Consider the following 288,358-nt stretch of genomic DNA (forward strand, 5'->3'; position numbering starts at 1 on the left):
GATTTGTGAGGATGGAAGCATTCCCTGGGAATTCCCAGGAATATGTGGGGAGGAGTTATGATAAAATGCTACATTTTCTGTGCATTTGGAAAGGATTATATTATTCTGAGTAAGGGATCCTTAATGGCGGGAGAACTTGAGGACATAGTTTACATTGAAAAGAAAGGGGAATACTAAAGAATGTGAGTCTATCAGGACTAAAAATTGTGTATCTGCCCTCTGTGAAACTGATGCTCGGAAGAGGCACCATAGTGATTCATCATCTAAGCCCACAGAGATAAAGATTCACCTTCCAGAAACTGAAGAATCTACACTACTTTCCCTACTTTCAGCTCCATAACATTATAATTATCTTATTTCTGTTTCAGTGCTCAATGAAATATCACAGTGTCTTATGAATAATTGAAGCTAACTGAACCATGCATTTTTATAAGGGCTAATTTTGATATTTCAAACCAAAGTATGGCATCAGAAAGCTAAATATAGTTGGAGAAAAAAGAATCATTAAGTCACACTTAATCAGAAAAATTGCCAAGTGGAAAAGTATTTTGAAGATGTTTCACTCAGTGATGCAGAAATCAGAGAAAAAAATCAATTGTAGTCACAAGAGAAAACATCTCAAATGCCATTAAGCATATGATTATTGTTTATTATATGAATGTTATTGTTGTATTAAAATAAGACACTGCATGACTATTGGACTTGTAAGAGTTGTTGTTCACACCTGAAGTGTGGAAAGTCATTCCTAAAGTCAATTGCCTAGGAAAGAGTCAAGTCTCAAAACATGGAATCCAGAACAAATTTGGTGGCTTTTCTGAAACATGAGGGTGGTAGAGATTTTTTTCCCCCATTTTTAACAATTAAAGAACTCACTGATTTTACCTGGGCTTGTGAGATCCTGGAATGAAGATTACATTGAACTAGGCACAATGATCAAGTTCTGGCCATTGGGATGGAAATGAAAATGGTGTGCCTAAGTCTGAGAAGTGCCCTAAAAGGGAGAAGGCATGATTGTTTTCCTTTCTTTGTCCTTTCAGTTGTTTGATGTGAGCATAACCACTGGGGCTTCACAGAAATCCCGTATTATACCCAAGGCCCCTATGGGTTAGCACAGAAGACAGCTGGAGGGAGTCAGAGTTCCAGACAATTTCATATCAACTCTGGGTGCTGACCTGCAGAGTTTTTACATGAGGTAACGAAATGTTCTGGGTTAAGCTACCATGTCTGAGTTTTCTGCCATTAAGACACTGAACACAGTTCTCACAAATAAGAAGGGAAAAATAAACTGTCGTCTCCCTTTCCTGGTCTGGGTTTTGGAGGTAGATTGCTAAGCGTTTATTGAGTGACACATTTAAAAACTGAAAATCAATTCATGGAGTTGAACCAGGTACTAGAAAGTTAAAGACTCGGGTCAGTCATTTCTCTATCTCTGGGGCACACACGGGATGAGACACATCCCGCAAGACCCTGCAGCAATTGTAGTAAGATCCTTCCGACTCTTCATATTTATTTCCCTGCTTTTCTCCTTTACCAAGTGTCAGTTTTGTTTTGTTTTGTTTCTTTTTACCGAGTCTGTGTCAGGCTTGAGGAGACTTAAGGGAAGTATCTTTTCCCATGCTTGGGATGAAATTGAAAGAGAGAAGGACCTCCTAGCCCTTCCACCGTGTGGAGGCAACAGTCAAAATAAATAAGAAATCCCTAAATGAGCGGCTCACAACCCCACCAAACCAGCAACGTCTTCCCATAAGAAATATTTGGGAACCCTCCTTTTGCTACCCTAAAATGAAATACAAAAATAAAATAATTGACCTGCATGGACAAATAAAGAAATCAACAGAATTCACAAACTGTCATATAAAAGAAAAATAAAATGAGAAAGTAATGTTTTTTTCCCATTTAAATGCTCAAGCATGGTCACACTAGACGATAAATGTGCCCCCACATTTTCAAAATAGTCCCCAGGGAGCCACTGCCTTGGAAGGTGATGAACTCTGGGGTCAGAACAAGGTCTCATCCTTCCCTACAGACACTTCTCCTGCCAAGGACAAACCTAGGAAGCCTCGATGGTTTTTATTTTACCAACCAGGAAAGCACTGTCTCATAGCAGTACTACTTCAGATGTGTTCTGTTGCAAACAACTTCCCTGTCAATAGGTGTTATGTGTAAAAAAAAGTTATAGTTGAACAAACATTAGTTCAAACACATTTGAATTTTTTTCCCCTGCTCTAGGACATTACAGAGTCCCAAAGATGTCACTGTGTGCTGTGAACCTAATTCCCAAATGTATTTCATAACAGAATTTTTTTCACTGAAACATCTCTTAGGTCCAGTTTTTCATGGAAGAAAGTTAGAAAATACTGCCTTTCACTGTCTGTGAAAAAGCACATCACCCCAGGGAAGAAAGGAGGCTTTCTGGAGAATCCAGAGTTTATGTGTGGAAAGAACAGCCTTTACTGGACCAATTCATTTTGCAGGGAAATGGCTATATTAGGCTTCCCTGGAAGTCACAAAGTTGCCATGTTTCACTTTCATGAAAGTGAGGCAAAGGAGTAAAACTAATCTGACATCAGAGATGTTTTCCAGAAAGCACAGTATTGATGCTCCTGGTGGTACAGACACATATTTGAGCTCATATTTCATACCACATGCACTACAGCAATTTCAACAAGATGTCACAGCTATTATCTGTATAATGTTCACAATGAGGCATTAGAAAACGGTGTGTACTGTTTGCTCTCTTCAAAGATTTTGGTTCTCTGGTAGTATATATAGTATTTATCATTTGTGAAATTCTTGTTTTGTATTAGGGCATTTTTACAATCATGGCTTCATTTCATCCCCACAACATATCTGTGAGCTACCGTTAGTCCTACCTGACACATAAAGAACCTGAAGCTTAGGCTTGTTAAGTGCCAGCATCACAGAATTTTTCAGTTGCAGAAGTTGGACACAGCCCAGGTCTATCCTGCTCTAAAGTCCATGTTTTTTCCATTGCCTCCCTTAATTAAGGGAAAAATTGTAGAATGTTTTCCATTAAATAAAAAACATAATTTACAGCAATGACAAGTTAGCCATCAGCTATCAGGAAAATAGCCACTCTGAGTACCCAGGATCACTCCTTCCTTGAGTGGGCCTAGCCCATGTTTTAGCGCACATATCTTAACTTATGAACCTACACTGAACTGCTGAAAAGTTTTCATGGTCTAAAAGATTGTTGTGTTTTTCTTTCTCCCTGATTTAAACTTCAAGGTGTATTCTTTGAAAACCACTTGTTTCCAGTGACTCATTTTGAAATCACTGATTTCATCTCTCTGGTTCTTTGCAAAGCCAGGAAGGGAAATAAACACCACATTTTTTTCACCTTCAAACACACTCAACCTGTAACCAGAAGAATCCAGAACTGTTGCTGAATCATATGTTGTTTCATTTCTTCACAGGAACAGAAATCCGTTCTGGAAACAGGGTGCCCTGCTTGCTGTCTCCTTCATCCACCAACAATTTTCAACCAACATGTTTGTCACAAATGCACCTATTCAGTCAGAATGTACTTAATGAACACCTAATGTTTGTACCAGACATTGTCCGACATGCTCGGAACAGTAGTTAGACAGGCTAGATCTTTTCTCCTTTTGGAGTTTTCACTCTAATCATAACCACATAGATTGAATAAAAAAATGACCCCTCCAGATAGTGAAAATGTCTGTGAAGGAAAGTAACAGAGGGTGGTGTACACAGGGTAAGGTAGAAGATTTCTTTAGATTTACACAGCCTTTCTAAGGAAGTAGCCTTAAGCTGAGGTCGGGATGAAAGAAGGAGATGGCAATGGTGCAATTTGGAGGAAGAAAAGTGTAGGTGGAATGAAGAGCCTTAAGATAAGAACAGAACTTGGGAGGCAGGGGCAGCTGGAAAGTGATAAAAGAAGAAAAAAACAGTAGATGAGATCAGAAAGGTTAAAAGGGTCCAGAGCCCATGGTAGAGAACTTGAATTTTATCCCAAGAGCAGTGAAAAAGACAGCAAAGGATTTGAGGCTGCTGTTTGGAGAGGTGATTCTAGGCTGGAAAAAAAACTGGAGCAGAAAGATCAGTTAGGCCAATTGCAATAATTCAGGTGAGAAATAATAATCTTTGTACTGAGTAGTACAGCGAAGGTGGAAGCAAAAGACTCTCAAAATTGAGCTGCCAGAATTTGCTGATAGATTACGTGAGAGAAATGGGAAGGACTTCTAGAATTTTGCCTAAGAACTGGACTGATACTGGTGACAATTTCTGAACTGGGGAAGAGTAGAAGCAGCATGATTTGGGGGAGAGACAAGAAATCCACAGTGCAGTACTGGACCTGTTAAATTTGAGGGTCCTTTTACCCATCCAAATAGAGGCATCTACAGCGGAACATACGAGAGGTCAGAGGAGAGGGTCACAGCTGGAGACACAAAGTGTCTCGCAAGGCCCCTGGGGGCCAGACCCTTTGCAAAGTGCTGCCCCAGCTTTTCAGACACACTCATGCCCAGGTCTCCATGTAGAACGGATCTGCCCGGAGGAATAATTCCGCACCGGAGCCCTGGTTTCAGTCTGATTCCCTCAACGGGGCCCTCCCAGCTCTCTTTCTTTGTTATCAGCATCTTCCTGAAACGCAAACAACCGGAACCGAAATAAATAAAGTTGTAAGTCTTCTGTAAAGTCATGGTTTGCATTCTCAGACCATCTGTGTGACTGTTGTAGGACTTTTAAGGATGGCTTCCAACCATTCATCTGCTCTCTGGGCCCTTTCACCGAACTGGACCTCTTCCTCATCCCCTCCTGGCGCTCTAGTTTCCAGGTACCTTCCTGCCTTCTCATTCCTTATAGGTCCTAGATTTCAACCAATCGCCAATCAATCCTTGGATGCTTCCAGGCTTGCTCATCTACAGATACATTTGCTTTTTACCCACAACTCTGAGAGAACCAAAGACCTGGAGGAGCAGATCAATGGCTCTCAGATGGTGGGCTGCCAAGCAGCGTCTCTCCAATCTTGACACATGAGCTGACTCCTTTCCTGGGACCTGCTCTGTCCATTGTTTTCTCATATTTTCCATCTTAAAGATTCCTTTCCCCGTGAAATTCTGACACATGCTGTAACATGGATGAACCTTGAGGACATCATGCTCAATGCAGTAAGCCAGGCACAGGGAGACCAGAACTGTGCATATCCGCTTACATGAGCTATCTACTCCTGAAAACAGAAAGTAGAAATGGTGGTTTCCAGGTGCAGAGAGAGAGGTAAATGGAAAGTAGCTGTTTTAATAAGGTACAAAGTTTCAGTTTTGCAAGATGAAAAACTTCCGAAGATTGGTGGCCCCACTACAAGAATATACTTAACACTACTGAATTGTGTACTTAAAAATGGTTAAGATGGTAAGTTTCATGTTTTGTATATTTTAACACAATTTAAATTTTTAAGTTAAGCTAGCAGCCAAAAAACAATCAAGAGACATTTGAAGCATGAAAAGGATTCAACTCACTGTGGCTTTGAAGGGGACCTGTGATAAGGGATTCCGGTGTCCTCTGGAGGACAGGCCCAGCCAGGAAATAGGAACCTACGTCCTATGACCATAAAGAACTGAATTCTGCCAACAACTGTAGGAATTTGGAAGTGGACTCTTCCTCAGATTCTCCTTGTAAAAGTTAGCTTAACTGGCACCTGCATTTCGGCCTTTGGAACCCCAAGCAGAGAATCCATCTGAATTATCCCAGACATCATACATACACATCTGTGAGATAATACCTTAATACATGTATACATGCGTGAATGGTCCCTTGCTCACTGCTCATGAAGAGCTGGCCATATTTAAAGCCTGATACCAGCACAAAGGTTTTTGTGTTTGCCAGCCTGGTAGCAATAATAATTGCTAATATTTACTATGTGCTGGACACTATGCCAGTTTACTGTTGTGGTTTCATTTGTACTTAGAACATCCTTAAGAGATGTAAATACATGAGATACAATCATCCCATGTTTAGATGAGGAAACTGAGGCATAAGGAAGTCAAATAATTTGCCCAAAATCCAAAGACATGAAATCAGGATTCAAAAGCAGACCTTTCTGAGTCCACCACACTTAACAGACAGACTTATGTAATGAGCTGTATAGACTGTCTAGATTTTGCAATATTCTTTCCTATTGTCAGACAATGTACCAGACCAACATTTTAGTTCAGGGACTTTAGTGTATCTGTATATGGTGAATATAGAAAATCATATCATAGTAAAAATGAAATCAATGTTTTATCTTTCTTTTTTCCCCAACAAAAATTGATCAACATATCTAGTCAAATAAGTCAATACCTATCCTCATAGCTCTGTGTGTATGCGTGTGTGTGTGTGTGTGTGTGTTCAAACAATTCATCATAAAGCATGTTCCAGACTTACTGTATTTTTTTTTGTTATCATTAATCTACAATTACATGAAGAACATTATGTTTACTAGGGTCCCCCCTTCACCAAGTCCCCCCGACAAACCCCATTACAGTCACTGTCCATCAGTGTAGTAAGATGTTGTAAAATCACTACTTGTCTTCTCTGTGTTGCAGAGCCCTCCCCATGCCCCCCCACACTATACATGCTAATCGTAATACCCCCTTTCTTTTTCCCCATCCTTATCCCTCCCTTCCATCCCATTCTCCCCAGTTCCTTTCCCTTTGGTAACTGTTAGTCCATTCTTGGGTTCTGTGATTCTGCTGCTGTTTTGTTCCTACAGTTTCTCTTTGTTCTTATATGCCACATATGAGTGAAATCATTTGGTATTTGTCTTTCTCCACCTGGCTTATTTCACAGAGCATAGTACCCTCTAGCTCCATCCATGTTGCTGCAACTGGTAGGATTTGTTTTCTTCTTATGGCTGAATAATATTCCATTGTGTGTATGTACCGCATCTTCTCTATCCATTCATCTACTGATGGACACTTAGGTTGCTTCCATTTCTTGGTTATTGTAAATAGTGCTGTGATAAACATGGGGGTGCATCTGTCTTTTTCAAACTGGACTGCTGCATTCTTAGGGTAAATTCCTAGAAGTGGAATTCCTGGGTCAAATGGTGTGTCTATTTTGAGCATTTTGAGGAACCTCCATACTGCTTTCCACAATGGTTGAACTAATTTACATTCCCCCCAGCAGTGTTAGGAGGGTTCCCCTTTCTCCACAACCTTGCCAACATTTGTTGTTGTTTGTCTTTTGGATGGTAGCCATCCTTACTGGTGTGAGGTGATATCTCATTGTGGTTTTAGTTTGCATTTCTCTGATACCTAGTGATGTGGAAAATCTTTTCATGTGTCTGTTGGCCATCTGAATTTCTTCTTTGGAGAACTGTCTGTTCAGCTCCTCTGCCCATTTTTTAATTGGATTATTTGCTTTTTGTTTGTTGAGGTGTGTGAGCTCTTTATATATTTTGGGTGTCAAGCCTTCATTGGATCTGTCATTTATGAATATATTCTCCCATACGGTAGGGTACCTTTTTGTTCTATTGATGGTGTCCTTTGCTGTACAGAAGCTTTTCAGCTTGATGTGGTCCCACTTGTTCATTTTTGCCTTTGTTTCCCTTGCCCGGGGATATATGTTCATGAAGAAGTCGCTCATGTTATGTTCAAGAGACTTTTGCCTATGTTTTTTTCTAAGAGTTTTATGGTTTCATGACTTACATTCATGTCTTTGATCCATTTCAAATTTCCTTTTGTGTATGGGGTTAGACAGTGATACAGTTTCATTCTCTTATATGTAGCTGTCCAGTTTTGCCAGCACCATCTGCTGAAGAGACTGTCATTTGCCCATTGTATGTCCATGGCTCCTTTATTGTATATTAATTGACCATAGATGTTTGGGGTTATGTCTGGAGTCTCTATTCTGTTCCACCAGTCTGTGGCTCTGTTCTTGTGCCAGTACCAAATTGTCTTGATTACTATGTCTTTGTAGTAGAGCTTGAAGTTGGGGAGTGAAATCCCCCCATTTTATTCTTCCTTCTCAGGATTGCTTTGGCTATTCTCTGGTGGTTCTATATGAATTTTTGAACTATTTGTTCCAGTTCATTGAAGAATGCTGTTGGTAATTTGATAGGGATTGCATCAAATCTGTATATTGCTTTGGGCAGGATGGCCATTTTGATTATATTAATTCTTCCTAGCCAAGAGCATGGGATGAGTTTCCATTTGTTAGTGTCCTCTTTAATTTCTCTTAAGAGTGTCTTATAGTTTTCAGGGTATAGGTCTTTCACTTCTTTGGTTAGGTTTATTCCTAGGTATTTTATTCTTTTTGATGCAATTGTGAATGGAATTGTTTTCCTGATTTCTCTTTCTATTGGTTCATTGTTAGTGTATAGGAAAACCACAGATTTCTGTGTGTTACTTTTGTATCCTACAACTTTGCTGTATTCCGATATCAGTTCTACTAGTTTTGGAGTGGAGTCTTTAGGGTTTTTTATGTACAATATCATGTCATCTGCAAATAGTGACAGTTTAACTTCTTCTTTACCAATCTGGATTCCTTGTATTTCTTTGTTTTGTTTAATTGCCGTGGCTAGGACCTCCAGTACTATGTTAAATAACAGTGGGGAGAGTGGGCATCCTTGTCTTGTTCCTGATCTCAGAGGAAAAGCTCTCAGCTTTTTGCTGTTCAGTGTGATGTTAGCTGTGGGTTTATCATATATGGTCTTTATTATGTTGAGGTACTTGCCCTCTATACCCATTTTGCTGAGAGTTTTTATCATGAATGGATGTTGAATTTTGTCGAATGCTTTTTCAGCATCTATGGAGATGATCATGTGGTTTTTGTCCTTTTTGTTTATGTGGTGAATGATGTTGATGAATTTTCAAATGTTGTACCATCCTTGCATCCCTGGGATGGATCCCACTTGGTCGTGGTCTATGATCTTTTTGATATATTTTTGAATTCAATTTGTTTATATTTTTTTGAGTATTTTTGCATCTGAGTTCATCAGGGATATTGGTCTGTAATTTTCTTTTTTGGTGGGGTCTTTGCCTGGTTTTGGTATTAGGGTGATGTTGGCTTCATAGAATGAGTTTGGGAGTATTCCCTCCTCTTCTATTTTTTGGAAAACTTTAAGGAGAGTGGGTATTATGTCTTCTCTGTATGTCTGATAAAATTCCAAGGTAAATCCTTCTGGCCTGGGGGCTTGTTCTTGGGTAGTTTTTTGATTACCGATTCAATTTCTTTGCTCGTAATTGGTTTGTTTAAACTTTGTGTTTCTTTCTTGGTCAGTCTTGGAAGGTTGTATTTTTCTAGGAAGTTGTCCATTTCTTCTAGGTTTTCCTGCTTGTTAGCATATAGGTTTTCATAGAAGTCTCTAATAATTCTTTGTATTTCTGTGGGGTCTGTTGTGATTTTTCCTTTCTCTTTTCTGATTCTGTTGATGTGTGTTGATTCTCTTTTCTTCTCAATAAGTTTGGCTAGTGCCTTATCTATTTTGTTTATTTTCTCAAAGAACCAGCTCTTGGTTTCATCGATTTTTTTCTATTGTTTTATTCTTCTCAATTTTATTTATTTCTTCTCTGATTTTTATTATGTCCCTCCTTCTGCTGACTTTAGGCCTCATTTGTTCTTCTTTTTCCAATTTCGATAATTGTGACATTAGACTATTCATTTGGGATTGTTCTTCCTTCTTTAAGTGTGCCTGGATTGCAATATACTTTCCTCTTAAGACTGCTTTGGCTGCGTCCCACAGAAGTTGGGGCTTTGTGTTGTTGTTGTCATTTGTTTCCATATATTCCTTGATCTCTATTTGAATTTGTTCGTTGATCCATTGATTATTTAGGAGCATGTTGTTAAGCTACCATGTGTTTGTGACCCTTTTGTTTTCTTTGTACAATATATTTCTAGTTTTATACCTTTGTGGTCTGAGAAGTTGGTTGGTAGAATTTCAGTCTTTTGGAATTTACTGAGGCTCTTTTTTGTGGCCTAGTATCGGGTCTATTCTGGAGAATATTCCATGTGCACTTGAGAAGAATGTGTACACTCTTGCTTTTGGATGTAGAGTTCTGTAGATGTCTATTAGGTCCATCTGTTCTAGTGTGTTGTTCAGTGCCTCTGTGTCCTTACTTATTTTCTGTCTGGTGGATTTATCCTTTGGGGTGAGTGGTGTGTTGAAGTCTCCTAAAATGAATGCATTGCATTCTGTTCCCTACTTTAATTCTGTTAGTATTTGTTTCATATATGCTGGTGCTCCTGTGTTGGGTGCATACATATTTATAATGGTTATATCCTCTTGTTGGACTGAGCCCTTTATCATTATGTAATGTCCTTCTTTATCTCTTGTGACTTTCTTTGTTTTGAAGTCTATTTTATCTGATACTAGTACTGCAACATCTGCTTTTTTCTCCCTGTTGTTTGCATGAAATATCTTTTTCCATCCCTTGACTTTTAGTCTGTGCATGTCTTTGGGTTTGAGGTGAGGCTCTTGTAAGCAGCATATACATAGGTCTTTCTTTTTTATCCTTTCTATTATTCTGTGTCTTTTATTTGGTGCATTCAGTCCATTTACATTTAGGGTGATTATTGAAAGATAGGTGCTTATTGCCATTGCAGGCTTTAGATTCATGGTTACCAAAGGTTCAAGGTTAGCTTCTTTAGTATCTTACTGTCTAACTTAACTCACTTATTGAGCTTTTATAAACACTGTCTGGTGGCTCTTTATTTCTCTCCCTTCTTATTCCTCCTCCTCCATTCTTTATATGTTGGTTGTTTTATTCTGTGCTCTTTTGTGTTTCCTTTAACTGCTTTTGTGGGTAGTTGATTTTATTTTTTGCCTTTAGGTAGTATTTGGTTGGTCTACTTTCTTTGCTGTGATTTTATTTTCTCTGGTGAAATCTATTTAGTGTTAGGTGTGCTCCCATTTAGAGCAGTCCCTCTAAAATATCCTGTAGAGGTGGTTTGTGGGAGGCAGATTCCCTCAACTTTTGCTTGTCTGGGAATTGTTTAATCCCTCCTTCATATTTAAATGATAATCATGCTGGATACAGTATTCTTGGTTCTAGGACCTTCTGTTTCATTGCATTAAATATATCATGCCATTCTCTTCTGGCCTGTAAGGTTTCTGTTCAGAAGTCTGATGATAGCCTGGTGGGTTTTCCTTTGTAGGTGACCTTCTTCTTTTGCTGCCTTTAAAACTCTGTCCTTGTCCTTGATATTTGCCATTTTAGTTATTATGTGTCTTGGTGTTGTCCTCCTTGGGTCCCTTCTGTTGGGAGTTCTGTGTACTTCCGTGGTCTGATCAATTATTTCCTCCCACAGTTTGGGTAAGTTTTCAGCCATTATTTCTTCAAATACATTTTCTATCCCTTTTTCTCTCTCTTCTTCTTCTGGAACCCCTATAATGCGGATATTGTTCCATTTAGATTGGTCACACAGTTTTCTTAATATTGTTTCATTCCTGAAGATCTTTTTATCTCTCTCTGCGTCAGCTTCTCTGCATTCCTGTTCTCTGATTTCTATTCCATTAACGGCCTCTTGCACCTCCTCCAGTCTGCCCTTAAGTCCTTCCAGAGACTGTTTTATTTATGTAATCTCCCTCCAGACTTCATACCTTAGCTCTTGTATATTGCTCTGAAGATCCATCAGCATGGTTAAGACCTTTATTTTGAATTCTTTTTCAGGGAGATTGGTTAGATCTCTCTCCCCAGATTCCCTGTCAGGGGAGGATGTCTGGGTTAGTCTGGTCTGTATCAAATTCTTCTGCCTTTTCATGGTGATAGAGGTAGTTGTGAGGAGCTGGTGCGTGTGTCGGCTGAGAGAACGTCCCTTCTTGCTGGTTTGTGGCCTTCCTCTTCTGGGAGAACAGTGACCCCTAGAGGCTTGTGCTGGGCAGCTGCGCACAGATGGGGTGTCTGGTTCTTGCCCAGCTGCTGTGGAAGATCTTCCCAGTTGCTGTGGGCGTGGCCTCTGCCTCTATGGCGGAGTCACGCCAGAGGGGGAATGTTCGGGAGGCTGTTTATCACTGTGAGGGGCCTCCAAACTGTGCTGCCACCCAGGGGTTTGGGGTGCCCAGAGTTCCCTGGGATTCCCAGTTACTGAGCTGATTGCACCTGGGCACTTCTGTCCAGCTGTGAGGCCCCTGTCCCTTTAAGATTTTCCAAGGGCACTCGCTTTTCTTTCTCCCAGGGGCACTGGCTGCGGGGACCCACTCCCAGGTCTTACTGTCCTGTTTCCCTAGTATCCAGCACACCACGCACTGTGTGTCTGCGCTCCAGTGTGGATGGCTAGGGCTGGGTGTTCAGCAGTCCTGGGCTCCCACTCCCTCCCCACTCTGACTCCTCTCCTCCCACTAGGAGCTGGGTTGAGGGGTGTTTGGGTCCTTCCAGGCCGTGGCTTGTATCTTACTCCCTTCGCCAGGCACTAGGTTCTCACAGGTGTGGATGCAGTCTGGCTGTTGTCCTGTGTCTTCTGGTCTCTCTTTTAGGAATAGTTGTATTTGTTGTATTTTCAAAAATATATATGGTTTTGGGAGGAGATCTCCACTGCTCTACTCACGCCACCATCTTGTCTCTGCCTTCAGACTGACTGTATTTTTAAAAGTAGCCCTTTCTTTTAATTAAATGTTATCTTTATAAATTTTGTAGCAGAGTAACAGTGTTCCTGAGTCACAGAAGAGGTATGATGAATTCACCAAATGTTCTCTAGAGCACTGTCTACTCCTCAGCAATGCTGGTGCTGGTGAAAAGCAGGGTGTGGGGGAGATGGCTGAGTGATGAACATTGAAGGCTGAGGCCTCATCACACCATCAAGCTTTGTGGTTTCTGTTTGGTCTGTCTTACTTATTGGATGATCTTGTAATATTTAATCTGGGAAAAAAAAGGTTTAAATAAAATTTGAAAATCATTTAGACTATGGAAGCAAATTTTCTATGACCAGGTAATAGTGGATTTTCCCAGGATATTTTCCTTTTGGAGAATTCCCTTTTGGACTTCCCTTGCACATCTGCTACTGGAGATAAGTCTTTCTCCTCTTAGTCAACAGATTCTTCCCTAGATTTGTTGAAGACTACAAGTCTGAAATACAGGATAGATTTATCAGGTTTAATTATAACCCAACAGTTTGAACTTAGGCACAAATGTTATGTTTAAATTGTATAAGTAAGATTATTAGCTATAATTCTCAAGCAAACTCCCCAGGTTCACATCGTAGCTCTGCTACTTTCTAGCTGTGTGACATTAAACAAATCACTTAACCTCTCTGCACCTCCACTTCCTTACCTATAAAATGTAATTCATAATAGGAGCTACTCTCTAAGATTTAAGTGCGTTAACATATGTAAAGCTCTTCAAAGATCCTGGCATATAGTACGAGCCCAATAATTCATTATTGTTATACTATTCTTTTTTTTCCCTTTTTTTCCTTTAATTTATTTTGATACTTCAAGTAATTTTAAAGACAGTTCTGAGATTTTTATGTGGCAGGAATAAAAGTGTAAAAATACCATAGCTTCCCTATAGTTCAATAGCTTGCCTTTTCATATCAGGTGCAAAACTTGGAACTTTGAAATATAGCATTTTACTATCAGCTCTAGATAGAGAAAAATTTAAAGATGGCTACTTAAGAGAACCTGCCAACCTCCTAGGCAGCAAGAAGGAAGTGCAAAGAACTTCTGACTTGAGGAACAGTGGTCAGATAGGGGGAGCTAAAGAAGAAAAGATGACAGAGGAGCCAATCATAGCCCCTGGTTTCCCCAGGGCAGTGGCCAGGTATGCGTGGAGGCAGGGAGATTTTGTGGCCATAGAGATTGCCACGAAAACCCAAGCAACCTGAAGCAGAAATAAAGAGCATCCACACTAGTGCCTGTTTGCCCAGGCGCCAAGCCGGCCTGGGAGCAATAAAGCAACAGATAGTGGTGGAGGGTCTGTAGAGATGGGCCAGCAGGGTGCACCTGACTCTCCCTTCCTGCTTATATATGTGGAAGGAATCAAGCTCTTTGACGTCTCATAGAATGTGGACTATGAGTGCTGACTGTGCGCTTGCTAGTGGCAAGGAAAGGCCAAGTAGGGGGTGGAATGGAGTCAGTGTGGATCCACAGCACCAGCAAGAGCCTGTGTGGGGTCTGACTGACAGGATGTGATTGATGGCCGAATGTTTGGGGAGCATGCACCACCCATCCTAGAAGAACAGACCCTGAGTGACAACAGCCAGATGCTCCATAACAGCTTTAATATGAATAGAGTCTGATTCCCAGAGACCAGGTAAGATGGGCTTAACCAGAGGGCTGAAGAAGCAAAGGCAGGTGACATGGAAATCATTTTTCATATCTCCCTGGATACCATTAGTTGATGCAAACATCCCCTGCTCAGATGCCATCAAAACTCTCTTGAGAGGGGTGTTTGAACACTGCAGTGCCTAGTTATCCAAAGAAGACAGAGCTACCTTGAAATGGGCAAGTTTAAGGTTTCCCAACATTGCCAGGAATGAGAACTTCAGAGCAAGGTGAAATCACTTCACAAAAAATTAAAACATGCATACTTTGGCCCATCTAAGTTGTGGGTTATCAGACTTGCCCCTCTGTAATATGACTGAGTCTGCATAATGCTCTGGGAACTAAAAAGGTCATTTTTTTTCAGACTATAGAATTAAGAAAAAGCTTCACAGAGAAATAACATTTAAAGTAAATCTAGAAAGGCAAGCAAAAATTACCCAACTATAAGGAAGCAGAAGTACATTTCAGAAAACATAAAAACATGAGTCAAGGCACACTGGTAAAATTAATCACAGGATTTTCAAAAAAGCAAAGTTGTCTGAAAGGAAATCCGAGCTTAGAAGTAAGGAGAAACCAGGTCGCACAGGTAGGCAGCAGGGCTCGGCCGGTGGCTGTGGAGGATGTTCCCTGCCAGGGCCTCTGATAGCTGGGGACTGAGAAGCAGCCTGTGCCCTGCTCTCCAAGGGCACTGTGCGCCCTCCAGCAGAGGGGACACACCCCGGGGATGCAACTGCCCTGGATAGCTACACAAAGCCTTGCTTCCCTCTCTAAGCCTACGTCACTATGTTCTCTGTGCCCACAGGGAGGCACCTTCTCAATTTTGCACAAAGGCATGGGGTAAATTTGCAGGGATCCTTTAAATCTGATCAGATTAGGAAAGTCATGAAAGTTTCTTTAAAGAATTTGAACTTGAAGGAAGAAGAGTGAGCAAGCTTGAAGGTTTTTGGACAGTGGTATGACGTAACAGAAGAAATCATTCCACAGCAGCTGTATGCAGCGCAGATCTGAGCCAAGAGACTCAGAAAGTGGCTGCAGTTGTCCAGGCATGAAACCAAAAGGGAGATTCGATGGTTTCCATGGTAACAGAAAGGAAAAGATATGGGGATTATTTTGAAGGCAGAAACAACAGGACTTGATTACTGATTGGATATGAGTGTATGGAACGGGCGTCAATAATAAATGACTCAGGGGTTTTGAGCTTAGGAAGCTGTGAGAATAAATCTGAAATAGGAATGCTAATCAGGAGGGCTGCATTGAGAGAGAAATAAGGAGTTTGGTTTAAGGCATGCATGTTCAATTTCGCATAACGATGGAATGTACAAATGGAAATATTCTCCATACACTTAAGATGGCAAAACTGGGGCATTCTTCCTTTTCTTTTCAACTATTTCTCTCTCCATAATTCTGAATGCAACTAAGACTCAGTTTCCAAGTGCTTTTGGGAATAAAGTTGCCACTTCCCTTACTTTTAGTAAACTGTGAAGAAGGTTGTCACTGTTATCATCACCAACCTTGTCTTCAAGTTAACACAAAATGCTATCCAACACCCATTTGTTTTTGTTGCTTCTGTAGACATGATTCACAATAACAGATTCCATGCCCTAAGAGATTTCCACCCTGTGACAGCCAATATTTATAGGATCAGTATGCAGAGAACACACAGAATAGAATGATAACCATTGAGCAATATCTGCAGAAGATTACAAGTAGTGTTGCTGCTCTACAGGAGGAAATGGGGAAGAAGAGGGGAAATGAGGAAAGAGGAAGGGTGTTCTGCTGGGTAAGACCAGCAGTGGGACGCTGTGGTTAAAGGTAAAAACAAAATTGCCTGGGATTTTTTTTCTGGACAGGGCGAATGTAAGTCATCATGTCCTTGGGAAGGGAAGATGCATGTGGGATGCTGCTTGGATAACAATAATTCTTATTTTCTTTTATATAGAATTTAATACTTTATACCCATTATCTCATTGTCTCCATGGATTCCAGAACCTTTACAAGACCGTGTTTTCTGCACATTCTACTCTATTCTATAGGATAGCTGGGCCTCCAACTCAACATATTTCCTGCACAGCTGGGTGAATCATTTGAATGATGGTAGGAAAGACTATAGTATTTCATAATGAACTTCAGCACTTTTTAAAAAATATCAGAATGCAAAATTCCAAATATTATTGCTAAGGAAAGTTTCTTGATTGGCTGTGAGTGTATGGAAGAGGCATTTTACAAATCAGATCTGTAAGGAAGATCTCCGGGGGGGCCGTCTGCCTCCATCCCTTTGAGCAGCACATTCCCTTCACTCACACATCTCTTCTGCCATTCCCAGTGTGGAGAGGTTCTGTGGGTCAGTGGGGAGACAGCTACCTCGGTATTGCCTACCACCATCTTAGAGAAGGGGGTCAAGCCTGAGCAAAGAGAGGGAGAGGAGGAAATCACATGTTTTCTCCCTTGCTTTCTGACCTTATTACATTTTAACATTACGTTATACTTCCCATTGCAGTTTAACATTGCTGGTCAAAATCTGGCCTCGGAGTGAGATGACTTGGTTCATGTTTTCGTGCATTGATGGTTTTTGTGCCAGTGTTGCCTCTGGTGCTAAAGAGATTTAGTAAAGCTTTGAGTGGCTGTTGAGAAGATTAAGAAGTTCAGTCACGATGGTGCCTTCTTCACAGTCTGCTGGCGCCAGTGGAGTTCCCACACCCCACTCCTATAGAAACTCTGCATTAGCTTAAGTTTCTCTGTACATTGTAGCTATCAAACATTCACCTTTTACTTACATGATGATTTTTCTCCAAGTTCCTCTTCAATTATTCACTATACTAAATAGACTTAAAAAATATCTTTGTCTTTTGAAGCTAGTTTGATATATGAAAGGTTGATTTCTTTGCTACCCACACAGTTTCCTCTGGGGCCTTAGCCTTACCAGTATTATTCTATGACTCACTGCTTTGCTTTTCATAAATAGATGCTAAATGCTATCCCCAATTCTACTGGAAATGGCAGATAAAAATACTCAAGGAAAAAAATCTCAACTAATGCAGTTAGATTTCCTCTCTTCTCCTGTTTTTCTCTCCTCTTTCTCTCTTGTTTTTTACTCATCAAGCTGCTTGCCATAAACAGAAGCTGTCAGCCTCTGGCAGATAATTCTGGTCTCTTTATTTCTCCTTCCCCATAATAGGCAGCCCTTTTCTTGGGAAGGGGGTCTTTGGTGCCCTCTCTCTTTCTCTTGTCTTTCATTTGCCCATTACCCCCACACTGTATTTTTCTCTTCCATTTATTCTCTCCTCCCCATGCCCAGGTCCATCAGCTATCACTAGCCATCCTAGGAAAAATTACTTCCTCCTGCCAGAGACCTAGTTGATTTGCCATTTCTCCTGATTGCTAAGATCACTGAGAATCGTTAAATGTTCAGACTCAAGGACAACAAAGATACTCAGGGTAATGCCAAGCCCTGTTTAAGAGCAGACACTGGACAGGGTGAGAGCCATTACATTCCAGTTAAGACGGTGGCCTAGAGACAGCAGCAGAAAAGAGGCAGAGACACACATCGGGCAGAAATACCACATTCTTCAAACACGGTTTCTCCATGACACTCTTATATTTCTGCACAACTCACAAGCAGAGGCACTCACTTCCTTTATTTTGGACTATCTTTTCAAGGAAGTTTGTACAGAAAGCAGCCTCGGAAGATAAAGCATTCCCTCCAGAGCAAAGGACAAGCATGCTTACTGTCCATTGTAAAGGATTTGGGTCTCCCAAGCTCAGGGTTACTCTTCTGTCATGCAAACCATGGCAGGTGCAGGTATCTCCTGGACCTATTTGCAGCAAGACCTTGTGGGAACTGAGGCTCAGGGAACTGCCACAAGAGAATTCTGATACTCTGTCTACTGCTATTTCTCTGATTAATCAAGTCCTTTTTCTCTGACCCATGAGTCTTATGTCTTCTGCCAGTATCTGTGAAACTGTAGCAGGCTAATGTGTTAGATTACAAGTAGGGTAATATCGCAGCCTTTTATTGTCCTTGACAATTTTCAGATGTTATGATATTTTAGGCTGTCAGTAAGAATATTAAGCAGATAAAAATTTAAAGGCTAAAATTTTTTTCTCTATCAATATCTTGAAAGAGTCAAATATACCTTCCCTTCCCCTTCAGCTCTCACCTCCATCTAGTCTAATGTACCTTCTTAACCTTGATAATGATGGGCTCTAATGGGCCATTTACTCAGTAGAGTGGATTTCTAAAACCCATCTCCAGATTACAGTTTGTGGGCCAGGATCACATTTGTTTTTATTAGTAGGGAAAGGAGTTGAGCAGCAGATTAGGGCTGACTTTTCAATCACTTAATCAGCAGCTGCATCCTGAGCACCTTCATACCACTGTGTTAAGTGCTGCCCCAAACAGCCTTGGTTCTCAAAGCATTTTAACTTCCTTCAGTCAATTAAGAAAAACTTCCCTATAAAAAGAGCCCAAATGTTCTATCCACTCATTCAGGCAGTAACCCGGAGAAATGTTTTTATAAAAGGGCTTTTAAAATGATTATCCCTCATCTGTCCTGCTCCCAAACAGAAAAGCAACTCAAAACCCAGACTCTGCCCTTCTGATTTTTATAAACCCCTGACTTTCAGGGAACTCAAAGACTAAAAAGCCCAGAACTACCAAGCCAAATTCTTTCTGGTGCTATTGATTTACAGTAATAGTAAAATAAAGCCTTTCTCTCTGTCATTTCCAGTTAATTCTATACCATAATAATGATTATTTGTTGGGGGAACGAAAGTAGTGATTTATGATAAGACTTTAAGAGCTGGGAAAGGAGCCATGTGAATACACACACACACACACAGACACGTGCACACACATATACACACACACTTTCCAATCAACTTGAATCCTGGCATTTCCTAAACAATGATGCTCAAATGATAAATGCATTTTACAGCGCGAGAAGAACTTACTAGTCTGTCACCTGTCCTTTGTCCTTCTGAGTCTCCGTGATCCCCAATTCCATCCAGAAATCAACCTCCAACCCAACACAATACTGACGTGTAGGAAAATTGGTGCAGTTTGATTAGTGGGTGGGGAGGGGATTAGTCTAGAAACTTACCTAGTACTCCTAGCAGGGTGCCCAGCAACCAGCCATGAAGGCAGTGAATAGTTTATAAGGGATGGGATATTCTCAGTACTTGCATTCTTCCTGCGGGATTGGGGTCCCCGAAATCTGTTCTCTTCCTACCTCTACCATCCACAGCTTGTTGCAATTAGTGACATGCCCGCTTTCTTTGTGCTGGTTTCCCTTTGGAAGAAAAGGCCAGCTGAGCAGAGTGTGCCACAGGCTGCACTGCCGGCCGTCTTGGCCTCAAGACAAGGGGGAGGATGAGCATCTGAGGATGAAGAAAGACCCTTTCTAGGTCTGCATAACTGGATGGGCAAAAAATGGTTGAAGACCTCCACGCACACCAAAAAGATGGAGGAAATAGTCTACAGTGAATGACACTTTCACAATGGCCAAGACGTTTCGGTAGTTCTTGACTTAGAAGTTGTTCTCCCCTCATTTAAAGGCCAGAGTTATTTATATAACTACTCACACTGCCTCCACAAAAATGAGAGGTCAGAAAAAAAGTGGAGTGAGGCATAGCAGAGAGCTAAGTCATTCCCAGGCGGCCAGTGCGGTGAGCTGATTGAAAAACAAGGAAGCTTTCCAGAAGTTCTGGCACCACACAGATCCATGGAGTAGTACTCGGGAAGAGGAATACCTTGAGCTGCAGAAACACAGCTCATAGAAACTCATCTTAAAATGTGAACTCTGAGCAGCTGCAGACAGAGAACCTAAGAATTCTCATGTTTTTTAAGAGCTCTAATTCAAAAAATAGCCATTCCAACACAGACCTATTAATAGCATGCCACGCAGAAGATAATAAGGTCACATCCTAGTATTAGATGAGAAGATGAAGGGGGGTGGAGACCTACAGATGGGTCAGGCATAGACATTCCCCTTAGGAGTTGCTGGCTAAAACTGTTACCAGTTCTCTCATTTAATCCTTTTTATCCAATGTGAAGCCCCCCCCAGCAGATATCATGATGAACAATTACCTGCAATCATAACCAAGAAGCTGGTTATTAGAGTAAAAAAATATTAGCCACAGTCCTTCCAGAATGTTGTTTCATCACCATTATTCATATCTGGCTATGCCATACTACATGCTGGCAAGATGCAGTGCTACACAGGAAGGGTCCCAAGAGATTTTGTTGTGATGCATAACTCTGCAAAGAGTGTGTGATTTGACGGAACCAAATGACTCATCTACCCTCAAATGATCTCTTTCATCAGCCTGACAGGTGCCTGAAATCAAAGGTTAAAACAAGCATAACGATAAAATGCAATTGGGAGAAAGGAACGATGAACACTTTTAACCCTTAGCTTCTACTGAAACACTGATAAGGCCATTTCTTTAGCTTAACTAGCAAGGAGTCTTGAATAAAGTGAACATACTTTAAAAATCTAAAATTGGGTCAAGTGATTGCACAACTACAAATGCAATTATGAACTTTAAAAAACTTTGAAATCACAATAGTACTAGAAGGACTGAGATATGGTGTTATCATATGCATGAACAGGGTCGTTTTAAGGGACAAGGAGGATGACAAGGCTGTAGATCCAGGCAGAATGGACGAGTGTGAGTCCAGCATTGAGAGCAACAAAGGGTTCCTAAGGGAACAGGAACACAGGAAAGGAAAGGGAATCGCTGGTTCTGAAAAACAATGTGCCCCAAGCCTACCCTGGGGGACCCTAATGTTTCCACTTAGCTCTCAGTATTTTTGCTGCAGTCTTCAGGGGGAAAAGTGTAAAGGAAAAGTGAAAAAATAAAATATCCTACTTTCTTGAATATAAAATATGGAGAGAGTGGGTGTTCAATTCACTATTTCCTAGTCCCTTCTCAGTGACAAGCCTTGAGCACAGGACTCTCCTGCCACGGACCAGGCTGTAGTGCACGTTACCAGAGTGAAAACACCTCCCGCCCAACTGCTATGGAGCCTTCTGACCCAAATATTCCCAAGGTTTAGCTCAAACAGAAATAGACTTTTCTTCACACTTCTGAGAAAGGACTGTAATTATTGATATTTATTTATTGCCATAAAGTTTAGCAATGTCATGGAAACACTAAGCCCCAGGAAAGAAATAAAGTAGACCTCCAGTGGGCATGCAAGTGGTTTTTATTTAAAAGACTACTATTCCCCTGACATCTGGGCAGAATATCAAGGGCTGTCAATGCAACTCTCAATTCCATGTGCCCAAATGATCTTTAATAATGTCTTTAAGAAATAGATTTCCCAGCCCCTACCCCTCAAAATATCAAAAGAGCTAAATAATTAAAATTAAAGTAAGAGATAGACCTACCCAGACTCCTCACGTCCAAGCTAAGGGAAGGTAAAGCTGCAATCTGACCTCACCTGGCCAAGTATTGCTGGCAATTCCTGCCTTGGTTGGAGAGCACCACCTACTGTATCTGTCCCACAACTCTTCTCACAAGCCTTTCTCAGCTCCAAGCATCCCAAACGTCCAAGGCTTTGAACATACAGGGCCAACTCTAGCATTTATAAGCATCAATTGGACAAGTGTGTCTCATACTGTGGGATAAAAGAAAAAGAAGGCAGGCCAACATCGAAGCTTGGAAAGAGGAGTGGATTGGAGATTTGGAAGGAGGATTTTAGATTTCTTCTTCCTACCCAGACAGCTGGCCTGCCACCCCCTGCTCCAGCCCACTTTCTCAGCCTTACCTGCCATCAGTCTCTGTCTGAAGTCTGCACCAAACTGGAATCCTCACCATCTCTACGTTGTTTTCCGTGGTTCTGCTCATTCCATTCCCATTCTTGGCCTCACCGCTTAGCCAAGACCTGTATTATCTTTCAAGGACAGTTAGGAATATTTTCCTCTCTTCACATAGGCTCTCTTCCCAGTCTCCACAACTCTTCACAAAGCAAATAAAAATAATTTGGTGAGATTCAATAACATTGCCTGTATTTTCTCTATCTCCTCAGTTTTACTTAACTGATTTTGACTTTTTTTTTTAATTGACGGAGAGACAGAAGAGGATGTGGTTGTTTTTATAGCAATCTTCACCCAACATTAAAGAAAATTACAGCAGATCACTTAAACAGGCAACAGAGACTTTATTCAAGACTTGCAAGAGAAGGGAAGGATTGAGCTCAACTCCTCTGAAACAAAAGGCAGGAGCCCTTGGGTGCTCTGCCAGCTGTGGGAAAGTGCTAGAGGATGGCAGGGAGAGGTTGGGGAGATGGGACCAGGCTATCTGTGTTTGTTCTTTGGTGCTTGTCCACGTTAGGCACGTAACCTCCCAGAGAGAACAGGAGACAGGGGAGCCATCTTTCCTGATGATTCCCTTTTAAAGGGATGGCTTCCAGGTCCTTGAGAAATACATTCCTGGCTTGCAGAAGATACACAACTCAAAGGGTCAAGGAAAGAATTTACAATAGCAGATTTTCTAAAGTAAATGTTCTAATGAAGGGAGATCAGCGGCCTATAGTCCGAAAGAGAAGCGTTTCAAGTTCAATAAGGCTGAGGGGAACGTTAAGGCCCTTTTGGGCACCAGGCAATGACTTATTACTCCTAACCACTCCTTTACTTTTATTCTTTTTCCTTTATTTATATCCTCAAGATTATATATCTTGTCTCAGTGCAATGCACACTATGACATTTTATTTAGTAGTCTCATAGATCTGTGCTTTATTCATACCCAAAGATACCAGAGTCATGTAAACTGAACCTATACTGACTGAGGAGACCTGTGGATAATAATGAGGATGAATCAAGGGGCATAATAGAAGGATGCAAGGGATTTGATAACACTTGGTCTGAAGTCCTGAAAGGGAACCTTAGTTTTATTCAAATATATGATTTTTCCTCAGGGTTTCTTTATAAATGTATAGGATACAATTGGCACTCTCAGTACAATACATGCTTAATAATAATTTGTTGAATCAAACTCTTATTGTTGATTATCATGGAATTATATTTCTGACTTCTTCTTTTCATTCCTTATTATTTGTATTCCTTACAACATGGCAGAATTCCTTATTTATTTATAGGGAAAAACAAACTAAACAACTAGTTACTATTATCCATTGATCTTATATGACTATATATTTTATAAATGGTTGTATGTTTCCAAAATTATTTATATATGTTGAATTTCTATACTCTTCAACACGAATACTTTTGAATATAAAACAATAAGAAATTAAGTACATAATATCTTTTCAAATTTCTTGAGCAGTATTTCCAAATGAGATTTGCTCTGTTTTCTCTAAAATGTTTACTATTGTTTTTTTAATAACATCATTTTAAAAGAATGATACAATTTCAAACTACTTCTCCATTCATTCAAAATTCACAAGTAAAATAGATGAGGTCTTCTTTAATTTCACATGCAAATAACAGAGGAGGGACTCAAACACAGCACATTGCTCTCTTCTCCTTTGTGTACCCCAAAATTTAAGAAGAGTTGGCAATGTGGGTCTGCAGCTTGAGGAGAAAGAGAGTTGACTGGAAAAAATGGCTGAGTCTTCCCTTTAAAATGTTGGCAAGAGAAAATGCCATCAGAGTTGCAAAAAATATATTCTTAATTTATATAGAACAAAGGTTTATTACCCGGATGGAGGCTGTTAGGTTTGCAATATTCTGTAGTGGTAAAAGCATATTAATTTCATCATTACTTGGATGTATTCATTTTGTTATATTTTGAGTTAAAGTAAAGTGAAAAGTTGGTAAATTTCATTTGTAATGAACAAGATTTATTAAAATCACAAACATATATACTTTTATTTTCACTTGACTCACTCACTTATTAAGATGCTATTGTGCAATTTCACTCCCCAAGTTTCTTAGCACACATATTTGTCTGGTGTTTCATTTAAATACCATTATTATATTATTCAGCTTGCATCCACACATGCAAGTGAAGTGTTGAGCAGTTTTCTAGCTAATTCAATTAATTTATGTATCCACTCTGGAAAATTTGAACCAATAAAACCACTTTCATTTGGAACAAGTTTATTTATCTTCATTACCTGAATCATTGTCCCACATTCCATTCAAATTTGCCTACAGAGAAACCACATTCTGAATTAAAAGCCAAGATGTTGAGATGTTGAATCACCCTCAAAAGGATTTAGAAGGAAACAGCCTAAAATTACAAACATCTTTTATTTTGAAGTCATTTCTAATAAATGTTTCATTTTTTACATATGACTTAAAAATGCTCTTCCCATCTATACTGAAAGCCTGTCAGCCAAGTTTCAGTCTAGGGGAAATTTTAATAGAAAAACATAATTTTTAAAACAGAAATTTCATAGATATGTATCTATAATCATATTTACCTATCTATACCTAGATTGATTGATTGATGTAATTATAATTTAATACACAAAAAATCTCACATTGATATTTTCTAATCCTATGAGCAAACTTTTACTCCACCTTTGAAAATTTCTCTTGTTATAATTATAGAATAATTTAAGGCACAGAAACACCTCACCTTTGCTGAGGAACCACAATCAATACTGGTATTAATGTAGTGACATATATGCAGACCAGAAAAATAGTTTGCTTTAAATTTATACTTTGTGACTCCTCACATTACTATACTGTAACCCATTTCACTTCTTCCTTCAATGGTCAATACAAACATATACACACAATATATAACACATTTCATATTTTTCAGTTACAGTAGGGTGACCTTCCTGGGGGTCACCTTGAAATATGAGAGTGAGCTCAAATAACCATTTTTTATATGTCCAGCATCATGATATCATACAGACACTTAATATACAACACCAAGATCCCCTTTCCTCTTGACACTAGAGACCTGTATTTAAATCTCCTTCTAGTTTCTCTGTGTTCATAAGCTTTCTGTGGCATACTATTGAAATAAGCAAACAAATCATGTGAGCGATATATACCTCGTTCATTGTTTAAATGCCTTATGAAAGAACAAAAAGTTGCCCTTAAACATTGCAGATCCATTGTGTCCAGATGTAGAACAAAACTGTATATTCATAACATTACTATGAGAACATAGTCTTGGCATACAAACAACAACTTCCACTGAATTTCAGGTAATTGAAATGAGGTTGGCATTAATTTGTGAAGGCCAATAGTGACATGTTTTTAGAGATACCTGAGTTCTTAACCAAATACATACTTATTCATTCTATATCTATTACTGAGGCATCATTTTATTTAATTTATTTTTTCCCTTACATACCAGATGGGCTCATTGGCTCATCAGTATTCATTATAAAAAATTCTATGTGGGCAGAATGTTAGTGTCTTGGCAGGGTTAGGCAAGACATATAGTTAAAAATGGATTTTATACAGGACAAACTCTGTCCCTTGTTTGCAAGTCAAATAATTTTAATGCAAACTTTACATTTTATGCAATGTGAATTGAGACAGATATTCTTTGAATATAGTATTGAAATGCTAAAGTTTCTCAGATTAAGTGAGATTTTGGAAAACATAAATTTTCTAGTGAGTTATGACTTACTTTGGTTACTTAAATGGCTAGAGATAACTCAAATTAGAGATTAACTCTTCATGTAGTATCACAATGATTTCGACTCTTTTTTAAACTTTATCTTGGATAACATGACCTACTGAAAAAAAGGATAAAAACATGCTTAGAAATAAATGCCAGTGACTCTATTGGCAAAATTTACTGTCCATTGACATTATTTGGTGCTTATTTACATACAGATCTTCCTCTTCCACTTTTTAAAATATTTATTAACATAACACTGATATACAATCTTATGCTCAGATTTCACATGAGCAACATTGTGGTACTACATTCCCCCTATTATCAAGTCCCCACCACATACCCCATATAGTCACTGTCCATCAGCATAGTAAGATGCTATAGAGTCACTACTTTTCTGTGCTATACTTCCATCCCTGTGGCCCACTGTATTATGTGTGCTAATCATAGTGCTCATTAATCCTCTTATCCCTCCTGTCGCACCACCCTCCCTTTCCCTTTGGTAACTGTTAGTCCATTCTTGGGTTCTGTGAGTCTGCTGCTATTTTGTTCCTTCAGTTTTGCTTCGTCGTTATACTCCAAAAATGAGGGAAATCGTTTGGTATTTGTCTTCCTCTGCCTGACTTATTTCACTGAGCACAATACCCTCTAGCTCCATCCATGTTGTTGCAAATGGTAGGATTTGTTTCTTTCTTATGGCTGAATAGTATTCCATTGTGTCTATGTACCACATCTTCTTTATCCATTCATCCACTGATGGACAATTAGGTTGCTTCCATTTCTTGGCTATTGTAAATAGTACTGCGATAAACACAGGATGCTTATCTAGCTCGTTAGCTGAGAGATTTCCTGTCTGCATCACATACCCTAATTTCTGGAATCCAGGCTCATCATCGCATTGCATTTCTTCTCCATGGGTGTCATGGTGTAGCATCCCTCAAAACATTTCTTTTGATTCTCATTTTCATATGGCATAGTGATGTCCGTCTATCCTTATCAAAATGATATGAAAGACTATTTGTGTTTTGAGTTGTGAAAAGAGAGGATTATTAGGAATTTCCTCAAGGAAGATGGGGGGGAGGGACTGAAGGGCCCCCACCCATAAGATGGCGAACCTCCTGCTTCTCTTCCGGGTCCTTGGGTCCCGCCGGCACCACCTGAAGCCCAATCACCTCTCTCCCCCCTCCCACTCCCAGCACCTAGCCAGTAGCCACCAGCCCCGTAGAAGTAACACCACAATCACCCCATGCCCCTTCCTATATAACCCAGCACCTTTCCCCAATAAAGCGGAATTCTCCAGTGAACTGCTGCTGTATGTCGCTCCTTTCCTTTCATTGGTGCTGAAACCCGGGAGATGGGACACCCCAACTGGGCCCCGTCTTCCCCCCGACACCAGCAGCAGCTTGCCCTCGTCCTCTTTTTCCAGCGCTGGCTCCTCACACTCACCACTCCTCTCTGGCCTTTGGATAATTTTTCCCCCGGAGCGGGCTGCTCTTCCCCGAGCTATTGCAGCACCATTGACCGTGATCGTCCAGCAAGGCCCTGATGCTTGGGGACGAGGAGGGAATTCTCCCCGCCTCAGGCCTTCACAGCTGCAGCAGACGCTCAGGCCCCCCTTCAACAGCCATAAACGAGGTGACTCCTTTGCGGATGAAAACGCTCCCTTCTCCCCCACCCTCCTTCTGTTCCTTCCACCGAAAATTCCTAGTACTAGGTACCTCGGACTCCGGCACTCTGCCTTCTTAGAGAAGTCTGGGTGACGACCCACACTTCCTAAGAAATTCCGACTCGTATACGAGTTTCCGCAGACCCCCAAGGATCATCAGGGATGCCCTTTGTCTCCTTGCGCTCTGCTCCCAGTCCGAGGGTCTCAGTTCGTCTTCCTCTGTTTGTCTCCTTCTCTGCCCTTTAGCAATGGGAGCCTCCTCATCCCTCCCTGAAAGTTCACCTCTTGAATGCCTGCTCAAGCATCTAACTACCCTCTCCCTGACACCTGATATAAAACCAAAACTTCTCTGTAAATACTGCTCCCAAGATTGGCTGACATACTCCCTAGATAATAACAACCAATGGCTGGCAGGGGGATCTCTTGATCCTAACATCACTCATGATCTCTTTAACTTCTACCAGCGCCTGAAAAAATGGAAGGAGATTCCCTATATCGAAGCTTTTCGCCTCCTAGCTCAAAATCCCAGCCTCTGCAACACCTGCTCCCTGCCCCAAGTTCTCCTAGCCTGCAAGCCGTCTCCCTCCCCTCCACACACTCCCAGACCCTCTTCAATCACCTTTGACCCAGCCGACGAACCTCCGCCATACAGGCTTCCCCCTTCAGCCCCCCCTCCTACAACCCCTCTGCCCTCTTCCGCCGTCGCTGCCACCTCCACCTCCTCCCCCACAGAAGCCTCTTGCCCACTCCCTTCCCTCTCGTCTCCTACAACAGCATCTCCCCCTTCCTCCACCACCGCCACCCCCGCAGAAGCCTCCCATTACTCCCTTGCCCCTCCTCTCCTACAACAATGCCTTCCCATTCCCCCACCACCATCTCCTCCCCCACCTCACCCCCCCTGCAGTTCAAGCCTGAGCCTTTCAGCCCCCCTCTAACTAAGCCCCAGGAGCCTCCTCCGTCTTTGCCCCCATCACCTGTTTCTCCCCCACAGACTGAGCTTGAACCCTTCAGTCCCCCTCAGACTTGGTCCCGAGTGCCTCCCAAAATTATCGCGCCTTTGCCCCCATCACCCGTTTCTCCCCCACAGACTGAGCCAGAACCCTTCAGTCCCCCACAGACTCAGTCCCAAGGGCTTCCCAAAATTATCGCCCCCCTCCGGGAGGTAGCAGGATCCGAAGACATCGTGTGCATTCACATCCCTTTCTCCTTAGGAGATTTAGCCCAACTTGAGAAACACCTAGGTTCCTTTTCCACTGATCCCACGACATATATCAGGGAGTTTCAATGAACCCTCCAGTCATACAGCCTCACACATCATGACATTTTCATGCTCCTGGCAAACCCTCCTTCCTGAAGAGCATAGACGAGTTTGGGACTTCGCCCAAATGCACTCTACCGAAACCCACAGGACTGACCCCACCTATCCCCCTGGCCCCACCGCTGTCCCGAACAAGACCCACACTGGGATTATAACACCGCCGTGAGTCTCCGCTCTCGAGATATTTTCATCTCCTGCTTAATAGCAGGTCTGAAAAAGGCAGCTCGTAAAGTAGTCAATTTTCAAAAGCTCCAAGACATAATTCAAAGGACGGAGGAGACTCCCTCCGAGTTCTTAGACAGACTCACTCAAGCCCTATCACAGTTACCAGCCTGGACCCAGAAACGCCTGACGGGAGACACGTCCTTATGACATACTTCCTAGCTCAAAGCTACCCCGACATTAAAGCTAAACTTAAAAAGTTAGAACAGGGCCCCGCTACCCCACAGACTGAGATCCTAACAGTGGCCTTTAAAGTCTTCCATAACCGGGAGGAGGAGAAAGAACGCCGTAAACAAAAGGCTGATCAGGCCAATTTCCAAATGTTGGCCCAGCTGATAAAACCACAACCTGGGCGCCCCTCTACAAACAAGCCCCCCACAGGAGCTTGTTTCAAGTGCAGACAAGAAGGACATTGGTCAAGGGCGTGCCCCTCCCCCAGATATCCTACCACCTCATGCCCCAGATGACACAAAAAGGGCCACTGGGGGTCTGATTGCCCAGCCACCCGAAGGGGAGGCTGGACGAACAACCCCCATCCTAAGCCCGCCGTAGTGGGGCTGGCAGAAGAAGATTGACGGGGCCCGGGGGCTTCTCGCCCAACCATTTCCATCACCAAACAGGAGCCCAGGGTTACTTTAATAGTACACGGTCGCCCCATCTCCTTCCTCCTATATACAGGAGCCACCTTCTCAGTCTTGCGAGAATACCGGGGCCCTACCACGCCTGCCATTACTCCTATAGTCGGGGTAGGAGGTAAACAGATTTTCCCATTAAACCCCCCCCCTTTTATGCACAATCCAGGACAATCCCATACCTTTCTCCCACTCCTTCCTGGTTATGCCCCAGTGTCCCATCCCCTTACTAGGACGGGACATCCTTTCTCTCCTCCATGTTTCCATACCTATATCCACTCCCACAGCCCCCCGTACTCCCTTTCTGATGGCCCTCATAGCCGACGACACCCCTCTACCCAATGAAAGCTCCAGTTCCGCCCTCATACACCCTGTAAATCCCAGAGTTTGGGACATTACAAGCCCCTCCGTGGCTCTATGTCCTCCTGCCTCTATCAAATTACGTGACCCCTCTCAGTATATCTGTCAGGCCCAATACCCCCTAACCACTTCAGCCCTCATAGGCCTCCAACCCATCATTCAAGATCTTTTAAACAAAAATTACCTCAGACCCACTCACTCCCTGTTTAATACCCCCATATTAGCTGTTAAAAAAACCAACGGATCTTTCCACCTTGTCCAAGACCTTTGCCTCATCAACATGGCCATCGTCCCTATCCATCCCTTAGTCCTAAATCCATACACCCTTTTATCACAGATCCCTGCCTCGGCGTCCCACTACTCAGTCCTGGATCTCAAGGATGCATTTTTTTCTATCCCTCTGGACCCCTCCTCCCAAGATTGTTTCGCCTTCACCTGGATGAACCCATACACAAGACATTCTGAACAACTCACTTGGACAGTTTTGCCACAAGGCTTCCAAGATAGTCCCCATATTTTTGGACAGGTCCTAGCTCAAGACCCCAAACAGTTTCATCATGATCACTCCGAGTCCACCTTATTACAATACGTGGACGATCTTCTACTCTGCAGTCCCTCGTGGGAACAGTCTCAACTTGACACTGCCTCCCTACTTAACCTTCTAGCTTCCAGAGGTTACTGGGTATCCCCCAACAAAGCTCAAATCTCTTCCCCTTCTGTCACTTACCTCGGATTTCTTCTATCTCAACAAAGAAAGTCCATTACCTTAGACAGAAAACAGCTCCTCTCTGACCTGCCCATTCCCAAAACCAAGACAGAAATCCTTTCCTTTCTAGGCAGGGCTGGGTATTTTAGAGTGTGGATCCCTAACTTCTCCCTGTTAGCAAGACCCCTATATGACCTCAGCAAGAGCCCCCCTGAAGAACCATTATCCTCCTCACCCCGACACTCCTTCATTAAGCTCCGTCGAGCCCTTGTGGAAGCCCCAGCTCTCCATCTTCCTGATTTGTCGAAGCCCTTCTCATTATACATTCATGAGAGGTCCAGTCAAGCTCTAGGAGTCCTAGGCCAATATTATGGCCCATCCTTTGCCCCAGTAGCTTATCTTTCCAAGCAATTAGGCCCCACAGTTCGGGGATGGGCCCTCTGCCTATGGGCATTAGAAGCTGGACAGTTCTTGCAGAAGGAAGCTCATAAACAGACATTCGGGGCGCCCCTTACCATTCTGTCCCCACATCACCTAAAAGACCTCTTAACCTACAAAAGTTTACAGACTCTCCCTCCCTCCAGACTCCTGACCTTACTGTCCTTTTTCCTCCAAAATCCAGACATTTCTTTCCTCCCCTGCCGCCCCTGAATCTGGCCACTCTCCTTCCTCTACCCTACTCTCCTCATACTCCCTCGCATGATTGCCTGGAAGCCCTTCACAACTTCCTTCCGTGCCACTCCACGATCTCCGAAGGAGCCCTCTCACACTCCGACCTCATCTGGTTTACTGATGGGTCCTCCTTTAAACATGAGGGCACCCATTACGCAGGATACGCAGTAGTCTCCCTCGAAGGTGTCATCGAGGCACGAGCCCTACCCCCCGGTACAACCAATCAACAGGCCGAACTCATTGCAGCCACCAGAGCTTGCACTCTGGCCCGGGACACGTCTCTCACACTGTACACTGACTCCAAATACGTATTCCACATTCTCTTGTCTCATGCGGCAGTATGGAAAGAACGAGGCCTCCTCACCACAAAAGGAAATTCCATCACTAATTCAGCCTTAATTACTAAACTTCTAGAGGCTTCACAACTCCCACACCGACTGGGCATAGTCCACTGCAAATCACATCAAAAGGACGACTCCCCCATTACAAGAGGTAACAATAAAGCTGACAGAGTAGCCCGGTCGATTGCCCTATCAGAAGAAGCACCAGACAGCGATCCGTCTGCCCCTGCAGTTTTAGCCTTATCAGAAGACACCCTCTGTTCCCAGGACAGAGAGTCTCTCTTGTACCTCTTACATGATCTGTTCCATCCTAGCCCCCAATCCTTAATCCATTTTTTACAATCCTTTTTTTCTCTCTCTCCTGAAGACAAAACCCTACTTGACCAAATCACCCACTGGTGCACCATTTGCCAATACACTAACCCCAATACCCCCCTCAAGGCCCGACCCTTCCAGGCTCATCAAGCACGGGGTAATGTCCCCGCCGCAGATTGGCAAATAGACTTCACTAACATGCCCCCCATATGGCGTACCAGATACCTACTCGTGTTAGTAGATACATTTTCAGGATGGGTTGAGGCTTTCCCCACCACTAACAAACGAGTGTCCGCGGTTGCCTCTATCCTCCTCACCCAGATCTTTCCTAGGTTCGGGATGCCCACTTCCCTCCAATCAGATAACGGCCCTGAGTTCACTGCCCAAATCATTCAGAACCTCTCCAAGTCGCTCTCACTCCCCTGGCATCTACACTGTCTTTATCGACCACTGGCTTCGGGAAAAGTAGAAAGAGCCAATAGGACTCTAAAAGACATCCTGACCAAACTATCTCTAGAACTACACCTTGACTGGGTTCGCTTACTTCCCTTAGCTCTACTCCGCATTCGGGCCCTCCCAAAGAACCCTTCCTTTTTGTCTACCCCCAGGGCTCCCTTCCCACAAAGGACCGATTCCTCCCAATATGGCCCTTCCACTACTCTCTCTCCTCCGCACCGAATTGTGGAAATATCAGGATTGGCTCCTTCCTGATCCATCTGCCTCCCAAAATCCTCCTGTCTTACAGCCTGGCCAACTAGTGTTTTATAAGCCACCAGAGGGTCGGCCCTCTCTCACCCCAAAATGGGAAGATCCACAGCCAGTTATTCTCTGCACCCCCTCAGCCGCCAAGCTCTTACTGCCTGATAACTCTGTCACCCCTTGGATTCATATGTCCAGGTTGAAACCAAACACCCAGGACCCACCTTCTCTGGACACTCAAGACCCATCAGTCACAATCCAGAGTCCTTTGGATACAGCCCAAGATGCTGTCTACTCTACCACACCTCATCCCTCTGATCCCTTGAAACTCCGCATCTCCCGTTCACCCCCTTTGCCATCCATACCTGAATCATGACTTTTTCCTCCTTACTGCTCTCTTGCTTTTTTTCCTCATTCCTATTGTCTTCCCCACCACCCCAGCCTCCTTTGTATGGCAATTCAAAGTCAGACAGACTTACACACAGCATCAAGCAAAGGTTACTACCCTCATTGCCACATCAGACTGCCCTCTGAAAGGCTGCTCCGAACCTTTATACCTCCACTTTCCTCCCTCCACCGAAGTGTTCACTAGCAGCTACCTTTATTCTCCCTACCTCTGCTTCCTCTATGACCAAAAACAAGCCTACTGCAGGTGATGGCCAGAAACCTATGGGTGATGTCCCTACAGGTCTTGCATCATTCACTACATGGGTAACTCCCGGTACCCACAATATTACTCCTCCAACCGTTTCATGAAATATCCCAACAGCTCATTCTCCTTATTAATCCCAGATCCCTGGAACTCTCGATGGGCCACCGGAGTCACAGCCTCAGTTTACTATGGGGGGGTCCTCGACCCCCCATGGTACCCTTCATATCTCTCGAGAGTATGTTCCCTCTCATTCCCAGATCTCTCAAGTTGCATCAGATATCGGACATTCTGAAAGTTATTGTCCAAACTCTTGACGGCGCTTCTTCATCTTCTTACCCCCGCTCCTACACTTGGTTACAGCTCATTCAAGACACCACCATCTTTGTCAACCACACCCTCAACACCGCCAATTGTTTCTTGTGCGCATCACTACAGCGCCCACTGCTGGCAGCCGTGCCCCTTAATATTTCCAACTACTCCTTCCATGCAGAAGGACAACCCTTCCGTCCCCTGGCAGACATACCCCTATGGGAACCAGAATACGCAGATAATCTCACCATCCACCACTGTGTAGGCCCAACCCCTCCCCCCTCCAGTGCACTTCACTGTCTCTCTATCTACACCCCTACCTCCGGCTCTAAGACTTTTATGCAACCAGGTCACCTCTTTTGGTGCAATGGCAGTCTTTTCAACTCACTGCCTCCCAACTCCAATATACCCTGCATTCTCGTCACCCTAATCCCACAGCTTACACTTTACAGCATGGCAGAATTTCTTGAGCTCCAACCTCCCTTGCCCTCGCACACAAAAAGGGCTGCTTTCCTTCCCATCATGGTTGGTATCTCTTTGACCACCTCAGCCATTGGGGCAGGGTTTTCGGGAGGAGCCTTGGGTCACTCTCTATGGGCAATTAAAGATCTCAACGCCAAACTTGAGGGAGCCCTGACATCCACTGCCGATTCCCTGGCCTCTCTCCAAAGACAGGTCACTTTGCTAGCTAAGGTCACCCTTCAGAACCGGCGGGCCTTAGATCTGCTTACAGCCGAAAAGGGTGGCACCTGCGTCTTCCTTCAAGAAGAGTGCTGCTATTACATCAACGAATCCGGCATTGTAGAAACTGACATTACCAAACTCACCGACCTTGCCTCCAGCCTCCACTCTGCTTCCAATTCCAACCCACTCTCTTCAATACTAACAAACCCCTTCCTCACCTGGCTGTGGGCCATTGCAGGCCCTATAATAACCATTCTTCTCGCCTGTCTCCTCTTGCCTTGTATAGTAAAGTTTATCAAATCCCAAGTTGGTAAAAATCTCTAATTAAACTTTCAACCAGCTTTTACTCAGGAACTACCAGCTTTTAGCCACAGAAGATCCCTCACCCTCACGTAACCTCCTCACCATACACTGAGATGGACCCCTCTCTCCGCTGGAAACTTCCTGGAAACAATGGCCGCAGATGCCTGGCTTCTGGCACCCGTATCCTCTTGGCACCATTGGAATCAACAAGTCCTCGACCTATGGTTACAGGGAACCTTCATTGATTTCCAACCTGAAGAAGTCCACATCTACTCGTCCTTACTGTGGGGAGTCCTATCAACCCTTTCCTCCCAGTCCTCAAGCCCTCACTCCCTTCTCCGCCCCCGTTCAGCAGGAAGCAGTCAGAGAGAAGGCAACGTCCACAACTCCATAGAGGAGAAAGGGGGGAATGAAGGGCCCCCACCCATAAGATGGCGAACCTCCTGCTTCTCTTCCGAGTCCTCAGTTCCTGCTGGCGCCACCTGAAGCCCAATCACCTCTCTCCCCCCTCCCAATCCCAGCACCTAGCCAATAGCCACCAGCCCCGTAGAAGTAACACCACAATCACCTCATGCCCCTTCCTATACAACCCAGCACCTTTCCCTAATAAAGCGGAATTCTCCGGTGAATTGCTGCTGTGTGTCGCTCCTTTCCTTTCATGGGGGACCTTCAGAGGGTTGAGATTAAATCTCTTGGGATACATGCATCACTGCTGCTGTGCCAGCACCAGAGTTCCTACTGACGGTAGGGTGTCGGGGAAGGAAGAGCGGTTTAAAAGGACTCCAGCTCTGTTACAGACTCCTGCTGGCGCCTGACATGCTTCCTGCCCCTTTTAAGATAAAACTGACTCAAAAACAGAGACGATGAGGTGACAGCCTTGCAACAAGTCACAGTGAACTTTATTAAACAGAACTCCTGTTGGGGATTGAAAAGGTAAACAACTTGCAGATGTCTCCCAGGACTTGGGTTTTGTGCACCCCAGTCAGACCACCATGCTCAGAGGAGGGTGCGCGCGCCACCCTCCACAGGGAGACGTGCTCACGGAGAAACCTGCATGCGCTCAGCAGGCCCGTGGAAGAACCCCGGCGGGCCGCGGGAAAACCCCGCGTGTTTCCCCGGTGGGTCTAGTGCTCTGAGCCAGGAGTGTTCCCGTAGGGAACCTTCAGACCCTCCGTTGAGAGGGCCGCAGCTGAACGCGGGGGCGCGGCGCGAACCTAGGGAGACAGCCCGCTCGCAGCTCCGATGGCCTGTGGGACAGACCGGCTGCGAGGCAGCCACCCCGCGGGGCGTGCGCGGCCGAACGCTGGGTGCGGGCTGGGGGTGCCCAGTCCACCGGCGGCGGAAAGCAGGCGCAGCTCCGCGGCCCCGGGACCCTGAAGCCCAGTCCTTCCGGCCGCGGATTCCCGCTTCGCCTCCTGCACCGCGTGCACGCGCGCCGCTCGCCCAGGGAGCGGGCTTCGGGCGCGCCGACCGGCTGCTTCAGCGGCTCCCAGAGTGCGCTGCGGCGGACCGCTGGGGCTGCGCACAAGCGCGCGGGGCGGGGCCAACGGCCGTGCGGTTAGAGCGGGACTTGCTTGCGGCTGCTCTGCCTGAAGGGTAAGGGGACGTGGCCGCTGGGTCCTAGCTGCCGGAGGGGGAGAGGCGGCTGCTTGGCAGCGGGGACGCGCGGGCGCTCGCCCGGCGGCAACATTCACGGGTACTTGGCGCGGAGCTACGGCGGCCCGGGGTTGCCTCCCGCAGTCCCCTCAGCTCGCCAGCCCGCGCCTGCCCGGTGACCGCAGCGCCTGGTCCTCCGAGGGCGCGTCGACTGCTCCCGGCCTGACGGTATCGGTCCCGTGGGAACGGCGAGGAAGGATGTCACACAGGGTGTCGTGATGAGGGGAGTCCCGCCGGTGTCTGTGAGGGCGGTTCTCAGGAGGTGTGAGGAGGAATCGTGGGGTGCAGCTTGTGGCTGGGCAGTGGCACGTGTGTGTGTGTGGGGGTGTGTGTGTGGCGCAGAGCCGGCTGTGCACTGGTGGTGCAGAGAGCCTGCGCGTGCAGGAGTCCGGGGGTATCGGGTGTGGTGGGCGGCGTACCTGGCGCTCTGCGGCTTCAGGCAACTGTAGGTGTGGATGTGAACGTTCAGGGTTTGTCCCTAAAGATTTGTGGAAAGAACTGGTTGTCTAGGAATTGAGGGTAGGAAGGCACGTCTGTGCCCTTTCGTGCATGCATGTGGGCTAGGAGTTGGGGGTCCTAGCCAGGGTGTAGGTGGATTGTGTCACATACTGGTATGGAGGGGGCGGGGCACCCTGGAAGCGGCTCCTACTGGCATGGGATAGTGGGTGCTGCACAGCAATTCTAGGCTCCACCCAGCGCTGTCCGGTGGGGCGCCGAAGTCACCCATTCTGGGAATATTTGTACCAGGTACACACCACACGCGACGTCTTAACGGACTGCTCCTGAGAGCTGTTTCTTAAGCCTCTGCTAGCAGAGCACTGGTGTGTGTGAAGCATGTGCGTGTGTGGAAGACTCTAGGTGAATTGTGAGTGAGACATCAGGGCTGGGGGCCCTTGTGTGTGCCCAGACCCTGGTCATCCTGTCATCGCGTGGCTCGTCCTCAGGCTGGTCCGTTTTAGGGCCAAGGAATCCTCATAGATGTTGGAAGTTCTGGGTTGGGGGAGGTCTGTACCTTAGGCAGGTGAGTGCCCCTTCTGCACTTGTATGGTCCTGGCACCTGGGTACCAGGTTGGGAGGTCCTGGTGGGCAGATGACGTGCAGTGCAGTAGTAGTATATTAATCGTGTATTTATTTTTCCTGTTTTGACGTGTTAAGCTTGTTGGCTTCGGAGAGATTGTCCTTTCTAGGACTAGCCACTTGTTCAAAAGCTAGGAAAGGGCTCACTGGAATCTCACGTTTCATATGCAGTCCAGCAAATCCAGATTCTACAGCCCCAGCTACCCCCTTTATTTAATCGCACAGTTAGCCCAGGTTCCCCCGACCTAAATCATCCTAGGGCAGGTAGCAAGCAACTAGAGACCAACCCTGTAGCCTAAAACACACTTGAATTATTCAAAGTAGATAATCCTTAACTGCCTTGCCTTTCCTGCCCAAAAGAATCTGGCATCTACTTTCTGCCTGTTGGTCCATCTGGCCACTTACCAAACCTGGCCCTTCCCCTGTGGCCCCTCATGCTGTGGTATGCCCTTTTCTTTTTAGATATGTAAGTAATTTCTGCTTTCACTGGCATTGGCACATGTGCCATCATTTTGTTACCTCCGTAATTAAATCCTGGCCATAGTTTAAAAACAAATGGCCCAGCCAGCAACTCAGTGTTCAATGGAGTTCTTTAAGCTTGCTAAATGCTGTTTCAGAAGTGGGCTGCTGGCTTTTTTCCATTTCTATTGAAATATAATCGACATACAACATTGTGTAAGTTTAAGATATACAATGTGTATATGTGCAAGTATTGTGAAACCACAATAGGGTTAATTAGCACCTCTGTCACTTTACATAATTCTTTTTGTGTGTGGTTAGACCATTTAAGAGCTATTCTCTTAGACACTTTCAAGTATATAAAAGAATATAGTTAATGATAGTCACAGTGCTATATGGTTATCCCCAGGGATTATTCATCCTGTAAATGGAAGTTTGTATCCCTTGACAACATCACCCCATTTCTCCAACCCTCCAACCCCTGGCAACCACCATTCTACTCTGTTTCTATGAGTTGAGCTTTTTTTACATTCCCCATGTAAGTGTGATCATAGAGTGTTTCATCCCACTTCACTTAGCATAATGCCTTCAATTTCTACCCGTGTCATTGCAAATGAAATGATTTCCTTCATTCCCAAGACTGAATAATATTCCTATATGTGTATTTCTATTATCCATTCATCTGTTGATGGACATTCAGGTTATTTCTGTATCTTGGCTACTGTGAATAAAGCTTCAGTTAATTTTTGAGTGCAGGTACCTCTTTGATTTCATTTCCTTTGGTTTTATACAGTTTTTTGAGGAACCTCCATATTGCTTTCCACAATGGTTGAACTAGTTTACATTCCCACTAGCGTTGTAGGAGGGTTCCCTTTTCTCCATATTCTCAACATCATTTGTTGTTTCTAGTCTTTTCGATGCTGGCCATCATAACTGGTGTGAGGTGATATCTCATTGTGGTTTTAATTTGCATTTCCCTAATGATTAGCAATGTGGAGCATCTTTTCATGTGTCTGTTGGCCATCTGAATTTCTTCTTTGGAGAACTGTCTGTTCAGGTCCTCTGCCCATTTTTTAATTGGGTTATTTGCTTTTTGGTTCTATCTTTCAACAAGTCATCTTCTGCATGCTCCCTATAACCCCTAGTTTAGTATATTATTGAACCTCCTTGCTCTTAAACCCTACATTATTCCTTATATTATGGTGACAGCACTTACACAATTACTGGTGAGTTATCCATCCCCCCAAAGTTTTCTGTGGTGTTTTATAAACCCTTCTCTGGTGCTTCTTACAGCCCTAATCCCAACACCCTGCCTCTAGGTGTTCACTAACCTGGTTTCACTATACATTAGAATTTTTTTTTATATCTTCCACATCTCCGCCTAACATGCTTAGTCTTTCCTCTAGCTTCTAAAGTGTCTGAGATGTGATTACAGTGACTGCTTTAATGTCCTCGTCTACTAAGTGTATCATCTTTGTCAAACTTGGGTAAGTTTCAATGGATTGATTTTTCTCTCATATTGAGTCGTATACTTCTGCCTCTTTGTAAATCAGTACATTTTTACTTGATGCCAGACATTATATATTTAACATATCAGATGCAGAGCATTTTGAATTTCTATAAATATTCTTGAGTTTTGTTCTGGGAATCTTTATTGTACTTACAGAAAGTTTTGTGTTTTCAGGTATTGTTTTTAAACCTTGTTAGGTGGTACCAGAGATTTAATTCAAGAATAATTTACCTCACTCTGAGGCAAAACCCACTTATAATTTATGAGATTCTCCACCCTAATTTGCAGGATCAGGAACTGTGTCTCTAAGTCCTTCAGGTAGCTCTTTCCTCAGCCTTGGGTAATTTCCCTTTGCACACCACGTATGTTATGTTAACGATGAGTATTTTTGAAAAATCTCCAACTCCTTAAAAACAGACTCTCTGTCTCTTTCACTTCAGTCTTCTTTCCCGAAGACTCTGTATGGTTGCACTGGCCTTCTTATATTCCCAGTTCCATTTCTTCACCTGAGAGAGAGATTATCAGTCCCCTTCTGGGTCTCTCCCCTTGTACCACAGACTCGAAACTCTTTCCAACTAATAAACTAGGAAATTATAAGACTCCTCTTGTATTTGTCATGTCTCTCAGGAACAACTAATTTTTTATCTGATGTCCAGTGTCCTGAAATCCATTCTTTTCATGTATACTCTCTATTTTCTTTAGTTATTTCCATGTTGGCCAGAAGCCAAAGCCCTCACTGACATCTTATATACTCTCTTTTTTAACCTTGTGGGCTAACATGATTTTGTTCAGGTTTTTACTCTCTCAAATCGGCTTTTCATTTTTACACTACCTATCATTTCTCAACCTAGGACCAAAGCATTCCTTGTGAAACAAAAATTGGGCAATGTTTTATTTTTAAAACCTTTCAGTGCTGCGCTCTTTATAAGCATGAACCCTACACTCAGTCTTTAGGCATGCAAGCCCCTCCATGTTCTCCTCCCTTTCTACTTTTCCAGCTTCCTTTCCTGCCTTTTCTTTCATTTATGCTGTACTCCAGGTGTACTAAACCACACATTTTCCTCATTGAAGAGATTACTTCTGAGGATTTGGTCATGTTGTTTCTTATGCCTGAAACAATTAGCCACCCCAATTCATTTTTCCTTTTGAACTCTTATTTATGCTTCAAGACACAGATCATTATTTCCCTCTTTCTTTAAGTCTTTCCAAACTCATCAAAAAAGAGTTTATCATGCTTTCCTTTGTGTAGCCACCAAACTATTACTGCATGCATCTCAGTAGGGTGTACTTTCTGTTTGTCACTGTAGAGACACAGGCCATGCCTTTTTTCGTTTTGGTTCTCCAGCGACCCTTTGGTATGTACAGGACAGTACAAACCGTCATTACTTCTGCTCACCAGATATTCCAGCTCTCCACCCTTCAGCCATGTAAGTTTATATTTCTTAGCCCTCTTTTGTGTGGGTGGAATGGTGTTTCTACTTATGGCCAGCAAGTTGTGAACAAAACGACCTATATCATATTTTGGATGGATCATCTCTGAAAAGAGACTCTTCAGAACACCATTATCATTTCCACAGCTCACAATGCTCTAAATGGTGGCTGGCCCTTCACCTTGGGTTGAGAGTGAGAAAAACATGAATCAGAGATGGCACCTCACTTGAGACAGATATGTAGCATAGTATGAGCAAAAAATCACTTTGATGTTTTAAGCTACTAAAAGGTTACAGTTACTTTTTATGAAGCATCATCCAGCTTATCCTGACTTATACTAACTTAAATTCTTAATAAGTATTCATTGAATATACAGGACAACTAAATGAACAGATATATCTTATAGTTTCATGAATGTTATATTAAATATTTGAAAAATATGATTCTGTAAAATCGCAATACTTTATGGTCAAACTGTTTTCTAGTTCACATGGCTATAGTTCATATATGAATTGATGTGCTCTAGGACACAGGGTTTTAAGTGGTGGATCCGAACAAGAACCATAAGAAAATTATGAAATTTAAGTTTATTTGATTATACAGAAAAGATCTAATTGATCTTATGATTAAAGAAATTCCATTCAAATTAACAATATTAGAGGTACCTATTGATAAAGTACTCTGGTTTGCTAATCTATTAAGTATTTTCTACAAGCTGAACACTGACTGAAGGTCATGGCATAAGTTAGGGCACATAGATCTCTTGTGCCCTGATGGGAAAAATCATACAGTTCTTTTTATCATTGTCTTTTACATATGTTGTGCTTTGCAGTTTACAAAGACATTTCACGATCATCATATAGCTTATTTTATTTTTGCATTCAGTAGAGGAAATACATATATTTTTTTCTTGTGTCTATTTTACAATGAGTAAATAGAAGCAAGGAGAAATTAATTACTTTGTCTAAGATCATGCCATACATAAGATCCAGGGACCAAAATAGGTCTGAAGTCCAAATACTTGTTACTTTGTAGAAGTAGTTTCCAAAATATTTTATTTTAAGGTGCAGCTTATGGAAATTAATCTTCACACTAACCATAATGATAAAAAGTCCAATGAATTTGTCTATTTTTACCTTAAGCAATTCTATTTATGAAAATAAACCATTAAGAGAGGAAAAAAAAAAGAAATCCAAAGGGTAGAAAAACATATTTGCAATATGTAAATCCAACAAAAGATAAAGAGCCTCCACAAATCTATTTGAAAAGGACATTGAAACTAGCAAAAGATGGGCAGAGAACCTGAACAGACACATCACAAAAAAAGGGCACCCAGATGGCCAGTAACATATAAAAGGCACTTTAGTAACTTAATCATCAGAGAAATACAAATTAGAACAATATATACCTATTCCACTACATTGCAGGATGGCTGAAGTTTATGTAGTTATACTAATAATATCAATAGTAATAATAATATAATAGCAAGTATTGAGAAGCATGTGGAGAAACCAGACTCTCATACACTGCTTGCAGATGAGCAAATTGGTAATGCCTCTTTGAAAAGTGTTTAACTCTATGTACCAAAGTTAAATCTATGCATATCCCATGATCCAGAAATTCCACTCTGTGGTATACACTTAACAGAAATACATAGAAGTTCAAAATAGAGCTATTTATAATAGCCCAAACTGATAATTCCTCAAATGTCTATCAATATAATGGGAAAATAAATTATACTATATGCAAATAATGGAATACTGCACAGCCATGACAATAATCTACTACTACATGTAATACAGATGTCTCAACACAATTTGAGTGGGAAAGAAATAGACACAAAAAAGTACATATTTTATGATTTCATTTATGTTAAGTTTAAAACAAACAAAACAAATGTATTGTGTTTAAAAGTCAGGATAGTGGTTAACCTTGGGGGTGGTGGATTGGTGAGTAGAATGAGTTGGGTCTTATGGTGTGATGGTAAAGTTCTTCATGATTTTGATGGCTTTTATACAATTATGTAAAGGCTATGAAAACAAATTGAGAATATTAACACATTTTAGAAGTGTATGTTTATGTGTATTACACTTTAAAAAAAGCTTAAAAACTGAACTTAATGATCAAAAGATATCTTGTTTTCTGGTATTCCATGTTCAATGGACTTTATATTTCCATTTTTAAGAAGATTGCTAACAAAAAGTGTAAGATAAATTTTAGCTGAAATAAGCAGGTGACGAGAGGCAACAAAAGGCCAGGCAGTTTATTTGAGCGCAATTCTCGGGCAATGTTCCTTAGTCTACAGAAATGGAGGCTGGGGAAGTCACACTCAGCAGGGCAGGCAGTGAGTTTTTAAAGAAGGTAGGGGGAGGCAGAGCTTAGATTTACAGCGGCGCGAGGATTGGCTAGCCTAAGGCACATTTTTCAGGTTGGGAGGGGGCAGCAGCCAGGGACTTTGGCATGCCATCAGTGTCCCACGTGCTCACTCCTTCCTCTGGTGCCTCCAACCTTACAAAAAGAAAAGCAAATAACTTAGAATCTGACATTTCAAGGAGCCTCATTCAAGAATAAAGAAAATCCAATGCAGTGGTACATGACATCAAAATGTGGCAAAAACATAGGCCTGAAATGTGAAAACACTGAGGCTTTGTTCATAATTCTAATGTAAAGTATGTTTGGACAATACATTTATTTAATAGTCAATTGATATTGTAATGGTCTGCTAGGTAAAAGCATGACACCAATTATAAAAATTAAATTATTATTATTACAGTCCATTTGTTCTCTCAGCATATTATAAAGAGGTCTCAGAATACAGAAACCTAGGGCTGACAAGTGCAACTTTACTGGGGAAATTAAAAACTATATTCTGACAAATTACTTAAGAATATTATTTGTTTGTAAAAGTTTGATTATTCTTGTGCTCCTAGTAATAAGCTAATGAAAAAATGTTTTGTATGGCTCCTTGGAACGCAATTATTCTTTAATGCCTACTATGTACCAGCCCTAAGTATGTATTTGTCTAGCACACAACAGTGAGTCTGATACATTTTGTGTTCTGAGACACGCTGACAAGTAACAAGATAACCACAGTCTCAGCCCATCCCAGGCTAGCAGGGAAGTGATATATGCATTTGACTTAGCATTGGGCATATTTACTATTGCATGGAAAGGCAGAATACATGAAGTTTAATTTTACTTCAACAAATGTTTGTTGAATGCTAGATGAGCCTCTCACAGTGTTTCACTGTTGTTTTTGTGGGTTTAGTTCTTCCGTTTGTTTCTTCACAATCCTAAATAAGAAATACGTGACCTGTGTTCCTACAGAGCTTCAGTCTGGTGAAGAAGACAGCTAAACATGGCCACTACGATCAGAACCCAGAAAAGGGGCACTTAATCAGACCTGAGAGAAGAGGGTGGTGGAGGCTTCTTTCAAGGATGGCACTGTGGAGGGGACCCTGAACAATGAGCATGAGCAAGGTCAGGTAAGGCAGGAGTGAGGTGGGGAGAATAAGTGCATCATACACAAAGAGGACACTGTCTCACAAGCTGAAGAGAGCATGGCTAGCTGGAGAAAAGAAAATATTTGGTATGTCAAGGAGTTAAGAATCCGAGGTGGTGACCAGTGAGGTATGAAGCTTCAGAGATAAGAACAAGGTGAAGGTACCTTGAGCTCCTCCCAAGGAGCAAGAAGTCATTGAAGTTTTTTTGAGCAATAGAATGTCACCATCAGATAAATAGAATGGTGAAGATCATATTGGCTATTTCATTGTAAAGAACAGACTGAAGGTTAAGAGACAAAGGAGAGGGAAATGAGCATTTAGAAGCTGTGGGTACTGCAGGTCACAAAGGTCTGCAACCTGGATCATAGCCCAGGGCTGTGGGGGCCACAATTTGAATGAACTAGAAAGGTTATGAAATCTATAGAACAGTGTAATTAAATAATCAGGTTCTAAGGGGAGAGACAAGTAAAATAAGGGCTTTTTCTCTAGAACTAGGCAGATATTAATGATTTTTACCAGGATTCAGAACATAAGACAATGTGTACTTTGGCACTGGCATCAGAGGGGAATGATAGTGAGTTTTGTGATGGGTCAGTTCAGTGATACCCTGAAAAATTCTAGCACTCCATAGGGTCACACTGCCAAACTAAATTGCTTTCATAGACGCAATTTAGTGTGTGAAACCATGAGTAATTAGAAGGGGCTCTCTATCTCTATTGATATCTCTTGAATAATTTTAGGAAAGATTATTTAATTACCAGAAATGACATTTCTCAAGATCACTTTTCCATGCCTAATTTCATTTACTTGACGGCAGTTCCGAAGATTATTACTAAGCATTCCCTACATGCAACCTGAAAAGTTATTCTCACTTTTACTCTCACAGCACCTAACCCTTAATTCTTTATCCTCTAGATAAACTCCTCGGTTTCCTTTTGCAGTTTTCTCATCTCCATTTATTTCACAGGGATGCTGCACGGAGAGGGGAGTGTGGGATAAATGCCCGCGCTCTCCGTTGTTGGGGGGAGGGGCAGCGCCGTAAGGGGCGTGGTCCGCTCGCAACCGACGTCGCGCATGCTCGTCCGCCGGCCAGGGCCGCCCGCTTCCTGTGCCTACCATGCTTCTCTCCAACAGTGTGCATCCACCTGCAGCAGAGGAAGCATTCCGCTTGTGCCGCCCGCCGGTGTCTCCGCTCCGCTTCCGCCAAGGCCTCCCGCTGAAGCCGCCGTCGCTTGCCAAAGCCCTGCGCTGCCTGCCGGCGCCCTCCAACAACGACCGCCCGCGGCCTCCTCCCGCCGGCTCCAGGGGCCCCCCTCGCGAGGGACCCGGCACCCTCTTCCTCACGCAGGCCTGTGCTCCTCGCAGGGGCAGCTCATGGTAAGCGGCCACCCCCAGGGGGCGGGCGGCGTGGGTCGGGGAGGGATCAGGTGGGGAAGGTATCCGCTGCGGGAGGCTGCAGGCTGGGCCGCGTCGCTGCGGGGTCTGCAGCTGGGGGCGGAGTCCAGCCTGCCGTCTGCAGGTGCCCCTGAGAGGCGGCGGCGGGCGGTGGGGAGTGGGGTCTGCGGTGGGCTGCAGCGTGGACGGGCTGCCTCCGTGGGGGGCCGTGGCGTCCGCAGCGGCAGGAGGCGCAGGTGTCTGTGCCCGGGGTGGACCTCCGAGGTTGCAGTGGGCAGGTGCGCAGCCAGAGGCGAGGGCGAGGCAGCGGCGGCGGCGGCCTTGGCAGTGGGCGGGCAGCATCCATGGCTGGTGATGGCGTCGGTTGGGGGCGGGAAGTGGTGGTCTTGAGCGACAGTTGGCGGTGTCCGCCGGCAACGGACACCCAGCCCCTGCCAGCCAGAGCCAACGGCCTCTGACGCCGCTTCCCTCCACCAAAGCGCAGCCACCGACCCCGGAGCCCGTCTCCCGCCTGTCCCCGCCAGCCGGTGCCTCCGGCTGACACCTGCCCTGGACGCCTGCTGCCACCACCGCCCTCCAGTTCCTTCTTCCCGCTGACGCTGACCTTCACTGACGCCCAGTGCTCCCCGCTGCCAGACGCCCTCAGACTCCTGCCGCCGCCAACAGAGGCCCTCTTGCCAGGGACCCGGCAGGCCTCGCCAACTTGCAGCAGCTTCAGCTCATAGTAAGTAGCCGCCGCCACGTTGGCTTTTTGATCAGGGAGTTTGGGGGTGTTGCTTGGGCCTTGGGAGGAAAGTGGAAAGCTGTGTGTGGGCTTTGGAAAGCCATGGGCAGCGCAGGCACCTACCCAGCCAGGAAGGTGACCAGGTCTCATCTGGGAGCTTTCCAGGCCCGCCAGCTTCTCTGACTGCAGGTAATGGTTCGGACGTCTGGTCGGTGGGCACGCGGGCATGGGCGCTGTGAGGGTGCATGCGCCGAGGCCAGGGGCCTTCTGTGCTCCCAAACGGGACAGCGCGTAGGAGTTCAGGGGGTGTGTCAAGGTCCCTGCAGCTGCGTGGCTGCGGCCTGTCCCCCTGGTGAGTGCATCGCCGTGGTGTCGGCTCCCCTCCATGTGTATGTGGTAGCTCTTGCACATGTGGTGGTGTGTGTGTGTTAGAGCACTGTGCATCCTGGGACAGTGTGTATCTCTGGGTGCCTGTGCACTAGGAGAGCTTGAGGAAGGCAGCTGGCTCCCCACAACCGCCTAGCGGAGAAATCAGGTGGGGAGACTTTGGGGCTGGCTGCTGGGGAGATTGAACTCCCCTCCTCAGCAGGGAGGCCCCTGGAGCATGAATAGTCACAGGTGAGAGCATCCTTCCCACCCCCTTCCACGACGCAGGTTGCTTGCAAATCAGGGCTTCCCCTGTGACCCACCCTCCCTGCCTCCGAAAGAAGCTGTCTGCTAGTGGACTGTCCCTTCTTAGTGGAGAAGCCCAGTGGGTCAGGTTCACCTCTTAATTTTTGTTTTCCCTACAAGGTCTCTACGGGGAACAACTTCATCTCTCTGAACTCAACTCATGAAAGTTCTACTTGATCCATTCTTGCAAACACCTGCTGCTCTCTACCTCCAGGGTCACATGAGGCAGGTAGGTAACTCCTTTTAGCATCCTTAGCAAGCCACCATTCAGTGTCCTTCCCAGTGTTCATCCCATAGCATTACAGAGAGCACAGCTGTTCTCTGAGAAACCTCCATCCTGCTTTCCATGGTGGCTGCACCAACTTGCAGTTTCCTCCCAGAGCTGCAGGTAGTTTTAACAATATTACTAATTTTTTATTTAACGTTAATATCAACCATTTTAATTCTTGCATTCCATGAGCATGAGATGCTTTGCATTAACTTATGTCACCTTCAGTTTCTTGCCTCAGTATCTTAGCATCTTCAGAGTACAGCTCTTTCACCTCCTTGGTTAAACATCCTCCAGATCTCTTACTGCTTTTGCTACAATTGCAAGTGGGATTGTTTTCTTACATTCTCTTTCTGCAAATTTGTTTTTTTATAGATTTCTGTATATTCATTTTGTATCCTGCAGTTTTACTGAATTCATTGCTTAGTTTTAATCATTTTTGTTGGATTTGTTCGTGTTTTCTAGATAGAGTGTCATGCCATCTGCAAATAATGGCAATTTTACTTTCTCCTTACTAGTTTGGGGTACTTTTTTTCTTTTTCTTGTCTGACTTCTTTTTCTTTCTGATTGCTGTAGCTGGGACTTGAGGTACTGTATTGAAGAAGTGTTGAGAGTGGACATCCTTGTCTTGTTCCTGATCCTATAGGAAACATTTTCTGCTTTTCACCATTATGATTTTGGCTGTGGGTGAGTTATATATTTCCTTAAAATATTGAGTCATGTTCCCTCTCAACCCACTTTGTTTTTAGAGGTATTTATCATGAATTGATGTTGAATTTTGCCAAATGGTTTTTTCGAGATGATTGTAGAGTTCTCACCCTTCCTTTTGTAATGTGGTGTATCTCATTGAATAATTTGTTGATAACTGATCCATCATTGCTTCCTTGGAAAACATCCCACTTGGTCGTGGTCAGTGATCCTTTTCAACGCATTTTTGAATTCCATCTGCTCATGTTCTGTTGCATATTGTTGCATCTATGTTCATCAGGGCTATTGGGCTGTAATTTTCTATTTTTCTAGTGTTTCTTTTTTTCTTGGTTTTGATGTCAGTGTAATGCTGGCCTTGTAGAATGAATTTGGAAGTGCTTTATTCCTCACATTTTTGAGTATATATATCAGCCCTTGTCTATACATGTTTCATAGAATTGAGCTGTGAAGTCATTTGGTGGTGGGCTTTTTTCTTTGGAATTTTTTTGTTATTATCAATTCATTTTTGTTATGAATAATCAATCTCTTCAGATTTTCTATTTCATCCTACTTCAGACTTGGGAAAGTGTTGGTTTCTAGGAACCTATCCATTTCTTCTAGGTTGCCCAATTTATTGGCATGTAATTTTTTCTAGTAATGTCTTTTAATCCTTTGTACTTACGTAGTTTATATTTTAATGTCATCTCTTTCAGCACTGATTGTGTTTGAGTGTTCTATCTTTTTCTGATGAGTTTCACTAGAAGTTTATCATTTTTGTCTCTCTGGAGAAGCAACTTTTTTATATTTTTGTAATACTATACATCATTTAATTCTCCTGCTTTTATCATTTTCTTCCTTCTCACTTGGTGCTTTCTTTGTTCTTTTTCTAATGCCTTTAGAGGTAATTTTAGACTGCCTATTTGAAATTTTTGTTTCAGGAGGTAGTCCTGTATTGCTAGAAATTTCTCAGAAGGGCTTTTGCTGTGTCCTGAAGATTTTAATTTTTCTTTTTCTATCTTTATTCAGTTTTCAGGTATTTTTGGTTTTCCTCTTAGTAGTACCTGTTGCCCCATTGGTTGTTTAGTATCATGCTGTTTTGTCTTTATGTATTTGTGTGTTTTTCCAGTTTTTTCCTGCCTTTAATTGATTACTAGCTTACCTTCCACTGTGGTTGGAAAAGATGCTTCATAGGATTTGACTCTTAAGTTTATTGAGATTTGGTTTCTACCTAATGTGTGATATCTTTTGGAAAGTACACATTAAAAAATATGTATTGTTTGTTTTGGGATGCATTCTTGTGTATATGTTGGTTAAGTCCATCTGGTCTAATAACTTGTTCAAAGCTCCTGTTTCCTTTTCAATTTTCTGTATAGATCGCCAATTCTTTGATGTCCATCTGTAGGGTGTTATAAATTCCCTGCTATTATTGCATTACTCTGTTTTTATCCCTTTATGTTTGTTCATATTTGTTTTATATGTTTAGACACTCCTCTCTTGGGTGCATAGATATTTATAGTTTCTATGTCTTCTTGCTACATTGATGGCTTTATTGTTATGTAATGCCTTCTCTGTTTGTTATGTGTCCTTTGTCTTAAAGTCTTCCCATGTCTGATAGTAGTATTGCTTCCCATCTTCTTCTTTTTTTTTTTTTCAGTTTCACTTGCATAGGATATCTTTTCCCATCCCTTCACTTTTAGTCCGTTTGTGTCCTTAAATGAAGTTCATCTCTTGCTGGGAGCATACAGATGGTCTTGTTTTTTCCTCCAGTCAGTCACCCTGTGTCTTTTGATTGGAGCATTTAGATTCTTATATTTACAGTGATTATTGATAGCTCCATCCTTATTTTCACTTTGTGAATTGTTTTATTTTCTTTGTAGTATTTCTCTGTTCGTTACTCTCTTGGTTATGACTATAGTTTTTTTTTGTATCGCGCTTGGATTCTTTCTTTTCTCTGCATCTCAGCTCTAGGTTTTTAGCTTGTGGATACCATGAGGTTCACCTATAATATCCTAAGTGTACAGCAGCCTATATGAAATTAATTTCAGATGAATTCTGATGGTATTAAGTTTTTACTCTCCCATCTCCATGCTTCATGCATATGATAGCATGTATTCATGATGATTCCCTTAACAAATTTTTTAACTAAGTTGAATCTTACTAGTTTTGTCTTTTTACCTTCATCCTAGTTTTCAAGTTACTGTTTTACTACCTTTGCACTATGATTGGTCTGGAGATTGAAATTAGTATCCTGTGATAGTGTTCTACTACAACACCGCTTCTCCTTTTGTGCTTAAACAAGTCCATTTAACTTTATTTAAAGTTTCATTTCAGTGGTGGTGAACTTGTTTTGTTTTTCTGGGAGACTCTTGATCTCTTCTTCAGGTGGCCTTCCTGGCTAGAGGGTCCTTGATTGGAGCTCCCATTGGAGAGCATGATGGGGTTCCCCTTGCGCGTCACCAGCATCTTTTCTCTTGCTGCCTTTATGACTGTATCTTGAAACTTTCACACATTTTCATTATCAGGGTCTTGCTGTGGCCTGCTTGGGTTCCTCTTGTCTGGGGTTGTCTGTGATTCCTGGGCCTACATGTCTGTTTCCTTTCCCAGATCAGGAGGTTTTCAGCTATTCTTTCTTCAAATGAGTTTCTGTCTCTTTTCCGTCCAGGACTCCTCTGTCATGTGAGTGTTGGTGGACTTGATGTTCTGGTTGAGATCACTGAGGCTGTCCTCATGCCATGCGATTGCCTTTCCTGCCCTGTGGCCAGCATGCATGCTCCCCTCCACCCTGTCCTCCGGCTGCTGCACCACTCTGCCCCCTCTAATCTGCCATTGACTCCCTCTAATGTAGTTTCCTTCTCAGTTACTTTGCTCTTCAGCTTTGATTGGTTCTTTTTCCTATTTCCTGTCTCTTTGTTGAAGTTCTCACCAAGCTCGTCCACTCTCCCTTCAGGTTTCTTGAGTATCTTTGTCACCGTCACCTTGGACCCTGCATCAGATAGGTGGCTGAAGTCCATTTCTTCTAGGCTTTTTCTCCTGTTTTGTCTTGTTCTGTCATTAGCATATTCCTCTTGTCTCCTCCCCTTCTTGATTTCCTCTGTTTCTGTGAATTAGCTGTCTCTCCGGGTCTTGAAGGAGTGGCCTTGGGAGGGAATGTCTCCTGGGTAGACTGCATGTGCCTGGTAGGTTTGGATGGCAGGCTGGGGCCCTGCAGGTGCTCTGCCCTGGGGCTGCTCTCCTGGGGTGGCTGCCTGTGGTACAGGGGGTTCCGAGGCCCCACACAGGGAGCTCCCTGGCTGATCTGCCGGAGCTGATGCAGGTGCAGGCCCAGTTTGTGCCTGTGCACTCATGTTGCCTTGGTGGCCCTGCTGGGTCTCCAGAGAGCATGTGTAGTCATAGGCAAGGGAGTCACCTTTCAGGGACATCTGTTGCTGGAGTGAGCCAGTGGTCTCTGGGCTTGCTGAGATGGCAGCCAGCTAGGTTGCTGGGAAACTGCTCCCCTCTCTGCTGTAAAGGTGGAGGGGAAGTTCCAGTGCATTTCGACATTTGGATGTGAGTGGGTCAATTTGAAATAGCATAGTAGCTTTTAGAGCTGTTTCTTTCTATTCATATGAAAAAGGTACAGAACAAAAAAGAGTTGGGTGATGGTGGCAGGAGTTCTAGGAATAGTGACATCTTTTGCATTTCTGTTTAATGGAGTGATTCTGAAGTACTTTTTTATTTTTTACTCATGTATAAAGGTGGTAAGGTCAAATTAATCATGTTGAGATGAAATGATGTAGTAAATAAAGCCCCTATGTCTTAGCCTGATCTGTAGGAGACACACCATTTGCGATTATTTTCTTCCCTGTCTGGGTTTGTTACCTTAATTAACTTCACAGTTCAGAGTAGTCCAAACCACATTTCAGGCAAAACCCATCTGAAATTGCATAGAAACACTTGGCAGGGTATTCTCAGAGGCTAGTTGAAAATTACTCTTTGTAGACACTGTTTGTTTGCCAGTTGTTCATTCTCTCCATCGTATGTTCCTTTTTTATTTTTGCATTTCCTGTGACTGTAGGCTGACAAGTGCAGCAGAGTGGTCACTGCTGGAAGAGCCTGCGGACTCTTTAGAGGCTGTGCCCTGTGCCAAGCCTCTGGCTGATGCTCTGTTCAGTTCCGTGAACACCTGATGTGCTTTATAAAGGGCTCTTTTGCTCCCTCAAGCTCAAGGAGTCCTTGTCATTGCCACTCAGAGCCATCACCTGGATGAACACATTCAAGGTCATATGTATAATTACTGACCTGCCCCTTCCAGGTTCCTTCCTGAGAGAAGGGGGCCAAACCAGGGTTCTGGGGAGCAAGCAGGGGCCTGGCCTGGAAGCAGGACCTGGCTGCTTTGCTTAGAAGCTGAGGTATGAGCAGAAGGGCCTGGGGTGGCCTGGGCCACGGCCAGGGCATGACTGGGCTGTGTCATGGGAAGGGACCTGAGTGAGGTGTTTTCAAGACATGGATCAGGGGATGCTCTGAGAGAGGTCCTGCAGGAGGGGGACTGGGCAGGTTCTTCCCTGCTCCACAGGTCCCGCCAGGTGCCCTGATGGCCTCACTCCTGGCGTGGCCACCTCCCCTCCTCAGGTCTCAGTGGCAGTGTGGCTGTGGGCCCTGTTTCCCAGACAAGGCTGAGACTTAGGGGAGACCCTAGATATTGGAAACTGAGCCAACACCTTAAAAAATTTGTGTAAGTTGTGTTTCTAGTGTTTTCCTCATAGCAACCAGAGTGAAAAGTACAGAGGTGGATGAACACAGATGTACCTGCCCTGTAATTATGAGTGAAACATTAGAAATGGCTCAAGAGTTGACAGCCAGGACTGCTGGGTAAATAGTGAGATGTGTCCCCTGGGAAGGAGCGAGTGGAACAGGACTGACTGACTGCATGTGTCGCCTGTGGGGCCTCAGGGTCGAAGAGCACATTCCCTCCCCCCCATCACACACACACACTCATCAGGCATGAGTGCACTTAAAGGCAAACCCCTGGAATGATCGACGACATTTGTTATTTGCTGGTAGGACTTTGGTAGAAAGAATGTATCTTTTCTTCTTATTTAAATCATTATTTCACTAAATTAACATTAACTGTATAAAGAGATAAAAAACAGTATGCCTTACTAAGCATAACATATTAGAAATCAGTGGAAACATTTCTAATTTTAATTTTAATATGTACATGAGGAAAATTTAAACATTGTATATGCAGGAAAGAAAATAAAAGCCTTTAAAGGTGTTTCACCAACCCAGACATTTCCCTTTTGGTTTCTGACTCCCATTTCATACTTATCCCAAGTTAATGAAAACTTAATTTAATATTGGGGCTTCATTTTCTATCCATCCTCTTTGATCCATCAGGGGTCTTTCTTAGTGAACTCTGTTATTTGTATTAAAAATGAAAGAATTTTTAACTTACTCTCCCCATAGCTTTTATAGCCAGACACCAAAGGCCACATGTTGTACGATTCCACTTTTACGAGAAGAGTGAAATCAATAGAGACAGGAGGATGATCAGTGGTTGCCAGGGACAATGTTGGGGGGAGTGAGGAGTTCCTGACTCATAAGGACAGGATTTACCCCTGATGAAGATGCTCTGAAACTGGCTAGTGCTGTTGGTGGGGCAACACTGTGCCTGTACTTCCTGCCACTGAAAGGGACAGTGTACCAGAATCTGAGAGTTAAATGTCATCTGAGGTGCACATTGTAAGACAAAATGGAGTAAGCCTGTGCTGTCAAATGAGAACACAGGAGGAGACTGCATGCCCAGGGAGGGAAGGGGCTGTCCTGGTGCTGCGCCTGCACCGCCTGCCTTCCCAGGGGCTGGGCTGCTGCTGAGCTGCTGTGGGCCGTGATTCTGGCCCTGGAGACTGCGTTGGGAGCTGTGTACTGAGCCTGCTCTGGGTCTGAGTCCAGGGGCCTGTTTTTGCGTAGGTGCCTGTTCTGAGCCTCGTGTGTCACAGGAGAGGTGACTTGGAGGGTCCCTGGCCCTGAAGGCAGGGCTGATGGGTTACTTGTTTTGGCACGTGAGCTGTGGTGGTGAGAGCTGTGGCGTGAGCCTGCTCTGGCTCTGGCCTGCAGCTGGCGTGTACTTGTGTTCTAGCTTTGGGCCTTGAAATACATGTGACCGTGCGCTGCTTGAAAGATCTGGTCATACAATGTCAGTGCTGTCCTACCTGCTCACTGTGACCCGTGCTCTCTGTCCTTCCCTCTCATGGGACCAAGCCTCCATGTCAGGACCCGTGATGTAGAGGCCCACGTGGCCGAGCAGTGAGGGAGCCAAACAGACGCAGGGACACAGGTGTCACCCCTGCTTACACCCCCGCATGAGCTCAGGTGCCGAGGGAACCAGGTCCTGTCTGGGTTTGGCCTGCAGCCCCAGCTCCTGAGAGTCTGGCAGAAGCTCCCAGCTGAGATCTGCCAGATTCCTGGTCCACTGAAACTGGGAGGGTAAATGTTGGTTCAGCCCCTGAGTCTGGGGAAAAGTCCCACGGCAGCAGCGGTTGGTCGCTCCTGCTGTCGTCCCACCCCAGGCCCCGGCCCGCCCCTTCTGCCCCTGCTCTCCTGCCCGCCCCCTCCTTGTAACCTCCACTCTGGCAAAACTGCCTCTGTCTCCACGTGTCTGCAGGTTGTGCCTCCTGCCAGGCTAACTCATCGGGATTTGTGCAGGGCTGCCTCCACTTGTCCCACTGCCGAAATCGGAATGGCAACCCAGCTCAGCCTGCTCAGCTCCACCTAGTGGAGCTGCGGACTCATTGTGGTGCTCTGCTGTTTCCCTAACAGAGCACTTGCTCTTCTCATCCACATGGTGGTGTTTTTGTGGCTTTTGTCCATCTTCCCCCGTGACCTCCCTCCGGGACCTTGTTGGTTCTTCCTGCCCTGGTGCACCTGAGTACTCAGGGCACAGGTGCTGACTGAATATGGGAGTATGCACTCTAACCTCCCACGTTACTCACTTTGTTGTTTTCATTAGCAGCAGTGGTAGTAGTAATATTTGATCAGCACTGTCATCATTTTTAGGCATCAGTATTTTCATTACATACACTGTTTTGGATTCTAAAAAACTTCCTGCCTGGATGTTGATGAAGGTTCATAGACCTCACACTTTGTGTGTTGACTGCAAGTTTTGCTAGTTGCAGAAAGGGTGTTTTAGAAGAGGTGGTTCTGTTTCATCCTCCTATAATCCTGCGCTGACCTTGACTGCCGGCAGGGTGCGCCAGAGTGATGTCTGGAGTCCCGCGGTTTCCCCTATGGGCAGGAGGGGTAGCGAAAACCAAGTCTTTGTGAGGTAGGTAGAGCGCATGCGCCTTCCTTCAGGGCTTTCTCTTCATTCCAGAAGGACCCAGTGCCGAGGCACCTGCCAGGCTTTGGCTCCAGGACAGCACAGTGGCAGGGTCCCCATGAGGAGCACACCCCCTTTGTGTCCTGAATGCAGAGGAGGAGGCTGGGCCGCTGCTTCTCCAGGCCTTTGACCTTCAGCTGCAGACCAGAGCCTTCCCTTCTGTGCCATCCCCTGTGACTGACTCTATGTCTTCAGGTAAGGAGACTTTCACTGCAGGTGAAAGTTTTTCTGTTTTCTGGCAGGTTCCGTAGGGAAGGGGCTCAGTGGGTCAGACTCCCAGGGTGCTGTCGGGTTCATTAGTGACTGAGGATGGTTTTGTGGGAGAAATCCCTGCAAAGGTTCAGAGGGAGGGAAACACAGGGACAGTCGTGTAGTGGACACACAAGATACTGGGACCTTACAGCTGTTTAGGGTCGGGGCATGGGGTGTCCCTGGCATGGACATACAGAACCCTCAGTGAAAAGGCAAATTTGAGTAGTCTGTACACGGCTTGCTTAATTTTTAATAGGTATTATTTGCTATAATGTGAAAGTGTTTGAAAAACTATGGACAGAGAGGGGTTGTAGTAAAATACACTATTTTAAGCTTCAATATTCTGAGTTTCTGAAATGCACAATTTATTATAATTTCACATTCTTGGCTTTCAAAGAAGATAAGTGATCTGTAATGTCTTTAAAATATGCTTCTTATCTTTCTAATAATGCGGTGACAATATGAAATACTGAGAAGTACTGGCTCATTGAACATTTCTTCCTGGATTCCAGTGTGATTAGTATTGTTAAAAACTGATGAACCCAGGCTTCTACCCAATTTTTTTGAGTGTAAGAAAGATAATACCCTCAGTTAGTTTGAGATGATCAAAACCCAATGGTTATTCTTAAAATACCAACCATTGCATACTGCTGAAAATCATGAAGGATGGAATACCTGAAAACGTAAACATGCAGAATAGTGAAGAACCAAGATCATGACTGCTTTTGACAATGAGATACATTCGTTGCACATGCATTTTTTTGCCTATTAAAAATGCAAATCTGATGGCATTTAGTTGAATTTTGTATGTTTCCATTCAAGTGATAACATGATGGTATCTGTAGTCTTGCTGTTGATTATGATCCACTTTCTATTAAGTATTGGTATGTTTAGTGGGAGGTTTTTCATTTTTCACTTCTGTACTTCATGTTTATTTCTAAATTCAAGTATAATCCTGTGTCCTGTTAAAAGCTTTCCATTCCTCCAGTATAAAAATTACCTCCTCACTTGAGTTGTAAGCAAGGTGGGAGGCCTTCTAAAGGTAGGCGTCCTTACATAAAGTCCGGATGTTTTGTTGGAGGGCCTCATTAACACCCTCCACTTGGTTCGCAGTATCATCCCATCATGATAACTGCGCAAAAAGGTGCTGTCCCTGTGCCCTGTGATGCTTCTGATATTGGTATAGTGTATTTTCCAGTTTGGTTTTCGATTCCATATTATTTTCAACTCACAGTATTTGAATTAAAAAGTGTGTGCTCTTGATTCACATGTGCTTACCTACCTGTACACTTTTAGTATCTGTTCAATGTATATTTTGCATTGGGTGGTGGCTGATGCATTTGATCTTGATGATAATTGGGTATTTGTAAGTACACTTAAAGTACTTTCTAGGACAAAGCTGAAAATATTCCATCTGGTGACTCAATTCACAAAACCTGTTTATCCGTTGTATAATATTTTTAAGCTTATCATAGTTTGTGTCTTCAGATGAAAAAGGTACAAATTGGGCATGATGATATATACAGAGGAATAATGGCTTCTGACTTTTAGTGCAAACTCCATAGTTGCTTGTGTGTAATAACTGTGACCCTGAGTGTTTTTCTGTCAGCATTATCCCTTTACTATTTACTAATAATTACTGCAGGTACACCCTGTCCATGTTTTCTTTCCTTTCAGTGTAGTCAGTACAGCATCTGTGGTGATGGCAGTGTTCTTACATAAACATACGTTGTCCTCTGACATATTCATGCTGGGCTACTTCTCTTGTGCAATCAGAAGTGTATGAAAAGTATTAGCTTTTTATATTCTCAGTTGTATTTTGGATCTAACCTGATTTCTTAGGTGCATTTTGTATTCCTTTTGAATTGTAAGCACAGAGGAACAGATCAATTTTTACCTTTACCTACATCATTAGCTATAAGGAATTCTATCAACATGTAAGTTGCCCTAAATTGGGGAGCATACCAGCATTTTAGCTTTGAATAATTCTGTGTGATCTCTTAAGTATCATGTCTGGCACACAACATAGCAACATCTACCATCACTTGCAGTATAGTCGGCCACTTTTAATTCTTTGATTTTGTCACTGTTTGCTCACTATCACCTGGGACATTATGTTTGAATACTTTTTGGACATTTTCTGATCAGAAAATATCAAGACAAAATATTGAATCTCTTCATGGTCATACCTTCTGTTCTTATAATTGTAATCTGAATATTTGAGTTAGAGATTTTTATTGTTCTATTACTGCTGAAATGTACAAGTATTCTTGGAATACCTGTGAGCCAGTCACACTGAGGCATTTTATTTTTTGTCTCTACAGCAGTCTTTTGAATGTTCAACCGTGAGGTGAAATAGACACCATAGTATCTGAATCTCTACATCCATTTATGATGACATGACTTTTTGAGAGTGACCCACACACAGCCATACCAGTGAAACAACTTAAAAAACCCTCCCAAGTAACATAATATATAATAAGTGAATGTGCACATGCATTATCCACTGAAAATGAAAACTGTAACATAGTTTGGAAAGTATGTATCTTCCTGGGTTATTTACTTCTCTGTTATAAATACTATCTTTAAGAAACAAAACAGTAGAACTAGGTGACAATCAAAATTAATAGTAATTTCTAGTAGTTTAGAAATGCTATGTGTTAAAATATGAAAAGTGATTTAATACATTTTTCTTCTAAGACAGTTTCAGGTTTACAGAAAATTTGCAAAGGTAGTGCAGGATTTCACAGTTTGCTCCGACCACTTCCCTTCTTACTACCATCCCACATCATTATAGTTCCTTGTTACAACTAGTGAAACAATGTTGCTGCATTGTAACCATCCACCATCCATTCTTTTCCTCAGATTTCCCTAGTTGTGCCCTTTCTCCCCTAAGATCCCACTCAGGATACCTCAATACATTTAGTGATCCCATCTCCCTAGGACACTCTTTGTTAGAGTTTCTGAGACATTCTTTGTTTTGGATGATCTTTTCCATTTTCATGATTCTTCACCATCAATTTTGTAGAATTTTTCTCCAGTTAGATTTAACCTGATGTTTCTCTTGTGATTACTTGGAGTTGTGTTTTATGGGGGAAGAAGGCCACAGACGGCAAGTACCGTTCACAGCACCTCCTGTCAACGGCACGTGCTCCAAAGGCGGCTGGATGGCAGGATTTATTTTCTTTCTTATGGCTGAGTAATATGCCGCGGTCTGTGTGTGTGTGTGTGTGTGTGTGTGTGTGTCTGTGTGTGTCTGTGTGTGTCTGTGTGTGTGTTACACATCTTTATCCATTCATGTATCTATGGACATTTAGGCTGTTTCTGTATCTTGGCTATTGTAAATAATACTGCAGTGAACATAGAGATACATATGTCTTTTCAGATTAGTATTTTCATTTTTCTTGGTTAAATTCCTAAAGCAGAATTGCTGGATTATATGGTATTATTTTATTTTTAATTTTTGGAGGAACCCATGTACTGTATTCAATTGTGGATACGCCAGTTCACATTCCCAACAATAGTATATGAGGGTTTCCTTCTCTCCACATCCTTGCCAACAGTTGTTATTTTTTGTCTTTAATTTGAACTTGCCATTCTGACATTTGAATGGAGATCTCATTGTGGTTTTGATTTGCATTTTCCTAATGCTTAGTGATACTGAGAATCTTTGCATGTGTCTGTTGGCCATCTGTATGTCTTTTTTGGAAAAATGCCTATTCAGGTCCTCTGTCCATTTTTTTAACTGGATTGTCTTTTTGATACTTGTATGAGTACTTTACATGTTGTGGGTATTAACCCCATATTGAAAATGTTGTGTTCGAACATCTACCATTCAGTAGGTTGTTATTCTGTATGGTTGATGGTTTCCTTTGCTCCACAGAGCTTTTTAGTTTGATGTAGGTCCCATGTGTTTGTTTTAGCCTTTGTTGCCCTTGACTGAGGAGAGAGATAAAAAAAATATTGCCAAGGCCAGAGTCAAAGAGCTTGCTGCCTATGTTTTCTTCTGGAAATTTTATGTTTCAGGTCCTACATTTAGGTCTTTAATTCACTTTGAGTTTGTTTGTGTATGCTTTAGGGAAGCGGTCCATGTTTTGCATGGTCCAGTATAACCGACATGATTTACTGAAGAGACTTTTTCTCACTATGTATTTTTACCTCCTTTTTTAACTGACCATGTAAGTGTGGGTTTAATTCTGGGCTCTCTGTTTTGTTCCATTGATGTGAGGATCTGTTTTTGTTCCAATACCATACCGTTTTGATTACTATAGTTTGTAGTATACCTAGAAATCTGGGAGCCTAATACTTCTATAATACTTGTTTCTTAGTATTGCTCTGGCTGTTTGGGGTCTTTTGTAGTTCCACACAAATTTGGGAATGATTTGTTTTAGTTCTGTGGAAAATCTGATTGGTAGTTTTTTTCAGGATTCTAACCTTTATTCTTTTTTTAAATTCTTTTTTTATTGGTAAAGGGGATAACATGATACAAATATCAAATTATAAAGTGATTTAGTCCAAGGGATGAAATTATTGCATAGGTAATGTAGCTTATAACATTGTAGTAGCTTTGTATGCTGTTAGTACTTTGATAGAGATTTCATTGAATATCTAGATTGCTTTTTGTAGTATTGACATTATAACTATTAATTGTACCAGTCCATAAGGATAGTTTATCTTTCCATTTACTTGTGTAGTTTTCAATTTCTTTCATCTATATTTATGGTTTTGAGCATTCAGTCCTTTTACCTCTGTGGTTCAGTTGATTCCTAGGCATTTTGTTCTTTTTGATGCAAGTGTAAGTAGGAATGATTTCATGATTTCTTTCTTGTAATTCATTATTAGCATATAAAAACTCAACAAACTTGAATATTGCTTTTGTATCCTTCACCTCAACTGAATTCACTTACTAGTTCTATTAGTTTTGTAGTGAAGGCTTTAGAGTTTTCTGTATATAGTATCAAGTCATCTGCAGATAGTGACACTTTTACTACTTCCTTTCCAATTTGGATATCTTTTATTTTTCTTTCCTAATTGCTGTCACTGGGACTTTGAGTATAATGCTGAACAAAAGTGGCAAGAATGGGCATCCTCATCTTCCTATTCTTAGAGGAAAAGCTTTCAGCTTTACCCTGTGAAGTCTGAAAGGTGTGGGTGTGTCATATAGGCTGTTTTTATGTTTATGTGTGTTCTCTCTCTACACACTTGGTTTAGAATTTTTAATGAATGGATGTTGAATTTTGTCCAATACTTTTTCTGCATCTGTTGAGATTATCATGATCTTTATCTTTCATTTTGTTAATGTGACATGTCAAATGGATTAATTTGTGGATATTGAACTAACCTTGCATCCCCAGAGTAAATCCTACTTGGACATACATGACACATGACCCTTTTATTGTATTGTTGAAGTCCCCCGTCTGGTCTCAGCCTGTGTGTGACTCCTGGAAATGGCTTCCTTCATCCTGGTCCTGCCTCCCCTCATGAATTGCTATCTCAGTGCCTTATTTAGTGACTTACTGTAACTGGTTACAACGAGAGCCTGTCTTGTTTACTTATCTGTTTGCTTACTTATCATTGGTTGTTTTCCCATGCTGAAGACTGGTCTTGCATGATTCTATCCCCAGGGCCTAGCACTGCAGTGAGCATAGTGCAAGTAATGAACATTGTTTTGAGTATTGTGATACAATGAGTTATATGAAATATGTACTTGGTCATTCAGTGACCCAAATATATATTTCCCAGATATATTTGGTCCTCGTCCACACTTCCTGAAATCACTGCAGAGCCTTAAAGGTTGAATGGGTGTCTTGTCATATTAATGAGAGACTTTTGGACCTGACCCAGTCATAGGGGCTAGAGTTGAATCAGCCAATGGCTAATGATACAGACAATGAAGCCCTCAGCAAAACCAATGAGAAGGGCACATTTCTCTCTCTTGGATCCTGCTTCTCTGTCAGAGCTTCCACACTTGTGGAACCAAAAAATTCCATGCCCCACAGAGCCAGTCCCCAAGCTCCGAGCTCCACAAGGCTAGAAGCCCCTTTATTTGGTTGCTTGCCCTATGTACCTCTTTATTTGTCTGTTAACTTGTATCCTTTATCGTACCCGTTATTAAACTGGCAAATGTGTTATAAGTTCTGTGAGCTGCTCTAGCAAATAAGTTGAACCCAAGTGAGAGGTCATTGGACCCTCAAATCTGTAGCTGGTTCCTCAGCAGCACAGGGAACTGCCTGGGGCCTGGGATAGGCTTCTGGAGTTGAGGATGGTGGGGAGTCTTGTGGGATCGAGCCCTTAACCTGGGGAGTCTAGTGCTGTCTCTGGGCAGATAGCGTCAAAATTGTTGAGTTCTCAGACACACTGCTGGTGTTTAAGAATTGCTTGGTGTGTGTGAGGCGACCTGCTCGCGCTCTCGCTTTCTCTCTCTCTCTCTCTCTCACACACACACACACACACACCTTGTTGAAATCATGTCTGCAAACTCAAACAGAGTTTGTCAGGGTAGGTACTGGGATTTGTGAGAATGGCCCAGGCTCTCAGAAATATGTGGGTTTTGAAGAGAAAGAATGAAAGCAGGGGATGAGGAGCCTTTGATGCCTGGATGGCTGTGCACTTGCGCTTCATATGAAGGTGCAGCTGCACTGCTATCGGTCACTAAAGGTACAAGTTACCAGTGGAATTTAGAAATGGCAGTGGCCCCAGCTCTTATGGAGTTGGCTCCTTGGGTAGGTAAGGAAATGCAGACTGGTAAGAAGCAGGCTAAATATTCCATTCCCTGGTTGTTTTTATCTGGAACAGCCAAAAAGAAAATAAAAGAAAATGATGGGTCAGGGCTTGATGCTGAACCAGGCTGAGATTTGGTTCAATCTCAGCTTCAGCCATTAACCTCAAAGCTGCCTAGAAAAGGAAAATTATGTCAGAGCAACAGAAAGTACCTCTAAGACCTCTAGTCACCAAGAAGATAGCTAACATAGGGGAAGGAGAAAACCAGGAAATGTGTGGAATGAGGGGATACAGTGTAAAGGAACTGGTCATTGTGTAGATCAGCATCACCAGCTTCCTGAAGGACCTTTAGTAAAGTGCGTTGTGAGAGCCACCAGTTTGGGACTGTGACCTGTTTTGAATGCTTCGGAGTGGAGGAGTGTGTCTGGGCTGCTGCAGGACCCTCCACTCACTCTTGGCCAATCCCAGAGGGCTGTGCATGATCCAGACACACAGGAGGTTCTTCCCGAGGGAACAGCCAACCTGGTGGACTGGATAAGAGCCCCTGTGAGTCTGTTTATCCTGAGAAGGGGGCTGCCCAACTGCCCCTGTAAATGCCAGATGGAGCACCGCAGAAGAAAGAACAGGTAGGCTTCATATGCAGGCCACGTGGGATTGGCTTTAGGATGACAAAGATTCTCCCCCACTGAATATTCCTGTTACACAGGTTATGTTGAATGCTTGATGAAGGGGCTGGGCACTCCATGTAACTTTACTGCTATGAAGTCAAACAACAGTTTAAGGAGCCTTATGAGATTTTTTTTCTCAGCTTCCCCTCAGGTCTTATGATACCAGGAACATTAGCATAGTTCAGAAAACAGGGAGGGACAAAAGAGAGAGTCAGGGTGATCAACCCAGTTAATTGAGTGGAAGTCTTCAGATGGTTATGGAAAAATTGGGTGAATTCAGTGGACACCGATGGGGTGGCAAAGTTGTTATATAGCACTTCCAGAAACTGGGTGGGCCAGTGGGAACCCCTGTTCCACCAACATTACAGCAGCCCCAAAACTCTGCTCTGTGTACCCAGTTTGGAGGAACTTGAAAGGCCTGAAGGCCAAGATTACAGTGAGAAACCTGATCAGGGATTGCTGGTGTGGTGGTCAGGCAGGTTAAAAAGTTAAGATTGACAAATGGGCCAGGGTCTTCTGGCTGCACCCCCAGGACATGAGGGTAAAATAGCCAGGGGGAGGAGGGGAAACTTCCCTGGGACTTCTTGATGCAGGGGCCCTATGCACCGATTCCAAAACCTACTGGTGAACTCTTATGGGGTCTAAGCTTAGATTGGGAGGATATGGAAATGCAATGGTTGATGGGATTGAGGTGAAAAGTTTGGATGAATATTGGGTATTTGAGATGTTGTGTGAGGTGGTTTTATCCCCTGTACCTGAATGTATTATTTGGGATGGATATTGTGTCTGACTGGGAATTGCTACCCCTGCCTAGCACAGTAAAATAGAGGGCATGTGAGCCCACCCTCTGGCTAGTTTTAATTGGGCATGCTAAATGGGAACCACTAGAACTGCCTGAGCCACACAGGTGGTTAACTTGAAGCAGTATAGACTACCTGGTGGACAAAAAGATCACCACTTTGAGTGACATGCTGGAAGCTGGGTGCTGGTGCCTGAATTCACTGTACAGTGCTCCTGGGTGGCCTGTGAAAAAGGTGGATGGCTCATGGAGACTACAGTAGATTGTGGAGGTTTAAATAAAGTTGTACTGCCCATAGCCTCTGCAGTTCCAGACATGGTCTCAGCCATACAGAAAGTACAGTAGGCTGAAGGAGGCTGGTACTCAGTGATGGACCTTGCAAATGCTTTCTTCTCCATCTCTGTCTCTTGAAGAGTCGGCCACAGTTTGCCGTCATGTGGAAAGGATCTGTTTCCTTCTGCCATGCTGCTACAGGGTTATCTGAACTCACCAGGTATTGTCACCACTTGGTTAGGAAGTATTTGGACTTGGTGCAGGGCTTGAGTGTAATAATACGCTATGTGATGACATCATGATAATAACGGAAACAGAGGAGCAGGCTAGGACTGAATTGAATGCAATAGCAACATACATGTCCAAATGGGGCTGGTTAATAAATCCAGCAAAGATCCAAGGTCTTGCTCAAACAGTGAAATTCTGAGGAATAACATGGGCATGAGCCACCCGGAACATTCCACACGTGTGACTAAGAATAAACTGTGATCCCCACCCTAGGTCCAAACAAGAAGCCCAGCATGTGGTTAGTTTTTTGGGTTTCGGAGGACTCATATTCCACTTCTGGGACTATTGCTAGCTCCCGTCTATGGGACTGCATGGAAGAAGGCTGTATGTGAGTGGGTCCTGAACAAAAGCAGGCCATGTCAGAATTAGAAATGGCAGTCACACTCTTGACACCTTTGGGCCCTTATGACCGTAGCCTTGGGAAGTGTCTGCCCCTCACACACGTGCACACTGGAGCTTGTGGCTAAAGCCCATGAGTGCCTCCCAGGTGTGACTGTTGGGATTTTGGATCAGAAAATCCCCAGTTTCTGCTGCCTGATACACACCATTTGACATACAATTATTAGCATACTCGTGGGCCTTAATTGAGGCTGTCTCCATGACTGAGGACATGAAATAATTTTGAAGCCTGAGATAACCCATAATGTCATAGGTGACGTCAGAGAAACATGCTAATAGGGAAGGCAGCACCCAGAAGAGTACTGTAACCAAACAGAAATGGTTTGTGCAGGAGCAGGCTGCCCGGGGAATGCTAGGAGACCCACACAATACCTGTGAGCAGGCCGCATTTCCTCTCAGATGGACATTAGAGCCCCCTGATGAGCTGCTGGAACCCACCGCTTCATGGACAGTGCTGTAGGATGAATGATAAAGAGCTGCTTGGTTTGCAGATGGCAGTTCCAGGCAGAATGGACAATACCATTTAGAAAGCTGCTGCATTAAGACTGCAGATGGCAACACTCTGGTTGGAAGGAAGGAGGAGTAAATTAGCTCAGTGGGCTGAACTGCAGACTGTTTTCCTTGTAGCCATGGAAGAATTGAACAGTGGGAAAAGTCCATAATGTTGGGATTTTTATGGATTCATGGGCTGTAGCCAATGGCCTGGCTGTATGGTCAGGTAGATGAGCAATGGAAAACAACTATGTAAGGAATGCCCTTGTGAGCTGCAGCCGTATGGAAATCGCTCTGGGAATTTAAGGAGCTCACTAAAGTGGGAGAAGTAGATTCCCATTAGGAGGTGCCCCTTCCAGGAGCGGAAGTTGACCTGTCGGATGCTGTCCTTTGAGGTGGCTACCTCGGTCCTTGAAATGAGTGGACATGGGGGAGCTGCAGCAGTGCACAGGATGAATCTGCACATACTCTTCTTGCACCCTGTCAGGCACAGAATGCCAACAAGAACTATTCTGACAACTAAGGAGACAGTTGTCTATGGTGAAAATTCCCCAGGGGGCATGCCCTGCTCGTAGCTGGCCAGTGGGTTACATTGGAGCAATGCTAGTAGCTCCTGGAGGCTATACGTGGGTCCTGAGCAGAAGAGACACTTATCCTGGACTAGGCTCTGCATATGCAGTCGTAGATGCAAATGCTCAAGATACCATTAAAGGATTGGAACAGAAGATTTTGCATGAAATTGAACCACCAAGTTACATCTCAGACCAAGGGACACACTTTACAGCCTATGGTGTCCCATGGTGGGTGAAGAGACATCTCATCAGATGGATGTACCACTTAGCATGCCATCTGCAGAGCAGTGGTTTAATAGGAAATTGGAATGGGCAGTTTAAACATTGGCTGTCTAAAACTGGGAGAGATAAAGGCATGAGAGGGTTGGCTTACACACCTTCAGAAGTGTGTGCTCACACTGAACATGAGGGGTGCTAGGACAAGGTAGATTCCTCTGCTTTCCTGGGGGATCTGGGGAAGCTGTGGTGGGGGAAGATGTTAGTGCCACCATACAGTTCTTCCCCATGTCACTGCCAGTTTGTTTTGTCCTACCTGATGCAGTGGTTCCAGGACCAGGGCTTCTCCAGGTGCCAGAAGCAGGGAAAATTTATAAAAGCAAGAAAGTATAACCACACCCTAAATGTTTATGCCACAATTCTTAAGGGCCTGATGGGATGGACTGTACTCTCACCCCATGTGTCCAGGTTGGGGCTGACAGTGAGCAGAGCCATGCTGCCTAGTGGCCAGGACAGCCAGCTGGATCTGCACCTGGCTAACCCTACCTTCTGTGAGTGTGAGTGGACTGAGGGGAGGCACTTGTGAAACTGGTATTGTGCCAGCCATCTGGACCAGCACAGTATGCGTACTTTATGTCCCCTTCACAGGTGAAAAAGTCTGGATAAAGATACATGGCAAATGGAGAGAGGGATAAATTATAGCTTAGGGTAAAGGAATGGATAAGTGGCTTATGCACATAGAGAAACCCACATTTTATTATTACCTTGAGAGAGGCTCAGACCAAGAGAATAGCATATCTCTTAGCCAAAGCATACCAGATGCCCAAGAGAGTGAAACTATGTTTGACAAGACCATCTCTGCTTTTGCAACCTGGCAAGGTTGCATCGCAGCCTGTAAACTGGAGTTTTATCACTGGGAGAAACTTGGGTGATAAGAAATGTTGACAAACTGAACCAATATAAAACTGTTTGTAATGACTTTATAGGTCGAATGAGTTATCACTGTAAATCTGCGCCCAGCACACACTGGCTTCTCCAAATGCCAAGCCTATTTGCATTGGTACTATTGTTCTGTTGAATAAATGCTAAATGAGATGTAAGGGTGTGACAGCATGATTGTTTTGCTGTTAAGGAATCCATATTTGAAGACTAGGGAGTAGACTGCAATAAAATGCCCTACTATTACTTTTCTTTCTTTCCTCCTTTACTGCCTTCTTCCCTGAATTCTTGCTTTCCTGGACTGGTCTCACCAATACAGCACAGAAGCTGTTTAGCTCCATCCTGCACCTGAGCTAAGATGCAGGAGGGGAGGCAGAAGGAGCTGGTGTTGCTATGGGCCTGAGTAGCTTGAGCCTGGTGCAGGGTGGGGTGGCCCCTCATCTGAGGCACAAAGGTGGGTCACATTGAAGAGGAACAACAGGGGCAAGGCCAGAGCCCAGAGGAGTCCAGTGTGACTCCTGCAAAGGGTGCTCGGGCAGTGACCAGCTTTGCCTGTGCCCACGGGTGCCAGGTTACCTCTGGGCTTCATCACGTGACCTCTCTGACAAGAGGTTTGTAGAGGCTTTAAAAGAAAAAAAGAAAATGCTCTTGTAGTTTTCTTGGTATTTTACAAAATACCTCTGGGTAAACCCTAGAGCTTATTAACAAAACAAATTCACTTCTCCCTCTCCCGGAATTGGGTGGTGACTTGGTCTGCCCCCACTGCTGTGTAGTGACTGCTCGCCGTAGGGCTCTCCCCCATGCTCGGTGGGAGAGATGAACTCTATCTAGGCTGCTCACCCTCTCCTCAGCTGCTGGAAGGCCTCTTGTGACTGCCCTTGCAGTCACAGCTGGGCTGGGCTGGAGCTGCTGGTTACAGGGACAGGGATGCCTGTCCCCCACCCTGGCCAGGACCCAGGCACAGTTCTCTTAACTTCACCTGTCAGGACTGCACAGCCCTGAGGTTACCTCAGCTTCCAGCTCCACTGACCAGCTTGAGGTTTCCAGATCCTGTTTTTCTTTTTCTGTCCTCTAACTTTCTGCCAGAAACAGCTCCATTTAAAACTGGGGCATGTGAAAATATAGGGTTTTATACTTCCAGATATGGCAAAGGTTCTTTGTTATGTAATGATCATGTATGTTTGTGTTCTGAGAGAGAGAGAGACAGAGAGCATGGGAGCTCTTTAATGGTCTGCCTCTCCAAGCCCTCATAAAAAGGGTATCAAGAATTCATTGCAAAGACTAATGTCAAAAAGGTTTCCTCCTATTATTTTCGTCTTGGAGTTTCATAGTTTCATGTCTTAACATTTAGTCTTTAATCCACTTGAGTATATATATATATATATATATTTTTTTTTTGTAGATAATTATTTTCTATTGAAGGGTAGTTGACACACAGTATTACATTACATTAGTTTCAGGTGTACAACACAGTGATTCAACATTTATATACATGATAATTATAGGTACCAGCTATCAACATACCAAGTTGTTACAATATTTTGACTGTATTCCTTATGCTATACATTACATCCCGGTTACTTATTTATTTTACCATTGGAAGTGTGTACTTTTTTTTTTTTTGTTGTTGTTGTGAGGGCTTCTGTCATATTTATTGATCAAATGGTTGTTAACAACAATAAAATTCTCTATAGGGGAGTCAATGCTCAGTGCACAATCATTAATCCACTCCAAACCTAATTTTCGTCAGTCTCCAATCTTCTGAAGCATAACAAACAAGTTCTTACATGGAGAACAAATTCTTACATAGTGAAAAAGTTACATAGTGAACAGTTACAAGGGCAGTCATCACAGAAACTTTCGGTTTTGCTCATGCATTATGAACTATAAACAGCCAGTTCAAATATGATACTCATTTGATTCTTATACTTGATTTATATGTGGATACCACATTTCTCTCTTTATTATTATTCTTTTTAATAAAATGCTGAAGTGGTAGGTAGATACAAGATAAAGGTAGAAAACATAGGTTAGTGTTGTAAGAGAGCAAATGTAGATGATCAGGTGTGTGCCTGTAGACTATGTGTTAATCCAAGCTAGACAAGGGCAATAAAACATCCACGTATGCAGAAGATTTCTCTCAGAACAGGGGGGATGAGGTTCTAAGCCTCACCTCTGTTGATCCCCAATTTCTCACCTGATGACCCCCCTGGGACTGTGCCTGTCTTAGGTTGTTCCTCCCTTGAGGAATCTTACCTGTCTCTGGCTAACCAGTCATATTCCGGGGCCATACAGGGAAATGTAAGTTGGTAAGTGAGAGAGAAGCCTTATTGTTTGAAATGGTTAGCTTTTTACTTCTTTGCATATTTATACCCTGTGGCTTCTATGCCCAGCATTTGTCTTGAGGTATCTTTACCACTTGGAAGAATTATGATAGTCGGTAAATTTGATATGAGGCACGAATTCTATTTAAGCGTTGTAATTAGAAAGAAAGAAGAAAAGCTGTAGAAGTAGCAGGCGGAAGAAAACATGGGAAGATTGATTATTTCTTTGACATATATTCTTGTAGAGTAACTTCAGCATGTATAGGTTTTAAACTACTACTTAAATTGCGCACACACATTAACATAATAGGAGTATAGTTACATAACCAAAGCATACCTGTAATTACCAGCCCTCTCCAGTGGAACCAAGAAAACCAGTTAGGAACCTTAGGCATTTGTGAAAACTTATCTATGATATGGTGGATATTGTCCAACTGAACTTAAACAGTCTGAGAGAAATCAGACAAATTAAAACAACCCATTCCTGGGGACTGTTCACATCCCATATGTTCTTTTAACAGTAAATAGTCTGTAGTTGTAAGATTTTGGAGCGCTACAATTTGCACTTCTCCTAATTCTTGGTTGAGTTCCAACAGTATAGATCCAGTCAAATTTGTTGTTTTACTGTATGCACAGGCCAGCTTAGATATCTCCTTCATTCCCATGGCAAGTCCAGGAACTGGTGGGATGAGTGCATCAACAGCTGTAGCAGTGCGTGGATCTTCGTTGGGGTTTTTTGATGATCATCTTCTGGCATGAGTCTTCCAGAGAGTGCTGATGTTGGAAGTTCTTTTTCATATCGTATCTCAGTTCATTTTCAGGGTAGCCCAATTAGGCTTTGCTCCTCTGTATAAACACAAACAGACCCTTTGCCTACACTTTTATATGCCCTTTATACTCTTGTGTAGAACTCTTTGGAGGTTACCACACAGGAACTGCCCTTTTTTTTTTTTTTTGGTATCACTAATCTACACTTACATGACGAATATTATGTTTACTAGGCTCTCCCCTATACCAAGTCCCCCTATAAACCCCTTTACAGTCACTGTCCATCAGCATAGCAAAATGTTGTAGAATCACTACTTGCCTTCTCTGTGTTGTACAGCCCTCCCTTTTCTCCTACCTCCCCATGCATGTTAATCTTAATACCCCCCTACTTCCCGCCCCTTATCCCTCCTTACCCACCCATCCTCCCCAGTCCCTTTCCCTTTGGTACCTGTTAGTCCATTCTTGAGTTCTGTGATTCTGCTGCTGTTTTGTTCCTTCACTTTTTCCTTTGTTCTTATATTCCACAGATAAGTGAAATCATTTGGTATTTCTCTTTCTCCGCTTGGCTTGTTTCACTGAGCATAATACCCTCCAGCTCCATCCATGTTGCTGCAAATGATTGGATTTGCCCTTTTCTTCTGGCTGAGTAGTATTCCATTGTGTATATGTACCACATCTTCTTTATCCATTCATCTATCAATGGACATTTAGGTTGCTTCCAATTCTTGGCTATTGTAAATAGTGCTGCGATAAACATAAGGGTGCACTGATCTTTCTCATACTTGATTGCCAAATTCTTAGGGTAAATTCCTAGGAGTGCAATTTCTGGGTCAAATGGTAAGTCTGTTTTGAGCATTTTCATGTACCTCCATACTGCTTTCCACAATGGTTGAACTAACTTACATTCCCACCAGCAGTGTAGGAGGGTTCCCCTTTCTCCACAGCCTCTCCAACATTTGTTGTTGTTTGTCTTTTGGATGGCAGCCATCCTTACTGGTGTGAGGTGATACCTCATTGTAGTTTTAATTTGCATTTCTCTGATAATTAGCGATGTGGAGCATCTTTTCATGTGTCTGTTGGCCATCTGTATTTCTTTTTTGGAGAACTGTCTGTTCAGATCCTCTGCCCATTTTTTAATTGGGTTATTTGTTTTTTGTTTGTTGAGGCGTGTGAACTCTTTATATATTCTGGACGTCAAGCCTTTATCGGATGTGTCATTTTCAAATATATTCTCCCATACTGTAGGGTTCCTTTTTGTTCTATTGATGGTGTCTTTTGCTGTACAGAAGCTTTTCAGTTTAATAATAGTCCCACTTACTCATTTTTGCTGTTGTTTTCCTTGCCCGGGGAGATATGTTCAAGAAGAGGTCACTCATGTTTATGTCTAAGAGGTTTTTGCCTATGTGTTCTTCCAAGAGTTTAATGGTTTCGTGACTTACATTCAGGTCTTTGATCCATTTTGAGTTTACTTTTGTATATGGGGTTAGACAATGGTCCAGTTTCATTTTCCTACATGTAGCTGTCCAGTTTTGCCAGCACCATCTGTTGAAGAGACTGTCATTTTGCCATTGTATGTCCATGGCTCCTTTATCAAATATTAATTGACCATATATGTCTGGGTTAATATCTGGATTCTCTAGTCTATTCCATCGGTCTGTGGCTCTGCTTTTGTGCCAGTACTAAATTGTCTTGATTACTATGGCTTTATAGTAGAGCTTGAAGTTGGGGAGTGAGATCCCCCCTACTTTATTCTTCTTTCTCAGGATTGCTTTGGCTATTCGGGCTCTTTGGTTTTTCCATATGAATTTTTGAATTATTTGTTCCAGTTCATTGAAGAATGTTGCTGGTAGTTTCATAGGGACTGCATCAAATCTGTATATTGCCTTGGGCAGGATGGCCATTTTGACGATATTAATTCTTCCTAGCCACGAGCATGGGATGAGTTTCCATCTGTTAGTGTCCCCTTTAATTTCTCTTAAGAGTGACTTGTAGTTTTCAGAGTATAAGTCTTTCACTTCTTTGGTTTGGTTTATTCCTAGATATTTAATTTTTTTTGATGCAATTGTGAGTGGAGTTGTTTTCCTGATTTCTCTTTCTGTTGGTTCATTGTTAGTGTATAGGAAAGCCACAGATTTCTGTGTGTTGATTTTGTATCCTGCAACTTTGCTGTATTCCGATACCAGTTCTAGTAGTTTTGGGGTGGAGTCTTTAGGGTTTTTTATGTACAGTATCATGTCATCTGCAAATAGTGACAGTTTAACTTCTTCTTTACCAATCTGGACTCCTTGTATTTCTTTGTTTTGTCTGATTGCCTTGGCTAGGACCTCCAGTACTATGTTAAATAACAGTGGAGAGAATGGGCATCCCTGTCTAGTTCCCGAACTCAGAGGAAATGCTTTCAGCTTCTCGCTGTTCAATATAATGTTGGCTGTGGGTTTATCATAGATGGCCTTTATTATGTTGAGGTACTTGCCCTCTATTCCCATTTTGCTGATAGTTTTTATCATGAATGGATGTTGAACTTTGTCAAATGCTTTTTCAGCATCTATGGAGATGATCATGTGGTTTTTGTCTTTCGTTTTGTTGATGTGGTGGATGATGTTGATGGTCTTTCGAATGTTGTACAATCCTTGCATCCCTGGGATGAATCCCACTTGGTCATGGTGTATGATCCTTTTGATGTATTTTTGAGTTTGGTTTGCTAATATTTTGTTGAGTATTTTTGCATCTACGTTCATCAGGGATATTGGTCTGTAGTTTTCGTTTTTGGTGGGGTCTTTGCCTGGTTTTGGTATTAGGGTGATGTTAGCTTCATAGAATGAGTTTGGGAGTATCCGCTCCTCCTCTATTTTTTGGAAAACTTTAAGGAGAATGGGTATTATGTCTTCCCTGTATGTCTGATAAAATTCCGAGGTAAATCCATCTGGCCCGAGGGTTTTGTTGTTTGGTAGTTTTTTGATTACTGCTTCAATTTCGTTCTGGTAATTGGTCTGTTTAGATTTTCTGTTTCTTTCTGGGTCAATCTTGGAAGGTTGTATTTATCTAGGAAGTTGTCCATTTCTCCTAGGTTTCCCAGCTTGTTTGCATATAGGTTTTCATAGTATTCTCTAATAATTCTTTGTATTTCTGTGGGGTCTGTCGTGATATTTCCTTTCTCGTTTCTGATACTGTTGATTTGTGTTGACTCTCTTTTCTTCTTAATAAGTCTGGCTAGAGGCTTATCTATTTTGTTTATTTTCTCAAAGAACCAGCTCTTGGTTTCATTGATTTTTGCTATTGTTTTATTCTTCTCAATTTTATTTATTTCTTCTCTGATCTTTATTATGTCCCTCCTTCTGCTGACCTTAGGCCTCATCTGTTCTTCTTTTTCCAATTTCGATAATTGTGACATTAGACCATTCATTTGGGATTGTTCTTCCTTTTTTAAATATGCTTGGATTGCTATATAATTTCCTCTTTAGACTGCTTTTGCTGTGTCCCACAGACGTTGGGGCATAGTGTTGTTGTTGTCATTTGTTTCCATATATTGCTGGATCTCCATTTTGATTTGGTCATTGATCCATTGATTATTTAGGAGCGTGTTGTTAAGCCTCCATGTGTTTGTGAGCCTCTTTGCTTTCTTTGTACAGTTTATTTCTAGTTTTATGCCTTTGTGGTCTGAAAAGTTGGTTGGTAGGATTTCAGTCTTTTGGAATTTACTGAGGCTCTTTTTGTGGCCTAGTATGTGGTCTATTCTGGAGAATGTTCCATGTGCACTTGAGAAGAATGTATATCCTGTTGCTTTTGGATGTAGAGTTCTATAGATGTCTATTAGGTCCATCTGCTCTACTGTGTTGTTCAGTGCTTCCGTGTCCTTACTTATTTTCTGCCCGGTGGATCTATCCTTTGGGGTGATTGGTGTGTTGAAGTCTCCTAGAATGAATGCATTGCAGTCTATTTCCCCCTTTAGTTCTGTTAGTATTTGTTTCACATATGCTGGTGCTCCTGTGTTGGGTGCATATATATTTAGAATGGTTATATCCTCTTGTTGGACTGAGCCCTTTATCATTATGTAGTGTCCTTCTTTATCTCTTGTTACTTTCTTTGTTTTGAAGTCTATTTTGTCTGATATTAGTACTGCAAACCCCTGCTTTCTTCTCGCTGTTGTTTGCCTGAAATATGTTTTTCCATCCCTTGACTTTTAATCTGTGCATGTCTTTGGGTTTGAGGTGAGTTTCTTGTAAGCAGCATATAGATGGGTCTTGCTTTTTTATCCATTCTATTACTCTGTGTCTTTTAATTGGTGCATTCAGCCCATTAACATTTAGGGTGACTATTGAAAGATATGTACTTAATGCCATTGCAGGCTTTAAATTCGTGGTTACCAAAGGTTCAAGGTTAGCCTCTTTAGTATCTTACTGCCTAACTTAGCTCGCTTATTGAGCTGTTATATATACTGTCTGGAGATTCTTTTCTTCTCTCCCTTCTTGTTCCTCCTCCTCGATTCTTCATATGTTGGGTGTTTTGTGCTGTGCTCTTTCTAGGAGTGCTCCCATCTAGAGCAGTCCCTGTAAGATGTTCTGTAGAGGTGGTTTGTGGAAAGCAAATTCTCTCAGCTTTTGTTTGTCTGGGAATTGTTTAATCCCACTGTCATATTTGAATGATAGTCGTGCTGGATACAGTATCCTTGGTTCAAGGCCCTTCTGTTTCATTGTATTAAATATATCATGCCATTCTCTTCTGGCCTGTAGGGTTTCTGTCGAGAAGTGTGATGTTAGCCTGATGGGTTTTCCTTTATAGGTGACCTTTTTCTCTCTAGCTACCTTTAAAGCTCTTTCCTTGTCCTTGGTCTTTGCCATTTCAATTATTATGTGTCTTGGTGTTGTCCTCCTTTTATCCTTTCTGTTGGGGGTTCTGTGTATTTCTGTGGTTTGTTCGATTATTTCCTTCCCCAGTTTGGGGAAGTTTTCAGCAATTATTTCTTCTAAGATACTTTCCATCTCTTTTCCTCTCTCTTCTTCTTCTGGAACCCCTATAATACGGATGTTGTTCCTTTTGGATTGGTCACACAGTTCTCTTAATATTGTTTCATTCCTGTAGATCCTTTTGTCTCTCTCTATGTCAGCTTCTATGCATTCCTGTTTTCTGGTTTCCATTCCATCAATGGCCCCTTGGATCCTATCCATTCTGCTTATAAACCCTTCCAGAGTTTGTTTCATTTCTGTGATCTCCTTTCTGGCATCTGTAGTCTCCCTCCAGACTTCATCCCATTTCTCTTGCGTATTTCTCTGCATCTCTGTCAGCATGTTTATGATTCTTATTTTGAATTCTTTTTCAGGAAGACTGGCTAGGTCTGTCTCCTTCTCTGGTGTTGTCTCTGTGATCTTTGTCTACATGTAGCTTTGCCTTTTCATGGTGATAGGAATAGTTTGCAGAGCTGGGACAAGTAACGGCTGGAAGAACTTCCCTTCGTGTTGATTTGTGGCCCTCCTCTCCTGGGAGAAGAGCGACCTCTAGTGGCTTCTGCTGGGCAGCTGCGCCCAGACAGGGTTTCTGCTTCCTGCCCGGCTGCTATGAAGTTTATCTCCGCTGTTGCTGTGGGCGTGGCCTGGCTCGGGCAGCTACTCCAAAGTGGTGGAGTCGCGTTGGAGCAGGAGCTGCTGGGAGGCTATTTATCTCCGTAAGGGGCCTCCCTGCTCCCTGCAGCCCAGGGGTTAGGGTGCCCAGAGATCCCCAGATTCCCTACCTCTGGATTAAGTGTCCCGCCCTGCCCCTTTTAAGACTTTCAAAAAGCACCCGCCAAAACACAACAACGACCACCAAAAAAAAAAATTTTTTTAATTAAAAAAAAAGTTTTTTTTTAATTAAAAAAAAAAAAAAAGGTGGCCGCTCGTTTTTCTTTATTCTCTGGCGCAAGCCTCAGGCATCTGCTCACCGATCTTGCTACCCTGTTTCCCTAGTATTGGGGTTCCTGTCCCTTTAAGACTTCCAAAAAGCGCTTGCCAAAAACAAAAGAGCAAAAAAAAAAAAAAAAATTGGTCGCTCGCTTTTCTTAACGTCCTCTGGCGCCAGGCCTCTGGTGCCCGTTCACCATTCTTACTGCCCTGTTTTCCTAGTATCCAGGGCCCCCTGCGCACGTACTGTGTCTGTGCTCTGGCCCGGATGGCTGGGGCTGGGTGTTCGGCAGCCCTGGGCTCCGTCTCCCTCCCGCTCTGCCTGCTCTTCTCCCGCCGGGAGCTGGGGGGAGGGGCGCTCGGCTCCCGCGGGGCCGGGGCTTGTATCTTACCTCCTTCGCGAGGCGCTGGGTTCTCTCAGGTGCGGATGTGGTCTGGATATTGTCCTGTGTCCTCTGGTCTTTATTCTAGGAAGGGTTGTCTTTTTATATTTTCATAGATATATGTGGTTTTGGGAGGAGATTTCCGCTGCTCTACTCAACGCCGCCATCTTCCACCCCCTCCTCTATCTTGAGTATATTTTTGTATATGCTGTGAGATGGGGCTCCAATGTCATTCTTTTGCATGTGGTTATCCAGTTTTCACATACCGCTTGTTGAACAAAGTATCCTTTTCCTTTTGTTATCCTTGGCTCCTTAATCAGATGATCATATTTGCTTATTTCTGTGCTCACTCTTCTATTGTGGTGTATGTCTGTCATGCCAGTATCATGCTGATTTAATTACTGTAGCTTTGTAGTCTGGTTATAAATCAGGAAGTGTGATGCCTCCTGCCTTGTTCTCTCTTAATTGTTTAGCTATTCTGGGTATTTTGTGGTTCCATATGAACATTAGGATGTTTTTCTACTTTTGTAAAAAAACACCACTGAGATATTTATGGGGGGTAGCACTGAATCTGCAGATCACTTTGGGTCAGATGCCAAAAGAATAAGTAACAAAAAGGAAAAATAAACAAGTGGGGCTGCATAAAACTAAAAAAAGCTTCTGTACCACAAAGGAAATAATCAAATGAAAAGGCAACCTACAGAATGGGATAAATATTTGAGAATCATGTATCTGATGAGGGGTTTATATCCAAAATAAGTAACTTCTACAACTTGGTAGAAAGAATTGAAAAAGGATCCAAAAACTTGAATAGGTGCTACTTTAAAGCCATAAAAATGGGCAACACACACATGAAAACATGTTTAACATGACAAATAATCAGAGAAATACAAATCAAAGCCAAAAGATATAATCACACATCAGTTAGCATGGCTATTATAAAGGAATAATAATAAGTGTTGTTAGGGATGTGGAGAGACTGGAATCCTTCTACATGATGGGAATGGAAATGGTGCCAACACTAGAGAAAAGTTTCTTTTTTCTTTCTTTTTTGTTTTATTTTTGTATCATTAATCTAAAAGAACATGAGGAACATTATGTTTACTAGACTCCCCCAATCACCAAGTACCCCCACAAAGCCCTTCACAGTCACTGTCCATCAGTGTAGTAAGATGCTGTAAAATCACTACTTGTCTTCTCTGTGTTGCACAGCCCTCCCCGTGCCCCCCTCACACTATACATGCTAATCCTAATGCCCCCTTTCTTTTTCCCCACCCTTATCCCTCCCTTCCCACCCATCCTCCCCAGTCCCTTTCCCTTTGGTAACGGTTAGTCCATTCGTGGGTTCTGTGATTCTGCTGCTGTTTTGTTCCTTCAGTTTTTCTTTGCTCTTATACTACCCATATGAGTGAAATCATTTGGTACTTGTCTTTCTCCACCTGGCTTATTTCACTGAGCATAATACCCTCTAGCTCCATCCATGTTGTTGCAAATGGTAGTATTTGTTTTCTTCTTATGGCTGAATAATATTCCATTGTGTATATGTACCACCTCTTCTTCATTCATCTACTGATGGACACTTAGGTTGCTTCCATTTCTTGGTTATTGTAAATAGTGCTGCGATAAACATAGGGGTGCATCTGTCTTTTTCAAACTGCCTGCTGCATTCTTAGGGTAAATTCCTAGGAGTGGAATTCCTGGGTCAAATGGTATTTCTGTTTTGACCTTTTTGAGGAACCTCCATACTGCTTTCCACAATGATTGAACTAGTTTACATTCCCACCAGCAGTGTAGGAGGACTACCCTTTCTCCATAACCTCGTCAACATTTGTTGTTTGTCTTTTGGATGGTGGCAATCCTTACTGATGTGAGGTGATATCTCATTGTGGTTTTAATATGCATTTCTCTGATGACTAGTAAAGTGGAGCATCTTTTCAGGTGTCTGTTGGCCATCTGAGTTTCTTCTTTGGAGAACTGCCTGCTCAGCTCCTCTGCCCATTTTTTAATTGGATTATTTGCTTTTTGTCTGTTGAGGTGTGTGAGCTCTTTATATATTTTGGATGTCAACCCTTTATCGGATCCATCATTTTTTAATATATTCTCCCATACTGTAGGGTACCTTTTGGTTCTCTTGGTGGTGTCCTTTGCTGTACAGAAGCTTTTCAGCTTGATGTAGTCCCTCTTGTTCATTTTTGCTTTTGTTTTCCTTGCCCCGGGGAGATATGTTCATGAAGAGGTTGCTCATGTTTATGTCCAAGAGATTTTTGCCTAAGTTTTTTTCTAAGAGTTTTATGGTTTCATGGCTTCCATTCAGGCCTTTGATCCATTTCAAGTTTACTTTTGTGTATGGGGTTAGACAGTGATCCAGTTTCATTCTCTTACATGTAGCTGTCCAGTTTTGCCAGCACTATCTGTTGAAGAGACTGTCATTTCCCCATTATATGTCCATGGCTCCTTTATTGTATATTAACTGACCATATGTGTTTCGGTTAATGTCTGGACTCTCTATTCTGTTTCACTGGTCTGTGGCTCTGTTCTTGTGCCAGTACCAAATTGTCTTGATTACTGTGCTTTTGTAGTAGACCTTGAAGTTGGGGAGCGAGATCCCCCCCCCTTTATTCTTCCTTCTCAGGATTGCTTTGGCTATTCGGGGTCTTTGGTGGTTCCATATGAATTTTAGAACTATTTGTTCCAGTTCATTGAAGAATGCTGTTGGTAATTTGATAGGGATTGCATCCAATCTGTATATTGCTGTGGGCAGGATGGCCATTTTGACGATATTAATTCTTCCTAGCCAAGAGCATGGAATGAGTTTCCATTTGTTATTGTCCTCTTTAATTTCTCTTAAGAGTGTCTTGTAGTTTTCAGGGTATAGGTCTTTCACTTCCTTGGTTAGGTTTATTCCTAGGTATTTTATTCTTTTTGATGCAAGTGTGAATGGAATTGTTTTCCTGATTTCTCTTTCTTTTAATTCATTGATAGTGTATAGGAAAGCAACAGATTTCTGTGTATTTTGTATCCTGCAACTTTGCTGAATTCAGATATTAGTTCTAGTAGTTTTGGACTGCAGTCTTTAGGGTTTTTTATGTACAGTATCATGTCATCTGCAAGTAGTGACACTTTGAATTCTTTACCAATCTGGATGCCTTGTATTTCTTTGTTTTGCCTGATTGCATGGCTAGTACCTACAGTACTGTGTTGAATAATAGTGGGGAGAGTGGGCATCCCTGTCTTGTTCCCAATCTTAAGAGGAAAAGCTTTCAGCTTCTCGCTGTTATGATGTTGGCTATGGGTTTGTTGTATATGGCCTTTATTATGTTGAGGTACTTGCCCTGTATACCCATTTTGTTGAGAGTTTTTATCATGAATGGATGTTGAATTTTGTCAAATGCTTTTTCAGCATCTGTGGAAATGATCATGTGGGTTCTGTCCTTTTTGTTGATGTGGTGGATGATGTTGATGGATTTTAGAATGTTGTACCATCCTTGCATCCCTGAGATGAATCCCACTTGGTCATGGTGTATGATCCTCTTGATGTATTTTTGAATTCAGTTTGCTAATATTTTGTTGAGTATTTTTGCATATATGTTCATCAGGGATATTGGTCTGTAATTTTCTTTTTTGGTGGGGTCTTTGCCTGGTTTTTGTATTAGAGTGATGCTGGTTTCATTGAATGAGTTTGGAAGTATTCCATCCTCTTCTATTTTTTGGAAAACTTTAAGGAGAATGGGTATTATGTCTTTTCTTTGTGTCTGATAAAATTCAACGGTGGATCCATCTGGACCAGGGGTTTTGTTCCTGGGTCATTTTTTTAATTACCGATTCAATTTCTTTGCTCTTAGTTGGTCTGTTTAGATTTTCTGTTTCTTGCCTGGTCAGTCTTGAAAGGTTGTATTTTTCTAGGAAGTTGTCTATTCTAGGTTTTGCAGCTGGTTAGCATATAGATTTTCATAGTACTCTCTAATAATTTTTTGTATTTCTGTGAGGTCTGTCACGATTTTTCCTTTCTCATTTCTGATTCTGTTGATATGTGTAGATTCTCTTTTTCTCTTAATAAGTCTCACTAGCAGCTTATCTGTTTTGTTTATTTTTTCAAAGAACCAGCTCTTGGTTTCATTGATTTTTTTCTTTTGTTTTATTATTCTCAGTTTTGTTTATTACTTCTCTGATCTTTATTTTGTCCCTCCTTCTGCTGACTTTAGGCCTCATGTGTTCTTCTTTTTCCAGTTTCAATAATTGTGACTTTAGACTATTCATTTGTGATTGTTCTTCCTTCCTTAGATAGGCCTGGATTGCTATATATTTTCCTCTTAGAACTGCCTTTGCTGTGTCCCACAGAAGTTGGGGCTTTATGCCGTCGGTGTCAAGATATTGCTTGATCTATGTTCTAATTTGGTCATCAATCCATTGATTATTTAGGAGCATGTTGTTAAGCCTCCATGTGTTTGTGAGCCTTTTTGTTTTTGTACAGTTTATTTCCAGTTTTATGCCTTTGTGGTCCTAGAAGTTGGTTGGTAGAATTTCAATCTTTTTGAATTTACTGAGGCTCTTTTTGTGGCCTAGTATGTGGTCTATTCTGGAAAATGTTCCATGTGCACTTGAGAAGAATGTGTATCCTGCTGCTTTTGGGTATAGAGTTCTGTAGATGTCTATTAAGTCCATTTGTTTAGTGTGTTTTTGATAAGAAACTTAGTGTCTCTTTAAAGATAAACATTTAGAGACCATCTGATTGATCTGCATCCCTTGCTCTTTGTCTCTCAATTGCCTATAAATCCCCTAGAGAACATACCACTAGAGACCCTCATCCCCTCCTGGTGTGAGGCAGTAGCTGTATTTATATTCTCACTGTATCTCTAAATAAAAGCCTCTCCCTGGCACTCCTACCTTGACTGTTAAGTTCATTCTTCAACTCTGCAAACAAGAACCCCGACGTCAATGTGAACAGAAGTTCTTTACCATCAGTAATAACAGAAATGCAAATTAAGATGACAATTCAATGTCAAATCAGTAGGTAAATATCCAAATATGACAAAACCAAGTGTCATGAAAGATTAGAAGCAGGAGAAGCTAATATGCTAATCAGAGATGAATACTAATTCCATCAAATAAAATATAACCTCTATTTAATATGCCCCATTACTTTAAATACATCACACACACACACACACACAAAATGCCACCAACACAATATGTTTATGGCTTGTAATTTTTATGTTATGTATATTGAAAGACCTGTTTTAGAATTACTAGAGGAAAATTTTGAACATACATCACTTCTTATTTTGTTCATACAAATGTAAAAACCAAATATATTCCTGGAGGCATTTCTAAATACTTTTACATGGATGGCAGTCTGAATTCTGGAAACACGTTGCCCATGTTTTTCCTTGAAGGAGACGGAAACCATTCCCCCAACCTTAACCCTCTCTTAATTTCTGTTCCACAGAACCTGTGAGCATATAACACGGTTCTGTTTTATGTTGCTAGCTTTGAGATGGTTCAATACTCAGCAGTAGATAACTGGAATGTCCCTCATTCAGAGAAAGCACTGCAGGCTTGCACAACCTTTTTTTCTAGATCCTTCTATCCCTTGGGTGATTTCAGTGTTCACATGAATGACCTTTACAGCACTCCAGTATCCCATTTCCTGTCTCTCTTCGCACACAGTGATGTCCTTATTTAAGCCACCTGAGCTGCCCTCTTTCAGTTTGCCAAAAAATGTCGGAGTTCCTCTGAAATTTCAGTGGCTGCCTATAAGGGTTTGAGATAAGGGACACATGGAGGCCTTGTCTTACTGCCCCTAAAAGACCTTATTACCCCACCCTGGGGTTACCAGTGGGCAGGACTCTTAGCTGAGCCACAGGTCACAAAGTCACCATGTCAACCTCCCATACATCATAAGGGACAACACAAGTAATAGTGTCTGCAGGTTGGGGTAAGGGCCACTCAGGGAGTTCTCCCTCCTAGTGTTCTCCCTTCGCCAAACGCTTACCTCTTCTGCCACAGCAGGTACAGGTGGATGTTTACAAGGCCAGGGAGCCTCGGTGAAAGGGTGGGAGGGGCTGAGGCCCCTGGGCACTGACAGAGGCAGGGGCAGGGGCTGGGGCGGAGAGGAACAGGTGCTGACTGCTCTGATCCCTCCCCACCTCAGGAAAGAGGAGAGTGACAGAGGAGACGATGGAAGTGAGGAGCAGGCGCCCCTGGATGCCTCACCTGTTCCTGGTGCTCCTGCTGCCACATGTGCTGCTGAGCACAGGACAATCCTCGTACAGCCCCTCAGGCTGGAGGAATGTCTATGAGGACACAGGCAGCCCAAGGAGGAGAAGAGGCTGCAACCCTGTGAGGCTGCCATCGACATGTATATCATCCTCGACGTGTAAGTGGCCCTCCAACCCTGGCCCCAGGTGCCCCTCAGGGTGTGCTTGTCCCAGGGTCACAGCTGTATGAAGTGGCCCAAGGGGACCCCTGCCTCAGAGAGGGGGAAGCAGGGACAGTTATCACTGGGTTGTTCTGGAAATAGCAATCATTCATGGAATGCACCTGGTTTATACATACTCTAAGAATGATGATCCTGACATCTTTAGAATTCTCAACCCCTAGTTTTCTCACCTGTTGACATTTTTAGATGCAGCCTGGAAAAGCAGAAGGAATGGTAAAGAAGAAGGATGCCCTTGTGTCTGTGGGAATCTCACATGTATGTATACATGACATTCAGAATGTTTATGGGCATCAGAGAAGGACCTCCTTGCAGGCTTTTCTAAATCGTATGGTATACAAAGGACATCAACCATCACAGCTCCAGGGAAAGAGCCCAAGGACACCATCCTTTGTTACTCCCTTTCCCATCCATGGAATCTTAACCAGAATACTCAGGGAGCTTGCCCTCCATAACCTGGAAAGAGCAGACCTACACAGAGGAGCATTTGCTAAGACTTTTGAACCCTGGGCAAGTAGGGCTCATGGACATGCTTCCCACCTAGACAGAAGAGGCCATGAGGCCCCCACCCCCTTCAGCATTCTCACTCTCCATCCAGGGTCAGGTGGGAGCTGATGGGAGGGAAAATCTGACAGTAGGGACAGGAAAGGCCTGTGGCTTCCCTGCCAGTCGCCACATGGTGATAGGAGAGCAGTGGCGCCCGCCTGCTCCTGCCTGTCCCTGGCAGTGCTGCTGGAAAAACCTTCCATGTCCAGAGGGGCTCTGCTTTGCAGACTGATAAGAAATAAGGGAAATAGCCTGAGTAGCACATCCTCCCTGGCCTGAGGAGCAGCACCTTTTGAGAATGTCTCTTCCTGCCTCTGCGGGTACTGGGAAAATGGTGGAGGGAGCAGAATTTGAATGTGTCAGGAGGAAGTAGTGCCATGTCAGACATAGGCTTTCAAATGGACTCCCAAGCTAAGGGGGCATGCTGACATAGTGTGATGCCCAAGAACTGAGATCCAGCAGGGGATTACTGGACAGGACTGGGTTAGCCTCTGAGCTTGAGGCTTCTGAGTTTCTAAAAGGCTCATAATGGAGGATGGTGCCAAATGTCCTGCCCCCTCATACGCCTGTAAAGGGCCAGACTGGAGCAGACGGCTGGGGATGGACAGTCCAAGGGGAAGCGCAGTCTAGGAGAGCCAAGAGAATCAGAATCAGAACGTTTTTCCAACTGACACATCCTCTCTCAATCCTTGCCTAATAGCCTCACCTACCCATGACCAAGCATCCTGATTTCCCATGAAAAGTCCATCATCCCTGAGGACAGGTGTCTGGTTTGTCACCCTGCCTCTGCACACACCAATTACAGTCACCACCAGGAGACCCACAGATGTTGCTGAGTGTGCGTGACCAGCTTCACCTCTGGACAGGGAGGAGCTTGGTAAAGAGTCTGCTGGCAGACTGGGAGGCAGAACCTCTGCCCTCTGATGGATGTGCCCCACTCCTCTGACTCATGACTCCTTTGTTTTAAGGTCATATAATGTAGAAGGAAATTGGAAATCTATACACATACCAATTTACAGATGAATTGGTGCAGAAGTTCCAAAAGTACAGCCTCTTAATGCTGCAGGGTGTCTTACTGTACCAAGCAGAAACACAGCTGCTTGGGCTTGATGGACATGGGAGGCCCTCGGGTCAGAAGCACAGAGTCCTTAAGTGGGAAAGAAGGAAGATCCCACTGGGTCCATTGGATCATGCTGGTCCAAGCTTTTTTACTCTTGGGAGTTAGGCCACTGTGGAGGGGACACAGTCTGCCCTTGAGGTCCTTACAGGGTAGAAAAGGAACTTAAGTCAGGCTGACCAGTAACCCAACACTTGGTTAAATGGTGGTGAGGGCAAAAATGAAGGGAGAGTGCCTTGCCATGGTAACAAAGGACAGAGCAAGAATAACTAGGGAAAGAAATCAAGGATGGCCTCCCACAGCATGTGGAAACTTGAACTAGTTCTTGAAGGATAGGAAAGACAGAGTAACAGGCATCGTCAAGGAGACTTGTGTAGTGAGTGGTCCAGATCACAGGGTTGACTCTGGAGGGCTGGGAGGTGATGCTCCACAGGTGAGCCTGGGGCCAAGGCAATAGAGGCTCATAATGCCCGGCTGAGGGATTTGGGTATCTTCTGTGAGCATCAGAGAGCTATAGATTTTTTTTTTTTTTTTTGTAGATAATTATTTTTTATTGAAGGGTAGTTGACACACAGTATTACATTACATTAGTTTCAGGTGTACAACACAGTGATTCAACATTTATATACATGATAATTCTAGCTACCAGCTATCACCATACCAAGTTGTTACAATATTTTGACTATATTCCTTATGCTATACATTACATCCTGGTTACTTATTTATTTTACCATTGGAAGTGTGTACTTTTTTTTTTGTTGTTGTTGTTGTGAGGGCTTCTGTCATATTTATTGATCAAATGGTTGTTAACAACAATAAAATTCTGTATAGGGGAGTCAATGCTCAGTGCACAATCATTAATCCACTCCAAGCCTAATTTTCGTCAGTCTCCAATCTTCTGAAGCATAACAAACAAGTTCTTACATGGAGAACAAATTCTTACATAGTGAAAAAGTTACATAGTGAACAGTTACAAGGGCAGTCATCACAGAAACTTTCGGTTTTGCTCATGCATTATGAACTATAAACAGCCAGTTCAAATATGATACTCATTTGATTCTTATACTTGATTTATATGTGGATACCACATTTCTCTCTTTATTATTATTCTTTTTAATAAAATGCTGAAGTGGTAGGTAGATACAAGATAAAGGTAGAAAACATAGGTTAGTGTTGTAAGAGAGCAAATGTAGATGATCAGGTGTGTGCCTGTAGACTATGTGTTAATCCAAGCTAGACAAGGGCAATAAAACATCCACATATGCAGAAGATTTCTCTTAGAACAGGGGGGATGAGGTTCTAAGCCTCACCTCTGTTGATCCCCAATTTCTCACCTGATGACGCCCCTGCGACTGTGCCTGTCTTAGGTTGTTCCTCCCTTGAGGAATCTTACCTGTCTCTGGCTAACCAGTCATATTCCGGGGCCATACAGGGAAATGTAAAGTTCGTAGGTGAGAGAGAAGCCTTATTGTTTGAAATGGTTAGCTTTTTATTTCTTTGCATATTTATGCCCTGTAGCTTCTATGCCCAGCATTTGTCTTGAGGTATCTTTACCACTTGGAAGTATTATGATACTCGGTAAATTTGATATGAGGCACGAATTCTATTTAAGGGTTGTAATTAGGAAGGAAGAAGAAAAGCTATAGAAGTAGCAGGTGGAAGAAAACATGGGAAGATTGATTATTTCTTTGACATATCTTCTTGTAGAATAACTTCAGCATGTATAGGTTTTAAGCTACTACTTAAATTGTGCACACACATTAACATAATCGGAGTATAGTTACATAACCAAAGCATATCTGTATTACCAGCCATCTCCAGTGAAACCAAGAAAACCAGTTAGGCACCTTAGGCATTTGTGAAAACTTATCTATGATATGGTGGATATTGTCCAACTGAACTTGAACAGTCTGAGAGAAATCAGACAAATTAAAACAACCCATTCCTGGGGAATGTTCACATCCCTTATGTTCTTTTAACAGTGAATAGTCTGTAGTTGTAAGATTTTGGAGTGCTACAATTTGCATTTCTCCTAATTCTTGGTTGAGTTCCAACAGTATAGATCCAGTCAAATTTGTTGTTTTACTGTATGCAATCTTTACCAATCTGGATTCCTTGTATTTTTTTGTTTTGTCTGATTGCCTTGGCTAGGACCTCCAGTACTATGTTAAATAACAGTGGGGAGAGTGGGCATCCCTGTCTAGTTCCCGATCTCAGAGGAAATGCTTTCAGCTTCTCGCTGTTCAATATAATTTTGGCTGTGGGTTTATCATAGATGGCCTTTATTATGTTGAGGTACTTGCCCTCTATTCCCATTTTGCTGATAGTTTTTATCATGAATGGATGTTGAACTTTGTCAAATGCTTTTTCAGCATCTATGGAGATGATCATGTGGTTTTTGTCCTTCTTTTTGTTGATGTGGTGGATGATGTTGATGGACTTTCGAATGTTGTACCATCCTTGCATCCCTGGGATGAATCCCAGTTGATCATGGTGTATGGTCCTTTTGATGTATTTTTGAGTTTGGTTTGCTAATATTTTGTTGAGTATTTTTGCATCTACGTTCATCAGGGATATTGGTCTGTAGTTTTCTTTTTTGGTGGGGTCTTTGCCTGGTTTTGGTATTAGGGTGATGTTAGCTTCATAGAATGAGTTTGGGAGTATCCCCTCCTCCTCTATATTTTGGACAACTTTAAGGAGAATGGGTATTATGTCTTCCCTGTATGTCTGATAAAATTCCGAGGTAAATCCATCTGGCCCGAGGGTTTTGTTGTTTGGTAGTTTTTTGATTACTGCTTCAATTTCGTTCTGGTAATTGGTCTGTTTAGATTTTCTGTTTCTTTCTGGGTCAATCTTGGAAGGTTGTATTTATCTAGGAAGTTGTCCATTTCTCCTAGGTTTCCCAGCTTGTTTGCATATAGGTTTTCATAGTATTCTCTAATAATTCTTTGTATTTCTGTGGGGTCTGTCGTGATATTTCCTTTCTCGTTTCTGATACTGTTGATTTGTGTTGACTCTCTTTTCTTCTTAATAAGTCTGGCTAGAGGCTTATCTATTTTGTTTATTTTCTCAAAGAACCAGCTCTTGGTTTCATTGATTTTTGCTATTGTTTTATTCTTCTCAATTTTATTTATTTCTTCTCTGATCTTTATTATGTCCCTCCTTCTGCTGACCTTAGGCCTCATCTGTTCTTCTTTTTCCAATTTCGATAATTGTGACATTAGACCATTCATTTGGGATTGTTCTTCCTTTTTTAAATATGCTTGGATTGCTATATAATTTCCTCTTTAGACTGCTTTTGCTGTGTCCCACAGACGTTGGGGCATAGTGTTGTTGTTGTCATTTGTTTCCATATATTGCTGGATCTCCATTTTGATTTGGTCATTGATCCATTGATTATTTAGGAGCGTGCTGTTAGGCCTCCATGTGTTTGTGAGCCTTTTTGCTTTCTTTGTACAGTTTATTTCTAGTTTTATGCCTTTGTGGTCTGAAAAGTTGGTTGGTAGGATTTCAATCTTTTGGAATTTACTGAGGCTCTTTTTGTGGCCTAGTGTGTGGTCTATTCTGGAGAATGTTCCATGTGCTCTTCAGAAGAATGTATATTCTTTTGCTTTTGGATGTAGAGTTCTATAGATGTCTATTAGGTCCATCTGCTCTACTGTGTTGTTCAGTGCTTCCGTGTCCTTACTTATTTTCTGCCCGGTGGATCTATTCTTTGGGGTGATTGGTGTGTTGAAGTCTCCTAGAATGAATGCATTGCAGTCTATTTCCCCCTTTAGTTCTGTTAGTATTTGTTTCACATATGCTGGTTCACCTGTGTTGGGTGCATATATATTTAGAATGGTTATATCCTCTTGTTGGACTGAGCCCTTTATCATTATGTAGTGTCCTTCTTTATCTCTTGTTACTTTCTTTGTTTTGAAGTCTATTTTGTCTGATATTAGTACTGCAACCCCTGCTTTCTTCTCACTGTTGTTTGCCTGAAATATGTTTTTCCATCCCTTGACTTTTAGTCTGTACATGTCTTTGGGTTTGAGGTGAGTTTCTTGTAAGCAGCATATAGATGGGTCTTGCTTTTTTATCCATTCTGTTACTCTGTGTCTTTTGATTGGTGCATTCAGCCCATTAACATTTAGGGTGACTATTGAAAGATATGTACTTATTGCCATTGCAGGCTTTAAATTCGTGGTTACCAAAGGTTCAAGGTTAGCCTCTTTAGTATCTTACTGCCTAACTTAGCTCGCTTATTGAGCTGTTATATACACTACCTGGAGATTCTTTTCTTCTCTCCCTTCTTATTCCTCCTCCTCAATTCTTCATATGTTGGGTGTTTTGTGCTGTGCTCTTTCTAGGAGTGCTCCCATCTAGAACAGTCCCTGTAAGATGTCCTGTCGAGGTGGTTTGTGGGAATCAAGTTCCCTCAGCTTTTGTTTGTCTGGGAATTGTTTAATCCCACCATCATATTTGAATGATAGTCTTGCTGGATACAGTACCCTTGGTTCAAGGCCCTTCTGTTTCATTGTATTAAATATATCATGCCATTCTCTTCTGGCCTGTAGGGTTTCTGTCGAGAAGTGTGATGTTAGCCTGATGGGTTTTCCTTTATAGGTGACCTTTTTCTCTCTAGCTGCCTTTAAAGCTCTTTCCTTCCTTGTCCTTGATCTTTGCCATTTCAATTATTATGTTTCTTGGTGTTGTCCTCTTTGGATCCTTTCTATTGGGGGTTCTGTGTATTTCCGTGGTTTGTTCGATTATTTCCTCCCCCAGTTTGGGGAAGTTTTCAGCAATTATTTCTTCTAAGATACTTTCCATCTCTTTTCCTCTCTCTTCTTCTTCTGGAACCCCTATAATACGGATATTTTTCCTTTTGGATTGGTCACACAGTTCTCTTAACATTGTTTCATTCCTGGAGATCCTTTTATCTCTCTCTATGTCAGCTTCTATGCGTTCCTGTTCTCTGGTTTTAAGTCCATCAATGGCCTCTTGCATCCTATCCATTCTGCTTATAAACCCTTCCAGAGTTTGTTTCATTTCTGCAATCTCCTTTCTGGCATCTGTGATCTCCCTCCGGACTTCATCCCACATCTCTTGCGTATTTCTCTGCATCTCTGTCAGCCTGTTTATGATTCTTATTTTGAATTCTTCGTCAGGAAGACTAGTTAGGTCTGTCTCCTTCTCTGGTGTTGTCTCTGTGATCTTTGTCTGCGTGTAGTTTTGCCTTTTCATGGTATTGGGAATAGTTTGCAGAACTGGGACGAGTGACGGCTGGAAGAACTTCCCTTCTTGTTTTGTGGCCCTCCTCTCCTGGGAGAACAGTGACCTCTAGTGGCTTGTGCTGGGTAGCTGCGCGCAGACAGGGTTTCTGCTTCCTGCCCGGCTGCTCTGGAGTTTATCTCCGCTGTTGCTGTGGGCGTGGCCTGGCTCGGGCAGCTGCTCCAAAATGGTGGAGTCGCGTTGGAGCGGGAGCGGCTGGGAGGCTATTTATCTCCGTAAGGGCCCTCCCTGCTCCCTGCAGCCCAGGGGTTAGGGTGCCCAGAGATCCCCGGATTCTCTACCTCTGGATTAAGTGTCCCACCCTGCCCCTTTAAGACTTCCAAAAAGCACCCGCCAAAACAAAACAACGACCACAAAAAGAAAAAAAAAGAAAAAAAAAAGAAATTTTTAAAATTAAATAAATAAATAAATGAATAAAAAATGGCCGCTCGTTTTTCTTTATTCTCCTGCTCCAGCCTCAGGCATCTGCTCACTGGTCTTGCTGCCCTGTTTCCCTAGTATTGGGGTCCCTATCCCTTTAAGACTTCCAAAAAGCGCTCGCCAAAACAAAACAGCAAAAAAAAAAATGGCTGGTCGCTTTTCTTATGTCCTCCGGCGCCAGGCCTCCCGTACCCGCTCACCGTTCTTGCTGCCCTGTTTCCCTAGTATCCAGGGCCCCGCATGCACTGTGTCTGCGCTCTGGCCCGGATGGCGGGGGCTGGGTGTTCGGCAGCCCTGGGCTCCGTCTCCCTCCCGCTCTGCCTGCTCTTCTCCCGCCGGGAGCTGGGGGGAGGGGCGCTCGGGTCCCGCCGGGCCGGGGCTTGTATCTTACCCACTTAAGGAGGCACTGGGTTCTCTCAGGTGCGGATGTGGTCTGGATATTGTCCTGTGTCCTCTGGTCTTTATTCTAGGAAGGGTTGTCTTTGTTATATTTTCTCATATATATGTTGTTTTGGGAGGGGATTTCCGCTGCTCTGCTCAACGCCGCCATCTTGGGTCCCTGAGCTATATATTTTTGAACAGAGGTCTGACATGGTCAAACCTGTGCTTCAAGAAAAAACTCCATAGTTGATTGTAAAGTGACCAGGGACAAAAGCCAGGACCTCTAGGAAGCTCAGCTAGGGATCTATGGTAGCAATTTAAGTAAGGGATAATGAGGGTGTGGGTACCAGAGGAGAATGGCCATGGAGAGCAAATGGAGGGATGTGATATGAGTGGCCACCAAGAGGGAGAATGATTTCTTGGAGATGAGAGGGAGGTGAAAAAGTAGGTGGGAAGGAAGGAAGGGTGGTGAGTTTGTAAAGACCTTTTCAGTAGAAAAGAGGTCCGTGGGAAACCTCATGCAGGGGTGTGTAGGCATCCATTTCCTTGTGAATGCATGGTGTGCCTGTGTGTGTGTGTGTGTGTGTCACTTTAGGGCAGTATAGGGATGGAGCAGGATGCGATCCTGTTACTCCCTGCTAGGGAGGCACATGTCTTACAGGACTCAGAACCTGTCACTAAAGTTATGGGAAGTTCCAGTGTTTGGATAATGGGCTCCCAAAATGGAAGAGTTCATGGGCAGCAGGGAAATGGGCATGCAGACGTCTCCAGCTATTCTTTAGCATCTTTTAGCCTATCACTATGGCCTCATACTAGCCCATGCCTCCCCCCAACCCAAAACTGCAGACACCTTTCAACACATTTGAAAACATGCCAAAACCCTCATGAAGCTCACGTTGAACAGGTCAGTTATGCTTCAATTCTCTAAGGCAGCACCAGTGGGCAAGGCCACAGGACAGTCAGAGGACTGAGGGGCTCCCTGGGGCCACAGTGGGGAGTCCACCTGGGCTGCCTGGGCTGCACTCAGCCCCCACCATGACAGCCCTAGTTCCCTGGCTCCCAGGGACCCTTCCAGGCCTGACACTGGCTGAATCCTGCCCTGCTAGACACTCTCTTCCTCTCTCAGCCCAGCCCTCCACCTGCCTTCAGTCCTTCCCTCCATGCTCAACCCTTTGACTAGAACAGTCTCTGAGGATTCCCGGGATCAGATGGAACAAGAGGGTCCTTTATGGACGCTGCTGAGCACCAGCTGTTGTGTGGTATTCCCTGCCCTGGGCCACTGGGTAAAGAGGGAGACAGAATCAAAACCAGGGAGTGGGCGACGTTCAAGTCTTGATGTTTTATTGGAGGAGAACATGCTCCCAGGGGTCAGGTGATCCCAGGACTGGGTCCTGAATGCCAGGCTGGGACAGGGTGCTGGAGAAAGGCAAGATGGGCCCACATCCCAGGTGGGTCACAGGTGGGATGTGGGAGGTTGTGGAGCTTCTGAATAGCTGGGAGGTTAAAAGTCTTATGGAGACAAATGACCGGAACCCACCTGAGAATGGGTGCAGCACCAAAGGGAGTCCCAGGACCTGTGGCACAGGGCTTCTGTTCAGGACATGGAGAGAAGCCAGGAGCAGCAGAATAGGCAGGGGTAGCCAGCCCTCGGGGGAGGGAGCCTGGTGGTGCCAGGGCATGGAGACAGCACTCCCAGGTCTGACCCTGAAGAGAAATCAGAAACACATGGCAACTCTGTGGGACTTGGTGGGGCGGGGGGGCAACCTTGGTTGCACATGGTTTGCATGTAGGGGAGAGACCTGTGTGGGTTTGAGGTGGTAGAAATCCATTCCATGAGAGGGACTCTCACAGAGAGCGGGGAGAGAGAGAAGCAAGGATGCTGGACCTGGGCCTTTGGAGGAGCAACTGCCAGACAGGAGGAGAAGGAGGAGGACACTGCCACCTCCAAGATGGGGACCCAGGGCCCAGGCCTCATAAAACTAGAGAAGCTATGGGTAGGCGCATGGAGGACCTCCGTGACCCTCTCTGGGAAGTGAGATTGAAGCTCACTTCTTGGATAGAGTGTTCAGGACAGGAGTGGGCTCAGGAATTGGAAAGATGTGAAATCCCGTCTGGGAGAGTGATATTTTAAGGAAGTGGTCCTAATAGGGCATCAGGATCCTGGAGTCCCTTTTATGAGCAGAACTGGAAGCAGGGCTGGAGGGGCAGCTCTCCCAGGGGAGAGAGAACTCAGACAAGAGAGATGCCAGGGGAGGTGGGTCTTGGGCAGGGGCTGCGGTGGGCTCAGAGGGGCGGCACATTGGGGAGTGCTTGCGGTCAGTGGGAAATCTTTGAAACTGGGGAGAGGAGAAGAGGGTGTTTGCATTGGGCTGGGCAGGGCCTGCTTTGGCCTGAGCTGGCCGTGCGTCCCAGGCCTCAACCTGGGGCTGGACAGGGCAGTGCTGGATCTGGGGCCCTCAGATCTCACCTCTGGGCAGCAACTCTTCTGCCCATGGTGAGACCCCAGTCTTCAGGGCCCATGCTGTCCTTAGCTATGCTGCCCAAGTGCCTGTGACTTTGTGCCCTGAACCTGGGTTTGCACATGGCTCCAGGAGTGCCCCAGGTGAGGTCTGGAGCTGGGCCAGGCCTGCACAGACCTGTGAGAATTTTGCATGGTGGGTGTGCCTGCTCTCCTGCCTTTGCTCATCTGTCAAGTGATGCTTGTCCAGTGAAATTGCTGGAGTTGCCTTTCAGGGCAAAGATTGTACCATCGGGTAGAAGTGACAGTTCTGTAGGAAGAACCCTGAGCTGGGCTCAGTCTCCTCATGTGCAAAGTGGGTCCTGGGCTAGGGCCCCTTCTTGTCCCAGGAATAAGCTACGCAGCCTTCCAGGGGTGTGGATGGCAGATGTTCGGGTCTGGGCGTCGGCTTCTCAGGGGGGTGAGTGTGGGGAGCAGTGCTGGGACCCTGGCAGCAGAGCTGGGACCTGTGGCAGCTCTACCAGCGTGCCCGGGCCGCTCTTGCCTCTCCTGCAAATTACAACATTGTCAGCCTGATGATCACTTTGTCTGCTGGGAAGCTGCCGCCAAAGACCTTTTAGGAGACTAAACATGAAGTGAGTCCAGTCTGCCCCACCAGCACGGTGCTCCTTGTTTGGTGTTTGGGTATTTTATACTCCGTGTCTTCTCTTAGGCTAAGAATGTTTAGAATTTGGGGGCCAAGGTTTACCTGGTGGGTGTAAAAGACTATTCTAAAGACCAGGTAATTCTGAAGAAGTAACCAGGTGCCATCTGTGAGTCTAGTTGACCAAAGGTTTCAAAGGTGGCTTTCACAGGATTGCCCAGAAGATGGGCCAGTAACCCACCCCAAGTGTCTGCACAGCAGATGGTCCTGCAGAAAAAAATAATGAACGAGTGTCACGTAAAACCGACACAACAGGTGAGGGTGGAAGAGCTTTCCCTTCTCTGAGGGTGGGCTGCTGGCAGATGCCAGGGTCTGGCCCTTGGTGCCTAACATGGCATGAGGCAAGAGACTGTCCCCTGGAATGGCCACCTCTGAGCCACCAATCCCTGGTCACTAATCTTCTCTTCCTTGCAGCTGAATAGCATTGCAGAAAGAGAATCAAGTGTATGGGGCCAACAAAGGATTTAAATCCCTGGAGGACGTGGTTTTCCCAGTGAGGGTGCAGCTAAATTGAGCAGGGGGAAGGGGTGGCTTTAATCCATGCCCCTGCCAGCCACTGTCCCTGAACCTGCCATCCCTCTGTATTCTATCTTGTGATAAACTCGAGACTGTCTCCTGGAATGGGCACCTCTGAGCCACCAATCCCTGGTCACCAATCTTCTCTTCTTGCAGCTGAATAGCACTGCAGAAAGAGAACCAAGTGTATGGGGCAGACAAAGGATTTAAATCCCTGGAGGACGTGGTTTTCCCAGTGAGGGTGCAGCTAAATTGAGCAGGGGGAAGGGGTGGCTTTATCCATGCCCCTGCCAGTCACTCCCTGAACCTGCCATCCCTCTGTATTCTAACTTCTGATAAACTCCTGCAATAACATTACAGGTGAGGAAGCATGCACTTACTGTGTAGGAGGTAAGAGCAGAAGCCACTGTTGTACACAGTAGGCCTGAGGCAGAGCTGGCTCAGTCTGGGTGTCTGGCTCCTCTCTCATTTATAAGGCTGGGCCTGTCCCCTTTAGGTCTTTCAGGTCAGAAACGCATGGTGGGCTTTGCCACATGTACAGGATGAGGCTGGGTTCCTTTAGTGGGCTCCACGGGTCATGGGCAGTGAGGAGAGACCCCTCGAGGGCTCAAGGCCCAGCCCAGGCTCCTGAGAGGAGACCCTCAGTGGCACCAGGAGGACAGCTGGCCCTGAGGGTTATACAGACGTTAGTTCAAATACAACTCCTTCCTCATAGGAGTCTCCTGGGAATTCTGTTTTTGGGTTGTCTGCCATAATTGAGAACTGAGGGAAGACAGCACTGAGCCCTTCCTCACACAGCCCTTTGCATGTCCCCTTTGTAGAACCTTTTGTAAATTTCTTGATCTGGTTCAGGTGTTAAGAAAAACGACAGTGTTTGCCGACAAAGGGACACTGGTGTCTTGGTGTATCCAGTGACAACAGCCCCACAGCAGGCTTACTTGCCCTCAGGAAGCTAAATCTTCAAAGCCCTTACTGAACATTCACTGTGGCCCCTGTAGGGTAGAGGCCACATGGACAAGTAGAGGGAGGAAAGGTTGGGAGCCTGGATACCAGCCATGCATACCAGGAAGTAATCCATCCCCAGAGGCTGATGTCTGCCAGAGAGGCAGCTCAGCTTGGAAAGGGCAGACAGGAGGGGAGACACGGCTGTGGAGACATGCCCATTCACAAGATTCTCTGGTTTTCACCTAAAAAAAGAACCCATTGAAGTTAGTTCTGAACAGTTTACCCTGCTCACATATTTCAAAAGGAAGGAGAGTAAGTGCCCTGGGTGGGCGGCCAGATGGTTAGATTTATGTACCATGATCTGTCCAGCCTGGGGGATGCCACCTCTGCTGGAGCTGCACAATCCTGTTCTGGGAGGGCTCAGCACATCATCTGCACCCACCTGTGTCTGTGGCCCCTGAAGGGCTCAGTGATGTCCTGTTTTCCAGGCCCTACCAAGTAGGGCAGGATGCAGGAGATGATAGGCCCCAGGGATGGTACCTATGGTCCAGGCAGTCTTTCAGAGCTAAGCCAACATAGTCATATGGAAGAGTTTGAATGGTGACACCAAGCAGCCAGCCTGGTCACATAGCCCATAGCCACCAGGGCGTCTGCCCCACACAGGGCTTCTCATGGCCTGGTCAGCCTTCATTGCAGAGGTTGACCTCATCTCACCTAGGGAGAGCTCTCCTGTCCCATGCTGTCTACTCTCAGCAGACCATAGGCTGATGTTCAGTCATTACATCGAGGACAGTTAAGGATTCCTCTGAACCCAAAATCTGTCATAATGGGTATGACCTTTGGGAGGGCTGCCACTAGAAATGGTAGGGAGATGCCCAGAAGCCGCCCCCCCGTGGGTGGCAGGGAGGCCCTAGTGGATGCAGTGGCAGAGGGTGCAGCTTCGCCTGTTATCCCCTCAGCTGTGGGGCTTTCAATTTGGAAGCCCCTAGTGGAAAATTGGTCTAGGGTAAAGTACCTCCTGGAGGGGTGTGGCCTTCCCCAGAACTGGGGAAGGGTGGTAACACTGGAAGGTGCATTTGGAAGACTGCCTGTGGAGACCCTCAGGGGCCGTATAGCAGCTGGCATTTTAGGGTCTCTTTTCAATGAGATAATGGAAAATGTTATATAGGAGAAAGAGGATTATTAAGAGGGTTAGTGAGGAGAGAGGGACTTGGGTAGGAGAGAGAACACACTTAATCGCTTGGAGGAGCTGAGTGATAACCTATGGGATGCTTTTAGAGAAGAGACAGCTGCTGAAAAGGCAGGTCATGCTCCTAGAAGATTCCTTAGCGGTGGCGAGGGGGGAGGAGGTAGGAGAAGCCATGTTGCAGGCGGTCATAGGGGAGGGGGAGGACACAGTGGTGCCTTCAGCCCCGGAGATGGTGGAGATGCTGGAGATGCTGGAGAGAGAAGAGGAGGCAGGGCCATGGGTGGATCTGCTACCCAGGCCACTGCTGGAGGTACTATCCTTTCCTGTTTTAAAGGCCCATCCAGCTGTAATTAAGAAAAATGAAACAACTCCGGGCTCCTCCGGGGGAGCAGCTGCCCCTTCCCCAGGTTGTGTAGCACTCTGCTTGGTCCCTATAGCAAGGATGAGCTGGTGGACATGAGCGTCAGGTATAGGCAGAGGCCATCAGAATCTCTGCCTATGTGGTTTTTATGTTTCTGGGGTATGGGGATGGAAAATGTTGTGTCAGGTACTGAGATGAGTAGAATGGGTTCCCTGAAGACTCATCCTTCCCTCCAGCAGTGGTTGCAAAATGCCCATCATTCCTCAGGGAATCAAGACACTCCTGGAATGGCTGACAGCTGTTGTCAGGGTAGTTTGGTCTAATCAGGGTGATTTACCATGTTTTCCCAGTAGTTGGAAAACATGCAAAGCTCCAACAGGTTCTCTGGGAATTGGGTATGAAATGTCTCTATCCTATGGACCTCCAGGGTGCTGATGAGGTGTTCACTGTAGGAACGAGAAACCTGGTGCTGCATACAGCTCCCCCATCTCTCTTTGGGTCCCTAGTGACTACTCTTGCCCCCCATCTAGGGCAACCCATAAGTGAGGCTACTCATACTTTAGCAGGTCTGGGGGAGGTTGAAACAATAAGGGCATGGAGGGAAGTACAGGCCACGACTGAAAGGAGAGGTGCAAAGGGCCCTGTGAAGGTTTCAAGGACCCAGATGTGGGTTGATTTGATAGAGGCCAGGTTAGTGAAAGAAAAACTCAATGGGCAGCCCAATAGAATATTGTTAGAACTGTGGCACCAATTAAAGCCAGAGCAGCAGTTCCAGCCACTGAGGTCCAGGACATGGAAACCAGAGTCAAGGCCTAATGCCTGGCCTGTGTCCCTGCAAAACTTCATGGGAGACAGTACTCAGGGTTCGCCTGAGCCCTCATCCCCACGGGAGGACGATTGAGCATCACAGTTTGACTGAGGAGGGGCGTCAAAGTCCCCACCTTGGGGGATAGGTGGGGACTGAAGGTCACATGTAGAATTCGCAATTCATTGGTTCCCTGTGAGTATTCAACTTGTACTGGTGCTCTTGGACACAGGCTGAGTGTTCCCTGGTTCATGTCAACCCTGAGCACTTTCCCAGGACACCTGCTGTGATAGATGGCTATGCAGGTAAGGAAATTAGAGTGAAGAAAGCCCAAATCTCCTTGGGGATAGGGCGTTTACCCCCAAAGGAGTATACCATGTACATTTTTCCCATCCCTGAATATATTTTGGGGGTAGATATCCTGCAAAGCCTCTGCTTACAGACCCCTGCAGGTGAGTTCAGACTGAGGGTATGTGTGGTAAAGCAGTTCTGAGGGGACATGCTCAGCACCCACCTGTACCTCTGCTTATACCTCAGTGGGTGACAAATACTAAGCAGTATAAATTGCCTGGTGGGGGACACGAGGAAATTGGAGAAACTCTACAGGAGTTGGAGAAGGTGGGGATCATAAAGCCCACTCATAGTCCTTTTAATTCCCCAGTTTGGCCAGTGAGAAAGCCAGACGGCTCCAGGCGTATGACTGTGGACTACAGGGAACTGAATGAATTCACACCCCCTTTACATGCTGCTGTCCACTCTGTATTAAGACATTCTGGACACCCTCAGCCATGAGTTGGGAACATCATTATGTAGTAGACGTTGCTAATGTTTTGTTTTAACATAGCACAGGAAAGCCAGGAACAGTTTGACTTCATATGGGAAGGCTGGCAGTGGACATACACTGTTCCACAGGGATACCTCCACAGTCCCCCCATCTGTCTTGGACTTGAAGCCCAGGACCTGAGCACATGGAGGAAACTTCAAGTGGTGCAGTTGTATCTCTACATTGATGATATTATGCTCACATCTGATTCTCTTTCAAATTTAGACAGGACAGTTCCTAGACTTGCAACATCTACAGGAAAAAGGATGGGCTGTGAACAGCTCCAAGGTTCAGAGACCTGGTTTGTCTGTGAAATTCGTGGGGGTTGTCTGGTCTGATAAAATGAAAATTGTTCCTGAAGCAGTCATGGACAAGGTCCAGGCTTTCCACACCCCTATCACTGTGGCAGTATTGCAAGAGTTTTGGGGTCTTTTGGGCTACTGGAGAGTGTTTATCCTGCACCTGGCACAAATTCTGAAGCCCTTATACTGGTTGGTATGAAAGGGCGTCAGGTGGGACTGGGATGAGACATGTGCAGGTGCTTTTACTGCTGCCATGTGGGCATTCAAGGCTGTACTGGTCTTGAATGTAATGGACTCAAGGCCCTGTGAACTAGATGTTCATGTAACCAAAGATGGTTATGAACGGGGTCTTTGCAGCAGCTTATACAGACACAGCAACCTTGGATTCTGGTCACAACTATGGAAAGGAACAGGTCCAGTACACCTTGATAGACAGCTGGCTGGTGTGTACCATGCCTTGCTGGCTGTGGAGCCCATTGCTGGAACAGTTCCCACCAAGGTAATAACCACCTATCCCATTGCAGGGAGGGTGTGAGACTGGACCCAAAGGCCACGGAGTGGCGTGGCACAGACACCTACACTGGCCAAATAGGGTGCATATTTACTAGCCCCTTAAGTGGAGAACTCCAACACTCTTTGGGGCCAGTGACCTATAACCAGTGGAAAACAGGAAGAACTTGCTTTTGAGCTATTGGTAGTTGAGACTCCTTTATCAGGACGGAAAAGCTCCTATACCTGAAGATGCATGGTACACAGATGGCTCTGGTCTTAAGACTGAGACAATATGGATGGAGAGGGGAAGAGCAGTCAATGGGGTGACTTGTGGACAGTATGGCCCATGATCACCTAAGAGCCATCCCCCATAGTTGTCTGCACTGACAGCTGGGCTATCGGCTTGATCCTGTGGCTGCTGACATGGTTGATCACCAGCCCATTTGGGTGCAAGACTTATGGGTGTCTGGTCAGGCTAAGATTGTTACTGTATATCATGCGACTTGCTATATGCCTTTGGCATCCCCAGGGAATGATGAAGCAGACACACTGGCCCAGGTGCATTGGCTAGAAGGAAAGCCTGCCTCTGATGTGGCCCAATGGCTACACCAGCATTGTTGCATGCGGGGCAAAAGACAATGTGGGCTTGTAGCCCGTCAGTGGGGCTTGCCTTTGACCTTTGAAGAAGTCAGCAGAGCCCAGTAGGAGTGCCTTGTGTGCTCTAAGAGGGACTTATACCGATTCCCACGGCAACATGGGACAGTAGTAAGGGGGCCTATATCCCTTGTCAGGTGGCAAATAGACTACATTGGGCCTCTGCCCATATCAGAAGGATATCGGTATGCCATGACTTGTGTGGACACAGCTATGAACATTTGGTTGCTTATCCTGCATGTGCCGATCAGCAAACCACCAAGAGGGGCCTAGAGCATCTCTTTGCAGCCTATGGCTGGCCTCAGGTGATTGAGAGTGATCAGGGCACCCACTTCACTGGACATGTGTTACAACAATGGGTGCAGCAATTAGGAATAAAGTGGAAATTTCATATACCATGTAATCCTACTGGGGCAGGCATGATATGGATGTTGAAATCTGGCCTGAATTCGGACACCAATAGTCTACAGGGCTGGTCAGCTCGCCTATGGACAGTGCAGCGTTTGAATAAGAAGCCATGTAAAGGAGCTTTGAGCCCTGTGGATTTGCTCACACACCTTGCTGCGTCTCCTACACAACTGTACATCCAAGCCAAAGAAGAGTTATTGAAGCCAGGATATGGCCAGCAGAGCCACACCCTGCTGCCAGCCCCTACTGCGTTAAGCCCTGCAGACACGGCTGAATGGACGTGGCCCTAGACATCTCAACACATGGACCAGCGATGGCTGGCTCTTCTGGCACCTTAGGGGAAACGCCTGGCAACTGTCCTTGTGTCTATTCCTGGAGTAACAGCAGTGGCCCCCAAAGATCATAGTAGTGTACCCAAAACATCCAGGAGGTAAGAGCATCTTGCGGGGAAGTTTTGTTTTATCTTTATGGCCGGTGCATGTACCTCCCGTAGCCCTTTATATTGACCCATCTGTAACTCCCACAGGGAAGGGGGTGAAAGTCTGGTATACTAGACCAGGACGAGAGCCCATTCCTGCCACTTTCCTATCAGAGGAACACTCTTGCTTGTATCCTACCTGATGGACAAGATTTTCCTATGCTGGTATCATTAAAACATGTATCTTATCGCCCTTAAGGTTATTTTCTCCTACAGACCTTGTGGCCTGCATGCACCTCCCGGCTGCAGCTGCCGCATGATGATTGCTGTGAACCCTCAGCTACTGCCTGCCTATGGAATGGACGAGCTATGGACTTAAACTGCATAAGACTTTGAACCTAGGTGAATCTTCCAGCTTGAAGATTGTCATGATTTTATTGCTGTTGCTATTGTATGTCAGTCTGGTCACAATGCTCCCGTTTTTTTGGCCAGGGACCATTGCGGAAGAGGGGGAACGAGTAGATTGTAAGGCAAGATTTCTGGAGTGGTGGCCTATAGGTAAAATTATAGTATTTACAGAATATCTCCCCTGGCTTTAGTTCATTTGCATATCCTCAGGGGTGGAGAGAAGTTTATCTCCATATCAGTGGGTAATTACCTTGGCAACCAAGGGTTTATCTGAACCTGAGAGGTTAAGGTGAGGTTTTTGCTTGCTTGCTTCTGCCAGAGCAGGCAAGAGAGACTGCCCCAGACTGCAGTTTGTAAACAATAAACAGATTTTAAACTTTATTTCTCCCTTTGACTGATTTCATTTTTAGAGGTATTTTGCCCTGGGATTTCCTCTCCCAGGACTTAAAGCCAGACTTGGGTGTCCAGAAAAGGGACAGGGGAGATGAGGCCAGCCTTCCTGTACAACCCTCTGATGACAGGTGGGGAGGCTGGGGCCTCTGGAAGACACTGGCAGCCTCCTGATGTGCTTCCTGCCTTGAAGGGGCAACATCCCTCCCCTTGGGCAGGGCCTGAGGGACAGCCAGTGTAGCTCAGACACTGCCCCGTGCAGCCCTGAGCTCCACCTGCCCTGGGACAAAGACTGAGGCCTAGATGGTTCCTCCCGTTTACTCCTCCCTAAGAAGCCCAGCTCCAGGGGCAGAGGGGAGGCTCTCTGGAGGGGAGGTGGCCAGGTGCAGAGAGCTCCAGGCTCTGGGGATTCTCACCTCCAAGCTTCAGGATCCTGGCCCCCTGTGCTCCTGGGGCACGGTTGCCTCCAAATAGTCATCCAGGTTGTCCAGAAGCAGCAGGTCAGAAACAAACATACCCAGGAAGGGGACCATGCACCGTGCCATCAGGGTGGGGTGGTGATGAGCCCCACCACTCTCATGGGCCCCTCAGACCCTCCCCTGCACCCCTCACTCTCAGCCTCCAGCTTCCCAAGCCTTCCACATGAAGCAGGCCAGGATCCTGAGCTGTCTCTCTGCACCTTGCTCCCACCCTCCTGGCTCCTCCCAGGGCTGGCTTTTTGCAAATCCCAGGGCCTGTGGTCCCTGTCCCCCACTGCAAAAAAAAATTCTTGTTTTCAGCCCTCCTCCGGTCACTCCAGTGCAGGCAGCTCAGGGACGGTGGCACCAGGAGCAGGTGGGGGGGGTTCCTCCACCACCCTGGCACCAGCCCCTCTCCTCTCACCTGCTGATGCCTGTCCTGGGCTCCCGGAGTCCCCTCTCCCCTTTGTCTAAAATGAAGGTCACCTCCAGGGTCAAGGACAGGTCAGAAAGGTCATGCTCCCTTTCCCAGTGTTCCCCCAGGATCCAGAACTTGGTTCCTGGACATCTGGCCTGAGTCATCTGGTCTCTATGCTGCCCCACCTGCAGCAGGCTCTCATTCTAGAACATTCACAGCCCCAGCATGCACTCACGGGTGCCCTTGGGCTGCCGCTGGGCATCCTGACACTCTTCTATATCTGAGAGTGTGAGGGAACTCCCTCTGCCTCCCAGGGTCCTGTGAGGACTCTGTGTCACCTGGCTGCCACCAAGGCTCCCCTCTACCTCCAAGTGGAGTGAGTTCAAAGCTTCTTGGAACCTGCTTGCCTGGGAGGCTTCCCCAAAGGTTGTCCACCCTCCGTGTCCAGATGAGGAGCCGAGAGTGGCAGTGACTGGATCAAGAGCCTCAGAGGAGAGGCTGAAAAACCCCCCCACCCAGATGTTGCAGCTTCCCTCCCACATCGGCCCTACCCTGACCAGGGGCCCCTCTTGTTTCTCGGTGGGTGTCAGGCCACCAGCCAGGTGGAGTCATGGATGGAGAGAAACGGGACATCTCATGAGCGTGGTGGAGCTTCCCTGCCCACCACAGCCCCCAAAAGGCCCTGCCCCCAGGCTGAGCCAGAGCACGTCAGAGACCTCACACCCAGAATCCCCTCCCTGCACACCCTACCCCTGTCCCCCATCCTTCCAGACCTCTAGCCTCCACTTTCATGGGTGAGCCCTTTCCTGCTAATCCCTCTGTCTTTGGCATTTAGATTCTTACACTTTCCTGAGCTCTTCTTGAGGAGAGGGTAAAGAAGAAAGAGAAAATGTGGAACTAAGCTGGAAGGTTTGGGGACAGATCCCTTTTGTTTGAGAACCCAGAAGACCCATCACCCTGGATTTCTACCATGTCCATGAGCCCTGGGGTCTCTGTGGCCTGGGCAGGGGTGCTGCATGTTGAATGGCCTCCATTCCCAATTCTCCTGGGCAGCTCTCCAGGCTGTTTATGTTACTTTTGGCAGAGACCTACTGCTGCAGAAAAAAATGCTGAAAATCTCCAACTGGTTCAACCCAGACCTGACATTTAAGGAAAGTGATTCCTTCAGGGGAACCCCTGGCCTAAGGTCCCAGGGAGGCTCAGACAGCTGCCATCCAGGTCAGTCTCTGTCTCCAGAGTCTGGTGCCTCCCAGGAAGTCCCAGTATAATATGGGGACCTTGACAACCCTAGAGGCAGTCCCTGGTCCACTCAGGTATTCTAATGGTGAAAGGGCTACCCAACTGGAAACCTCTCCATGTATTTTTATTTATTTATTTATTTATTAAGGTATTACTGATATGCACTTTTAGAAGGTTTCACATGAAAAACAATGTTACTACGTTGACCCATATTATTGAGTCTTCCTCACATACCCATTGCAGTCACTGTCCATCACTGTAGTAAGATACCACAGAGTCACTATTTGCCTTCTGTGTTCCTCACTGTCTTCCCCATGATCGCCCACACACCATGTGTGCTAATCAATACACCTCAATCCCCTTCTCCCTCCCATCCCACCAGACGTCCCCCACCCCTCCCCTTTGGTAACCACTAGTCCCTTGGAGTTTGTGAGTCTGCTGCTGTTTTGTACCTTCAGTTTTGCTTCATTATACTCCACAAATGAGGGAAATATTTTGGTTCTTTTCTATCTCTGCCTGGCTTACTTTACTGAGCATAATATCCTCCAGCTCCATCCATGTTGTTGCAAATGGTAGGATTTGTTTCTTTTTTATGGCTGAGTAGTATTCCATTGTGTATATGTACCACATCTTTATCCATTCATGTACTGATGGGCACTTAGGTTGCTTCCATATCATGGCTATTGTAAATAGTGCTGCAATAAACTAGGGTTGCATATGTCTTTGAATCTGAGAAATTGTATTCTTTCCGTAAATTCCTAGGAGTGGAATTCCTGGGTCAAATGGTATTTCTATTTTGAGTTTTTTTAAGGAACCTCCATACTGCTTTCCACAATGGTTGAACTAATTTACATTCCCACCAGCAGTGTAGGAGGGTTCCCCCTTCTCCCCATCCTCACCAACATTTGTTGTTTGTCTTTTGGATGGTGGCCATCCTTACTGGTGTGAGGTGATATCTTGTGGTTTTAATTTGCATTTCTCTGATTAGCGATGTGGAGCATCTTTTCATGTGCCTGTTGGCCATCTGAATTTCTTCTTTGGAGAATTGTCTGTTCAGACCCTCTGCCCACTTTTTAATCAGGTTATTTGCTTTGTGGTTGTTGAGGTGGGTGAGTTCTTTATACATTTTGGATGTTAACCCCTCGTCAGGTATGTCATTTACAAACATATTCTCCCATACTGTAGAATGCCTTTTTGTTCTGTTGATGGTCCTTTGCTGTACAGAAACTTTTTAGTTTGATGTTGTCCCATTTGTTCATTTTTGCTTTTGTTTCCCTTGCCTGAGGAGAAGCGTTCAGGAAAAAGTTGCTCATGTTTATATTCAAGAGATTTTTTGCCTGTTTGCCTTCTAAGAGTTTTATGGTTTCATGACTTACATTCAGGTCTTCAAGTTTACTTTTGTGGATTGGATGGGGTTAGTCAATAATCCAGTTTCATTCTTTTGCGTGTAGCTGTCCTATTTTACCAACACCAGTTGTTGAAGAGGCTGTCATTTCCCCATTGTATGTCCATGGCTCCGTTATTGTATATTAATTGACCATATATACTTGGGTTTATATCAGGGCTCTCTTAGTCCATTCCATTGGTCTATGGTTCTGTTTTTGTGCCAGTACCAAATTGTGATTACTGTGGCTTTGTAGTAGAGCTTGAAGTTGGGGAGCATAATCCCCCCAGCTTGATTCTTCCTTCTCAGGATTGCTTTGGCTATTCAGGGTCTTTTGTGGTTCCATGTGAATTTTAGGACTATATGCTCTAGTTTGTTGAAGAATGCTTTTGGTATTTTGATAGGGATTGCATTAAATCTATGGATTACCTTGGGCAGGATGGCCATTTTGACAATATTAATTCTTCCTATCCATGAGCACGGGATGTGTTTCCATTTATTGGTATCTTCTTTAATTTCTCTCATGAGTGTCTTGTAGTTTTCAGAGTATAGGTCTTTCACTTCTTTGGTTAGGTTTATTCCTAGGTATTATATTCTTTTTGATGCAATTGTGAATGGAATTGTTTTCCTGATTTCTCTTTCTGTTAGCTCATCATTAGAGTAAAGGAATGCAACAGATTTCTGTATATTAGTTTTGTATCCTGCAACGTTGCTGAATTCAGATATTAGATCTAGTAGTTTTAGAGTGGATTCTTTAGGGTTTTCTATGTACAATATCATGTCATGTGCAAACAGGGACAGTTTAACTTCTTTCTTACCGATCTGGATGTCTTTTATTTCTTTGTGTTGTCTGATTGCCATGGCTAAGACCTCCAGAACTATGTTGAATAAAAGTGGGGAGAGTGGGCATCCTTGTCTTTTTCCTCATCTTAGGGGAAAAGCTTTCATCTTCTCACTCTTATATAAGATGTTGGCTGTGGGTTTGTCATATATGGCCTTTACTATGTTGAGTTACTTGCCATCTATACCCATTTTGTTTAGAGTTTTTATTATGAATGGATGTTGAATTTTGTCAATTTTTCAGCATCTCTGGAGATGATCATGTCCTTTTTGTTCTTTTTGTTGATGTGGTGGAAGATATTGACGGATTTTCCAATGCTATTTCATCCTTGCATCCCTGGAATAAATCCTACTTGATCATTATTGATCTTTTTGATGTATTTTTGAGTTACGTTTGCTAATATTTTGTTGAGTATTTTTGCATTCTATGTTCATCAGGGATATTGGTCTGTAATTTTCTTGTTTTGTGGTGTCTCTACCTGGTTTTGGTATTAGAGTGATGCTTGCCTCACAGAATGAGTTTGGGAGTATTCCCTTCTCTTCTACTTTTTGGAAAACTTTAAGGAGGATGGGTATTATGTCTTTACTAAATGTTTGATAAAATTCAGCAGTTAAACCATCTGGACAAGGTGTTTTGTTCTTAAGGGTTTTTTGATTACCAATTCAATTTTCTTGCTGGGAATTGGTCTATTCAGATTTTGTTTCTTCCTAGGTCATTGTTGGAAGTTTGTATTTTTCTCGAAAGTTGTCCATTTTTTCTAGGTTATCCAGTTTGTTATATAATTTTTCATAGTATTCTCTCATATTTCTTTGTATTTTTGTGGTGTCTGTCATGATTTTGCCTTTCTCATTTCTGATTCTGTTTATATGTGTAGACTGTCTTTTTTTCTTGGTAAGCCTGGCTAGGGGTTTATATATTTTGTTTATTTTCTTGAAGAACCAGCTTCTGCTTTCATTGATTCTTTTTATTGTTGTATCCTTCTAAATTTTATGTATTTCTGCTCCAATCTTTATTACGTCCCTCCTTCTACTGACTTTGGGCCTCATGAGTTTAGAGTGTTCATATGGGATTGTTCTTTCCCGAGGTAGTCCTGTATTGCAATACACTTCCCTCTTAGCATGGCCTTTGGTGCATCCCACAGATTTTGCAGTGTTGAATTATTGTTTTCATTTGTCTCCATATATTTCTTGATCTCTGTTTTTATTTGGTCATTGATCCATTGATTATTTAGGAGCATGTTGTTAAGCCTCCATGTGTTTGTGTGCTTTTTCATTTTCTTTGCATAATTTATTTCTACTTTCATACTTTTGTCATCTGAGAAGCTGGTTGGTACAATTTCAATCTTTTTCAATTTACTGAGGCTCTTTTTGTGGCCTAGTATATGATCTGTTCTTAAAAATGTTCCATGTGCACTGAGAAGAATGTGTATCCTGTTGCTTTTGGATGGAGTGTTCTGTAGATGTCCATTAGGACCATCTGTTGTAATACGTTGTTCAGTGCCTCTGTCTTATTTTCTGTCTGGTTGATCTGTCCTTTGGAGTGCGCAGTGTGTTGAAGTCTCCTAAAATTAAAGCATTGCATTCTATTTCCCCTTTAAATTCTGTTAGTATTTGTTTCACATATGTAGGTGATCCTGTGTTGGGTGCATAGATATTTATAATGGTTATATCCTCTTGTTGGTCTGACCACTTTATCATGATGTAATGTCCTTCTTTGTCTCTTGTTACTTTCTTTGTTTTGAAGTCTATTTTATCTGATACAAGTACTGCAACTCCTGCTTTTTTCTCCCTATTAGTTGCATGAAATATCTTTTTCCATCCCTTTACTTTCAGTCTGTGTATGTCTTTGGGTTTTAAGTGAGTCTTTGTAGGCAGCATTTAGACGGCTCCTGTTTTTATCCATTCAGTGATTTTATGGCTTTTGATTGGCGCACTGAGACCATTTACATTTAGGTGATAATCAATAGGTATGTACTTATTTCCTATTGCAGGCTTTAGATTCGTGGTTACCAGAGGTTCAAGGGTAATTCCCTTACTATCTAACAGTCTAATTAAACTCATTTAGTATGCTATTGCAAACATAACCTAAAGGTTCTTTTTTTTTTCATCCTTTTTCTTCCTCCATTCTTTTTATATTAGGTATCATATTATGTACTCTTTGTCTATCCCTTGATTGACTTTGGGGGTACTTGATTTGATTTTGTATCTGCTTAGTAATTGATCTACTTTCTTTACTGTGGTTTTATTTCCCCTGGTGACAGCTATTTAGCCTTAGGAACACTTCCATCTATAGCAGTCCCTCATAAATACACTGTTGAGAGGTAAATACACTGTGAGGTAAATTCTCTCAGCTTTTTCTTATCTGAAAATTGTTTAATCCATCCTTCAAATTTAAATTATAATCTTGCTGGATAGAGTGTTCTTGGTTTGAGTCCCTTATTTTTCATTGCATTAAATATATCATATTACTCCCCTTCTGGTCTGTAAGGTTTCTGTTGAGAAGTCTGATGGTAGCCTGATGGGTTTTCCTTTGTATATGATCTTTTTTCTCACTAGCTGTTTTTAAAAGTCTGTCTTTATCCTTGATCTTTGCCATTTTAATTACTATATGTCTTGGTGTTGTCTCCCTTGGGTCTGTTGTGTTGGGCGATCTGTGCACCTCCATGGCCTGAGAGACTATCTCCTTCCCCAGAGTGGGGAAGTTTCCAGCAATTACCTTCTCAAAGACAGTTTATATCCATTTTTTCTCTCTTCTTCTGGTTCCCTATAATGCAAATATTATTTCGTTTGGTTTGGTCACACAGTTCTCTCAGTATTCTTTCCTTCCTAGAGATCTTTTTTCCTCTCTGTGCCTCAGCTTCTTTGTATTCCTCTTCTCTAATTTCTATTCCATTTATCGCCTTTTCTACTACATCTAATCTCCTTTTAAATCCCTCCATTGTTATGTTTCATTTCAGATATTGAATTTCTTAATGATTGAATCTCCTTTCCAAATTCATCCCTGAGTTCTTGAATATTTGTCTGTACCTCCATGAGCATGTTTATGATGTTTATTTTGAACTCTCTTTCAGGAAAATTGGTGAGTTCAGTTTCACTTGGGCCTTTTTCTGTTGTTTGTGGGATTTTTGTTTGAACCAGGTTCCTTTGACGTTTCATATTTGTATGTGGCACCCTGTAGTGCTCAGAATCTCTAGCCTCTGTAGCTGCTCAGCCCCTGGAGTGATGTCAGGGGCCACAGGGAAGCGGTGCTGGTGCCTGGAGGGAGGAAAGCGCTGTTGCCTGCTTCCCTTCTGCAGTGCCTGTCTCCACTCTCAGAACCAGTGGGCCAAGCACACAGGTATAAGCCTCTGTGCTTTGCATTTGTAGCTGCTGTAGGCTGGGCCTCCCAATTGGCTTACCTGAAGCCAGGGCAGGGACTGTTGGTTTGCGAGCCTTTGCAGGTAAGCCAGGAGGAAGGTGCAGCAGGCTGCGTATCACAGTGGGGGGCCGCAGAGCTAGGTAGCCAGCTAGGGGGTTGGAGCACCTGAAGTTCCTGAAAGTTCCTATCCTGCTGGGCCGAGCATGTCTAGACAACCTTGTCCACCTATCCCTTCTCCCAAGCAGCAAGCTCTGTGCAATCCCCACCCATTCAGCAGCCGTCTCACTGCTAGGAAGCCTCTCAGACCACCTTCCTTTCCTTTGTCCCATTTGTGGATGCCTGTCCTCCATAAATGGCTAGAATCTCATTCTCTCCAAATATTCCTCCTGTCCTTGCTTTCCAACCCCATTAATCTCCAGAGCACCATGTAATGTAGATTTGTGCTCCCGAAGCAGATCTTCAGGGCTGGGTGTTCAGTAGTCCTAGGCTTCCACCCCCGCCCCACTCCACTTCTCTTCCTCCCGCTGGTGAGCTGAGTTGGGGCTAGGGCTTGGGTCCCACTGGATCAAGGCTTTGGTATATTGCCCTGTTTCATGAGGTCTTCTCTGTTCTCCAGGTGTATGCAGTCTCATACAGCCTTCTTTCCTGTTGCTCTTTTAGGATTAGCTGTATTAACTATATTTTCATGTTCTATGTGTTTTTGGAGGAGTTCTCTGTCTCACCTCTCATGCCTCTATCTGTATTTCTTTCCCTATCTGTGTATTTTTAAGCCAGGTAGTGGAAGAGCTCTGAAAAGCAAAATTCTTTTGCTTTTATTGGGATCTCTATTCAAGTGAGGCCATTGCCTGAGCTCTGAGGGCAGTTTGGGTGCCACTGGCTGAGAGCAGTTGGATGTCACTACTTTCTTGACTCCATGCCAAACCACGCCTGTAGAATTGGCCACAAGGTTACCCTGATTCACTGGTCAGGCTTCCTAGTGCTGTACTCAGTAGTGTGTGGGGCCGTGAACCCATTTCCCTGCCTATGTAGGGCAGCAGAACTGACTCCAAGGCCAGCATGATTGACTGGCTAAGGACCCAAATCAGGCAGAACTGCCCACCAAGTTTCCTGGCCTGACTGGGCACCTGGGTCAGCTCTGCAGAAGGGAAGAATCCCCAGCTGTGATGATTCTGCTTGGATGCCATTGAAAGTGGGGCAGTGGGTCAGGCTATGCAGCTTCTCTGGGACTCTGACTAGGCTTCCCCATCAAGGAGAACTTGGTGTTATATTCACCAGTGGATGGAGATAGGAATTTGCTTCCATGCTGGATGAGGGGTACAATTGGTCCAAGGCCTGTACAGCCTGTTGGCTGAAGACCTAAATCATACAGAACTGCACAAAATCTCCCTGACCAGCCAGGACCACTGGCTGTGCTGTATCCATGGGCAGAACTGAGACCATGGACCACTGAGAAGAGAAATATATTCCGTCAGTATCTGAGCCCTGGTTCCTGTAAGACACACCTTCCTGTCTTCTCAATCCCAATCCAATTCCACTACCAAGCTCTATAGGTTCCTCCTTCAAATATTGGGTAAGGTCAGATGTCCACACTGGGTTGTCCTCCTCCTGCTGGTGAAGGCCCAGGGAGGCCCTCTCAGTGCAATGCTATAATGGCTTCTGGGAGGGGCCATGTGCTTGGAGTGTAACTATTCCTCATACCCTTCTAATGCAGTCCTTATTCTTCTCGAGTTCTCGGGGAACTTCAGCCTCACTCCCATGCTCTGGGATTTCAAAATGGAATCTCATCTATGGATAGTCATCAAGCATGTTAGCGTGGAAGGAAAATTTGATTATGTTGACAGAAACTTAATGAGGAAGGATCTGAATGATTTGGAGGCAGAGGTACAGATTTTCAAGTTCAGGAAAATGGGCACCAAAGATTTCCTTTGTATTTTTTGAAATGTTAAGGGTATGGAAGGTAACTAACATCTCTAAAGGACGCTTTCAGTGGTGTGTCTGGGAACTTCTGTGGGTGGTGGGCCTAGGAAGAGAACCCACACGTGGTTGGCAGCCTCTTCACAGAGAATGCTCACATATGCCCATCCCACACCCTGGTGTCCAGGCTGGCGGTCCCAGATACAGTCTCCTCTCCACTCCCATGCCCTCACTGGACATGTTTTGATGGCTCTGAACCCATCTTCCTCCCCCTCGTGGGGCAGAGAGGCAAAACATTAACTATTGGGCACCTGAGTCTTTACCAGGCACCTAAGTCTTTAGCCCTGTGCTGAGCTCATTACCAACCTTACTGTCACCCTCAGAGCCACCCTGTAGAAGAGACACCATTATCCCCATCTTTTCAATGAGGAAACAAGCATAGGAAGATGAAGTAACAGCCAATGAATAATGGGCATAGGTTTGTGTCCCTATTACAAAGATGTTTGGGGCTTTTTCCAAAGAGCAGATTTTGGCCAACACCCATGTGACCAGCCCTTGGTGACAGATGAGGACCAGGATATGGGGGTGGGACTCATTCACATCTGCATCCATATGATGTCTGGCTGTTTTGTCCTGGAAGGAGCAGTGCAGGTACATCATCTCATACAGTGGAGCAGTGTTCATTGGGTAACAAACTCTTGCTGATCAACAAGGAAATCCAGTTCCTTTATGGTGGAAACCAAGACTCAGTACTCATATCCAAGTCAGTAAATAAAAGGTTCTTAATGATTTGGGGTTTGTGGTGCTTTAGAGGCTAGGCTATGGGGGTGTGAGTGCCAGTGGGGTTCCACACAGTGCTGAGGAGAGGAAGGGATCGGCGGCAGCATCCGGGTGGGAGGCAGAGAGGGTCCAGGACATTGGCACCTTGAGCAGCAGCTGTTTAGGAGCTAGCGCTCTTGTCTGCATTGAAGGCAGATATTTGGGCTGCAAGGGAACTGCCCAGAGAGTTGATCCACCGGAGTGAAGGTGATGTACCTCTCCTGGAGGGAAAAGAAGACAGAAGGTCACTGAGATGCCACTGGAATTGGGAGCAGAAGGCTTTGGTTTCCTTGGCTCAAAGGAGTCAAGTTCAGGACCCAGCAGGACCAGCAGGGTGGGCCTTTGTGGATGCCCTCCTGTCCCTGGATGCTGGCCTCCAGCCTGGGCTCCTCCTTTGAGACTCTGTCCAGGCATCAAAATCTGCCCCACCTTCCCTAGGCAACCCCTTGTCCTGGCTCTGGACTCCCTTTCCTCTGGTATTGAACTTGTCTTCCCTGCCCTCAAATGGCAGCAAGGGAAGTCATAACAAGGTCTGACTGCGACTGCAGCCCAAGCCTTGTGCAGGGCCTGTCCGTGACTGTGCTGCAGGGATGAGCTGCAGGCCGCTAGTGCGAGGGAAGTGGGGCACCTCCAGATGGGTGACAGGCTGTGGAGGCAGCCACTTCCAAGGACCTCTTGGTATAGAAAGAGAATAATGCTCACAGCCTCTAAATGCCCACCTGTCAGCGCTGAGAGTTGGGGTTCCCTGAATGTGGCCATGTAGCCCTCAGATAGATGTTGGGGACAGCAATGTCCTCGGGGTCCCCTGGCCTGGTCAGTGAAAGGAGTCTACCTGGGAGTCTCAGCCATGCCTCCCAGGTGAGCCAGGACCACTGCTGTCCTTGGCCCCAGGGTCTGAGTAGGGCAGCCCTGTGGTGGTTTGGGGGTAAAGCCATCATGAAATGGTGAGTGCTGCCCCAAAAGGGGGGCAGGGCAGTGAGAAGAGAGGAGCCAGTCCTCGAGGTTCCAGTCCAGCTCTGCCACCTCCAGGCCTGTGGCCCAGGGCAAGGTGTTTGGCCTGGATGTGTGTCAGGGCTGTCTTGGTAAACTGGGGACAGTATTAGTACCTACATGTGCAGTTAGGTGGAGGATCAAAACTGTGAAATATGTACATTTCTAAGGCTAGCATCTGTCCAATGAAGGAGAACTCAGTAAAAATTACCTGTCACTATTACAAAGTTCCCAGGGGACAATTGTAAAATAGGGCTTCCCCCCACTGTCAGAGGCAATGATATGAGGGAATATTTACTATATGGAAAAACCAGTCATTGTCATCCAGGCAGTACTGAGGAGGCTTCGTCATGCTCCTGCCCACTCCTGACTACTGAGTCTCAGCAGGTGGGGTGGGGGGATCCAGTACAGCCCCAGGGTGGGGGCTCAGAGGAGAGGGATGATACCTGGGAGGCCAAGGCCTGGCTGGCCTGCCTCCCTGTAGCCGTTTTAAGCTCAGTTTTGAAAAACTGAGTAATGCTGTAGATAAGATAGTTTCCTGACACCCATGAGTCCACAGTGCAAGGGACTGCATGGTTGTCGTGTATAGGGCCAGCCTGTGGGCTCATGAGCGCCATTTCTCCATGTCTTGGGCATCTTCCTTGGGAGATGCAGACAGGGCTCTCTGACCAACAGTCCCTGAGCACAATGGGCAGGGGAGAAAAACAAAGGCCCCTAGTGCAGGGGGAGCATCCCTATGCCCAGCTTGCCATGTTCCTGGGCTGATGGCACATCAGTGGGCCCTGCATGCAGCTCTGGGCAGAGTCACCCAAGGTGTCCTGTTTGCCCTGAAAAGCAGATGTGGCTGTGAGGAAGCCTACGGCTAGGTTGCTGCCTCCAGAGAGGGAGAGTCCCCTCCCGCTCTGTCCCTGGAAACTCACTGGGAAGGCACGGTAGCCTCCACCTCGGGAAGCAGGCTTGGGTTTTCATGGGAGTGGGACACTGTAGGCCACAGACAGTTGCAGAATCAGGAATAAACCAGTCTTTTTTGTATAGGAGAGCAGGGGCTATTTTTAGAAGGAAAGTCAAAGGTTGCAGGCGGTATGGGATGGCCATGGAGAGGTCTGAGGGGGAAACATGAAGTGGGCATGGGACACCTGGCAGGGGTTGGAAGAATGTGAGTAGGAGCCTGCACCTGGGGGACACACAGGTGAAGGAAGGGAGAAGCCTTGCCTTGTTCAGAGTCACAGATTTGTGGTACTGGAGTTTGGGTAGGGGAATAGCAGAAGGCAGAGAACAGACCAGAAAGTGTCCCTGGACCCAGGGCAGGTGGCATCATGGCTGCCGGACCTGTAGTTCAGACCCCTCAGCCCTGCTGGCAGGGAGGGTGCTGTGGGGGCTATAGTTGGAACAAGTCCACAGCAATGTCTGTATCTAGCTGTGGCCTACAGTGTCCCACCCCCATGAAAACCCAAGCCTGCTTCCCGAGGTGGAGGCTGCCGTGCCATCCCAGTGAGTTTCCAGGGACAGAGCTGGAGGGGACTCTCCCCCTCTGTGTTTTGGCATCTCTGGATGCCCACACTGACTTCAGGGAGAGAGAGGCAGGCTGGCTCTCAGCTGCCACCTGAAGATCTGAGGAGCAAGCCATGGCTCTGACCACAACAGGGGGAGAATCAGCACAGCACTCTCTCTACTAGCCCCTTAAGTGGACAGCTCCAACACTTGCTGGGGCCAGTGTCCTATGCCAGTGGGAAGCAGGAAGAATTTGCTTTTTAGCCCTTGGTAGCCGAGACTCCTTATCAGGAGGGAAAAGCCCCTATACCTGAAGATGCTTGGTATACAGACGACTCCAGTCGTGGGCAGCCCTCGAAGAGGAGGGTTGTGGCTTTCCATCCTAGTACAGACAGTATGGATGGAGGATGAAGAGGGGAATAGCAGTCAATGGGCTCAGTTGTGGGCAGTATGGCTCGTGATCACCCAGGAGCCTAATCCCGTAGTTGTCTGTACTGACAGCTGGACCATCTATCAGGACTTGACCCTGTGGCTACCTACATGGTACCATACCAACTGGATGGTTGGTCTCTAGCCCCTTTGGGGGCAAGAGTTATGACAATACCTATGGGCCTCTGGTCAAAGACAGTTACTATATACGATGTGACTGGCCATTTGCCTTTGGCATCCCCAGGGAATGATGAAGCAGACACATAGGCCCAGTTGCACTGGCTAGAAGGAGAGCCTGTTTCTGATGTGGCCCAATGGCTACACCTGTTGGAGTTTTCCCAAAGGAGAGCGCTACCCTAAATCACTCACAGAAGGCGTCTCTTGATGCAATAAGCAAGAGGAATTTATTCAGGAACCAGCTAGCTGGGGTCCAAGTGTCAGCCCGACGCAGCGGGTCTCAACAAGGACCCCGAGCACTCAAAACCAAGGGTTTATATGGCATTTTCAAAACACTTAACTCTTAGTAATTTTCCACAGCTGCACATTATCTTTGCAAGACATACATCCTGGGGTTAAGCGAGAGCAAGATAAGACCACTCCTCAATTGTTAGGGAGGTTCTGCACGACAAGCTTGGTATGTAGGATTTACTGACCAAGGTTAGCTGACTGAAGGCCACAGCTGCCCCCATCCCGGTGTTCATGATTAACTTGTTTTCCAAGGCCTTACTCAGTTCCAGTTTTTTTTTCTTTAAGTCACAACTTCAGAAAACTGCTTCTAGGCCTTTAAGATGGCTACTCTTATGCTAACTTATTCTCATTCTTACACACCAGCATTTGTTGCATGTGAGGCAAAAGACAATGTGGGCTGTAGCCCATAGGTGGGGCTTGCCATTGACCTTTGAAGAAGTCAGCAGAGCCCGGAAGGTGTGCTTGTGTGCTCTAAGAGGGACTTACACCGATTCCCATGGCAACATGGGACAATAGTAAGGGGGCTAATACCTCTTGTCAGGTGGCAAATAGACTACATTGCACCTCTGCCCATATCAGAAGGATATCGGTATACCATGACTTGTGTGGACATGGCTACTGGACTATTAGTTGCTTTTCCTGCATGTCATGCATATCAGCAAACCACCAAGAGGGGCCTAGAGCATCTCTTTGCAGCCTATGTCTGGCCTCAGGTGATTGAGAGTGATCAGGGCACCCACTTCACTGGACATGTGTTACAACAATGGGTGCAGCAATTAGGAATAAAGTGGAAATTTCACATACCATATAATCTTACTGGGGCAGACATGATAGAGAGGTACAACAGTTTGTTGAATTCTGGCCTTACGTTGGATACCAGCAGTCTATGGGATTGGTCAGTTCACCTATGGAGAGTGCTTTGGCATTTGAATGAGAAGCCATGTAAAGGAGCTTTGAGCCCTGTGGATTTGCTCACACACCTTGCTGCGTCTCCTACGCAACTGTACATCCAAGCCAAAGAAGAGTTATTGAAGCCAGGATATGGCCAGCAGAGCCACACCCTGCTGCCAGCCCCTACTGCGTTAAGCCCTGCAGACACTGCTGAATGGACCTGGCCCTGGACATTTTGACACATGGTCCAGCGATGGCTGGCCCTTCTGGCACTTTGCGGGAAAGGCCTGGAAACTGTCCTCATGTGTATTCCTGGAGTAACAGCTGAATGGCCCCCCTAGATGATGGGAGTGTACCCAAAACAACCAGGAGGTAAGAGCATCTTGCAGGGAAGTTTTGTTTTATCTTTATGGCCGGTGCATGTACCTCCCGTAGCCCTTTATATTGACCCATCTGTAACTCCCACAGGGAAGGGGGTGAAAGTCTGGTATACTAGACCAGGACGAGAGCCCATTCCTGCCACTGTTCTATCACAGGACCACTCTCTTGCATGTATCCTACCTGATGGACAAGATTTTCCTATGCTGGTGTCATTAAAACATGTATCTTATTGCCCTTAAGGTTATTTTCTCCTGCAGTCCTTGTGGCCTGAATGCACCTCCCGGCTGCAGCTGCCGCATGATGATTGCTGTGAACCCTCAGCTACTGCCTGCCTATGGAATGGACGAGCTATGGGTTTAATCTACATGGGACTTTAAACCTAGGTGAATCCTCCAGTTTGGGATTGTCATAATTTTATTGCTGTTGCTATGGTTATGTTTTAGGCTGGTCACAATGCTCCAGTTTTCTCACCTAAGAACCATTGTGGAAGAAGGGCAACAAGTTAAGGTGAGATTTCTGGAGGGGTGGCCTGTGGGTAAAATTGTAACATTTCCAGAATATCTTCCCTGGCTTTAGTTCATTTGCATATCCTCAGGGGTGGAGAGAAGTTTATCTCCATATTGATGGGTAATTACCTGGGCAACGGAGGGCATGTCTGAACCTGAGAGGTTAAGGGGAGGGGGCTGGCTTGCTTGCTTGCTGGCTTCTTCTAGAGCAGAGGAGGAAGACGGCCTGGGACTTCAGTTTTTGAACAGTAAACGGGTTTTAAACTTTATTTCTCCCTTTGATTTTGGTTTTCAGAGGTATTTTGCCCTGGGATTTCCTCTCTTAGGACTTATACTCCATTTTTTCACATGTAGTCGATTTCAAAGTGTGTTGCACTGATTTTTGCCAAGAACACTGTCACTGTGACTTCATCCTCTGGTTGTTTTAATAGCAAGTTTTATCTGCCTACAGGAGAATATTTTAAAAAGTGAGCCTCCATATCCTCAAGAAATGAGTGCTTTATCTAAAGACTTAATTCAGCATCTTTTGATGAAAGGTCCCAAGAAAAGATTAGGATCTGATTCATGAAATGTGGATGAAATCAAAGAACATCTCTTTTTTCAGGTGAAACTTATTGAACAGATGGTTTTATATGCCCTTCTCTCTTCTTGGTGCTCAGCATTTTGGTGAAATGAGTGAACGTGGTCCCTTTTGGGGTCATTTTCTCCCTACATTCATAAAGTCTGCACCTGAATGACAAGGATCCTTTGGGAATATTCAGAATTCTCTAATAGAGACCTAAATGTTTTTTTCCTGCCTAAATGAGGTGAGAGTGGGGAGAAAATAGCATTCAATTTTCTACATACTAATTGGCTAGAGTTTCTGAGTATTAGTTTCCATTTATGAACTTGAAATTTAGGTGTATGGACAGAGGAGGCATTTTTATTTGCTTCTCCCTCAGTTCCTGAGCTGTTACTGCCAATGTGTTTCACCTTTTAGACAGTGATTTCCTCTCATCCTCTTTTCCCAGGAGAAATCTTAGAAAATTCTAAATCTACCTATTTCTCAGTTGCATATCTATAATATGGAGAGGATTATTCATTTATTTTCTTTGCTTTTCTTATTCTGAAAAAGCCTAAGGAGACCATTCAACAGACCAAGACATCTGCTCAACTTAGTTTGCTCAATTTAGTAAAAAAATTCCCCCACATGTTAAACAGTCAGGAAAAGAAGTTAAGTTGACTGAGTTGGCTAATGGTAAACCTGGGATACCAATGTAAGATAAATTCTAGCTGAAATAAGCAGGCGACAAGAGGCAACAAAGGGCCAGACAGTTTATTTGAGCGCAATTCCTGGGCGAGGTTCACCAGTCTGAAACACAGGCTGGGGAAGTCGTGCCCAGGAGGGGAGGCAGGGAGTTTTTATGAGAACAGGGATGGGAGAGGGAAGTGCACTGTGCTAGGGGTATGTGGGGAATTTTTTATTGGCTCAGGGTCGGGTGATGGACAGCCAGAGGTCTCCTCCTTCTGGATGGAGGGGGTCTGAATCTGGGGTTTGTTGGCTCGTCTGGGACTGGAATCCCAGAAGAGTTGTCCGTTCCTTCCTTATATGGCACAGAGCTATTTGGTGCTGTCTTTGTTCCATTTGCACTGTCCTCGCTTTCCGCCCTCCAGTGCCTCCAGCCTTACAACCATGACCTTCATTTTTAAAAGCCTGAGCTTATTACTTTAAAATTTCATCATTCCAACGAGCACAACCTAAATATTTATGGTCTAAAGGGACTGTCCAAGTTTTATTTTTATTCTGAAAACTGAGCTTGATATCATGAAAACAGGAAAATAGCATAAAAAAACTTGTGGAGTTGGCTTTCATGTTGTTGTTTTTGAATGCAGAAAAACAAATAATGATTGACAATAAGAATTACCTCTGTATTTCTATGCTTGAAAAGGGCATATTTACTTCAGTCTCTCAGTTGTAACCATTTAAAAAGTATTTCTCTAAGTCTTTCAGAAATTTGGTTGCACAGTAAGAAATGCATTTAGAATAAGATTAATTTGTCAGTATGTGCATTTCATAGATTGGTATGACTTAAGATTAATATTTGAACACACTATTTCAGATACTTTGTTCAGAAGTTAGGCTCAAAAGTTAACAATCAGGTAAAATTCAAGAAAGTATTCAAATGAAATATCCCCAGTCATGTTTTCCTAGGATCTTTTTCTCCATGGTTCCTTGTATTTGTGAATATTACAGTATGTCTTTCACATAGAGAATTTTCTCTTTTCTATAGCTTGGGAATAGTAATTCTAGATTATTTAATTGCCTTGACTTTTTAAATAGCAGACACTTTAGCAAAGACCATGATTTTGCTTATAAAGACCTAAATGGAGTGGAGGTGGAAAGGAGCATAATAGCATTCAATTTTCCACATATTGACTGTTCTCCTGCTAACAATATATTTCTTTAAATAAGTCCTTCACTCTAGAAGTTTATCTTAATATATATACAAGAGCCACGCACAAATCATATGCTTATAATGGAACACATTACAGCCAAATAGAGGAAAGAACACTAACTAGAAAGTCAAGAGATCCACCCTTCCACTAGCTAATGTTTAAGTGAAAAGGGTAGTTATTTCTGGCCTTCACTCCATCTGGATCAAATAAACAGATGAACTAAATGGTCTCTCAAACCCATTTTAGGTGAGAGATTTGAATATAGGTATCCAATGATTTTTATCTCCACTGCCTCCACAAGAGGGCATAGTAAAACATTGTATGTTAGCTGATCAAACTTATTAAATGTCATTAAACAAAAAATGCCAGTTTCACATTTTGCCATCTCTGAAATCAGTGTGCATCTTACAGTGGACATCTTATTATATTAACTGGTAATGTTGGGGAAGAGGCACGTGTGTTTTCCTCAGTTCTTGTCCCCATCGCAACAAAGAATTGAAGGGCAGAGACACAGTAGTGAAGCCAAGTAAACGTTTTATTTAAAGTTACTTAGAGAGAAGGTGCAGGTGACCTCAGAGAGAGAGAAGCACCCTGAAAGGTTGGAGAGGAAGAGTTTAAGATTAAACCGTTACACACTTAGAAGGTGTGGGTGACCTCAGAGAAGAGCACCCTGAAAAGTTGGGGTTCCCCTTTTAAGGATTTTTCAGGAATGTGACAAAGGGCTGGGGTGTGGAATTGTTAAGTGGTCTCAAGTATCTTTGATGAGTCATTATGTTTCTTATAGGTCCTCTAGGTAATTCTGCAAAATTAGCTTAACACAAGAAATTAACTGCTCTGGTCTCCTCCCAGGATAGGAGCTTCCTGGTTTGGGAGCATATCAATCAAGACTGCCTGCCCTTCCTCCAAGGTGGGCAGAGTTATTTGTTTGCAAAAGAGTATGTTAAAAATCTTCTTAAACTTTCAAAATGCAATTTTTGCTTGAAGGTGGGATCTCCCTGTCTTTATTCTGCTGATTATCGGTGGGCCTTTTAGCAGGCTAGAGTAAATCTTACAATAATCTAATTGACACAGTGAGATTTGGGTTGTGCTCACTTTTCCTTATCTGGGGAATATTCAAACATTCAAGGCCCAGTTACTCTTGACCTTTTGCGTGTTAACTGATGAACTCATTAACTCTGACTCTCTTCTGGATTTCTAGTTTTAACTGCTTAACTGAGTCCTTTTTAGGGGTCTTTACTGACCTTGTTCTCTTTCCATCCTGCTCATATCTATTTTCCTGCCTAACAGTAATGTTTTTCATTTCTTAACAGTAGATAAAATAATGGTATATCTTACTATCAGTGATGACATCTTAGATTTGAAAGGATATATTAATAAAATATCTATAGTATTCAGTTCAGTAAGCATTATCAAATGTTTTAAATAACAGAACAAGCACAAAAAAACTGAACAGAATTGAATTTGAATAATATAAAACATAGTGGTTTATCAGTGTGGGTAAAATTGTAATATTTCCAGAATATCTCCCCTGGCTTTAGTACATCTGCATATCAACAGGTGCTCCAGAGTGGAAAGAAGTATGGCTTTACTGCATTTGCCATACTCTCCTTGGGGGTGGAGAGAAGTTCATCTCCATATCAGTGGGTACTTACCTGGGCAACAGAGGGCTTATTGAGAGGGACTTAGTTTCTCTTCAGGATTTAGTTTTCCTTTTAGACCCTCCCTTAGCACAAGTGCTGCCATTTTAAAATGTCTTCAGCCATCTTAAGCTGCTGTAAACCACAAAATATACCTGCCGAACTCTTACCCAACCTCACTTCCCTCACCCGACCTCACCCCACCCAAGATATAACCAATCAGCCTTAGTTTGTAGTCGACCCAGATAAAAGTGACCAATCACATTCAAACTGACCCTAGCAACTGAGCAGTAACCAATCAGGTGAAGACAAATCTGGACTTTCCCCTTTGCCCAGGCTTGCTCTGTATAACTACCCCCTCCCCCAGAGTTTGGGGCTCCCGCTCCAACACTGCTGCGTTAGTGACGATCGGGAGTCCAGACTTGAGTCTGAATAAAGACCCTCGTGTGTTTGCATCAGTGTTGGCCCCTCGGTGGTCTTCTGAGATTTGCAACTTTGGGCACAACATTATTTGTACCTGAGAGGTGAGGAGGAGGACCGGTTTTGCTTCTGCAGTAGGAGAGAGCTGGCCCCAGACTGCAGTTTGTAAGCAATAAACTAGTTTTAAACTTTATTTCTCCCTTTGATTTTGGTTTTTAGAAGTATTTTTGTTTTTTTATTTTTATTTCATTTTTTGGTATCATTAATATACAATTAGATGAGCAAAATTGTGGTTACTAGATTTCCCCCCATTATCAAGTCCCCACCACATAGCCCATTACAGTCACTGTCCATCAGCATAGTAACATGCTATAGAATCACTACTTGTCTTCTCAGTGCTATACTGCCTTTCCTGAATCCTGCCCCCAGCATTATGTGTGCTAATCATAATGCCCCTTTTTCCAATTCTCCCTCTCTTCCCATCCATCCTCCCCCATCCCCTTGGTAATTGTTAGTCCATTCTTGGGTTCTGTGAGTCTACTGCTGTTTTGTTCCTTCAGTTTTCTCTTTGTTCTTATTCTCCACAGATGAGTGAAATCATTTGATACTTGTCTTTCTCTGCCTGACTTATTTCACTGAGCATGATACCCTCTAGCTCCATCCATGTTGTTGCAAATGGTAGGATTTGTTTTCTTATGGTGAATAATACTCAGTTCTGTATATGTACCACCTCTTCTTCATCCACTCATCTACTGATGGATAATTAGATCACTTCCATTTCTTGGCTATTGTAAATAGTGAGGCAATAAACATAGGGGTGCATATGTCTTTTTCAAACTGGGCTCCTAAATTCTTAGGGTAAATTCCTAGGAGTGGAATTCCTGGGTCAAATGGTATTTCTATTTTGAGTTTTGAGGAACCTCCATACTACTTTCCACAATGGTTGAACTAATTTACATTCCCACCATCAGTGTAGGAGGGTTCCCCTTTCTCCACATCCTCACCAACATTTGTTGTTGTTTGTCTTTTGGATGGTGGCCAACCTTACTGGTGTGAGGTGATATCTCACTGTGGTTTTTATTTGCATTTCTCTGATGATTAGCAATGTGGAGCATCTTTTCATGTGTCTGTTGGCCATCTGAATTCCTTCTTTGGAGAAGTGGCTGTTCAGATCCTCTGCCCATTTTTTAATTGGATTATTTGCTTTTTGTTTGTTGAGGTGCATGAACTCTTTATATATTTTGGATGTCAACTCCTTATTGGTTTTGTCAATTATGAAATATTCTCCCATACTGTAGGATGCCTTTTTGTTCTACTGATGGTGTCCTTTGCTGTACAGAAGCTTTTTAGTTTGATATAGTCCCACTTGTACATTTTTGCTTTTGTTTCCCTTGCCCCGGGAGATATGTTCATGAAGAAGTTACTCATGTTTATGTCCAAGAGTTTTTTGCCTATGTTTTTTCCTAAGAGTTTTATGGTTTCACGACTTATATTCAGGTCTTTGATTCATTTTTAGTTTACTTTTGTGTATGGGGTTAGACAATAATCCAGTTTCATTCTCTTACATGTAGCAGTACAGTTTTGCCAACACCAGCTGTTGAAGAGGCTGCCATTTCCCCATTGTATATCCATATTGTTGTATATTATCCTTTATCATATACTAATTGACCATGTATGTTTGGGTTAATATCTGGACTCTATTCTGTTCCACTGGTCTATGGGTTTGTTCTTGTGCCAGTACCAAATTGTCTTGATTACTGTGGCTTTGTAGAAGAGCTTGAAGTTGGGAAGCGAGATGCCCCCTGCTTTATTCTTCCTTCTCAGGATTGATTTGGCTATTTGGGGTCTTTTGTGGTTCCATATGAATTTTAGAACTATTTGTTCCAGTTCATTGAAGAATGCTGTTAGTATTTTGATAGGGATTGCATCGAATCTGTAGATTGCTTTAGGCAGGATGGCCATTTTAACAATATTAATTCTCCCTACACAAGAGCATGGGCTGGATTTCCATTTATTAGTGTCCTCTTTCATTTCTCTTAAGAGTGTCTTGTAGTTTTCAGGGTATAGGTCTTTCACTTCCTTGGTTAGGTTTATTCCTAAGTCTTTTGTTCTTTTTGATGCAATTGTAAATGGAATTGTTTTCCTGATTTCTCTTTCTGCTAGTTCATCATTAGTGTATAGGAAAGCAACAGATTTCCGTGTATTAATTTTGTATCCTGCAACTTTGCTGAATTCAGATATTAGTCCTAGTATTTTTAGAATGGAGTCTTTAGGGTTTTTTATGTACAATATCATGTCATCTGCAAATAGTGACAGTTTGACTTCTTCCTTACCAGTCTGGATGCCTTGTATTTCTTTGTTTTGTCTGATGGCTATGGCTAGGACCTCCAGTACTATATTGAATAATAGCGAGGAGAGTGGGCATGCCTGTCTTGTTCCCAATCTTAGAGGAAAAGCTTTCAGTTTCTCACTGTTAAGTATAATGATAGCCATGGGTTTGTTGTGTATGGCCTTTATTATGTTGAAGTACTTGCCTTGTATACCCATTTTGTTGAGAGTTTTTATCATGAATGGAGGGTGAATTTTGTTGAATGCTTTTTCAGCATCTATGGAGATGATCATGTGGTTTTTGTCCTTCTTTTTGTTGATGTGGTGGATGATCTTGATGGACTTTCGAATGTTGTACCATCCTTGTATCACTGGGATGAATCCACTTGATCATGGTGTATGATCCCCTAGATGTATTTTGATTTCAGTTTGCTAATATTTTGTTGAGTATTTTTGTGTCTATGTTCATCAGGGATATTGGTCTGTAGTTTTCTTTTTTGTGGTGTCTTTGCCTGGTTTTGGTATTAGAGTGATGCTGGCTTCATAGAATGACTTTGGAAGTATTTCCTCCTCTTCTATTTTTTCAAAAACTTTAGGGAGAATGGGTATTATGTCTTCTCTGTATGTCTGATAAAATTCATCAGTGAATCCATCTGGTCTGGGATTTTGTTCTTTGGTAGTTTTTTGATTACTGATTCAATTTCATTGCTGGTAAGTGGTCTGTTTAGATTTTCTTTTTTGTCCTGGATCACTCTTGGAAGGTTACATTTTTCTAGAAAGTTGTCCATTTATTTTAGATTTTTAGCATATAGATTTTCATCATAGTATTCTCTCATAATTCTTTGTATTTCTGTGGTGTCCGTCATGACTTTTCCTTCCTCATTTCTGATTCTGTTTATGTGTGTGGATTCTCTTTTTCTCTTAATAAGTCTGGCTAGGGGCTTATCTATTTTGTTTATTTTCTCGAAGAACCAGCTCTTGGTTTCATTGATTTTTGCTATTGTTTTATTCTTCTCAATTTTATTTATTTCTTCTCTGATCTTTATTGTGTCCCTCCTTCTGCTGACTTTGGGCCTCATTTGTTCTTATTTTTCTAGTTTCAATAATTGTGACCTTAGACTATTCATTTGGGATTGTTCTTCCTTCTTTAAATAGGCCTGGATTGCTACATACATTCCTCTTAGAACTGCCTTTGCTGCATCCCACAGAAGTTGGGGCACTGTTCTGTTGTTTTCATTTTACTCCATGTATTGCTTGATGTCTATTTTAATTTGGTCATTGAATCATTGATTATTTTGGAGTGTGTTGTTAAGCCTCTATTTGTTTGTGAGCCTTTTTGTTTTCTTTGTACAATTTATTTCTAGTTTTATACCTTTGTGATCTGAGAAGTTGGTTGGTAGAATTTCAATCTTTTTGAATTTACTGAGGCTCATTTTGCGGCCTAGTGTGTGGTCTATTCTGGAAAATGTTCTACATGCAGTTGAGAAGAATGTGTATCCTGCTGCTTTTGAGTGTATACTTCTGTAGGTGTCTGTTAGGTCCATCTGTTCTAATGTGTTGCTCAGTGCCTCTGTCTCTACTAATTTTCTGTCTAGTGGATCTGTCCTTTGGAGTGAGTGGTGTGTTGAAGTCTCCTAAAATGAATGCATTTCATTCTATTTCCTCCTTTAATTCTGTTGGGTGCATAGATATTTATCAAGGTTATATCCTCTTGTTGGATGGACCCGTTTATCATTATGTAATGTCCTTCTTTGTCTCTTGTGACTTTCTTTGTTTTGAAGTCTATTTTGTCTCATACAAGTACTGCAACACCTGCTTTTTTCTCCCTATTGTTTTCATGAAATATCTTCTTCCATCCCTTCATTTTCAGTCTATGTTTGTCTTTGGGTTTGAAGTCTCTTATAGGCAGCATAGAGATGTGTCTTGCTTTTTTATCCATTCTATTACTCTGTGTCTTTTGATTGGTGCATTCATTCCATTTACATTTAGGGTGATTATCGATAGATATGTAGTTACTGCCATTGCAGGCTTTGGATTCCTGGTTATGAAAGGTTTACGGGCAGCTTATTTACCATCTGACCATCTAACTTAACTCACTTATTACACTATTATAACCGCAGTCTGATGATTCTTTATTTCTCTCCCTTCTTTTTCTTCCTCCCCCACTCTTTATATGTTAGGTGTTTTATTCTGTACTCTTTGAGTTTCCCTTGAGTGATTTTGTGGATAGCTAATTTTATTTTACATTTAGTTAGTATTTGGTTGGTCTGCTTTCTTTGCTGTGGTTTTATTTTCTCTGGTGACAGCTCTTCAGCCTTAGGCATACTTCCATTTAGAGTAGTCCATTTAAAATACACTGTAGAGATTGTTTTGGGAAGTAAATTCACTCAATGTTTTCTTATCTGGGAATTGGTTAATTCCTCCTTGAAATTTAAATCATAGTCTTGTTGAATACAGTATTCTTGGTTCGAGGCCTTCCTGTTTCATTGCACTGTATATATCATGCCATTCCCTTCTGGCCTGTATGGTTTCTGCTGAGAAGTCTGATGATAGCCTGGTGGGTTTTCCTTTGTAGGTGATCTTTTTCCTGTCTCTGGCTGCTTTTAATACTCTGTCCTTGTCTTTGATCTTTACCATTTTAAGTATTGTGTGTCTTGGTGTTATCCTCCTTGGGTCCCTTGTTTTGGGAGATCCATAGACTTCCATGGTCTGAGAGACTATTTCCTTCCCCACATTGGGGAAGTTTCCAGCAGTTATTTCTTCAAAGATACTTTCTATCCCTTTTTCTCTATCTTCTGGTACCCCTATAATGGGAATATTGTTCCATTTGGATTGGTCACACAGTTCTCTTAACATTCTTTCATTCCTAGAGATCCTTTTATCTCTCTCTGCGTCAGCTTCTCCATTTTCCTGTTCTCTGATTTCTACTCCATTAACAGTCTTCCACCTCATCCAGTCTGCTCTTAAATCCTTCCATTGTTTTTTTAATTTCTGTTTTCTCCCTCCTGAATTTATCCCTTAGCTCTTGAACATTTCTCTGTAGCTCCATCAGCATGCTTATGACTTTTATTTTGAATTCTTTTTCAGGAATATTGGTGATTTTATTCTCTCCAAGCCCTCTCTCTGGTGTTTGAAGGATTTTGGAGTGAACAAGGTTCTTCTGCATTTTCATGGCGATGGGAGTGGTCGCCAGTGAGTGGCAAGTGTGTCAGCTGTGAAAACAAAGTACCTTCCTGCTTGCTGGTCACCTTACCTGTCTCCGCTGTCTGTACCAGTTAACTGCACACAGGGAGCAGCCTCTGGGTTAGTCCCCTAAGCTGCCATGGGTGGGGCGTACTTCGAGATGGCCTAGGGCACTGGCGGGCATCACAGGCCAGCAGTGTGTGTTCTGCCACAAGAGCAAAGCCCCTTTGTGCCTTCCAGTCTCCACACCCATCTTTACTTTCTGTGCCAGTCAACCATGTGCAGAGAGCAGCCTCTGAGTTAATTCCCCTGAGCTGCTGTGGGTGGGGCAGCCCTCATGATGGCCTAGGGCACTTCTGGTGGTTGCAGGCCAGCGGCGCATGTTCTGCCATGAGAACGGAGCCCCTTCGTGCCTTCCGGTCTCTGCACCCAACTTCACCATCTGTGCCAGTTAACCACGCACAGGGAGCAGCCTCTGGGTTAATCCCCTAAGCTGCTCTTGGCAGGATGGCCCTCAGGATGTCCTAGGGCACTGACAGGGGTTGTAGGTGAGTGGCATGTGTTCTGCAGTGAGAACAAAGCCCCTTTGTGCCTCCTGGACTCTGCACTGGTCTCCGCTGTCTGTGCCGGTCAGCTGCGCTCAGGGAGAAGCCTCTGTGTTAAGCTGTGTGGTTTCTGTAGGTGGGGCTGCTCCCCAGCTGTTCCGCAGCAATGGTGAGTCAGCTGGTTTGCTTACAGTGCCAGCGGGGGGATGGAATGGCAGGCTGCTTTTTGCTGCAAGGGAGTTCGCTATTGTGCTGCCACCCAGGAGGTTAGGGCACCTGAAGTTCTTTAAAGATCCCAGCCTGCTGGGATGAGTGTGCCAGGACGATTTTGTCCACCTGTTAAATCATTGTAGCTTTAAGACTTTTAAAGCACCTGCTTTTCTTTTGTCCCAGGGCAGCCAGCTGTGGGAACCTGTTTGCAGTCTTAATCTTGGATTTTGCTTTTCCGCTCCACTAATATCCACTGCACCACGCAATGTGTGTCTATGCTCCCAGGGTAGATTACTAGGGTTGGTTTTTTAGCGGTCCGATGCTTCCACTCCCTCCCCACACTGATTCTTTCCCTCCCACCGCTGAGCTGTGGTTGGGGGAGTGCTCGGGTGCTGCCGGGTCACAGCTTTGTGTCTTACCCCCTTTGTGGGATGCTGAGTTCTCGCATATGTACCCTGGCTGGTGTACTGTATCTTCTGGTCACTCTTTTATAAATAGTTGTATTTGCCATATTTTCAAAATTTATATGGTTTTGGGAGGAAATTTCCGCCTCCCTATTCATGCCACCATCTTAAAGATTCTCCTCCCTCTATTTACTCTTTTCACCTCCAATTATTATAGTACAAAATATTTCATACTCTAATTATGAGTATTTAAATCTATGCATTCAACTTATTCCTTTGCTTCTTGAAGATTTTTCTATAAAATAAAATGAGAAAGTTTAACTGTATAGATGCCATCAGTTTGTCTCAAGATTTAGAAATCTTTTTTTTTGTTTCCACCTTCCATGCTAGGTCTAACTCTTAAATTGGAATCTTTCCAGGTAATAGTTGATGCTAAATATAACATAATCAGAAGATCAGAGATAGTGCTGGCTCCATATATTAATCCTGTTTCTCACTTCATTCCCACCCCCTACCTCCTTCTTGCCAACTCCCTTCCACCACTTGCTCTGCCAGTACCGCCATGACCTTTCCCCTTCATGACCACCATCACAACAGCCCAAGATTCTACCCCTCCCCTCCACAGCTCTCATCACATAGGCACTGCCTCCTACCTCCTCTCCACCAACCATTGTCATCAGACAACTCACTTCCCAACACCTCCCCTTCATTAATGCCATAACCCAAACATGACTCCTTTCTGTCACCATCTCGCCAACTCTGATTCCCACTTCCACCCATCTTACCACTTCCATCCATAACAACATGCCTCCCTCAACAGCCCTCACAACGCCAACATACCAAGTTAAATTACTACCTCCTTTTCTCTAAACCTTTGTCACATCAACACTGAAGGCTACCTTCTCCCAATGACTTTCCTCACATAAATTCTGTCTTACCTTTCATCACTCCATACTCCACACCAGCCCAGACCCCCATCCATCCACTCCACTGCTTCTCTCACATCAACACCCCCCATTTCTTCTCCTGGTCTACCTCCATCATACCCACTCTGATTCTCACCTCCTAAGTGAGGCTTAGAGTGATAGCAATGATGGAGTTGGGGAGGAAAGCGGTGGAGTTTGTGTGGTGGAGGGCAGGAAGGGAGGCATGAGGAGCAGAGTCAGCATAATGGAGCTGGTGGAGGGACGGAAGTGTTGGTGGACGGTGTGGCTAAGGGGAGGAGAGGGGAATCTGGAATGGTATGGTGGCAGCACCAGGGGAGAGGGTGGGACCTGTGCTGGTGTGACAGTGGTGACAGGGCCCATGCATGCAGGGTTGTGATGAACAAAGGTGAGGTGGGCCGCCCGTTGGAGGTGGAATGGAGGAGATGGGGGAGGTGGTGAATGGGAAGAAGGTGGGCGTCCTGGTCTTATAGATGGAGGTGTTGGGGGCAGGAGAGAGTTTGGGGTGGGGTCCTGTTGAAGCAGGGAGGTGACGGGCAGGTCTGTGGGGATGTGGTGGAGGGTAGTGCTGGAGCCAAGGTGTGGTGTGGTGGTACTTATGGAAGGTGGTGCCTGGGAGGTGGAAGTGCTGATGGGCATTTGGGTAGGGAAGGGGTATTTGTCAGGGAAATGGTGTGGAAGTGGTTGATAGATGGGAAGGGATGGGGTGCTTAGAGGTGGGAGAGAGGGTGTGGGAGTCAGGGAAGGGGTGACAACTAACAGAGGAGGAAGTGTGAATTTCCAGATGACAAAGTCTCTTCTCCATTTTTCTTAAAACTCCACTTTGAGGCAAAACTACAGCTACATGCAAGAGAATGAAACTAGATTATTGTCTAACCCCATACACAAAAGTAAAGTAAGAATGGATCAAAGACCTGAATGTAAGTCATGAAACCATAAAACTCTTAGAAGAAAACATAAACAAAAATCTCTTTGAATATAAACATGAGAAATTTTTTCCTGAACACATCTCCTCAGGCAAGGGAAACAAAATAAAAAATGAACAAATGGGACTACATCATGCTAAAAAGCTTCTGTACTGCAAAGGACACCATCAGCAGAACAAAAAGGCATCCTATAGTATGGGAGAATATATTTGTAAATGACATATCCGACAAGGAGTTAACATCCAAAATATATCAAGAACTCACATGCCTCAACACCCAAAAAGCAAGTAACCCTATTAAAAAATGGGTGGAGGATATGATCAGACACATCTCCAAAGAAGAAATTCAGATGGCCAACAAGCACATGAAAAGATGCTCCACATCACTAATTATCAGGGAAATGCAAATTAAAACCACAATGAGATATCACCTCACAGCAGTTAGGATGGCCAACATAGAAAAGAATAGGAACAACAAATGCTGGCAAGGATATGGAGAAAGGGGAACCCTCCTACACTGCTGGTGGGAATGTAAACTAGTTCAACCATTGTGGAAAGCAGTATGGAGATTCCTCAAAAAACTCAAAATAGAAATACCATTTGATCCAGGGATTCCACACCTAGGAATTTACCCTAAGAATGCAGCAGCCCAGTTTGAAAAAGACATATGCACCCCTATGTTTATTGCAGCACTATTTACAATAGCCAAGAAATGGAAGCAACCTAAGTGTCCATCAGTAGATGAATGGATAAAGAAGATGTGGTACATATACACAATGGAATATTATTCAGCCATAAGAAGAAAACAAATCCTACCATTTGCAACAACATGGATGGAGCTAGAGGGTATTATGCTCAGTGAAATAAGCCAGGCGGAGAAAGACAAGTACCAAATGATTTTGCTAATCTGTGGAGCTTAAGAACAAAGAAAACTGAAGGAACAAAATAGCAGCAGACTCACAGAACTCAAGAATGGACTAACAGTTGCCAAAGGGAAAGGGACTTGGGGGTGGGGATTGTGTAGGAAGGGAGGGAGATGGGGAATAAGGGTCATTATGATTAGCACACATAAAGTAGGGGGAGCACGGGGAATGCCATATAGCACAGAGAAGACAAGTAATGACTCTATAGCATCTTACTACGCTGATGGACAGTGACGGTAATGGGGTATGTGGTGGGGACTTGATAATGGGAGGAATCTATTAACCACAGTGTTGGTCATGATACTGTATATTAATGATACCAAAATAAAAAAAATAAAAAAAATTCCACATGGAGTTTATTGGATTGTTTTTGAAGCTGTGTGTTATTCTTTAAAAGAAGTGTATGTTCTCTCATGGATGACTGTTTTATCTATGCCTGCTGTCTCTTACCATATAATTTCTTTCTCTAGGAAAACCTCACTACATACGTAGGGAGGTAATGATGTAGGTCCTAGTGCTGGTTTGGTCAGATGTCCAAGCCTTTGCCCTGTTTACGTTTAGGTCATGCTGTATAACTGCAAGAACTATACTTCTTGTCCTAGCACACTGAGTATCATATGATATCCTCAAAATGATTTAGAACTGAATCATACATGAATGGTATGAACTGCCATATCCCACATTTCCCAGTGCATTATAATTTAGAATTTAAATTAAATAAATTAAAAAGTATTTTAATTTAATAATTAATTTCTTAAAATTTAATTTAAAAACATTTAAAAATAAAATTTTAAATTTAAAAGTCACTCTCACACACAGTATCATATTGGAATCATATAACAACCACTGCCAGGTGGTCATCTCATGAAGTTTCATGACATGAAACCAAATTTTCACATATTTTGTTTGCAAGGTTGTAGCTATATCTACATTTCATCGTCTTTTAAAACAGGAAGAAGAGTAGATAGGAGGAAAAATGTCAACTGTTTTAGTAAGAAAAACAAAATACTTCCCAGAAGCCTTCATGAAAGCCCATTTACATTTCAGAACTGCATCATGTGTTCATACCTTTGGACAAGTGAGTAGAATTCCAGGAGACATAAGGAAAGGTTCGAGTTGGTAGTTTTATATCCATCTTTTTAAACATAGCAATATGTGTCGCTCACCTGACTTCTGTACACACTCAAATTTTGTGTTCTCTCATCCTCCAGCCGAGGTTCCCATGACGATAACTGATGCCCTCCTCTTCCCCCTGCTCCCACCGAGGGAGGCATGGAGAGGAAGCAGGCTGTCAGTCAGAGGCAAACTCCCCGAGACAAGAGACCTGGCTCCCTCCTGGCAGGTGCCTGAGCCTGGGCTCATGTCACTGAGCAGCTCCGGTGACTGGTGCGGACCCAGGGGGCACTCCCCTGGCAGTGGGGAGGAGAGGTCCACTCTGGCACCACCGCCCAGCCTCCCCTTCCACACCACAAGGTCTCGGGTGCTTCCCTAGGAAAATGGTCTTTGTTTCCTTTGCAGAAGAAGATGTCTCATCGAGGAGAGTGGAGAGACTTCTAATGGTTGTGAACGGGGAAATCTTCAGGCTGGAGCTGGCTGAGAGGGCTGAGGATGTCCAGGAGAGAAGAGAGCAGTTCCTCACCTCCCCAGGTTTCCTGCTGGTCTCAGTGAAGTAACAGTTGGGGCTGGTGAGTCTGGAGCTCTAGGGACCTGCAGTCCACAGCCTTTGGTGGTGGGCTGTCCTTCTGGGTAGGTTGGCGCCCAGGAACTCACCTCCATCTGGTTTTGTGGAGGGACCACTTCAGGCCCAAAAGCTTCTGTGCAACTTCTCTAGGGTGCAGTCAGGCTTCACCCCCTGTCCTTCCCACTTCTAGGGAGAAGGAAAGTGGGCAAAAGAGACAGAGAAGGAGGGAAGCCCTGGACAGTGCTTTGTGCCACAACACTGAAAATAATTTATTTGCAGGGAAGATTACTCAACTCTGGTTATTGGTGGCATGGCTTCAAGCTGACATCCTATTTTCCAAAATTCTATCCCCACTGACTGACATCAGCTCACCCTGAACATGGCTCTGTACCCTCAAGAGCCCTCCAACAGCCCAGTCTGGTGGTTCCCCATACAAGGACAAGATTGGCTTGTCCTGAGCTCTCAAGGGCACACAATTACTCTGCTAGGGTCCTAGGTTCTCAGCAGATAATTGATGAGAGGGTATTTCCAGGGATTTGGTTGGGGCTGGGAGAGGAGTGGGGTGGCAACAGAAGTTGCTAAAGCCATTTTACCCCTGCTCAGATCCTTTTTGTTCCTTAGCAGCTACGTCTGGAGCAGGAAGGTTGCCCCTTTGCTCCCTACCCCAGCAGAGGCCCAGGTGGCAGGTCTGATGTGTAATGCAACAGCAGGCTGACGACACTGCAGGCGGACTGGGATGATCACCTCCCTGGAAACTGCCTTCTCCCCATTCTCTTCCTCACTCATCTCACCCCTGCAGCCTTTGCCTGTGGTCTTCAGGTTTCTGGAACTGCTTGGTCTACAGCTGAAATGATGGGCATGAACGATGAGACTGCCTGTTCTTAGAGTGGCACCTTCATGGAATGAATGTCCAAATAAATAGCAAGGAATGGGAGCTCCCTGGGTGCAGGGGGTCTATTTGTGAGGAGTAATGTGTTTCATTCCCAGAAACTGTGCCTCATACAAGGGTGCTGGTGGCGGCTGGAGAATGCAGCTGGGATGGTGCCAACCTAAGGATGCCACCTGCTGTCCTCGGGATGGAGGAGGCACAGGGACCCACGCATGTGCTTACTTGTGGACCAACTGAGGGTCTCACGTGTTAGAACGTTGTGACAGAGCAAGAGCCTCTTTCAGATAAAAACACGCACTTGAGCATTGAGGTCAGATAAAATCCTTTCAGAGAAGAAAATAATGAGCTTTGGTCCTGTGGAGACCTGGGCTGGAGGGCTCAGAACTTGCTTTTCTCTCCAGCCCTGAACTTCTCTGTGTGTGTGTAGACTGTTGGCTCTTAAAGCCATTTCTGAGTGTCCGTAGCTGGTGAGTGCTGCAATCTCGAATATTACCGACATTGGTTTTTTTCCGCTTCCAGACCATTTTTTGAAGTGAATACATTGCCTGCGCTTCTGCAGACATGCACATGCCCTCTCTTCCCTGTCCTCTCCCTCCTCTCTCTTCTCTCCTCACTCTGTCACCACCTTTTCTCCCCCACCCTTTTCCTCCCCTTCCCCGGCTTCCCCTTCCCCCTCCCCTCCCCTTCCCTCTCCCCTCCTCTGTGTTCCCGCCCGCCGACTACCCCACTTCCTGCTCAATGCCCCCTCCTCTAAACATAGACACTAGCACTGCACTGCTTGTGTTTCTTTCCCAGCCTGCACCTCTGTTTTTGAGATAAGTGAGGCAAGCTAAAAGCAAGCATCTGAAACACTTTAAGGGCAAAAGAAGGTTGGGGAGAAATGCCAAACAGTTTCTTCTGTCAGGGCCGTCCAGGGATTCTCTGCGCTGGCAGATTTATTTCTCTGTGGAATGATAACTGACGTATCTGAAGGGGCAGAAGACAGAGCGCTTTAGACCAGGTCCGTCACTGTCAGCAAACAATGGCTCAGGAACAAGCCATGGGTTGTACTGCTGGCTTTTTCAGGTGTGCCATTTCATCCATGTCACTTTTATGCTCATCTGGGGACCAGAAAGGAATAAAAGGGCCAACATAAAATTATTTTTCTCTAGCCTGTAATAACACCTACCGCTGCAGCAGCTACTTTGACCTCTGCACTCTCTGGTCCCGCCAAATTTGTGGGAATATCATTTACCACTGGCACCTGGCTCTCTAATGCACCCATGTCAGAATATGTTCATCAGGAGGTAGGAAGCACCCCCAAACTGAGCACTGAGAAGACTCCCTCTAGTCAGGGTTCCAGCCCAAGCTGCCGGCCCACTCCATTCACTTACTCACTAGTCTCAAGGCCCAAAGGTCACAGGCAGCAGTTCAGCATCCACGTCTCTCCCCTCTATTCACTCCAGACCGTATTTCACATCAACATAAAGTCAAGTTCAGGTGGTCCTTGGTTCACTGAGGGGACATGTAGGCACGAGAGGTCCCATGGTGACAAATTTAAGTTGTGGAAGCCCCCAGGCTGATGAGGATGAGGATGCTCGGGTGTTGTCACGTCCAGTAAACAAACTGGTTTGAGCACAGATTATTGTACCTTTACACACCGTAAGACTTCTGGCAAGTATATGGAAACTCTCCAAGTTTTCAGCCAAAGAAGGGGGACCAAGCCAGCACACCTGGAACTCAGCTCAGGGGTCTCCCGTGGTGTAATGTATCAACCCCCAAATCTCAGGAAGTGGATCTTTTCATATTTATGGAATTTGGGGTTTATAACGATGCCCTAGTCAAGTCCTTTCATGTACCAGTAAGGTAGTTGGGCCGCGAGGGTAGTGAGTGAGTGCCCAAAGTCGCACAGTGAATTACAGACCCAATTAGGATGAGACCAAGTCTCCCAAACGGGCCCTCAGCTCCCTCTGCCGTGATGTGCCAGTGGGCTTCTCTATAGCAGAGATGATATGTATTCTTTCCCACAACTCTTCATTGGGCACCTTTTGTATGCCAGGAACTTTGGCATTACAGTGATGAGCAAACTGGCCCCTTGCCTCATGGGATGCAAAGGTTACTGGGGGATACAGGTTGTAGATGAGTGACAGAAAACTGGCTGTGAACTGCAGGACAAGGGGCAGGAGCAGGGACACCAGCAGGCCTGCTCATAAATGGTCTGTGATGAGAAGGAGGCAGCCAAGTGCAGACTGTTGGAGCGCTTTCCCGGCAGGGGAGAGTCTGTGAAGACCATGAGTGAGAATGGGGGGGGGGGGTGAGCCATTCAGGCAACCTAAGGGGGGTCACTGCGGCTGGACCAGGCAGGAGAGAGAGGAGGCTGGACTGACAGCAGGGACCAGGGCCCTCGGGACCTTCCAGAACAGAAGAGAATGTTTGGATTAAATACATAATTCCACAGGGTATTACTGATGGGTGTCAAGCAGAAATAGCATTAAGTATGTTCCTAAGACCGCCTTGTGTATGGGATGTAGGGGGTGGGTGTCAAGCATGGATGGCAGGAGGTGGAGGTGCAAGGGCTGCGGGAGAGGAGCCTGGGGGCTCCTGGCACTGGTTGCTCTGCCATCCAGGTGAGAGGGGGAGTCTTAAGTTCAGATGGTGGCAGTAAAGAGAAAATGATAAGGAGAGATTAAAGATAGGTTAGAAAAGTGAAATGGAGACGTATTTAAGGTTAGTGATAAGACAAAGAGAGGTGTGAACAATAAACCCTCCATTTCCAGCATGAACTGGCTGGAAGATGGTGCCATTTACTGAGATAACAAGGCCACATCAGAAGAGGCTGATGAGGGAAGGAGGGCATTCAGGATCTCCGCATTCTGGAACGCCGGGGAGCTACTCAGTGCAGCTGTCAGGAGGGCTGGGCTGGAGGTGGGAGCCTGGTGGTTGCTGGCTCATGGATGACCTAGATGCCATGGTGGGGGTATCATCTGGGGAATAGTCTGCAGGGAACAAGCTGCTCCTTCAAGAACCTGGTGTCCCCTCTGACCCTCAGACACAATTATGCACTGTTTTACCATCATTTCCACATCAGCTCTTTAGGGCTTATGTGGGTAAGGGCAGTTGCTCTATTTCAAACTCCTGAATTATGGGAGGTAAAGTGGAAGATTTATGCAAGGAAATCTTTTGTTTTCACACCTGGCTGCAACATCATTTATTTTTTAAAAAAATCATGTCCTAGGGCAGCTTAAAGCTTGGAAGTCATCACGTCTGCGTAAAGTGCTCCATTTCAGGTCACATCAACTTGGTAGCTCAGAGCAAGCTATTATGTGAAAAATCACTGATTGAATAATTGCAAATTTAAGCGTCTTTTTTATAAAAATACTCTTTATGTTATTCTATGTAGCAGTGGGGATAATACACTTATTATTAATAATGGATACAGTTAAAGTTGGTGTTTATATTGAGCCTTCCATCTTCAAAGTCTGTAGCTTGAAGTTAATGCACAGTCTCTTGAAGTTGGTCTTTCACATTCACCGTGAGCCAGGGCAAACACAGGTGTGTCTCACCTGTTTCATCCCTGATGCTCCTGGTGGTAGCCAGCTCCATGACCCCTTCCTCTCCTACTGCTCCTCCTTGCTGTACTGTGTTGTACAGTCCAAATCTCATTTCTTTGGGTTTGTTCAGAAATAACTAGCTAGACTCCACCCCAACTGATCCCCCAGCTAACACAGTTTCCCATTTTCATATGCAGTTTTATACATCATAAAAGAAAACTCCTAATTCTATAACCAAACCATACACGGAGCCTTTGCATCCTATGATTGTGGATCAAATGAGAGTTCCTGTGGCCAGGATTCTCACCTGGCCCTAGTAGACTAGCTCACTGCACACCTGTGGGCAATACATGGCTGTTGACTCTATATAAAGAGCTCTGCCCAGTGCTCTGGGCGTGACATGGTGGCAGGGCTGTAAGGCTGCAGGAGAGCAGGGCAGAGGCTGGAGTGGTGGTGGCGCTGAGGACAGGTCCAGAGGACGGCTGTGCAGGACAACTGTGCAGAGAGGCCCAGAGGACGGCTGTGTAGGATGGCTGTGCAGAGAGGCCCAGAGGATGGCTGTGCGGGCAGAGAGGCCAAGAGGCAGAGACTGCATGCTGCATGCAGACTCGCTCTGAGTGAACAGGATTCTAGTGACTGACCTGCCACATGGAAATAAAGTTGGGTATAACCCGTTTATCCCAAGAACATTTTGCTGTCAATTTCTTTGGTCACATTGAATCCATAGCAAAACCCATTGGCAAGACAGTGATGTTATTCACTGTGATGTAATTATTATTTTTGTTGCTCTTGTCGTAGACTAATGTGGCTGCATCAGCTACACAAATGGAAATATCTCATCTCCAGCCCCACTCATTACCCCCTTAGAGTCAACAAAAGTGGTTGGAAGCACAGATCTATTTATATATTAATTCAGCTCAATAAGCATAACCAGTGAGCAACCAACTTGCCATAAAACCCACCAGATGTGACTGACCAGCCCTGTAGCTGGAGCAATACCATCCCTTCCACAGTCCTCTCAGGAATCATCCTAGTCTATGATTTCTTCCTTGAAGCTCAGGAGACTTGGAGAGAGGCAATTCAAAAAGTATGTAAAGGAGGAAAATTTAAACCACTCTGGCCATCTCATACAGACTAGGCCTGCTTGATGGGGTAAGTTGTCTCATCTCCCTGGGTCTTGGCTTCCTCATCAGTAATGGCCTGTGCAGTTAGCACAGGGGCCTGCCCTGCCACTGGAAGCCCTGTTTAGTGGATCCAGAGTGGCTTGAGCAGTTGTGTATTGAGAAGCTCCACAATGATTGCAAGGCCCCCCAGAGTAGGTAAGTACTGGTTTAGCTCAGTGTTTCTTGAAGCTAATGTGCAGATTCCAAACCAGTATTTCTACTATAGAGCCTGAGATTCACTCTTTCCAACCAACTGCTGATACTGCCGGTGCCTGGGCCACAATATCAGCATCAAGATTCTGGATGTTTCTAAACTTTGGTTGCACATCAGTCATCTAAGATCCTCCCCTAATCGATAAGCTGTGTGGAACTATCAGTCAAGAATCTCTGTCCTAGCCAAGCTGCAGGAGCGTGACCCTAGCTGGCTCATTATTCAGATATCCTTTCTAGGCAATATGATTCTGGAGCTCAGAGGCCCAAAGACTGTGGACAGTCATAGTTTATTAATCCCGATTATAGTGACTCTGGTGAGACTTATAACTGGTTCCAGAGACCCAGGTCCCCACAGCCACTATGATTCTTTCCCTTAATGAGCTTCATTTTGAATTTTCCCTATATGATATGCTCCATATGATTCCAATAAATTCCTTTCTTATTTGTTGATCAAATTATCTTTCACCTACAACTAAAGAAGCTTACTGATATTTTCTGAATGTAATGTGTAATTTCCTGTAATCATGCTCAACATACATGTCAGTATTGGTTTCTTTATAATGATACAGCGTTAACAGCCTCCTGCCTTATCCCACATCTCTGCCCCAACCCAGAACTCCAAGTATGGATCATCTACTCTTGTCTTGTGTCTTGGTTTGACTTTGCAGAAGGAGACTCTCTAGGGCAGGATGTTGATTAAATGACTATGCAGAAGAGAAAAACCCCTGCCATGCTGACTCTCCTTGGAAGGCCCGGCCAAGGTTGACTGTGAAGCAAGCAGATTGTAATCAGTACTTTCCTTCCTCTTCTTCCCCAAGTTCTTTCACTTTTTTCATCTCCAGCCTCTTCAGCATTTGCCCGGTGGGAATGTACAGATCAGGTGTATCTCAAAGCCTTTCATCAAAGAACAACTAACCTGTTTTAATGCTCAGCCTTCCTGTCTGCTTCTAATATAACAATTAGACAATCAAAGTTAAAATCCAAGATTGATGTCAATAGCCAATAGAGGCTTGATAACAAGTGCCTTGGAGGCCAGCCCTGAGATGGACACTAGTTGTGGGTTTCAAGCACATGTCCCAGCACCAGTCGGCATCCTAGAGAATCCCACGACTTGCTTCCATCCTCCTTTCTCCTATACAACAGCCCCCACACCTGCACATAGATGTAGTACCTCACCAAAGATGAGTCAGTGTGGCAAATGGCATTTTCTAACAGCAGCTGCTACAACATCTCTCATCCCACTTTTCTTCTAAAGCAGTCTTGGCGTCCAGCCATGGAGCAGTGGTGTCCATACCCTTCCTCTCACGTCTGTTTGGGTCTTTACAACTACGGTGACCAATGCAGTGCAGTGAAAGTGACATGATCTGACTTCTGAGGCCACCACTAAGGTGACACAGCTTCAGCCTGGTCCCCCTAGACCCAGCTACCATGATGAGATGGAGCCCAAGGAGCTACATGAAGAGGCCCCCGATTGATGTCCTGGCTGACAGTCCCAGCCAACAACCACCATCACTGCCTATGAGCAAGGGAGCCTTCAGATGACTGCAGACCCCAGATGTCCAGTTGCCACTGGTCTTCCAAGCTCAGGATGCTGACACTGTCACTGGGATGCACAGAGAAGCCACCCTTCAGTGCTCTTCCCAGACCCTCACTTGCAGAAGCTAAGAACACAAGAAAATAGGTACTATTTTACATTGGTGAGTTTGGGTCACTTTGTTAGGCAATAATACTAATTGGGCAGTCAGAATTAAGGATAGGAAATTCCAAGTTCTAGGCCAATGCTTAGCTATCCTGCCAGGGTTAGTGTTCAGTGGAGGCACATGAGGGCATGGCCCCCTTCTCTCTTATCCCTGTGGCTATAGTGGTAGGCACCCAGGAGCCAGACACTTTTTCTCTTTAAACATTATTTCCTTTTGCTAAAAAAACAAAAACAAACAAAATTTAACTGAGTGAATTTTAAAGATCTTGTTGGCTTTATTCAGGGATTCACTAGTCAGGCAGCATCCCAGCTAGCAGATGGAAAGGAGGTCCAAGGAGCTGCACAAGAAGAAAGACTTTTACACGCTGAAGGGAGCAGAGCAAGGAAGTTATACTAGATGGAAAACTGGGTTGATTACGGCAAGGTCATTTTCTCTTAGGGGTGGCAGTGTCTGTCAGGCTGATTACCTAACTAGTGCTGGTTAGGCGATCCCTGATGGGTTGGTTTAAAGTTCCATTTCTGGAACTGCTGAGACTGTAATTAAGTCTCAGATTGATGACGTGGGCTTAGCATAAGCAACACCATTTTGGGCCTGTTGCCCTGTTTTTAACTCTCTTATATAGTAACCGAGCTTGGCCTGTTTTGCACTGGGCATTGCAGATAAACAAGGACTCATCCTTGACTCCATTTCCTCTGGCTGTGATGGAAATTCTCTGGACCGGCTGGTGGTGGTGAGCCCTGAGGACTAGTTGCAGGTGCATGGGAAGGTGTGTGCTGCCCAGCATTTGGTTCTAAACTATAAGCTGTACCTGTGCTCTTTACTCATAAGGAATTCCCACTGGGCACAGCCTAGCTTATTGGAGTTTTGTTTTGAGGCTTGGAAACAATAATATAATATTACTTTGCTTTCTTTTTCTAGTTTAACCTATACATATATTTTCTTTAGAGACCTCATGCAGAGGAGAGAGAGAGGTAGGCAACATAAGCAGTGATTTGACTGCATCTTCTGGCCAAAATACCATTAGAGCAGCCTCTCATGAGAGCTCCTTAAGAGCATCAGTGAAGAAGGTGTTTTTGAGAGAGATTCATGATATGTCTTGAATCAGACGCTGGAGATCCACATGGGGATTTCTTACAAATGACCCCAGACCTGTGTTACAAAGACCTGAGCATTTTCCCTGTGAAGACAGCAGGCCCATTCAGAGTTATCCAGCTGGAAGCCATGAGGTGACTTGATGAATAAGTCAGCCGGAGCACTGAGGTGCTTCTGCAGTGCATGGCCGAGGTTCCTAAGATCATTTAAGCAAGATTCAGACATCTTCCTGCATCCCCATCAGATGCCTATCACACTGAAAGGTGAGACTTCTCCTCTACTAAAACTGCGCTCAGACTTTGGCAAAGGCATCAATGTCGTGAAGACCAGAGACGATCTCAGAGGAGCAGCAATCAGGAGAGAAAAGCAGCGAGAAGCCAGGCAGCCATAGTGCCGCAGGCCCCTCAGGATGGTGCTTTCTCTGCCTCCGCGGGGACAGACAGGCGGTGGTCAGCCTGATGGGGACAGCATGTGGGGCAGCTGCCAGCAGCCACAGGGCGTGCACCAGAATTCCTCAAAGGGTGCCTCACAGAATAGTTACAAGTTGCAACGAAAAGAAGTTTCTATATTCAGGTGAGTTTTGGAATGAGGAAAATCAGGTTTCTTTGCTGTTGGGGAACTTCAGCAAGTTTAATAGATAGATTTTCAAACTTATTTGACCACATGTCTTTTATTCCCAGGGGAACCATAAGAAACACTAATAAACTCAAAGTGTTAAAGATTTTTTCTGAACGGTGGGATTACAGTTTATGTGTATTTTGTTTGCTTCTCTGTATATCAGATATGTCACGTAACTGTAAACTTCATTTGTAGAGAAGGGACCTATTTTAATGCAATGAAAACTTTCTTTTGCCTCATGTCTGGCTAATTCCAGGGGACAAGGGCCTGAGTCCGTCCAAGGGTGAGCAGCTCCTCCCTGCAGGGGAGTAGGGATGCTGAAGCCAGAAGCAGACGGGTCCTGTCCTGATGCTCACGTGAAAGGTCAGGGGCCAGAGGGGGAGCAGGGCAGAGTGTGAGGACTGTCTGGCTCCCATTCCTCCGGCCCGCCCCGCACATTCCTTTCTTTCAGGACAAGGACCTCTTTCTGAGCAGAGGTGACCGAGGAAGAGCTCAGGACCTGTGTCTGCCACCAAGAGGCTTTTCCTGAACTCGGGAGCCAGGCCTCTTAGACTGTCCCCTGCAGCTGGTGTTGCCCTGGGGGTTCTTAATCCATTGCTAAGGACAACTAATCCCTGACTGAATTTACATAAACAAACAGGAATAGGCACTTCTTTTTTTTGCAGGCTTACTGACATTCATTTTCCCATTCCAATTTTGAAAAGCATAATTAGTAACTAAACACTTGGGATCATGCAGCAAAGATACTTTACAGGAACATTTATTATGCAAATAACCAAATTAATTACATACTTTTGCATCTTATTAAGTATTAAGAAGTAAAGCAGCTTTAATAAAATTGAATCTATTTCTACCAAAATAATTTTAGTCCCAGAGAAAGGGTCAGGACAAGATTAACTTAGATTGAGGTTTTAAATCCTGCTTTTGGATTCTAAGGTTTTGCAGAATAAAAGTTTTTCTTCATTTGACAATGATTTGTTTAACGTGTGAAAATGAAAAAAATATTGCTACAAATCTCCCAATCTCCACCTCCAACTCCATTATCTAATGTATTTGTACTGTTACTTCCAACACCTTCCAAACATTGAGTATGAAGTTACATAGATTGTCCTTTAATACATTATTCTTATAAACACTGCAAAAAAATAGTATTGGTTGCTCAACATATGCAGACTGTTTAAGATTTCAAGATTTTCTAAAGTCTGAAAGACAACTGTGCTCCAAAGTTACCTGAGTGGCTGGCTGTAACGCTGGTGCCCACAAGCTGGTGCCCCCAGAGGGCCTGCCCCAGGCAAATTCTACTCAGGAAAGGAGCTGGACTCAGTTCAGGTGTGCTGGGGTTCCTCTGAGCTGCAGGGCATCATCTAGGGCCAGCCCAGAGCACAGGTGACATCCTCTCTTGTGGACACTCAAAGAGGCCGCCCACCAGTCCTCCACTGCCCACATCTTCTCCCAGATCACGTTCCCCTGCTGGCAGTGGGGCAGGTGCACACCCTCTCTGCTTCCTGTCCCTCCCACTGCTTTTTGTGCACATCGGTGACAATGATCAGTGCTCACCCCTTTCCTTAAAAGTGCCTGGTGGCCCTTTGTAAAGAAACTCTTTGATATTTTAAATTAGAAATATGACTGTAAGTTATTTGCAACAGAAAGAAAAATACTTTTAATCTATCCTTTTAAATACTTTTCTTTTTCTTTAAAACAGCACAGTTCAGGTTTTCTGGGTTTGAGAGGGGAAAAAAACCCATATTTGAATTGTGATTCTACTCCTCACTACTTAGTGGCAGTGCCCACGTCACCTCAGCTCTCTGAGCCCTGGCATCTAAGTAAGTGGGGGAAATGAAGAACAACTTTAAGTCAGGAGCAGCCCAGCCTGGCTCCACAAATCAAACCAACCCAAGCAAATTTCTAAATTAAACCCAATTTCTAAATTAAAATCATTTGTCTTAATCAAAACAAGGCAATGTTAAAAATAGCAAATTCAGACAAGCACAAAGAGGGAGTAGGAAGTGAAAGTATGGAAGGAGCACAGCAATGGCAGATGTCTATAAATATTAGATATTCCCATTTTATGTTTTTAAATTGCATTCTTTTGAAAGGCAAAGTAGAGGGGATACAACCAAAAGCAGTAGATAATAGTGTCTTGCATTGTCAGAGACCCAAGGGTGTCGGCCTAAAACCAGGGCTAAGCAAAGGTTTAGGAGCTGCTGCTTTGGACATGGCCAAGGCCCTGCTAGGCCGTGGGGTCAGTAGTCAGCTAAGGGCAGGCACGCACGTGTGTGTTTGTTCAGAGTGAGTGGGAGGGCAACCTGGTGCTCCGTCTAGCCATGGACTCCAGCCACGGCTGCGCAGCAGGAGAGCAGCATGGTGGGGACATGTCTGCGTGCACTCAGCCCACACACCTCAGGGTGCAGCCTGCAGAGGCAGATGTAATCTGCTGAGTTCTGTGGACAGGAGTCCCAGAGCCTGCCGGTAGTGCGCTCAAGGATGTGACATGAGGCCATGTCGGCGCTGATCCTCACTCATCTGGGAGGGCAGGGTAAGGTGGGTGGAGGGGTGGATGCTGCCTGGAGCCAGGCTGAAGGCATCTGCAGGGACCCAGAGCAGGCTGCCGCAAGATGTGCCATTGTGGCATGGAGATTATTTCAGAGCTGAAAACCATCAAGGCCCAGAAGACTTAGGAATAAACTCTGACCCCTCCCCAACTTACTCCCTAAAAAAATTTGGATAGAGACTTGCTCCAGGAAGAGAGCCATCACCACAGATAACTGTATTATAATGTGAACTAGGCATGGTAGACAGGGAGGGATGTGTGTAAAAGTCTGTTAAGTTTGCTCTCTGTGCCTCATTCATTCTGTGTTGCCCCAGAAAACATCTGTTTACCAAACATTTACTCTTTCATATTCCTGTGAGTTGCTTCCTTTTTCCTTTGAAGTCTCAGACTTCTCCCCTCTTCTCCTTAGTTCAGGATGTCATATATACATCGTTCTCCCTGACTGCCTTTGGAATATATGTCTGGATTCCCTAGAGTATGTAATAAAATGCTGGGTTTTTCTCCTGTTTATCTGTCTCATGTTCATTTGATTCCTAAACCAGATAGAAGAATCTTGAGAGGTAGAGGAAATTTCTTCCTTCCCAACACACTGTTCAGAATGGACCAGTTCCTATCTCACACATTCTCTCTTTGGTTTCTGTAATTTTTGTCAAGTTATGATAAACCCTGAAAGTCACCTGGAAGGTCTTGCTCTTTACCAACCTTGACAATCACCTGGGCTTCATCTACGTCTCTTTTTCTCTGCGTCTTGTTTTACCACTTTCTCCTCCTCCTCCTGCTCCCCCTCCTCCTCTCCTGCTTTTTTCTTTCCAGCTTTTTCTCAATCATGTCCCCTTCTTTTATTTCCTTCTTGCTTTTATTTCCCCACCTGCTCTGCTGTGGGGATGCCTACTGTCTGCGCACTCAGCCTTTACCCCCAAGCCCTTTCCCCTTGAAGGAGCCAGTTGTCTGGGTGCTCAGCCCCACACAGGGTGGTGGCTGACACCCCCATCACCTTCCAGGGACGACCCAGCTGTTGGCTCAGCCCTGACTTTTCGGGAGCTTGAGTCGATAGATGTCCATTACCTGCTGAAGCTAGTGCCCTGTGGTCTCTGTCACCCTCCCCAAAGAGGCTCTAGTCATACCCAGCTCTACCCTCATCTCATCCTCCTGGAGTCCAGACCCCGCTGCACCAGCATGCTCTCAGGTTGCCTTCCTTTCAGGCTGCCCTCCCTGAGGGCACATGTGTCCTAGATATTCCTTAACATCTTCTGACATCCATCTCAGCACCTGTCCCCTTGCAAGGCCTGTGCATTTGGTGTCTTCCCCTTCCAGCCCCTGCACCCACACCACTAGCTCTGTGAGGTGAGGGCCACCCTGCCCTAACTCCTGGGATAGGAGTATTTCCTTTCCTCCCCGTTTCTTGCGTGCTGCCTTGTCTCCGCCTGGCTTTAGTTCCCTCCTCTGACAAAGTCCTTTCCAACCCTCTCCCTGCCTTCCCTCCAGCCAGTGCCTCTCCCAGCTTCTCTCAGGGACATGCGAGGAAGGGCCGAGCTGCCCTAGGCCAGGCTGGGGCAGGCCTGCACAGGGAGGTGGGGAGAAAGGCAAGAAGAGCTCAGCTCCCCTGATGCTGAGCACGCCTGGAAGGCCAAGGGCCAGGGAGGCGCCCGTGCCTCTGGATGCTCCCTCTGCTCCAGGCCTCAGGACGTGCTGGGAAACAGGTGCTTTCAGAATAGGACCAGTATCAACACTCAGAGACCCTTAGGATCTTGTCATGATCTCAAGGAGCTTCAAGTCCAGGTAGAAAAAAATGACACAACATGAAAAATAGCATATGTAATTAAGTAGTGAGCTCTGTGGTGCTGACCAAAGACACCAGGGAGCTCAGAGACAGGAGACAGCCGGGGCACAGGCCCGCCCTGGAGGGAGGAGGGTGGAGGGCTCTGCGGACAGGGGTCCTGGACACGGTACTTACTTGCTGGGCAATATTGGGCCCATTGCTTAATCTATTTGAGCCTTGCTGTCCTCAAATGTAACATAGAAATACTGAATATCCTAGCACCGCTGTTAGGAATGTTAGGTAGAAAGATAGACATGAGCAGCTGGGCAAGGGGAAAATAAGGTTCAAAGGAAACCCACCAGAAAAGGCTATGTTAGGCAGGAAAATAGATATGAGCAGGGTGGAGAGAGAATAGAGCCAGTAAAGCCCACTAGAAAGGACTCAAAGAGTTAACCAGTTAAAAATAAAAAATCAGAAGGCCAGGAGCAACTTGACCTAGAATGTTGAATACTCCCCAGATAAAGAAAAGCATCTCAGCATAGCCTATGTTTTCGCTGTGTCACTTAGAACATACCATTGTAAGACTGACTTTAGCACCTGCTAAAAAGCCCAGCTTATTCAGGAAGAATTCTATCTTAAAGCTAAGACTGCATTTTAATCAAACAGATGGGGGTTCAGCCCACCTTGGAGGCAGGGCAGACAGTCTTGATTGATATGCTTCCAGACAGGAGCTGATGTCCTGGAAAGGAATCAAAGCAGTATAGTTCTTGTGTTAAGTTGAAAATTAAAAAAGAAACTTAATGTCTTAACAAAGATGAACATTCTGGGACAATTTGGCTGGTCCGCACCTGGCCCTTTGTCGCATTCCTGAAAATCCTCAATGGCCTATAAAACCCCAGACCCTAAAACCATAGGGGGCACACCTCTCTCTGAGATCACCACACTTTCTAAGTGCATAACTTTAATAAAACTCTTTCCCAACCTTTCAGTGAGCTTCTCTCTCTGAGGTCACCCGTACTTTCTAAGTGCGTAGCCTTTTCCCCATCCTTCAGTGCCTCTTCTCTGCGGTAGCCCACACTCCCCTTTCTCCAAGTGGGCACCTTTTTGCTTTAAATAAACTTCTCACTGATCAACTTATAAAGTTTTGTCTCTGTGCTTTTCCAGTGGTCAGTGTCTTTGTTACTTTTCTTTGTCATTCTATTTCTGCGAATTTAAGCTCACACCTTCACTCCATCTGTCCTATTTCAGATAAGTAAGGAGGGGCAGCTGAGAGCTCAGATCTGAGCTTGCAAATTACTGTCACCTGGTTGCCCCAGAGGGAACTGCAGCTTATGATCATGCTCTTTAGTAGCCTGCCCGAAAGTCTCCTTTCTTTGCCTCTAGGAAGTTCGCAGAACGTAAATCTCTCCATCCAGTGCTCTGCGGCTCCCCCAAATCCTGGGGTGGTAGGGACTCAGTTTCCATGCCATGCAAACCCAAGCAGACACTGGACACCAGGTGACACTGGCTTAAAGAGTTAGCAGGAGATGTGCCTCATGCTGAGTACCAGTTCAGTGATCTTCCTTTACTATTCCAATCTGTCATTCCCTAACACTCTCACTTTAATAAATTCCTTCCTCACCTTGTACTGTGACTTCCCTGTGTCTCTGAACTGACCTCTCCCTGCAACAGTTGCAAGAAAAAAACCACCCCAACTCTTCCCAGGGATGGGGTCCCATGTGAAGACAACAGGTTTGCAGGGAGATAACTTACTTGCCTATCAGGACCAGGCCAAACTGGCCCCACCAGATCCTAATGTGGGCACAATCAGACAGAACTAAGAACTGCCCAAACCACACCTCGTCATGGGAAAGAACATGCTCACTGAGAGGGAGGACTGCATAGACGGACCTGTAGATCAAATGACCCCACCTTGTCAGTCAAAGAGGTGCCCCCTAGCCAGAATGTAACACAAAGGCCTCCAGCCTAATGGAGCAGGGCCTTTGTCAACCTTGACTCTGGCCCATTCCCTTCTTGGAGTGTATTCAAATAAACTTTCTCTCCGCTATGCTATTGGGTCTCTGCCTTTCAATTCTTTGTTATGGGGGAACAAGAACCAAGGAGAGTAAACTCAGCCTGGTAACAAGATGATTATGCCTCACACACCCCTGGAGAATGGTCTTCTCCCTACCTTCCCACTCCCTCCTCCCCAATCCCTCCTCCATTTAACCTCCCCACCCCCACCACCTATCTTTGCAGGGAACAGCCGGCTGGGAAGTCTGAGGCATCTTCCCCCGGACACCACCTGTCCTGAGGCTTGTTCACAGCAATCCTAGCCATTGTCCTCGGAAAGGCAGATGCAATGGTCAGCACAAGCTTCTGTCACCTTGGCCCTGGGACCTCCTGGGTCCTGGCAGCATGAAAGCTGTTCAAACTGAGGTGTGCCTGGGTCAAGCCTGCGATTCCCACACCCCTGCTGCCTCCCCTCCACATGCTTGGGGTCAGTGTCCAGCAAGCACCCTCTGTCCAGCTGAGTCAGCCCCTTCTTCCAGCCCTGTCCTCCACCACCAACTAACTACCTATCTACCTAACTGACCATTTGCTTATGGAGCTGAATTCACAGGGATTGTTGATGGTCATCCATTACCCTGATTTCACATATTCATCCATCTTTGGATGGGTCTTTTTAAGATTCTTTTGAGGATTGTTCTCATAGCTCCTGGAAGGTTGCTATGTAAATGAGGCCTCAAAGTGCTGGGTGCTCTTGGCTGAAGTGTGTTATACAAGATAAGATGGCTCTTTCTCAGAAAGAATAATAAATTATGTAGGTAGAGAGGTTATTCTTTGCACAAGGGAACAAGAGCTTCCTAGTGACTAGGTGTAGAGTCTGTACTCAATGACTCCAGAGGAGAGAGCATTCTTTAACTTTCAAGAGAAGGTTTTCTTCTCTGGGGAGTCTTTGTGACTATGGATGGCGAAGCCAGCCTGCGAACTGAGAAAGAAACACTCACACTTGGCGACACTGACCTCAGAGTCTTCACCGTCCACAGAAGCAACGCCAATGAAGTCATCCACTTGAGCATCTATTGATGTGAGCAATCTGCATTTTGTGCAGACAAAACACTTCCAAAACATGTGTTTGGTCTTCATCACACAGATCTTTATAAAAGCATTTATGATTGTGCCTGAAAGACTAGAACAATTTATAAAGATACTGTAAATATATTTTCTTTTAAATAACTCCATTAGGTAAAACCATTTGTTTTCCTATCCTAGCATCTGAAATTCTTGTTCTTATTTAAAGCAAATATTTTATTTTTGAGGTGCAGCTAAAACCATAAATTTGCTGAAACAGTTACAAAGCAGTTGGCAATAAACAGAAGATCTCTACTGGCACACTGGGATTGTGAGTAACCGCCCAGGAAATGAGCCAGAAACATCCACATAACCAAATCACGCAAGGGTTTGCTGCGCTAATCGCTTCATAATCACCTCAATCCCCACTTCCCTCTGTTACTGTGTACAAACTGCAGTGATGAGACCTCAGATTTTTGTCTCCAGTTTTCTGCCTGCAAAGTGAGGACATCCTGAGCCCAGGAAGACACGAGCCCTGCCTTTCACAGCGGACAGGTCTGTGGAGAGAAAGGGGCAGACAGTGGAACGTTTGTGGGTAAAAGATGGTAGTGAGAGCTCCTCCACAAAGCCCAGCACACAGCTGGCCAGCGTGGGCTCCTGACATGACCTGGTTCGGTTTTCACTGGGAAATTGAAGCACATGCTGTGACGAAGGCACTCGGGCTGTCACTAAGGCCCTTGGCCTTTCCCCAAGACCTTCTGGGCCAGTGTTTCTCTCCCAGTGCCCGTGGGACCCCACCTCACTGTGCTTGGCTCGATGGATAGTTCCTCCAGCTCCCCTTCTCCAGCCTCCCTTCCCTGTCCCCTCTCTCTAGCCAGTTTTCTTACTGGACAATAGTTTCCAATTTTTTATTTTGCTAATCCCTCCAAAAATATAAGCCCAGCTGTAAATCCGGGCAGAGGAAAACCCGGGACAAAATACTTCTAAAAACTGAAATCGGTCAAAGGCAGAAATAAAGTTTGAAACCCGTTTATCGCTTACAAACAGCAGTCCAGCACTGTCTCTCTCTCCCCTGCACAGGAAGAAGCAAGCCAACTGCTCCCTTTAAACTCTCAGCTTCAGACACGCCCTTGGTTGCCCAGGTAATTACCCACTGAAATGGAGATGAACTTCTCTCCACCCCTAGGATATACATATGCACCAAAGCTGGACGAGATAATCTGGAAATGTTACGATTTTACCCACACCAGCCTTTTAAAATATAATCTGAAAACTTGTCTCCTTGCTCCCTTCGATCACAAACCCTGGCTGGAAGCACCTGGGTTTCTTCATGACTGTGCACTGACCCTGCTGGCGGTCAGTCTCCTGACTCTGTTGCCGGGATCTGCAGTATAACTGAGCCTCTCCATTTGCAAAGCAGGGGAGGCCAGAGGAGAAAGGGGTCAGCATCAAGGAGACAAGGCAAAGAGCAACTAGTATGCATGGGTGTGTTTAAATTATAAAAAGTTCTCTTGGAGCTTTGTTAACAAGGGCATCAGGATGGTAAGAATAGTTGAGATGGTGGGTTCAAGGGGCCCAAACCAGGTGGGTGCACACCGTGTGTGCCCAGGAAACATCATCATCACGAGCCAGAAATCTTGACTCAGCCCTGACCAAAGCCCACTTTGAAAAAGATTCACATGGTTTCCATGGTCCAAAGAGCTCCTCGTGTGGGGCAGGCTTTCTCTCACCTTTATCAGACTGAACCAGGATTCCATAATGACCCTAGGTATTTTCCTAATTCTACAATCTGCATGGAGAAGAAACAGGTTCAGGAAAGCTCATCTTTGTTATAGGCTCAGGACAGAATTCCAGGCTAGAGAGATCACCCGAGGAGTTACTTGCAACTAAATCAGAATGGTCAGAATTCTCCAGAATTGCTTTTCTGATGTAGCTTCAGTTTTTGAAAAGTGAACAGCCAAGATCTTTGTGAGACTCTGAAATGAGGCTGCATTTAGGCCTTCTCACATCTGAAACCTCTAAGACCACACACAGTGTAAAACCCTTTTTATTCAGGGCAGTTCTCCCAAATAACATACTGCATGGGAGCAGGGGCCTCACAGCCCAGGTGCCTTCATTCACCTGTCCAGGTTTCAGGGTGGAAATGAGGTAGAATAATGTTCTCCAGCATTTAGTTCTGGACAGATTTGACGTAGGAAAGGTGAGTGCGGCCAGAGCAGCAGTGGGAAGGATCGGAGGAGGAGAACTCACCAGCAGCATTAGACAGCCCTGCTGAGAGGGTCCACTGTCTCAGGAATAACAAGCCCCACGTTTTCGGCTTTAGTCAACATGACTGCTTGGCAGAAGTAGGAGGCAGTGGGGTCCATGGAGGGATATTTTAAGGGCTTTACAGGACAGATGGAATGCATTTCCCTGTGCCAGATGTCTAAGATCATTGTCCCCACCCTCCAGGAAGCCACAGAGAACCCCACACCTTTGCTTCCCATAGCTGGTAAGGCATCTGGTAAGAGGTATGAAACTGCATATTTTCCTTTTTGCTTTAACACTTTCCTCTGTTCTAATACCTCAGGGAGCACCCTTGTTTTCCCAATGAAGGACTGTTTAAACATCTAGGATCCCCTCCCCACCCACCCATGCCTGCAAAAACCCCCTGCTGAAATGAGACTCCAGGCTCATGACAACCTGCCTGCTGAGTTCCCTGCATACGGCCCCTCACTCTCTCTGGAGGCATCTCCTCATCTGCATTTCCATCCTTCCGTCATGTCAGTCAAAGTGCCCTCCCTGGTCAGGGGTGGTAAGAGGTCACCAGTAACTGACACAGGACCTCAGGGGAGCAGAGGGGAGAAGATGAGAGGAGCAATCAGCAGGGCTCACTGGACTGTTCAGGGCTCTGCAGGTTCTCTTGCTGATGCAGGAAGAGCTCAGGCAGGCCTCACTGCTGAGATGGGAGAAGGTGGTAAAGGGCTAGGGGGGTCCTGAGAGGCAATAAATAAAAGAGAGACAAAGTTTAGAAATGAGTTTTCAAAAATTCCTTCATAATTGATTGATTGTGTAAAAAATCCCCACCTTTTAACTACCTGGAAACAGTTCCAATAGAGACAAAAGTGTTGAAGATTATCTGCTACCAAATAGCATAGAAAGTTAATGGCTTTTGAAGCCAGAGAGATGTGTATTCAGATAACATCTCCACTCACTGGATGCTGCCTGGCAAAATGTAGGCCCTAGTCTTATTTTTTAAACGAGGGTGATAATAATATGTAGGGCTGTTTGAACAAGAGATAAAATTATGTATGTAAATATCTTAAGCTCCATTAATTCTTTTTTTAATGTTTGATTTTTTTATTTCCCCTTTTATTAGTCTCAAAGTCATTACTAAGCACCTAGAATGATGATTGGCAAACAATAGTCACACACAACATACTTGTAGATCTCTGAATGGATGAGACATGATGAAAGGAATGAATGGGAGCGTGAAAGAATACCAAATAACTGTGAAAACTGTTTAGACCAAAGGAAGATGTGCTGAGAAGCACCCATTGCGCCTCATCCCCCTCCCCTGACCAGGCAGGGAGCCAACCAGGGGGATTCCTCAAGCCTAACAGAGCCCGTTAGGGAGTTCTGACTATATCCACGTGAATTGCCTGCTTTGCTGGGGACATCTCAGGGAACGAAGGCTTCAGTGGAAAAGAAGGTCCCAGCTGTCAGGGACTGTAGAGAGAGAAGGGAACAGAAAGAGCCTGAAGACCCCTGACAGCACAGAGCCAGCGGGACACGGCAGCAAGCTGCTTCCCCAGCAAATGGTGCTTCTTAATTTGAAAGATCCTGGACGTAAAATACAGCTCACTAATGATAGTCAGTTGTTTTCCAGAGCCATGAAACAACTGGAATCAAGTAATCAGAGGGATCCCAGGATTCTTCAGGGCAAATGAGAAACTTGTCTTCAAAACAGTAGTGAGTTTCCCACTGGGTGCTGGATAATAAGTGTAGTATACATTAGATCATTACGTCAATGAACTTGTTCCTTGTAAGGTATTAATAGGTGATAAAAATGCTGAGTCAATGCAAATTTAACTTTGATTATTTATTTTGGCAGAAAGCATCTCTCCAACATTCAAAATGTGGATAATCCACATTAAAGCCATGATTAAATTTTCTGAAATAAAAAAAATGAAATACTTAAAATTAATGTATTAAATGTTATTTATTGAATTTTATTGAATTTTTATTTAAAAATGTTACATTTGTTAGGAAATATTTTCCTTTACCCTTCAAGATTCTTCTAGCTGGTCTAAGAATTAAGTTGACATAATTAACAGGAGAAAATCAAATTTAATTACATACATCTGGGTCATTCACATAACAAAGTCAGGCAAAATGATATAATATGTCATTTCAGTTCAACCATTTCAAGAGATGGTGATGCAGGTGTACTCCTAAAGGTAACCTTATACTGTGCAAGCAATCAAGTATTTAATAAGACATTTATATGGAAACAAAAGAAAAAGCAATGGCTAATGATTGGAGCAAATTATAAACCAGTCTCTGAATTCTGAGTGTCGCCATTCAAGAAGACATTTGGATGTGAGGGTCAAATGATCTTGTGCAGTTGGAATGTCTCTGATGGCATCGTGAGATGTTCAGGTAAACTTCCTGAGTGGCTAATATGACCACAGGCACTGCCTAACATGAATTATGTGGCAATCTCTGAAGGTTACAGCAAGTCATTTGTATTCAGGTCGTAGTATGTTAGGAAAAAAGGGAAGTTTTAGTTCTCAATGATTCCAAGTCAGAGGGTATGAGGAAACGTTAGTTTTGAGAACTGCAGCCAGACTCGGGGGGATGGAAGGAAACCAGGAGAATCCAGTCCCATTTATAATGAACAGTATTAGAATCTAATATCCACAAAGGGGTGCTATTGAAACATACTTTTTTCTCTCTACAATCACCCTCATTTCTACCAAAGACAGCCAAATTAAGACAACTTTGTTTGCACAATAAGTCTACTTTCAAATCAGTCGGCCTGATTATTTGCCTAAGTGCAACAAGAATAACGATTGATCACAATAGGCTTTTAGAATCTGCTTTGCTGGAACTTTTCCTAAGGAAGCTTAGGTTGGACTTGTAATAGCCTTACTGGGGCCAGAAGCCAAGCCAAATTGTCACCATCAGACTTAACCTGCAATTCCTGTAGATTTGAGCTAATTCTTCTCTTCTTGAGATCCACAAAATATCCTGAGGTTCCTGTACCTGCCAGGAAGTGACCTTCTTTACTCATCTGGTAAGGCTGCTGGGAACCCTGTAAGCAAAGTAACAGGCCAAGGGGCTTTACTGGCTCCATTAAATCAACCTTAGTGACTTTTGGACCAAAAGGTTGAGGCCGGCAATATTTTGAAAAAGTCATAAAAAATTTTAATCCTTCTCATTTTATATAGTCCCATGTAATTGTTATTCTGCTTTAATCCAGTTTTTTCACTAGTTCGAGAAATTTTACTCAGTTCAGTTTCATGACCTGAAAGTCATCAGACCTGTACTCTACAGCACTTGCACTTGTCGGATTTCTTTTCATGAATTTTTCTGGAGATGAAACACATTTGTGAGGAGCTATTATAACAGCATCTGAGTAAAACAATAACTCTGTAATGATTAGACAAAAGTCTTTAAAATGTCCATTATTAAAGATCTGATGAGAATTCATTTTAATGAAATTGACAAGGAAATTTGGTATTTTTATGACATACATTTCAAGATGTAACTAGAATTCAAATTGTTAGCATATAAAATGATGTATCAAAATCTCCAGGAATTTCATATAATTTCTGGGGCATATATTAATAACATATATCCACATAAATATTGATAGAATATGGACATGAGTACCATCTTTTTGAATAAGCCCATCCACCATCTCAGAGGGACCAGGTGTCATCTTACCCAGGCTACAAGCATCCTCCAGAGAACACGTCAGCAAGCCACAAGCCCACCTTTCCCCTGACCCCTCCCCTCAAAGAGCCCACCAAAGCCCTGGCCATAAAAAGCCTCTTGACCTGTTAGAGACTGTTTTTCCTTTGTTCTGCGGACCAGGGTAGAGGGGTTCCTCTCAGTCCAACCTGATTAGACTATGGAGTTCATGTCCCGTCTTTCCTTTCAAATATAATCTAAGAAGGTTTAGGATCATGTGTTTGACAATGCTTCCCATCTAATTTATTGATGTGGTGTATGATGCTGATAGATTTATAAGTATTGTACCATCCTTGCATCCCTGGAATAAATCCAACTTGGTCATAATGTATAATCTTTTTGATGTATTTTTGAATTCAGTTTGCTGATATTTTGATGAGTATTTTTGCATCTATGTTCATTAGGGATATTGGTCTGTAATTTTCTTTTTTTGTGGGGTCTTTGCCTGGTTTTGGTATTAGGGTGATGCTGGCATCGTAGAATAAGTTTGGGAATATTGCCTCCTCTTCTACATTTTGTAAAACTTTAAGGATGATGGGTATTAGAGCTTCTCTAAATGTCTGATAAAAATTCATTGGTGAAGCCATCTGGTCTGAGAATTTTGTTCTTAGGTAATTTTTTGATTACCAATTCAATTTCATTGCTGGTAATTGGTCTGTTCAGATTTTCTGTTTTTTTCTGGGTCAGTCTTAGAAAGTTGTATTTTTCTAGAAAGTTGTCCATTTCTTCTAGATGATCCAGTTTGTTAGTATATAACTTTTCATAGTATTCTCTAATAATTCTTTGTATTTCTGTGGTACCCCTAGTATTTTTTCTTTCTCATTTCTGATTCTGTTTATGTGCGAAGACTCTCTTTTTTTCTTGGTAAGTCTAGCTAGGGCTTTATCTATTTTGTTTATTTTCTCAAAGAACCAGCTCCTGCTATCATTGATTCTTTCTATAGTTCATTCATATCCATTTTGTATATTTCTGTTCTGATCTCTATTATGTCCCTCCTACTACTGACTTTGGGTCAGTCTCATATGTTTTCCTTTTTCCAGTTTCAATAATTGTGTGTTTAGACTGATCATTTGTGATTATTCTTCTTTCTAGAGATAAGCATGTATTGCTATATACTTTCCTCTTAGAACTGCCTTCACTGCATCCCAAAGAAGTTGGAGTGTTGAGCTGCTGTTTTCATTTGTCTTCATATATTGCTTGATCTCTGTTTTAATTTGATCATTGATCCATTCATTATTTAGGAACATATTGTTATGCCTCCATGTGTTTGTGGGCTTTTTTGTTTTCTTTGCACAATTTATTTATAGTTTCATACCTTTGTGGTCCAAGAAGTTAGTTGGTACAATTTCAATCCTTCTGAATTTACTGAGGCTCTTTTTGTGGCCCACTATTTTCTATTCTGGAAAATGTTCCATGTGCACTTGAGAAAAATGTGTATCCTGCTATTTTGGGTGAAGTTTTCTGTAGATGTATGTTAGGTCCATCTGTTCTAATGTGTTGTTCAGTGCCTCTGACTCCTTATTTATTTTCTGCCCAGTGGATCTGTCCTTTGGAGTGAGTGGTGTGTTGAAGTCTCCTAAAATGAATGCATTGCATTCTATGTCCCCCTTTAATTCTGTTAGTATTTGTTTCACATATTTGGGTGCTCCTGTATTGTGTGCATATTTATAATGGTTATATCCTCTTGTTGGTCTGACCCCTTTATCATTATGTAATGCCCTTCTTTGTCTCTTGTGACTTTTTTGTTTTGAAGTCTATTTTATCTGATACAGATACTGCACTCCTGTTTTTTCTCGCTATTATTTGCATGAAATATCTTTTTCCATCCCTTTACTTTTAGTCTGTGTATGTCTTTGGGTTTGACGTGAGTCTCTTATAGGCAGCATATATATGGGTGTTGTTTTATTGCCCATTCTGTAACTCTGTATTTTGATTGGTGCATTCATTCCATTTACATTTAGGGTGATTATCAATAGGTATTTACTTATTCTTGTTGCAGGCTTTAGATTCTTGGTTACCAAAGGTTCAAGGGCAGCTTCTTTACTACCTTACAGTCTAGCTTAACTCACTTATTAAGCTATTATAAACACATTCTAAGGGTTTTTTTTCCTCTCCCTTCTTTTTCTTCCTCTTCCACTCTCTATGTATTAGGTGTCATATTCTGTACTCTTTGTGTATCCCTTAACTGACTTTTTGGGTAGTTGATTTAATTTTGCATTTGCTCAGTAATTAATTGGTCTATTTCCTTTACTGTGGTTTTATTTTCTCTAGTGACAGCTATTTAACCTTAGGAGCACTTCCATCTAGAGCAGTCCCTTTAAAATACACTGTAGAGATGGTTTGTGGGAGGCAAATTCCCTCAACTTTTGCTTATCTGGAAATTGTTTAATCCCCACTTCAAATTTAAATGATAATCTTGTCAGGTAGAGTATTCTTGGCTTGAGGCCCTTCTGTTTCATTTCATTGAATTATCATGCCATTCCCTTTTGGCCTGTAGGGTTTCTGCTGAGAAGTCCGATGATAGCCTGATGGGTTTTCCTTTGTATGTGATCTTTTTTTTTCAATCTAGTTCCTCTTAATTCTCTGTCCTTGTCTTTGATCTTAGCCATTTTAATTATTATATGTCTTGGTGTTGTCTTCCTTGGGTCCCTTATGTTGGGATAACTGGACTTCCATGGCCTGAGAGACTATTTCCTTCCCCAGATTGGAGAAGTTTTCAGCAATTATTTCCTCAAAGAGACTTTCTGTCTCTTTTTCTTTCTCTTTCTCCTTCTTCTGGTAACCCTATAATGAAAATATCATTCTGTTTGGATTGGTCACAGAGTTGTTTTATTATTCTTTCATTACTAGAGATTCTCTTTCTCTCTGTGCCCCAGCTTCTTTGTATTCCTGTTCTCTAACTTCTATTCCATTTACCATCTCCTCTACCTCTTCTAACCTGCTTTAAACACCCCCTGTTGTATGTTTCATTTCAGATACTTTGGTTTTCAAAGTTTCTATCTCTTTCTTGAAGTTCTCCCTGAGATCTTGAATATTTTTCAGTAGCTCCCTTATCATGTTTATGATTTTTATTTTGAAATCTTTATCAAGGAGATTGGTGGTTTCAGTTTCACTGAGCCGTCTTTCTGGTGTTTGAGGGATTTTGGTTTGAACAAGGTTCTTCTCCATTTTCATATTCCTACTGAATAATATGGAATAATAACTTTGTGTAGGTAGTGCCCTCTAGTGTCCTGAAGCTCTACTCGCTGGAGGTGGCCAGCACCTGGAGTGATGGTGGGGGTAGCAAGTGAGCAGTGCCAGTGCCTGCCAGGAGGAAAGAGCTCTTTCCTGCTTCCACTGCCAGAGCCAGTGGGCTGAGCACACAATGTGCAGCCTCTACATTATGCCCTTGTAGCTGCCCTAGGTGGTGCTGCCCTCTGGCTGGCCTGGTGCAATTGCAAGGGCAGCAGGTTTGTGAGCCGGCACTGTCTGGGAGGAATGAGTGGCAGGCTAGGTATCATGGTGGGGGCCTTGGGACTGTGTTGCCAACCAGGGGGATAGAGTACATGAAGCTCCTGAAAGTTCCCAACCTGCGGGGCTGAGTATGCTAGGACAATTTTGTCCAGTTGTCCTTTCTCCTAAGCAGTAAGCTGTGTGTAATCTTTGCCCCTTTAGCAGCCCTCTCACTGTGAGAAATTTTTTAAAGTGCTAACCTTTCTTTTGTCCTGGAGTGGCCGGTTGTGGGTACCTGTTCTCCACAAGCGGCTGGAATCTGTCTCTCCAAGTATTCTGCCTGTCTTTGCTTTCTAACCCTTCTAATGTCCAGAGCACCATGTAATATGGGTTTGTGCTCCTGAAGTATATCTCCAGGGGTGGATATTTAGCAGTCCTGGGCTTCTACTCCCTCCCCACTCCATTTCTCTTCCTTCCGCCTGTGAGCTGGGGTGGAAGAGGGCTTGGGTCCTGACAGATTATGGCATTGCTACTTTACCCTTTTCCATGAGGCCTTCTCTTTTCTCCAGATGTAAGCCTTCTGTTGCAGTTTTCTTTCTGGTTACTCTTTCAGGATTAGTTGTACTTGCTGTATTTTTGTGTTATATGTGGTTTTGGGAGGAGATTTCTGTCTCACTTCTCATACCGTCATCTTTATCCTTCTCCTATCTAATTTAATAAACAAAACGAGCTTAATTAGTTTAACATTTCCCTTTTTAAAAGGAGAGGAAATAAATCTTTTGAGCTATTCCAGGGACCCTGTAGAATATTTTTAAATTAGTTCAAGGTCAAAAATACTTTGTTTAGAATTTGACTTTTAAGAAGTTTTTAAAAGAATATGAAAAGATTTGGACACTTGTTCAAATAAGATCATAGGTCACTGTGAACCAATAGCTACACATTTAACCAAAGTGACAATTAAAGACTTCACAGGTAAATACAGAAATTTAAATAGTTTTAAAAAGGCTTAGCTCTTTTAATAGTAAAAATCTACTTTTTTCTTTAAGTAATCAAAGACCTGATAAAGAAAAAACTTAAAGACTTTGTTTTCCTAGGCAGATTACATTATAGGCAAGAAAAATTTTTGGTTACAGTTTCTTATTAAAAGCAAACCAATAATCTAAGAAAACTTTGTCCTTTTAGCAGAGAGAAAAAATAAATACTAATCTTATAGCAATGTACCTCTGTTATTAAAGCTTATTTTAATCTTAGGCAGCTAAACTACATATTAAAATTTGTTTTCAAAGATTCCTTTTCCACTAACTTTCTTTGACTTACTTTTATACATTTAGATTTTTGTCTTATGTTTTCCCTCTTTAAATAACCAGCCTCATTTTTGGACAAAATTACTTTCTTATCCCTCAACAAAAATGTATTTTCATTCTCTAGTACTTTTAATCACATACATTAATTAGAATTCTTAACCCTTAGGAACCTTAACTAAGAAGTAAAAAACAGGAAGCTGTTTTTTCATATTACCATTCTGTGAATTGGCAGATTTATAAGTAATTTGTATGATTTCTGGAAACATGCTTTTTTTCATAGAAAGTTTCTCAGTGTGGCATAAAACATGTTTACTAATAGATCCAGATATGTTTAGTCTCTCGTAAAAAGGAAGCAAAATTAGATAAGCCTTTGTTCAGTAATTAATGTTTCAGTATTTTGTATTATTTGGAAATGATCTGTATATTCTATGAACTGAACTGAACTCATCACTTAGCTTAGCAAAAGTTTAAAATTTTGGTTACCAAAAAACACTTGGAAGCTATTTTTAAGTACATGTACCATAAAACATAAGTTTTGCCAAAAAGTTCACCTGAAAACTTTTATGTCACTTTATCTATCTAAGCAATTTGCTCCCAATAATTTTGTTTCTATAACCCATGAAAACTTTATAAGACATTAGCATAACCAGCCATTATTCTAAATCATTTTCTCTGGCCACTTTTTGGAGAAAGGTAAATGCAGAGGGCAATCCAGGCTCTCCATTCTGAATCCCCTTGATCTAGGGACTGTGGCACAGTACTGCATTTGGTCACTGTGAATTTCTGAAGTTGCCTACATTGGGGATTTTAGGGCAAGTTAGCCCAGAAAATAAATAGCAAAAAATAAAAATAAAAACCCAACCAAAAAACAAACAAACAAAATAACTTGTCTTGTTAAAGTCCTGCTCATTCCAAGCTTCATCCCATGCAGCAAGTTCATGGAAGGGCTGCCCCTTCCTGAGCTCTTCTCTCCTTCTCTGGGTAACCTGATAATCCTGGTTTGTGGATTAAAAGGCCTCATTAAATAAAGCCCAGGGTTTCCATGGGCAGCTGGCATCCCCATGTCCATAATTGCAGATGAGAACTTAAATGCTCCACTCCCCCAATCTCTTTTTTATCACTTTTAGAGATATCATTGTACTTGGCAGGCATCCCAGCCAGCCCCAGGAGCCTGGAAATTGACCTAATTATTGATAGATTAATTTCAGTTGTCCCAGTCAGGGCTCCTCTTGAAGGTTGATCTACATCATGGACATTTCCATTTCATCTTGCATTTGATGCCAGGAAGCAGAATGCTGAGCTGACAGCATAGCCCCAAGGAACAGTGGGTTATCAGGTTCTGATGCTACCTCTCATCTTGGCTGATAAGCTCAGCCAGGTGATGGTCACAATTTGTCTTCCTCACTCACAGAAAGACTGTTCCTGGGAAGACTACAGTCATTCTGTTGGGGGATGGGGGTTGAGTTTATTTTCCTCAGTTCTTGTCCCCATTGTAACAAAGAATTGAAGTGCAGAGACACAGTAGTGAAGCAGAATGAAAGTTTTATTTGAATATACTCCAAGGGAGGAGTAGGCTAGAGTCAAGATAGACAAAGGCAAATTTACTTGAATAAAGCAGAAGGGAAAAACAGAGGGAAGAAAGGAAGCTCATTGAACTGCCACTCAGCATAGGGCATAATTCTTTGCCAACTCCTAAAGCCAGAGTCAACTGGTGCCCAGTGTCCACTTGAATCTGCATGGTGTGGGATGGATGGAGTGAGATTATGTTCTGAGAACTTCCCAAAGGCAAAAAAAAAAAGGAGATTTTCGGGCAGGCTACTAAAGAGTATGATCACATAGCTTCACTTCTGTGTGGGTCACACAGGCAGTGGGAACTTGCAAGCCCAAGTCAGAGCTCTCAGTAGCCTCTCCCTACTCATTTGGAGTAGGACATAGAGAGTGACACACTTGAAGAAAGGTGAGTGTGGACAACTTCTGATAGGGTGCAGGGTCTGGAGTTTTATAGGGCTTTTTCAGTAAGAGTGAGTCAGCATAAGGCATGATGTATACAGGTGATCCATAATTCCTTTGAAGTTTTGTCTTAAGAATAGTGTCATTTAGGTGACTATATTGCTTTGGGACTTCATCATTGTTTGTCCACATTGGTTTATTAACGCTTCTGAGGTCTGTCTCCTGCATTAGTTACAAAGTTATTTGATTAGGGGCTGGAGGAAGAGGATAAAAGACAGTGTATAGGTTAAGTTAAAGAATAAGCTGGGTCTTTTCTGCAGACTAAGTAGATTTTACAATGGCATGATCTAATTGATACAATGAAAACATGGGCTGTGTTTGTGTACTTTTCTTTATCTGGGGAATATAGATGCTTGAATGTCATCTATAAATCAGACAGTTTATTTGGCCTCTTCCTTCCTTATCTTAACCCTCACAATCTTACAAATTAATATTTACTAGTCTTTTTTCTAATCAAACTTAGTGACGTATAAGTGACATACCATCAACTGCATCTACTTAAAACTTTATAATCAGATGAATTTGACAATTTTATAATTTAAAAACTGTATATATCAGCAAGACCATATCACCCAAAACCTAAATATTTCCATCACTATAAAATGGTGCCCTGTGCCCTTTGCAATCTGTCCTTTCTCCATGGTCAGCCCTAGGCAACCACGGATCTGATTCTGTCACTATAGATTAATTTTCATATAGTATAAATGGAAACATAGAATTTGTATATCTTTCTGTTTGGCTTCTTGTCACTCAGCGTAATGATATTTAGCTCCATCGTTGTTGCAAAGCCATGAATCTGTCCTCTTCAAGGTTGAGTAGTAGTACACGTTAGGACATTCCTTCTGTTCATCCATTTATTTGTTGAATGGGTATTGGTTGTTTCCCATTTGCGGTTACTGTGAAGAAAGATATTCATGTATAAGTTACTGCTTGACATTTATTTTAATTTCTTTTGAATAAATACCTAGGAATGGAATGGTGGTCTGTATCATAGGTAATGTTTAACATTTAAGGAATGGTCACAATGTTTTCCAAAGTATTTAACACCATTCTACATTCCCACCTTATGTGTCTGTAATTTCATTTGTTCCACATGCTCACTATCAGTCTTGACAGTATTTTTAATATTAGCCATTTATTAGTGGTATACTAGTGTCTTATCACAGTTTCAAGTTTACATTTGCCTGTTGATCAATAGTACTGAGCATTTTATCATGTATTTATTTGCTATTTGTACATCTACTTTTGTGAAGTATCTCTGAAATCTAATGTTCTATTGCTTTAGATTATCTTTTTATTGAGTTGTGAGAATTCTTTATATGTTCTGAACATTTCCTATGTCAGATTTATGTATTACAAATAATTTTTAATCATTTTGTAATTTTTTTTGATTTCTTAAGTCTTTTTTAAAAAACAATTTTAATTTTTGATAAGACTAAGTTCCGAAGATTTATTTTATGTTTTCCATATACAAAGATTTCAACAATGTTCTTCTTGTCCTCTAGGAGTTTTATATAGTTTCAGCTTTTCCATTTAGATCTAGAACCTATTTCAAGTTAATTGTTGCATACGTTATGAGTTAAGTATAAGTATATATAGACCTATTTCTGACCTCTCTTTTTCTGCTTAAATTATACACACACACACACACACACACACACACACACACACATCCCTTCTCCAATACTATGCAATTATCACAGCTATTGGAGATCTATGGTTATTCTTGAAATCATGTAGTGTAAGTCCTCTACTTTGTTATTTTTAAAAACTTTCTTGGCTGTTATAGGTTTTTAAAATTTCCATAGACATTCTAGAATAAGCTTATAAATTCCTACAACAATGTGCTTCAATTTTGATTGGGGTAGTGTTGAGTATTTGGAACAATTTGGGGAATGCTGACATTGTAACAAAATTGTACTTCTAAACCACTGTATCTCCAGGCCAGAGAGGGTTTCCAGCTCCAGGCAACTTCACCCTGGATTCAGTAAGACCAAAAAATGACAACAGAATGTTTGGGGTAAAAATGGGCTTATACCACGTTTTATTCTCATGGTGGTATATATCGAGTGCTTGAATCCCTTCCGCCTCAGGGGCAGTCTGCCAGTATCAAGTCAACTTCAAGCACTGCCTCTACCCCAGGCTATTCTTTCTGCTCCAGGCTCTGTTCTCCTAGCACCAGGGGTGGAGCTTTCTTTATAGCAACACAGGCAATAATGGCTTATTGCCAGTGGGTATGCAAGCATGTGCCTGCACAGTAGGCTAAGTATTACATCATTGCACATACACAGTGAAAGAAGAGAGGGGATGCGAACTCAGCAGTCCAAGCAGGTTTATTGCTGAGGGACCCCTCTGTCCTGGCCAGCAGAATAAAGGAAAGAGAGCCTCTAACAGGTCAAGAGGATTTTTATGACCAGGGCTTTGATGGGCTCTTTGAGGGGAGTGGTCAGGGGAAAGGTGGGCTTGTGGCTTGCTGACATGTCCTCTGGAGAATGTTTGTAGCCTAGGTAACATGACAGCTAGGTCTCTCTGTGATGGTGGGTGGGCTTATTTGAAAGGTGGTACTCAGCTCTGGATCCTATCAGACAGTGAGTGAGTAGGTTAGGGTCAGGTGAGGATCCTGGCCATGGAGCTTCCATTTTCCCTACAACCATGAATTCTGCACATTCTTCAGTTCATTCAGGTCTTCTTTCTTGTCCATCATCTACAGTCTATCATTTTAAATGCTCATGAAATACATGTACATGAAATGTATATGAAAAACATGTATGAAATGCATGTTTATTTGGTTGTTTCCAAGTGTGTATCCACACACAAAAAAATTTGTAATATTTATGTAGTTTTAGCATTAAATGAACTTTTAACTAGAATTAATTTTTAACTTTTAATGATTTTTACATTCTTAACTTTTAATGAATTTTGAACAAAATACAATTTTCCAATTTTTTGGTACTAATATATAAAGATGCAATTGATTTTTAGTAAATTAAGCTGATGTATTATGACTTTTCTAAATGTGTTACCAAAACACTTATCACTTATCAAATGTGTTACCAAAATCCTTATCTCTAAATTCAAATCACAAAACATAATGACAAGGTTTTGAGGAAAGGAAAGTAACAGTTAATTAATTTGCTAGGAAATGAGGGAGTGGCAGGCTTTTGCCTTAAAGAACAACTGTCCTGATGTACAAGTAGTTAGGGATTTTCAGGGGTAATCATGGGAGAGAGGCTGTAGTGTTCATGACCACAGACAAAAAGTAGCAACTTGCAAGTGTCTAAACAGACATTCTTGTTTTTTTTTTTCTTAGTTGTTCCTCCTCAATACCCTGGGACAGGATGTTATGTGTTCTGCAAAATCAGCTTTCTGCATTATTTGTGACCCTAGGACTCAGAAAATAGGGAGAACAAAAAGAAACTGCCACCTTTTAGTGGCTATAAAGTTTCTGTGACTACTTGAGTTCATTTTCATACTTAGTATTAAATTTTAAACACAGAGATTTAATTCCATTTTCCACTATTACAAATTCACTTACTACTGTTACATTCCCTCCTCCTCGCACTTAACAGCAGTCCCAAAACAGACATGGAATGCCCTTAAGGAGAGTTCCTGACTTTATTTCTTTAAGATCGCCACAAGTTTAAAAACAGACCTTTTTTATTTCTTGGAATATTGATGCTGGCTGGTAAGGCAAGAATGGCCATCTGAAATTCAAATTTTAGTTTGACTTGTTTTATGTGTTCAAATTTTGTGAATGTTGCTGTTAGAATCTGCAAGGTACTATCTCCTTGCAAATGCCTGGAGCTGACAGCCTTACATATAATAGCATGCAGAATTTTCTAAAAAAGCCCCTCCCACATTTCTAGCACATGAACAAATCAGATAAATGAGAAGAGGGGATCCACAGATGGCTTTATTGCCATACCTACTGTCTCACTCCTTCCACAGAAGTTGGGGGTGCAATGCTTGTGAGCCCAGAGGCTCCACTTTGCATTCCAGGCTGTTCCCCCTGCTGCTGATACAGTTGTTACCAGCTTCAGAAATCTACAAGAAAAATAAAACTGCAATTTGTGCCTTACTGAAGTTCAGGTTTAGTAACAGATTTGGCCATAGATCCTTGGGATCTGCCTTTCCTGGCACTATGGTCATTCCAGTTCTAAAGTTAGTTCTGTGTTGTAAATACCAGAGCCAGCCCTTCCTGCTGAGAATATTTTAGTTGGTTGTTTCCAAGTGCGTATCCACACAATACCAAGGGACTCCACACCTGTCTCCCAGAACTGCTGCAAATACATCTGAGCTATTCACCTTGCAAGTAACAAGGTAACTAACTGACAAGCCACTTAAAAGACATTTCAGAATGAAATCAGAGCTCAATATCATCCTGATCACTCTGCAGTGCAATTGTTACATAAATGTCAAGATAGTAGTCTTTTCAGAGATTAGAAAGGAAAGATTTGTCAGCCATATACTCTAAAGATTCCTTCCCCTCCATAAAATACTCCTATCAGTTCTACCCTACATTTTTCTGCACCACCTGTTTGCTGAGGTCAATCACTAGGTTTTGTTTTCTCCTGCCTTAAAGCTCACATTCATTCCATAAATCTCAGTTTTTTCTCCAAAAGGATCTCAATCTCTCTACTTTCCTCTGTGTTGCTACCCCACAGTCCTCTGTCCCCTGAACACTGCAGTACCCTCCTCTCACTCTCAACTCATCTCCCTGCTTCTGTCCCCCTTGCCAAGAATCCACTCTTCACAAAACAGCCAGAGAGATGCCATTAAAACATGGATCAAATGCACTGAGTCACCATTCTAATCCCATAGTGCCTTTCCACTGGAAACATGGTCAGATGAGGTCTGTAAGGCCCACACAGTCGGTCCCATTGATAGGGAAAAATTTACAAGGACAGCAGTCTAGTCCAGGTGGCCCCCTTCTGCTGCTCTTCTTAGCAAAGACAACAGAAACTCCCTTCACTTCCCACTCTGCCAGGCACTCACTCCCTAAGTTACTCCCCCTTGCTTGCTTGCTGTGCACATAGAAATGTTGCAGATATGGAAGCAGAAAGATATATATTGCTCCCCTTGCCTTTTTTGGGGGCTCAGACCTTGGGAGATTATTCCCCTCTGAGCCCGCCGGTGTAAAAATAAAACCTCAACACTCCAAGACCTCCGAATGCCACTTGGTTCTTCTGTCAGTGATCCAGTCCAGGTTTTTCAGGTTTTTCCCGTAACATCTTTATCTCTGGTTTTTCTCCTCCCTCAGCCTTTCTCCTTCCTCAGCAGACTCCAGCCTCTCTATGAGACAGGGACCATGGGCTTAGACAGAGTAGGGTGAGGGCCTCCGGAAAAAGCAAAGCAAGATAATTACAGACAGAACAATGTAACTATGTGTAAACAAGTGCCTATTGAAACTCTTTTAAGCATTATGAAAGTCAAGGCCACAGTAATTCTCTGGGGTAAAGATACCAGACTAGGAATATAGACATCGTCAGTGAGATTAGTTAAAGCTCAAAAGTCCAGGAGCAACTTGGCCTGGAACGTCTGAGTGTTCCGTGAATAAAGAATGGTATCTCAGCATAACCCGTGATTTCACTTTAAACAGCCCTAGCAAACAACAACCCAGCCCACCTTGGGGGCAGGGCACATGGTACAAGTCTGCACCCCTAGCCCTTTACCCACATTCCTGGAAATCCTCAACTGACTATAAACTCCCTAGACAAAGCACCATTACGGGTTCTCTTGTCCCCTCCAGGCATGAGCCAGAAGCTCTGACCTCTCACTTTATCTCTAAATAAAAGCCTCCCCCGGGCTCTCCTCCCCTGACTGTTTGCTAAGTTCTTTCTTCAACTCTGCAAACAAGAACCCTGGCATCATCTAGGCTCCCTGTAACTCCTCAGGCACACTGACACTTTTACATCTTGGAGCTTCTGTCTTTGCTGTTTTCTGCCAGTTGCCTGAAGAGTTGGATGTGACCACAGGCTAACTTCAGGCTTGTATTTCCTGAGTTCTGTAAAGGAACATGCCTCCCACCCCCGCCACCCACCATAACTTTCTTACATCATTCATATTGTTTATTCCAAGCCAATATCATTTTAATTTGTTTACTTGTTCTTTGATTGCTTCTGCCTATTGGAATATGATCTTAGTGAAGGCAGGGCCTGAGTCACTGGTCCTTGCTGGATTCCTGGTCAGAGTCCAGAGTGGTGCCCAGCACATGGGAAGCTCACAGTACTTATTTATTGAGTCCATGAATGAAAACATAGAGAGCCTCATGGAGAGGATGGGATTTGAGTCTTGTTTATAAGGACAGGTAAAATTTGAATGGGAATGGGGGGAAGAGGTATACTTTTCAGCCAAGGTAGAGCCCTAAAAAAGGAACAGTGTGGGGTGTGTATGGATGTGAAGGGGGAGCCAGGAAGCTGGGGAGGCAGGAAGGCTGGGCAGGCTGCATGCAGAAGCCCATTGCAGGACAGGTGGCAGATGGCAACAAGTAAAAGATGGAGTCCACCTGAATACCCCATCCTTATATCTGATGTGGGTTGGATTATGTTCAGTAAAAAATTCATATGTTGAAGCTAATCCCCAGTTTTGCAGAATGTGGCTGAATTTGGAGAATAGGCCTTTAAAGATGTGATTAAGTCAAAATGAAGCTGTTCCGAGGGGCTCTAATCCAATCTGACTGGTGTCCTTTATAAGGAGAAGGAATGAGGACACATGAAGGACATGGGGGGAGGTCTGTGTGCACACAGGAAAGGGCATCAGAGAGTGGCTGTTGGCAAGCCTAGGAGAGAGGCCTCAGGAGAAACCAAACCTGCCAGCACTTTGATTTTGGACTTCTAGCTTTCATGAGTATAACTCTAGGGGGGGAATGTGTTCCTAGCCCGGGGCAAATAAACGTTTGAAGTTGAAATCAGTCAAAGTATAAATAAAGTGGGAGAAATCCATTTATTGCTTACAAGAAGTAATTAGCCCATCGAATCCCATTAGCCTGTGTCTCTCCTTGCTGGCTGGGAAGAAGCCAAAATATACCTCTCCCTCCAACACACTTGCCCCTCCACATCCCCTGTAATCATGCATTGATGTGGGGACGGACTACTTCTCTCCACCCCTTGGAAACACCTACTGATATGGAGATGCACTAAGGCCAGGTGAGAGATTCTGGAAATACTGCAGTTTTACCCACAACTTTATGAAAACTTTATGAGAAAGAACATTCCTGTGGTTGATATCACCCAGACTATGATATTTTGTTTGGCAGTACAGCAGTTCAAGCTGACTAATACAGTGTTATTTCGCCATTACCTTGAGATGCCCTACATCCCCTTTAATGTGGGTCAGAGACTAACCCAGCCCTGTCTGTGTCCAAGCAGAGTCCTGAGGCCCGAGTGAAAGTTCTCCCTCCCCTTGGATTCAGTGAAGGGCTCAGTATGAGCATGTGAGCCATGCAGGCAAGTCCTCCATGAGACAGACAAGGGCACCAGGATGCACAGGCCTCTCCCCCACTGCCTCGCAGTGTGAGCTCCAAGGGCCACTCAAACCTGCCACTGCTGGCTTCTGCCCTAGGAAGGGTGAAGTCAACACGGAGCACAGCAGAGCAAGACATGTAGAGGAATAAAAGGATGATTCTGACTTGACCAAAATGTGCTTATCATCAATGTTATCCCCGACCTTACAGTGTGCAGGTAAAATTGCAATATTTCCAGGTATCACCAGGTCCTTTAGGCAAGTCCTATGGGCCTCTGGTCAGACTAAGACAGTTGCCATATATCATGTGACTGGCCACTTGCCTTTGGCATCCCCAGGGAATGATGAAGCAGATGCATGGGCCAGGGTACATTGGCTAGAAGGAAAGCCCGCCTCTGATGTGGCCCAATGGTTGCACCAGCATTTGTTGCATGTGGGGCAAAAGACAATGTGGGCTGTAGCCCTTCGATGGGGCTTGCCATTGACCTTTGAAGTAATCAGCAGAGCCTGGAAAGAGTGCCTTGTGTGCCCTAAAAGGGACTTACACTGAGTCCTGCAGCAACATGGGACAATAGTAAAAGGGCCGATACCCCTCGTCAGGTGGCAGATAGACTATATTGGGCCTCTGCCCATATCAGAAGGGTATTGGTATGCCATGACTTGTGTGGACACAGATACTGGCCTGTTGGTTGCTTTTCCTGCATGTTATGCAGATCAGCAAACCTCCAAAAGGGGCCTAGATCGCCTCTTTGCAGCCTATGGTCAGCTGCCAGTGATTGAGAGTGATCAAGGCACCCACTTTACTGGACATGTGTTACAAGAATGGGTATAGTAATTAGGAATAAAGTGGAAGTTTCACATACCATATAACCCTACCGGGGCAGGCATGATAGAGAGGTACAATGGTATGTTGAAATCTGGCCTGAAGTTGGACACTAATAGTCTACAGCGCTGGTCAGTTCGCTTAAGGACAGTGCTACGGTGTTTGAATGGGAAGCCCCGAAAAGGAGCCTTGAACCCCATGGACATGCTAAGACACATTGCTGCCTGTCTTACACCACTGTATATGCACCAAAGAGGAGTTATTGAAGCCAGAATATGGCCAGCAGAGCCACACCCTGCTGCCAGCCCTACTGCGTTAAATCCTGGAGACACTGTTGAGTGGATGTGGCCCTGGACGTTTTGACACATGGACCAGCGATGGCTGGCCCTTCTGGCATCTTGGGGACGAGGCCTGGAAGCTGGCCTCCTGTGTGTTCCTGGAGTAACAGCAGAGTGACTCCCAAAGTGTATCCAAAACATCTGGGAGGTCAGAGCATCTTAAGAGGAAGTTTTGTTTTATCTTTATGGCCAGTGCATGTACCTCCCATATCCCTATGTATTGACCCATCTGCACCTCCCACAGGGAGAAGGTGAAAGTCTGGTGTACTAGACCAGGACGAGATCCCATTCCTGCCACTGTCCTATCACAGGACCACTCTCTTGCATGCAGCCTACCTGATGGACAAGATCTGCTTATGATGGTGTCATTAAAACAGGTATCTTATTGTCCTTAAGGTTATTTTCTTCTGCAGTCCCTGTGGCTTTGACCTGCACTCTGGCTGCAGCTGCTGTGTGATGATTGCTCTGAATTCCCTACTTGTTCAGGTAGTGACCACCTGTGGAATGGGTGAGCTATGGACTTAAGCTGCATAGAACTTTGAACATAGCTGGATGCTCCAGCTTGAGGATTATCATGATTTTATTGCTGTTGCTATTGTATGTTACTAGCCTGGTTACGATGCTCCAGTTTTCTCACACAGAAGCCATTGTAAAAGATGGGGAGTGAGTAGATTGTGAGGTGAAATTTCTGGAGGGGGGTGGGAGCTGTGGGTAAAATTGCAATATTTCCAGAACCTCTTGCCTGGCCTTAGTGCATCTCTGTATCAATAAGTGTTTCCAGGGGGTGGAGAAAAGTAGTCCATCTCCATAGCAATAGGTAATTTCATGGGTGAGCGAGGACAAAGCAGGATCTGAGAGGTTGGGTGGAGTCCCTTTTATCTGCACCTGGGTCACAGAGACACAGTCGAACAGAAGTGGATAACTGCTTGTAAACATTAATGGGTTTCTCCCACTTTATTTCACCCTTTGTCTGATTTTGGTTCAAAGGTATTTTGCCCTGGGCTGGGAAAATATTTCCCCCTGGAGGTACCCAGCGTCTTAAGCCACCAAACACCCATTCCCATTTTGTGCTTACATTAAGCAGAGTGGAGTCAAAACAAATGATCTGGTCTCATTGTGCCACTGCAAGCACCTTCCTCCAGCATTAGCCGGTGCTGTCTCTGCTCATGTTTAGTGTTTATCCTCCCAGACTTTTCCTATTGTGAAATAAAAATGAACTTTTATGGTCCCCCGCAGTGGTCCCACTTGAAAGGAGAGCTCTGCTTGCTGTAGCCAGGAGAACTCTTACTGCCCTGAAGATTCCAGGCAGCCATTCTTGCCTGGGCCAGCACGATTGCTGCAGCCCCTCACCCATCACCAAGAATGAAAAGGTCCTGATGGCCAAAGATAACAAAACGGAACAAGAGGCAGGTTCTCACATCCCTGATAGAATTCCTCAGGAAAAAAGGTCAGTCCTAACCCTTGCCAACTCTTGCACACAGATAGCACCAGAATGTGCATAGTCTACTTTTAGGACACTAAACCAAATGTATCATTGACAAATTGCTTGATGTACTAATTAATGTAACTTTCTGTAAACAGCATATAAACCATCTTTATACAGAGAGGGATGGAGCGATCTGATGAAAGCTCTCTGATCAGCTGTCATCCTAGGACATGGCACTCAGCAAGACTCTGAACAAACTCTATCTCTACGCAGTGGCTGGGTGGATTTCAGTCAACACTACAGATATATAAATGTAGGTACATAAGTAAATATGGGTTTGAATCAAATACAGGTATAGATATAGATGCAGAAACAATTGTGGTTAATTTTTTTTAATTTAAAAAATATTTTTATTTATATATTTATTGGAGAAGAGTTGACATGGTTGTTTTAACCCTCAATGCTGTGGGACCCAGGCACCCCACTGCATGAAGAACCATGAGGTCTGAGGAAGAAGGTCTGAAGAAGGATGACCTTATGCAAGACAGGTTTTGAACCTTTCTGACCCTCAGTTTCCTCATCTTTAAATGGAAACCATAGTAGCCCCTACTTTATGGGATTCCATGAGCATCACATGAGCTTATGCAAGAAAAAGTCAGCATTGCCTGTATTTCTTAGTTATTATAATTAAAGGCGTTTGTTCACAGAGCAGCAGCAAAGATTAGAGCTTTGGCAGAGGCTTTACTGGTGGATTGGAAGTGGCAAGAGATGGATGGGTTCCCGATGGGTAAGGCCCTGCCCCAGGGCTCTCCTGGGCAGGAGTGAGGAAGTGGGGGAGTGGAGAGGAGGTGAGAGAAATGCAGGTGTTTTCTATTCAGCCAGGTTCCACTGGTGAAAGGGAACTAACTACCTGTAAACTACCCCTCAGGAATATGGGGTGTTATTATGTTGGAGAGAAAAGAGGAAATTTGCAAATGTCAGAGAGAGAGAGGGCTGGGTTTCATGGGACAAGAGAGAGGTTTCATGCCAAAATAAGTAAAGATGAAGGGAGAAAGAAAGGAGAGGTTCCAGAAAGACCCCTTCCATTGAGGACTTTCTTGCAAATGGGACTTGGGTTTGGGGAGATGTCACCCCAGTTATCTCAGGAGAGGTGCCTATGTCCTCAGGGACCCCTCATGAACTTCAGAACCTGATGTACACATTGTGTTCCCAGCCAAACACAGCTTTTTTTTTTTTTTTTATTGACTTAGAAATGGCCAGAGTGAGGATATTGATCAAAGTGGGGCCCCAAGACGTCTTTTCAGTATAGCAGGGATCAACTAGAGTGCAATAAATAGATTCCTTGGTGACAGTATGGAACAGAAACATCTAAGAAATATAAGCGTGCCAGAACTGGGGTGGGCTCCCTGCGGAGGGACACAGACCTGCATCTTCTCTCAGTCAGACAACTGAGGAAGGGCCTCAAGAAGCGGCCTCTTCCCTCAGAAAGGACTGCCCCTGAGTAGACAGGCTGAGAATCTTAAAATGTCTTGCAAATAGTTGGTTCATGATTACCCTTTAACATAGAGAAGAAAGAATATTGGTTTTCAGGTCTGCAGGGTTAGTTTCCCACCATAGAGTCTCCATTTCTGAAGTCGGGCAATCGCATTCAAACCCTGGTGCTGCCCCTTGGCCTGTCTGTATCTGCAAACAGGTCTGTTAGCTAGGACACCTCAATACCCGCATTTCTAATGTAGGACAATGTTAACACCTGCCATTGAAGGTTACACTGTAGATTGAGTATGAACACATCAGATGCTTAATCAATGCCTTTCACTTAACAAATAAGCTTAATTGCATCAACTGTCATAAGCACTACATCATACACTCTTGAGATGCAAAGATTAAAAACAGTCACTCTTCCCTTCTGAGAGGTTGCAGGTTAGTGTCATGTAAGAGCAGGATATGGCACTCAGGCTGGGCCTTATAAAATGCAGTCCTGTATTTTCAGGCTAAATATAACAGACCACAGTCAGGAACTCATCCCCTGAGAACTTCAGTCTAGGGAGACATTGTTCTGCCAAGGTGGCTACAAAATATAGTTGTCATAAGAATTAGACTCTGGGTTTCCAAAAATTTTCCCAGTGGGTAAATATTTTCTTTGGTTGATTTACAAACTGCACATGGAACTCACGTATTGTAAGGAACACAAGGATCTTTAAAATACCACTGTCATCCCATCCACGTTGAGTAGATTTTGAGCTGGGAAAGTTCTGATCCTTTACAAATTGGAAGCTTGCTTCCAAACAATAAAAAGAAACTTATAAAGTTCACATCTATTCAGCAAATTAGTGGGCATGCCTAGAAAAAGTAATAAGGAATATTTGAGTTAGTATCATTTTAACCTTATAAAATACAAAAACAAACTAACTATCAATGGAAAATTTGTAAATGAGACATCAAGATTATTCATTTTCATTTCATTAATGAAAATTGTTTCCTGAAATTTCTTGAATTTTAAGTGCAATCATCACACAGTCAAAACAGCAGCAAGTGGGAAAGGCAGCAGCTGTGGAGAGGGGCAGTTGCAGCCGCCTTTCACAAGGTGAGGGGTCCCCTTCTCCCAGGAATAATGTATTTCAGCCTGGGTGTGAGCCAGCTGAGCCAGTCTGTTCTTGGTGAGGCTTGAAACCAGCACAAAAGGGAGAACTGATTAAGGAGAGAGAACACTGTGCGGCAGGTTGATTTTACTCTGGCTCTCCATCTGAGTGTGTGCACATGTGCATGTGTGCTAAATTCATTCATTTTTGTTCAGCAGATGCCATTACTCAATATCTAAAGCCTCTCCCCGACCCTGCCCTGGCATTGTTCTCTGGGGCTCACCCTCCATGTGTCCACTCAACACCGATCCACAGTGCTTTAGCCTCCACACTGCCAACTATCTTTTCCCCTGCTGGACTAGTGGGGATTCACCCACTCCCAAGCCCATGACCAGGTCCTTGTCCTCATCAATAACTTCCTGCCAAAAGGAATTCCAGTAGCCCACTCTCATCACAAACTCTCATGCTGCCTGCCTAGCTTTTTCATTAGCCTCATCAAGACCATCAAGACCTCCCAACATTGATCTTATGACTTTCTAATTATATGTATTTATAGGTACTGAATTTGTTATAGAAACAATCTCCATAATCTATCTTAAATCAGTGGTCTAGTTTTATAATTATTTAGTTAAAATTAAGCTATGTCCTCAGATGGTGGAAGAGACAAGGGTGCTCTCAGGCCTCTTTGTAAGGGCATTAATGTCATCCTTAAGGGCTTTACCTTCATGACCTAATGACCTTCCAAAGATCCCACCTGCTAATAACAACTGCTGGGCATTAGGATTTAACATATAGATTTTGGGGGGACACAAACATTCAGACCATGGCAGGCAGGATCCAAATCTGTTTTATGTTTTTTTGTTTTTGTTTTACAACTTTCCATTGCATATCTAGCAGTTACTATGGTGCTTGACACATAAAAAGAACCTCAGTAAATATCTGCGGAACAAAATAAGGTGGAAATAAGAGATGAAAGAAGGAAGTATGTGTGAAAATTCACCAAAGAAGAAAAGAGAGAATACCTCTTTTATATCAATCCAGTGCACACTCTGTAAACACACCTGATCATTGATCTTGTATATGACCAATCAGAATAGCACCTCTTCCTCCTGGGCAAGTGCAAGGAGAAGAGAGGAGCAAAGAAATTATTTCCACCGGAAATGGGTTGGCTTCAGAGAAATCATACAGCAGGATCGAGACTTAGCCAGAACCATGTTCAATTTCACAGCATAAAAAAATAAAATTCCAGGGGAGACAGCATCCTGGCATTGACATCGAGGTGCAGACTTGGGTGAGCAAAACAGGACAGGAAACAGGGGGAGAGCCAGGACCTGGAATATGCAGCTTGACATTAATAATGTTAAAGGGCATTGGCATTCCTTCCTTCACCTAGCCATCCATTATGTCTTTATTAAGAGCCTTAATTTTGTTTTACCAGGGTAGGCACTGGGGATAGAATGATGAAGAAGTCCTCAGGAACAGATTTATGCTGAACTGAAGCAACTGACCTGCGGCAAGCAACTGGCTTCAGGGTGTGGTGCTGGTACTTAGGCCTCCCCAGTTTTCTTGCCTGAATTACCCAGCCAGCACCTCGTCTTCCTGTTGCCCTGAGACTTGGCGTTGCCAGCTTTGCCTTAGCATCCAGGAGAGACTTACCCTGCAGGCTTGTTCTCGCCAGCACTTCTCCCCCTGCCCTCTACCTGACCTCTCACTGCCACATGCACATTGCCTGCCCCTCACCTCACTCACATCCCTGACTCTGGGTCTGACCCAGGTGCCTCCTGCATCCTTATATTCTTCCAGAAACAGACCAAACCTTAGCATTCTCTTGGCAAAGGGGAAGGAAGACTCAGCACTGCCTCCCCTGACCTTCAATGAATAGTATTCAATTCTCAACTTACTTAGGAAATCCCTGTTTACTCAATAGCTCCAAAAAGTGGGGCTCCTTCTCCCAGCCAGCTCTCTCATGTTGTCACAAAGACAACTGAAGGGAAAGTGCTGAGAACAGCACAAATCCATCTGTAGTACAGACAGACAAGATTAAAAGATACTTGTCTTGCCAATGGGTTTCAGCCCCAGGCAAGTTCACTGTGGATTCAGTGTGACCAAAGAAATGACAGTAGAACGTTCTTGGGGTGAAAGGGTTACACCCAACTTTATTTCCACAGTGGCAGGTCAATCACTAAAATTCCATTCACTCAGTGAGATTGCATGCAGCAAGCCAGTCTCTGCCTCTGGGCCTCTCTGCCCGCACAGCCATCCTCGGCGCTGCCACCACTCCAGCCTCTGTTCTGCCCTCCTACATAGTGGGCAGCCATACCACTATGTCGCCCAGAGCACTGGGAGGTGCTCTTTCTATAGAGACAATAGCAATGTATTGCCCACACGTGTGTAGTGAGTGAACCAACCAGAGCCAGGTGAGAATCCTGGCTACAGGAACCTTCATTTTATCCACAGTACTACTCAGAGGAAAAGCTCCCATGGGCACACAGCTCCCTCTAAAAAAAAAGAGACAGGTAAGAAGTATCTCATATCACCCTATCTGTCCAGTAAAAGTAATAGTTATTTCTTTATTCACAGGGATTTCTGTAAAATCTCAAAGCCTAGAAGAGATAAGGATTAGATGTAAAACAGTCTATTATAGATAAAAGGATGAGAATAATGGACACCTGCTGAAAATCCCAAGCGTCTTCATAATCCACAGCTCCAGCACCTTTCCTTCTGAGTCTGAGGTTACAGCTGCTCCAGGAGCCAAGGAGCAGTTCAGTCTTCTGTCCTTTGGGCCCTGTCATCTTCTAAGACTGTTGCTGATCTGGGAGGCAGGCAAGGGGGTTCAGGGATGGGAAAGGAAGAGAAGCAGGGAGCTTCCAGGATGATGGATGGAAACCACAAAGATTCCCAGGTCAGACTTGCCATCGTTCACTGTATTATCAAGGGACAAGTCTGGAGGGGTCACAGGATTGCCACAGTTAGGTTTTTACCATGACCTTCAGCCTCCCTGAATCTGTTTTCTTCTTTAGTAAAATGATAATAAATATACTTATGTACCTGCTTCTCAAACTTGTGATATGAAATGAAAAAAAATGCATAAGGAAAAGCTCCCTGAGTTCTTTATCTTTGCACAAGACACATAGCAGAACAGAAGTGTCCACATTAATCCCTGGAGGTTTTAAGCATTATTATTCTTAAATTGCATTTGTTTTGAGAGTGAGGGTGGATGGGGCAATACAGAGAAGGCAACTGGCAAAAGGGGCCAGAAGAGGATGAGCCAGGACCCTCACCCCTCCAGAGACAGGCTGGCCTGGGATGCGCTGCATAACCCCACACTCCTGCTCAGAGGAAGGCTGTGCTGGCAGGCAGGGTGATGGAGAGGCTGGGGGTGGAGGACAGGCGCAGGCATCACCTGAGTGGTTCTCTAGTTCACAGAGCACTGCTGTTCTGACTTTGCAATGGTGGTGCAAAAGCATAGATGGGGCATCTGCTGGTGACTTCCCAAGTAACGGCGGCCCCATGCTGTAGGTATGGCATTCTTCACACCTATGTACACAGGAGAAACCAAAGCCAGAGCAAAAACATTCAGTTTCCCCCAAAAATGTCTGTGATGGGGCAGTAAAAACTACAAATTTTATTAAATTTAATCCCTTGCATCACTATCTTTTTAATGTTCTGTGAGATGAAGAAGGGAATACCCCTCAGCACCCTGCGGTACACTGAAGCCTCGGTTACCTTGATGTAAACCACATGTGCAACTAATTACTTGCCTTGCAAGCTGACCATACTGTTTTTCATGGAACTTGGTTATTTTCTGAAAGCAAATGCAAATTCCAGGAAAACACTGATGTTATGTGTTGTTCATAAATCTGAGCTTTCAAGTGAAAATTTTAAATTTGGAAAATTTGTATCTCCGGTAGAGCTTGAGAGATTTCTTCTCATTCTTCATATTTCCAACAACTCTTCATCCTTCAAGACTCAGCTCCTGCCTTAGGTGTTCTCTCAGATGTTCCCCCACCCGTCCCTCTCCCCCAGGCTGGGTGAGGTGTGTGTGTGGGTGCATGTGTATGTTTCTGCATATGTCCATCTGTGTCTCATCTGTATCTCTGTCTACGTCTCTATCTATATTTAAATGTTCTTTCTATTTAGAGGGATTTTTTTTAGTTCACTATCCAATATGATATTGGCATTGAGCAGAGACACAAAAACTATGTATTTTCCCATAGAAATTCATTACATTTTTTTTTGTTCACAGAAGTAGTTCAGGAATGTTGGTTTTGACCATGTCTCAGTCAATATTTCCTATTTTATAGTGTAAACTGACAGCCAGAAAAATTTTTGAATTTATTTGAATTAATTTTATGCAAAATATGGTAATATTGAAAGCAAGAAAGAAAACAGCACTTATTAAGAATATTTATTAAGAATTCGTATTCTGTCTATGGTCATCTCCTCTTGGTTTGCCTTTTTTTTTGGCTTTTGTTACCTGTATTTTTTATCAAATGAACCTCTGTACTACTACCAGATTAAAATTCATGAAATATTCTTTATCTTATTATCTCCATAATGCCAGAAATTTCTCTGATTTTTAATGATTCTAGACTAGAAGATAAAATTTGTGCTATTGTAACTAGAAAAGAATTAACAGAACCGTCCACCAGTTAAGAATGGCTAGAAAAGCTTGTCAAAATATAGAAAAAACAAACAAAACATTTGAAAGCATTAGAGGAGGGGCGGAGCCAACATGGCGGCGTGAGTAGGACAGTGGGAATCTCCTCCCAAAAACATATATACTTTTGAAAATACAACAAACACAACTAGCCCTAAAAGAGAGACCAGAAGACGCAGGACAGTGGCCAGACTGCAGCTACACCAGCGAGAACCCAGCGACTGGTGAAGGGGGTAAGATACAAGCCCCGGCCCGGCGGGACCCGAGCGCCCCTCCCCCCAGCTCCCGGCGGGAGAACAATAGGCAGAGCGGGAGGGAGACGGAGCCCAGGGCTGCCGAACACCCAGCCCCAGCCATCCGGGCCAGAGCGCAGACACAGTATATGCCCAGGGGGCCCTGGATACTGGGGGAACAGGGAGTAAGACCTCTGAGTGGGTGCCGAAGCTGATGCCCCTGTGACAAAGAAAAGCGGGGGCTTTTTGAAAGTCTTAAAGGGACAGGGACTTAACAGCTTGACGGAAACAACCCAGGTCACAGTACAGCAGCTGGAAATCACAGGGAAAACCGGGTGCACTAACCCCCTGGGCAACAGCTCTGAGACCCCTCACGGAGGCAAACAGTCAAGCAGCCCCCCCATCCATCACCCCACCGGGCGCTGCGAAAGCAGAGAAGCACCCTGAGACAAATTCCGCCCACAGAAAGGGAAATTTCTCCCTTCCGGCCAGGCAAGACACAAAGACCCACTCTACACGCAATTACCCAACACAAGCCACTAGGGGTCGCAGTTGCCCCAGTAAAGAAAGGCCAGTAGTAAGTGAAAAGTTTGGCCCTCCCAGCTGACAGTCAATAGCACCTGTCAACATGAAAAGGCAAAAAAATATGATCCAGACAAGACTAACCCAGACAGCTTCGGCATCTGCTACATTTTCCCTGAGAAGGAATCTGGGGAGATAGATTTAGCCAGTCTTCCTGAAAAAGAATTCAAAACAAAAGTCATAACCATGCTGATGGACTTGCAGAGAAATATGCAAGAACTAAGGAAGGAGAATTCAGAAATAAAACAAGCTCTGGAAGGACTTCAAAACAGAACGGACGAGATGCAAGAGACCATTAATGGACTAGAAAACAGAGAACAGGAACGCAGAGAAGCTGATGCAGAGAGAGATAAAAGGATCTCCAGGAATGAAAGAATTTTAAGAGAGCTGAGTGATCAATATAAAAGGAATAATATAAGAATCATAGGCATTCCAGAAGAAGTAGAGAGAGAAAAGGGGATAGAAAATGTCTTTGAAGAAATAATTGCTGAAAATTTCCCCAAACTAGGGGAAGAAATGGCCTCTCAGACCACAGAGGTACACAGAACTCCCATGACAAGGGATCCAAGGAGGGCAACACCAAGACACATAATAATTAAAATGGCAAAGATCAAAGACAAGGACAAAGTATTACAAGCAGCCAGAGAGAAAAAAAAGGTTACCTATAAAGGAAAACCCATCAGGCTATCATCAGACTTCTCAACAGAAACCCTACAGGCCAGAAGAGAATGGCATGATATACTTAATGCAATGAAACAGAAGGGCCTCGAACCAAGACTACTGTATCCACCACGAATATCATTTAAATATGAAGGAGGGATTAAACAATTCCCAGACAAGCAAAAGTTGAGGGAATTTGCCTCCCACAAACCACCTCTACAGGGCATCCTACAGGGACTGCTCTAGATGGGAGCACTCCTAAAAAGAGCACACAACAAAACACCCAACATATGAAGAAGGGAGGAGGAGGAATAAGAAGGGAGAGAAATAAAGAATCATCAGATTGTGTTTATAATAGCTCAACAAGCGAGTTAAGTTAGACAGTAAGACAGTAAAGAAGCTAACCCTAAACCTTTGGTAACCACAGACTTAAAGCCTGCAATGGCAATAAATTCATACCTTTCAATAATCACCCTAAATGTAAATGGACTGAATGCACCAATCAAAAGACACAGAGTAATAGAATGGATAAAAAAGCAAGATCCATCCATATGCTGCTTACAAGAGACTCACCTCAAACCCAAAGACGCGCACAGACTTAAAGTCAAGGGATGGAAAAAGATATTTCAAGCAAACAACAGAGAGAAGAAAGCAGGTGTTGCAATTCTGGTATCAGACAAAACAGACTTCAAAATAAAGAAAGTAACAAAAGACAAAGAAGGACATTACATAATGATAAAGGGCTCAGTCCATCAAGAGGATATAACCATTATAAATATATATGCACCCAATACAGGAGCACCAACATACCTGAAACAAATATTAACAGAACTAAAAGAGGAAATAGAATGCAATGCATTCATTCTAGGAGACTTCAACACACCACTCACTCCAAAGGACAGATCCACCAGACAGAAAATAAGTAAGGACACAGAGGCACTGAACAACAAACTAGAATAGATGGACCTAATAGACATCTACAGAACTCTACATCCAAAAGCAACAGGATACACGTTCTTCTCAAGTGCACATGGAACATTCTCCAGAATAGACCACATACTAGGACACAAAAAGAGCCTCAGTAAATTCCAAAAGATTGAAATCCTACCAACCAACTTTTCAGACCACAAAGGCATTAAACTAGAAATAAACTGTTCAAAGAAAGCAAAAAGGCTCACAAACACATGGAGGCTAAACAACACGCTCCTAAATAATCAATGGATCAATGACCAAATCAAAATGGAGATCCAGCAATATATGGAAACAAATGACAACAACAACACTAAGCCCCAACTTCTGTGGGACGCAGCAAAAGCAGTCTTAAGAGGAAAGTATATAGCACTCCAAGCATATTTAAAAAAGGAAGAGCAATCCCAAATGAACGGTCTAATGTCACAACTATCGAAATTGGAAAAAGAAGAACAAATGAGGCCTAAGGTCAGCAGAAGGAGGGACATAATAAAGATCAGAGAAGAAATAAATAAAATTGAGAAGAATAAAACAATAGCAAAAATCAATGAAACCAAGAGCTGGTTCTTCGAGAAAATAAACAAAATAGATAAGCCTCTAGCCAGACTTATTAAGAGGAAAAGAGAGTCAACACAAATCAACAGTATCAGAAATGAGAAAGGAAAAATCACAACAGATCCCGCAGAAATACAAAGAATTATTAGAGACTACTATGAAAACCTATATGCTAACAAGCTGGGAAACCTAGGAGAAATGGACAACTTCCTAGAAAAATACAACCTTCCAAGACTGACCCAAAAAGAAACAGAAAATCTAAACAGACCAATTACCAGCAACGAAATTGAAGCGGTAATCAAAAAACTACCAAAGAACAAAACCCCCGGGCCAGATGGATTTACCTCGGAATTTTATCAGACATACAGGGAAGACATAATACCCATTGTCCTTAAAGTTTTCCAAAAAATAGAGGAGGAGGGGATACTCCTGACTCATTCTATGAAGCTAACATCACCCTAATACCAAAACCAGGCAAAGACCCCACCAAAAAAGAAAACTACAGACCAATATCCCTGATGAACGTAGACGCAAAAATACTCAACAAAATTTTAGCAAACCGAATTCAAAAATACATCAAAACCATCGTACACCATGACCAAGTGGGATTCATCCCAGGGATGCAAGGATGGCACAACATTCGAAAGTCCATCAATATCATCCACCACATCAACAAAAAGAAAGACAAAAACCACATGATCATCTCCATAGATGCTGAAAAAGCATTTGACAAAGTTCAACATCCATTCATGATAAAAACTCTCAGCAAAATGGGAATAGAGGGAAAGTACCTCAACATAATAAAGGCCATCTATGAAAAACCCACAGCCAACATTATATTGAATAGCGAGAAGCTGAAAGCATTTCCGCTGAGATCGGGAACTAGACAGGGATGCCCACTCTCCCCACTGTTATTTAACATTGTACTAGAGGTCCTAGCCACGGCAATCAGACAAAACAAAAAAATACAAGGAATCCAGATTGGCAAAGAAGAAGTCAAACTGTCACTATTTGCAGATGACATGATACTGTACATAAAAAACCCTAAAGACTCCACCCCAGAACTACTAGAACTGATATCGGAATACAGCAAAGTTGCAGGATACAAAATCAACACACAGAAATCTGTGGCTTTCCTATATACCAACAATGAACCAACAGAAAGAGAAATCAGGAAAACAACTCCATTCACAATTGCATCAAAAAAAATAAAATACCTAGGAATAAACCTAACCAAAGAAGTGAAAGACTTATATTCTGAAAACTACAAGTCACTCTTAAAAGAAATTAAAGGGGACACTAACAGATGGAAACGCATCCCATGCTCATGGCTAGGAAGAATTAATATCGTCAAAATGGCCATCCTGCCCAAAGCAATATACAGATTAGATGCAATCCCTATGAAACTACCAGCAACATTCTTCAATGAACTGGAACAAATAATTCAAAAATTCATATGGAAGCACCAAAGACCCCGAATAGCCAAAGCAATCCTGAGAAAGAAGAATAAAGTAGGGGGGATCTCACTCCCCAACTTCAAGCTCTACTATAAAGCCATAGTAATCAAGACAATTTGGTACTGGCACAAGAACAGAGCCACAGACCAATGGAACAGACTAGACAATCCAGACATTAACTCAGACGTATATGGTCAATTAATATTTGATAAAGGAGCCACGGACATACAATGGCGAAATGACAGTCTCTTCAACAGATGGTGCTGGCAAAACTGGACAGCTACATGTAGGAGAATGAAACTGGACCATCGTCTAACCCCATATACAAAAGTAAACTCAAAATGGATCAAAGACCTGAATGTAAGTCATGAAACCATTAAACTCTTGGAAGAAAACATAGGCACAAACCTCTTAGACATAAACATGAGTGACCTCTTCTTGAACATATCTCCCCGGGCAAGGAAAACAACAGCAAAAATGAACAAGTGGGACTATATTAAGCTGAAAAGCTTCTGTACAGCAAAAGACACCATCAATAGAACAAAAAGAAACCCTACAGTATGGGAGAATATCTTTGAAAATGACACATCCGATAAAGGCTTGACGTCCAGAATATATAAAGAGCTCACACGCCTCAACAAACAAAAAACAAATAACCCAATTAAAAAATGGGCAAAGGAACTGAACAGACGGTTCTCCAAAAAAGAAATACAGATGGCCAACAGACACATGAAAAGATGCTCCACATCGCTAATTATCAGAGAAATGCAAATTAAAACTACAATGAGGTATCACCTCACACCAGTAAGGATGGCTGCCATCCAAAAGACAAACAACAACAAATGTTGGCGAGGCTGTGGAGAAAGGGGAACCCTCCTACACTGCTGGTGGGAATGTAAACTTGTTCAACCATTGTGGAAAGCAATATGGAGGGACATCAAAATGCTCAAAACAGACTTACCATTTGACCCAGGAATTGCACTCCTAGGAATTTACCCTAAGAATGCAGCAATCAAGTATGAGAAAGATCAGTGCACCCCTTTGTTTATCGCAGCACTATTTACAATAGCCAAGAATTGGAAGCAACCTAAATGTCCATCGATAGATGAATGGATAAAGAAGATGTGGTACATATACGCAATGGAATACTACTCAGCCATAAGAAAAGGGCAAATCCAACCATTTGCAGCAACATGGATGGAGCTGGAGGGTATTTTGCTCAGTGAAACAAGCCAAGCAGAGAAAGAGAAATACCAAATGATTTCACTCATCTGTGGAATATAAGAACAAAGGAAAAACTGAAGGAACAAAACAGCAGCAGAATCACAGAACTCAAGAATGGACTAACAGGTACCAAAGGGAAAGGGACTGGGGAGGATGGGTGGGTAGGGAGGGATAAGGGGGGGAGAAGTAGGGGAGTATTAAGATTAGCATCCATAGCGGGGTGGGAGGAAGGGGAGGGCTGTACAACACAGAGAAGACAAGTAGTGATTCTACAACAGGTTGCTACGCTGATGGACAGTGACTGTAAAGGAGTATATAGGGGGGACCTGGTATAGGGGAGAGACTAGTAAACAAAGTATTCGTCATGTAAGTGTAGATTAATGATTAAAAAAAAAAATGCAGTTCCTATGTGGTGACCTCTAATGAGTTCTACACAATGATATAAAGGACATATAAAAGTGTAGGCAAAGGGTCTGTTTGTGTTTATACAGAGGATCAAAGCCTAATTTGGCTACCCCGAAAATGAACTAAGAAACGATATGAAAGAGAACTTCCAACATCAGCACTCTCGGGAAGACTCATGCCAGAAGATGATCATCAAAAAACCCCAACAAAGATCCACGCACTGCTACAGCTGTAGATGCACTCATCCCACCAGCTCCTGGACTTGCCATGGGAATGAAGGAGATATCTAAGCTGGCCTGTGCATACAGTAAAACAACAAATTTGACTGGATCTATACTGTTGGAACTCAACCAAGAATTAGGAGAAGTGCAAATTGTAGCGCTCCAAAATCTTACAACTACAGACTATTTACTGTTAAAAGAACATATGGGATGTGAACAGTGCCCAGGAATGGGTTGTTTTAATTTGTCTGATTTTTCTCAAACTATTCAAATTCAGTTAGATAATAACCATCATATCATTGATAAGTTTTCACAAATGCCTAGGGTGCCTAACTGGTTTTCTTGGTTTCACTGGAGATGGCTGGTAATTACAGATATGCTTTGGTTATGTAACTATACTCCTATTATGTTAATGTGTGTGCGCAATTTAAGTAGTAGCTTAAAATCTATACATGCTGAAGTTACTCTACAAGAAGATATGTCAAAGAAATAATCAATCTTCCCATGTTTTCTCCCGCCTGCTACTTCTATAGCTTTTCTTCTTCCTTCCTAATTACAACCCTTAAATAGAATTCGTGCCTCATATCAAATTTACCAAGTATCATAACTCCTCCAAGTGGTAAAGATACCTCAAGACAAATGCTGGGCATAGAAGCCACAGGGCATAAATATGCAAAGAAATAAAAAGCTAACCATTTCAAACAATAAGGCTTCTCTCTCACTTACCAACTTAACATTTCCCTGTATGGCCCCGGAAGATGACTGGTTAGCCAGAGACGGGTAAGATTCCTCAAGGGAGGAACAACCTAAGACAGGCACAGTCGCAGGGGGGTCATCAGGTGAGAAATTGGGGATCAACAGAGGTGAGGCTTAGAACCTCACCCTCCCTGTTCTGAGAGAAATCTTCTGCATACGTGGATGTTTTATTGCCCTTGTCTAGCTTGGATTAACACATAGTCTACAGGCACACACCTGATCATCTACATTTGCTCTCTTACAACACTAAACTATGTTTTCTACCTTTATGTTGTATCTACCTACCACTTCAGCATCTTATTAAAAATAATAAAGAGAGAAATGTGGTATCCACATATAAATCAAGTATAAAAATCAAATGTGTATTCATATTTGAACTGACTGTTTATAGTTCACAATGCATGAGCAAAACCAAAAGTTTCTGTGATGACTGCCCTTGTACTGTTCACCATGTAACTTATTCACTATGTAAGAATTTGTTCTCCATGTAAGAACTTGTTCGTTATGCTTCAGAAGATTGGAGACTGACGAAAATTAGGCTTGGGGTGGATTAATGATTGTGCATTGAGCATTGACTCCCCTATACAGAATTTTATTGTTGTTAACAACCATTTGATCAATAAATATGAGAGATGCCCTAACAACAACAACCAAGAAAAAGTACACACTTCCAATTGTAAAATAAATAAGTAACCGGGATGTAATGTATAGCATAAGGAATATAGTCAAAATATTGTAACAACTTGGTATGGTGATAGCTGGAACTTAGAATTATCATGTATATAAATGTTGAATCACTGTGTTGTACACCTGAAACTAATGTAATGTAATACTGTGTGTCAACTACCCTTCAATAAAAAATAATTATCTAAAAAAAAAAAAAAAAATGTGTGTGAACGCCAATCAGTATTTCTTTGATTGGTAGAGTCACAAATAAAATGGAATTTGTAGGCTCACCACTGTGTAGGATGAAGACTTTTGTACGCTTTTATTTCCCTCTGCCCCCCTTTCTACCTGCAGGTTTATTGCATCAATGTGGCTTTGGGATCTGAGTTATTATTAAATTATTTTTGATGTTGTAAAAAAAAAAAAAAAAAAAAAAAAAAAAAGGAAAGCATTAGAGAGCCCCAAGTCAGGAAAGAATTGAGGGTCCATAATCCTAGACCAAAAAATACAGATTCAGAGCCAACATTTAACAAGTATTTTCTCCCAACATTTGCCATTTCTCAAATTGTGACCAAATGCCTGCAAAACTAAGCATCCATGTGGGAAATGAAAAGTTTGGAAGACCAGCGGAGCCTCTGACGTCCTGTGGAGATGGGTAACAGAGTGGTAGCTCACAGCTTCCCCAGCAGAAAGGCCACCTGCCACCCCTACATTACACTGTCACCCAGAGGGCTGTCCCTGGGCAAAACAACCCTCAGGAAAAGTCTGAAGTCCTGCTTCCAATCACCTTACATTCTGATTAAATTAAGGTTCTCTCTCATCTGAACTATCAGAAGCAAGTCTACTTTCACTCTGGAGAAAGAGAACATCATCCAGAGATTAAAATAATTTCTACAACTTTTCACATACGTTTGCTAGTCAGTGAATATTTGCCAGGCATACCAGGAGACAAGAGCATACGACCCGACTGTCCTATGAGCAAATACTACCAGGCAGTGGGCTGCGGAATTCCCTGATTCTTGGCCTCTCAAAGGAAAGAATTCAGCTGAGAGACCCGATAGAGAGTTAAAGCTGCAGGAGGTTTTTATTCAGCAAAATGAAAGGAAGGTGCTCCAGAAACAAGTAAGGGGGCTGCCGCTGAGGGTGGGTAGCCGCGTGCCAGGTTTTGCATTGTGTCTTTCATGGGGGTTTGTTTGGTTTCCTCCCTCCCATTTTGTCATTCTCACACCATCCTTTGGATCTGCCTTAGTTCCTGCTCTTCAGCCTCTTTGCTCAAGTTTGTGTCCATCATTTTTTCCCATGAGAGCCTAAGCGAAACGCACGATGGGGCCCAAACCACAGTGTAAATGATATTATAACGATATTAGAATGGCTTCAGGGTCAAGAGTGGACAAGGTCTTCCTTAAGTGCATCTGCTCCCAACTTGGGAAAGTCCCCATAACCCATAATAGATCAGTTTGTGTTGAATGGCAAAAGGGGCTGATCTAAGGGAGACAGGGCCCTCTCTGGGTGGAGATGGGGTGCCTGCAGCCCTCCTTTCCCCCAGCTCACTCCCATCTCACTGCTACTCTAAAATAAAGACACAAAAGCTCCCCAAAAAGCGAAATGGGCCTATTGACTCAGTAGGTGTTGTGGTGTCAGACATTGAGTTTAAAATAAATACAACAAATATATTCAAGAAATTAGATACAAGGCACAGAATTTCATCTGAGAAATAGAACTGTCTTGCCAATGGGTTTCAGCTCTGGGCAAGTTCGCTATGGATTCAGTGTGACCAAAGAAATTGACAGCAAAACGTTCTTTGGGGTGAAAGGGTTATACCCAACTTTATTTCCAGGTGGCAGGTCAGTCACTAGAATCCCATTCACTCAGAGTGAGTCTGTATGCAGCAAGCCAGACTCTGCTTCTGGGCCCCTCTGTCTGTACAGCTGTCCTCTGGGCTTCTCTGCACAGTCGTCCCACACAGCCGTCCTCTGGGCCGCTGTCCTTGGCACTGCCACCACTCCAGCCTCTGCTTTGCTCTCCTGCAGCCTTGCAGACCTGCCACCATGTCGTGCCCAGAGCCCTGGGTGGAGCTCTTTTTATAGAGTCAAAAGCCATGTATTGCCCACAGGTGTGCAGTGAGCTAGTCAACCATGGCCAGGTGAGAATCCTGGCCACAGGACTCTCATTTTATCCACAAGAACCTGTAAGAAAAACAAATTATAAGATTAAACCAATAACTGAAATTAAGAAATTCAAACTGAAAAAGGTTTCACAGCAGATTAAACAGAATTAGAGAAGGGCTAATTGATGATTGGACTAATGATTATTGGATTTATATATATTCTGATTCAAACATAGAGAAAAGAAGATATAAATATAGAAAGTTGCTTAGGAGCTATATAGGAAATAGGGAATGTATTTACATACATTTATAGATGTATGTGTGCAATGTGTATGCATGAATGTGTGTGTTCTTGAGTGTGTATAGAGACAGAGACAGAATGGGGTACAAGTGTTATTTGAAGAGAAATCATTAGAAAGTTTTCTAAAACCATTAAAAGTCATTATACACAGTTCAAGATTAAAAACTTAGAAGGATTAAAGAAAAGACATATGGTTATGTCAAGCCTAAATTGCTAAAAACGTAGGGAAAGTAGTCTTAAAAGCAGGAAGAAAAAAAGGAAATTTCCTTCCTTAAGGAAGGAACAAAAACAACATACTAATGTTTCAACAGAAACCCTAGAAACAGGAAGATGATAGGATGGCAACCTAGAATTATTAGAAGAAATTACTTCCAACGCTTCAGATATGAAGGTAGAAGTAAAACAGTTTTAAGTATAGATAAGTGGAAAGAATGTATTACTAAAAGATCCACAGGGAGTGAAATATTTAAGTTTTTCAGCAAAAGGAAATGCCTCCCGGTGGAAACACACAGATTCCAAAAAGAATGGAGAACCATGGAAAGAATAAATATATAATTAAATATAAATGCCAATTATAAAACAACAATAATAGTTTTATGTTTTCAAATACATGTGGATTAAAATACATAATGATTGTAGCAAAAGCTTGGATGTGGCCAAATGAATCTAAAGGTTCTAAGGTCTCATGACTGAGAAAGTGGGAAAGTTCTAGTTTTTAATAAACTCTAATAAACCCACACTCTGACTTGAGTCTAAAATAGTTCTCTGTGTTAATAATGCTAACATTTTTTGAGTGATGAACATGCACGTGGTGCTTAAATGCAAAAATTAGAAATAACCAATGTAAACCAGAAATTAGTGAAAAGAGGCAAATGTTTAGTAGGGATAGTAAACAAAACAAATGTTTTTTTAAAAAACAGATTAATAAACTAGATAAACCTCTATAGGGACTGGTTTTAAAAATGAAAAAGAAAAAAGAATTTTCTGCTGCCAGGATTAAAAAAGATGACATCAATACAGACCACAAAAACCCTAATAGAACAATGTTTGAACATTACGTCAGTAAATTTAAACAATTAGATGCTATGGGAAAATTCCTAGAAAAGTACAACCTACCAAAGCTGAGATAAAATAATGAGAAAAGTCTGATTACTTCTAATAAGTATTAAAGAAATGAAATACATGATTAAAAACCTTTACACACACACACACACACACACACACACACACACACACACACACATTTAGGTCCAGATAGCTTCACCAGTGAGTCCTTCAAGTTGTTGAAGGAAGAAGGAACACCAAACTTAGACAAATGTTTCCAAAAATAGACTAGAAGAAAAATGCAAATATTGTCCTAAATATGGAAACAAATCTATTGGTCCTTCACTCAAAAGCCACAGAATTTAGATGCAACCGTCACATATGAAATGCAGTTGCTAATTAGGTCCCAAAACAATTATTTTGTAGAATTCTGCATGTCCTACAGAGCCTGAGTTCTTGCAGTCATCAGACTCTAACTTGCAATGGCTCAAGAACAACGGAAGTGTATTTCTAGCTTAGGCTCCAGGTGGCAGGAAGTCTTCCAGAGCCAGGTGGCTCTAGCTTAGCCACATTGGCCACATGGGCCACTGTAAACCCAGGAGCAATGAGGGTCTGTAGCTGGGGACAGAAGCCTCTAGAGACCTTCTGTACCCTCCCAGCACCTTTTGAGCACCCAACATGGTTACATAAGCATATTAACTTGTTCAGCACTCAAAGCTTTTCAGATAAGCTGTCTGTTCCCTATTCAACTCTTTCTCAAATCTAACGGAGGACCATCTCTCTGCATCTCTTTAGGGCTGGCCTGCCCCAGGATGTGACTGCACTAAAGTGAGAGGCTGCCAGTTATGCATCCTGACACCATTTGCAGTGCTGAGGGGCATACCCTCCCACAGCTCACGCTAGAGTGCTACCCTGTGGGGTGATGCAGTGACCCGTGACTCTGTCGCTGGTGTGTGCCACTACTTCTGTTAGCTTGACTATGAAAAGACAGTGTTGTGGGGACACAAACACAGACACTGTGGTTTGTCCAGTCTTCATTCTGAAAAGGAAAAGGTGGCCTTTCTTTCCCTTTACACTTATGGTGGTATATATTTTTGACTACCAGGGGAGACCCTCCTTTCATTTATCCAACCAATTATTTAATCAGCAAACACTCACAGTTCCCTACTACTTGCCAGACTCTGTGCTGAGCATACAAAGACCACTAAGCCAATCACCACCCTTCAGAAGCTCCTAGCAGAACAGGGAGATAGCAACTTGTAATAATATCAGGCAGGGGATGAAGTGTATAGCAGCAGAAGGAAGCAGGAGTGGGGAATGCAGGGAAAAGAATGACTGATTCCTCCTGGAGAGGAAGAGGGGCAGGAAAGCTTCATGTAAAGTATGGAAGATACAGTCCAGCCTTAAAGGATGGACAGTAGAAGAGCCTATGAAGGCAGAACGTGAGGAAGCATAGAGCCTTCCAGCTGGAAAAGCATTTTTCCCCTCTGCAAGCATTTCCTGAGTGTCCACTGTGGATCTTAGCTCTGCTAGGCTCTGGGGGTGAAGTGCCAACAAGATGCAGTCCCTAACTTGAGAGATGGACACCGGATTGTTAGGCAGGAAATAGATATGAAGGGGGTGGAAAGAGAATAAGGCGGATGCCGGGGTTCTTGTACATGGAGTCGAAGCATAAGTTCACAAACACTTAAGGTAGGAAGCAAGGGAGAGACTTTTATTTAGAGATAAAGTGAGAAGAAAGGGCTCCTGGTGCATGCCAGGCAGGGACAAGACAGTCTATGGTTGGGCTTGTCTAGGGGTTTATATTTTAGGTTTAACTGTGTTCATTTTTTATTGGTCCCAGCCTGAACATTGTTTTTTGTTTTAACCAATTCCACTGAAGATTGCCTGTATTCCTACTTTGGTATTTCTATCCTAAAGAATTTGTGTGGCTCTAACTTTGCTTAATGTTTAACAGGGAGTTTCCATAGGAGTTTCTTTGCAGATTGTTACATTGTTCTGACAGCAATTATCTTGTTTTGCTTCTTCCAGAGGTCCTCATCTTACTCTGTCTAAATGCACGGTCCCTGTCTCAAGGCCAGCAAAGCCCACTAGAAGGGACTCAAAGAGTTAACCAGTTAAAACTAGAGAGCCAGAAAGATTCAGAGTTAATGAGTTAATCAGTTAAAGCTCAAAAGGCCAGGAACAACTTGGCCTGGAATGTTTGAATATTCCCCAGATAAAGAAAACTCTCAGCATAGCCCATGTCTTCATTGTGTCAATTAGATCATGCCATTGTAAGATTTACTTTAGCCTGCTAAAAGGCCCAGCTTATTTTTTAACTAACCTATATGCTGTTTTTTCTTTACTCCTCCAGCCCCTAATCAAGTAATCTGGAACCTGGGCAAGAGATAAGCATCATAATTTAGCAAACAAGCCCAGCTATAAAAAGCATAGTAAAAACAGGAAGAATTCCATCTTAAAGCTAAGATTGTATTTTAAAACCCAGGAAGTTGAGAAGTAAGATTCTTAACATACTCTTTAGCAAACAGACAGTAACTCAGCCCACCTTGGGGGCAGAGCAGGGGGTCTTGATTGATATTCTCCCAGAGGGAAGTTGCTAACCTGGGAAGGAATCAGAGCAGTAAATTTCTTGTGTTAATTTTGCAGAATTTCTTGGAAGATTGACAAGAGAAGAGACTTAATGTCTCATCAAATGATGAATGTTTTGGGACCACTTAACCAGTCTACATCCCCAGCCCTTTGTCACATTCCTGAAAAATCCTTAGTAGGGGGAACCCCCAACCTTTCAGCACATACTTCTCTCTGAGGTCACCCACTTTCTAAGTGTGTATCCTTAAATAAAACCTTCCAGCACTTCTGATCTTTGAGGTACCCGACACTCTCCTCTCTCCAAGTGTGCACCTTTTTGCCTTAAATAAACTTTTCACTGCTCAATTTATAATGTTTTGTCTCTGCACTTTTCCAGTGGTCAGTATCTTTATTACTTTGCCTTGTTGTTCTAATCCTCCAGATTTAAACTCAAACCTTCACTCTCTCTGTCCTATTTCAGATAAGTAGGGAGGGGCTGCTGAGAGCTCAGATTTGGGCTTGCAAGTTACTGTCACAATGGTGACCTGGATGGAACTGCAGCTTGTGGTCATGCTCCTTAGCAGCCTGCCTGAAAATCTCCTTTCTTTGCCTCGTGGAAGTTCAGAGAACATAATCTCACTCCATCCAGTGTTCTGTGGCTCCCCCAAATCCTGCGGTGGTAGGGACTCAGTTTCCATGCCATGCAAACCCAAGCAGACACTGGACAACAGGTGACACTGGCTTAAGGAGTTAGAGGGGATGTGCCCCATCCTGAGTAGCAGTTCAGTGAACTTCCTTTATCATTCTGTTCTGTCATTCTTACTTTAATAAATTCCTTCCTCACTTTGTACTCTGACTTTCCTGTGTCTCCAAACTGACTTCCTCCCAACAGGATGGCTGTTAGCTACAGGGAGAGTTAGGCTGGGAGGAAACCACCAGGGCAGTGGTCATGGAAGTCTTCTGTGAGGGACAGGCATTCTGGGTGGAGACCAGGTAGCTGAAAAGGTGAACAAGGAACAAGTAGATTCACAGACTGAGAGGCACACAGGTCAGGTATGGGAGTGACGTATGGCACGATGGTGACTTACAGTAGTTCAGGCTGAATAAAGGTGAGACAGGTGGGCAGGTGGGAGAGACCGAAAATGAGAATTGTTTTATGAATGGGAGTAGAATGTAATAGAAGGGGGATAGCGAGTAGTAGGTGGTGGCCTGATTTGCACTCACTTAAAATAATACAGCTAGTAGCTGTCAGGCCGGGGCCAAGTATGGGGCTCTCTCTCCAGTGCAGAGTCTACTGGAGGCACAGAGCAGCACTAGAGAGGGGGGCAGGAGCCAGGAGCGAGGTGGCATTCACGGATGTTGTGAATCACTGTCTCCTCTTGTCCCACAATGCCATTTATCTCTCTCCTCATTACAAACCCAGGAGACCCCATTCCTATGTGACAGTCTTTTCCTTTCTTACTACTGTGTGGCAGGCTGAAGAATGAGGACCTTGGCAGGAGCAGGGGGCCACCTTTACAGTACGCATCATGTACTGTGTTACCCACACACTCTCGGCTGTGGCTTTAGCAGGTTGTGTAGCATCTCTCAGCCTTAGTTTCCTCATCTATACAAATGGGAATGATACCACTGATTTAGAGTTCTGTGTCTTAAATAAAGTATGAAGCACTTCCCAGGGCTTGGCACATGTTAGAGATCTAAGAAATATTCCCCACCCTGTCACCAGATCATAGAAAAGGGACTTCCCTGATGAGCTTCCCTTTCCCTGTTCTAGCCCTTGACCTGCAGGAGAATGACATGTTCACTGCACCGCATTGAGTTCCAGGAGGGGACTTTACCCCTCTTCCCACAGTAGAAAAGGTCGTCCCTGACCTTCAGGCACCACTAGCCCAGAAGACAAAAAAGGTCTTGGTCAGAGCCCAAAGTGGAGCTGAAACAGGCAAAATCATTCTGTAGTTGGTGTCCAGCTGGCACAGACAGGATGTCACTTGCTGTGGATAAAGGACAACAGTCAATGCCAGCCCCACGCCCGGTGTCTGCCTAGCAGAGCTCCCGCAGTCCTCAGCTCACGCACACTGACCCTTTTCCATCCCCCCTGCAAGTGCACACACTGTGGTTTCGTACAGTCACTCCACACTCACGGATCATGTGATCCTGCTCCAGTATCTGTAAGATGCTCTCTCTGTGTAGAATGCCCTTTCTGTCTTGCCTGCCTGGCAAGCCATCGTCTATGCATCAGTGAAGGTCCCCACAGTGACTTTGTCCACCAAGCCTTTCCTCGGCCACTCCATCATCCTTTGTATCCTCAGCACTCCCTAGCATCCTTCTCCTCTGACACCAAGCACAGTGAACTGCTCATGATTCACCCTGACTCTCTGAGAGGCTGTCACCATCACCACAAGGAAAGGCAGGACACTTCATTGTTCCTGGTTCACCCGCCATCCAGGACACAGCATGTCCAAGGATAGGTTTGGGGAACTGCTTGGGGAGGAGACACAAGACCTCTGTGTGTGGCCTCCTCTGTTCTCCTTTGTGTATGCAAAGTCCATTTGTCCTCATTGTCATTGTCGTAATGCCTGTTTTAAGCTTAGAAACTAAGGCTCATGGAGAATAAATTACAAGATTGAAAGCACTACTGACAAGTATGGGAGCATTTCCTGAAATCATGTATGTTTCTTAATTCCAAGTCTAGAACTCTCCAGGATATCTGCCTCAGTCTATTATTGTGCATCTCCCTCTCTCCTGAACCAGAACCAGGCCCTCACATCTGGCCACAATAACTAACCCCCTGGATTCCCCGACACACGCGAGGATAACTATCTCCATAACTGAAGCAAGCAGCAGATGCTTCAGGCTGTGATTATTTTATGATGCAACCAGATCTCATTACCATTGGAATCCTCCTCAGCCACCACTGTGCCAGCCCCCAGGAGTATGAGATCACCTTTCTAGGTCTGGATTATCTAGGTGTGAGAAAACATTCCTGTCCTTATTTCCCTCTAGTATAGGTGAGATGGAGACTTTCAAAATGATCTTTCCTAACCCAGAACACTCTACGAAGTAGGGGCCTATAGTTCTCAAAGTCTAGCTCCAGGCCACAGCATCACTATCATTTGGAAACTCATTAGAAATCTGAATTCCCAGGCTATACCTCAAGCCTACCAACAGAAACCCTGAGAGTGGGGCTCAGGGAGGAAATACAAGCACATGGACTAGGTGAAGGCATGTGGGCCAACAACCCCCTGCTGCTCAGATCCAGCCCCTTCTGCCCATGCCCTTGCTGAGGGCCCTGCCCAGTTACACCTGCACTGACTCTTCAGCTCTTCCTGCCCCTTATCTCTTCTCTGCTCATAGTTTCGCATGAGGACAGAAGACTGTGTTAGTCAGCCCCACAGTCCTTCAGAGAAAGACTATGAGCAGGAAGTGGGGCCAGTAATCCATCTGTGTCCAAACAGTGGGACCCTGTCATCACTTCAGATCCCGTAAGCACAGAGAAAGCCTTCCAGTCACCGAGATACCTTCTGTTTCCCTCACCACCGGTGGGCCTGAGGGTCCGCTCTTCACGTACATCCTGTGTGCCCAGCTCTGCAGGGTTCATTCATCTGGGCTGCCCCAACAAGGATGCCCCTCCCAGCACAAGTCTCTCCTCCTCCATGAAGGCTGCTGACATGGCCCCATGTCTGGCTTATATCTCCTTACTATTGTATTTAGAGACAGCTTTCAGCATTTGGCTGCTGCTCTCCTGTGAAACTAATAATCCTTAGTGCAAAAGGTCTGTCCCCTTCAATTGGATGGTGAATTCTTTGTGGACAGGAAGCATGGTTTACAACTGCTTATATCCACAGAAGAGCCTGACACAGTGTTTCTTAGCCCTTGATGCATATTAGATTCACCAGGAAGTACTTTAAATAATACTAATACCCAAACCTCAGCCAAAGTTATTCTGAGCCAGTTGGCTTTGGGTGGGTCATAGCGAATTGTAAAGAGAATCCCAGTGATCAGAAGTTACAGGCAGAGTAGTGAACTGCTGACCAGTTGCCCCCATTTTCCCCCCATCCTTTCCTCCTGCTCCCCTCCCCACCTCCTCCATCTTCTTCTGCTGTAAACCATGATCTATGAATTTTTATTTATTTAATTTTCCTTAGCATAGTAGAACATGGAAAATTATTGGGAGTAGCTGCTTCTAATGATGAAGTTGAAGCCATCTAACATTAAGCATCAGTTATTTCTCCAGCATGCTGCTTTTACTGGCACAGCCTTTGGAAAACTGATCTCCATGGGATGCGGCATGGGGTGGTCCCAAGCCTCAGAATCACCCATTGGCCCAGTAGCTGAGGTTCTGGGTTGGAGGAAAGAAAGGACTGCTACAGAGAGATCAAAGTGCCCTGGGGTTATTTAGCTTGTGGGAGAGCAAATGAAAGAGGGGTTTCTGTGAGCCTTGGCGTCAATGACAACTGCACCGACATCTGTGTGGCTGTTCGATAGTTTACAAAACACATTCACAGCCAGTCCTTCACTTGACCTCCCAATGGTGAAGGCAAACAATTGTGCCTAATTCAGAAACACGGAAACGGAGGCTCAGAGACCTTTGAGTGTATTTAAATGGGTCTCAAAACTTACAAATGCAAGCATGGTCCTCTTTCCACTGCTTTTCAGTGCCTACTGCACTTTACCTTAAAAGAGTTAAGCTGTACTTGGAGAACAGGTATTCGACTGCTAGGGTTATACTACAGAGAAAGTTTTATTCTTTATAAGGACTTAAATTTAAGTGGGATCACTCCTTTATTTGAAGAAAAATAATATTCTTTTAAAAAACTAGACTGGACAGTCTGTCCTCCCAAACGTTCTCTGTTTTGGACATTGCGGTCATCGTGGATGTCACTGTGTTTTCCTCCACCTGCTGGACGTGGCTTGAGGAGCCATGGAGGGAGCGGGGTGCTGCATCATGTTAGCAGCCCTGGCGCCTTGCTTCATAGTTACCTGTGCTAGGAAACCGCCAATTTTATGAGGTTATTTTTCTGATTATCTAATTCCTCATGGTTATGTGCCTAAAGGTAACAGAAATACATTTACACCCTGAAGAAGACACTGCGGATAAATTCCATGGCTGTGACTTCTTTACCTTTCCTTCTCTGACATGACATTACTCAGTTAGAGACTATTACAGAGCACCCAGCACAACCACCCATATTTGACTTTTATAGCTACATAAATCAATTTATACAGCACTTAGTTCAAAATGTGGCCTGATAATTTTCTGACACAATTCCCACCTGAGCAGCCCAGGCATCTCTTCCGACCCTAACAATGCCAACTCTCCCAAGCTTTGCCTCTTCATCCCTTCCCTCCTCTTCCTTGTTCTCTTTCTTGTATCCACAGAATGTGTCCATGCAGACAGGCCAGGTGACTCTTCCTGAAGCACAGCTCCAACATGACCACATCCTAGTCAAAAATCTTTTGCAATTACCCATGCTGATAGAATAGGGCCTGTCATTCTGAATACTCCACAATCTAGCCTAGGTCTATTCTCAGTATAGGACAGGGGCTTAAGGGAAAAGGCTGTGAAGCAAGACTATACATATGTGAATCTCAGATCTACCAAATCTGCTGCTCACCAGGCAGGCATCCTTGGTCACAACACTGATTGCTCCACAGCTTGATTGCCCTGTGTTACAGAAATAATCATAGTCTCTGCCTTGAATTAAGTGAGGTGTTTAGTACCTGTTATACAGAAGCTCAAAATGAATGCCATTATTATCACCAGCATTATTATTATTTGCCCAGTACAACTTCTCCACTATAATCTTAGTGCACCCCTAGTTCCAGTCTGTCCCCCTCAGGCTTCCTCATAGCTCAGCCTTTACTGCCTGGCCCATGCTGCTCCTTCCAACTGAAATGTCTTTGAGGCACATAAAGCTCAGAGAAGGAAAATCAGTCTAGTTCTGTGGTCCAGGACCAACTGGTTGGTGGTGGCTACCTGGAAGGATGAGTGGAGAAAGCTTTTGTGTCTGTCTTGATTCAGGGCAGATGGGAGGTGGTGGGAAGAGGCTGTAATCAGTTATTGTTGGGGAATCAGAAGCCATGTGAAAGTATTTGCCACCCAGGCCTAGAAGATCTCATCACCAAGGTCTACTGCAAAGGCAGCATCTCCTGTTTCCCACCTCAAGGTCCTTGAACATAATCACATTTGCAAGGTCCCTTTTACACAAGGATTCATGGATTCCAGGGATTTGAACATGGAAAGTCCTTTAAAAGCACATTATTTGCACAATGTACCCCATAGAATAATATAGGTAATATTAAAATCTTACCTAGTGCTTATTAAGTAACAGGTACTGTTTTAAGTGCTTTCTGTAAATGATTTAATCATACCCTCAATAGCACTAATGAGGTGGGTACTATTAATCAGCCCTCGCATAACTGAGGAAATTGGAGGCACAAGTGGTTAAGGAGCTTGCCCAGAGGACAGCAAGTGGCAGCAGAGCCAGGATTTGAACTGGGCACTCTGGCTCCTGAGTCCATGTTCTTAACCACTAGGCTAAGTGGCATGTTAAATGATTCATATTTGTAAATCTGAGACTGTAACAGAAAAATTATCTTAGGACTTGACATTCACTTGAGCTTCTTAATATCTTTCATACTCCTCAACATTCACATGTGTATATATAGTCTCCACATGTGTAGGAATGTGCTGTGTTATGGCCCAGTTTATTCTAGGTCCTGGAGTTATGTTTTATTATCTGTGATTCTCACTGATTTCTATGACTGGAGTCTTCTAGTTTATGTCAGTTTTCGAGGGTTCATTGTTCTTATGATCAGTCAGGATCTATGTTTTACACATTTTATGTAGCATTGATCGGAGGGCAGATGCCCAAAGACCAAAGACCTCTGATACCCACTGAGTACAGGCTAAGATAAATGCTCTATGTTCCAAGGATTTTCTACTGGCCTTGATGCAAATTGTCCTTGAAGGTTATGCAGGACTCATTGCAGTTAAATGTACATGGGACGCCATCTTCACCTCGATCTGCTTCACAGGCAACATGAAGCATTTTTAGCTTTATGCTCAGAGTAATGGGGAGTCATAGAAAGTTTTTAACAATGTGGGCAAAGTCATTATATGTAGGGGCCGGCCTACGGCCGAGGCTGAGTCCCACTATGGCTGAACACCGCCCTTCCACTCTAGTTGACCAATGCCCTAAGGTGGCGCACGCTTCCTGGGCGCCACCCTGCCTGGTTTGGTGGCATTAGCATAAGGAAGTTGCTCCTATAGGCTTGCATGATCTTGATCACCATAGGCCAGCTTCCTTTATATAAGGCATAAGCAGGAAAGAGAAGCACTCACTCACTCTCTCACTCTCTCTCTCTCTCACTCACTCACTCACTCACTCTCTTTCCCACTCTCTCAATCTCTGTCTCCCTCTCTCCCCTCATTCTTCTTCTCATTCGCTCCCCCCGGCTGTTGCTTCTTCTCACTCACCTTCTCCCGGCCTTCCGAGCAACAATAAACAACTGAAGTGAACCAGGTCTGTGTACGTATCGCTGTCGTCACCGCAACAAGGGGCGAACGCGGTATCTGGTGCCGAAACCCGGGAGTTTTTCTCCAACCACCCAGAGGAGAAACTAGTGGACGCAGACGCCATAGAGCTTCTTACCCTGAAGCAGTACCTGTGGACCCCGTTCGGAAGGATTGCTCGGGAAGGCGCCTCAGATGAGAAGGGTGAGTGGACCAACGAGCAAAGCAAATGTAGGAGTAGGAAAGGAGATAGCAAGCGGCTGTGGTGGGGATTTCTGTTTTGTCTGTCCGTCATAGTGTTCTTTGTTGTACTGTTTTGTTTTGTCAAAAATGTTATGAAAAGTTAGGGCGCCAGTGAAAGTTCGCGGGATAGCGACGAAGCCAGGAAAGTTCGCGGGAAAGCGACGAAGCCAGGAAAGTTCGCGGGAAAGCGACGAAGCAAGGAAAGTTCGCGGTATAGCGACGAATGCAGGTTAGCGATAAGAGTTCCCTTTACCCATAAACTTAGAAGTAGCCTTTTATCCTTTAATCGCTAACATGGGATCTGAAGAGTCTCGAATTAGAGTAGAAGAGCCTTTGAGAGCACTCCTGAGGGCCAACGGAACCTCATTAAAAACAAAAACCGCAAGGGCTTTCCTCCACACAGTGGAGAAGCATGCTCCGTGGTTCCTAGATGCAGGAAGAATCACTACCCCCGTGTGGGAAAAGTTAGGCGAGGATCTGCGCAGCGCAGATCGCAGGGAGCCGCTCCCGGCTGGGACGCTCCCCATATGGGGGCTGGTTAAGAGCTGCCTAAAGGAGAATAAACCTAGTTGTAGAGAAGCCATAAGGGAGGGAGAGGAAATTCTTGAGGAAGTGAAAGAGGAAAGAGCCTCTGCGAGAGCATCTGAAAGTGGATCTACACAGGGGGGGTCCTCTGATGAGGAAGAGGACCAAGAATTATCAGGAGAAGAGTTAGAGGCTAGGGCTGCTCAGAGAGGACATCGGCCCACATTGTGCTCCTCACTGAGCCGACTGAGAATAAGCAGAGAGGAAGGAGAGACTAGCTCAGCCCCTCTCCCCAATAAGAGCAGTAAGGTAGAAGAGATTGTGCCAACCGCCCCAAATTATCCATTTTGCTCTCCAACCTATAGAGCAGAGCCACCCCTTTACCAGAGTTACTCATATTGTGGTGGCCAGGGGTGCCAAGAACAATTGGGCAAGGATAGATGGAGGGAATGGCTAACCATGGAGGGGAATGCAGTCTTCCCAGTAATAGAAGATCCAAACACCCAGCAAAGATACCATCAAGCCCTAGATTTTAAGCTTGTTAAAAGCCTAAAGGAAGCTGCCATCACCTATGGAGTGCAAGCAGCGTTCACTGTGGCCATAGTGGAGTCATTAGCCACTCAGAATCTAACACCAGATGATTGGGCTAATGTAGCCAGAGCATGCCTTACTGGAGGTCAGTACCTGCTATTCAAAACTGCGTGGGCAGAGCTTTCTCAAGACACTGCCCGGCACAATGCTGCCACAGAGAACAATCAGTAGAACCTAGAGATGCTAATGGGCACAGGACCTTACCTAAGACAGCATAATCAGATAAATTACCCTCCTGCTGTGTATATGCAAATAGCTACAGCAGCTGTCAAGGCCTGGAAAACACTCCAGGGCATTGGTGATTTACAGGGTCAATTATCTAAAGTACTCCAAGGACCAAATGAGCCTTATGCAGACTTCTTGGTAAAGTTAATGCAAACTGCAGGCCGTATATTTGGAGATGTTGACACAGCAATGCCCCTAGTAAAACAGTTGGCCTATGAGCAAGCAAATAAATGGTGTAAAGAGGCTATCAGGCCTTGGAAAAATAAAGATTTAAATGTGTACCTCAAAGTTTGCAGGGACATCAATGACACATTAGTGCAAGAGCAAATTGCCGCAGGGCATCTTCAAAGTTCTACTTCCCCATTTAATACACCCATATTTGTCATAAGAAAGAAGTCAGGAAAATGGAGATTGCTGCATGATTTAAGAGCTGTAAATAATCAGATGATTCTCATGGGATCAGTGCAATTAGGTTTACCATTGCCTATGGCCCTGCCAAAAGGTTGGAAATCAATTGTAATAGATATCAAAGATTGTTTCTTTTCCATCCCTCTTCATTCTGAGGACTGTAAAAAGTTTGCCTTCACTGTACCAGCCATCAACCATGATTGCCCAGATGAGCGGTATGAGTGGAAAGTGTTGCCACAAGGCATGGCAAATAGCCCTACTATGTGCCAGTTGTATGTGCATGAGGCCCTGGCAGAAGTAAGAAAAAAGTTCCCTGATGTAATTATCTATCATTATATGGATGATATTCTCTTATGTCATGAAAAGAATAGTAAAGTAGAAGAAGCCCTCTGCTTCTTGCAAGCACACTTTAAGATATGGGGCCTGGAACTAGCACCAGAGAAAATACAGGCAACTTGCATCAAACAGTATTTAGGAATTAAATTGGAAGATACTATTGCTAGGCCATTAAAAATGACCATAACAACAGATCAATTAAAAACCCTTAATGATTTTCAAAAACTACTTGGAGATATAAATTGGGTAAGGCCATTCCTAAAGCTTACAGATGAAGAGCTCAGTCCATTATATGAGACACTGAAGGGCGATTCTGATTTATCATCTCCGCGCTCTCTCAGTAAGCAAGCCAAGGAAGCCTTGAGCCTAGTCCAATCCCGCTTGCAGCTTGCCCAGGTAGATAGAATAGACTATGGCAAATTGCTATTCCTTATAGTGATACCCAGTAATAATAGCCCAACAGGGGTACTTTGGCAGGAAGGGCCAATTCTCTGGGTATATCTGGCCCACTCTCCAGGAAAAACATTAAGATGGTATCCTCAGAGTATAGCTGATTTGATCATCAAGGGAATCAGGACAGCTATAAAAACATTTGGGATTCCCCCAAACATAATAATAACGCCTTATACTGCTGAGCAGATTGAATGTCTTACTGCATGCTGTGATGCATGGGCTGTTGCTTACAGCATCACCAATGCTTCCTTTGACAACCACTACCCAAAACATCCTTGGCTACAGTTCTGACAAACAGAGCTGTTGGCTGTAGCACAAGCCTTTACGCTTTTCTCACAGGACCTTTTAACCTTTTAGCAGATAGTCAGTATGTAGTGAATGCTGTGTACATCTTAGAGAATCTCTTTTTGACAATGTAGAACAAGCTGCTCAATTTCACAAACAATTCCATGTCAATGCACATACCCTTCACCTAAAATATAATATTACTAGAGACCAAGCAAGAGCCATAGTACTTAGTTGCAAATGGTGTGTCACACTCTTACCCTCCATCTCAGAAGGAGTTAATCCAAAGGGGCTACTCCCCAATCACATTTGGCAAATGGATGTTACCCATATTCCAGAATTCGGTAAGATGAAATATGTCCATGTGTCTGTAGACACCTGCTCAGGCATCATTTTTGCCTCTTGCCATACAGGAGAAAAATCTAGAGATGTCATATCTCACTGCCTCCAGGCATTTTCGGCCTGGGGAAAGCCCAAACATTTAAAAACTGACAATGGGCCAGCATATACATCCCAATCGCTCCTCAGCTTTTTAAAAACAATGGATATCACCCACACCACGGGCATTCCCTATAACCCTCAAGGGCAAGGCGTGGTAGAGCGCGCCAACCTGACCCTTAAAAATGTTCTCTATAAACAAAAAGGGGGAATAGGGGCAGACTTCAGATCCCCCAGAGACAAACTTAACATCATATTGTTCATTTTAAATTTTTTGACATTGGACAAAGATGGCCACAGTGCAGCAGAGCGGCATAATCGCCGTTCCAGGCCTAAAGACATGCCCGCAGTTATGTGGAAGGATGTATTGGAAGGATCATGGAAAGGCCCGGATCCAGTGTTAATCTGGAGCCGAGGCTCTGTTTGTGTTTTCCCACAGGACCGAAACAATCCCATCCGGGTGCCTGAATGCCTGACACGGAGAGTGGCAAGACCAGAACCGGAAGTGCGAGATGCCGATGCCACTGATGCTCATCCTGCTACTGATTCTTCAGCAGGCGATAGCGGAACCCAGAGAACTATGGGGTCTGGTGAAGGCTTGGCCTATTCCACTCCCGGTGACTGAAACCGCACATACCTTTCCTGCCTTTTTCTCTACCTATAGTACACTTAATCTCCCATATCTGCCTTTTGACAGCTCTATGTGTTACTGGCATTCTTTTCATAACCTCTCTAAAGCTGCCAATCTGTCCAGGAAATTAGGCAAGATGTTATCCACCAATTGGTCCAGTGAGTTTGATGTGCTCACCACTCAGCTATGGCTAGAAATATTGAATGTTAGTCCCCAAAAGTTAGAGGCGCTGTCTGTAGCTCAGTTTGCTGAAGCCGTGCTAAATGCCACCAAAGCCTGGTCAGGCATGGGTGTTCTGTTCCATGCAATGGCAACATCGGAAAGTGCGGATGGCTCTGGTGCAGGCCATGGCAGCTATAGAAGAAGGCATCTCCCCTAGGGTGTAGCACAATATGTTGGACCAGTAGTCAAAGACGGGTAAGATCAGGAGGTACGCATACCAACCTAAGACAGGGTGCAGACCTTAGCTGTCTGTTGCCTTATGACGGGTAAGGATGCTGCACCTCCCTGACAACCTAAGACAGGCATGGTCCCCGAGCCTCATTGTGCTAAAAAACAAAAAAGGGGGAGATGTAGGGGCCGGCCTACGGCCGAGGCTGAGTCCCACTATGGCTGAACACCGCCCTTCCACTCTAGTTGACCAATGCCCTAAGGTGGCGCACGCTTCCTGGGCGCCACCCTGCCTGGTTTGGTGGCATTAGCATAAGGAAGTTGCTCCTATAGGCTTGCATGATCTTGATCACCATAGGCCAGCTTCCTTTATATAAGGCATAAGCAGGAAAGAGAAGCACTCACTCACTCTCTCACTCTCTCTCTCTCTCACTCACTCACTCACTCACTCTCTTTCCCACTCTCTCAATCTCTGTCTCCCTCTCTCCCCTCATTCTTCTTCTCATTCGCTCCCCCCGGCTGTTGCTTCTTCTCACTCACCTTCTCCCGGCCTTCCGAGCAACAATAAACAACTGAAGTGAACCAGGTCTGTGTACGTATCGCTGTCGTCACCGCAACAAGGGGCGAACGCGGTAATTATATTAAAGTTTTGGACAGGTCACTTTTGCTGCAGCTAGAATGTTAGACATTACATTAAGTAGATGGCCATTTCAGTAGTTTAGGCAGAAGATGATTATAGTTTGGCTAAACCTGTTGGAGATATAAAGAAATAGTTACATTTAAGAAATGTTTAACTTGTACATGTCTTGGTAATGAATTGGACAGGGGAGATGAAGGAGAAAAAGTCCAAACCACCATGCTTCTTGAAGGGCCCCCACCCATAAGAAGACGAACCTCCTGCTTCTCTTCCGGGTCCTCGGTTCCTGCTGGCGCCACCTGAAGCCCAATCACCCCTCGCCCCCTAATCCCAGCACCTAGCCAGTAGCCACCAGCCCCATAGAAGTAACACCACAATCACCCCATGCCCCTTCCTATATAACCCAGCACCTTTCCCTAATAAAGCGGAATTCTCCGGTGAATTGCTGCTGTGTGTCGCTCCCTTCCTTTCATTGGTGCCGAAACCCAGGAGACGGGACACCCCAACTGGGCCCCGTCTTCCCCCGACACCAGCAGCAGCTTGCCCTCGTCCTCTTTTTCCTGCACTGGCTCCTCACACTCACCACTCCTCTTTGGCCTTTGGGTAAGTTTTCCCCCGGAGCGGGCCGCTCTTCCCTGAGCTATTGTGGCGCCATTGACTGTGATCGTCCGGCAAGGCCCTGACGCTCGGGGACGAGGAGGGAACTCTCCCCGCCTCAGGCCTTCACAGCTGCTGCAGACGCTCAGGCCCCTCCTCCAACAGCCATAAACAAGGTGACTCCTTTGCGGATGAGAATGCTCCCTTTCCCCCCCTCCCCCTCCTTCTGTTCCTTCCGCCGAAAATTCCTAGTACTAGGTTCCATGTGACTCCGGCATCTGCCTTCTTAGAGAAGTCGGGGTGACGACCCACACTTCCTAAGAAACCGACTCGTATTCGAGTTTCCGCAGACCCCCAAGGATCATCGGGGACGCCCTTTGTCTCCTTGCGCTCTGCTCCCAGTCCGAGGGTCTCCATTCATCTTCCCCTGTTTGTCTCCTTCTCTGTCCTTTAGCCATGGGAGCCTCCTCATCCCTCCCTGGAAGTTCACCTCTTGAATGCCTGCTCAAGCATCTAGCCACCCTCTCCCTGACGCCTGATATAAAACCAAAACTTCTCCGTAAATACTGCTCCCAAAATTGGCCGACATGCCCCCTAGACAATCACAACCAATGGCGCACAGGGGAAACTCTTGATCCTAACATCACTCGCGATCTCTTTAACTACTGCCAGCGCCTGAAAAAATGGAAGGAGATTCCCTATATCGAGCTTTTCGCCTCCTAGCTCAAAATCCCAGCCTCTGCACCACCTGTTCCCCGCACCAAGTTCTCCTAGCCTGCAAGCCATCTCCCTCCCCTCCACACACTCCCAGTCCCTCCTTGATTACCTTTGACCCAGCCGACGAACCTCCGCCATACAGGCTTCCCCCTTCAGCCCCTCCCCCTCCGACAACCCCTCCGTCCTCTTCCGCCATCGCCGCAGCCTCCCCCTCCTCTCCTACAACAGCCCCTCCCCCTTCCTCCACCACCATCTCCTCCCCCACCTCACCCCCCTGCAGATCAAGCCTGAGCCTTTCAGCCCCCCTCTAACTAAGTCCCAGGAGCCTCCTCTGTCTTTGCCCCCATCACCTGTTTCTCCCCCACAGACTGAGCCAGAACCCTTCAGTCCTCCACAGACTCGGTCCCGAGGGCCTCCCAAAATTATCGCCCCCCCCCCCCCAGGAGGTAGCAGGATCCGAAGGCACCGTGCGCATTCACGTCCCTTTCTCCTTAGGAGATTTAGCCCAACTTGAGAAACGCCTAGGTTCCTTTTCCACTGATCCCACGACATATATCAGGGAGTTTCAATGGACCCTCCAGTCATACAGCCTCACACGTGACATTTTCACACTCCTGGCCAATACCATCCCTCCTGAAGAGCATAGAAAAGTTTGGGACTTTGCCCAAACGCACGCCACCAAAACCCACAGGACTGACCCCACCTATCCCCCTGGCCCCACCGCTGTCCCCGAACAAGACCCACACTGGGATTATAACACCGCCGTGAGTCTCCGCTCTCGAGATATCTTCGCCTGCTGCTTAATAGCAGGTCTGAAAAGAGCAGCTCGTAAAGTAGTCAATTTTCAAAAGCTCCAAGACATAATTCAAAGGACGGAGGAGACTCCCTCCGAGTTCTTAGACAGACTCACTCAAGCCCTATCACAGTTACCAGCCTGGACCCAGAAACGCCTCACGGGAGACATGTCCTTATGACATACTTCCTAGCTCAAAGCTACCCCGACATTAAAGCTAAACTCAAAAAGTTAGAACAGGGCCCCGCTACCCCACAGACTGAGGTCCTAACAGTGGCCTTTAAAGTCTTCCATAACCAGGAGGAGGAGAAAGAACGCCGTAAACAAAAGGCTGATCGGGCCAATTTCCAAATGTTGGCCCAGCTGATAAAATCACAACCTGGGCGCCCCTCTACAAACAAGCCCCCCCACAGGAGCTTGTTTCAAGTGTGGAAAAGAGGGACATTGGTCAAGGGCGTGCCCCTCCCCCAGATCTCCTACCACCCCATGCCCCAGATGCCACAGAAAGGGCCACTGGAGGTCTGACTGCCCAGCCACCCGAAGGGGAGGCTGAACGAACAACCCCCACCCTAAGCCCGCCGTAGTGGGGCTGGCAGAAGAAGATTGACGGGGCCCGGGGGCTTCTCGCCCGACCATTTCCATCACCAAACAGGAGCCCGGGGTTACTTTAATAGTAGACGGTCGCCCCATCTCCTTCCTCCTAGATACAGGAGCCACCTTCTCAGTCTTGCAGGAATACCGGGGCCCTACCACACCTGCCATTACTCCTATAGTCGGGGTAGGAGGTAAACAGATTTTCCCATTAAACCCCCCCCTTTTATGCACAATCCAGGACAATCCCATACCTTTCTCCCACTCCTTCCTGGTTATGCCCCAGTGTCCCATCCCCTTACTAGGATGGGACATCCTTTCTCTCCTCCATGTTTCCATAACTATATCCACTCCCACAGCCCCCCGTACTCCCTTTCTGATGGCCCTCATAGCCCACGACCCCCCTCTACCCAATGAAAGCTCCAGTTCCGCCCTCATACACCCTGTAAATCCCAAAGTTTGGGACATTACAAGCCCCTCCGTGGCTCTATGTCCTCCTGCCTCTATCAAATTATGTGACCCCTCTCAGTATATCTGTCAGGCCCAATAACCCCTAACCACTTCAGCCCTCATAGGCCTCCAACCCATCATTCAAGATCTTTTAAACAAAAATTACCTCAGACCCACTCACTCCCCATTTAATACCCCCATATTAGCTGTTAAAAAAACCAACGGATCTTTCCGCCTTGTCTAAGACCTTCGCCTCATCAACATGGCCATAGTCCCTATCCATCCCTTAGTCCCAAATCCATACACCCTTTTATCGTAGATCCCTGCCTCAGCCTCCCACTTCTCAGTCCTAGATGTCAAGGATGCATTTTTTTCTATCCCTCTGGACCCCTCCTCCCAAGATTGTTTTGCCTTCACCTGGATGAACCCATACACAAGACATTCTGAACAACTCACTTGGACAGTTTTGCCACAAGGCTTCCAAGATAGTCCCCATATTTCTGGACAGGTCCTAGCTCAAGACCTCAAACAGTTTCATCATGATCACTCCGAGTCCACCTTATTACAATACGTGGACGATCTTCTACTCTGCAGTCCCTCGTGGGAACAGTCTCAACTTGACACTGCCTCTCTACTTAACCTACTAGCTTCCAGAGGTTACTGGGTATCCCCCATCAAAGCTCAAATCTCTTCCCCTTCTGTCACTTACCTCGGATTTCTTCTATCTCAACAAAGAAAGTCCATTACCTTAGACAGAAAACAGCTCCTCTCTGACCTGCCCATTCCCAAAACCAAGACAGAAATCCTTTCCTTTCTAGGCCTGGCTGGGTATTTTAGAGCATGGATCCCTAACTTCTCCCTGTTGGCAAGACCCCTATACGACCTCAGCAAGGGCCCCTCTGAAGAACCATTATCTTCCCCACTGCGACACTCCTTCATTAAGCTCTGTTGAGCCCTTGTGGAAGCCCCAGCTCTCCATCTTCCTGATTTGTCAAGGCCCTTCTCATTATACATTCGTGAGAGGTCCAGTCAAGCTCTAGGAGTCCTAGGCCAATATTATGGCCCATCCTTTGCCCCAGTAGCTTATCTTTCCAAGCAATTAGACCCCACAGTTCGGGGATGGGCCCCCTGCCTACAGGCATTAGCCACTGGGCAGCTCTTGCAGAAGGAAGCTCATAAACTGACATTCGGGGCACCCCTTACCACTCTGTCCCCACATCACCTAAAAGACCTCTTAACCTACAAAAGTTTATAGACTCTCCCTCCCTCCAGACCCCTGACCTTACTGTCCTCTTTCCTCCAAAATCCAGACATTTCTTTCCTCCCCTGCCCACCCCTGAATCCGGCCACTCTTCTTCCTCTACCCTACTCTCCTCATACTCCCTCGCATGATTGCCTGGAAGCCCTTCACAACTTCCTTCCATGACACTCCATGATCTCCGAAGGAGCACTCTCACACTCCGACCTCATCTGGTTTACTGATGCGTCCGCCTTTAAACATGAGGGCACCCATTATGCAGGATACGCAGTAGTCTCCCTCGAAGGCGTCATTGAGGCACGAGCCCTACCCCCCGGTACAACCAATCAACAGGCCGAACTCATTGCAGCCACCAGAGCTTGCACTCTGGCCCGGGACACGTCTCTCACACTGTACACTGACTCCAAATACGTATTCCTCATTCTCTTGTCTCACGCAGCAGTATGGAAAGAACGAGGCCTCCTCACCACAAAAAGAAATTCCATCACTAATTCAGCCTTAATTACTAAACTTCTAGAGGCTTCACAACTCCCACACCGACTGGGCATATTCCACTGCAAATCACATCAAAAGGACGACTCCCCCATTACAAGAGGTAACAATAAAGCTGACAGAGTAGCCCGGTTGATTGCCCTATCAGAAGAAGCACCAGACAGCGATCCGTCTGCCCCTGTGGTTTTAGCCTTATCACAAGACACCCTCTGTTCCCAGGACAGAGAGTCTCTCTTCCACCTCTTTTATGATCTGTTCCATCCTAGCACCCAATCCTTAATCCATTTTTTACAATCCTTTTTTTCTCTCTCTCCTGAAGACAAAACCCTACTTGACCAAATCACCCACAGGTGCACCATTTGCCAATGCACTAAACCCAATACCGCCCTCAAGGCCCGACCCTTCCAGGCTCATCAAGCACGGGGTAATGTCCCCGCCGCAGATTGGCAAATAGACTTCACTAACATGCCCCCTGTACAGCATACCAGATACCTACTCGTGTTAGTAGATACATTTTCAGGATGGGTTGAGGCTTTCCCCACCACTAACAAATGAGCATCCGCGGTTGCCTCTATCCTCCTCACCCAGATCTTTCCTAGGTTCGGGATGCCCACCTCCCTCCAATCAGATAACGGCCCTGAGTTCACTGCCCAAATCATTCAGAACCTCTCCAAGTCACTCTCACTCCCCTGGCATCTACACTGTCCTTATCGACCACAGGCTTCGGGAAAAGTAGAAAGAGCCAATAGGACTCTAAAAGACATCCTGACCGAACTATCTCTAGAACTACACCTTGACTGGGTTCGCTTACTTCCCTTAGCTCTACTCCGCATTCGGGCCCTCCCAAAGAACCCTTCCTTCTTGTCTACCCCCAGGGCTCCCTTCCCACAAAGGACCGATTCCTCCCAATATGGCCCTTCCACTACTCTCTCTCCTCCGCACCGAATTGTGGAAATATCAGGATTGGCTCCTTCCTGATCCATCTGCCTCCCCAAATCCTCCTGTCTTACAGCCTGGCCAACTAGTGTTTTATAAGCCACCAGAGGGTCGGCCCTCTCTCACCCCAAAATGGGAAGATCCACAGCCAGTTATTCTCTGCACCCCCTCAGCCGCCTAGCTCTTACTGCCTGATAACTCTGTCACCCCTTGGATTCATATCTCCAGGTTGAAACCAAACACCCAGGACCCACCTTCTCTGGACACTCAAGACCCATAGGTCACAATCCAGAGTCCTTCGGATACAGCCCAAGACGCTGTCTACTCTACCACACCTCATCCCTCTGATCCCTTGAAACTCCGCATCTCCCGTTCACCCCCTTTGCCATCCATACCCGAATCATGACGTTTTCCTCCTTTACTGCTCCCCCGCTCTCTCTCGCTTTTTTTCCTCATTCCTATTGTCTTCCCCGCCACCCCAGCCTCCTTTGTATGGCGATTCAAAGTCAGACAGACTTACACACAGCATCAAACAAAGGTTAATGCCCTCATTGCCACATCAGACTGCCCTCTGAGAGGCTGCTCTGAGCCTTTATACCTCCACTTTCCTCCCTCCACCGAAGTGTTCACTAGCAGCTACCTTTATTCTCCCTACCTCTGCTTCCTCTATGACCAAAAACAAGCCTACTGCAGGCGATGGCCAGACACCTATGGGGGATGTCCCTACAGGTCTTGCATCATTCACTACATGGGTAACTCCCGGCACCCACAATATTACTCCTCCAACCGTTTCATGAAATATCCCAACAGCTCATTCTCCTTATTAATCCCAGATCCCTGGAACTCTCGATGGGCCACCAGAGTCACAGCCTCAGTTTACTATGGGGGGTCCTTGACCCCCCATGGTACCCTTCATATCTCTCGAGAGTATGTTCCCTCTCATTCCCAGATCTCTCAAGTTGCATCAGATATCGGACATTCCAAAAGTTATTGTCCAAACTCTTGACGGCGCCTCTTCATCTTGTTACCCCCGCTCCTACACTTGGTTACAGCTCATTCAAGACACCACCATCTTTGTCAACCACACCCTCAACACTGCCAATTGTTTCTTGTGTGCACCACTACAGCACCCACTGCTGGCTGCCGTGCCCCTTAATATTTCCAACTACTCCTTCCATGCAGAAGGACAACCCTTCCATCCCCTGGCAGACATACCCCTGTAGGAACCAGAATACGCAGATAATCTCACCATCCACAACTGTGTAGGCCCAACCCCTCCCCCCTCCAGCGCACTTCACTGTCTTTCTATCTACACCCCTACCTCCGGCTCTAAGACTTTTATGCAACCAGGTCACCTCTTTTGGTGCAGTGGCAGTCTTTTCAACTCACTGCCTCCCAACTCCAATATACCCTGCATTCTCGTCACCCTAATCCCACAGCTTACACTTTACAGCATGGCAGAATTTCTTGAGCTCCAACCTCCCTTGCCCTCGCACACAAAAAGGGCTGCTTTCCTTCCCATCATGGTTGGTATCTCTTTGACCACCTCAGCCATTGGGGCAGGGTTTTCGGGAGAAGCCTTGGGTCACTCTCTGTGGGCAATTAAAGATCTCAACGCCAAACTTGAGGGAGCCCTGACATCCACTGCCAATTCCCTGGCCTCTCTCCAAAGACAGGTCACTTCGCTAGCTAAGGTCACCCTTCAAAACCGGCGGTCCTTAGATCTGCTTACAGCCAAAAAGGGCGGCACCTGCGTCTTCCTTCGAGAAGAGTGCTGCTATTACAGCAACGAATCCGGCATTGTAGAAACTGACATTACCAAACTCACCTACCTTGCCTCCAGCCTCCACTCTGCTTCCAATTCCAACCCATTCTCTTCAATACTAACAAACCCCTTCCTCACCTGGCTGTGGCCCATTGCAGGCCCTATAATAATCATTCTTCTCACCTGTCTCTTCTTACCTTGTATAGTAAAGTTTATCAAATCCCAAGTTGGTAAAATCTCTAATCAAACTTTCAACCAGCTTTTACTCAGGAACTACCAGCTTTTAGCCACAGAAGATCCCTCACCCTCACGTAACCTCCTCACCACACGCTGAGATGGACCCCTCTCTCCGCTGGAAACTGTTCCTGGAAACAATGGCCACAGACGCCTGGCTTCTGGCACCCGTATCCTCTTGGCACCATTGGAATCAACAAGTCCTCGACCTATGGTTACAGGGAACCTTCACTGATTTCCAACCTGAAGAAGTCCACATCTACTCGTCCTTACTGTGGGGAGTCCTATCAACCCTTTCCTCCCAGTCCTCAAGGCCTCACTCCCTTCTCCGCCCCCGTTCAGCAGGAAGCAGTCAGAGAGAAAGCAACGTCCACAACCCCATAGAGGAGAAAGGGGGGAATGAAGGGCCCCCACCCATAAGATGGCAAATCTCCTGCTTCTCTTCCGGGTCCTCGGTTCCCACTGGCACCACCTGAACCCCAATCACCCCTCGCCCCCTAATTCCAGCACCTAGCCAATAGCTACCAGCCCCGTAGAAGTAATACCACAATCACCCCATGCCCCTTCCTATATAACCCAGCACCTTTCCCTAATAAAGCGGAATTCTCTGGTGAACTGCTGCTGTGTGTCGCTCCCTTCCTTTCACTTCTAATTCACATCATTTAATGAGAAACAGTGCATTAGGGATAGCTGCATCTTAGCCTTTATTATAGTTTGCATCCTTGAGAGAATAAAGGACATGTTTTGCAAAGGTAATACCTCCCTGTGGATTAGGTGGTTGACATGCAGCTGTGCACTGTGGTGAGCTCTCCGATTCTATGAGAGAGCAGCTGTGCCCACTGATGGTTAAGAAGAGGCTGAGAAGGGAGGCTCACTGCACTCCTGGGCTGAGAGGTGCTCTCTGAAGAGGGCATGTTCTGCACCGAGGAAAGGCAACAGGAAATCAGCTCAGGAGGGGGCGGGTGGGGGTGGTTGCTCATGAATGATGTGTTACAGTTTGGTAATTGCCCTCTGGGATCTGGAGTTGCCATTATCTCTTACACGGTAATGAACCTGTGGGATGACACTACTTTTCTTAATCTGCTGAATTCTATTGATTCCATTTCAGTCACTCAAGTGGAGAGGGAGTGGGAGAATGAACTCTCCTGCCATTGCAGGAAAAGCAGCTTCATGGCTAAGGACCTGTCCTCGACCAGATAGTCTCCTTAAGACATGCCCACTGCATGTTGGGATGCAGAGTATGAGCAAATGTTGAGGGGCAGGAGTGTGTGTGAATGCAGTCTAATCCAGAACAGTATTTCGTAATGAAGGAATTGTTTCTTTCTGATCATCTGAGCTAACTAAAATGTGGTTTTACGAATTGTTGTTCACACTATTAGGTACTTTATAGACAGCAGTGATAAAGCTTTTATGTATTGCCATCAATTACGTACCAGGAGGGTGTTGACACTGGTGCTACATTGTCCTTGATTTCCACAGCTTACCAGATGTGCAGCATCAATGCCACTTGACAGGTGAAGAAACTGAGGTTCAGAGAGATTAGGTCACTTAGTAAAAGTTATCCCACTGGTAAAAGGAAGAGTTTGAACTCAAACATAGGTTTTCTAATGACAAATCCAGAGAGAACTGACTCTCAATTTCTTCTAATATTCAGAATGCTGTAGTTATAAACAAAATTGTTATTTCATAGGGAAAAAGAATGGCCTGGTGGGCATGTAATAGAGAGGTATTGCTTCCTGGGAGCTCCAGCTCGCCCCGTCCACCTTCTCCCTGGGCTGTGCTCTCCTTTCCTTCCCAGCCCAGCAGGTGGGGCCCAGTTGGAGGCAGTAGACAGGGTCCAATGTCCTTTGGAGTCCTGGGCCGCAGCCTGAGGATCTCCTCTTCAGATGGGGTTGGTCCCTGTCACTTTGCATTATCAGATTGCAGTTCTCTTTGGGAAGCACAGTAACAACTCTGGTAAAACAGGAATCCCCATGCCTGTCTGATATGATAACCAAGCTTATCTGTGAGTCTTTCTGCTGATGTACCAGTGGTTTACACCCACTCCCAGTGTCTATGTAGAGCTGGACCTGCTGGTGGGCAGGTGTTCAGAACATATTACCTCACCTCTTGGTCCCTGTAGACCCTTCCTAAGGCTCTTGTTTCTACCATGGGTCAGGGCCCTAAGAACAATGTGCGTTATAGCCAACATCTTATTCCAGTGCTGGCACTTATCCCTAAAAGGCAGGCTAAAGGAGGAAACCAAGCCTCTTCATGGAAAAGGAGTTCTTGCCCAACCAGGTGCCCTGGCTGTAAGCCAGCATGCTCAGACTTAGAGCTTCATCCCACAGGGTGGCTCAGGCATCTCAACAAGGTAGCTGCAATTCCGCTCCATGAAGGGATTACCATCTTGCCTGTGCAGACACACACCAAGGTTGGAAAACCAGCCTCTTGGTTTGTTGATCAAACGGCAGTCTGTCCACTACATATGAACCCTGAGGCTGGGGCTGGCATTGCCCCAGGAATAGGAGGAATTTCCACTTATTTTCACCTTGCTGTCTGACTCTGCCATGGGGTTTCTGAGATGGATAAATGTGGGGACATCATGGAAAGAGGAGAGCCAGCTCTCTCTGGCTGCTGACATTCTTACATCCCTGCCACTGAGACCTCTCACTGCTGGCAGCTTTTCTTCCACTCAGCTCCCAGACATGACTCCCTTTTCCTGTCTTTATTCACATGCCTCTTCCCCTCTTGCAGGTCTGTCATCAGATCTGTCCGTCTCCATCTCTTGAACAGACTCCCCTGCATTCTCTTTCTCTCCCTTCTCTTATGGGACGCTCGTTGTCTGCTTGTCCCACCTACTCCCATCCACACACACATACACTTTTCAATCCTCTGTCCTTTTTCCCTTTTATTTTCCTGCTTGTGTCCTGCTCACCATCTTCCCCATCCCCATCTTCACTGCTTACCTCACTGCCCTTGTCACCCCGCAGTCAGCCTTTGTCCCCGATCCTCATCCTACCTTTGTCCCTCTGCCTCTCTCCTTCCTCTCCCTGAACATCAGCCCGAAACACTCACCTTCAGTCAGATGCATCTCAGATAACGGGTTTCCCAGACATTCTTACAAACAAATAAACACTCCAAACTGTCCTGGGGTTAGCATTCCTTCACATCCCGCATGTGAGCTGCTCCATTTTCCTGGATCCTGGCCATCACCTATTCCACTCAGTACCTTAGAGAGCTAGTTCTTGCTGGGAAATTAAAGCCAACATAATTGGAAACCGCGGAACCGATGCTCCGTTGGCTCAGACACTGAGCAGTGCTGGCGTGTTCTCAAGGCACGACGCAGCAAAGGGCACTGCCAGGGCCTTTGTAAATATGGGAGACATTTTTCCTCTGTAGGGGTTTCTGCTGCAGGCCTTGTGGGCTAACAGACTTATTTAGTGTCTATTTAAAGCCATCCCAAGACCATCTTCTCCCCACTCTTGGTAACGAGCATGTGTCCTAACTCCAGTAGGAAGCATGGCCAGCTTTTCCTCATTAGCTTATTTTGCTAAGTGCAGCCCTATGGATCAGTGTGAAACTGAAGACTATTTTCACTTCGAGTGAAATTCACAGGTATCCTGGCATTTAAAAAATATCTCAGCATCTCAGCACATAAGGATGAAAAGCTGGGGCAACAAACGGCTGTAGGAAGTGACTCTTTCCTCAGATCAGGCCTAAAGTGTGGCCACAGATGGAGGATGACTGTTCCCCCAGACACTCTGTCAGGTCATCACAGAGTCCAGGGCTGTTTTCATTTACGAATAAAATAAAGCATCTTAAATAGAGAACTGTTTCATCCCAAAGGTACAGTTCTTTTGCAGAAATGTCTTTACTAGATCTGGAATTAATACAGGAAATGATTTAATGTTGCACAATAATGAGAGCCCGGCTCACTCCACTTCCCCGGGGAACTAACCCTTTCGGTGTGGACGTGGGGAGCTGGGCTCTATCCGCCCTCTCATTCTACTTGGTGTTGTGCCTGAGAACCTAAGGAGAAACCTCCCCGTCCAGGGGCACAGAACCCCAGAGTGGACCTGGCTCTGCCCGGTTCCTAGGAGTGTGTGAGTGTGTGTCTCTGCCTCAGCCACAGGAGGTAGGACTTGATCGGGCACAGAGAGAATGGTCAGTGGGAACATCCAGCCTCATTATCTGGAGTTGACAAGGCTGTGGGGCAGGTAGGAGGCTGTGGAAGGTCTTATTACCAGAGGACACTAAAACAAAGCAGGGTGTGATATAAAGAATTGATGCTGTGGGCTGAAAAAGGCCCGTGGATTCTATGGATAGGCTTCCTTGAGGTCCATGAAAACTGGGGGCAAGTCAAATATAGGAATTCAGAACGCAGATTTCTAAAATTAAATGAAGGCATGGCCTCATAATAGTTTGAAGAGCTTGACTTTAGTAAAAATTAACCTATGTGTTCTGAATTGAAATTACTCATTTTTATAGCTCCGTCTACCACATAGTTCGTAACAGTCTTTAGGGCAGCGACCTCATCAGAACTTTGCACATAGCACAGGTGGAAAATGCTTCCTGATTTTTACATTAATAAATATCTGAAATGATGGTTCTGCTCATCTTCCCACCAGGACCCACAAACCAGCAGCTATCGGGGGAGCGCGCAGCCCACACGGGGCTCCAGGCTACGTGGCCCCCTCACCTGGACACTTTGCTCTCTGCCCCTCTCTCCAGAAGCAGGAACCAGCCCTTTTGGGCCCTGCCTCTGCCTCTGCTTCCTGGGTGTTCTCAGTCCACTCTGTCACGTCCTGTGTGGGGACCGTGAGTTTTGGGTGCCTAGAGTGGAATGTGATGACAGGAGTCACAGAGAGGAGCTGGCGGGAGGCCTGTTCAGTGTTCTGATGGCTAGACATCAGGTCCTGCCCCCTGTTTTGCACCTTCAGTGACTGGGGCCCTGTCCCAGGTTCCAGGAGGAACTTAAATCCCACCTGTGGCTGTAGGAGAGACACTCAGAAGCCCTGTGCATCTGGACTGGTAAGACCACGTCTGGTCTGGGTGGTAGGTCTCTTTAATGTCTTTGTGCACAAGAATTCTACTGAAAGATCATGGAGGAAAAAATAAATTCTTATCAAATCTAGACAAGGCCAAGAGGCTTTCTTTCTTTTTTAATCATCATCACCCAGGAAGAGCCCACAATTGTTGAAAATTTCTCTTTCCATTAGTCCCCCTAGTGTGGTATTTGAAGGGCAACTCAACATTTCTGTTATCTAGAAGCTAATAGCTCCTGAACCATCCTTCATATTAAGAAATATCCTCCATCTATCTGGGGCTGAGCTGGATTCAGACAAGGGGTTTGGATTAAATCAGGGCCAGTGGCTTTTATATTGAGCTTCTGGGGAAAGAATCTATCTTTAGATGCAGTTCTGAACTGAGGTTGAGTGGCTCAGCTTCAGCCGAACTGTGTGGGTTATTCTCCCAGGGGCTGTCAACCAGTGCCCTTGGGAGGACTGGAGAGATTTGATTAAGTAGTTTAGTTGGCAAGACCACACCCAGATACTTATGTTGGCCAGCATAAGTATCTGAGGGTGCTATGAACCCCTGCCTTGAGCCTTGGGTAGAGACTTACTAGCAAGCCTGTCTTTTCCTCAGTCTTCCCTGCCTCACTCATTCATCATTGGATCAATTCATCCCTCTGATGATCTACCAAGAGTCATGCATTGTGCAAGGGCCAAAGTCAATAAAGCATGGCTTATTGGCTTGGGTTCTACTCCTAACTACTGTATTTATTGTGAGAGGCCTTGACTAGATCACATAATCAATCTAAGCCCAACTTAATTAACAATGAAAGGACTCAGTAACACCAACCTAATACTTAAGGTTGTTGTATTAGACAAGCTAATGTATTTAAAACTGTTATACAGTGCTCAATAGGCACTAAAAATGATAACAGCCATCATGAACCTCAAGGTGGAGTGTCTAGCCCCAGGCAGCACATAGTTTCTGGGATCTCCGGTGAAAAGGAACATACAAATGATAGGAGCCAAGTCCCAGACATGCAGATTTCTTGGCCCTTCCACAGAACGTATTTGAAATAGACTCTATTTCCTAAACTGTAGCTCATGGGCCAAATGTGCATTGGGGAGATCGCATGGGATTCAAACTACTATTTCACTTTTTTTGTAGCTTGTGCAGAACAAGCTATTTTTGCAAAGTATGCTAAATCATTTCCATGGAAACCACTTCATCATCTGGGACTCAGCTCACTGATGCTGCAGTAGATATCTTTGGAAAAAACTGAATAGGGGATGTGCCTAGACACTTGTGTGCATTTGTTTTCAGGCAAATACACACACAATCCTTTAAACACCTTTTTTTGCATTAGAGTATTTGCCATGGAGATTGATTATTGCTCAGAAAACCACGGTATCACTGTCATGTGCATCAGCAAAGCTTCTATAGTATCAGAGTCTTGGTTTGCATTCAAGCAGGTTAACGGCAAGGGGAGTGGATCCAGTGGTGAGTTAAGGATAGAATAGGACCAGTGGGTTGTGGGTAGTTAGCACCAATGAGGAAATTAAAGATGAAAAAGGACAAGTTTGGGAGAAAAAAGCCCTGGATGCCAGTTTCCACTACTGGTGTGGATGAATAATGACATTATGTTACCTGAAACATATGCTCTAGCTTAAAAGTGCTCTTTCTTCCTGTCACGGCACAGCTTGCTTTCGATGCTGTTCCCTGCTCACCATACACACACACACACACACACACAGCATACACTCCATGCAAATCTCAACATTCATTTATCATTTGCTATGCTCCAAGCCCTGTGACAGGGCTGTCAATTCTACAAAAATTGGAAAGGTAGGGCACATCCCATAGAGAATTTTAAAACTAACAATAAAGGTAGATAAATATCCGAATACAAGTATGCAAGTCCAGGCAAAATTCCACAGAAAGGCCATTTGTTAAGATGATAGCTATACAGCCTTAGTCAACTCACTTAGCTTTCAATATTTTAGTTTTGTCATCTCTAAAGTGGAGGTAAAGATACATAAAATAGTTTTAAGGAATGAGTAAGTTTCCTCCAAAGGACTAGGCAAAGGTAAGGGACAGGGATGTACACAGTCTGCAGGGGTCAGAAAAGCCTAATTGTGGAGGGACAGGCCCTGGATTCAGGCAGTCAGATTCCAGTAGACAAAGTATTTAGAGCATATTTAGAGTGTTGCCTGCTTGGAGGAACAGTCAATAGCAGTGATAAACAGGAGAATATATAAGGGAACAGAGGGCAGAGGGAACTGGGAAGGTAGGCTTGAGAACCCCAGCCGTGGAGAACTTGTGTGCCCAGATTCCAGCTAAATATGGGTATTTCCTTATAGTTGGTGGAAGACCTTGAAGACATTTGAGCAAACGCATGATATAATACATAGCAGGGGCAGAAACACACAGACCTCAGAATGAGGTCAATGTACAGGCACTTCATTTGCTGGAGAAGATATTTTATTATCATTAAATTGATTTATTCTCTACAGGTAGGCCCTGCTTAGTTCCAATTTTGCTATAGGAATCACCCAACCTACTGTTTTATAACCACAGATTTTCAGTTATGCTAATTGTATAGCACATGAACTTTAAACATCTGATTAAGTAAAGCTTAAGAAAAATTGACCTGGTTGCAGGATAGAGGATGCAATAAAGACTGGAAGAGGACACGTGTTAGGAAGGGTGAGTTCCACACCTCTATATATCTCGACTTCTCAGCACCAACCTTCTGGATAGAACCTGGGCTGCGGGCTGTAGCCATGAGGCTGCAAAGTCCATGTGTGAGGGGTTTGGAGCCTGGAACTCTGTTGCATCAACTACTCATTTGTCAACAACCAGCTCTGATGACTTCCCCAGGACAAGGCCTGGATGATACATAGGGTACAGAGATGTTTAAGAAGAATGTTTCTAGGTGTGCAGCCCAAGCTCAAATTCTCTAAACAGAATCAAATCAGAGGAGTAAACTTTGCTTATCCATTGCTCTATATAAGCCACATGCAGAGCTTTGGGGGAAATCCAAAAGATATAACATACCTTCCAGCCTTCAGGAAGCTCAGAATATAGGTGAGGAAGCGGGATGTAAACACACAGAAAAAAATGTAGTGAAGGGATTAAGTTACAATAGGAGAGATGCCTCAAAATAGGGTATGATAACTGCCAAATGAACTTGAGTACCAGCTTCTCTAGTAGCTTATCTATATTCGTTAATCTCCTTGAAAATGTTTTTCTCACTTAAGATCCTAAAATTAAAATGATTATCTTTTCTTCCTTCCAGATGTTTTTGAGAGTCAAATAAAATCAAAGAAACAGAATTTTAGAGTGAAGGGATTTTGATAGTATTAACTGTTTCTTCAACTTCCAGAAAAGGGAAACTGGGGCACAGAGGCTCTGTGAGATCATTTCCAAGGGTACTGAGCTGGTAATTTAAATTGATATTATAAATAAATGTTTTTAATGTGCACATATTTATCCCATAAATATGCATTGAAAGCCTATGCTCAAGTTCCTGTTTTAGGTTTTGCAGACAGAGTAGTGAACAATGTGAACATCATGTCTTCTTACTTCTAATAACTCACAGTATCTCAGAGAAGACATAGCTGTAAGTGGGACAGAGGTATCACAAAGGGAAAGCATCTGACAGAGGTCCCATGCCTAGCCCATAAGGTCAAGGAGGGCCTCCCGAGATAGGCCATCTAAGCTCAGAGAAAAGCAGAGAAAGGGTAACACACCTGTGACTGTGGGCAAATTGAGACTAGAACACATATGTCAATGAACTGAATGTCAATGTTCTTTCTTTAAAATTATCTTACAGATGTTGGACTTAACCCCTCCTGTAAATAACTAAAAAACTAAACTATATATATTATATATACATATATATATATATATATATGTATATATAATAACTAATATCATGCACTAGACAACTGGCAATGATGACTGATTCTTGAGTTAAGGAAACATGAGGTGAGCCCTATAATCACCTTGGTTTTTATCTAAAGGCAATTCAGGACCAGAGCACAAGCAAAAGGAACCAAATAGAGCCTGAAAGACTTGCTATGCTGAGAAGACCGAGATCAGAGTCTAGGGAGATCAAGGTACCTAGGATTTGCAGAGAAGAATAGCATAAAGGAAGAATCTATGCCTTGGAGAATTTGGTTAAATAGCAATCTGCTTATCCATAGGGTGAAACACAGTAAGTCTAGGCAAAATTAACTTCTGAGAAAAATGGAAATTATAAGCTCTAAAATTCCTAGAGCTTATACAGGACAGAGAATGGTCCAACTCTCATCCAACCGAAGTGAAAACCTCATTAAATACATGTGACATTCAGTAGCCTGTCTGATATTCTAGACATTTCAAAAAGCAAGCCCTGAGAAGATCAAAATAATATTCAAGTAATCTAACTGCTTGTCAGAGCATAGTCTGCCACTCCATGGGGGAATATAATGAAATATAGTTATCAAAAATGTAAAACTTTCAGCAAGCAACCAAAATTATTATCTAGGCAAAAATCAGGAAAATGTGATCCCTTCAATTGATGGAAAGATTCAGAAATGAAACAGACATGAGGAATTAGCAGATAAGTATATTAAAACAGCTATTGTAAACATGCTCGGTATATATATTAATTTAAAGGCAAATGTAAGTATAATGAGAAGAATGGAACATATGAAAATGAACCACATGAACTATGTAAGGGTAAAAACTATAACATATAACATGAAAATTTTACTGGATGGAATTAACTGCATATTAAACAGTTCAGAAAAAGAAAGATTGCAAATATGAAGATATAACAAAAGAATTAATCCAAAATAAAACACAGAGATAATAAAAATACTGGGAAAAAATGGAGTGACAGGAATCTATGGAGAAGTAGCAAAAATACATGCAAATGGAGCCCTAGAATAAGTAGAGGGGACAGAAATATTTGAAGAAATAATTTCAGAGAGTATTTAAAATTGATTAAAATCAAAGAACCACACAATCAAGAAGTCCAAGCTAGAAAAAGAGAAAATGAATCAAAGCAAGACACATCATCACCAAATAACTGAAAAACAATGATTAAAAAATTGTTAAAACACTCATGGCAAAAAGTGTATTACTTATAATTGAGTAGACACAGAATGGCAGTAGATTTGTGGTCAGAAATGAAGCAAGCCAAAAGACAATGGAGCAATATTTATGCATATTTAAAGAGGTAAAAGAAAGAAAAAAATAACTAGAGTTCTCTACCCAGTAAAATAACTCTTAAAATAAAGGTGAAGAAATAAAATTTTAAAATAAAATAAAGCTGTTGAAATTTGTTGCCAGGAAATCTATCCTATAATAAATATTAAAGAAAAGTCTTTAAGAAGGACTATGGTGTCTGTGAAAAGAAAAGTACCTGAAATCATGTTTTCCTTATGAAAGATATTTTTCTCATTAAAAATATCCTTAAAATATATTAGAGAATAGTGACATCATCAAATGGTGAAATAGGGTGTTTCTGACCACATTTCCCCTCAAAGGAAGAACAACCAGCATCTATTCAATAACAAAGTACTGCTGCGAATCCTAGAACATGGGGGTGAGACTGAAGCCCCCCTTGCACCACAGAGACCCTGACAGACTGAATTAGAAGGTAAGAGAAGTGGCTACCTGCTGATCCCATTGCCCCTCCCCTAGGCCCCTGCAGCACCATGTAGGCAGGTCTCCCCTGCACCTCTGGGCCTTTTCCTCCAGTGGGAACAGAGAGCCCAGGGGTGATAGTCAGCCCCCCAGCATGGTGGGTCACCCTGTAGGAACCCCTACTCTAACCTCACCCAACAGGGATTGCAGGGGACTCTTCAGGCTCAATTACTGGCATCTGACTGTGATGGAGGAGGGGACAGGGGCTCAGAACAACCAGCTCAGGAATCTCGGCACTGAGTTCATGCTTGCAGGACCCAAGGAGCAATCCCAACCAGCGGCTTTGCTTTGCTCATCTGCAGAACTAAGTCAGCGGTGCACTCAGCAGGGAGCTCAGCCATGAAAACCGCACAGTAGAAGGTATCACCTTGCCATTTTCCAAAGCACAACCTTTTGCTAACTTCCCGCTATAGATCAGGTGTCGTGTAGTGTGTTGGTGAAGAGGGGAGGCTTTGAAATGCAAAGTTATGTCTCAGACACCCACTGACAACACCAAATACTCTTGGACAGCTGGAGCTCCCATCCATTGTTGGTGGAAATATAAAGTGCTGCTTCTTGCAAAACTTAATCTGCACCTATTTTATGACCTGAAAGTACACAGTGACAAGATAAATCTTGTTAAACAATATTCATAGCAACTTTATTCAAAATAAATTGTCAAAAACTGGAAAAAGCCCCGAGAATGGATAATATATTTACGTGATGTAATGCTATTCTACAGTGAGAAGGAATTCACTGATAGTTCAAACATTATGAATGAAACTCCATCTTATATACCATCTGCATCTCCACCAGCAATGTAGGAGCATCTCTGTTGCTCCCCATACTCACCAGCATTCGGTGTTGCCAGTGTTTTGGAATTTGGCCATTCCAGTAAGAGTGCAGAGGTATCTCATTGTTTTAATTAGAAAATCTCTAATGACATATGATGATGACCACTTTTTGTATGTTTATTCAAAATCTGTATATCTTGTTTGGTGAGGTATCTTTTACAGTCTCTCCCCCAATCCTTAATTGCATTGTTTGTTTTTGTATTATTGAGTTTTAAGAGCTCTTTATATATTTTGATGTCAGTCCTTTATCAGATATGTACTTTATAAAGATTTTCTCCCACTCTGTGGCTTGTCTTTTGATTCTCTTAACAGTATCTTTTGCAGAACACATCTTTTAAGAAGTTTTAATAATTTCTTCATGGACTGGGCTTTGGTGTTTTACCTAAAATTTTACCACCAAACTCAAGGCCACCTAGACTTTCTTTTAACATTACCTCTAGAAGCTATATAACTTTGCATTTTACATTTATATGTATGATCTACCTTGAGTTGGTTTTTATAAAGGTGTAAGGTCTATGTCTAGATTGTTTGTTGTTGTTTTATGTTGACATCCAGTTGTTCCAGCACCATTTGTTCCAAAGAATATCTGTTTTCCATTGAATTGTCTGTGTTCCTTTGTCAAAGATCAGTAGAATATATTTGTGTGGGTCTATTTCTGGGCCACTATTGTTTTATCGATCTATTCTTTCACCAGTCCTACACTGTCTTAATCACTGCAGCATTACAGTAAGTCTTAAAACTTGGTAGTGGCAACCTTCTGACTTTTTTTCAGTATATGGCAAAGTCTTTTGCCTTTCCAGATAAGTTCTAGAATCAGCTTGTTAATATGCACAAACCACTTACTGGGATTTTGATTATTATTGAGTTCAATTATGCCTCTACCAAATATATATTGAAGTCCTTACCCTTGGTAACTGTGATCTTGACCTTATTTGGAAATAAGATCTTCACCAAAGTACTTGGTTGGGTTGTAATCCAATATGATTGATGATCTTATTAGAAGGGGAAATTTAGATGCTGGGACAGACATGAGGGAAAGACAATGCAGATAAACCAGGAAAAGATGGTCCTGTGACAATGGAAGCAGAGGTTGGAGTTATGCCACCACACATCAAGGAGTGCTCTGGGCTATGAAAGTTTGTAAGAGGCAAGGAAAGATAGCCCCCTAGACTAGGCTTTGGAGGGAGATGGCCCTGCCAACACTTTGATTTCAAACTTTTAGCCTCCAGAACTGTGAGAGAATATAATTTTGTTGTTTTTAAGACATCCAGTTTGTGGTACTTTGTTACAGTAGTTTTAGGAAACATTAGTTATGTCTCTTTGGCATAAGGATTTTCTTGAGTTGGTTATTTTAAAGAAACAGCAGACATAGGAGAAGCTCTGTAAATCAAGTGAGGAATACATATTTATAAGAGAAATCTCCATTTGTCTCTCTTTCTGTTCCTAAAGAAAAGGATTACTAAATCTCCAGAAAGGCTTTTCAATGGAGAAGGAAATGATCTAAACCTACACAACCACCTCACCTTGTTTACTGTGTTTTGCTTCATAGATTCAAACTGGCTCCTCCACCTCAATATCTTCTTTTGCCTTTAGCTGGAGATAGTATTTAAGGTGGTGACTTGGGCCTTTTCAGAGTCACTCAGTTATCCTGGGTCTCTCCTCTGTATATAAGAGGTGTACATGCTACTAAACTTCTGTTGCTTTTCTCCTGTCACTCTGTATTTTATTGGTGATCTTAACCAAGTACCTAGGAGGGTGGAGGGAAAATTATTTTTCTTCCTTTACACTGATCTTAAGGAAAACATTTCGATCCTGCTCTTAGTATGATGTTAGTGTAAGTTTGTTTTAGTGTTTTTATCAAGCTAAGAAAGTTCCCTTCTTATTCCTAGTTTGCTGAGAGTTTTTTTTATCATGAACAGTTGTTAGATTTAAAAACAAAAATGCTTGTCTGAATTTACTGGTATGTTCATATAATTTTTCTTCCTTTCCCTGTTGATGTGATGGAATACATTGATTAATTTTTTTTCCCACTTACCTTGAGACATTTTCTTGACCTATGTGTTATTTCTAATTATTTGGGAATTTTCCAGGTATCTGTCTGTTGATTTCTAATGTCATCCCATTGTGATCTGAGAGCATACTTGGTAAGATTTCTACTTAAAAAAAATTTTAAGTATGTTTTGCAGCCCAGAATGTGGCCTATGTTGGTGAAAAAGTTTCATGTGAGATTAGATAGAAAATATATTATGCTGTTGCTGGAAACAGTTGTGTATTACATGTCAATAAGGTCCTGCTTATTGGTGGTGCTGTTCAGTTCAACTATATCCTTACTGATTTTCTAGATGCTATATCTATATATGACTGGTGAGGGTTGTTTAAGTCCCCACATATAGTGGTGGAATTGAATATTTCTCCTTGCAGTTTTATCAGTTTTTGCCTTAACTATGTTAATGCTGTTAGGCACATACACATTAACAATTACAGCATCTCCTTGGAGAACTGATCCTTTTATCTTTATATAATAACCATTGTGGGTAAAATTGCAGTATTTCCAGAATCTCTCACCTAGCTTTAGTGTATCTGCATATCAATAGGTGTTTCCAAGGGGTGGAGAAAGTAGTCCATCTCCATATCAATAGGTAATTACAAGGGCAGGCAAGGGCTTATCTAGACAGGAGAAGTTGTGTGGAGCTCTTCTGCTGCAGCTAGGTTGAGAGAGAGATGGGAGGACTGCTTATAAGCAATAAATGGGTTTCTTAAACTTTACTTCTCTCTTTGACTGATTTTGGTTTCAAAAGTATTTTGTCTTGGGACTTTCCCTCCAGAGTTACATCCATTTTATCCCTGCAAATTTCCTTCTTCTGAAGTCTGCTTTATCTGAAATTAATATAGTTGATCTAGCTTTCTTTTGATTGGTATTAACATGGTATATCTTCCCCTATCCTTTTACTAATCAATCTGTGCTTTATACTTGATTTCATGTGAACAATATATATTTAAATCATATATATATATACAGACACACATACACACACATATATATATCCACTCCGATAGTCTCTTTTAATTATTATAATTAATCCATTTGCATTTAAAGTGATTACTTATATAGTTGGATATTGACCATATTGGTAACTATTTTCCATTTATTATCATGTTCTTTGTTTCTTTTTTGTCTGCCATTTTCTTTCTTCTCTATTTTAATTGTGCATTTTATCCAATTCCATTTATTCCTCTTGCTTACTATATCAACTATTTCTTTGTCATGGTGAGACATGACAAATTGACACATGTTTTTTTAGAAAATGTAGTGGTTGGTATTGAGTTTGAAACATACATCTAAAACTAAGTCCACTTTTAAATAACCTTATACCACCTTATAGCAGACTTATATATATATATATATATATATATATAAATATGACTATTCCTGAAAGAGCAACAGGAAAGAGGGTTGCATCAAACTGCATACATCTGGAGAAAAGAATAAACGAATAAACCTCACAGAACAGGGTAACATACCAATATATATATATATTTGAGGATTGGAAGCCTTAAAAGACAGAATCCTCAAATTTTCAGTGGAAAATCATTCACATATCTTATTTTTGTGTCTATTTTGTCCCATGGTCAGATTGAGATCTTTTTTGAGGATGCCTGCACTTTCCTTTCTTTAAGTGTGTACTTTTAAATAAAACTTTCTCACTGCCTAAATTATTGCATTTTGTCTCTTTCCTATTTCATTATATTTCCAAGTCTTCACTCCGTCTCCACTTTAATCCTAATAAGTAGGGAGGGGCTGCTGAGAGCTCAGATTTGGGCCTGCAAGTTCCCATGGCCTGGGAGACCCAGATGGAACTGCAGCTGTGTGATCTGCTTTTAGTAGCCTGCCTGAAAATCTCCTATCTTTGGGAGGGTCTCAGAACATAACCTCACTCCCATCCCATGCTCCATGACTCCCCCAGATTCTAGGGTGGTAGGGGCTAGTCCTCATTCTAGACACAGGATACCAAGTGATCCTGGCTTTAAGAGTTGGCAAATGAATCTTCCCTAGGCCAAGAACTTTCCCTCATTCCCTCTGTACTTTCCTGTTCTCTGCTGCCTGCAAGGCAGCTGCCATTCCCTGCTGCTCTTGCTTTAATGAATTCCTTCCTTACCTACACTCTTCTGACCTGTTTGATATTTCTTTCTCATTCAGAGTCAAGAACCCTCCCCTGCCCAGGTTGAGGTTTCTTCTAGTGCTTCACAGGGGAAGACCTCCCCAGGTGCAGCTGCCCAGCAATAGGCTGATTTGAAAAATGGTTAGAATGTGACAATAGATACACAGATGTGTGGTAGGGCATTCATAGTAAAATGTTAGTGATTTAATCCATGACAGAGGAGGCAAGAATATGCAATGGGGAAAAGACAGTTTCTTCAATAAATGTTATTGGTAAAACTAGGTAGCTGTGTTCAAAATAGTGAAACTGGACCACTTTCAAAAATAAAGTCAAGATGAATTAAAGACTTAATTGTAAGACCTGAAATTCTAAAATCCCTAAAAGAAAACATAGTAAAATATTGGGCATCAGTCTTAGCAATATATTTTTATATCTGTCTTCTCAGGAAAGGACAACAAAAGCAGAAATGAAATGAAAAGGCAACTTACTGAATGGGACAAGATATTGGCAAGTGATATACCCAATGAGGAGTTAAAATCAAAATATGTAAGTAATGCATACAACTCGATGATTAAAGATGGCAGCATGAGAGGTGAGACAGAGGCTTCCTCCTAAAACCACATATAATACAAAAATATGATCAATATGTCTAATCCTGAAAGAGCAACAGGAAAGAGGTTTGCATCAAACTGCATACATCTGGAGAAAAGAATAAACCTCACAAAATAGGGTAACATACCAAAGCTGTGGCCCAGTGGAACCCAAGTCCTTCCCACACCCCAGTTCACTGGCAGGAGGAAGAGAAATGGAGTGCAGAGGGAGTGGAAGCCTGGGACTGCTGAATATCTAAGTCCGGAGACCTGCTCTGGGAGTCCAAATATACATTTCATGGTGCTTTCATGGTACTCTCATGATTAGGGGGTGGGAAAGCTAAGACAGGCAGAATACCTGGAGAGACTGAGATTCCAGCCACTTATGGAAGGCAGGGATCCATATCTGGCTGCTCTGGGACATAAGAAAGGCAGGCAGTCTGAGAGACTTCCTAAAAGCAAGAGGGATGCTAAAGGGGCAAGGATTGCACAGAGCTTACTGCTCAGGAGAAAGGACAGATAGACAAAATTGTCCAGGTGCACTCTGCCCAGCAGGTTGGGAACTTTCTCGATCTTCAAGCACACAGCTCAAAGGACACCCTCCTTGATACACAGCCTACTGCGCCTTTCTCCCAGCCAGCCCCACCTGGATCGCAAACCAGCAAACCCTACCCTGGCATTAGGCCAGGCAGAGGGAAGATCTGTCTACAGCAAATACAAATGCAACACATAGGGGTTTATACCTGTGTGCTTGGTCCACTGGTTCTGGCAGTGGAGGCAGGCATAGCAGCTGGGAAACAGGAAGCAGCTCTTTCCTCTCCCTAGGCATCAATACTGCACCCCTGCAACCCCGGACATTGCTTCAGGGACTAAGCAGCTCCAGAGAGTAGAGCTTCTGGACATGAGAAGATGCCATATACAAATATGAAATGCCAAAGAAACCTGGTACAAAGTGAACTTATGAATAGAACACCTGAGAAAGATTCAAATGAAATCAACCTCATGAATCTTCCTGAAAGGGATTTCAAAATAAAAATCATTAACATGCTCATTGAGGTACAGAAAAATATTCAAGAACTCAGGAAGAAATTCCAGTCAGAGATCCAATCATTGAAGAGTGCAACGGAGGATATTAAAAGGAGATTAGTTACAGTGGAGGAAATGATAAATAACATAGAAATTAGAGAAGAGGAATGCAAAGAAACCGAGGCACAGAAAGATAAAAGGATCTCTAAGAATGAAAGAATATTGAGAGAACTCTGTGACCAATCCAAAAGGAACAATATTCAAATTATAGGCGTTCCAGAGGAAGAAGAAGAAAGAAAAAGAGATAGAAGGTGTCTTTGAGGAGATAATTGCTGTAAACTTACCCAGTCTGGGGAAGAAGATAGTCTCTCAGGCCATGGAGGTGCACAGATCTTCCAACACAAGGGATGCAAGGAAGACAACACCAAGACATAGTAATTAAAATGGCAAAGATCAAGTATAAGGACAGACTATTAAAAGTAGGCAGAGAGAGAAATAACATCACATACAAAGGAAAGCCCATCAGGCTATCATCAGACTTCTCAGAAGAAACCTTACAGGCCAGAATGGAGGGGCATGATGTATTTAATGCAATGAAGCAGAAGGGCCTCAAACCAAGAATACTTTCTCTAGCAAGATTATCATTTAAATTTGAAGGAGGAACTAAGCAATTTCCATATAAGCAAAAGCTGAGAGAATTTACCTCCCACAAACCATCTCCACATGTATTCTGGAGGGACTGCTATAGATGGAAGTGTTCTAAGGTTTAATAGCTGTCACCAGAGGTAGTAAAACCACAGTAAAGAAATTAGTTCAGTTAATTACTAAGCCAATGCAAAATTAAATCAACTATCCCCAAAGTCAATCAAGGGATAGACAAAGAGTACAGAATATGATACCTAATATATAAAGAACAGAGGAGGAAGAAAAAGGGGAAGAAAAAAGAATCTTTAGATTGTGTTTGTAATAGCATATTGAGTTAAGTTAGACTCTTAGACAGTAAGGAAGTTAACCTTGAACCTTTGGTAACCATGGATCTAAAGCCTGCAATGGCAATAAGTACATACCTATCGATAATCACTCTAAATGTAAATGGTTTGAATGCACCAATAAAAAGACATACAGTCACTGAATGGATAAAACACAAGACCCATCTATATGCTGCCTACAATAGACTCACTTTAAACCCAAAGACATACACAGACTAAAAGTGAAGGGATGGAAAAAGATATTTCATGCAACTAATAGGGAGAAAAGAGCAGGAGCTGCAGTACTTACATCAGGCAAAATAGACTTCAAAACAAAGAAAGTCACAAGAGATAAATAAGGACATTACATAATGATTAAGGGTCAACCTAACAAGAAGATATAATCATTATAAATATCTATGCGCCCAACACAGGAGCACCTACATATGTGAAACAAATACTAACAGAATTAAAAGGGGACGTAGAATGCAATGCATTCATTCTAGGAGACTTCAACACTCCATTCACTCTGAAGGACAGATCAACCAGACAGAAAATAAGTAAGGAGACAGAGGCACTGAACAACATGCTAGAACAGACGGACCTAACAGACATCTACAGAACTGTACACCCAAAAGCAGCAGAATACACATTCTTCTCAAGTACACATGGAACATTTTCAAGAATAGATCATGTACTAGGCCTCAAAAAGAGCCCCAGTAAATTAAAAAAGATTGAACTTGTACCAAACAGTTTCTCAGACCACAAAGGTATGAAACTAAACATAAATTATGCAAAGAAAATGAAAATCTCACAAAACACTTGGATGCTTCACAACATGCTTCTAAATAACCAATGGATCAATGACCAAATAAAAACAGAGATCAAGCAATATATGGAGACAAATGACAACAATAATTCAACACTGCAAAATCTGTGGGATGCAGCAAAGGCTGTGCTAAGAGGAAAGTATACTGCAATACAGGCCTACCTCAGGAAAGAAGAACAATCCCATACAAACAGTCTAAAGTCACAATTAATGAAACTAGAAAAAGAAGAACAAATGAGGCCCAAAGTCAGTAGAAGGAGGGACATAATAAAGATTAGAACAGAAATAAATAAAATTGAGAAGAATAAAACAATAGAAAGAATCAATGAAACCAAGAGCTGGTTCTTCGATAAAATAAACAAAATAGATAAACCCCTAGCCAGACTTATCAAGAAAAAAAGAGTCTTCACACATAAACAGAATCAGAAATGAGAACAGAAAAATCACTATGGACACCACAGAAATACAAAGAATTATGAGAGAATACTATGAAAAATTGTATGCCAACAAACTGGATAATCTAGAAGAAATGGACAACTTTCTAGAAAAATACTACCTTCCAAGGCTGACTCAGAAAGAAACAGAAAATGTGAACAGACCTATTACCAGCAACAAAATTGAATTGTTACACAAAAAGTATCTAAGAACAAAATCCTTGGACCAGATGGCTTCACTGCTGAATTTTATCAAACATTTAGTGAAGACCTGATACCCATCCTCCTTAAAGTTTTCCAAAGAGTAGAAGAAGAGGGAATACTTCCAAACTCATTCTTTGAGGCCAGCATCACTCTAATACAAAAATGAGGCAGACACCACAAAAAAGAAAATTACAGGCCAATATACCTGATGAACATAGATGCAAAAATGCTCAACAAAATAGCAAACTGAATTCAAAAATACATCAAAAAGATCATCCATCATGATCAAGTAGGATTTATTCCAGGGATGCAAGGATGGTACAACATTAGAAAATCCATCAACATCATCCTCCACATCATCAAAAAGAAGGACAAAAACGACATGATCATATCCATAGATGCTGAAAAAGCTTTTGAAAAAACTGAACATCCATTCAAGATAAAAACTCTCAACAAAATGGGTATAATGGTCAATAATAAAGGCCATATATCATATATGACAAACCCACAGCAAACATTATACTTAACAGTGAGAAGCTGAAACCTTTTCCTTTAAGATGGGAACAAGACAAGGATGCCCACTCTCCCCCTGTCTATTCAACATAGTACTGGAGGTCCTAGCCACAGCAATCAGAAAAAACAAAGAAATAAATGGCATCCAGATTGGCAAGGAAGAAGTTAAACTGTCCCTGTTTGCAGATGACATGATATTGTACATAAAAAACCCTAAAGAATCCACTCTAAAACTACTAGATCTAATATCTGAATTCAGTAAAGTTGCAGGATACAAAATTAATACTCAGAAATCTGTTGTATTACTATACAATAATGATGAACTAGCAGAAAGAGAAATCAGGAAAACAATTCCATTCACAATTGCATCAAAAAGAATAAAATAACTAGGAATAAACCTAACCAAGGAAGTGAAAGACCTATACTCTGAAAACTACAAGACACTCATGAGAGAAATTGAAGAAGATACCAGTAAATGGACACACATCCCATGTTAATGGATAGGAAGAATTAATACTGTCAAAATAGCCATCCTGCCTAAAGCAATCTACAGATTCAATGCAATCCCTATCAAAATACCAACAGCATTCTTCAATGAACTAAAGCAAGTCATTCTAAAATTCATATGCAACCACAAAAGATCCCAATTAACCAAAGAAATCCTGAGAAGGAAGAATCAAGCTGGGGGGATTATGCTCCCCAACTTCAAGCTCTACTACAAAACCACAGTAATCAATACGATTTGGCACTGGCACAAGAACAGACCCATAGACCAATGGAACAGAGTAGAAAGCCCAGATAGCAACCCAAGCATATATGGTCAATTAAGATACGATAAAGGAGCCATTCTAATGTAAGTTTGTTTCATGACTTATTGTTAGGAATTCAAATGCCTGCATTTTAGAATCAAATGAGGCAGGAGTATTTCTCACATCATATCTTTCCATCATTGAAATTTGCTTTCTGGGTCTTTCTTCCCTGGCCTTTGTTGTTGCCTGACTTCCCTGCATTACTCATTTTTGGGGTTTTCTGGCCCTGGTGTAGATGAGAGCATTCCTGTCATGTTCTCTGATGTGATGCAAAACCTAGAAGGAAGGAATGACCCCTCTCCCAGCCATCTCTCTATCCCATGAAGAAGGATGTTTCTGGGATATGTTTGGCCACCTGCCTAGGATACAAAGCATTGATAACCTCCAGTGTGTGTGTGTGTGTTTTCTGCAATGCTTCCTCTTTCCCACCATCCCTTTCATAGCTAGCAGTCCTTGAGACAGCCCCACTTTTTTCTCTTGATCTTCCTTGGCTCCTTAGTGCCCCTGCCACTCAATGCCCTCAGCCTGAAGGGCCTATCCTTTTCTGGGACATCTGCAGAGCTCGCAGCTACACAAAAGGAAAACTCCTTCCAGCTGATTCTGCTCCTCAGAATGATGCCTCACCAATGGGCTTTGACAACGGCATTCTCTTCACGGGGTCTTTAACACTTTGTTCCATTTGATTCAGAAAAAGCATCAAGGGAAGGGTTACCATTCCCATTGGGCAGATGAGCAAAGTGACACTTAGGAAAGACAGTAGAAACCAAGAAACTAGGTCTTCTAATTTAATACAGTGCAAATGATCTCATTCTGGTCCTTAACACCCCAACGTCTGGAGGTATCTTTCTGAACTTTCCCAAGTAGTGGGGTGGTTTCTGCACACAAAATTGCAGTAGTCCATAGCAGGGACTGAATATTTCCCTCTTCTGGGCCAGGAGGGAGCAGTGATGTCTTGAGGCACTGAGTGCCTCTGCCGTCCCTGGAGCATGCCAAGAACAGTATATGTAGGTGTTCCAGGGACTATTTACTCCTCTTATCTCACATATAGACCCCTCTGACTCCCCAAATTTTCCCAGTTTGAACACTATATTACAAAGATACTCTACCTACTGACATCATATCAGTTTATTAAACTAGTCCCTGAGATTTCACTGCTAAAGCTTCCTTTGGACCAGATACAACTGGAAATAGTCCTAGAATTTTCCTTCTCACCTAAACATAGGGCAGCTTCTGGTGGAATTTGTACTTGGAGACCAGGCTTGCCCCAGTGTCATATTCAGAAGCTTTGTCTATAGAGCCACAGGTGCTGAAGCTGTGGATGTCACCTTAGTGACATTCTGAGCTTGTTCCCTCAGAATCAACCTCCATGACCAGCCTTGAGAACATTTCCTAACCATCAGCTGTGTTCAACCTCATGGCAAGTGAAGTAGCAAATACTGGGTATGCATCTAAGGCTAGGGCAAGGTGTTAATGTAAGGGCCCTGCGGAGGCTGAGACTGGTGACCCTGCTCTTATCAACAGTAGTACAGACAAGCAGGCCTATCTTGTAGCCCAACACAGCATACAGCTACTTGTACCAAAAATGAGGCCTCTGGATTACCTCACTTAATCTCCATAACCAATCTTGAGTGCAGCACAAAGTCTAGGACTCTGCCAGTTGCAGCCACATGCCTAAAGGTTCAGCATTAAGGGATCCACCACATGCGCTTGTGCCTAGACCTGAGACCATGACCATCACTCTGTTTCTGAACCCTGGTCCTTACCTTGGCCCCAATTCTCGTGGCTGTTGTTGTGACCTGGACTCTGTTTAGTGTGTGTACGAATGCCCCAGAGTTCTCCTGGTCTTGAGGCTCCTCGTGAGGACTGACCTAATATCTGGGGCTCTGTTCCTTGTGGAGAGAACTCCTTGATGCCAACTGCCTGTGCCTCCAATTCCCATCCACACTGTGTGCCAGATCTTTCATGGCTGTTTCCTCTTGAGTTCCACTTGGACTGACATCTGTCTGGCCCACCATTGCCATATCCACTTGGGCATAATCTTGCTCAACCATGTGGAATCTTTCATCTTTATCAACAACTGACCACTTCTCACTAGAGAAGGACAGTCTAGTTATAATATCTTATGAGCGTCTCCCCTATGTCTTACTCTAAATGTTTATCTTGAATCCTAAGATAAAATCTAATCATATGAAATGGCCGGACAAAATACACCTGCCTCACTAGGTATTGGACAGTTACTTGGAGTTTCCATGAAATTACACAGGACCCCAGAGCCCTGACATATCCCAGTTATGTAGTGAGTTTTAAGACATTCTACCCTTATTTTCTTTTTCTATGAAGAATTGAGTTAGAGAGACTGCCTGGGAGCATTATGGCAGTCTGTGTTTGTCTATGTTGCAACCAAGACCTTGCATTTTGTCCTTGTCCTATACTTTCAAAGTCACACATTTAATTTCATAGAAGCTGTTTGGGTCACTGATCATCCCCACAAGAAAAACCTTCATGAAGAATGAATAATGGAGCATGAGCTTTCATGAGTGACAGAAGACAATACAGGAATTGATGTTTGACAAAACTTTAATGACAACTCTGATAATAGGTCAGTACAATTAGCATCTTATTCACAAATATTGCAAATTACTCAACAAGGGGAGGAATTTTGCCTTAATTGATCACTACCTGGAAAACAATTTCACACTAGAATAAACAAGGAATTGATAAGATGACAGTTTTTAGCAAGGATCATGACAAAAGAGAGAGAGAAGGAGGAGGGGAGGAAGGGAGGAAGGAAATGACTGCAGCTTGCTCCCATCAGCAAAATGAGAAAAGGAAGTCTGGCTGCAGAAAGCCGGTTCTGATGAATGATATCCTGAGATGCCAAATGTTGAATGTGAAGACTTTGCTTAGCTTCAGACTTCCAGCAGACAGCCGCCAGCAAGTTTGTTTCCACTCAGTGAGCAGGGGAATGAGAAAAGCTGCAGGAGAACATTAAAAGAAGGAAAGATATATTAGCCAGTAGGGGGTGATCGTAAAATATTGGAAGAAAGTATAAAAACACAGTTATTTTTCAATGAAAGCACTCCATGTTCTGCAAGCACTTGTTAGTTTCTTGCTTTGGCATCCTGTGCGGCACCTTGAAAAGACACTTGGCTTTCAGGTTCAAAGAAAGGCAGGAACATGTATTTGTTTTTCAAAATAAGGCTTATTTCTCTCTACTGGATGGTCTATATTCATGCTAAACTACTCAAGAGACAAAAATAAAACACTTTTATCCTAAGATGATTTTTTTATTACTTTAAACTCATCATGGGAAAAATAAAAACCTCTTGACCATTGAAAATTGAAATTATATTGGCTTCACAGAACACTGGGTATTCTAAAGTTGTGACATTTAACTGGTAGCAGTAGGAGATGGTCAAATAGTATTCTGGGCAGTGGAGGATTTTGTAATAAACCAGGATGGCTTCATTGTGTAATTGCCCTGCAGAGATGGTGATACAGAGCAGAAGCGGGAGGGATGCAGGGCTTCCTGGAGTGTAGGGTATTCCTTGGGAAGGGCTCAGGATTGCTTGACACACTTAGGATTTGTAGTCCTCTGATGCTCTTTAATCTAATGCTCTTAATTATTTATTCTCGGGGATGATGTGCCAGAGATGTGCTCCAAGGATCGATGATGGTTCTAGTCAGTGTTAAGGGCCTATTTTAGTATCAAGATATGTGACATTGCTGCTCTAATTCACAAGAACATTTCCAATGAGAACATGGTATTTACTAATCTAGACAGAGTAAATTTGTCTTGACAAGTGATTTTAAAATGGTTTTTGTTTGTTGGAACTAGATTTTAGATTCTAAACTCCACAAGGCCACAGATTCCACATATACCCATGGTCTCATTGGTCAAATATATCCATGTAGACCAGCACCAACCCCAGTCCTGCCTCATGGCAGGCCCTCGATAAACACTATCACCTCAGTCTTCCGTAAGTAAAAGCCATTTATACTTCTGTCACCTCGTTCATTCATCATAACCCTGAATGACAACCAAAAGATGGTACTCAGACTGAAGCTTCTGCTGAAGGAAACTGGGTTAGAGAGTAAAAGGGCCAACTTAACTACCCCAGTGTGTGCTCATTCGTCCACTGCACTGCATCATTCACAATAGCCAAGATATGGAAAAGCCTAGGTGCCAGTCAATGGATGAATGGGTAAAGATGGACATATATATATATATATACACACACACAATTAAATATGACTCAGCTTGAGAAAGAAGGAAATTTTGCATTTGTGACAACACAAATGGATCTTGACGGCATTTTGCTAAGTGAAATAAATTAGAAAGGAAAAGACAAACACTGCATAATCATTTATATGTGGAATCTGAAAAAGCCAAGCTCATAGAAAAAGAGAATAAAGTGATGGTTCCCAGGGGCTGAGGGTAGGGGGAACTGAGGAGAGATGTTGGTCAGAAGGTACAAACTTCCAGTTATAAGAATAGTAAGTTCCAGGGATGATTATAGTTAGTAATACTGTAGTATATAATTGAAAGTTGCCGAGAATAAGTCTTATTCTCATCACGACAAAGAAATGGAAATTGAGGTGACAGAGGTGTTTACTATCCCTGCTGTGGTAACCATTTTACAATATATGTGTATCAAATCAATATGTTGTAAGCCTTAAACTTACAGAATTCTGTATCAGTTATATCTTAAGAACTCTAGAAAATACTTAAAGGAAAAAGGAAAAGAAACATTGTCAGTCTTAAGGCAACCAGTAAAATCTCCTTGCAGCTTTGGGAAAGGAACAGAAACAAACAAAAAAAAAGCCCTGTGAGAGGGAGAGAAATCAATGAATGTAAAAAGAAATGTGGGAAATATAAATTGTTATTAGAACATCACAGGAGTAATTACTGAAGACAAGATCAGTCAATGAATGTTAAAAACAGTTGGTAAAAAACATAGAGAAATTGTATTTGCATAGCATTGAAATTCTTCTCTGAAAATATTGCTTGTTTATAAAGGGAAAATAGTAATATGACAGTGGAGAAACCTGAAAGACATTTCCATAACTAGGCTTAACATCATCATCAATTATAATTATTTTGTAAGGAAGACTTCTCCCTCTCCAACATTTATTTATTAGGGGATTTCCAAATGTCTCTCTGTTATTGATGTCTAATTAATTTTTTTAAAGATATCAAAACATACTTCTTATAATCTATTCTTTTAAATATGTTATGGTTATTTTATGCTAAAAAACATAATCTATCTTGATGAATGACCCATGTATCTATAAGAAGAATATGTATTTTGCTGTTGTCAGATGGAGGATTCTATAAAAGTCAACTGAGTCATACTGGTTGATCATGTTTTCTAGATCTATATATACCCTTCCTGATATTCTGCCTACTTATTCTATCAATTACTGAGAGATGAATGAAATCTCCAAATAAAATTGTGGAAGTATCTTGCTCTTCTATCAGCTTTTGCTTCATGTATTTTAAAGCTCTGTTGTTAAGTAAGTATACACACAATTTAGTATTCTTGTCTTCCTGCAGAACTGATGCCTTCCTCATCATGTCATGGCCCCCTTTCTCCCTGATATTTATTTTTCTGCAGACTCCATTGTCTAATACTCATGTAGTTACCCAAGCTTTCTTTTGATTAAGGTTGTATGGTAGATCTTTTTTCAAACCATTTATTTTTAACATAGTGTATGTCTTTGGTTTCTGATAAACAACATTTAGTTGGGTCTTGATTTATTTATTTTTAAATTCAACCTATCAGCCTATGACTTTTAACTGTTGTATTCAGACTATTCACATTTAATGTGATTATTGATCTGGTTAGATTAATATCTATCATCTTGCTAGCTGTTTTCTATTTGTTCTTTTTTTCACTTTTTCTGTTTTCCTTTAGGTTTTTTGAGCATTTTTAAGCCACTTTATTTTCTCTATTGAATTGTGTTTTACCATATGTGATATGTGTATATATCGTATATATCATACATATGCACACATATAACTATTATGCAGATATACATGTTTTGTACTGGTTGCCTTAGGGTTTATAGTACACACCTTTAATTAACTGAAGTACTTCATCCAAATAATGCTACTTTTTATGTAGTGTAAGTACTTACAAAGAGTTTATTTCCAATCCCTCACTCCCATCTTTTTTCTCACTGTTGTCATAAGCATTACTTTTACATAATATATTAGACAAAATATACCTAAAATTAATACTTGTATTAATTATTAGTGATTAACCACCAAGTAAAATACAGAAGTTATTATACAAAATGGAAAGGTAAGACCTAACTGTATGATATCAAGGAAAAATGCACATTAAAATACACAGATTTAAAAAGAGTGGAAAAGTATATGCTATACAAATATTAATCTTCTAAAAACACTAGTGGAAATATTCATACTGGGCAAAGTAAACTTCAGGACAAGGAATATTATCAGGGAAATACAGGGACATTTCAAAAAGATAAAATGAATGGTAAATTCATTAAGAAGACACAATTATTTTAAACATGTATGCACCTATTGGATTTTGAAAATACATAAAGCAAAATTAGAACAGAAAGGTCATATAGACAATTACATAATATGTTACTAGAAATTTCACTATTCCTTTCTCAGTAATAGAATGAGCATACAGAAAATCAATAATAATGTAGATGACTTCAATAATGCTATCAATTAACATTTTCTAATTGAAATTTATAAAACACTGCATTTAATAAGGCAAAAAATGCATTCTGTTCAAATGCATGGGGATATTCAATTTGACAGACAATTTGTTAGGCTATAAATTTAAAAAGAAAATAAATCATATTGAGAATATTTGTTGATCACAGAGAGTTAAATTAGAAATTATTTTAAAAATATCAAAATATGCAAATATGTGGAAATTAAACCATATGATTGTAAATAACCAATTGGTCAAAGAAAACACAAGCATAACTAGAAAAGGTATTAAATTGAATGAAAATGAGAACACATGAAAATGTAAGTCTGTGCTATGCAGTTAATATAATGGTAAGTACTCATATTAGAAATGAAAAAGAACCTAAAATTCAGTGAGCTAAGATTCTCAGGTAGAAAAAAGATCAAATTTATTCAAAAGTAAGTAAAAAGGAGTAAATAAAGAATGAAAATCCTCAATCTTGTAGACATTAAACTACTAATGATTAATTATAAACAACTTTATGCCAAGAAGCTTGGCAACTTAAGTAAAATAGATGAATTTTTGCAAGAAATTAAATTAGCAATAATGAATTAAAAATACAAAATTTGAATAGTTCTACTTAAATAGTCCTAGGAATAGTCCTAATTAAAAGAATTAAAATTTTAATAAAACATTTATCACAATAAAAATTTGGACTAGTTTGATCAGATGAAATAATAGCATCACTACTCAAATTATTTCTTAACGTAGAGAGGAAGAAAATTTCCTCAATTTGTTAATTTGTTATATAAAGCCAGCATTACAATAACATTACAACCAAATAAAGTTATTGAAAAAAAAGAAATCTGCAGAAAAATATCCATTATGAAATGGACACAAAAATCTTTAACAAAATATTAGTATATTTCAAAGAATAACAGCTAAAAACTTTCCCAAGTTAATGACAGATACCAAATCACACATTCAAGAATCTCAGAAAACATCATGCAAGATGAATACCAAAGCAACAAGCAAAAACCATCATATATACCTATAGACATATCATAGTCAATTTTCTGAAAACCAAAGACAAAGAGAAAATCTTAAAGGAAGCCTGGGTAGGGGTAGGGAAATGCATTACTTAAAAAGGAACAAATACGGTAATTACAGAGACCTATCATCCAAAGTAATACACACCAGAAGACAATGGAGTGACATCTATAAAGGTCTAAAGGAGAAAAAATATATACAGTCAATTTATAAATCCAGTTAATTAAAAAAAATGAAGATAATATAAGAAACCTCAAGGAAAACATCAAGCAGGCTAACATTCACATAACAGAGGTCCCAGAAGAGGCAGAAAGAGAAATAAAACTGATTTGAAGAAACAATACTGAAATTTTCCTAACAAATCAAGGAAGAAATGAAAAAATACTTTGAGACAAATGAAAATGAAACACAATGCTCCAAAACTACAGACTACAGCAAAAGAATTTCTAAAAGAGAAGTTTAGAAGATATAGGCCCACTTCAAGAAACAAGAAAAATCTCAATTAAACAAACTGACCTTACACCTAAAGGAACTAGAAAAAAAAGAACAAGAAAAGCCCAAGGTTAGTAGAAGGAAGGAAATAATAAAGACTTGAGCAGAAATAAATGCAATAGTAACTAAAAAAAGATCGAAAAGATTAATGAAACTAAGAACTGATTCTTTTTTAAAAAATGATAAAATTAATCAACCTTAGCATCCTTTCTCTTCAAGAAAAAAGAGAGCCCAAGTAAATAAAATCAGAAAGGAAAGAGGAGAGGCTACAATCAATACCACAGAAATACAAAAGATCATAAAACACTGCTATAAATAACCATGTGCCAATAAATTGAACAACCTGAAGAAACGGATAAATTTCTAGAAACATAAAAACTTCCAAGACTGAATTAAGCTGAAATAGAAAATCTGAAAACCTTGATTACTAGGAATAAAATGGAGTCAGTAATCAAAAAACTTCCAACAAACAAAAGTTGAGTACCAGACACTTCACAAGTGAATTCCACCAATCATTTAAAGAAGAGATTATGCCTATTCATCTCAAATTATTCCAGAAGAATGAAGACAAAAGAAAGCTTCCAAGCTCATTCTATGAGGCCAGAATTATCTTGATACCTACTCTAGACAAAGACACTACCGAAAAAGAAAACTACAGGCCAATATCCCTGCTGAAAATGGATGCAAAAATTCTCAACAAAATATTAGCAAACCAACTTCAACAATACATTAAAAGTATCAGACACTATGATCAAATGGGATTTTTTCCATGGATACAAGAGGAGCTCAAAATTGACAAATCAATCAATGTGGCACACCACATTAGTAAAAGGGAGGATGAAAATCATATGATCATTGTATTAGATGCAAAAAAGCATTTGCCATAATTCAATGTCCCTTTATGATAAAAATTCTCAACAAAGTATGTATAGAGGGACTTTACCTCAACATAATAAAGACCATGTATAACAAAGACCATAGCTAACCTCATATCCAATGGTGAAAAGCTGAAAACTTTCCCTCTAAGATCAAGAATGAGACAAGGATGTAAATTCTTGCCACTTTTACTCAATGTAGTATTAGAAGTCATAGCAACAGAAATTAGACAAGAAAAATAAATTAAAGCCATGCAAATTGGAAAGGAAGAAGTAAAACTGCCACTATTCACAGATGACATGGTATTATATATAGAACACCCTAAAGACTCCACCACAAAACTATTAGAAAAAATAAATTCAGTAACGTTTCAGAGCACCAAATCATTATACAAAAATGTGTTCTGATAATACACTAATACACTAATAACAAACTATCCAAAGTAGAAATTAAGAAAATAATACCATTTACAATTGCATCAAAATAATAAAATATATAGAAGTAAATTTAACAAAGGAGGTAAAAGACCTGTACTCAGAACTGTAAGACATTGATGAAGGAAATTAAAACTGACACAAATACATGGAAATATATACTGTGTGCATGGATTGGAAGAATTAATATAGTTAAAAAATATATGAAGTCCTTTGGCAAAGACAACAAAAGCAAAAATAAACAAATGGCACTACATTAAACTAAAAAAGCTTTTGCACAGTGAAGGAAACCACCCACAAACAAAAAGGCAATTAAGTGAATGGGAGAACAGACATGCAAATAATAGATCCAGTATGGCTGATATCCAAAATATATAAAGAACTCATATAACTCAACACCAAACAAACACTTTAATTAAAAAGTGGACAGAAGACCTGAATAGACATTTTTTCCCCACAAAGAAAATCTACAAATATCCAACAAGCACATTAAAAGATGCCTGAAATCACTAATCATCACAGGAATGCAAATCAAAACCACAGTATGGTATCACCTCACACCTGTCAGAATGGCTAGTATCAAAAAGAGAAGAAATAATATATGTTGGTGAGGATGTGGAGAAAAGGAAATCCTCATGCACTGTTAGTTGGAATATAAATTGGTACAGCCACTGTGGAAAACAACATGAAGGATCTTCAAAAAATTGAAAATAGAACCACCATATGATCAGCAATTCCAATTCTAGATTTATCCAAAGGAAATATAACACTAATTCAAAAAGACATATGCACCCCTATGTTCACCACAGTATTATATACAATAACCAAGATATGAAAGCAACCTAAATGGACATTGATAAATGAATAGATAAGAAGATAAAGAAAACAATTTAATATTACTCAGCCATAAAAAAGAATGAAATCTTTCCATTTTCAACAACATGGATGGATCTAGAGGGGATTATACTAAATGAAATAAGCCAGACATAGAAAGACAAATATATGAATTATATGTGGAATCTAAAAACCAAATGAACAAATGAAACAATTCAGAAATAGTCTCAGACACAAACTGATTGTTACCAGAAGGGAGGTTGTGGGAGGATGGATGAAATAGGTGAAGAGGATCAAGAGGTACAGTATTCAAGTTATAAAATAAATAAGACATGGGGATGTAACGTACAACATAAAGTAAGTAATAATATTTTGACAACTTTGTACAGTGACAGAGGGTAAGTAGACCTATTGTGGTGACCATTTCATAATGTACATAATTATTGAGTCACTGTTTTACACCTGAGACTAATGCAGTATTTTATGTCAATTATTCTTCGTAAAAAATCCCAGGAGATCCTTCTCCTGGGAAGACAGATCCCTGATAGGGACCAGCCTAGCATACAGGGGCACAAGTCACATACCTTAGCAAGTACAAGTCCCAAAGATGATCTTGGGATCCAAGACTTCTGCCCTCTTAGCTAATCACCTATGGGAAGGATATATCCCATTCACTCATCCTGCCTGTTCTCAAGTATCTGTACTATGGGGGAACAGGAATGAAGACTTAGAGACTCAAATGGTGAAGAATTGATCCATTTGCATTTGGCTTTGGAAAGAGAAATTCAAATTCCTCCCAGGTGATTTGCCTTACATATTGTCAATTAAAAATATAATTTGGGTGATTGAGCACTAATCAGGGCATGGTTGTAAGAAAGTCATTCAAAGTCAGAGAAATAACTATCCAAAAGTTTAGAGGTAATAGTGCCCAGCACTCATATGGACCAAGAATTGTGCCAGCTTCCGCCAGTCAGGTTGGAAAATCTAGTAAAACAGGCGACACTGACTGCAGTGCACAGAAGAGTCTTGTGTCAGCAGAAAACAATTACCTATAGACTGAACACAGTTCTGGTCCAGCCTAAGAAATATTAAAAGCGAGACCCAAAGAGTCAAACTGATTCCAAGAAACATAACAGCACCCCAATAACAGAACAAAGCCCAATAAAATTTACAGGAGTATAAAAAGTTATCCAGACCTAACAAGGTATTATTAACAATGACTGGCACCAAGTAAAATTTTACCTGGAATACAAAGAAGTTGGAATATATCATCCATAGTGAAAAAAATCACTGAAATCAACTAAAAATTGGCATAGATATTAAAATTGTAAACATGAACACTGAATCAGTTATTGCATCTGTTTTCCATAATTTAAAAAAATTGTGAAGACATAAAAAAATGCAAAAAAAGAGACCCAAATAAAACTTTTAGTGATAGAAACTAAATTGTGTGAAATACAAAATATATCAGATCATGAATAATAGCAGATAGGTATCACAGAAGAAAAGATTAATTACCATATTTCTTTTCAAATTTGAAAAACATCATAAAGCCATATATCTAAGCTCAATAGAAATCAAGCACAAGAACACAAATAAAACTGCACTAAGGTGCATCATAATCATATTGATAAAAACCAGTGATAAAGAGAAAATGTCAAAAGCAGCTAGGAAGAAAAGACACTTTATACACAATGGAACAAAGATAGAATAACAGCAGATTTCTAGTCACAAACAAAGCAAGTGAGAAAATAGTGGTTATCACCTTAAAAATACTGAAAAGTAAACTTTATAAACTTTGAATACAATATCCAAGAATAGTATCTTTCTAAAATGAAAACAACTTTTTTTTTAAACCATATAGAAGCTGAAATAATTCAGCTGAATTACTGACTTGCATTACAAGATATATTAAAGGAAATCTTTGTTTGGCTGGTCCTGATTTATGTCATTTATAATAAAATTTAATCATAATAACAGTGTTTTCCTGAGTTCTGTGAGTCACCTAGTGAAATACTAAACTTGAGAAAGGTTGTGGGATCCCTCTGGATTTGTAGTCAGCTGGTCAGAAATTCAAGTGGCCTAGGGACCCAAAAGTGTGGCTAGCTTCTGAAGTGAGGGTAGTCTTGTGGAAGACCCAGCCTTTAACTTGCAGGTGGTTAGTGTCAGAAAGCCTTAGAAAATCAATCAGTATAATTCACCATATTAACAAGCTAAAATAGAGAAACAGTGTGATTATCTCAACTTTTGCAAAAAAATAAGTTGAAAACATCCAACATCTATTCACAATAAAAACATAGTAACCTTATAAAAGGAATCCTTGAAAAACTTACAGTTAACATCATACTTGATAGTGAAGATTCAATACTTTCTCCCAAAATTAGTAACAAGGAAAGAACATATGGTCCTTATCTTTGACATTGTTTTGGATCTTCTGAACAAACAAGAAAAGAAATTAAAGCAAAGATACTCAGATTGAACAGAAATAAATAAAAAGTCTTTCTTCACAGATGACACTCTTACCTAAGTTTTGAAAAGATAGAAAAATACACAAAATAAAATAATCTATCTCAGTCACAAGTTGGTCATGGGGATAGTAGTACAGCACGGAGAATACAGACAATGCTTCTGTAACAGCAACATGACAACCAAAGAATAAACTTTCCAATAGTTTTTTTGGGGAAAAAAACAAAACCACATGTAGAAATGATGAATGTGTTCGGTAACTCTGCAGAATAAAAATTCATTACACGAAAATCAATTGTATCTAGCACTCAGATCTTGGTTTCTCATATCATTCTCCAATAAAAGGAACCAGGGCTCCTTGGAGAAATGTTTGATTCTAAGTCTGGAGAAGAAACAGAAAAGTCTGGAGCAGCTTGTGACATAAAGTACGAGTGCTAACAACAAAGACAACCCACACTGATGGGAGCATGTCAAAGCGATACAGGAGACAACCGAAAATGTACTCAATGGCCAAACATTGAGCAACAGAATAAAGTAGTATTGGATTACAACCCAAAGTATAAAATAAAGTAAATATCCATGAATCCATACTGATATAAACAAATGATTGAATAAAGAAATGCCCTGGGAAGATGAGACATACAGAAGAATTCCAAACACAGACATACCCTGAAGATATTATGGGTTTGGTTCCAGGCCACCGTAATAAAGCATATATTGCAATAAAGTGAGTCAAATTAATGCTTTGGTTTCTCAGTGCACACAAAAGTTATATTTACAATATACTATAGTCTATTAAGTGTGCAGTAGTATTATATCTTTAAAAAGGTACATATCTTAATTTTAAAAGAAAATACCTTAATTATAAAATGTATTTGAATTTTTAGTGAATCACAATTTTTTCCTTGTGGAGGGTCTTGCCTTGATGTTGATGGCTGTTGACTTATCAGGGTGGTGGGGTGGCTGTGACAATTTCTTAAAATAGTCAACAATAAGGTCATATTGATTAATCCTTCTTTCATGAATGATTTCTCTGTAGCACGCAATGCTGTTTGATAGCATTTTGCTCACAGTAGAAACTTCTTTAAATAGTGGAATCAGTCACCTTACACCTGCTGCTATATCAACTAAGTTTATTTAATATTCTAAATCCTTTGTTGTCATTTCAACATCAAGTATCTCCATCAGGAATGGATCCCATCTCAAGAAACCACTTCCTTTGCTCATGCATAAGAAGCAATTCCTCATCTGTCAGGTTGTATCACAAGATTGCAGCAATTCAGTTACATCTTCACCAGGCTCCACTTCTAATTCTAATTCTCTTGCTATTTCCATCACATCTGCAGTCACTTCCTCCACTGAAGTCTTGAACTCCTCAAAGTCATCCATAAAGGTTGGAATCAACTTCTTCCAAACTCCTGTTAATACTGGTATTTTTACCTCTTCCCATGAATCATCAATGTTGTTACGGCATCTAGACTGGTGAAAACCTTTCTAAAAGGTTTTCAATTTACTTTGCCAGATCCATCAAAGCCATCACTATCTATGGCAGCTACAGCCTTATGTAATATATTTCTTAAGTAATAAGGCATGAAAGCCAAAATTACTCCTTGATCCATGGGCTGAAGAGATACTGTGTCAGCAGGCAAGAAAGCAACATGAATCTCATTATCCATCTCCATCAGAATTCTTGGGTGACCAGGTGCATTGTCAAGGAGCAGTAATATTTTTAAGGGATTTTTTTTTTCTGAGCATTAAGTCTCAACAGTAGGCTTAAAATAATCAGCAAACCACATTGTAAACCGATGTTCTGTCATCCAGGCTTTGTTGTTCCCTGTATAGAGCACAGGCAGAGTAGATTAAGCATAATTCTTAAGAGCCCTAGGATTTTCAGAATGGTAAATGAGCACTGGTTTCAACTTGAATCACTGCAAAACCAGTACATTTACCCTAACAAGAGTCAGCCTGTCCTTTGAAGCTTTGAAGACAGGAATTGACTTCTCCTCTCTAGCTATGAAAGTCTAGGTAGTCTCTTCTTCCAATAGAAGGCTGTTTCTTCTGCACTGAAAATCTGTTACTTAGTGTGTCCAACTTCATTAATTATCTAAGCCAGTCTCCTGGCTCCTATAGTGCTGCTTTATCTTACACTTTTCTGTTATGGAGATGGCTTCTTTCTTTGAACATCATGAACCAATTTCTGCTAGCTTCAGATTTTTCTTCTGCAGCTTCCTCACCTTTCTCAGCCTTCCTAGACTTTAAGAGAGTTAGGGGCTTGTCCTGAATTAGACTTTGACTTAAGGGAATGCTGTGGCTGGTTTGATCTCCTATCCAGACCACTAAAACTTTCTCCATACCAGCATAAGACAGTTCACGTTCTTATATTTGTGTGTTCATTGGAGTAGCACTTTTAATTTCCTTCAAGAACTTTTCCTTTGCATCACTACCTGGCTAACTGGTTGGTGTAAGAGGCCTAGCTTCAGTCTGTCTAGACTTCCTATATGCCTTCTTCACTAAACTTAATCATTTCTAGCTTTTGGTTTAAAATGAGAGATGTGTGATTCTTTCTCTCACTTGAACACTTAGAAGTTCTTGTAGGGTTGGCCTAATTCTGATTTTGTTGGGAATTGTCAGGGAATAGGAAGGCCCAAGTTAGGGGGGAGGGTGTGTGTGGAAGATGGCTTATTGCTGAAGCAGTCAGACCACACACAAAATTTATCCATTAAGTTCACTGTTTTATATGGGCATAATTCAAGGCATCCCAAAACTATTACAATAGTAGTATCAAAGATCACCAATCGCAGGTCACCATAACAAAGTTATAATGGACAGTTTGCAATACTGTGATATCACAAAATGTGGTACAGAGACTTAAAGTGAGCAAATGCTATTGGAAAAAATGGCACTGAGAGACTTGATTGGCACAGGGTTGCCACAGACCTTCAGTTTTCAAAAATTGCAGTAATTGTGAATCTTAGTAAAGCAATGCACAATGAAGTGAGGTGTGGCTGAGCTTTAATGTAGATCCTCTGCCCTCAAGCAGTATATAACTCCCTAATCCTCAAGGGTGGGCTGCATAGTGACTTCTTTCTAAAAAGTGTCCATGGGGGAGAAAAGAATAACGTTAAAATGGAGAAAATTTTCCAACCCAACTTCAGCCAGGCAATCAAGGTCAGCAACTACAGTGACAGCTCATGTTGGGAGAATGGGCCCTTGATGTGGTGTTAAAAGAATGGCACTTGCCTCTGTGGTTATCCATCCCCCTGAAAATCTACAAACCAACCCAGACTAATCATGAGAAAAATAGCAGAGAAATCCCAGCTGAGGGACATTCTACATAACACTTGACTAGCACTGCCTGATTCATCCCAAATGAGGGAAGTCTGAGAGACTGTTAAGAGCCAGGAGGAGACCAGGAAGGCATGAGCTCATGTGCTACCTGGGTGGGTTCCAGGAACAGAAAAACAGCATCGGGGTGAACTAAGGAACTCTGAATGAACTATGGACTTGAGTGAATAATAATGTATCAGTATATGACTGTTAATTGTGATAAATGTTCCACACTAGTGTAAGAGTATTTACACTGGGCATATATGAGGGCTTTCGGTACCATCTGCTCAATTTTTTTGTAAATCTAAAGCCACTGCAATAACATCTATTTGAAAAAATATATCCATGACAAAAAAGAATTATATTTTGTAATATAACAGAGAATATTTAGAAATTATGGATTTAAAATACTATTTATAATAATAGAAGTATGAAATATGAAATAAGGCAGAAGATGTATAAGACCTACACACTGAAAACTACAAAACATTGCCATGAGAAAAGGGCTTAAATAAAGGAACAACTACACCTGTTTAGGGGTCATACGACTCAATGTTCCTACCAATCATGCCCAAATTGATCCATAGACTCAAAGCAATCCCAAAGTCGCAGCAATATTGTTTTAGAAACTGACAAAATTATTTTAAAATTTATAAGGAACTACAAAGGCCAAACTTGAACACCTAACACTATCTGATTCAAGAGTTACTATAAAACTACAGTAATCAAAACAGTACGGTTTTATCATAAATATAAACAAACAGATCCATGGGAAGAGAGAGAGAGCTTAGAAATAGACCCATGTATATGTATAAAACTGCTTTTTGACAAAAGTGCAAAGGTAATTTAGTAGAGAAAAGAATATCTTTTCAACAAGTGGCACTGGAACAATTGGAAAATGGTTATCTATATTTCTTAAAATGAACGTTGTCCCATATATAAAACTTGACTCAGATAGAAATACATATAAAACTGAAAATTATAAAACTGAGAAGAAAACAGAAAAAAATATTTTTGACTTTGGTCGATGCAAGATTTCTAACACTTGAGCAAAAAGTACAAGACTTAAGCATTGAGCAAGCTCCGCTGTGCTTTTCCTGTTCTCTGGGACAATGTCCCCCCCACAGTGGGAGGGGAGTGTTGTGTCCTTTTGCTTTGCTTTACCCAGTTACCGGGCTGTCACTCAGGTGAGTGCCCTAGTAAGAGGGAGCATAGCTGCACGATCTCTCTGATGTGTTTATGCTTCAGGCTTTTTTTCTAAGCAAAAATAATTTTTATTTCTCATTTAAACAAGTCCAATATCAGCACCTCTGGCACCTCCTAATCCTCAAAGTATAAAATTCAGCTTTCCTCACCTCTCAGGGTCCTTCAGATGCTCAGGAAGATGGGCAGGCGAGGATACCGAGGTCCAGACATGTCCTTGCAGACCTTCCTCCTCATTCATGTCAGCTCATGATGCACATACCACATGGTGCATATATGTGTGAGAGACAGACAGACAGACAGATGGAAAGAAGGGATGCAACACATCTCTCCCTTGAATGTTCCAGTCCAGAGAGATACAGGAAAATAAATATCTGGTAGTTTCCAGAAGAGAGCAGGCAAAGATTTGCTTGTGCTCTGTGCAGCAAACCCTGTCTCCCCTTTCTCCACACCTCACCCTCTGAGCTTTTTCTCCCAGATGTCTTCCTTCTAATCTTTTGGTTCTCAGAGCTGACTGACTTCCCAGTTCATCCACAGGCCTGTAAACTATGACCATCTCCATGTGAACCTAACATATATTTCTCTCATTATTTTATTCAACTAAACTATGTTTTAACCTTGAAACTTTAGTTCCTATCAAAACAACTTAGAATCTCAGTGCTGTATTTGGCATGGTTTATCCACAAAATATTCAAATTTGAAGGGACCTTATGATCATGGTACAGCTCCACTCAAACCCTTTTGCCAATCAAAAGAAAACAAGGCCAGAGGCATTAAGTGTTTTCCCAGGACCACACAGATGGTCAAGCAAAGGCAAAATGAGAATCCGGGTTTCCCAGCTCATACTTAAGGGTATTGCCCATATATCACCCTGTGGTCTCAGGGGCCAGCAGTGACAGATTGCAGGTGAGAAGGTGCATCCATCTATCCACCGTCAGGGTCAGCACTGCCAGGGAACTGAGGCTGAAGGAGGAGGAAGCAGACGACTCCGCGGAGCTGGCAAAGCTTGGGAGCAGCAAGAAGGGCAGAAGTCACATCATGTCCCTCCTTTCACATGGCTGCCCATGCCTGGATGCCTACACACCCCTTCACAGAGTCAAGTGATGAAACCCATCTCTTCGGAGTGCCTCTACGGGTCACACTGAAGTGAACAGGATCTTTTTAGAGTATTTAGCATCAAGCAGAGAGTTGATGATTCGTCAGATCTCTGCCAACAGTAAGGTTATGGGGTGCTGCGATCCTCACCTTGGGTGAGCCCACTAGCACATGCCACTCTGAGCTGCCCCAAGTTGACTGTGCAGTCAGCCAGCAAGGGGAGCTGCACCAGAGGGCACATATGCTGGACTCTAGGACTCACACTTGTCCTCCACTTGAACCTCAAATCCACTGATTTCCAGAGCAGCTCCTACTCTCCTGAGTGCAAGGGTGTTTCCCCCATCTCACGCCTTGGCAACCCCCCCAGACTCCAGGTCACACCTGGTATAGCACAGGTCCCAAGAAATGCTCCCTGCTCGGCGGATGTTTGGGGATGAGCGGTCGCTCTCCCTTCATGACCCTCATCTACCCAACTTGGTCGACCTCAGTTGACACCCACATGTCTTGCCTGTGTAGGTTAGCATCTCCAGAGGCAGCCCTCCAAGGAGAGGAAGCTGGGATGAGTAATCAGTCATCTGGATCAAATGACATGTGCCTGTCAGATCAAATGTTTAAAAAAATCATATTGGAAAAATTAGGATCTGTATTTGCTAGGGAAGTAAGTGTGTGCTGGGGTGACGGAAAGGGGGGCATTAACAGTACCGCTGTTATACCCAAGTCTGTCCTACAAATCTCTAGGAGTGAGAACTCTCAAACTTTTTCTCCTGGGCACTTTCTAGTGTCCACAGCCCTACTGTGGATCCTGCCTCAAGTCTGACTTCACTAACTGTTTGTGTCTCTAGGAAGACACATGCAGGATGTCAACTGAAGTGTTGGTTCTGGTGTCTGTGGGAGCCTTGCTGTGCAGAACCCCCAGGAGAGTGCTGCAGAGAGGAGATGGAGTTGATGCACATGAAGGAATGTCACAGAAGCAAAGTAGTGTGCATGCACAGCAATGGAGATGGTGTGGGATGAAGAAAGCCAGTGAGGGGGAACATATAATCCAGAGCAAAATGACATTTCACTGAGTTATAGCATTCCCAAACAATTGCTGTGTTTGCATCCTGTATGTCACACCCAGGGAGCATGGTTCCTATGAGAAGATGGTAGAGATGGGAGGAAACCCAAGCACAGTGTGACAGGAGGGGTTGCCTCCCCCTGGATGCACAGAAGATTGTGTTTGATTCAAGCTGAGCCTCGGTGCCACAGTGGGGAAGTGGCCTCCTGTCCCCAGGAAGAGCAGTGTCAGTGTTGCCGGACACGCCTCCTCCTCATAGACAGATGGAAACGGGGCCGCAATATATGAAGCAAGGTTTCAAGCACTGGGAAACAGGCCAGGCAGAACTCCACACCCTCAGGAAAAGGAAACATGAGGGCTGCAGGAGGTTCACCTCAGTCCTTTGCTGGTGGTGTTTTCCCAGCCGTGTTCCAGGGAGACCCAGGCTCAGCAAATTTATGCGCTCCTCGTGGAGCTGAGGCAGAAGTCAGAATCAGGGCTGCCAAAGTGACAGGAAGTCCCAGAACAAGTCACAAGGAGAGCAGGGACCTGGCCCTCTGTGTAAGGGCCCGTACTGAGGGCTGCGGCTGGGAGAGTGGGCCCCGCCCCCCAGGTGTCAGCGGCAGGCGCCTCCCACCCACGGCAGCCCTCCCACCAGGCTGTCAGGGGATGGGCACCATTTGGGGCCTCAACTCCCCTGAACGTAAAACGAGAGGGTCGACAAGATGAAGTGCCTGCTCTGCTAACCGGGAATGCTGAGTAGGGCACTCTGAGCTCCTGGAAAATCTTGGAGGTGACAGCAAGGTTCTGAGCTTCAAATTTCCAGTAGCGGGGGGCCCCCCAGCCAACCCATGGCCCCTGACATGACCTATGTGTTTTTTTCTCCCTGTCTCTGATTACAGCTGCATCCAGGACAGCCATCCCTGATCACCAGTCACCTTCTCAGCAGAGACTGTGTCATTACAGTTTGTCAATAATTGGAATGTGACTAAGGGCATAAAATGATTTGTGATGATAATCACCAATGAAGACAGAAAGGGTCCAGCTCTGAGGGGCTTTGGGGAGATGAAGGGGGCAGCCTCAGGCCAATCCCCTCTCCAACTCTCTGATTTTTGCAGGCACAGTCACCATCTTCCTGTGCAGTGGGATCCATGCCTCGCTGCCTGCCTGCCAGGCCCATGCTCCATAGATGGGAACTACCCAAAGAGCCCTGTTGGCTTTTGGTAAAGAGGGGAACCCCACAATGACTACCCAGGGAGGGGAGGAAACTGGAGACCGCCCTCCCTGGGGAGAGGGCCTTGTGGGGGCAGCCTGTGCAGGCCCTTCCAGGATGGCACCAGGCGAATTGGAGAGGAGTGCTGCCTGAGACCTTGTGGCCTGAGCCTCTGGGGAGCGTGTCAGAGAGAAAGAGCTGGACGTTTATTGAAGGTGGCCAGGCAGATTCCATCCCAGCTGCCATGGTAGAGGAGAGACTTTAGAATAAATTGATCTCAACTTGGCGGAAGTGAAAGTTGGGAGGCTCTTTAAATGCTGGGGCAGGTACAGGGGTGGTGCTGCTGGACACACGGGTGCTGGGCACTCTGGTTCACATCTGTGTCTACCCGCTAGGGCTCCTAGGGGTTAGGTTCACACCGCCCCACAGGGACTGGGAGGCAGGCCTATGCTTCCTGACACCTGCAATTCAAAGGGTTGACTCCCAGGTCTTCCAGAAAAACAGTCCTGGGGTGTGGAAGATTTGCATCTCAAGGGTCAGAGAAAGGATCTATAATTGTGAGTTTTCTAAATAAATACTCTCAGAAGAGGAATGTCAGAGGCCTGTAGTCAGATTTTAGCAGTAAGTTTTGAGCTTTCTCAGGCAGAGACTTCCAGGGGACATTGCCCAAGGACAAGGCCTTTTTCAGGGTGAGTAGCTGAAGGAAGCCTTTCTTTATGATTACCTTTCTTTGCTTTTCCTAGAGTTTTGAAGCTCGGAAACCCTGAGCCATCTCTCTGAACCATGAAATCTGTCTTCTCTACCCAATACTGAAAGCTATTGGAGATCTTGAGGAGCCATGACCAGGACCTCGTATGTCTTCACATCTTCATCACCTGGGGTCCAGATGTGTCCTCCATTAACTATTTTGCCCAGAAACCAGCACCACCAGCACAGACACTCAGGTCTGTGCGGTCCTGTAGGTCCTGTGGTCCATTTCCTCCTTCCTAGCAGAAAGTCTGGGGGGGCATGGCCACCCGCATGGGGAGGCTGCAGCTGTTGACCCCACTTTCTCCTGCAAATACTAGTTCCCCACCAGGACCCGAGGGTCCCCACCTGTGATCAGAGCAAAGACACCAGAAGCTGGGGGGCACCTGGCCTGCCAGGTAGGTGCCATTCAAGGACTGCAAGCATTGGTTTTTCTGCGAGCTGGGGCAGGCCAGGAGTTGCATGGCCGGTAGTGATGATGGAGAAGATCGTGCTTGCCTGCTGTGTGCTCACAGAGCCCTGCCACACAGGCAGTGTCATATTTCGCCCCCACAGTGAGCCTGGGAAGAGGTGTCATTATGACCCCAATTTATAGAAAGGAAACAGGGCCTGAGGAGTTGGGAGCCTCATTCTCAGGGCTGAGCATGCTCCCTGAAGCCTGCGGCCCTGGTCAGAGGTCAGGGAAGCCGACAGCCCAGCAGCGAGGAGGCGGAGCTACAGTGGGCTGGTGCCACTGCGTCTCACCACGTGGCAGTGGGTGGGCCCCACCTCTGTATCTCCCACCCCCACCGCTGCACCCCTAGACCCAGGCAAGGCTCAGTGACACAGGCCTGGGAGGTGCTCTCTGCTCTTTGGGGTCAGCACCCAAGTCCTTTCAGAGGGAGGAGCAGAGTGACCTGGGGCTGCTGTCTGTGCCCAGGCTGAGCTGCCTCCAATCCTCAGTGATGGGGGTGACCAGTGGGGGCCCAGAGTGCTCCCCCATGCCTTTCAGAAAAGGCTGGGTTATGGGCAAAGTGTACCCTGCTCTGTGTCCCGGGACACGTCTGCCCCCTGAACAGGCTCAGGGTCACCCCAGCCTGGGGCTCAGGACCTTCCCTCCGGAGCACTGAGGACTGAGTTACTCTTAGGAAGCAGCTAGGGACAGGTTGTCACATGGCTTTTCCATGGGAAAAGGAAGCTTAGAGACGCCAGGTTACCATGCGGAAGTCACACAGCTGGCTAGTGGGCACAGTGGGCTTTTACTGTGACTTTCCACGATATTGGACCCTGCCATGGGTCAGGCTCTGACTCTGGCTCTAACAGGTCCATGGGCCCTACGGGCTCTGCCGAGTCCCCACACACCTGAACCCAGCCACTTTCCAAGGGCTCCCCAGAGATGAGGGGAATAGGTGGGCAGACTGGCTGCTTGGGGCTGCCTGAGGGTCGTGCCTGGCTGTGTGTCCCCAGCTGTGCCCTCAGGAGGGTGAGTAAAGCACTTCCCCAGATGGAAGGGGAGTCAGGAGGAGTCCAGAGTCCTTGGCCTGCATCAGGATCTGACAGAGAAACCCGCTGACCCTGGCCTCCCAGGATCTGGGCAGGTGGGGCTCAGGGGACTCTCCCAGTCAGCCAAGCAGGCAACAGTGTCCTGAGCCCCGGGAACTGCAGGCCCCACTGGGACCGGTCCCGATGGCTATGGGTGGGATCCCTCAGTCCCCCCCAGGTGAGGCTCTAGGGGCATGCGGGAGGGGCCATGGGGAGCGGGCCCTGCACATGGCTTCTTGTGCTGACTCCGGCCCCCAGGCTGGCAGGGCCATGGGCCCAGAGGGAGCAGGCAGAGCCATCTGCACCCCTGTGTGGGGAGCTGCGGTGAGAAGGGCATCGGGCCCTAATTTCTCCTCCACAGGCATGCAACGGGCAGGAGCCTTTGGGACACTGCAGCCTCTCCAGACCCAACAAGCAATCAGTGCGCTGCTCCCCACCACCTATACCGTCTAGGCACACTCATGTGTGAGGATGTCTCCGCTGCATGTCCACTGTGAGGGGACAGTGGCCTTGCATAGACTGACTGCTCTCCTCTTGCCCCTCCAAGGTCTATCAGGTAGTGACTGAGCAATGCATTGAGATGCTGACTGCTGTAAGCGGCCCTGGGAGTTAGGCAGGAGGAGGCAGCTCCTCCGGCACAGTTCCCTCCCTCCTGCCACTTAGGGCCGGTGGGTGCTGGGAAGGACATGCTTTTTGTTCAGCTCCGGGGGGATTTCCACACAGGTGAACTGAGCTAAATTGGCTGCTGCCCGGTTAGCTCAAAGTGGATTTTTAGAGACACAGTCTTTCCTTCCTTCTCACCAAACACCTCCATCACCCTTGACATTTATTTAGAGCTTTGCATCTGCAATGTGCCCTCACCCAGGTGCCGTGTGGACTTCTCCCCAGGGTACACCTTAACCTGGCATACATGGGAGGGGTCTCAGAGAGGCAGGTGCCCACCTGAGGTCCCATAGCTAAGCGACAGAGCAGGACACAAACCCACAGGGTGTCGGGGCCCACTTGTACCTACCACAACAGAGCCGGCCCTCCTCAGAGGCCCTGAGTCTTGAGAAGACAGACGTGCATCGTGGACAGGCCAGGAGGGGTGGGGAGTCACTGCGCTCTGCAGAAGGGCCCGGATGAGGAGCGGGGGAACAGCTGCACAATCCTAGCCCCCGTGGTAGGCTCCAGGCCCACTGTGGTGCATCTGCCCAGGGAGGACACCGCTTCCTAACCTGAACACACACGGATGACTGTCTATGTAGAGCCATGGGTTCCTGGGCTGGGCCTAGGCCCTCAGGGATGTATAATCCATGGTGGAAGGCAAACACTCAGAGCCCTTTGTTTCTCTGCTTAGACTTTGCAATCAGCTAATTCACTGTCTTAGGAAGGTGGAGCCAGCAGGGGCTCTTCTGAAGGTGGGAGGAATGTTAAAACAAGACTTGGGGACCACCTTGCCCCTCATCCTGCCCCTCAAGCACATGCCCAAGTATAAAGGCACTCACCATGGCTGGCCCCCAGCTAGTCAGAACCACACCCTAGTTCAGCATGTTTCCTGAGGACCCACGCTCCATCCTAAACATTAGATGCAGAGAGAAATGACACCTCATTCCCCCAAACCCTTTCTCCAGGGTCCCCATCATCCCAGGACACATAGGGGGAAAACTGTGATTGTGCCCCAAGTCGCTCCCCTGCCCAGATCAGCCTGCTGCCCATACCTGCTCGAGGTACCCTGATGTCTCTCAACTCTCACACAGGCGTCCCCCACACTGCCTATGCCATGTGTGCTGAGGGTGGGAGCTGGCATCTCCCCAGGGCAATGCCATCAGGCCAGACCTCTGGCCTCACATATGGACCTGGACCCAGTGTTCTTGGGCAGCTGACTTCTGCTAGCAGTGCGCAAAACAGGAAGTCCCAGGGACCAAGACTCAGCCAGCAGGAATGAAGGTTTGTTTGAGGGACCAGGTCAGGGATAAACTCCGTGAGCCAGGAATTGGGATTGGCCTGGCCAGCATGTTCACAACTAACAAGGTGGAAAGCATGCATTTGTTTATTTGTTTGTTGTTTTGTTTTTCCTTTTTTTTTAAATAGCTGGCAAGAGCCTCTTTCTCTGCCTTGATTTTGTCACATGTGCACATCTTTAGTTAACTGGGGTCTTCTCTTCTCTCCTTTCTGTTATTGAGATCTGATTTGTGCCATTTACAGCCCATGTTGTCGTACAGCACCATGCCCCATGATGCTCTCTGCCCGACACAGCACACAGGACCCCTCCCTGCACGTCTGTGCCTCTGTGTCCCACTGTGGGAGGTTTTAGACCTGGCCCACAGCTGCCCAGGAAGGTGCCTCCAATGGAGCCAAGAGGCCAACATCCCCCAGGCTCGAAGGGGGGTCCCCAGGCCCAGGATGCCATAGGCCTTTCTGGCAAGGAAAGCATGTACTCCCCTCACCCCTGCCAACCTCACTGAGGCACTAGGCCAGAGGTAGAAGAGGACAAGGGCTGCCAGGTGGGCTTCAGGAAGCTAGGATGACCCCACATCCAAACACAGGCTCTGTGAATCTAGTAGAGTAAAATGTTTCTTGCAGAGTTAAACATAGGTGCACCCTGTTACCAAGCAATTGTGCTGTTAGAATTCGGAAGTGTGGTTGCCTTCGTGGGGTGCTGTGATTAGGGCAGGCAGGCCTCTTGGGCAGTGCTGACGTTTTCAGCGAGTAGGGATCTGTTGGTGAAAATTCTGTGTACTGTGGTCTGTGTGCTTTCCTCCTTGTTTGATTTCAGTGCTGTCAGAGCTAAGGGTGTCCAGCCGTCGTGGGAGAGGACTGTGCGTTTGGGAGTACCAGGACCTGTTCTGACCCCAGCCTGGCCAGGGGCCCTCCGGGGACTGGAGGGGCTGCCTTTCTGCTGCTGCTGTCATGCTGTGAGCTTCAAGCCAAACCTCCGCTGAGCAAGAGTGGTGAGAGCAGCACAGGTTCTTAGATTAGGTAACACGACATAGCAGAAATGCCTGGGCTCGCAAATTCCTTGGAGTTTTCCTGGATAAGAGCAGTGTCTTGTTCTAAGGAGGCAGCTCTGGGTGGGTCCCGGATAGGGGCTTGGCACCAGGAAGACCAAGCCATGATCAAAAGCTAGGAATTTGCATCCCTACCTGCCTTGCCCAGAGATGGGAGAAAGGCTGGAAAAGGAGTTAAAACTGATCGTGCTTATATGAGGAAACCTCTGTAAAATCCCAATAGCATGAGATTTGGAGAGCTTCCAGGTGGGTGAACATGTCCACAGTGGAAAGGTGGACTGAACACCCCCCGAATCTATGGAGGCAGAAGCTCCTATGCTCAGAACCTCTAGGCCCTTCCCTGTGACCTTCATCTGGTTGTTCATTTGTATCTTTTACTGTCCTTTATAATAAACTGATAAACAGTAAGGAAACTGTTTTCCTGAGTTCTGTGAGCCACTCTAGCAAATTAATAGAACCTGAGAAGGGGGTTGTGGGAACCTCAGATTATAGCTGGTTGGTCAAAACCGCAGGTGACAACCTTGATTTATGAGTGGCATGTGAAGTAGGGGGCGGTCTTGTGGGACTGAGCTCTTAACCTGTGGGATGTGATGGTATCTGCAGGTAGACAATGTCAGAACTGAGTTGAATTGTAGGGCACGCAGCTGGTGGCACAGAATTGCTTGGTGTGGAAAAACAAAAAAAAAAAACCCAACAACCCACATGCGATGGAAGGAGGGCTGTGAGTGTGGCTGTGGCATGAGGAGAGTGCAGTCCCCTCCTAGAGCGTGAACCGGCACAGGGGTGAATCTCAGCCTCATTGTCATTCTCTTCCTCTGGGGTCTCAGTGAAGGAGCAGAGAGGCTTGCTGGGGAGAGATGTTCAGACCTCAGGTTCTGGAGTCTACTTCCCTGCAGGTGACCGTATAGGAAGAGGGGCTCCTCTGCCCTTCGCTGAGGCCTGGGGAACAGCTGTGGGAACACCCCCAACACAGCAGCAGCAGGTCTTCTTCTCAGCAAGAATGGCTCCCGGACAGTGCAACACCCTGGTCAGATCCTGTGGACATGAACTATTTGACCTTCACTACAAGTTAGTAGCAGAGTCTTAGATTCTCTGCAGGCTGGGAAGCCAGAGTCAGGCCACCAGACTGGGACCTCAATTTCTGACTCCTTAAGGTTGGGGCTCTTTTACCCCTAACTCCTCTGCAGCTCCTGGACCTCGCAGTTGTCATGGGCCTGCAGAGATGGGGAGCACTGGGCACCCTCCCCCCACCTTCCTCTGCTCCTCCTGGGCCCAGGCTGCTCTCCTGCATGAGCTTCTGACATGGTCTCCCCACCAGCCACTTTGACCTGAATCCATCCTCCTTCCTGGAGAAACAGCCTGGCCCAGGTCCAATTCTTCCTGCTCTCAGGGCGACAGATGAGAATTATTCATACCACATGATGACATGTGGCAGCAGGTCAGGCTGATGAGAGAAGCTTCCAGCAGCCCTGAGGTCCAGTCTGCTTCCCTGCACCCCATGGCCTCTGGCCCCGCTGGGACTACTAGATTTCCCTCTAACTTCCCCAAGGACAACGAGGAAGGGGCGAATAAACAGTAACACCAAATGACAAGAAGATAATTCCTCCCCAAATTAATTTTCTTTGGTCCAAAGGGCAATGTACCAATAAAAATAAATAAAGAGGATGTTTTTGGCCAGTCACAGTTTAGATGCTTGCAACAAACTGAAATCTTGAAGTGCATATTTACATCTCATTAACAAAAGTCAAATGCATCAAAAGCATTAAAATTAAGATATTAGGCCCAATTATCCTGTCAACAGCAGTTGGGGGAAATTGTTAAGTATTTATTTATTCATTAACTGAGAGAGAATTTGAATGGTTCCCTAATTATGCATTGCTAGATATTTTTTTACCCTCTCCTCCTCCTGTGTTTTAAAAAAAATTGTTTCTGATTTTGATTTCTCTGCAGAGCAGTAGCCTGCACGACTTGGTGAAGCTGGGCCCAGGGAAGGCCTGGGGAGGGTTCGCATCATTTCTAGACTCCATGTCATTGGGACCCCAGCCAGGCCTTGGTGGAGCTGCAGGTGACTAGGTGGCTGGGAAGGGCTGGGCTCCTGCTAGGCAGCTGTGTCCCCACAGTGACCTCTGGATCCCTGGGGAGGGCATTTGGCTGGCCCAGCGCACCTCCTCCAGGCTCACGGCCTCACTGCCAGCTCTGCAGGTCTGGGGTCCATAGGGCCAATTGTGCCCAGGAACACAGCCACCCGTCCCCTTGTGCAGGCAGCTGTCACTGGCTGTAGCTCTCAGGCCAATCTCTGATTGGCCAGAGTGAGTTATTTCATGAACATCTGTTGAATGAATGGAAATCTCCTTGACAAAGCCCTTTACCACAGGTGAGAGGATTCACTGGGTCCCAGGCTGAGCCCAGGTGTGGTCTTGGGCTTTGAGGGAAGTTGGGGAGCCCTGACAAGCTTCAGACAGAAGCTTTGCCTGGAGCGCCCCATTTCTGGAAGTTCCCACCTTGCTCACTAGACCCTGTTGTCAGCTTCCAGCTGGGGATCTGGTTTCCCCTTGGGTCTCCGCTGTCCCAGCTCAGTTTTCTCTTCTTCCTGCTGGCCCACAAGGAAACCCCCTCTTGTCCTTAAAATCCTCAAGGTTCCCTTTGGCTCACAGCCATGCTTGATCCAGACCCAGTTTATCTACCACATCCCGAAATACACAACAATGCTGCTGGTTGCCCATAGCACTTCAGGGCCCTGGGCTCTAAGATGCCAGGGTTCTGGCTTCTGTGACCACCAACACCTTCATCTTTGGTCATCAGTTTCTCCTCTGAAATTGGATTAATAACACATGTACCTTTCTTCTGTGCTCCCTGGTGACACTCTTTGACTCACTTCATGGGCTCACCTGAAAGTGCTAAACTCACCAATTAGTTCTAGTTGTTTTTTATGGTTACCTAAGGATTTTCTAAATAACAAATATGATGTCTATGAATAAAGACATTTTTTTCTTGATTTTTTCTCTTCATTTCTGTTCAGTTTTTAATCCTTTATTCTTTTCCTTGTGTATTGAATTGCATAAAACTGGCAGAAGGAAAAAAGAGCAGGGGTGCTTAGTCACGAGTGGTTTCTGTGACTCAGGCCAGGCGAGGCGCACAGCTCTCCCACTTGATCTGTCCTTTGAGCACACCTGAACTCTGCTGTAGACAGGGTTTGTCATCTGGGTCTGTGCCACCAGTGAAGAGACTGCCGACCTGTTGAGTGGCCCACTGGTCTGTGCCATAGGGATTCTGAGATCATAAAAGCCAGTGAATTTACAAAATAAGTAGAGTTTAATGATGAATTCTGTGAAGAAAATGAAGACTGTCTCTGTGTGTGTCTGCTTTATTGTGTATCTGCATATGTGGTTTTGCAGGCTTGTGTGATTCTCAGTCTGTGTTCATGGCTCCAGGTTTTTCACCTGATGGCAGGTTAGGATTTTCCTCACTCCTGGTCAGGGTTCTTTCCAGAGCTCTAATCCTGAGAAGCCCATAAAACTCTGGAGCTGCACTGTGCCTGGGCAGGCATTTGTCTTTGGCGGACCAGGAGTGGGCAGTTTCTCAGAGAACTGATCTCTTTCCTTACTGACAGTGAGATTCCTTCTGAAATTCAGTCTTTACTACTCTTTCCCAAACATGTTGGAAATTGCCTAATTTCTCATTCCCACTCATGCTTTCTCCTAGAATGTCCCCAATCCCACCTGTGAGTCCACCAACAGGAGAACAGGGGCTGCTCTAAACCACAAGTCCTAGGGGAACAGACAACCATGCTTAAATGGTCTTCCTTTCCTTTTTTTTTTATTTTCAATTCTCTTTATTTCTATATTTTAAATTTCATTAAAAAATTTTCAAAAATGATTTGCTTTTTTTCCCCCAAGTGTCTTCTTTCTTGTATACTCTAAGGTATACTACTTAATGATCTGACATACAGAAACATTGTGAAACATGCGCTAATCAAACTAATTAACATTTCTATCACAGATGTGTGTGTCCCCCTGAAATTCCTATGTTGAAACCCTCATCCCAACTGATGGCATTTGCCAGTGGGGACTTTAGGAGGCAGTCAGGTTATGAGGGTCTCCGTGGCGGGCTCAGTGCCCTTAGAGCCTCCTCCCTCTCTGCCCCGTGAAGACGTAACAAGCAGGTGGCCTTCAGCAGCCAGGAAGCGACCTCACCAGGAAAGGAAAGGAGTACGCAGCTTCTTGAACTTGACTTCCCAGCCTCCAGACTGTGAAATAAATGTGTGGAATTTACATTTAAAAACAGCACATTCTAAACAGAAGCGACAATGAGGTTAGCTGTTTCCCTTTTGGCCCCACCCTTTCCAGACTTACTCCTTGATCCCTTCACACACGCTAACACAGCACTGGATTCCAAAGCAAATCGTCACCAAACTAAGAGAAGCTAATAATCCTGGCAGGCTAGGGGTGACACTGCACCCAAAGAAATCCAGTCTCTTAATATTCACAGTTAGAGGAAATTTCTATCAGAATGCAAACACAATGAAAAAAAGAAAGAAAAAACACCTTCTTGATATTAACTCATACAACACTGCACTTAGAACCTTAATAAGGGTAAATTAGTAAGTAGATAAACAGAAAATTCAATACATTCCCTAAAAGGTTACTGTGCACATTCTCTGGAAGTATCAGAATTTAGGCGTTTAAAATTTTCAGTTTTTCTATATTCCATTTCACTAATTTTTAATAGTTAGGTTTAAATGTGGCCCATAGACACACCCAGCAGTGCCCACCACAGAAGTGCATCACTAAAGCCCCTTCTCCCCGGAGATGTGGCTCCTCTGAGCACAGAGCCAGCAACGGGAGTGCAGTGAAGCTGGGCACTGAACTGAGCTCATGTCTTGTGGGACAGCAAATGCTGACAACGTTTCCCAGCCACTGCTCAGCGGGCAGAGACGCTGTTTATTGGTTCAGCCTCTGGGGAGGAACAGTGTGGACACTTCCTTTCGGCTTCAGTAATGGCATCTGTTGCTGGGAAAATCTTCACTGAAGAATGTGACTTGGTGTCTGAGTCTGTGTGCTAGACCCAGCTGCCAGTTGGTCAGGTCTGTGATATGGGGTCAGTTTCTTAACCGTGGCATCAGATTCTCGTCTTTAAAGTAGAGGCCTAATGAGTTTCCACCTCCCTGTCTCGCATGAGATCATGGAAGTGAAAGCACCAGTGCACGGCTTGAGAAGGCCAGGCAGTGCATTCCGACACGGGGGGGGCCCTTACACCTCGCTCCCATCAGCACGGCCACGGTGCGGGCTCATCACTTTCTTCTGCTGAACAGAGACAGCGGGCAAACCGACAACATGAATCATCACGCTGTTGATTTGCAGAGGGCCATCCTCATGTGTTGCCTCATCATGAATTTCAAAATGCCCCAAAGAAAGCAAGCATTGTTTATGTTACATGTAAAATGTATTCAGTGGTTTCCTTGCCCACTCTCTCATTTACTATTTATTCATCAAAAGTAAGGAGCACCGACAGTGAGCCAAGCACTGTGCTAGGTGCTGGGGTAGGAGAAAGGACGGAACAGTGGGGAATTCAGTGATCAAGACATGAATCACAACATTCACGACACTGAACTACACGCCATCTAACAAAATACATGGTGGCGAGTTCCATGAGCTAGCTTGTAACTGAGGGAAGGAGGAAGTTGTCAGGAGAGGCGAGTGAAATTTCTGGGAGTTTGTCGAGGGAAGAAACAGGTGGGGAGGGAAAGGCAGTCAGGGCACAGGGAACAGGATGTGCAAAGGCACAAAGCACACTGAAGCCCGCTGTGGCTAGGGACTGAGCCCCTCAGTGTGAGGGCTATAGCAAACAATGCTGGCGGCTTTCCCAAAACCATCACCTTCCCCCAAAAGCACTCACCTTCTTCTTTTGTGGGTGAGACTGCCTCTTAGTATAGAGGCAGAAAATATCAGAATTTCCATTCTAACCCTCCCTTACAGATAGGTCACTGGACAACACCCTATGCTGGCCAATGGGTCCTGACCAAAGCTTAATGGGAAATTCTGAGATGTGTTCCCCTTCATCAAATGTTGCTGGACCAGAGGTGCCTCTAGTCTTCATTATGTGAGCATTGCTACACATGACTCTGGGAGCTGCCCTGTTATACACAGTTCCCAGGGCGGGCAGGACACACTGGGAACCAGAGACCTAGGGACTCGCTGGGCCTCCATGGAGGAAAGAAAGGCTCAGGACGTGGGGGTCACATAGCTGCATGGGACATGAACCGACGGGGGTTGTCGCCAGCCTCTGAGGATGGCAGTGCGGAAAGGGTGATCTGTGGGCACATCCAGATGTTGCCGAACCACCCTTAGAATTACCATGAATCTGGAGAGAGCTTTAGTGTAAGTGAAAACTTTAGTTTTGTTGTTTGGTTTTGGATTTCGACTGTTCTAGCACAGACTTGTTGAAAGGCTCTTTTCTCCTCTGAATTGTTTCAGAGTCTTTGTCAAAAATCAGCTGGGCTAATACATGGGTGAGTAGGTGGACCTAATTCAGGATTCTCTGTTCTGTTCTGCTTATCCATCCTTCCACCTACTACAGAGACTCGAGGGCTGTAGCACGGTAAGTCTTGAAATGAAGTACACTGTCTTCTCTCATTTTATTCATCCATTTCAAAGTTGTTTTAGTTGTTACAGTGCCTGTGCCTTTCATATAAATTTTAAAATAATTTGTCTATATCTGAAGATAATCTTGATAACAGTTTAATAATTGTATTAAACCTGTGTTATCACTTCAAGGGAAATTGACATCTTTGCTATTTTATCTTCTGATCCATGAACACTCTATTTTCCCCATTTGTTTAGATCTTCTTTAGTTTTGTCTATCAGTGGTCAGGGGTTTTTAACACACCGGTCTTGTACATGTTTTGTTAGATTTAAACCTAAGTGTTATTATTTGGGGAAATTGTAAATGGTATCATATTCAGTCTTAGTGTCCACAAGTTCATTAGTAGTTTATAGAAATACAACAGACTTTAGTATCTTCTCTTGTATCCTGCAACTTTGCTGCATTTATTAACTCTAGGAGATTTTTATATATTCTTTGGGATTTTCTGCATAATTGTGTCATCTAAAATCAAGGACAGTTTTATTTTTTTCTCTCTTATTTGTATGTTTTTTCTTTTCTTTTCTTGACTTGTGATAAATAGGCATTTTATCACTATGCTGAAAAAAAAGATGAGAGTCAACAGTCTTGCTTTGTTCCTGACCTTAGTGGGAAAACTTTATCTCTGCTGTGAAGAAAAATGTTCGCTGAAAGTTTTTGTTGATGTTCTTTATCAAGTTATGAAAGATTCCCTTAAATTTACTTTTATCTGAGAATTTTTTTCTAACATGAATGAGCACTGAATTTTGCTGGATGCTGATTTTATACCAGTTGATATGATCATGTTTAATCTTTAGCATGTTAATGTGATCCATTATAATAAATGATTTTTCAATATTAACCAACTTTGCACCCAGGAGTAAATCTCATTTGATCATAGTATATAGTTACTATTACTAAACTGCATCTTGCTAATATTTTGCCAAGGATTTTTCTGCCTATATTTATGAGAGAAATTGGTATGTGATTTTATATTTTCGTACTGTGTTGTCTGGTTTTGGTAGTTTCATAAAATGAGAATGAAAATGTTTTCTCCTCTCCTGTTTTCTGGAGGAGATTGTTTAGATAGAATAAATGTTAATTCTTCTTCAGACATTTGGTAGAACTCTCCAGTGAAATAATATGAACCTAGAGTTTTTTGGGGGCATGATTTTAAAATTTATTTTTCAAATGTCTTAATAATCATAGGGCAATTCAAATTATGCATGTCACTTTATATGAGTTGTGGTAGTTTGCACTTTTTAAGGAATTGGTACAATTCATCTAAACTGTCAAATTTACATGTGTAGAGTTATTCATAGCATTCCTTTATTATCCTTTTTTTAATCTGCAGGAAGTGTAGTGAGATCATAGTAGTATTTGGTTACTAATATCATTAATTTTTTTCTCTTTTGTCTAGCTAGAGCTTGTCAATTTTATTGATATTCTAAAAAAACAATTTTTCCTTTCATTATTTTCTCTATTGTTTTTAAATATTTCAACATTTAAAATCTGCTTTTGATTATTTATTTTCTTCTGTTTCCTTAGGATTTATTTTGTTCTTTTCCAAGGTTCTTGAGATAGGAGTTTGGATATGGACCAAAGACTTTTCATGTTTTATGATGCATACATTTAGTGCTATAAATTTCCCTTTTGAAACAGCTTTAGTTGTGTCCCACAAATTTTGATATGTCCTGTTTTTATTTTCATTATGTTCAATGTATATTGTATTTTCCTTGAGACTTTCTCTTTTAACATGTTATTTTTAAGTGTTTAGTTTCTAAGAATTGGAGATTTTTCTATTACTGATTTCTAATTTGATTTCCACTGTGGTAAGAAAACATAGTCTATATGATTATAATCACTTTAAATTTGTTGAGGGTTTTTTTATGGTCCAAGATATGGTTTATTTTGGTACATGTTTTTTGAGAACTTAAAAAGAATGTATATACTACTGCTGTTAGGAGAAGTAGTCTATAATGGTGATTAAATCCTATTGGTTGATGGTTTTGTTGAGTTCCTCTATATTTTTGTTCCCATTCTGTCTAGTTTATCAGTTACTAAGAGAGGAATATTGAGGCCTCCAACTATAATGATAGATTGCCTTTTAATCCTTCTAGTTTTGTCAGTTTTTGCTTCACATATTTTGTGCCACAGTTGTTGGCTTGTACACATTTAGGATACTTAATTCTTTGATTGACCCTTTTGTTGTATGTCATGTCTCTCTTTATGTCTAATAATATTTTCTCTGAAGTCTATTTTACCTGATATTGATGTAGTCACTCTTAGTTTCTTGTGATTAGTGTCTGTATGATACATCTTTCTCCACCGTTTTGTTTTCAACCTGTGTAATATTTTTATATTTTGAAGTGAATTCCTTGTAGACAGTATAGAGTTGGGCCATGCTGGTAATCCACTCTACCAATTTTGGTGTTTTAATTTATATCAACTATTTACATTTAATGTAACTATTGATATGCTAGGGCTTAAATTCTCCATTTTATATTTTGTTTCCTGTTTTTCATTTTTCTATTTTCTTTTTCCTGACTTGCGGGCTACTTGGATATTTTTTAGAATTTAATTTTGAGATACCTATAATGTTACTTGTATCCTTTTGTATAGCTTTCTGAGTGGTCACTCTATGTGTTATACAATGTCTGCATGACCTTTTGCAGTCTACTCATGCTACCATTTTAACACAGTCAACTTAAGTGTAGAAACCTTACGTCCATTTATATCTCTTTTCCCTTCCCATCTATAATGTAAGGCTTAAACATTTCCTTTATGTACATTTAGAACTACAGTAGGCAGTGTTACAATTTTTGTTTCTACTGCCAAACTTACTCTAGAAAACTCAAGAGGGAAGGGAGAGCCTACAGTGTTCACCTCCGTTTTCATGTTTTCTCTTTCTTCTTAATGCTCCAAGCCTCCTTCTTTTATCAGTTCCTCTCTGTTTACAAAATATTGCTTAGCAAAATTCTATGTGTTCTTAAAATACCTTGATTTCCCCTTCATTCCTGAAGGATATTTTTTTGCGGCTATAGGAATCTGGGTAGACAGTTCTTATTCCTAGCCTCCACAGTTTTTTATAAGAAATCTGCTGTCATTCAAATTGGTTTGCCTTTATGGATCATTTCTCTTTGTCTGCTTTAAAGTTTTTGTCTTTTATCTTTAGTTTTCAGAACATGGTTTTTAACTGTGATGTATCTTGGTGTGAATTAAGCTATGATGTATGAATTTACCTTGGACTGGTCCTACTTGAGATTTGCTGAGTTCCTTGAATCTGTAAGTTTATGTGTTTTGCTACATTTGGAAAAATTTCAGCCATTATTTCTTTGAATACTTTTCAGCTCCACCTTCTTTATTTTCTCCTGGGATTTCAGTGACACAAATGTCAGATCTTTTATTGTAGCTTCACAAGTCTCTGAGGCTTATTATGATATTATTGTTATTATTTAGTCTATTCTTGGTTTTTTTTCAGATTAGGTCATTTCTATTATTTCAACCTGAAGCTGCATGATTATTTCCTCTGTCATCTCCAGTTTTCTGTTTAGCCCATCCATTGAGGTTTGTTTTGTTTTATTGCTTTTATTTTTTTATTGTTATTGTTTTCATTTTCTAAAATTTCCTTTGGATTCTTCTTTATATTTTCTACTTCTTTTCTGATATTTTCTATTTATTTATTGAGGAACTCTATTGTTTTAATTTGTTTTGAGCATGTTCATAATTGTTCATTAAAATAATTTTATGAGGGTTGTTTTAAAATATTTTTCATATAACTATGTGTCTGTTATTTCTGTGTTGTTATCATTTAATTGTCTTTTAATATTCATTTTGAGATCTCCCTGGTTCTTGGTATGAAGAATAGTTTTTAATTGAAAGCTAGACATTTTGGATATCATTCTATGAGGCTCTATCACTGTCTCATTATTTCCAGGTAGGAGTAAAAGTCTACATTCCATATTTGGCCTCCATTGACACTTAAGGGAATGTGGATTCTTAGTTACTGTTGGGCCACTGTGGTTGTTCTGACTCTTCTCTAGGCCTCCACTGATACCTCTGTGGCAGGGACGTGTATGAGTATATTGCTGCCCCCCATATGACCTTTACTGACATCACTGTGGAGAATGGCCCTGTTGCTGCTGGGTGGTAGTGAAAGTCCTGACCCTCCACTGGATACCCTCTGACATCACCTCAGTGGAGAGAGAGCCTCATGACTGTCAAGTGAAGGTGGAAGTCCAAGCTCCATACATGGTCTCTACTCCCATGGTGATGGGGAGAGTCATTATCATACAGCAGGGAGAGAAGTCCTGGTTCCCTGCACAGTTGTCTCTGATGCCACCCCAAAGGATGAGTGGTGGGAGTGCTGGGTGCCATAGTATAGTCTGGCAAGAGTAGAAGTCTAGGGTCCCCACTGGCCTTGCCTGGCATAGGGGATGGAGGGAAAACATTTTTTTCGGTGGCATTCAGCTGCAAAAATGTGGTTATTATGTAAAAGTCTTTCATATGCCTAGGTTTCCCCTTTCTTGGTTCTTTGCTTATGGAAAGCAGGTTGTATTAGGGGACACATATTGTCTTTGTTTTGGCATTTCAGTTTTGCCAGTTTCTTCAACTCCAAGTCTAGGATATTTGGTGTAAAAAGAAAACTGAAACTCATGAAAGTCTCCCCTTAATCCTGAGATTCTCCATCCAGTGTGGGAGATCTTCTCTCCACCTTCTTATATTTGTTTTATATATGATGTCCAGAGTTTACACTTGTACTTAGCAGGAAGAATAGTGGAAACAATGTCTGTTCCATCTTTTTTTTGGAAGGAATTCTTCTCCTGGGTATTTCTTTATTATTTATTCTTGGCTGAACAGATGCCCATCTTTGTGCCCTATCTCTTATATCTGGTAAGAGCTATTTTTAGCCAGTTCCTTTCTGGAAAGACTCAACCTTAATATCATCCCTATGGGTGGCTAACATTACAGCAACATCGCCACAGGAGTGCCAGTAAGAACTCATACTCTCATTTGGGGCTTATTGTCTAATGTATTTTGAGAACATGCATGTCTTTTGCTGTGATTCCTTCACCAATCCACCTTATACACCTAAGCTTTAGTTCTAACCTGTACAATAAGGATAATTATACTTTGCAGGTTTTTGTGTGCGCTAAATGAGATACTGTAAGGGAATTCTTCATGACTTGTAGATCATGATTTAAATATTTTATATTATTACTGCTACTGAAGAAAAAAAGAGAGAAGAGGACCCTCAACTGTCTCACTCTCAAGTGTCTCAGTAAGTGAAGGGAAACCAGTGAACTATCTCAAATGTGCCTCTGGTCATCCCCATTGGTATAAGAGAGTGTTAACAGTATACTATGTCCTTGACCTCATGAAGCTTGCATTCTGCTGGAGGGCACAAATGATTAATAAGTAAACAAATAAACTAAAATCAATATTGATTGTGTTAAGTGCTGTAAGGGTGAAAATAAAAAAGTTAACGAATTAGACTGGGTGTGAGAGAAGAAGTATTTCACATAGGAGATTTGAGAAGGGATGCCTGCCTATGCCGAGAATAAAGAATGAGAGGATCCAGCTGCAAGCTCAGGGATTGTAAGTGGGAAAAGGAAGTGCAAAGGTTCTGAGAAAGAGTGAATTCTTGAGTTAAGACACATTTTGGGGAACCATGAAATATTCAACTTGATTTTCTAGAAGAAAAACCAGGTTGGAAATTGAATGGTGGATCTGTTAATTGAGAACCAGAAGCTGAAAACTTTGAACTATAGCCCTACTTCTTCCCTTCTTCTCCATTTACTCTCTTTATTCATGTTCTTTTCTTTTCATTTCATATTTCTTTCAGCTGCAAGCAGCAATAATGGTCATCTATCTATTATGACAGGTAGGAAAAGCTTTAATCAGCTGAAACAAGACAGAAAGTGGTATTTGAGTGAAAAATAAAATTCACTGTCCATGAAAAGTGAGAATAGATGGTGTGTTTCACCTTCTCAGAAGCAACAGCACTCAGATGATTGTGCACTGCCCATGACGTGCTGGTACAGAGCTGGCCTCATTATCTATAATGAAGATGCAGGACAGTTCGTGCTGGGAAGGTAGAACTGAGAACAGCAGAGCTACACTTTGAAAGCAGAGCATGGCTTACGACTCTGACTTGCTGATTCTCTTTTTCTGCAAGTGACTTAGAAGATATTATTTCAATGTATTTTCTCTCACCTCCAAATGGTTTCTACCTTAATTTACCTTAGGCTTGAAAACAAAATAATAAATTTTAAAGAGAATATTATGTCTAAAAGACATGGCTGAGCCAATCCCTTTAAACTAGGGGCGGCTGATACTTCACGCTGACAGCCCTGTGTCCTCCCAGTGCAGCCAAGGCACAGACAACACTAAATGATTCTAAGTGGGTGTGACATCAAGAATCCATATTTTCTTCCTGCTTGTTGAGTCAGATACCTTTCAAATATAACATTTCAAGAAAGCTGTTATTAACTGACTCATTTTGACACTCTAAGTGCAATTTCTTTGCTATAGCTGCTAAACTCTACTTAAATTTTTCCAACCACCACACTTAAATTTCTTCTGTATTGAATATGGTGAAGTCATGTAATAGAAATAGCTTGGATTCCTGAATGATCAGTTTTGAGAAAGCTCACTGACCAGAAACTCACATTAGAGTGATGTGTAGAAACCAAATTAATTGTGTTAAGAAAAAAAAACACCACTTAAAAAACTTCAGGTGGGAGGATGTCTGCTTAACGCACTGGAATGTCTTACAGCCCTAAGAGGAGGCAGGTGGGTGAAACCTTTTCAGGATAAACTTATTAGGAATGCCAAGGCAGAGATGACTGGCCCTGAGGTCCTTGAGATGTTCTTTGAATTGCGACCCTGGGAAATAAACGAGAAGGCAGTCTCAGAAGCTCAGAAGGAAATTACTGTGAGCTTCCAAAGCTTCCTGTAGATTCCAGTCCAGGCAGATATTTTTTGCTTTTTGTTTTCTGAAAACGGGGGTGGGTATGACATCAAGAAAGAAATTCCAATATGAACTTTATCTCTGAGTACCACTTGGAGAAGTGATGTGGCTGATTTGAGGGGCTAAAGGGGTGGCTGTCTGAGAGACAGCAGTGGGGTGGGGCTTGCCTGCGGTGTCCGAGCACTCTGAAGATGGGCCTCCTTGCTCTCTGTGGAAGGCCAGGATCCAGTTTCAAGAGGAACAAAGGCTTAGGGGGAAATGGGTCGCACCTCAGTGAGTGGCACATGCTTCAATCAGATTAATTGAATGAGATGATATGGACAAACAAGTGAGTGTAAATAAGTGAATGGGCTATGTGCTTGAATCCTCGAATGAAAACATCATCCCACTGTCGAAAATGACAGCTGTTACTAGGGCAGGAGGATAAGTAGCCCAAGGCTGGCACCTCACCATCAAAGATTCTCTGAATAATTTAAAAGCTGTAAATAACCTTAAAGCTGGCCCCATATTTTATAAAGAGATATGCCGGGAATGGCCAGCAATCCCTGAGATGACGGGCGAAGGATTACTTCACACCTTACCTTCAGCAAGAGAGGAGAAGGTGAGGGGGTCAGCGCTCAGAGGTGAAGACCCTTTTCCTCTATTTGCTCTCAGATTTATAGTGTGATTTCAAATCTTTACATCATAATTAAAAATACCACAGGTGCAGATCACAAGAGTGTAGAAAGTTACAGGGTGTGATCAATCTTAAATCTTTCATACAGTCAAAGGTTTTCATGTGTTGATTATTATCAGTGACACAAAGCAGAGCTCTATGTGTGCTATGTGCTTGGTTAAACTAGAACTATACTGTGCAGAAGCAGCACTTGGGAAAGACACCTTCAGGCTCGTGGGGACAACAGGAGCAGGCAATTCCTCCCACTTTCCAATGATACAGTCTACGCAGACCCCAGCATTCCAAGGGTCTATGCCCTGTCCTGCAGTCCCATGATGCCCTCTGGAAGTTTCTATCTATATCCTAGCAAGCCAAGCACTGTGCATAGTGCTGTCATTAATATTTCCATCCCCCACAGAGATATAAAGGCTGCTGTATAAAAACCACCTTAGTTAATGGAAAACCAAGGCCAAATCCCAGGTCTCCTGATTCCCATTCTAGTGGTCTTTCTGGTATATCAACTTTTAAGGATCCCCTAGCACTGAGCCAACACCTGTGTTCTCAGAGAAGAATAAAGGACTGGAATTTAATTATCTTATGGACTAAGGAAATAATCTACACTGTTTAAGGGTCTGTCACTGTTCCATCAGAAAAGTCCCTCTCCTCACCAACTTGCTATTCCTAAAGAGGTCTTTTCATTAGAGAAAGCTCAGTAAGAACCCTCCCTCTGTTTTCTGGGAGCATTCTCCCACCTCTGTCTTCATCTTGGCTACTGTATAATAGATTCATCACTCCCTGATGCCTTTGCAAGAAAAATTAAAGCCATTGCTGTCAAAGCCCTATCCTCCCAATACCTTCAGCTCCCACACCCAGGGGCGGCACCATCCTAATCTGTGGGCCAGGACATCCCTCAATTTGAGAGATATTACACTTTCTCACTCAGGAGATGGTACAGCCATCACATAATACTTGTGCCAACCCTCAGAGGTATCCTGGTTCCCATTTTGGTCCATCATCACTAAAAATTGAGCACTGAACTAACTGGCCTGGTCTGAAATGCAAAATCTGTATTTTGGGCAAGATTCTAATCCCGATTTTCCCCTGCTTTGTGTGTTTTTTAGGGTTGGACAAATCTCATTTGGTCATGAACATAGGGCCCTGGATTATTCAGATTCTTTGTTACCACCCTAGGTCAGAGTCAGAAACTACAAGGAGATGCTCTGCCAAGTACTTATTTCTTCATTCCTTAAGGCTCAGGAGTGGGAGTCCAGACAGGCACCTGGGAATTGGATCATCAGGAAAAGGGGGAGGGAATGTCTCCAATGATGGGTTTCCTGTAAATTGTCAAGGGACCAGCCTTTATTATAAACTAACACCTTAGCTATCAGTTAACAATTGAGGACTAAAAGAAACAGGACAAAGAGGCATGGTGACAAAGGAGGTAGAACGAGTCTGGGTGAGGATGCTCTATGCAGAATTGGGGAGAAAGGTGTTTATAGATGCAAAAGGGAAACATGAAAATGGATGCTCATGAGGCTTGCCTTCTCAGAACTTATACTTCTGTTTAGAGTCTATCCTGTGCCTGTGACTATCTTGTTACATGACTGTGCTTCTCAAAATCATGTGGTTTTCCATCTGTAAATGGCAGATATGTGTTCTAGACACAGTGATCCTTTGTCCATTCTTTAAAACTTCAGTAGGAGAATTTAAATTCCCCCAGGGCATCCCATTGTATGATGTAGTATCCTCTCTCTGAAAGGTTTTTTTTTTCCAATATGATCTGAATTCTTTAATGCTGACTTGATTCATTTCCTCTGAACACTGATATAAGCACAGCACTGAAAATGTTTAGTTTATTGTGCTGTTATTTAGGTATTAGAGTCAGAAGGCTATGGTTCAATATATGGTTTTACTCTTTATATCCATCAACTATAAATAAAAATAATACCTATTTTGTATGACTGTTGTACCCTCAAATAAGATAATGCTTATGAAAGCACTCTGTCATCAGGAAATCATAGATCAAATAGGAAGTATTTTCATTATTACTATGATTTTGACCATTTCCAAGAGTTTTCTGACTCCTGGGACTCTTGAGGATGTAGAATGTTATCAGCACAGCTGAAGGTTTTAGGGCAGCATCCCGAGGGAGTCCCCTGCCATCCTCTCATTTACAGCCTTCTGACACAGGGTCATTGGCACCCTTGTACTGCAGCTATTTTTAAGCCTAATGGATCCAGAGAGCAGCCAAACTTTCACAATTTATTCACTTTATATTGGTTACACTGCAACCAACAGGGTACAATAAAATACAGAGGAGATTTACTGGACTCTTTGTGTCAAGGAATATTGGAAAAATAAATACATAGGAGGGCAAAACATTCTTACATAATTGGAAAATGCAACCAAATTTCTTTTAATACCATTTGGTTTTAGGGGGCATAAGCTCCCAGTGCCAGGACAAGGGCTTGCCTGTGATATGGCTGGTCTCTCCCATACTCAGGTGTTAGGACCCAGACCATTTTCCTTTCTGCTAGGAATTGCTTGCATGTGTAGGGTCTTTTCTATCTGTCTCTCCAAATCCAATCTTCACCCTTCTTCACTTTGCTTTATACCCTGGAGGTTGTATGAACTGCATCAATGGGATCCCTCTGTCTCTGGTTTGCACTGGATTCCACTAAAAGGATCATGGGCTATAGAGGACAGCAGGAGGAGGTCAGAACACTTGGTCCCCAGACCTGACCTGTAATGCTTCTTTCCATAGGCTGGCTGTTTCTGCCCATTAAAGATGTATCTCCTATTGTGAGGCCCTCTCACTCCCTGTAGGCTACTTCTTCTTGGCCCTTGAGGTTGCCATGGAAGTTAGGGACTAAGGTCCAGCTGTTACTAATCCTCAGAGTCCTACACCATCTCTTGTGGGTATTGGAGTCCGCAATGCCAAAACCATTATACAGAGTCCCTTTATTAAACTCTCCTCAAACTCCTAGTTTGGATGTGGCAAAGTTCCTGCCCTAATTCCTAAACCCTAATTAATCCCTGGATGACCTCTTCTGGAGGTGGCATAGTGGAAAGCATTGTGACCCCAGGCTGAAGGCAGGGTCATTCATCCCTGGGAGGCTGAAAAGGAAGTCACCTTGTGTATGGCCCCTGACATTCCCATCCACCTAAGTCCTCCTAATGTTTGACCCAAGTCAAAATGTCAAGTAAATAAAGTCAAGGACTGCTTGGAGGTACAGAGAGATCTCCAGTAGCTGAATGACAGGTTTGTAGAGATTGGGAAGTAGAGGAAGCACTTTCATTCTTTGCCTTGATTCAGTAGAGTTCTTGTGGATTCTGGATGTATAATTGTTTCTTTTAAGCCTTCACTTACTTGCTGTGTGACCTTGAAACGGGTTGCTTGTCTTATTCATGCGTGTGAAGTAAGAAGCTAGAGGATACTGACCTAGAGTGTGTCAAGTGTTTGCCATCCCAGGTGCTTTCCGCCCAAGTACTGGCACTGCTTCCGCACTTACTTCAATCAGATGCTTCTTTCAAAAAAGGCTTTTAGAGACCTCCAGATGGGTCATTCTCTATGCCCCCCATTTACCTTGTTTTAGTTTAGCTTTATAACATCACCTATGTGTTACACATTTATATAGTATGCCTGTTTGGTACCTGTCTTCTCCAGTGGAATATATGTCCTTTGAGAGACAGGATTTTGATAATTTTGTTCATTCTTATATGCTTGGGACTTACAGTTGGAAGACTTCATTTTCCTCACTCCAGATCTGTTCTTCTATTTGATGTATACACCAGAAGATGAGCCATGTAGATGGAACAATGGATCCCTTTTAGGATAGGTTTGGCTTATGAGGAGCCCTGACAGGAGGTTGACAGTTGGATGGAAGAGAGTGCAGTTACCTGTGTGCACCTCTGTGTTCTGATAACACTCGCTCCCCTTATCCCTTCTATCCTAGGAGAGACTATACCCCCTGGCCCCAGAGACTGCACCAACTCATTAATATACATAAGGTATGCATGCACCTTTGTAAAACAATCTTTTTGTTAATATTGTCTCAACTTACCCACTTCTTTTCTGCATGAACCTTGGCTGATAGGTCCAATATTTGACACGCAAGAAATATATTTTGAGTTTTTTGCAATAGCTAGAAGAAGGAAGATTTATTTTATTACTTCCATGAGGCCAATAGGAGGAAGTTCTTGAAAGGTGAAAGATTATTTTATATAATATAAACTGTTGCCCTGCAATAAGTTCCAAAGCTCTTTCAAAAGTTTAGAAGTAAGTTTTAACCACCCCCTCAAACTTTATAGTGTAATCAGGATGGAAAATAAAATTATAGATACAGTTTATTAAGAATCTCTGACATTTAATCCTCTTTCTGGTGCTTTATCCTTTATCATTATGATTAGTTTTGTACTTACTACATAATTTATACCCTCTGAAACACAGATGTGCCATCCAGGATCTTGGGAGCTAAGATAATACCTCGCTTCCACTACTAACTTAAGCTTTTTATCTTCTGAGAATCCACAGCAAGAAAAGCCATTCCACACTCCGATATTCTCTGATGCTAACTTCTTGGTTGACAGTTACCCACATTCTGCGTGCTTGTTCTTTTACTAAAATGGGTTGCTACTTAAAAGACACTGCCTTCTGATCTGGGATATCTGTAGATAGTCAGGTCAATTGCCTCTTCCACATCTCTTGTGGGGCTAGAATTGATTTTGAATCTTCAGTGGGTAAAGAGAGTACAATAAACTGAAAGCATCTTCCTCCCATTCATCCTGGAGATTTCACAGTGAGCCTCAGCCAAATTATGACTTGAGGAAGTGTATATTAGATCCTTCTAGGAGAATTCTGGGAAGATAATGAGCTCTATAGTGTGTGTTTTTTTCTTTTTTTCTTTATCGAGGTAAAATTGGTATGTAAGATATTTGTTTCAGGTGTACAAAATAATAATCTGATATTTTGTATATACTACAAAGTGATCACAATGTCTAGTTACCATCCACCACCATATAATTGACCCCTTCACCCTTTTCTCCAACACCTTCCCCTCTGATAACTACCAGTCTGTTCTCTGTATCTGTGGGTTTTCTTTTATTCATTTGTTTTGTTTTTTTAGATTCCACTTGTAAGTGAAATCATACAGTATTTGTCTTTCTCTATCTGACTTATTTCACTTAACATAATACCCTCAAAGTCCATCTACGTTGTCACATATGGCAGGATTTCATTCTTTTTTATGGCTGAGTAATGTTCCATTGTGTATATGTACAACTTCTTTATCCATTTATCCACTGATGGACATTTTCATATCTTGTTGTTTTCCTATCATGGCTATTATAAACAATGCTCCAATGAATATAGGGATGTATATATCTTCTTAATTTCATGTTTTCATTTTTTTCAGATAAATATTCAGAAGTGGAATAATAGGTGGATCATATGTTAGATTTTTAAAAATTTTTTGAGGAACCTTCATATTGCTTTCCACAGTGGCTGCACCGATTTACATTCCCACCAACAGTGCGTGAGGGTTTCCTTTTATCTACATCCTCACTAACACTTGTCACTTCTTGTCTTTTTGACAATAGCCATTCTAACAAGTGTGTGGTGATATCTCATTTTGGTTTTAATTTGCATTTCCCTGATAGATGTTAAACATCTTTTCTTTTTCCTATTGGTTATCTGTATATCTTCTTTGGAAAAATGTCTACTTAGATCTTCTGCACACTTTAAAATCAGGTTGTTTGTTTCTTTCTGTTGCATTGTTTATATACTTTGGTCATTAACCCTTTGTTGGATATACAATTTGAAGTATTTTCTCCCATTCAGTAGGTTGCCCTTCATTTTGTTGATGGTTTCCTTTGCTGTAAAGACACTTTTTTAGTTTGATGTAGTCATACTTGTTTATTTTTGCTTTTGTTACCTTTGCTTTCAGAGTCATCCAAAAATTCAACACCAGGACCAATTTCAAGGAGCTTACTGCCTGTTTTCTTCTAGGAAGTTTAGAGTTTTAAATCTTACACTCATGTCTTTAATCCAGTTTGAGTTAATTTTTGTGTATGGTATAAGATAGTGGTTTAGATTCATTCTTTTATATATGGCTGTACAGTTATTCAAACACCACTTATTGAAGATACTGTCTTTCCCCATTGTATAGGTTTGGCTCCTTTGTTGTAAATTAATTGACCAGATATGTGTGGGTTCATTACTGGGCTCTCTATTCTGTTCTGTTAATCTATGTGTCTGTTTGTATGCCAATGCCATACTGTTTGGATTCTATAGCTTTGTAATGTAGTTTGAAATCAAGGGAGCATGATACCTTCAGCTTTGTTTTTTTTCCTCAAGATTGCTTTGGCTATTCGGGGTCTTTCACGATTCTATACAAATGTTAGAATCATATATTCTATTTCTGTGAAAAAATGCCATTGAAATTTTGCTAGGGATTGCATTGAATAGTAGTTACAGTTAATTTTACTACTTTTGTCTTTTAACCTCAATACTAGCTTTATAAATACTTGATCTACTACCTTTACTATATATTTGCCTTTACTAATGAGATTTTTTTCTTTCATATAGTTTCTTGTTACTTCTTAGTGCCTTTTTTCTGCTTAAAAATGTCCCTTTAACATATCTTGTAAAGTTGGTTTAGTGGTGATGAAATCCTTTAGTCTTTGCTTGTCTGAAAAACTATCCTTCAATTTTGAATGATGCCTTGTTGGATAGAATTTTCTTGGCTGGAAGTTTTGTCTTTACTTTTGTTTTCTCTTTCAGCACTTTTTATTAAATGACTTCTAAGTCAAATCAGATCCTCTTCCTTGGAAGACCATTGGTGGAGGAGGCTGCACAATTATTTGCTCAGATCTGCCTGAGCTTAAGAAACTGATAGCTTGATTTTGTTTTGCTTGATATACATAACATAGTAAAAGTGCACAAAATCTCCAGTATACACCTAGATCAATTTTGACAAAATGAGCACATCCCTTTGAGCATTACTCAGATCAAGAAATAGTAATACCAGCAATTCAAAAGTCACCTTCTCTTTTCAGCCATTAAGGCAATGTTTAGGATAACAGCTATCCTGAATCCAAAAATCACAGGTTGTCTGTCTGTTTCCATTTGTCTGTTTCCAACTTTTATACAATATACTGTGTGTCATTTTGTGCTTGGATTTCTTTTTCCTCATATTAATGTTTGACAGACTACTCCATGTTGATGTATTTGCATTTCATTAATTCTCACTGATATATAGCATTCTGCTGTATGAATATGTCAAAAGTTATTTATCAGTTCTTTCATTGATGGGTATTTAGAGTTTTTCCAATATGGAGCTATTATTAAAAATTCTCCTGGGAACAGTTCTTGCACATGTCTTTTTGTACACATACATAAGCATTTCTGCTCATACAAGTACAAGTGGAATTGCAGGTCATGACAGTATCTCTAGCATTAATAGATGATGTTAACATTTTTCAAAATGGATTTACAAATTTATCTCTTCATGAAGAGTATATGAAGGTTCCAATTATGCTGTTTTATAACTAAAAAACCACACATGCATAGTAGTAACTGCTGCTAATTTAGTTGTTTCATTTTAGCCATTTTGATGGATGTGTAGTGGTACCATATTCTGTCTTTAGATTAATATTTTCCCTATCACTAAGAAAGTGAAGCCCATTTTCATGGACATATTAGCCATTTGCATAGATTCTTTTGTGCAGTGTCCATTCAAGCCTTTAGCTGATTTTTTTCTAGTGTATTGGCTGCCTTTCTCTTTCTGATTTATAAAAATTATTTATATATTCTCAATGAGTTTGTTGTGTATATGTATGCACAAATTTTTTTTCTTTTGAAATGTACGTGTATTTTCACTCACTTAAAGGTATCTTTGATCAGCAACAATTCTTAATCTCACTGCAGTCCAGTTTATCATGAGTATTTTTCTTCACATATATAAGTAGTAGTGCTTATTGGGTATTATCTAAGAAAGATCTTACACCAACATCATGAATATAGTCTTCTATGTTTAACTTTTAAACACTTTATTATTTTTCTTTTTACATGTAGATCTACAACCCTAGTAGAATTTGCTTTTTATATGATAGAGGGTAGGATTCAAGATTCATCATTTTTTACATGGAGGTTTAAAGTTCCAGAAATATTTATTGAAAGGGCACTGCAGTGTTACCTTTGTCATAATTTAGTTGACCATATATGTCTGTGGGTCTGTTTCTGAACTCTATTATGATCCATCAATATACTTATCTATTCTTGATCTTTATATATTTTTGGATAACCATATAGACATATAGATATTTAATTCTTGATATGATATTTAATTAATTCTTGATATATTATAGCTTTATATTAGCTAAACATATAGACACATATTTAATTAATTCTTGATATGATATTATAGCTTTATCATAGGTCTTACTATCTGTCCATAGAAATCCACTACATTTGCCTTTCTACATCAGTATTGTTTGCTATTTTTGGCCCTCTCATTTTCATGTCAGTTACAGGATAAACGTGACAATATGTACACGCACACACACACACACACACACACACACACACACACACAGTTCAGATTTTTATTCAAATGCATTAAATCTAGAGATCAACTCAATATGGGGAGAACTGATATCTTAGCAATGTCAAAGCTTTCAATAGATGCATATAGAATAACTCACCATTTATTTAGGTCTTTAATTTTTTCACTAATTTTTATAGTTCACTAACTAGCAAAGAGCATGTTTTTCAGCTTTATTTCTAAGAACTTAATGTTTTTGTTATTGTCAAATAATTTAATTTTCACTTTCCACTTGTTTTATGATGATAAATAAAAATATCTCATATTCTATATACAACTGGAAAATAACTTTGTGTCCAAAAAAATTGCTAAGTTCACTTACTTATTCTCAAAATTTATCCATAGATTCCTCTGGTTTTTGTATGTTAATAATCATATTGTCTGCAAATAACACATCTTTATTCTTTTGTGTGGATATATCAAAGATTGCATATTCATTAACCAATTGATGGGCAATTGTATTGTGATCCAATTTTTCTAGTATGAATATTTCAAGGTCATGAAATATTCTCTTATATTTACTCATTTAAAGCTTTGCTATTTCCTTCTTTTAAATTTAGATGTAAATGGTTTTGTGGACATGTTTCAATTTTCTTGGGTTAATAAGTATGAGAGGATTGTTGTATAATAATGTAAGTGAATATTCAAGTTTATTAAAATATATCAAACTCAGGAGACTTTAATACCCACATCAATGGATAGATCATTCAGACAGAAAATCAGTAAGGAAATATTGGCCTTAAATGACTCATTAGACCAGATGAACTTAATAAATATATACAGAACATCCCATCCAAAAGAGTAGAATACACATTCTTTTCAAGTACAAATAGAATGTTCTTCAGGATAGATCACATATTAGGACACAAAATAAGTCTCAATAAATTTAGGGCAACTGAAATCATGAAATTACATCAAACATCTTTTCTGGTCACAACAGTATAAAACTAGAAATTAAATATAAGAAGAAAACTGGAAAAAAACACAAAACATGGAGAATGAACAATATGCTATTAAAGAAGCCATGGGTCAATGAAGAAATAAAAAATGAAACTGAAAAAAAAAACCTTGAAACAAAAATATTGAAACACAATGTTCCAAAACCTTTGGGATGCAGAATAAAGCAGATCTAAGAGGGAATTTCATATGCTGTGGACCTGCCTCAAGAAACAAGTAAAATCTCAAGTGAACAATATAATGTTAAACCTAAGGAAATAGAAAAAGAAGAACAAAGCCCAAATTTGTAGGAAAGATATAATAAATATCACAGTAGATATAAATAAAATACACATTAATAAAAGAAAAGAAAAGAAAAATTAAACTAGGAGATGTTTCTTTGGAAGGATAAACAAAATTGACAAACCTTTAGCCAGACTCATGGAGGACAAAACAAAGAGGAAGAGAGCCCAAATAAATAAAATAAAAAATGAAATTACACTAAAACCACAAAAATATAAAGGATCATAAGAGAATTCTATAAAAAATTATATGCCAACAAATTAGGCAACTTAGAAGGAATGGATGACTTCCTAGAAACATATAAGCCTAAACCATGAAGAAATAGACAATCTGAATAGACCAATTACTAATAATGAAATTGAGTCAATAATTGAAAAAAATCCCAACAAAAAAAATGTCCAGGACCAGATGGCTTCATGGTAATTCTACCCAACATTTAAAGAAGAGTTAATGCCTATCTGTCTAAAATCAGTCCAGAAATTGAAGGAGGGCAGGATGCTTCCAAACTCATTTTACAAGGCTAGCATTACCCTGATACCAAAACCAGGAAAAGACACTACAAGAAAAGGAAATTATAGGCACTGTGCAGCCGGCCAGGCGGCTGGGGGTTGGGGCAGGGGCAAGTGCGGCCTCCTTGCTTCATTGAGCCTTAGTGGTGCCCGGACATCACACAGGTCGCCGGCACCATGAAGATCTGAACTTCAGAGCATGTCTTTGACCACCCATGGGAAACTGTTACAACAGCTGCAATGCAAAATTACCCAAACCCTATGAACCCAAGTGTGGTTGGAATTGATGCATTGGGCAGACATATAGATCCCTCTGTAAAGTTGCACAGCCATAGATTTCTCAGCACAGAATGGGACTGCCTTCCACTGTGAAATCTCTTATTGGTGTGGCAAGAACCAAAACATATGTGCAAGAACATTCTATAACTGATCCTGTAGAGAAAACAATGGAACTTAAATCTACTAATATTTCATTTACAAATATGATTTCAGTAGATGAGAGACTTACATACAAACTATACCCTCAGGACCCAGAAAAAACTGTTTTGACTCAAGAAGCCATAGTTTCTGTGAAAGGAGTCAGTCTCAACAGTTGTCTCGAAGGACTGATGTCAAGTATGGTATTTTCAAACATTAATAAAGGCTGAGAAGCAATGGAATGGGTAATACATAAATTAAATGCTGAGCTTGAGGAATTGACAGCTTCGGCAAGAGGGAGCATGAGGACACCAATGGCTGCAGCAGCATTTGTAGAAAAATGGTGAAAAAAGAAGTTGGTCTACAATACCCGATCCCCCTGGGTCTCTACTAACTAGCAATATATTTATTTGTTATTTAAAAAATAAAACTATATTTTAGGTAGTACTTTTTTTTAAAGCTGAGAAGGCTATGTGACTTTTGATCAATACAAAGAGATGCAGGGTTTCTGATGAAAAGGGATCACTGAAATTAGCATTGTTTGAAATAACTGACTAGCATAAAGCAGACATATAAACCAACTGAATAGAATAAAGAGTCCAGAAATAAGCCCACACATATATGATCAAAGGATTTTCAACAAGGGCATCAAGGCCATTCAAATGGGATAAAACATAATTTTCAACAAATGTTGCTATTATAACTGTATACTTACATGCAAAGGAATGAAGTTAGAACCTACCTTACTTTGTTAAATGAAGAAATATATTTTATTTTCACTTATCCCATCATTTCCCTAACTTATTTGATTAAAGCTTTTAAAATTCCATGGCATTGTATAAAAACAAAGAAAAACTGAAGGAACAAAACAGCAGCAGAATCACAGAACCCACGGATGGACTAACAGTTACCAAAGGGAAAGGGACTGGGGAGGATAGGTGGGAAGGGAGGGACAAGGGTGGGAAAAAAGAAAGAGGGCATTACGATTAGCATGTATAGTGTGAGGGGGGCACGGGGAGGGCTGTGCAACACAGTGAAGACAAGTAGTGATTCGACAGCATCTTACTATGCTGATGGACAGTGACTGTAATGGGGTGTGGGGGGGACTTGGTGAAGGGGGGAGCCTAGTAAACATAATGTTCTCCATGTAATTGTAGATTAATGATAACAACAACAAAAAAATCCATGGCATTAACATTTCGTGGATGATATTTATTTTTATATCTCTCTTTAATACAATAAAATACACAGATCTTAGCATACAGCTTGATCCAGTGTGACATGTATGTGCACTCATGTTTCCATTGTCTTGATCAAGATATCAAACACTCTCACTAATTTTTTTTCCCTTCACCTCTTTCACCCATACCCCCACTCTCTTCCCCTTTGGTAACCAAAGTCTGTTCGCTGTGTTAATGAATCTATTTCAGTTGTGTTTATTTATTTATTTTTATATTCCACATAGAAATGAAATCATACAGCATTTGTCTTTCTTTGTCTGACTTATTTCACTCAGCATAATACCTTCTAGGTCCATCCATGTCACAAATGACAAGATTCCTCTTTTCTATGGCTGAGTACTACTCCATCATGTTACATGTACCACCTCTTTTTTATCATTTATATATCAATGGACATTTAGGCTGTTTCCATATTTTGGCTAATGTAAATAATATGACAATAAGCATAGGAGTGAATATATCTTTCCAGATTAGCGAATTCTGTTTTCCTTGGGTAAATTCCCAGAGATAGAATTGCTGGGTTTTATGGTATTTCTATTTTTGGTTTTCTGAGAAACCTCCATACTGCTTTCCATGGGGACTGCACCAATTTGCAATCCCACCAGCTGTGTACAAGTGTTCCCTTTTCTCCACATCCTCACCAACACTTACTATTTCTTATCCTTTGAATAGTAGCCATTCTGACTGGTGTGAGGTGTCATCTCATTGTAGTTTTGACTTGCATTTCTCTAACAATTAGTGATGTTGAGCATCTTTTCATGGTCTTTGGGAAAATGTCTATTCAGGTCCACATCACATATTTAACTCAAAATGGATCAAAGCCCTAAACATAAGAGCTAAAACTATAAAGCTCTTAGAAGAAAACTGGAGAAAAGTGTCATGACATTGAATTTGGCAATGATTTCTGGGATACAACACCACAAGCAAAAGCAACAAAGAGAAATAGAGAATTTGGACTTGATCACAAAAACTTCATGCATGAAAGGACATTATCAGGTGTGAAAATATAACCTACACAATGGGAGAAATATTTTTAAATCATATATCTGATAAGTGATTAACATCCAGAATATATAAAGAACTTCTACAACTCAATAACGAAAAATACGAAAAAAAATTTTTTTAAGGGCAAAGAATAAGTCTGGAGAAAACCAGCTTGAAGTCAGCAGCATACCATGAGTAATCAGTAGACCAGTTTACCTGGCTCAGATGCCTTCTCAGAAGAACTTGTGTTTCTGATTCTGCACCCTTCCACCTCCCCCATCTTGCTCCATCAGTTTGCTTACAGGATTGAATCCTATATGCAGGAGGACCCATACCGGAAAGATCTCTGGGGGCCAGTGCTCAGTTATATCCCACACCTTTCAGGCCCCAGGTGCACATGCATGCATGTACACACACACACACACACATATGTGTATGGTCACACATGCAGTACATACCTGCATGAATCCAGAGCACACACATAAAGATGTGGGTGCACACACATACACACACACATGCATATACTTCCTGATCCTTACAGAGGCTGCCAGGATCACTTGGGTTTTCCCGTTGGGAGGTCCTTCATTGACTGGCCCAGACACTGTCAGGGACCTCCTGATGCCTGGACAGCACCCTCTCTCCAGGCCCAGTG

General features: G+C 43.2%; 1 protein-coding gene and 1 pseudogene across 12 annotated transcripts; both read left to right on the forward strand.

Moving 5' to 3' along the window:
- Positions 1-35,566: 35,566 nt before the first annotated feature.
- Positions 35,567-230,428, forward strand: LOC118919760 (uncharacterized). 12 transcript variants are annotated; one of them, XR_008993315.1, is made up of 9 exons: positions 35,619-36,249; positions 44,114-44,271; positions 45,424-45,666; positions 46,164-46,408; positions 52,090-52,883; positions 55,387-55,587; positions 82,510-82,734; positions 98,558-100,618; positions 100,866-101,395. XR_008993315.1 is itself a non-coding variant. In XM_057490713.1 (5 exons), coding segments are annotated over exons 2-5 (504 nt in total). In that variant the 5' UTR covers positions 36,116-36,249; positions 44,114-44,251; the 3' UTR covers positions 229,580-230,428. The 12 variants fall into 12 exon arrangements, 2 of the variants coding, with proteins under 2 accessions (XP_057346696.1, XP_057346695.1); XR_008993316.1 differs by having other exon boundaries at positions 35,597-36,249; positions 46,209-46,408; positions 98,558-101,395; XR_008993313.1 differs by lacking the exons at positions 98,558-100,618; positions 100,866-101,395 and adding an exon at positions 116,725-117,030 and having other exon boundaries at positions 35,620-36,249.
- A 54,813-nt stretch (positions 230,429-285,241) lies between these two features.
- On the forward strand, positions 285,242-285,828 carry LOC118935299 (PRELI domain containing protein 3B-like; annotated as a pseudogene).
- Positions 285,829-288,358: the final 2,530 nt, after the last annotated feature.

The sequence above is a fragment of the Manis pentadactyla genome, chromosome 13 (genome assembly GCF_030020395.1).
Source record: "Manis pentadactyla isolate mManPen7 chromosome 13, mManPen7.hap1, whole genome shotgun sequence".
NCBI classification, from domain to species: domain Eukaryota; kingdom Metazoa; phylum Chordata; class Mammalia; order Pholidota; family Manidae; genus Manis; species Manis pentadactyla.

Excerpts from the sequence above, each read along its gene's own strand:
- LOC118919760 (XM_057490713.1), top strand. Across the intron at positions 45,667-46,163 it reads CCTCGCAGGGGCAGCTCATG|CGCAGCCACCGACCCCGGAG; the intron begins GTAAGCGGCCAC and ends CCTCCACCAAAG.